Genomic DNA, 282,170 nt, shown 5'->3' with positions numbered 1-282,170 from the left:
CTGCAGACTCAAGAGACTGGCCTGCTTGTCCCGCTCTTGACTGATAGTGATGTCCAGAGAGAGCTTTGGGAGTGGGGGAGGGTAAAGACAGAACTATGAAGCCTGGAACTGCTGAGAACAGGAAGTTCAATCTCCATAGCAACTTTTAAGAATGAGGTGTGAAGGGGCACGTGGGTGGCTCAGTCAGTTAAGCGTCCAACTTTGGCTCAGGTCATGATCTCACAGTTCGAGCCCTGTGTGGGGCTCTGTGCTGAGCCTGGAACCTGCTTCAGATTCTGTGTCTCCGTCTCTCTCTGCCCCTCCCCTGCTCATGCTCTTTGTCTCTCAAAAATAAATAAAACAGGGGCGCCTGGGTGGCGCAGTCGGTTAAGCGTCCGACTTCAGCCAGGTCACGATCTCACAGTCCGTGAGTTCGAGCCCCGCGTCAGGCTCTGGGCTGACGGCTCGGAGCCTGGAGCCTGTTTCTGATTCTGTGTCTCCCTCTCTCTGCCCCTCCCCCGTTCATGCTCTGTCTCTCTCTGTCCCAAAAATAAATAAAAAACGTTGAAAAAAAAAAAATTTTTAAAAAAATAAATAAAACATTTAAAAATTAAAAAAAAAAAAAGAGCGAGGTGTGAATCACCCAAAACTGTGAATCACCCAAAAGCCAACACTGATAGTCTGCTAACATTTTCTGTTAAAGAGCCAGATAGCAAATATTTAGAGCACTGCAGGCCATACGGTCTCAAGTCCTATGCATGTGCTCAATCCTGCTGTAGCATGAGAGCAATGCATAAACAAATGAGCCTGGCTATGTTCCAGTGACATTTATGGGCACTGAAATTAGAATTTTCAGGGTGCCTGAGTGGCTCAGTCGGTTGAGCGTCCCACTCTCGGTTTCAGCTCAGGTCATGATCTCACGGTTGTGTGGGTTTGAACCCCAGGTCGGGCTCTGCACTGACAGCACTGCAGAGTCTGCTTGGGATTCTCTCTCCCTCTCTCTCTGCCCCTCCCCGACATGCACTGCCTCTGTCTCTCTCAAAATACATAAATAAACTTAAAAAAAATTTTAAGAGCTTTATCATTTTCACATGTTTTCACAAAATACTGTAATTCCTTGGATTTTGCTCAACCATGTCTACGTCTTTAAGACGCAGAAACCAGGGCGCCTGGGTGGCGCAGTCGGTTAAGCGTCCGACTTCAGCCAGGTCACGATCTCGCGGTCCGTGAGTTCGAGCCCCACGTCAGGCTCTGGGCTGATGGCTCAGAGCCTGGAGCCTGTTTCCGATTCTGTGTCTCCCTCTCTCTCTGCCCCTCCCCCGTTCATGCTCTGTCTCTCTCTGTCCCAAAAATAAATAAACGTTGAAAAAAAAATTGAAAAAAAAGTTTTTAATTTTTATTACTATATTTTTTACTTTTGTGTAAATTTTTTCAAATTCTACTTTACTTCCATCATTTTTTAGTCTACTTCAGTGTACTCACCTTTCCAAATTTTCAAACAATTTCCTTTTTTTTCTTTCTTTTCCTTTTTTCTTTTTTTCATTTCTTTTCTTTTCCTTGAATGCAGAAAGAGAAAAACTTCATTTTTACTTTCAATTTCTTTTCAAAATATTTTTATTTAATTTTTATTACTATATTTTTTGCTTTATGTAATTTTTTTCAAATTCTATCGTACTCCCATCATTTTATTTGTCTACTACAGTGTATTACTTTTTCAAATTTTCAAACAATTTTTTTCTTTTTTCTTTTTTTATCTTTTTTCTCTTTTTCATTTCTTTTCTTTCTTCTTACATACAGAAAACGAAAAAATTCATATTAATTTTTAATTTTTATTAAAAAATATTTCTATAATTTTTTTCTACTATATTCTGTACTTTTGTGTATATTTTTTCAAATTCCATTTTACCCACATCATTTTAGTCTACTTTAGTGTATTAATTTTTTCAAATTTTCAAATGATTTCCTTCACCCCCCCTTTTTTTTTCATTTCTCTAATCTGTCAAACCATTTTCAACACCCAGACCAAAACACACCTAGGATCTAGCAACATCTATTCAATTTTTGTCTGTGTATGTTTTTAATTTTTAATTTTTAATTTTAATATTTTTTTAATTTTAATTTTTTTATTTCAATTTTTCTACCTCATTAATTCCTTTTCTCCCTTCAAAATGACAAAACGAAGGAATTCACCCCAAAAGAAAGAGCACAAAGAAACAACAGCCAGGGATTTAACCAACACAGATACAAGCAAGATGTCTGAACAAGAATTTAGAATCACGATAATAAGAATACTAGCTGGAGTCAAAAATAGATTAGAATCCCTTTCTGCAGAGATAAAAGAAGTAAAAAATAGCCAGAAGGAAATGAAAAATGTTATAACTCAGCTGCAATCATGGATGGATGCAGCAGTGGCAAGGATGGACAAGGCAGAACAGAGAATCAGCAATATAGTGGACAAACTTATAGAGAATAACAAAGCAGAAAAAAAGAGGGAGATTAAGGCAAAAGAGCACGATTAAAGAATTAGAGAAATCAGTGATTCATTAAAAAGGAACATCAGAATCATAGGGGTCCCAGAGGAGGAAGAGAAGAGAAACAGGGGTAGAAAGGTTATGTGAGCAAATCATAGCGGAAAACTTTCCTAACCTCAGGAAAGACACAGACATCAAAATCCAGGAAACACAGAGGACTCCCACTAGATTCAACAAAAACCAACCATCAACAAGGCATATCATAGTCAAATTCACAAAATACTCAGGCAAGGAGAGAATCATGAAAGCAGCAAGGGAAAAAAAGTCCCTAACCTACAAGGGAAGACAGATCAGGTTTGCAGCAGACCTACCCACAGAAACTTGGCAGTCCAGAAAGGAGTGGCAGGATATATTCAGTGTGCTGAATCAGAAAAATACGCAGCCAAGGATTCTTTATTCAGCAAGGCTGTCATGCAAAATATAAAGAGTGATAAAAAGTTTCCCAGACAAACAAAAATTAAAGGAGTTTGTGACCACCAAGCCAGCCCTGCAAGAAATTTTGAAGGGGACTCTCTGAGGGGAGAAAACATGGAAAAAAAAAAAAATATATATATATATATCAAAAGCAACAAAAGATTAGAAAGGACCACAGAACACCACCAGAAACTCCAAATCTACAAGTATCATAATGGCAATAAATTCATATCTTTCAGTACTCACTCTAAACATCAATGGATTCAATTTGACAATAAACTTCATATATTGAAAAAAAATAAACATCAATGGACTCAATGCTCCAATCAAAAGACATAGGGTAGCAGAATGGATAAGAAAACAAGATCCATCTGTATGCTGATTACAAGAGACCAACTTTAGAACTAAAGACACCTACAGATTGAAAATAACGGGATGGAGAACCATCTATCATGTTAACGGTCAACAAAAGAAAGCCACAGTAGCCATACTTATATCAGACAATCTAGACTTTAAAATAAAGACTGTATCAAGAGATGCAGAAGGGCATTATATCATAATCAAGGGGTCTATCCACCAAGAAGACCTAACAATTATAAACATTTATGCGCCAAATGTGGCAGTTCCCAAATATATAAATCAATTTATCACAAACATAAAGAAACTCATCGTAGTTGCCATTTGCAACTACGTGCATGGAACTGGAGGGTGTTATGCTAAGTGAAATTAGTCAGTCAGAGAAAGACAAAAATCATGTGACTTTACTCATATGAGGACTTTAAGAGACAAAACAGATGAACATACGGGAAGGGAAACAAAAGTAATATAAAAACAGGGAGGGGACAAAACATAAGAGACTCATAAATATGGAGAACAAACTGAGGGTTGCTGAAGGGGTGGTGGGAGGGGGGATGGGCTAAATGGGTAAGGGGAATTAAGGAATCTACTCCTGAAATAATTGCTTCACTATATGCTAACTAATTTGGATGTAAATTTTAAAAAATAAAAAAGAAAGTTAAAAAAAAATAAGTTTCACTGATGCGCAAGACTGGCAAATATCCAAATTTTCAAAAAGTAAAAAAGGTGAACTGTGGAATTAACAGGCTGAAAAGTTTGAAATGAATCCCTGACAAAGTTGTCCTGATTATTTCAGATCATTTATGATCAGTTGGGTTAACCAAGAACAGATAGTGTATATAAACTCTATTTCAATTGCACTATGTTATTAGAGTCCTGTACTAAGGGTCTGCTGTAGAAGTAAAGTATCTTCACATCAGCAAAGGCTATGGCAAATGTACCCTGTGAATATATGTGAATTGGACGTTTAGGACTCTTAAGTAGATTACTATTGGTAAGAATGGACACTCAGCCTGGAGGTTAATAGGACTCTTAACTAGATTACTATCATTAGGAAGAATGGACACTCAGCCTGGAGGTTAGTAGGACTGTTAGCTAGATTACTATCATCAGGAAGAATGGACACTCAGCCTGGAGTTAAACAGGACTCTTTTTTTTTTTTTAACAGGACTCTTAACTAGATTACTATCATCAAGAAAAATGGACACTCTGCCTGGAGGTTAATAGGACTGTTAAGTAGATTACTATCATTAGGAAGAATGGACACTCAGCCTGGAGGTTAATAGGACTCTTAACTAGATTACTATCATCAAGAAGAATGGACACTCAGCCTGGAGGTCAATAGGACTCTTAACTAGATTACTATCATTAGGAAGAATGGACACTCAGCCTGGAGGTTAGTAGGACTGTTAGCTAGATTACTATCATCAGGAAGAATGGACACTCAGCCTGGAGGTTAAGTGACCACACAGAGCATCCTTCCTGCACCTCTTACTCAGTACCTTTGTACAGAAGGCCCTGAACTCAATCACAGAATTAGGGACTTCGTCTCTTTAGGAATAAGTCTAATCAAACTCAATTTCCTTTAGAGAAAGAGGATAAAATGTTACTAAATTGGAGGAATCAAGGAAATATTTTTGTATAATGATCTTTATTTAGCAATTATTATGAGCCAGGCATTTTCCTATACAATATATTGCATTTTCATCCTCACAATGAACTTGTGAGTGAAGTGTTTATTGTCACTACTTTATAGATGCAGTAATTGCAATGCTAAGGAGTTAAGTGGCTTGCCAAAAATATCAAGCTAGTGAGTAGCAAAGCCATTAATCAGGTCTTCTAAGATGGTACCATTTCTGCAATTTCACTTTTTAACCAGTATGTCAATTGTTTCTAACCTCCTTTGGCTTTGAATAAACAGAAGGTCTGACTGGGCGGGAGAGGCTGTGTTTACATTCAAAATAACCCAGGTTTGAGATCCAAGACTCTGGAGTCATGAATTTATTTTCTCTTCTTTATCCTCCTTTGTAGTTTTAAACATATTGTTGATGTCTTGGGCCTCAGTTTTTTTTCTTTTTTTTTATTTTTTTTAATGTTTTATTTTACTTTTGAGAGAGAGAGAGAGAGGGTACAAGCAGGGGAGGAGCAGACAGAGGGAGGCAGAGAATCCAAAGCAGGTTCCAGGCTCTGAGCTGTCAGCACAGACCCTGATGCGGGGCCCAAACTCACGAACGGCAAGATCATGACCTGAGCCAAAGTCAGACACTTAACTGACTGAGCCACCCAGGAGCCCCTGTCCTCAGTTTTCTGAAGTGTGAAATGAAGGCATTGTACCAGTGATCACTATGATATCATCCAGGCTTGCAAATCTATTATCCTAATCATGAAATTTGAGGCCAGACAATGTGTTAAATTATTTCAATACAGTATCTCAGTTAATCATCACAACTCCAAAAACTAGGCACTTACACTGGATCTATTTTGCAGATAAGGAAACTGAGGCATGAGGTATAATTGGTTGGGATGTCACACACACATACCAAGTGGATTAACCTGAATTCAATCCCATAATTAAATAAATTTGATTTCATTTTAATATGCTTTAAATGAAGCTAATTGTAACCATTCACAAAGATATGCAATCATTCACCCCACCAAAAGGAACCAAGACTCTTGGAGTAATGACTGATACCTTGGAGAAATGAAGCAGGAAATATACAAAATAAGCCTGAAGTATCTTGTCCTGCCAGAAAGTAAAAAAATTATCAAGGACTCTTAGAGTTAAATGAAAAGGACACAGGAAACAAAATAAAGGCACTCCCATCTGCCAAAGATGGAATGATCTGAACATCAAAAATAAAGACTGCAAATGATTAAAACTCCTTCAGTATTTTTTTAAAAAATTGATGCATTTATGGCAGGGAGCCAAGATGGCAGAACAGCATGGAAGTTTCTTTTGCATCTCTCATCCCTGAAATGCAGCCAGATCAACACTAAACTATCCTGCACATAGAAAACTGATGTGGAGATTAACACAATAATCTGCATAACCTGAACCACAGAATTTAGCAGGTACACAGTGTGGAGAGGTGAACTAGGGGAGAGAAAAGCCGCAGAGGGTAGGGAGCTGTTTTTGCTTGTGAAGAGAGGACACAGACTGGGGGAGAATACAGGAAAAGCACCCCCCGCAAAGTAGCTGGAGAGAAAATGGAAAAGTGGAAACAGCTGCAGGGAATGAACTAAAAAGGGAGAAAGGAGAAAGGAGAGGGTTTAAATTCCATTAAGACTCTATAAACGGGAGAAGCGCAGAGTCTGAAATTCTGACGCTCGATACCTGGTGGTGCTCTGGTGGGAAGGGTGGATCCCCAGGAACAGAGTGCGATCGGAGAGGTCCTCAGGCCACAGGGGGAGAGGTGGTTCCACTGCTGGAAGGACACCTGGTAGAGGCTGTGTGGCCTCCCCATAGCCAAAGGCCCCAGTGGACCCCAGAGAACAACCATGTTCACTGGTGCTGGAACAAAGATGTTAAGGGGGAAGGCTGGTGCCAGATGTATGTTGTGATTGTCCACAATCCCTGAAACACTGCTGCTACACAATTGCATGATCTTTTTCTGGGGCGGGCTGACACCTGGCTTCAGTCTCTGGGCAACATCAGCACGATGGTCCTGCAAACGTTCCTGGGTATGGCCGGGCACCCAGCCATTGTTCAGTGAGACCCTCCCACAGAGGGTCAGAATGGGTCAAAGCTACAGTCCCTCAGAAGTGAGGGGTTGGGAACCAGCCCATCTGAGATAAAACTCAGGATGGAGGTGCCACCTGGCAACCTGATGGATTGGTCACTGACAGTGTAAAAGCAGAGTAGACAGAAGCCGGACACAAAGGAGGGGTGCGTGATTGCTGATCGGAGAGAACACAGTTCCGATACTAGAGACTGGGTAGCTGGGTGACGCCATTTTCATCCCTCCTGCACATCCGCATACGCACCTACAAGCGCCACAACAATCCACCACAGTAAGCTAAGCAGCGCCATCTAGTGGAGAATGGAGCTGTTACAGCAAACCCTGCCATACTGGGCCAACAGCCCTCTTGGGGAACACCACAAGTCTCTCCACCTGCTTACTTTACAGACTATAAATTGCTTCATAGTTTGACAACTAGGGAAAACAGGATGTAATCTCAATCATCTTTCAGTCTGTTCACTGGTCCATCTGTTCACTTTTGTTTCCTTTTTCTTTTCCTTTCTTATTCTTGATTATAGAAAAAGAACAAATTTATTTTTATTTTTATTTAATAAAAAATATTTTTCTTTCATTTTTTACCATATTTTTTCATCTTTTTCTAAGCTTTTAAAATTTTATTCTACTTTTATGATTTCATTTCATTCTAATTATAGTACTCATTTTTTCAAATTTTCAAATGTTTTCCTTTTTTCTTTTCCTTTCTTTCCCTTTTTTCTCTATTGTAACAAGCTTCTTTCAACAACCAGACCCAAACACACCTACAATCTAGCATCATTTATTTCATTTTTTTGTGTTGTTTTTAATTTTTTATTTTTATTTTTTTACTTTAGTAATTCCTTTTCTTCTTTCAAAATGATGAAACGAAGGAATCCACCACAAAAGAAAGAACAGAAAGAAGTGACAGCCAGGGACTCATCACAGACAGCAGCAAGATGTTCTGAATCAGAATTTAGAATCACGAACTAGCTAGAGTTGAAAATAGATTAGAATTCCTTTCTGCAGAGATAAAAGAAGTAAAAGCTAGTCAGGATGAAATTAAAAATACTATAACTGAGCTGCAATCTCGAATGGATGCCACAGTGGCAAGGATGGATGAGGCAGAGCAGCAAATCAGTGATATAGACCACTAACTTATGGAGAATAATGAAGCAGAAAAACAGAGGGAGACTAAGGTAAAAGAGCATGATATAAGAATTAGAGAAATCAGTGACTCATTAAAAAGGAACAACATCAGAATCATAGGGGTCCCAGATGATGAAGAGAGAGAAAAGGTATAGAAGGTTTATGTGGGCATACATAGCAAAAAACTTTCCTAACCTGAGGAAAGACACAGACATCAAAATCCAGGAGTCACGGAGAATTCCCATTAGATTTAACAAAAAAAAAACCCAACCATCAACAAGGCATATCACAGTAAAATTCACAAAATACTCAGGTAAGGAAAGAATCATGAAAGCAGCCAAGGGGAAAAGAGTCCTTAATTTATAAGGGAAGACAGATCAGGTTTGCAGCAGACCTATCCACAGAAACTTGGCTGGCCAGAAAGGAGTGGCAGGATATATTCAATGTGCTGAATCAGAAAAATATGCAGCCAAGAATTCTTTATCCAGCAAGCCTGTCATTCAAAATAGAAGGAGAGATAAAAAGTTTCAAATACAAACAAAAATTAAAGGAGTTTGTGACCACTAAACCAGCCCTACAAGAAATTTTAAGGGGGACTCTCTGAGAGGAGAAAATACACAAAGAAAAAAAAAGCAACAAAGCCTAGAAAGGACCAGAAAACATCACCAAAAACTCAAACTCTACAGGCAACATAATGGCAATAAATTCATATTTTTCAGTACTCACTCTAAATGTCAATGTACTAAGTGCTCCAATCAAAAGACATATGGTAACAGAATGGGTAAGAAAACAAGATCCACCTATATTCTGTTTACAAGAGACTTATTTTAGACCTAAAGACACCTTCAGATTGAAAGTAATAGGATGGAGAACCATCTATCATGCTAATGGTCACCAAAAGAAAGTTGGCATAGTCATACTTATGTCAGACAGCCTAGATTTTAAAATAAAGACTGTAACAAGAGATGAAGAAGGGCATTATATCATAATTAAGAGGTCTATCCACCAAGATCTAACAATTGTAAACATTTATGCTCCAAAAGTGGGAGTACCCAAATATATAAATCAATTAATAACAAACATAAAGAAACTCATCGATAATAATACCATAATCATAGGGGACTTCAACACCCCACTTACAACAATGGACAGATCGTCTGAACAGAATACCAACCAGGAAACAATGGCTTTGAATGACACTCTGAACCAGATGGACTTCACAGATATATTCAGAACATTTCATCCTAAAGCAGCAGAGTACACATTCTTCTCCAGTGCACATGGAACATTCTCCACAATAGATCACATACTGGGACATAAATCAGCCCTCAACAAGTACAAAAAGATCAAGATCATACCATGCATATTTTCAGACCACAACGTTATGAAAATCAAAATCAACCACAAGAAAAAAATTGGAAAGGTAACAAATACTTGGAGACTAAAGACCATCCTACTAAAGAATGAATGGGCTATCCACGAAGTTAAAGAGGAAATTTATGGGGCGCCTGGCTGGCTCAGTTGGTTAAGTGTCCGACTTCAGCTCAGGTCACGATCTCACGGTCCGTGAGTTTGAGCCCCGCGTCGGGCTCTGGGCTGATGGCTCAGAGCCTGGAGCCTGCTTCCAATTCTGTGTCTCCCACTCTCTCTGCCCCTTCCCCGTTCATGCTCTGTCTCTCTGTGTCTCAAAAATAAATAAACATTAAAAAAAAATTTAAAAGGTCATGGAATCCAATGAAAATGATAACACCACAACACAAAACTTCCTGGACACAGGAAAGGTGCTCATAAGAGGAAAGTATATAGCAATCCAGGCCTTCCTAAAGAAGGAATAAAGACCTCAGATACACAACCTAACCTTATGCCTTAAAGAGCTGGAAAAAAAAAACAGCAAACAAACTCCAAAACCATCAGAAGACAAGAAATAATAAAGATTAGAGAAGAAATCAATGCTACTGAAACCAAAAAACAAAACAAAACAAAACAAAACAACACAAAACAAAACAGTAGAACAGATCAATGAAACCAGAAGCTGGTTTTTTTAAAGAATTAACAAAATTGATAAACCCCTAGCCAGTTTGATCAAAAAGAAAAGGGAAAGGACCCAAATAAAATCAAGAATGAAAGAAGAGAGATCACAATCAACACAGCAGAAATACAAACAATAATAAGAGAATATTATGAGCAATTATACGCCAATAAAATGGGCAATCTGGAAGAAATGGACAAGTTCCTAGAAACATACAAACTACCAAAACTGAAACAAGAAGAAATAGGAAATGTGAACAGACCCATAACCAGTAAAGAAATTAAATTAGTAACCAAAAATCTTCCAACAAACAAGAGTCTAGGGTTGGATGGCTTTCCAGGGGAATTCTACCAAACATTTAAATAGTTATCACCTATTTTTCTGAAGCTATTCCAAAAAATAGAAATGGAAGGAAAACTTCCAAACTAATTCTACAAAGCCAGCATTATCTTGATTCCAAAACTATACAAAGACCCCACTAAAAAGGAGAACTACAGACCAATTTCCGTGATGAATATGGATGCAAAAATCCTAAACAAGATACTAGCCAACCAGATCCAACAATACATTAAAAGAATTATTCACCACGACCAAGTGGGATTTATATCTGGGATGCAGGGCTGGTTCAATACCCACAAAACAATTAATGTGATATATGACATCAATAAAAGAAAGGACAAGAACCACATGATCCTCTCAACAGATGCAGAGAAAGCATTGGACAAAATATAGCATCCTTTCTTGATAAAAAAAATACCCTCAAGAAAGTAGAGATAGAAGAATCATACCTCAAGATCATAAAAGCCATATATGAAAGACCCAACACTAATATCATCCTCAGTGGGGAAAAACTGAGAGCTTCCCCCTAAGATCAGGAACATGACAGGCCTGTCCACTCTCACCACTGTTATTCAACACAGTATTGGAAGTCTTAGCCTAAGCAATCAGAAAACACAAAGGAATAAAAGACATCCAAATTGGCCAGCAGGAAGTCAAACTTTCACTCTTTGCAGATGACATGATACTCTATGTGGAAAACCCAAAAGATTCCACGAAAAGCTGCTAGAAGTAATCCATGAATTCAGCAAAGTCGCAGGATACAAAATCAATGCACAGAAATCAGTTGCATTCCTATACACCAATAATGAAGCAACAGAAATGACAATCAAGGAATTGATCCCATTTACAATTGCACCAAAAATCATAAAATACCTAGGAATAAACCTAACCAAAGGGGTGAAAAGCTATACACTGAAAACTATAGAAAGCTTATGAAAGAAATTGAAGACACAAAAAAATGGAAAAACATTCCACGCTCATGGATTTGAAGAACAAATGTTAAACTGTCAATACTACCCAAAGCAATCTACATATTCAATGAAATCCCTATCAAAATAACACCAGCATTGTTCACAGAACTAAACCAAACAATCCTAAAATTTGTATGGAACCACAAAAGACCCTGAATAGCCAAAGCAATCTTGAAAAAGAAAACCAAAGCAGGAGGCATCACAATCCCAGACTTCAAGCTATACTACAAAGCTGTAATCATCAAGACATCATGGCACTGGCACAAAAACAGACACTCAGATCAACGGAACAGAATAGAGAACCCAGAAATGGACCCACAAATGTATGGCCAACTAATCTCTGACAAAGCAGGAAAGAATACCCAGTGGAATAAAGACAGTTTCTTCTACAGATGGTGCTGGGAAAACTGGACAGCCACGTGCAGAAAAATGAACCTGGACCACTTTCTTAAACCATACACAAAAATAAACTCAAAATGGATCAAAGTCCTATACATAAGACAGAAAGCTATCAAAATCTAGAGAAGAAAGCAGGCAAAAACATCTTTGAGCTCGATCGCAGCAACTTCTTACTCAACACGTCTCTGGAGGCAAGGGTAACAAAAGCAAAAATGAACTATTGGGACCTCATCAAAATAAAAAGCTTCTCCACATCGAAGGAAACCATCAGCAAAACTAAAAGGCAACCAATGGAATGGGTGAAGATATTTGCATATGACATATCAGATAAAGGGTTAGTATTCAAAATCTGTAAAGAACATCTCAAACTCAACACCCATAAAATAAGTAATCCAGTGAAGAAATGGGTAAAAGACATGAATAGACACTTCGCCAAAGAAGACATCCAGATGGTTAACAGACACATGAAAAAATGCTCAACATCACTCATCATCAGGCAAATACAAATCAAAACCACAATGAGAATGACTAATATTAACAACTCAGGCAACAACACATATTGGCAAGGATGTGGAGAAAGAGGATCTCTTTTGCACTGCTGGTGAGAACACAAACTGGTGCAGCCACTCTGGAAAACAGTATGAAGTTTCCTCAAAAAACTAAAAATAGAACTACCTTAGGTAGTTCTATTGCAATTGCACTCCTAGGTATTTCTCCAAGGGATACAGGTGTGCTGATTCGAAGGGGCACATGCACCGCAATGTTTATAGCAGCACTATCGACAATAGCCAAAGTATGGAAGGAGCCCAAATGTCCATCAACTAATGACGGATAAAGAAGATGTGGTATATATGTACAACGGAGTATTATTAAGCAATCAAAAAGAATGAAATCCTGCCATTGGCAACTGCGTGGATGGAACTAGAGTGTATCATGCCAAGCGAAATTAGAGAAAGACAAATATCATATGAATTCACTCATATGAGGACTTTAAGACACAGAACAGATGAACACAAGGGAAGGGAAGCAAAAATAATATAAAAACAGGGAGGGGGACAAAACATAAGAGACTCTTAAATACAGAGAACAAACTGAGGGTTGCTGGAGGGGTTGTGGGAGGGGGGATGGGCTAAATGGGTAAGGGGCATTAAGGAAGACACTTGTTGGGATGAGCACTGGGTGTTATACATAGGGGATGAATCACTGAAATCTACTCCTGAATCCATTATTGCACTATATGCTAACTAACCTGGATGTAAATAATTAACTAATTAATTATGAAGAAAAAAAGGAGAAAAAAACCCGATGCATTTGTAGTGATATTCAAAAAGAGAGAACCAAAAAAAAGTAGTTATCAATTGCTGCATAACAAAGTACCCCCAAAATTCAGAATCAAACATCAAATGTTTATTACCTCACACAGTTTCTGCAGATCAGGAATCTGAGAGCAGCTCAGCTGTTGGCTTTGAGTCTGTGACCCGGGCTGTCGTCATCTGATGGCTAGACTGGGGGCTGGAGGATGCACTTCTAAACTCATTCAAATGGCTGTTGGCGGGGGTTTCATTTCCTCACCACGTGGGCCACTCCTCACAATGTGACAGCTGGCCTCCCTCAGAGTGAGTGATCTGAGAGAGAGGGAGAGAGAGATCAAGCTGGAAGCCACAGTCTCTTTTATAACTTAACAAAACATTAGAAGCAACATAACATCACTTCTGCCATATTCAACTGGTAACACAAACCAGTTCTGGTACAATAGGCACGGGAGCTACACAGGAAAAGAATCCTGGAAGGGTTCACTGATAGCCATTTCAAAGGATGGCCAACACATGGTCATGGCACCTAGGGCAAACAACTATTTACTCTGAATACTAGCAGTTAAATTAAAAAGAAAGTATTTATTTTTATTCATGTATGGTTATTTCAGAATAATCAAATCACCCTGAATTGATAGGCTGAGAGAAAATCCTTCTTTTTAAAGAAATTTCTGTTCATAAATGTGACAAGACCTCTGGACTTAGAAAAATCACAATTCTGCAACCCCTGATGAAATGGTTCATTTAGGCAAAGATCGGTAGGTGAAACCACCAAACGAAAAATTGATAGGGAACTACACATGGACAGACACAACAATCAAGAGCTGTACTCAGTGAACAATCTTAGCATCACAGAGTGTGGAACAAGTCAGACATTATACACTTCCCAATATAAAGCAAAAAGAAGTTCATAGCCCCACCTAAAAATAATTCTTACCCATAAAAGTAAACCAAACTTGAACCAAACTTTTAGAGCTAACAGGAAATACAAGGCTAGAGTAATAAATGAAGATACAAATAGACAAAACCAGCAGCATGTGAAACATTTAGGACAAATACCCAATTTGTTCAGGGGGCATGGAATAGAAAATGGAAGAAGGTACTATTCTAGATCTAAATTAAAAGAAAATTAAAAGAACCAAAAAAAAAAAAAAAAAAGCATGTAGACTTTGGATCTTGATTAAAAAATAAGCATGCTTTACGTATTTGGACAAGTTTAGCATGGACTCAGTATTTAGTGGAAACCAGGAACTTGTTAGGTGGGATAATGGCATTGTAGTTGTCAGAAAATGTCCATATTTTTTAAGAAATGCATTCTGAAAGAGAGGGAAACAAACCATAAGAGACTCTTAGCCACAGAAAACAAAGAGTTGACGGAGGGAGGTGGGGGATGGGCTAGATGGAGATGGGCATTAAGAAGGGCACTTGTGATGAGCACTGGGTGTGTATGTAAGTAAGTGATGAATCACTGAATTCTACTCCTGAAACCAATACTACACTGTATATTAACTAACTAGAATTTTAAAATTTGGGGGAGAAATGTATTCTGAAAAGCACAAAATTGAAAAAGCATCTTTGGGTTTTGCTTTAAAATATTTTTGCATGGAAAACGGCAGGGAAACAGACCAAACCAGAATCCGAATCTTATTTATTGTTAAGTCTGAGTGATGAGCCCATTCGGGTTCATTAGTCTTCTCCCAACCTTCTCCCAACTTCCAACTAGGGTTAAATTTTCACAAGGAACTTTTTAAGTTTTGAAAAAGGGCATTCCATTATTTATCTCGTGATTTGGGTTCCTAATTAAGTGACTTTTTCACCTATTTCTGTCTCCAAATTCCCGCGAAATCATCGCTGTGCGGACACGCCGGCCACCGCCCAGGTCGCGGCCTCTGAACGCGCGTGGCTCGAGGACGCATGCGCGAGGGGCCCCGCGCGACTCGGAGCCGACTTCCCACCAGCGAGTGGCGCTTCCTAGAAAGTCGCCGGAAGTGGTTCCGGAGGACCAGAAAGCGGAGTTAGCGCAGGTGCCCGGGTCTCTGGGCGCCTGGAGACACCTGGGCGGGGAGACTGGTGCCTCCACCCCGCGCGGGGCGGGGACGCAGCGGCGGGCTTTCGAGCCGCCCCAGGGGCGGCCCCAGGGTTGTGGCCGGGTCAGCGAGTCTCTCCCACACACACCTGCCCCGCCCCGCCCCGCCCCGCCCCTGGCTCCTGTGGCCCCAGCCGCCCGGCGCTCGTCTTTGTCGCCCGCGCCCCTGCCTGTATTCACTCTCTGAGCCGCGGGCGCGGGTGTAGACGGGGATTCTGCGAGCACGGTGGGCAGAGCTCAGGTGTTAGCGGGGCACGTGGTGTGCGCATCCTAGCCCCGCGCGTCGCGGCGGGATGAAGAGCTGCTGAGCAGGCGAAGACGCAGCGAGTGCGGCGTCGGGATCCGGGGAGCACAGGGCCCCGGGGTGTGTCTTCTCGGGATACCTTGGGAAGCTGGGGGGCGGGGGGGAGAGGGGGGCGGAGCGCCAGTGCAAAGGCCCTGCGGTGGGAGAGGGTGGACCTGGGAGGGGAGTCGTGGGACCGTGTAGATTACACCGCTTTGTGCGCCGCTGCGTATGAGTAAGGCGGACACTGGACACCAGGGGTTTTAGGCGGAGCGGAACTCAGCCGCCCAGGTTGTAGACAGGCCTCTCTGACTGCGGTACTGAGAAGAGACAGGCGGGAGACCCCGAGAGGCGATGCGGACCAGGCGGGAAGGGAGGAGGCTGGATTCCCGGGCACGCGACATCCCCAGCTGGCCTTCCCGTCCTGAACCCTCAGTGGCTCCCCCTCTTTGCGGTGTTCGGCTTCCTCCCTGTCCCTTGCCCTCGAATACGCAGGGAAACAAGGTACCGATGACAGCGAGGTCAGTGCTGCTGATAGGCCCCGAGTCCAGGGCAGGTTTTGACGCATGAAGCCCAATAGCAGCTGCCCTGGGGGTCCGCGGGGGCCTCTGGCGGGCACCACCAACACGTGTGTCCCAGAAGGCCGCTGGCGTCCCCCAGGCCACGTCAAACCGTGACGTCCGGGCAAGGCCAGAACTGACGGCGGGAGCCTCGCCCAGCCAGCGAGCGACCTGGCCAGCGGTGGAAGACCACAGAAAGCCGGGGAAGGATGCTGGGGGTGAGAAAAGGAGGGTCTGCAGCATGAGGGGGGGGGGGGGGGGGGGAGTAAGGTTTTCTGCTGTGAAGTATTGCGTTTCCTGGATGGCCTGGCGACCACCTAAGCTTTCCAGTAACAGACAGTAATGGGATGCCCTTTCTGTCTCTCCTCAGGGACGAGTCCCTGAATTCCTCGCCCCTCTTGATATTTCTGGGAGTTGACGTCCAGGACAAACCTTCATAGCTGGCCAGAGCTTTTTCCCCTCCCTCCTAACCTCCCGGAGTGTTTCTGTGCCTTGTGACAGGTGATGCTGTCAGACGGGAGTTCCGGACCACACCAGCGGGCCCCTGATGCCGAGCTCCTGCAGGAAGGAGGTGAGGCGCACAGGAGGCTGTGCCAGGGGCCCTGGCAGCTGAAACGGAGCAGGGGCATGGTGGGTAGGGTGCTTCCTGGGGCCTGGAAATCTCCTTATTGAGCATTTATTGGAAGCCTTCTATTTTTTTCTATACTAGGCTTGGATCAGTATTGAGAGAAACTAAATTATTCAGTTTCTGCCCTCATCTTAAATCAAATTTGGAAAAAATAATAAAAGACTCTACAAAGCCGGAGATGCCTGGGTGGCTCAGTCGGTTAAATGTCCAACTCTTGATTTCAGCTCAGGTCATGCGTGATCTCATGGTTTGTGGGATCAAGCCCCACATCGGGCTCTGAGCTGACAGTACTATGGAGCCTGCTTGGGATTGACTCTTTCTCCCTCTCTCTCTGCCCCTCCCCTTCTGTCTCTGTCTCTCTCAAAATAAATAAACTTTAAAAAAAAGTTTTTTAAGGTACTTCAGAGCAGTTTATCAAGGAAATGGAATGCATTCAATCACTTGTTTTATGTACAACTTGACACATGATAAATAGCATATATGTGTGCATAAAACTTAAATAATTTAGTAACTCCTACCCCACCCACCAGTTTTACCAACGTTTAAATTTTGAGTGTATGTAATTTTACTTCTGTAACCTTTTTGGAACCCTGAGATTTTAAAGGTATAGAATGAGTACCTGGAAACAACTGGCCAAGAAGGAGCAAAGGTCTTGTGGTGAAGCTTTGGGAAAATGAGAGGCTGGGTTTAGAAATGCTCTTTGATGGGACATGTGCAGAGGAAGGTGGACAAGACTGTATAGACGTGGCTGCTGGAAGTAAAACCCAGGGCCTGGCGTTTAGCAATTCTGGAGTCCTACAGGCAGACCCTGAATGGCACCGACCTTTGGACAGGGGACGAGGCACCAGGCACCTCAAAAGTAGGCTTTTAGTATTTATTGTCTACAACGAAAAAAAAAGTATGTTATTGGCACTTCCAAATGAGAAATCCTGACATTTCTACTGTATAAGGAATCATAAATGAATCAGCCTCATCCCAGATACTATCTGTGCCCAGCTTTAACAAATAGTTTTGTTACGGACTGAACGTGTCCCCTCAAAATGCACATGTCCCTGAACCCCTGTGTGATGATATTGAGAGGTGGGTGGGGTCTTGGGAAGAAATGAGGTTTAGATAAAGTCATAAGGATGGCAATGAAGAGAGTAGTGTCCTTATATGAGGAGGGGCCCAGAACTCTGTCTCTCCCATGTGAGAGGAGAGGGACGGAAGCCAGGAGGGGCCGACACCTGGATCTGAACGTCCAGCCTCCAGAACTGAGAGAAGTGAGCCAGCCAGCCTGGGGTATTTTGTTAGGGCAGCCTGAGCTGACCAAGGTAGTTTCATGTCGTGAGCACACAGCCTGTGTCCCAGATTCATTTTTAACTTGAGGGCAGAAACTGACCTTTCAAAATCTAAAGCTAAAAAAATAAAGCCTAAGAATCACTGTGGTGACCAGGGACTGGGGAGGGAGAGACACAGGCAGGTTGTGTGATGCATAGAGAGTTTAAGTTTTGCAGGATGAAAAAGTTGTGGAGATGACTCACATTGTGTGTTTTCAACACTGCTGAACCATACACTTAAGAATGCTTAAGATGGTAAATTTTGTCACATATTCTGTGCCACAGTTCAAAAACTTTGGGGGCACCTGGCTGGCCCAGTTGGTGCAGCACATGACTTGGACTCAGGGTCGTGAGTTCAAGCCTCCCATGGGGCACGGAATCTACTTTAAAAAAAAAAATAGCATGATGAACACTTTTTTAAAAGAAGAACCACTATGACGTAATGACTATCCCAATCTGTGAAGAAGATATAGTCAAAATCCAACGGGGACGTTTCTGGAGGGGACTTTGGGCCAAATAGGGCTGTGCTTTGTCAAAACTCAGCCAATGGTACACTTACGACTTGTGTATGTATGTGTATATAAATGTGTATGTAAAGTTACTCAAAAACAAGAATGTAAACACATACTGAACCCCAGTTAATGATACATGGGAGAAAGTGTTTTGGGGTAAAGTTGCTCATGTCTTCGTTACTTTGAAACTCAGCAAAGACGAGTGGATTAGTAGAGACAGGGCTAGTTAGGCAGACAGAGGTTTATTGCAAACATTAATTGTGGAACATGAGTGGGGAGTATGTGGATGTTTACCAAACAGTTCTTTCAGCTTTTCTGTATATTTGAAAACATCCACAATAAAATGTGGATTGAGGGGCACCTGGGTGGCTCAGTCGGTTAAGTGTCTGACTCCAGCTCAGGTCATGATCTCACAGGTCATGGGTTTGAGCCCCAAGTCGGACTCTGTGCTGACAGCTCAGAGCCTAGAGCCTGCTTCAGATCCTCTCTGCCCCTCCCCCATTCACGTCCAATCTCTCTCTCTGTCTCTCAAAAATAAACATTAAAAAAAAGAAGAAAATAAATAAAATGTGGATTGAACAAAAAACCGAGCTGGGAGGTTACATTTTTGATGTCATGAGGATACTTGCAGAGCAGACCTCCCTCTGCTGTGAGCCCAATGGGTGTGGGACCATGTGCAACCAACAGTCAGAGAATGCGTGGGCTTGTAGGTGAGACATGGAACAAGAGAGCAGGACCCATGAGGACTGAGACACAGCCCAGGTCTAAACCAAAGAACAATGTTCTTGGGAAATTTCTCTGGGAAGAAACCAGTTTGCTCCTAAATTGAAGTTTTGGTAAAACTGGAATGAAATTTTGGGGACCTAAGTCCACAGGGTGATCCTAGAGTCTTATCAGTTGGTGACCAATCTCCCTGGTATCTTCTGAAAGAGACTGCTCAGACTCGGATCGGGGATGTGTTGAAGAACTTTCTAGAAAGGTTAGTCACTGCAAACACAAGCTAAGGAAAGGTGGAGCTGGTCCCTGAGGAGTGAATTAGGGCTCCCTAGCCAGCTATGTGGGCCGGCCAGGTGGAGGGCCGAAGTGCCCTACGGGCTGCCCCAGACACCCGGACACCACATGCTGCATACGCTGCGTGCACTGCAGCACGGTGAGGGGACGGTGGCTCCGTGCCAGGAGCTAACGGGAGACTCAGAGTCGGGACACGTGCTGCTTCTCTAGTAAGAACAAGGGAAAATGGCCCGAGGTAGGCCAGCTAGTAAGTTACCTAAAGGAACAAGCTGTGGGCCAATCCCCATCCATCCCCATCCCTAGTCCTTCTGGAGGAAGTGACCTCAACACTCAGATCCTGGAAGAAGGTCATCGAACCAGCCAGGAGTCAGTGACGTGGGCTTGGGGACAGGCGAGGTTACTCTAGGATGAAGAGCGACCACAGAAAACCACGTTGTAGGTGAGGGAGAGCAGGCATTTACCGTCAGCATGGCTGTGTGCCACGGCCTGCTGCCCAAGCTGGAAACAGGCTGGAGAAATGAGGGGAAGGTGTGGTCTAGACTTGCACGTTAGGGAAGAGGAGGAAAGCACAGGGTCTCGTCAATACCGTGCCAAGTTGACTCATTTCTCTTCCCTCAGCCCTGCGGGCTCCTCAGCATCCTGCCTTTGCCAACGACGGAAGCCACGGAGACCGGCCAGGAGCAAATACCACACCGGTGAGTGGGGCCCAGGCGAGCTGAGGCCCCTCCATCCTTCCTGGAAATACAGCACCACGTCCTGAATACGGCCTCGTTTTCACTCGCTCCCTGACCCACCCCCCCCCCAATCCAGGCATTCCGCTCACAAGGAACACTTTGTTGGATGCCACACCATTCGTGGACTGTTCCCGGTCGTGATTTTCGCTGTGCACAGCCTATGCCCCCTTCCACCGCAACCCCAAATATATGTGGAACAGTAACCACCTTTCATTTCTAGAAACCTCCTGAGAATCCCTTCTTCTGCGTCTGTTTCCTGGGGACTGGGGTTTCCTCCGGGTCAGCGGGAGCATATCCTTGCAGGACGCGGTGACGTTTGAGGATGTGGCCGTGTGCTTCAGTAGCGGAGAGTGGCAGTGTCTGACCCGCACCCAGAGGCACCTGTACACTGACGTGATGCTGGAGAACTATGGCAACATGCTGTCGGCTGGTGAGGACACCCCGTGCTTGGCTTAGTCCTTTTTCCTGTCCTTACTCTTTACTTGCTGTCTGTTGACGTCTCCGGGCCTCCCAGTGAAAGTCAGAGCCCTCATTCTTGCCTCGCAGCCACAACGGGGAAAATACAACCAAGTGACTGCTTCCTGGGGTCTCCTCCTCTGCCCTTCTAAGCGTGACCTTTCTGAGGTCATCCCTACATGCTTGCTTACACCTTGGCAGACCCCCCCAAGTACACCCTTTTCTCCCCCCTGCTCACACTCTCCTCTGCAGTGTGAGCAGAAGGGTCAAGGCCGGGTGTTGGGACAGAGGTGATCTGCTATGCACACTGACTTCCCTTCTCCACGAGCAGGCCTTGCCTGCCCTAAGCCACCCCTCATCTCCCATCTGGAGCAAGGGGCCGTGCCCTGCGCTGAGGACCTGCAGGACTGGGGGTTCCTGACCTGCTCCTTCCCAGGTGAGTGACGGGGAAGCTCCAGTCACCAGCCGTGTGCCGTGTGACAGCTGGTTCTAGTATGTTCTTAGTGCTGCGTCATCCATCCTCACCCTCCTGGAGGAAGTCCACTTAGAAAACCCTAATGGAGAGAAAACAAACAGTAGCAAATCAAACAATTATCCTGTCATTAATTGCTTCTATGCACCCTAACAGGCCCCTTTGCAATGTGGTCCTCTGAAAGGCTCCAAGAATTCGTCTCCCTTCTGTGGATCAGTTACTCCAGTGCCCAGAAAGCCTCCAGCTGTCCTTCAGGACCTTCCCCGTGTTGGGCTTCTGACCCTTCCTTTCCCTGTCCCCCTCACGCTTCAGCTCTGAGCCCTGAGGTGGATGCACACAGTGCTCACCTGGGTGGTCTGGCCACAGACACATGCAACACCTCCCTTAGGTGTCGGGGCTAGGATTTCAGCCCAGGTGCTCCCACTCCAGAGCTTCAGACTTCACCCCCGTCTGTCTGGTTCACTGTGGAGCGCCCCGAAGGGAGCTAGGATTTCAGGCTAGATGCTCCCTCTCCAGAGCTGCAGGCTTTACCCCCGTCTGTCTGGTTTACTGTGGAGCACCCCCGAACTACTTTATGCGCAGCAGTGGCGTGATAAGACCTTATTTTTTGAAAGAAGATTTTGGAAGCAGAGTAGAACACGGTGGGGCTGCAGTGAGCAACCCGGAATGACCTGATGACCCGGCACTAGAAGTAGAGGGCACAGGTCAGGGTGGGGGTCATGGGAAGACTGACAGCAGGAAGAGTTAACCCCTGCTGGCTTCTGTAAACACACACCTACTATCGTAGTACTCATACTACTCGTACCACTTGGGCATGTCAGCCCCCTGCGGGTCTGCCTGCCTCTGTCCCTCCACCCCTCCCTCCCTGGCCCACTTTCCTTCCCAGTGGCTCAGTCCATGTGCCCACGCCTTCCCTCCCCTGAGCGGCTGGGGCTCTGGATATAAGTGCGAGCCCAGAGGCTAGGGAGGAGTCCAGGGAGCGCGGGCCCGGAGTCCAGGGAGCACGGGCCCGGAGTCCAGGGAGCGGGGGTCCGGCTTGGGTCAGCGCCGGCCCAGACCCCCCCCTCCCCCGCCCTACCCCGGCAGCAGTCATACCGCAGACAGGCTCCACGGGGGTAACTTGTACAATGTCCGGGAGGGACAGGGTTGAAGGCTGCGTCTCCTGCCTGAGGTGGGCAGGCGTTTGGATTTGCCACTCGCTTCTCTGGTGAGTCTGGGGAGCGAGCAGGTGTGCAATGATCTTCATCAGGTTTATTCAGTGTGAACAGCGCGGTACTTGGGAACTTGCCACTACCGAACCCGCCCCAGCCTTTGCCGGTCAGATCACCCGGTCCTGACCCGGCTCCACTCGCCCCGGTGTTTGCTTCCTCTTTTCAGTGTCGGCGGACCACACGCGGCCTGAGAACGGGGACCGCCGCGGGCCGGAGGCGAAGCGTGTCCTGGAGCGCGGAGGGGTCTGGGTCCCGGAGCCTGGGTCCCCGAGGAGGTCGCCAGGAGCGGACGGGGGGACTGGCCGGCCCGCAGCGCGCAGCGCCCGCCCCGCCCAGGGGCCCCGGCCGTGCGCCCAGTGCGGGAAGAGCTTCCGCGGCCGCTCGGACCTCGTCCTGCACCAGCGCGTGCACTCCGGAGAGAGGCCGCACGCGTGCGCCCAGTGCGGGAAGGCCTTCAGGACCCGCGGACAGCTGGCGGCGCACCTGCTCACGCACACCGGCCAGAAGCCTTTCGGCTGCGCGCAGTGCGGGAAGGCCTTCGGCAGCAGGGCGGCCGCGTGCCGGCACAGGAGGGAGCACGGCGGGGACAGGCCGCACGCGTGCGCGCAGTGCGGGAAGGCCTTCGGCAGCAGGGGCCGCCTGCGCCGGCACGGGCTGGTCCACAGCGCGGAGCGGCCGCACCGGTGCGGCGTGTGCGGGAAGGCCTTCGGCCTCAAGCACTGCCTGACCGCGCACGGCCGGACCCACACCGGGGAGAGGCCGTTCGGCTGCGCGCAGTGCGGCCGCGCCTTCCGCGGGAGCTCCGACCTGGCCAAGCACGCGCGCGTGCACTCAGCTGAGCGCCCGTATACATGCGGCCAGTGCGGCCGGGCCTTCCGCCGCCGCTCGGACCTCCGCAAGCACGCGGGGGTGCACGCGCGCGCGGGGCCGGCCGGGTCCCGGGGGGCCCCCGCCCCGGAGAAGCCCTTCCGGTGCGGCGAGTGCGGCAGGGCCTTCCGGCACGAGTGCCGGCGCCGCGCCCACGAGCGGGGACACCGCGGGGACAGGCCGTACCCGTGCGGGCTGTGCGGAAAGGCCTTCCAGGACCGGCACTGCCTCACCGTGCACCAGCGGGTCCACACCGGGGAGAAGCCGTTCGCCTGCCCCCAGTGCGGAAAGGCCTTCAGCGGCAAGTCCAACCTGACCGCCCACCAGCGGGTCCACACCGGGGAGAAGCCGTTCGCCTGCGACGTGTGCGGGAAGGCCTTCCCCCAGAGCTCCGTGCTCACCCAGCACAGGCGGATCCACACGGGCGAGAGGCCCTACCCCTGCAGCCAGTGCGGCCTAGCTTTCCGCCAGCGCGCGGCCCTGCTCGGGCACCAGCGCGTCCACACCGGCGAGAGGCCCTACGAGTGCGAGCAGTGTGGGAAAGCGTTCCGGGTGAGCGCCAATCTGACCGGACACAAGAAAAGAATCCACCCGGCGCGCGGAACCCACGAGCTGGACGGCACTTTGGGGGCAGCCCTCGCCCCAGGATCGGCCTCGCACACCCTGTCGGTCGTCGGGGACTGACCACCAGCACCCGGGGTTCCGCACGCTGGGGCCTCCCGGTTCTCGGGCCCCTCCCTGACTGGGATCCCCAGAGCCCGTCCTGACCCGGCTGCTCAGGGACTCACTTCCAGGGCGTTGCCCAGTAGCCCAAGGCTTTGCCGCGCGTCAACTCACTTAACCACAGAACTGCCCTGTGGGATGAGGAAGCGAAGGCATGAAAAGAGGACACTCGCTCAGGATCACTTCACCGGGCGGTTCTGCACCAACGCCCCCCCCCCTCCACGCTCAGACTCGCCCGCACCACGTCTTAGATGCGAAGCCACAACTCAGCTCAGCACCCACCGTGTTCTACCTGATGAAACACCGACCATTTTTTGGCAAGGTTTTTCTGTGTTGTTTTAACTTAAGGGCTGAATGGTACTTCCCATGTGGGGTCAGGATGGGAAAGGAAGGCAGATTTAGAAATCAGACGTAAGCAGGATGCACTGCTCAAGTAACAGTTTACATGGGAAAGAGCACAAAGCCCATCTCACTTTCCTATAAATACATCAAGATGTCAACGTGTTCATTTCCTAAAGATTTGCTATATTTATTTGTGATGGATGAAATGCTCTTTCAAGTGTCTTAGAAATTTGTGGCTATTTTTTCACATTTTTCAGTATCTCTTTGTACTTTTACCCTTCAAATGTCACAAGTACTGTCTACAAACAGAATTAAGACCCACGGTGAATAAGGCTGTCAGAGACTGAAAATCCTAGAAGATGCTCATGTCAACATAATTAGCATAATGACCATAACTGAGAATTAAATGTAGTTCTAAGTTCCTCAGCTCCTGGGGCGGGCGGGGGGAGGGGACAAGATGAGCAATGGGCTATCCAACATTTCTCAAAGGTGTTTTACACGTTAAAGTTTTTCAAGTGTATTTTTGAGAGAGACAGCGTGAGTGGGGGAGGGGCAGGGAGCGAGGGAGACCTAATCCCAAGCAGGCTCTGCACTGTCAGCACAGAGCCCAATGTGGGGCTTGAGCCCATGAAACCGTGAGATCATGACCTGAGCCGAAACCAAGAGTCTGACACCTAGGTGACTGAGCCACCCAGGCGCCCCTAAGTTTTTTAAAAGAATGACTTTAGGGGCGCCTAGGTGGCGCAGTCGGTTAAGCGTCCGACTTCAGCCAGGTCACGATCTCGCGGTCCGTGAGTTCGAGCCCCGCGTCGGGCTCTGGGCTGATGGCTCGGAGCCTGGAGCCTGTTTCCGATTCTGTGTCTCCCTCTCTCTCTGCCCCTCCCCCGTTCATGCTCTGTCTCTCTCTGTCCCCAAAATAAATAAAAGTTGAAAAAAAAATTTTTTTTAAAAAAAGAATGACTTTAGGAAAGGCTGGCTAGGGGTGGCTTTTTTAATTAAAGACTTCTCGCTTTATGATATGCTAATTAATATCTTTTCTAAACCTTGAAAGAACAATAAAAAAATTTCTTTCCAAAACCGACCGCAGTCCTGTTTGAAGCATCTTAGTGGGCTCCTGTATCACAGAAAACGTTTTGGGAAATGGTTACAGGTTATCTAATACTGAAGGACAAAGTGTCCAAGAGATGCAATTTTCTAGTAACAATATGGTTTATCTTTAAAAAGGATGGATTGAAACATTGTTCCTTAGGCTCAGTTTCTACAAAAAAAAATTCTTTTTATTTATGTGGCCATTTCTTACATAGTTTATTAGTGAAAGCCAAGATGAAAACATTAAAGACATAACTCAATGGCATTGTCTCTATGGAGGAGAAAATTCTGGATACGTGGCTTCTGGGTGAGAAAACATGACCTAAGGACAGAATTCACGGTATGTCTGGAGCACTGGCAGTGGTTTTCCAATAATTTTTTGAGTCTGAGGACCGTTTGTTTGATGGTCAACAAATACCAGCAGCACTCTCCCCCACATGTGCACACATGTTGTACTTTAATGCTCGATGGCAAAATATCATGCTTTCCTGGAAAATCTGAGGTTTTTTCACAGCAGGTACCTGCTCTTGGAAAATGCATATACATGTTCATAACATTTGTTTCTGCACCCACACGCTACGGTGTATATTGGGATTTGGGGCTCAAGGTCCTCAGCCCAACTTGAGAACCTGACAGGGCAATCCTTCATCTCCCTTCCCCAATGAGTTTTAACAGAATCTGGCAACAGGACAAATCCCGTTTAAGTTCTGGACCGTCCTCGAGCGTGGACGTTTTGTGTTGTTGACTGGAGAGCTACGTTTCAGACACCAGTTAACCACAGGGCATGGCCAGCCTGACAATCTGTTGTGAGAATTCAGAGGACTCTGTATTGATGAGCCCAAATAGAAGCCTTCTAGACCCACCCTCACCCATCCATCTTCAACATGACTATGTTTTCCTAGAATTCCGCTACGATCCTGACACCTGCTGGAAAGACTCTCAGTCCTGCAGTGAGAAGCTCCCATTACTGGCTTAAACTCCAGGAATCTCCTGGTGTTTCCTGAGCATTAAAATGAATATAGTGAAGAAACACTGAAGAAAGTTCAGATATTTTACCTTTGGGAAAAGTCTGTACATTTAAAAGAGGTCTGCCATAAGGTAGTAGGCTTGGCCTGAATGATGTGGAAGGAATTCAAAGGTGAGCAGCATAGGTGAATAACAAAACATGTTAGTGTTAAAACCCTAAGATTCTTGTAACTAATTCTGAGGAGTTACCAAAACTAGAGTTATTGATTTAGTTATAATTTACTTAAAAACTCACCAGGTAATAGTTTTTTAACCTAATTACATTCTAAATGCAAAATCTGAGAAAAATTTCACACTAAACATTGATATGACGAGATTGTTTCACTTGACCTTCACAAAGGAAGTAGAGAATGACCACTTCACTCATTTTTCAAAAGGAGTAAGATACAGGTTTCAGATTTAAAATCACCCATGTACAGAAATGTCTTTCTGTAGCTTTTCTTTTTTTTTTTAGAGAGAGTGAGAATCTTAAGCAGGTTCCACATTGACATGGGGCTCAATCCCACAACCCTGGGATCATGACCTAAGTGAAAATCAAGAGTCAGATGTTCAGTCAACTGAGCCTACTCCCAGGCACCCCCTCTTTCTGTAGCTTCTACGTGTGGGTGCAGTTCGATGCCCTGGGATCATTACAGAGCAATATTAACCCACTTCTCACAAGATACTCTTTGAAAATTTTCAAGACAAATCAAACACTTCTTTTTCCACCAGACAAAATACCTGAAATTTCTTTAGTGTTTTCTCACGAAGTTTATTTTTAAATCTTCAAGAAACCTCAAAAGATTCCTGGAGTTCAAGCCAGGAAGCAGGGTTTCTCACTGTGGGACTGAGAGTCAGCAAAGGATCTTTCAAGCAGGTGGCAGGACCCTAGCAGAATTCTAGGAAGACACAGTCACGCTGAAGAGGGGTTTGGGAGGGTTAGGGTCTGGAAGTCTTACCCTCCCCTTCTGTTCCATTGGTCGACTGCCTATCCTTACACCAATGCCAAACTGGTTAATTACCACAGCTTTATAATATCTTTTCATCTGGTAGACGAAGTCCTATTTCTTTTTCTTCAAGACTGATTTGACTGTTCTTGGCCAAGACTATACTTGTTCATGCATTGGAAGACTCGGTGTTATTAAAATGTCAGTTCCCAAAATTGACCAACACATTCACTGCAACCTAAATAAAAATCCCAAGAGTGCATTTTTGTGGAAAATGGCAAACTGATTCTATAATTTATATTGCAATGTAATTCTTAGCCAAGAATTTGCCTTATGAAAGGCAAATTTTTATCCTTTTACAAGTAAATTTTGGATAATATTTGTATACCCTCAGGTCAAGAAAAGATTTCTCAAACAAGACACCAAAAAGGTTACTTTTAAAGAAAAATTTTCTGATAAATTCGACTAGATTAAAATGAATTTCTTTCATCAAATTCACCATAAAGAAAAGGAAAGTACAATTTTCTCATGAATTGAAAAAACATTTTGAACTCACATACTTGGGCAAATAATTGTCATCCAAAATATTTTAGGGTTAGTCACATGAACTGCCATATTTACAGGTTGAATAGTGGCAGTTTAATATGGTTTGACCTTATATAAAAACTCCTTTAAATCAATAAGCAAAAGACAACCTCAAAACAGGCAGAAGGCACGAAGAAGTATTTCACAGGAAACATGATGACCACACACAAAGGGTGTACAGTCTCGTAACCAGGGACTCTGAGCACAGTGACGGCTGTGAGACTCCGCTAGGTTGAGAAAGATAAAACGGACCTGACCAAGTTTTGGCAAGGATGCGGAGTTGTGGTACTCACTGGCCGTGCTGAAAACTGATGCAGGCACACTGGGAAACAAGCAGGCTCTCCTGTAAAGCTGAACCATGCCCTACAACTCTGTGGTTCCATTCCTAGGAATGGTCCTAGGTCCTGCACGTACGCACCGAGAGCCACGTGCAAGGATCTTCACAGCACATCTGCTCGTAGTAGCAAAACCCCGGGAGCAACCCAGTGTTCACCAACAGTAAGTAGGAAAACAAACGTTGCAAGATTTAAATGATGAGTATGTCACAGAGGTGAACGTGCCCACGAACATGGGTAGAGAGCGGACGTTCTTGTCGAACAGGAAAGGCAAGTCCCATAAGACAACATGCAGTTTGGTACCATTTTCACAAGGTTCAAAAACATAGAAAACAAAATAATACTCTGATTAGTGATCTATTCATAAGTGTAGATTATTTGTTTAAGTAAAGGAATGATACGGAGTCAGTGACAAAAGGAATCAGTGATAGGGTAAGAGAGAGGTTCATAGTTGTTCATAGTTGGTGTGAACATCTTAGTAATGTTCTAGCCCGGGCCGGTCCGACAGAGACAATGTGCCAGATCTGTGCTCGCATTCCTAAAACTTACAGTTGAGAAATAAATTCACAAAGCCAAGTTGTCCCGAACATACTTAAAAGTTTTCCAATAACAGAATGCAGAATTGTCTTTTTTTTTTTTTTTTTTTTTTTTTTGGGACAGAGAGAGACAGAGCATGAACGGGTGAGGGGCAGAGAGAGAGGGAGACACAGAATCGGAAACAGGCTCCAGGCTCCGAGCCATCAGCCCAGAGCCTGACGCGGGGCTCGAACTCACAGACCGCGAGATCGTGACCTGGCTGAAGTCGGACGCTTAACCGACTGCGCCACCCAGGCGCCCCCAGAATTGTCTTTTTAATATAACTTTTAAATAGTTAGAATTAAAAATTCAGTTCCTCAGTCACACTAGCCACATTTGAAGTGCTCCGTAGCCATAGGTGGCCAGTTGATACTGTGTTGGATGGTACAATTCTAGATTTTGAGTGACAAGTTCAAAAGTGCTCATTTTAATATTGCACTTCAAAATTTTTATACTTGGATATCTTTTCTAATGTATAAAATGTAATAAAAAGAAAGCAAAAAAACCTAGAGGAGCAGTCTAGGGATCCCAGTTAGAAGTTCCAAAAGAACAATAAAAACAGACAGGAAATTATCAACATAATCACGTAAGAAAATTAGCTCCTAGAGAGAAAGCCCTGCCTAGCACACAATTCAATGAACGGCAAAACATCTACACCAAACACACCAATGAGAAATCACAAAATCCTGTGCATAAAAGAAAGACTTCCAGAGTTTTCAGGCAGGAAAAAAAAAAAGTCAAGTACAAAGGAGAAGAAAATAGATTAGCTTGGGAATAAACAAGAATAGCACTTGAAGATGACAGACAATAGAGCAATGGCTTCAAAATCCTAATGGAACATGTTTTTAACTTCAGTTTCTATACTCAAAGGATTAACCCACTAGGAGGTAAAATAGGTATCTTAAAGACAGGAAAGGTCTCAAAAACTTTACCTCACATGCTTATTTTATCATACACTCCACCCAAACAAATCAATAAAATAAATCAATCAATCAAATAAATAAATATCCAAAAAGCAAACTTGCAAAAGGAAGCAGCCAAGGCAAACCACTGACCCCGGCAGCAGCCGATCCAGATCGGCGAGGCAGAGAAGACTGAGAGAAAGATCTCCAGGGAAAAATAATAACTGATGCATTGGCTACTTGGGAAAGAGTATTTAGGAGTGTCACTGTTATTTTGAAGAATTAGGGGGAAATATCCAATGGTGGCAGGAAACGAATCACGTGAAAACATAAGGTAACTAACAAATCCAGCATGATCAAATTGCACGAGATGGCAAATATCAGGTATCTCATCAATGGCATCATCATTTCATACCTGTTTCAGTAGGAGAAAGTGCACAGTACAGAGAGGAAGGAAGACAGAAATCGGCTGTGGGATAGGTGCACAAATTCCAAAGCAGGAAGAAAAGACCAGTGTTTAAGAGGACAAGGATGGAAACAGCAATAGGAGGATGATGACTGTTTGGCTGACCCCTGATGTACTCCTCACATCTGGGTCCTTTTGCAGAACTGTAATCCCTGGATGCGAACTGCAGCTTGTACTTATGTGCTACAATCTAAACACTAACATGTAAAAGTGAAAGCACTAATTTCTCTTTTCTCTGCCGGTTGACAACATGCATCTATCAAGTCTGATAAAGACACGGATTAGCCTGTCAGAGCATCAAGGGTGCTGGCGGAGCACAAGAGATGTAAGAGATGTAAGCTGGGCAAAACTCTACCTCCACTCTCTCAGGACCCTGACCTGGCCCGACAGAGGGCAGGAACAAGACAAAAACACACAAACTGACCTCGTGTAAGTTTTTTACACAACACATGAACCCTCCTAAGGAAACGAATATCAAACCAGTGGCAAAACTGAAATGCCTTTACATTAGGTTGAACGGAGAAGCAATTGTGGAAAGGAAACTAAAATAGGTGAGGCTAAAGGAAAAATTATTTTAAGGAGGTCTGTGCAGAATTCTCTCAACTTCAGCCTCCTGCCCTCCATGATAAGAATGCTACTTTTGTGTTGGGATATAAGGTGGACATCTTCCACATACGGGTTTTATCTCCTTTCCAGAAGAAAAAAGAGAGGGTCAGAACACCCTTCTTGCAGCTGTATTTGTAAGTGCCTTTAGCTCAAAATAATTCTTATGGCAAAGAATTATTCTACCACCCTACAGAGGCAAAGGACATTTTATTTCTCACCGTAACAGCAAGAGCCAGGCTCTCAGCCTCTACAGATTCCTCAAGCACCAGCTCCCACAGGGGTGACTCAGATGGGCTGAGATGGATGCCTGCACACACAGTGGGTAGCCACTCTGAGCACAGGGAGCTCAGTATGAACGTCTATCCTTTGCACCAGATGGAGACACTATGTCTATCTTCCCAGGCCGTTCTTTATATGAGTATCCTTGAAAGACAGTCCAGGAGAAAGGGCAGTTACTGCTCTGGGGGATAATAAGAAATATATAGTTGGTCTTTGTCCCCATTTCCTGACATAGCTCCTAAGTCCCTTGGAATTTCCTGGGTGCCAGGAGCCTCTTTTGTTCTAACATGGCCGTGTTGGTAGGTTTCAGAATGGGACTAGTCGCTAGAAAGACCAAGCCATAGTTAGAAGCCTAGAACTTTCAGCCCCAACCCCCATCCCCAAGCTTTCCGGGAGGGGAGAGGGGCTAGGGATTATAATCCATCATCCCTACATGATGAAACCTTCATAAAAACTCCTAAATGACAGAATTAGGAGCGCTTCCCAGCTGATGAAGGCCTGGAGGTGCTGGGAAGTGCCCCACCTGGTGAGGGCAGGGCAGCTCCGGATCCCCCCACCCCGTGCCCACCTTGCCCTGTGCATCTCTTCCACTTGGCTGTTTCTGACTTATAGTTGTTTATAATAAACCAGTAAATGAAAGTCAGATGTGGGCCTGAGTTCTGAGCCATTTGAGCAAATTATCAAACCTGAGGAGGGAGTCTCGGGAACCCCTGATTTGTAGCTGGTCAGTCAGCTAGAAGGGAGGTCTGGGACCTGCAAATGGCATCTAAAGCAGGGTACAGTCTTGTGGGCCTTATGGGTGTCTGCAGAAAACCGGAGAATTGGTTGCTGGGGAGTGAAATCGGTACAGATACAATGCACGCAGAAACGGAGAGTCTGGTGAACAGTGTGGTGTGTGTCCTTCCATCCAGCCTGAGCCCCTGCTATTCTCTAACTTCTCTGTTGTCCTAAATCCAGAACTTCAAAGTCCACATGCGAACTCTCTTTTTAGGTAGACATGTTACCATATTTTCGTAACAACTTATGTAATGCTTGTGAACCCCACTGGACTCTAAGCTTCATGGTGGAGGCGGAGGTTCTCTGAGCTCTTCTCCATATCCCCTCCCTAATACTAACCCTGTAGCTGATAGGAGGCAGAGGGAGGCCAGGGAAGGCATCCAGGAGAAAACAGCTTCCACACTAAGGACTAGAAGATGAATATGAGGCCTGTGTGCAAAAGATCTGCTCAGAGCAGGGAGCCCCCAAGCGGCGGCGACGTGCGGCGCAGCTGAGCAGAAGCAGAAAAGCACGCAGAGGGGAGGGGATCGCCTCTAGAAGTAGCACTCGGCGCTGGATGGCACCCGCCGCAGGGGGGCACTCGGCGATGGGGGCACCCGGCACTGGGGGTACCTGACGCTGGGGGGCACCTGCGGCTGCGGGGTACTCGCCACTAGGGAGCACCCGACGCTGGACGGTACCCGACGCTGGGACGCACCGGACGCTAGGGGGCACCTGGCGCTGGGGGGCACCTGGCGCTGGGGAGCACCTGGGGCTGGGAGGCACCCGGCGCTGGGACACACCTGTCGCTGGATCGCACCTGGCGCTGGCGGGTGTGTCCGCAGTCATGGGACCAGTACCCCCTCCGCGGGGGGTCTCTTGTCGGATCTGCACAGGGTTCCAGACACGAGACAGGCCGCTGCCGGGGCCTCAGGAAGATCCGGGGCCATTCTGGACACATCTTATTCCTTCACAGGCGTCGGAGGATGTGCCTCGAGGTACAAAGGGATGCCGGAGTCTGTCGTACGGTCCTTCGTTCGTACTGAGGACCGCGAGAACAAAAGCACCTCCTGGCCGGGCCGCGGCTGTATCCGGAGTAAACACGAGTCAAAGGAGGAGAAAAAGGGACCTGACTCAGGATGTGGGAACGGTCCACACTGCGCGTGAAGAAAGAAAAAGAAGCCCTGGCAGCGGTGGGATTCGAACCCACGCCCCCGAAGAGACTGGAGCCTTAATCCAGCGCCTTAGACCGCTCGGCCACGCTACCACTTCCGGCGCAAGTGCTCCCTCCCGGCCCCCTAGAGGCGTGAACACAGCCGCTGGAGACTTCCGCCTCGCTAGGCCTCCGCCCTCTCACCGGCAGCCCGCCTCCCTCACTGCGGGCGGGGACCAGGCAGTCCCTGAGGAGCCGGGCGGCGGTGGCGTAGCAGTCTCTGTGTCGTCACAGAGCAGATCGGCTGCTAAACTGCGCCGCGTCTGCTCTGCGCAGGCGCGGGGCTGCCACGACCCGCACCTTTGACGAAGGCAGTTTGGTCCATACGTGAGAATACGCTGAGGGCATTTTATGTCAGAAATAAGGTCGCAGTAAAGTTAGCAGCTGCAGTTTCTGTTTGATCTGCCTTTCATCTTCAAAACTTTCACGGAGTGTGTTTGCGGACATTCCAAGGAAGCCTAGCCTTTGGTACCATTTCCCACACTCGTTCCTGGAACTCACCGCACGTTCCCGCGGCTCCCGTCACTGCCGGAAGCCGCAGACGCGCGTGCTCTCGCGGGGATGCTTGTGCTCTCGCGTAACGCGCGTGGTCTCGCGGGACATGCGCTGGAGGGGATGCGCGTACTCGCGCGGTCCTGGAGGCACAGCTGTGGTGTCCCCGCGCGCAGGCGCTGGCGGAGAGGGTGGCGCCAGTCCCCTGGTGGCTGCCGGACCCTGGTTGTGGCCACATCCCCCCATCCTCCGAGGTCAGCATCCACGGCTCTCCTCTGTTCACACGGCCTCAGCCTCCTACAGAGGTCACCAGCTGCGCCTTACAGGGTCAAGCTGGAGCACCTCCCAAATAAGCGTGGCGGGCACGCTTCACCTCCCCCACAGGAGCCCCAGGGCACCCCTGGAAACACTAGTTATTTTACCGGGGTTTGGCTGGACCGTCATCCTTGAGAGAGACCTGCGTAGACTCGGGTACGACCAGGCAGGTGTAAGGCGCTGAGGTTGACTTGCGCAGCAATAACGCCCCTTGGAAATGTTGGCCTGATAACCTGCTGACAGAGTCCCAGCAGCCTTCCCAGGTGCGACAGCGCCCACACCTACTGTCCTTGACAACGTGTATCCACCTGGACAGGAATAGAATATTCCAGATGGCGGAATATTCACACTGCGGATGACAGGACCCTCTCCGGCCAGACCCAGGAGCCCCATACTCCCAGCCAGGCACGGGTTGTCTTGTTTTAAGTTGTGGTTAAAAACACATCACGCACAACTGAGCATTTTAACCGTTTATAAGGGTAGAGCTCAGTGGCGTTATGTACGTTCACATCCCGCTCCTTGCGTTCTCTGTCTCCTTTCCATTTTGTAAACAACCGGGGGATCACAACTCAGAGTCACAATTTGCCCAGAGAGCCCCACCCGGTGCGGGGGTGCCATCCCATCGATGGGGCTGGGTCATGTTTGTCCCTCTTCCTTCCTCCTTTGAATGGAGAGAAGGCGGCGCATGAAACAGCCAGTGACTGTGGAAAGAGGCTGAGGATTTCCCTGGGGAAGCAAGGTGGGAGAGGGAAGGCAGGTGGGTGATTGATCAATGAAGTGTTAGTGTGGCTTCAACAAACAAATGTATGTCACAAAGTGATTCACTAGTATGTCCTCATCCTTAGTTGCAATACTGTAGTAATTACCTGCAAAACTTCTTCAGGAAAATGACTAAGAAAAAAGATTATCAAGAAAGCAGAAGCAACATAGTCACCCTCCGAGCTAAAGCCTCACTTTCCCTAGTCCCACGATATATCCCAAGCTGCGAGCCCCCTTCCTCACCTGTGGTGTCTGCTGCCCTCACCTGGGCTCCCTGCCCAGTGCTCCCTGAATCCCTCACCACGACAGCAGTGTCCTCTCCACCATCAGGACTGTGTACTCCCATGCGTTCTGGATCTCCTGACGCGATGGCCAGAGCTTGGTACAGACCCACCACTTTGTGACCATATTTAATGCTTAGAGACACAGAGCAAGAATCCCATCCTGCTACATGTTCATTGATTCAGTGCTTCACCAACTTCACCTTGATCCATCCAAAAACTGATTTCTCTCTCTAGTGTTTGCATTCCTGCATGATGAACTCAGCGGGGAAAACAGAAGGATGAAGTAAGCTGAGAGAGACTATATCAACAAGTGGACAACGACAGGCTACCCAGTCATTCAGCAAGTATTGACTGCTAGCTACAGAGGATAGTTTGCAGGGAGAGGGACAAAACATAAGAGACTCTTAAATACAGAGAACAAACTGAGGGTTGCTGGAGGGGTTGTGGGTGAGGGGTGGGCTAAATGAGTAAAGGGCATTAAGGAGGTCACTTGTTGGGAGGAGCATTGGGTGTTGTATGTAGGGGATGAATCACTGCATTCTACTCCTGAAATCATCATTGCACTATATGCTAACTAACTTGGATGTAAAATTTAAAAAAAAAAAAAAATATATATATATATATATATATATATATATATATATAATTAGAAATAAAAAAAGTATAGTTTGTCAGCTTCCAGTATATACGAGGCTATTCTGTGTCTTTCTGCCTAATGTTTCACAGGAAATCAGCCCTCTAGGCCTGAAGGTAATTGCTTCCTGAGCAATCTTTTCACGTTGTCATATTTTGTCTTCTCTATATGTAGCAACAATCTTTGCTTCATTTCTTTTTATATTTATTTTTAGGGAGCAGTCTGGGTGGGAGCCCTGAATGTGCTTAATGTCTTTTTTTTTTTTTAACTTTTCCACATAAAGCTAATTAGATTAGGGACAAGGGACTCTTCTTTGAAAGCTATATGGTTTTTCTCCTGTTATAAGCTGTTACTTTTTCTCCATGGAGAAAAAAATTTCCCTAATCTGTATCTTAGCACAGTAGGTTCCGTTTGCTCTCCAGACTGCTACCTGTGGGTTTTGGTTTTGTATATATAATCAGTGCCAAACATAGTGCCCAGGTCTATGGTAGACAAACTTATTGGACAACTTAATCTTACATATGTGTCAAACTTTATTAACTGAGGGAGGTATTGGCAGGATGACAAAGGACTGCCCCAGCTCACAGAGGTTTGGGGATTTCATGACTTTATATAGAGGGGAAGGGGCGGGAATGTGAAACTAATCAGAAAAAGAGAACTGCTTCATTTAACATGATCATTAAAACATCGTGTCCCCACCTGTTGGTACAGTGAGATCAGGGGCACCACGACCTCGTGTGGCAGCAGAGAGGTCACGGTGCATGGAACTCGAGAAATGAGGAGGAAACAAGCACTACAACGTGGCTGCGATCTAGACGAGCCGAGTAAGAAGACTGGTGCCGCAGCGGGACAGACGGGACTTCACCGTCGGCTTCCCCAGGTGTGCGTTCAGGGACGCGGCGACCCCTTGTGCGTCCGTCCCGGCAGTTCCTCGGGCAGCTGTTGCCACCGACGTCCCGGGGAACAGGGCGTCCAGGGGGACAGGGCGTCCCGGGGGGCAGAGCGTACGGGGGAGCGGGGGCGTCCGGGGTGCACAGGGCGTCCAGGCGTCAGAGCCACGGCGGGGGACAGAGCGTACCGGGGGAGGGGGGCGTCCAGGGTGGCACAGGGCGTCCGGGGGGAGGGGCGGGGGAGGGCAGGGCGTCCCAGAGTCAGAGCCGCGGCGGAGCAGGCCGTCCAGGGGTCAGAGCCGCGGCGGGGGACAGAGCGTCCAGGGGGGAAGGGCCACGGCGGGGGACAGAGCGTACCGGGGGGAAGGGCCACGGCGGGGGACAGAGCGTACCGGGGGCGGGGGGGGGGGGGGGCGTCCAGGGGGCCACAGGGCGTCCAGAGGGACAGGGCGTCCAGGGGTCAGAGCCACGGCGGGGCTGGGTGTCCGGGGCTGGGGCAGGGAGGGGCAGGACGGGCTGCCAGGAAGGCTTGTCCGGGGCGACCCTGCTTGCATCAGCCGCCGCAGTCCTGGGCGCTCGAGGGGGTGGCGGGACACCCCCGCCTGGTGACTTCCAGGCCCCTCCCGGCCTCCTGCCCGTGGTCCAGGTGCTCAGCTCGTTCAAAGAGCCCCGCAGGTGACCGCTTCCCTCCGAACTTCCCGGCTCCGGAGCCCTCCCGTGGGGTCGGGGCCGCGGGACTCTGGGAACCGCGCGGCGCTGGCAGTGCAGCCGGGTGAGCGTTCTCTCATCGTTTTGTTTACACCACGGAGTTACGTTGTCATTTTGCACGTGCAACACCAACACTTGTGGAGGGTTGCAAAGATGCCTCACGTGAAAATGAAAAGTTAGTTCTTGTAGAATTCAATGCCAAGTGTACTCGCTCCTGCCGGCCGGCGCAGGCAGAAAAAGTCGCTTTCCCTGACCGGGAATCGAACCCGGGCCGCGGCGGTGAGAGCGCCGAATCCTAACCACTAGACCACCAGGGACGGTGCTAGGAGAGGCGCCGAACAACCCTACAGGCTGGATGCACCTGCCTCCGGCCTGTGAGCCGCCGCGCGACCTCGACCTCGGGGTCTATACCTGCGCGGGGGCGCGCGGGGAGGGAGGGGATGACTATGTGAACCCCACCCGCAGGGGGAACGGGGCGCGTGTGGACCCCACCCTCGGGAGGACGAGGGGCGTGTGGACTCTATCCTCAGGGGGGACGAGGGGCGTGTGGACCCCACCCGGGGTTCATGGCGGAGCTAAACCAGTCCTTAGGGCGGTCTTCATGGTAGCTACCTGGACTGTCTTCCGTGCCCCTCCTCGCAGATCGCGGAGGGATCCGACACGAAACCGTTCCTTTATCTTTGCTTTCCTCAACACGCTTCAGCACGCTGAATACGTAGAGAAAGACTCCAGTAATAAAGTCATCCGTCTTAGAAGAGGACCGAGTGGGCGGAGCCGAAATAGCTCAGTTGGGAGAGCGTTAGACTGAAGATCTAAAGGTCCCTGGTTCGATCCCGGGTTTCGGCAAAGAGACCTCTTTTTTTTTTTTTTTTCTGGAGCCTGTAATAGTTAGAATGTTGATTTTGACCCCAACAAGTGTGGCAATATCCGTTGAACCGAAAAATAAAAAAGAAAAAGGGCGACTTTTTCTGAAAACGTGCAGACCAGGAGGATGGTGCGATAAGGACGCCCTAGGAGAGGCCGGAAGAGAACGTGTAACGGGAGGAGCCAAAAGTGCTCAAGGAAAACCACTTCCCTCCCCTCTTCCCTGCGGCATCTGCTTCTCTGGCTGCAGCTCGGCTCCGCACAAACCCGCCCTCTCTTCCCGCCCGCGGACTCAATCCCAGCACCCGGAGCCCGAGGCTGGAGGCCCGAGGCGCTCCTTTCCGCGTCATGACCCCCTCCCCCACCCCCAGCCCCATTCTCTGCCAAAGGCAGGGACTGCAGGTGTACAGGGGAAAGGGACGTTTAATAGGAGGAATAGCAATTCCATCTTATTCTCCATTTCACGTCCCTTCAACAAATATTTATTGAGTGAGTGCGCTCCACGCAGCTCTGCAGAGCAAGAGAGGCAGGAAAGGAGAGCACAGGAAAGGTTCCCGGGACAGGGAACTGGCTGAGAATGTACTCCGCGAGGCGGGGCGGGGCGGGGAGCGCGGCAGAGGGAGCCCAGACGCTGCCTTAGCCTCCCTAGCCCTCCTGCTGACCTGCCCGCTCTGAGCTGGGCCCAGTCTTTGCCTTGCTTCTCAGAGAACAAGGTTTCCCTCATTTCCAAGGCTGATTAACACTCGTCTGAGCTTATGACCGCTCGGCCCATGCCATGCTGCCCTGGGTCTTGACCTCTCCCTTACCTGCCTCTTTTCACGGTAGGAATGCCTGAATCTCCATCTTCACACACCAAACACACACTTGCCCTCCGGCCTTGCCCTGCGGATTCTTCCCGGACTCCCCTTCACCCACCACCACACCCGTTGGAAGAACAGCATTTGTCTCCACTTCTTTGCCGCATCAGTCCCGCAGTAGCTGGGGTCTGCCCTCAGAGAACATTACCCTGCACTTGCCAGCCTTCAAATGCCTTGGTTCTTTTTTGGCCCTAAATTAATGGTGTGCAGGCTGCACACTGCTGGTGTCCCTCCCTGCCTCCAGCGCCTTCCCTTGGTCCTGGGACTTCCACTCCTGCCATCCTTCTCCCGGCTCTGTCTGCTCCGCTTCTGACTCTCCTCTTCCCCTCCTGTAAGGACCCCTAGAAATGGTTACTTTCCAGGTCCTGACCTCCATCATCTTTGAATTAAATTTTTAATTGTTAGACAACTGTAGATTCACATGCAGTTGTAAATAAGGCACAGAGATCCCAACCAGGCACCGTTTACCTGGTTGCCCCCAGTGGTGACATCTTGCAAAACTTGAGTGCAATGTCACTAGCAGGTTGCTGATATGATAAAGTCAAGATACAGAACATTTCCATCAGCACTGGGATGTCGACCTTTTACAGCCACATCCACTTTCCTCCTGCCCCCCACCCCCACATATGTGGCAATCACTAATCTGCTTTCCATATCCATAACTGTAATTTCAAGAATGGGACATAAATGGACTCACAGAGCATGGAACCTCTTGAGATTGTCTTTTTGCACTCACTATGATAATTCTCTGGAGATTCATCCAAGTTGTTGAATGCATCAATGGTTTATTCCTTTTTCTTACTGAGTAGTATTCTCTAGTGTGAATTTACCACACTTTGTGTGAACTTCCTCCCACTGAAAGACATCTGGGTCATTTCCAGTTTGTTGCTATTATGAATAAAGCTATTATACACCTTTGTGTACAGGTTTTTGTGTAAATGTCAGCCTGCATTCCTCTGGAGTAAATACTCAGGACTGCAACTTGGTACTTGCATGTTTGGTTTCTAAAGAAACTGCCAAACTGCTTTTCAGAGTGGCTGTGCCATCACCTGCCCACCAGCCGTGTACACAGCCTCATCAGTCTTTGGTGTGGTCAGTTTTACTCTAGCCATTCTGACAGGTACAGAATGATGCCTCACTGTGGTGGTAATTTGTCTTTCCCTAGCAGCTAATGATGTGGAAACTTTTTTCATCTGCTTATTTGCATTTATGTATCTTCTTTGGTGAAATATCTCTTTAGGTCTTTTGTCCAATCCAGTAAGAACATTTGTGCGCAGGTTTTTGTGTGAGAAGCCCCTGAAAACAACTTGAAGTTCGGACTTGTTACCAACTGCCTTATTATATACTTGTCACAGCGTGTGAAAGGGCGGGCGGGCCTACGCCTGCCAACTCCATTTTGTTCTGTGTCCTTCACCTTGACCACACCCCCTCCCCTTGAGTAACCCCCCCTCACCTGCCTAACAGGACTCGGACCCTTCCCCAGCCAATCGGCTGAGGCCACAGCCATTACCTCACCAACTGCCCCCAGGCCCCAATAAAACCTTTGTCCTTTTGAAACTCGCTCTCTCTCCCCAGTATCTCACTGCTGTGTCGGTGCAGGTAGGGGATTGAGCTCGAGCTAGCTCGAATAAAGGCTCTTTTGCTTTTGCATCGGACTCGGCTCCCTGGTGGTATTTGGGGATCACGAATTCTGGGCATAACACGTGCAATTCTTATGCAGCTGTATTTACAAAATGTGATACAGCCTTACTGCTTTGGGAAAGGCCCAGGGCACGATGGAGAAATCCCCACGATAATAGGCTGGTCAGAAGAGTTTCCTCCAGTCCCAACTGACTGCACCACCCTCCCCTGCATCAAAACCTAAACATCAAGCATAGGATAGTGTTTAAAAAATAATTGGGGCGCCTGGGTGGCGCAGTCGGTTAAGCGTCCGACTTCAGCCAGGTCACGATCTCGCGGTCTGTGAGTTCGAGCCCCGCGTCAGGCTCTGGGCTGATGGCTCGGAGCCTGGAGCCTGTTTCCGATTCTGTGTCTCCCTCTCTCTCTGCCCCTCCCCCGTTCATGCTCTGTCTCTCTCTGTCCCAAAAATAAATAAAAAAAAAAAAAAAACGTTGAAAAAAAAAAAAATAATAATAATAAGACAACAGGCCCCAAATGGAGTGGCTTATGCTAAGCACCATGTCACCAAAACAAGACTTAATTAGTTTTGGCTCTTCCAGAGATGGAATCTTAAACCAATCAATCAGGAATTTCCCGATCAGTGTAAGTGAGGTAGTCTGCCTGATAGACACCGCCCCCCCCAGCAAAAGAAGTTGGTAGCCAAAAAAAAAAAAAAAAAAAAAGGATTGTTCCGAGCAAGTGAACTTCCCATTGGGTAAGGGGCAGGAGAGTCTTAGGAGGATTACATCAACTTACTTTGTGGGGGGGGCGGGGCGGGGGGTGTTGAGAAGGCCCAAGTGACAAATTACCTCTTTGGTGCTGATCAGAAAATTCCCAACCGACCTGTTGAGACTTTCACTTCCAGAGGAGGCTGGAACTGCAGTCAAGTTAGGTGTTACGCCCAGGTTTGGTGACTTGGCCTATATAACACCATTTGGGGCCTGTGCTTTCTTTTGAACAATAAATATATATTTGGTCTTTATTGTGTTCCTGGCACTGAGCTCCCACACCTCTTGGAACTTCCTAAATTAGGAGAACTACAAAGGTGTGCTTTGTTATGTTAATGAGGTGACTTTTGGATCCCCAGGGGACAGAGACTGGTTGCCAGGGAAACCAATCAGGAAATGCACCAGTTACTAGTTTAGCTCGAGAGAATCAGAGGAACACGGGCCAGGCCGATGGAGGGAAGGTAAAGATGAGGCGGTAAAAGGAAGGATGACAGACCCACCTTGTGTAATAGCCAGTCTCCAAAGACTGACCTGAATGTGGCACATCTGTCACTGACCACCCTGTGGGCTGGTCCCAGTGAACCTGGGCTGACCTCCTAGAATGTCATTGAAGTGGCCCTGTGACATTTCTGTAAGAAAGGGCAGTTAGTTAGTCTCTAAGAGGAAGCCTGGAGGCCAGCCCGGAGGAGGCTGTGCACAGCTGTGGGGAAGGTCAGAGTCCTGGCCAGGCAGCACTCCCCGAGGACCCCCATCACACTAGACGGGCGAGGTGGCTACAAAGTGGGTCACAGTTCACGCTACTCCTTCATTATAGGACATTAACGTACCAAAATCTCCTCCCTAAGGGAGCCAGGACAGGAACCCTTAACCAAATAAGGAGGAAAAGAAGCATGTAGCCCTGCTTCCAAGAAAGCCCTGTCCCAAGTAAGAACATTCCAGCCCCTCCTTAACCGCTGTCAGTAAAAAATACAAACCCAACCCCCGGGGCGCACAGCTCGCTCTAGCATGTTCCCGCTCTCTGTCTCTCTCTCTCTCTCTATCTCTCACCCTCTCACATCTCTAGAGTGTACTTTTTGAGGAGGGAGCAAAAGGCAAGCTGACAAGCTGCAAACAGCCCCCCCACCACTACCAACCAGGTGGGACATGTGTGATGTTCCTCGGGCTCTCCTGGATGCCCAAGAACAAAAAACGGGGGAAAACAAAGGGTTAACTAGAGATCGAAGTCCTGCAGGACGGGAGTCTCCATCAGTTTACAAATGCCTTAGTAACTAACAAGAAAAGGCAATCTTATCCATTGTCTAATCTCCAGAAACCTATAGACTCTGTTTCCTGGAGCCCCAACATCACCCTCTCCTCCACAGTGATGTGGGAACAAAGGCAGAAGGAAATGGCAGGTAGAACTAAGTTTCCTTATAACCTGCAGCCCATTGACAAATACTTGAGAGTAAAACATTTCTCCAGGAACCCCCTACTGTCTCAATGCTAATGCTTTGTTAGAGGGAAAACCACCACACCATGACAATAGCTAGGCCTCCAGTGTCCTGTGAATCTTCTCTAGCACATGAAAATCTCACGTGAAACTTCCCCTGTACTTTACCTGCCTCAACACCATAGTATATAACCAGTCTCTCTTCGTGGTCCTGGGCAACTCTTTCTGCCCACGGGTCCTGTCCCCATGCTTCAATAAAGTCATCTTTTTGCACCAAAGACGTCGTCTTCAGGAATTTTTTCTTGGCCGTCAGCTCCAGACCCCACCATCACCGCAAAAACCTCATCACTCTTCACTTTAATAAACTTACCTGCTTGCGTCTCTCGTCCACTGCGTTGTGTCTACTCTTGAATTCTCTCTCCTGAGGAGACCCAGAGCCTCAGCGATGTCTTGGACAGGCCAAGTGGAGGCCTCAGGGCCCAGGGTCTCCCCAGTTCCCCAACAACAACTCCAGGCCTGAGGCCTGAGCCATAAGAACCCTTGCAGCTTCTCACTTGGTGTCCTGGAAAGCTCCCTCTCAGAACCCGGTAACCAGACTGTGGGAAAGCAGCCACGTGGCAAGGCCAAGGCGAGGCCCCCCAGGGAGCAGCTTCAGCTGAGTCCTAGTGTTATGGAGCCAGGCTGGAACGCTGGCGGAAAAACCAAACAGCACTTGGAGATCTTGGTGGTTCGGAAATTTATTTAACACCGGCGGGCTCAAAGGAGACCATTTCTCCAAAGACCTGAGCCCCGAATGCAAGTGGGAAGGGTAATTTATAGTTGTCAGCCTCCATATCTGTGGAGGTTTTCTCAGGCACAGCAAACAGGGCAAGAAGAACCCGGAAGAGGGGTCTCCAAGCCAGAGTCCAGAGCTTGTTTTAGTCCCGTTGGCCATCTTTGGCGAAGTACTTTATTCATCTCTCCAACACTAGTAGATCAGAAGCATCAACTGCCCCTGCCAGTCAGGTGAGTGAGCCCTCGGGGATATCCCAGCCCAATCATGCCTGCTGGGGAGGACTGGAGTTCCTGCTCACATCACATGAAACAATTGCCCAGTCAAGCCCACAGAATCAAAAAAGAGAATAAAATGGGGTTTGTTTTGTTTTGTTTTTGTTTTTAGAAATCATAGCACATTGCCGCAAACTTAATTGGCTTCAAGCAGCACAGATCTTGGACTCCTGTCGCCCCAGAGTCTGGTGTGGTCCCACCATGCTGAAATCAAGGGTTTGGCCAGTGCATTTCTTTCTGAGAGGCTTTAGACACTGATGTCTTTGTTTTTTGCTGGCTGTAGGCTAATGGCCATTCGCGACTTCTAAAGGCTCCTAAGAGCCATCAGTGGGGTCCTTCTCAAATCACACCCATGACCTACTCTCCGCTTCCCCTGCCACTTTTAAGGACTCTTGTGATCAAGGTCCTTGACCTTCATCGCGTCCCCCAAGTCCCTTCTACCATGTGAAATTCACAGGTTCCAGGGATACGTGGATACCTTTGTTGGGGGGTGGGGGGAGGCATTATTCTTCCTTCCACAAGCCTCTATGCTTTGTAACTCTTGTTTACACTTTTATAGATCATCAGAACACATTGTGAGCTGTGTCTTGACAACGCTCCAGACTTTAAACTTGACCTCAAAGACCATGCGGAGACCTCGAAGTGTCCTTCTGGCCAGAGAGGTCGGTGTAACTGGTATTTTTGCAGGCTGGTCCTGCCAGTACTGTGGGAGCTGGGCCTCAGCTGACACACAGGTGCCTTTATGCAAATTATGTGACCCACACGGATGGATGAATTACAATAAAGTACCAAACAGGGGAAATGCCAACTCTTTTCAAGGACTCAGGGCTGGGGTCTCTGGGCTCAACCCATCGTCAGCCCCTATTCACCTTCTCCACAATGGCTTGCAGGACACGTCAAGCGACAGGCCCTGAGTAGAGCACAGAAGAGGGAGAATCCATGGGACCAGGTCACTGGAGGAACCTGGCAAGTAAAACAGAGCCGGGGGTTGAAAAGGACAGGAACATGATGATGCCATTCACCTGCCATCACAGCAGCTGGTCTCCTCCAAGGCGATGCTTTTCTTATGAAGATGTGAGATTGGAAAATCAGGGTCTAAACAGAACAACAGGCCCAGTCCACACAGGTGGAGAAATGCCATTGTTCACTGCCACATGGGAGTCCCCAAGGTCAGAAGACAAGTTTGGAAGTGAATGAAAGGAAGCCAACAGAGCTGATGAGGACGTGTTGCTGGGAATCATCTCCTTAACATACTTGAGAACTGGCTCAGAACTGAGGGGTCTCAGCAGGTGGGGAGGACAGAGCAGGAGATTGAGGAGAAAAAGGAGGGGAGAAAAGGATTAGAAGACAATGACAGGAAGATATTTCAGGATAAAATCTAGGCTAGACTAATTGTCAAAGAGGGAGAGAAATATTAACAATTCCCTTAATCTGAGAACTGTAGTTTCTTCCCCCTTAAGAATCACGGTTTCAGGGGCGCCTGGGTGGCGCAGTCGGTTAAGCGTCCGACTTCAGCCAGGTCACGATCTCGCGGTCCGTGAGTTCGAGCCCCGCGTCAGGCTCTGGGCTGATGGCTCGGAGCCTGGAGCCTGTTTCCGATTCTGTGTCTCCCTCTCTCTCTGCCCCTCCCCCGTTCATGCTCTGTCTCTCTCTGTCCCAAAAATAAAAATAAACGTTGAAAAAAAAAAAATTTAAAAAAAAAAGAAAAAGAATCACGGTTTCAGTAAATTTGCCTGCATGATTCTGTCAGGAGCCAACTTCTATACTTCCACCTTCTCCAGGTACATATGAAACTTGTGAGAAAAAATCCTACCCATGCTGTCTTCTCTTTCCCTGCAGACAGAGGATACGCCACAGCTTCCAAAACCTCGTTGAGCAAATGGGGCCCAGGTGTGCAAGCGGGATGCTGGTTCCCTCAGCCCTTCCTGCCATCCAACCCTCCTCTCTCTAGGCTTTTCACTGCTGAAGGTATTCTCTCCCTCCTCCCCTAGTGTTTCTCAAATTTTTTCTAGTAGGACCCGTAATCAGAAACACTATTCACATCACAACCCTTACTTATTTGTAATGCATGCTGACATTTTGCAACCTATTCTTTCATCTAAATTGAAATTCTAGTTGCGATCCACTGAAGTGATTCATGGCCCACAAACAGGCATGTGATGCAGGCGTCACAACCTGCAATTTGAAAAACTCACCACCTTTGACCTTACACTTAAACTTCAAGTACCAACCCAAGGTGTAAATTTCAATTATATCTTATACTGACCACTTCTTGCCTTTCTGGCTCATTTTCTCTTGCCTACTGGCAAATTATTTAACGTGTCTCGTTCCTCCTCACCTCTACACCTCCCTCCATATGCAGCCCAGGTTTCATGGGTAATCATTAGAATTACTAGCAAGGATAGCCTTCATTTCCTTTCCCCACTCCCAGCCCCTGGACAAATCAAAAATGCACCACCACTTTCTCCAGACTCTATCTGTGGGTCAAGAACACCCCTGACTGTACTCCTCTTTTTAACCCATTCTAAACCAGACTTCTCCCCCCACTCCACAGAAACCCTGTCATGTCTCCACAGACTCTATGCTGAGAAATCCAGTGGTCAGTTCTCAATCTTCAGTTTGCCCACTTCTCAGGAGCATTTGGCCCAGTTGATATTTCCTCTTCACAGAAACACATTCTTCACTTTGCTTCCAGAATACCACACCCTCCCAGTTTTCCTTCTACTTAAATGCAGTTCCTTACTTCCTCATCTTCCCAACCTCTAAAATTTGGAGTTCCCCAGGGCTCTGATGTGAGTCCACATATGTTCTGTATGTACACCCGCTGCCTGCCTGAGCTCACCTGATGACGTGACGGTAAGAACCCTCTGCCCTGATGCTTCCCATACTTAGACCTCCAACCCCATTTCCCACCGAGTGTAGTCAGTGATGTGACTGATGTCTCCTCCACTGAATGTCTAAAAGGCATGTGCTCACAGATGCCTTGATCTGCTCTCCAGCCTACAGAGCTGCTCCTTCTGCATTTGTCCTCATCTTGATAAAAACACAGCAGTAATTTGCTTTTCTTTTATTTGTTTGTTTATTTATCTTGAAAGACAGCAAGTTGGGGGAGGGCAGAGAGAGAGAATCCCAAGCGGGGTCCATTTGCACTGTCAGCGCAGAGCCCGAAAACACAGCAGTAATCTGAACTTGTGAAATAAAACTTGATTTTAAATAAGTTATACTTTTAGTAAATAAATAAAAAAAGTCCCGTTTCACCTGTTTGGCTGCCCTTTCCTGTGAACATTTTCTTTCTTTCCAAAGCAGTGTTATTTCCCCTCAACACGAGTCTGTGTCTGCATGTGTGTGTATAAACTTTTGTCACAATCTACATCATACCATCAAACAATGTTGGAGAAAGAGCATATAAATTTCTGTTTTATTTTGGTCCTTTTCGCTACTCTCACCCGCAAAGTGTTTCCAAATTAGAGGATATTCTCACACTTTGAAAGTGAAGGTTTTACAGGAAGCCAGCGGTTCGACATTTTTTCCTATGGCAGATGGCACACAATAGCCATCTGGGAGGCACATGCCTCGGTCCATTTCTATGAAGTCGGAAATCTCATTCAGTTCTTCTGCACATTTTGAAGAAACTACACAGTGACCATAAGGCTCCCAAAACCACAACAGCCTCAATATCACGAGGAAACAAACACAATTATTTTTTAGCAGTGCTGTGTACAAGGTGTGCAGAACACTTACCAGATAATATCTTTTCATTTGCTTTGGTAAAAAGTTTGTAAGCTAAATAGAATTTGTCAAAATTTACATTTGTGCTTTTTGCCAAATATACAGATAGGCGGGCAAGGTCTAGTTTGTATTTGAACAAGATACCAACAACCATTTGTTTTATGTATCTGGTAATTTCGTTAAATCTACATACTGACCGAGAAGAAGGTTTTCAATGCCATGATGCAAATAAAAGGCATAGGGGCTGGGGGAAATCTCCTGTCTTGCTGCTGTATTTTGACGCATGACTTAAAGTGATAGCACATTGCAGACAGCAAGGTCCTCTGTGGAATCAGCTCCAGGCTACAAGGGGCCAGCACGTGGTACTAACGTGTCCTCTCTAGTTCATGCACCTGCTGCAACCTCTGACCAGGAAAGAGAGCAACCAATAAGATCATGCCTGTTTTTTCCTAGTATTAGACCCCATGCCATTTTCAACTGTTAGTGTCATTTGGGAGGTGAAAGATCTTTGGTTAGAACGTCATCGGACTTGTGGACTCAGTGTCCCTGTGCAGGTCCACACCTCCTCCTCCCCCGTGGGGGGTTCCAGATCCTCTTCTCTAGTGAGGTTCTCCCTGTTTTGATTACCTGACTCATCCAGTTGTACCTGCTTTTTCATTTTAGAGCTTTTCAGCGATGTCTGGGTCGCACTGGGGCTCATACGGCAATCATTCTCGTTTTCATTACCAGATCTCTTAGAAAATGTGGTCACACTATTCACAGTCTTAAAAATCACACTAGCGTGAGAATGAACAAGTCACTGGGTGAAAGGCACAGCCCTGGGGCACTAGCCTGGCCTGGGGACCGATGGTGGCTGCACCTGTGCTGAGCACAGCAGAGGGTACAGACTTGCCTGGTCGCTGTGTTGCACGCCTGAAACGAGCACCTGTGTGTGTCAACTATGCTTCAATTGAAAGTACTTAAACTGCAGAATTTGATTCAAAGCACGCGAGTTAAGCTACAGGCAGAACACAGCTGCTCCAAAAATGCTCACTTGGCATATTGAAGTCATTCAGAGGGCGTGTCTCTAGAATCCCAAACTACAGCTTGCAGACGGGCAGGGGGACAAGGACTCAGGAGCAGGAGTCGGAGGGACGACAGGTGCGGGGGTGGGACAGGGACTCAGGTGCGGGAGTCAGACGGACGATGGGATGGGGGGGAGGGGGACAGGGACTCAGGTGCGGGAGTCGGACAGACGACAGGGGCGGGGGGGGGGACTGGGACTTAGGTGCGGGAGTCGGACGGACTACGGGGGGGGGGGACAGGCACTCAGGTGCGGGAGTCAGACGGACGATGGGATGCGGGGGGGGGGGACAGGCACTCAGGTGCGGGAGTCGGACGGACGACAGGGGCGGGGGGGGGACAGGCACTCAGGTGCGGGAGTCGGACGGACGACAGGTGCGGGGGTGGGACAGGGACTCAGGTGCGGGAGTCGGACGGACGACAGGTGCGGGGGTGGGACAGGGACTCAGGTGCGGGAGTCGGACGGACGACAGGTGCGGGGGTGGGACAGGGACTCAGGTGCGGGAGTCGGACAGACGACAGGGGCGGGGGGGGGGACTGGGACTTAGGTGCGGGAGTCGGACGGACTACGGGGGGGGGACAGGCACTCAGGTGCGGGAGTCAGACGGACGATGGGATGGGGGGGAGGGGGACAGGGACTCAGGTGCGGGAGTCGGACAGACGACAGGGGCGGGGGGGGACTGGGACTTAGGTGCGGGAGTCGGACGGACTACGGGGGGGGACAGGCACTCAGGTGCGGGAGTCAGACGGACGATGGGATGCGGGGGGGGGACAGGCACTCAGGTGCGAGAGTCGGACGGACGACAGGGGCGGGGGGGGGACTGGGACTTAGGTGCGGGAGTCGGACGGACTACGGGGGGGGACAGGCACTCAGGTGCGGGAGTCAGACGGACGATGGGATGCGGGGGGGGACAGGGACTCAGGTGCGGGAGTCGGACGGACGACAGGTGCGGGGGTGGGACAGGGACTCAGGTGCGGGAGTCGGACGGACGACAGGTGCGGGGGTGGGACAGGGACTCAGGTGCGGGAGTCGGACGGACGACAGGTGCGGGGGTGGGACAGGGACTCAGGTGCGGGAGTCGGACGGACTACGTGGGGGGGACAGGCACTCAGGAGCGGGAGTCGGACGGACGACAGGTGCGGGGGTGGGACAGGGACTCAGGTGCGGGAGTCGGACGGACGACAGGGGCGAGGGAGGGGACTGGCACTCAGGAGCGGGAGTCGGACAGACGATGGGATGCGGGGGGGGGGGGTGGGACAGGGACTCAGGTGCGGGAGTCGGACGGACGACAGGTGCGGGGGTGGGACAGGGACTCAGGTGCGGGAGTCGGACGGACGACAGGTGCGGGGGTGGGACAGGGACTCAGGTGCGGGAGTCGGACGGACGACAGGTGCGGGGGTGGGACAGGGACTCAGGTGCGGGAGTCGGACGGACGACAGGGGCGAGGGAGGGGACTGGCACTCAGGAGCGGGAGTCGGACAGACGATGGGATGCGGGGGGGGGGGGGTGGGACAGGGACTCAGGTGCGGGAGTCGGACGGACGACAGGTGCGGGGGTGGGACAGGGACTCAGGTGCGGGAGTCGGACGGACGACAGGTGCGGGGGTGGGACAGGGACTCAGGTGCGGGAGTCGGACGGACGACAGGTGCGGGGGTGGGACAGGGACTCAGGTGCGGGAGTCGGACGGACGACAGGGGCGAGGGAGGGGACTGGCACTCAGGAGCGGGAGTCGGACAGACGACGGGGGGGGGGGGGACAGGGACTCAGGAGCGGGAGTCGGACGGACGATGGGATGCGGGGGGGGGGTGGGACAGGGACTCAGGTGCGGGAGTCGGAGGCGCCGCAGCCACCCCTCCCCGGACGCCTCAGCGTCTGGACCGCGCGGCGGGGGGTGGGGGGAGGCCGAGAACGGGCGGGACCTGGGGCTCCTCCTGACACTGGGGGCCGCAGTCGTGTGTGTGCAAGGTGGTCCCGCGCGCGGGCGGGGTCCCCGAGGGAGTTCGGGACAAGCCGGGGCGGGGGGCGCGCGTCCGGGTCCTGGGCCTCGGCCTCCGTGGGCCCGAGGGTTTGGCAGCTCCGGCCGGAGGGCGTTTTCTGCCCGGGGCGGGGGCGGCGCGAAGCTGGGCCACGTGCAATCTGGGTAAAACCGTGCGCCGAGGGCGTCTTGCCACCTGCCTCCTTAGCGCAGTAGGCAGCGCGTCAGTCTCATAATCTGAAGGTCCTGAGTTCGAACCTCAGAGGGGGCAGCTCACTTTTGCGCCCTGGCGGGTGGACCCGGGGTCCCGGGGCCAGAGAGAGGGAAGGGGTCTCAGTTTTCTGGCTCCCGGTCCGTCTACACCCGCCGCGACTTATCCTCACCTCTTCCCAAGAGCCGGATCTTGTGTCCGAGTCCCTCTGATCTCCGTTCTTCCTTGGGGCAGTGGCCTTTACCGGTGCCACTCAGTGTGTTGCAAACAAGATGGGACGAGGAAACGAAAACCTGACGTTCAGTTTTCCCGGCGAGGCCTGTGGCCTCCTCTCACATACACCGCAGGTCCTGGCCGCGGCCTCCGTGTAACCCGGCCCTGACTGCTTTCCCACCTACACGCACCGCGCTGGCCCGTGCTCCACAGACATGCGCGTCCGGCGTTGCCGGGACCAGCCCGCGCGGGGAAGACGCGAGGAAGGGTTCTTCCCCAGGACCTTCAGAGGGAGCGCAGCTCTGTCAATACCTTGATTTTGGACTCTAGCCTCCAAAACGTAATTAATCACTTGATTTCTGCGAATAGAAAATGAAGCTCTAATTGTGTTAAGCCACACAGTTGGTGGTGATTCGAGCCGGCAGCCCTAGAAAATTAACACACCAGGCCTTCTCGGCCTCTGACCTCCCAATACACCAGAGCACCTGTGTTCTTTTCTTCACAGCACTTACTGCTGACCTGCCTCGTCCTTTTATTCAACACGCTTACTATCACCCACCCATGCCCTTACCCTGTACACTCCACGAGGGTCCTCCCGATGTGTTTTGTCCACTCCCGTAGCTCCGGTGCGTATACCTCACTACCTGACCATGAGCCCTCCTCAAATAAATCCATGAGTTAATTAGCATTTGAACTCTTTCTGTCTTCCTTCCGTATTCCCTATCAGTCTCTTACTCCAGGCAATCAACATCTCAAGTTTGGATCTTTGCAATACTGCCCACAGGGGACACACCTACTGAAATCCAACACCTCTCTGGCTTAGCGCTGGGAAAAGACAGGGCAAGACTTGGATTGTTCCCGCAAAACGTCTGGGCCTCCGAGACTTTGCATGTTGGGAGAGCTCTCTCAACAGGCCGCCGGGATGCAGACTCAACACGGCACATCTCAGTGTCTTCAGGCCCCTCAGCCTCTGGTTCCAGAAGCCTGTATCCCCACAGCCTAACGGATGCACTTAAAGATTTGGGAGACACCAGAGGGCTGGATGGGTTGGATCTTTAGGCAGTTCCTTAGAGAACGATCCTTCCTGGTGCCATCGCTGTTCAGAATCTGTTCCTCTCCTTTGCAGACACAGAAACCATGTTACTTCACCCCAGAGTTTTTCAGGCCTGGAGGACAGACGCACTGTAACCAAATGTCAGAGACATTCCAAGCCAGGGTGTGAACGTATTTCAGCCACATTCGTAGTCGATTAGCATATTCTCATCTATGTAAAGCAGACTGCAGTGGAAATCAAGTACATTGGAACATTGCTCCAAGCATCAGCGATACAAATCAAATATCAATGACTACGATATCAGGCAATGATGGTCTTGGCCCATGTGGTTGGCCCCAGGGCAGACATGGAAACCCTGAGTTCTGATCATAGCATGCTATTTTCTTAAGCAAGTTTACAATATTACGACACCTTTACAGAATAGTGTACAATACAAGGCTACATGAGAGTTCTGTTTAATTTGTATCCTTGTTACCCTTACTGAACTTGAACTGAATATCCAAAAACCTTCCTCAGCCCTTCACTTACAAACCAACTCTTAAAGACACCTGTGCCTCACTCAGGAATCCTACAAACAGCCAACCACATCCTTTACAAAGTGGGTGTAGTAACTACTCCAGCTTTTTTTTTTTTTTTCACTTAAATGAGACTAATAGGCAAAGATTATGATCCTGGTGCTATGTTCACGTTCGTTCCATTCACAAAGATCTCAACCAGCTGTCTACATTAGTACAAATCCCAGGTATTCCCACTATCTTTACTTTCTATGGGAGTAATTTATCCATTTTGTTAGCTGAAAGATTTGACCCTTGGGGGTGTTGCAACCTACCTAATCTGTCCCTGTTTCTGCACAAAACAACACCTTCACAAAGGTAGGGCCTGACACCAGCAGACACGCCCGAACAGGGACTTGAACCCTGGACCCTCAGATTAAAAGTCTGATGCTCTACCGACTGAGCTACTCGGGCCCCTGCTGCAAGGTGTTTCCTCCATGTCCTAGTGTGAAATAAGTGTTTTGTCCAGAGTGCAAATGTCTTCCTTTTTGTTCATTCATTTATTTATTATTTCTAGCCCTTCCCTTTAAATTCTGTCCATGTTCCTTTTCCTTATTCCCAACCCTATCTTCACTCCTTTGAACATGGCTCCAGGCTATTTGTGGCCCCAGGTCACTGGAGAAAAGTAACTTACCAATCATCCACCAAAGACTGTCCTGTGGCTCATTTCTAGGTATGTGTTTATTCATGCCACCACTTAAAGCAGATTTGCCGTGGTCTTCACAACTTCACTATGATAACATAAAGTGGAAAATGTTAATGGACTTGAATTAGAATAAAGGAATAGAAGCAGAATATTAAGAAAAAAAGTATGCTCACTGTACATAGAGCCCCCCACCCTACCCACATCTCCAGTTCAGCCGACGGTAAAGGGACGGCACCTTTTCAAGGGGTAAGAGGACACTTCTCCCGGGGAAGTGTTGTCTAAACAGAGAATCGGAGGGTTGGTATAAGACGCTGGACAAAAATGTGGCTCCCGCATCCCAGGAAGAGGGAAGAGCACAGCACCTTCAAAGAACTGAAAGCAGACCTGAGGTGCTGGCAGGCAGGGCGGGTAGATGGTGGGGGAAGAAGGCAGGGACACACCCGAGAGGACGGGTCCTGAGGTTATGGCAGGAGTGTAGACTGGAGACCTCACCCCTGCAGCAATGCCTAGGTACTGGGCATTTCAAGCAGGGAGAAACAACCTGATCAGAGATGATCCTGGAAAGCGTATGCTGGCTTCACATAAAGAATGGGCCAGAAGGGGGCCAGAGGTGATGGGGACCCACAGAGGCCGTGCAGATTTGGCCTGGTGGCTCTGAGGCAGTAGCAGAACGGTGCAGAGCACGTCCTAGGCCCAGGACTCCAACATGTTGTTCACCTGACTGCATTGAGGTCTCCTGGCAAAGGGGTGGGACCTGTGGGAAGGGCAGAGGCCCAGCCCCAACATCACAGCACAGAGAGCACAAGGATGGGCTTGAAAGCTGAGAGGGAATGGATTCACAGGGAAGGAAGGACACAGCTTTGCCTGGCACATAGTAGGCCCTCAGTAAACACCTGTTGAATATTTCCTACACAATAGGCTGAGAGGCTAAGGGTAAGATACTAAATTTCAATCGTGTTCATTTTGGTGTGAGTTGGGTGCTTATCTTGACTCTCGAAATATCACTTCAGTGTGTTCGCTTCTTGTCTCTCTGTGGGTGACTTAGAGTCCAGTAAACGTAAAAGAGCAGGAGAAGGGGACAATGTGGTGAGACTGGGGGCGGAGTGGGTACGGATTCCCTGTCTTGTGGGATGTCCCTGGTGACCTAAGCAATTCCAGAAGAATGGTGAGAGAGGACCAATCGGTAATTAATAACAAAGGATTGCACCCCACGGTACACCCCCCCCCCCAACGGCCCTCCCTCCACGCCTCCTCTCTGGGCCCCAGAGCCAGTAGGTTTCTTGACCCTGGTGTTTTTGTAACAAAAACAATTGCCAAGCCTATCTGAAAGGCATTTAAATAATGTCCTGGCTGTGTCTGAAATTGGTATAAAAAACAACCGTTAGAATTTTGGAGCATTTGGTTCTCGGTGGAAAGTCACTATTTGTAACTGAGCGTCACGTGGCCCCGTTACACAGCAGTGAATTGTCCGTCAGTCTTACCAGGCGATTCCCGCGGTTGAAAAAGCACACTTGTGGGAGAAAGAGATGGAGAAGGAAGGCAGACTCGTCCCCCACCCCATCCCCCGCATTGTCGTGGGGTCGGGGAAAAAAGACGTGCCCCCTCTGAGGTTCGAACTCAGGACCTTCAGATTATGAGACTGACGCGCTGCCTACTGCGCTAAGGAGGCGCCTGCTCTCGCGTCTTGCGCACACTCCTACAAACACACCGCAGGACCCAGCTCCTGGGCGGGTCGGGGTCGCGGCTGCGCAGGACAGGGAGGGGCGGGGGTCACGCTGCGGCCGCCCCGGGGCACCTCGTCCGGGCGCGATCGGGGCTTGCGCTCCTTCCTTGGCTGCTGCTGCTGCTGCTGCTGCTGCTGCTACTCCGCAGCGGTTCCGGGGCCGGACCCGGACGGCGGGACTTGCTCGCTCCTGAGGCCGGGGGGCTCACTCTCTGCCGGCGCCTGGCTCCCGCGCGGGTGAAGATCGGACAACGCCAGGAAGGCGAGTGCGCGGGTCGAGCGCGCGACCTGGGGCGGACGGAGGGGGCGAGGGGCACGCGGGAGGGCGGGACCTGCGCGACCTTGAGGTCGGGGAAGCGCGGGCAGCCCGAGCCCTCAGGGCGGTAGCGTGGCCGAGCGGTCTAAGGCGCTGGATTAAGGCTCCAGTCTCTTCGGGGGCGTGGGTTCGAATCCCACCGCTGCCAGGATGCTTTTACTGCTCTGTCCACGTACCTGCCCGCTCCTTCACTCCCCGCTCTCGCCAGAGTCCCCCAACAGGGCATCGGCCCCCAGTCCATGATGACAGTGAGCGAGCCGCACGTCGGCTGTGCGGGCTGATGACCCCCCGATCTCGAGTACCCAACGTGTGGCACACCTCCACTTTACTGCTTTATTTTAGAAATACTCGGGCACCTTCTTCGTGCGTTGCGTCCTCGCGGGGGCTCCCTCCGCTCCTGCGCGGTCCACTTGCTTCTGCCCTCAAGGTCTCGGCTTGGAAGGCGCTTTCCCCAGGAAGCCTTCCTTGATCTGTCCCTCCAGAATTCCAGCCAGTCAATGAAGGCACGTGAGGAACGGGAGTGAGGTTCCCTGCGCCGGTGCCTAGGAGGGGGACAAGCATTAGACACTTAATGGCCCCTGGATGACACAACTTCCGCAGAGAATGAGCTGAGTGACATCCTAGATCTGCTATCAGGACAAAGAATGTAATCGAACATTCGACCGCACAAGGTACAGGGAAGGACGCGATTCCAACCTTTCAGGGGCTCACAGTGTCAGAGGAGAGACAAGGTGGGGAGGGACTTGTTAGAGTGAGTGCTTATGTGTCTCATGAATCGAATAAGCGGATTCATGAATTTATGAATGAACTTTTAAAACCCCAATGTGGTAAACACAGTAAAGGAGCAACGCAGCGCGCTGGGGAGGATGCAGCAGGCCCGGGCGTGGCCAGCCTTTCCGCGGCCGGCTTCCCTCATTTGCGCCTGGCGTCTGGTGGCCCACTCCCGTGGGCACGCCCGGGGCTCTTGGTGGCACACTGTGGGCACTTGGTGGCCCACTCCTGTGCGCACGCCCCAGGCACGCTCCGCTGTCGCTCAGTCGGTCTCTTGGTATTTACCAGAACTTTTGGGAACTTTTGTGTAGTTGTCTGCTTTTCCTCATGTGTCATAAGCTTCGTCAGATACACAACCACATTTCTCTTGCTTCCCCATGTCATGAAAACTAGGTACATGTTTGTGTTAAATTCCAATGAATAAATATATGAAAGAATAACTTGCTAATTTGTGAGGAGAGCAGGGTTTACAGAGCTGAGGACCCAGCTCTGGTAGGGCCATGTGTCCCGAAGGCCCGTTTCTACAGGACACCCCCGGTGAACTGGGTTGAGAGCGGCTGATTACACCACACTGACCTGATCCTTGGGGGTTCGCTCTGCTACCAGGTAACTGCAAGCCACTTGTTTAGGTCACCAGGGACCAGCTTGTTTCTGGACTGTGGGGCCCAATCATCTCTCCCCTTCCCCAGGTAGCTCCCCCTCTGTGTCTTCATTTGTTTGCATCTGCCCTGCAGTATTTGTTAGCCATGCACGGGCAATCCAAGGAAAGGGTGCAGCCTTGTAATTCCACACTCAAAAATAAACCAACCCCTTGCCTTCTTTTCCAGGTCTTACCCACTGTCCTTTCCTAGGGAATAAATGTGCTAAGGTTGAAAAACCAGTCATTCCTACCCCTCCCCTTGCCTATCCTCAGAATATTCTGGCATCCTTTTAAAACCAGTGGACACTTTCTTTTTCTTTAAGAAATAAGGATGTAGCTCATCCAAAAAATAAAAACAAATAAATAAATACAGGATGCCCCCTGAGCTGGGAAAAAAAGACGGGAATTATTGGATCTAAGTTAGCTTAGACCATCTTTTAAAGACAGGGGACTCATGAAGAGGGAGAGTTATATGTGTGGACACTTACAAGAACTTTACAGTCACCTGGCCAAAAGTCCTTGGGTTTCACTGCTTCTCTCTACGCCGTATTTAATAAGCAGCTATTTTGTGACAGGCGCCTTGCTTGGCTGGAGATCGAGCAACAGGATGAATTACAGAAAATGACTCAGCGATTCCTTAGCAACTCAGCCTTGGGAGACTACCAGAGGCACATTGAGAACATGACCAATACTTAATATTTAGGTTGAGTAAAGAGTAATTTGTACCTGAATATTTCATGCTGTATATATGATCTCTTTGTTATGTGTTGTTCTTACAGTTACTAGGTAAATAATCATGGTATCTTAACAAAGTTCAGATTTTGAAAAATAAGTGAGTATGTCTAGCACGATCATGTCCTTCCTGTATTGGTCACCAACACCTGAGGACGCCTATGTAGGGGTCCACATGAACACTGGAGTGTCCACTGGGAGCCGTGACCTGGCCGGCACAAAAAACAAGCAAAACCAAACCAAATATGCATCAGTCATCCCCTTTAGGCTTGTCAGATTTAGCCTATGGAGGAATGGGAAAGGAAACCCTCCCGAAAGTCTAACCCTGGGCTATCCCTCTGAGCAGTCATGCTCGCATCCTTTCGTCTACACCTTCAAGCAACAAGAATTGATGAGACTTCTATGCCCTACCAGACTTGGGGCATCAAAGAGGAACGAGACCGGGTCCGACACTTAAGACATTTTGCAGTGGGAGGACACATGTTCAAATTCTGAGCCCATGATTACAGCTGAGCAGGGAGGTGCCAAGAAAGTCTAAGGTTGCTCCAAAGGCCTTGGCAGGTATTTTGAATAAATAACTGAGGCTATAGAAAGGAGATGTTATATTTTTCTTTTCTCCCTTTTGAACTGTGAGATGAAAATCCAATTTATTTTTGCATGGATCAGAAATGAAGGCAAACTCAAAACCACCAGAAGTAAGAATATCCTTAGGACTCCATGCTTCCCCTGACATCGAGGGTAAGAAACCTGGGGGTTCGGCCCAGTGGAAGGTCAGTGCAAGCCCCCTCCCACCACCTGCCCCCCATCTGCCTCTCTTGTATTTGGCTTTTCCATCGCCTTCAGGCTGGAAAGTGTAGGAATTTTTCCATCCGCCAGAAAATGCCTTCATAAATTTAAGAAAGAAAGAAAGAAAGAAAGAAAGAAAGAAAGAAAGAAAGAAAGAAAGAAAGAAATTAGGAGGAAGAGGCAGAGCTTTTGTTTAAAGTGGTGCTTGATTCCTCAAAAAACTACCCTAGACCCAGCAATAGCACCACTAGGTATTTATCCTAAGGATACAGGAGTGCTGATTTGAAGGGGCACATACAGACACCCCAATGTTTATAGCAGCACCATCAACAATAGCCAAAGTATGGAAAGAGTCCAAATGTCCATCAACTGATGAATGAATAAAGAAGACGTGGTTTATATATACAATGAAATACTAGTTGGCAATGAGAAAGAATGAAATCCTGCCATTTGCAGCAACGTGGATGGAACTGGAGGGCATTATGCTTAGTGAAATAAGTCAGGCAGAGAAAGACAGATATCATATGTTTTCATTCATATGTGAAATTTAAGAAACAAAACAGAAGAACATGGGGGAAGGGAAGGAAAAATAAGATAAAAACAGAGAGGGAGACCAACCATAAGAGACTCCTAAAAACAGAGAACAAACTAGGGTTACTGGAGAGGACGTGGGGGGAGGGGCTAGATGGGTGATGGGCATTAAGGAGGACACCTGTTGGGATGAGCACTAGGTGTGTATGTAAGGGATGAATTCCTGGGTTCTACTCATAAACTCTACGCTGGGTGCTAAGTAACTAGGATTTAAATCAAAACAAACAAAACTGGTGAAACGGTGTCTCGTTTTCAATCGTTAGGACAAGGCCACAGGAGGAAGGTCTCAGATGGATGGTGCACAAGGCCTTTTTCACGTGGGGTTCCATGGTGTAATGGTTAGCACTCTGGACTCTGAATCCAGCGATCCGAGTTCAAATCTCGGTGGAACCTTCCTATTTCCGGTCCTTTTACATGACTTCACTCCCAGGCCTGGACTTTTGCGTTGCTGCGTGGCCAGCCCAGGCACTCAGGGAAGGCCGTGCCCACCGAACAAAAAGCACGCCGAGGGCAGCGAGGTCGCGGGGACAGTAACCAGCACTGGGGAGTGGGTAAGGGGGTGGGCGGGAATGGGGGAAGTGGATGGGGGGGAGGGGAGAAGAGGAGAGGGGATTGTAAGCGGACAGACTTCACGGGCCGCAGAAGGAAAGCACAGCTCAAACCGAGGACAAAAACGGGAAAAAAAAAAAGCATGTGTCAGAAGTGGGATTCGAACCCACGCCTCCACACGGAGACCAGAACCCTCGAACCGAGGAAGCGAAGCTTGAGTCTGGCGCCTTAGACCACTCGGCCATCCTGACACCCGGGGGTGCGCTCTGCGCGCGAACAGACTCTTTCGTCGTCTCCAGCGCGCGCCCCGTGCGCGCCCCCGGGGTTCAGTGCCCTGTGGGGTGGGTCCCTGGAGGCGAGGAGCTGCGCCCCTTCCTCGGCGGGTCGGAAGCTCCGAGCTCCGGTGCTTTGCTCCCCGCCGAGGCTGCGATTGGGGTCCCTCCCCGCGCTCTGCCCTCCCTGCCCCGCGGGTACCCCAGGGCGCAGGACGCTGGCACCCGGAACGACCCCAACTGGCCCTGGAGAAGCCGTTCGTCTACCAGCAGCGCAGAACGGGCGGAGCTCAGCGCGGGCGGGCGAGCGGGTGTAGACCCGGGGAGAACGGCGGCGGTCGGGGTAGACTGGAGCGGGGAGGGGCGGGGCGGGGCGGGGAAGGTCCAGAACTGCCGGTGGCTTCGCGCGCGGACGCGGGAACCCGGCGCGGCAAGGAGGAGACGCGCCGCTGGGCTCTGGCGCCCCCTGCCCGCAGATCCCAGAGCCCGGGGACAATCCTGTTCTCCCAGAGCCCCGGGGACTTCCCTGTCCTCTCGGGGCCCCGGGGATGGTCCAGTTCTCCCAGAACCCGGGGGACGGTCCTGTCCTCCCATAGTCCCGGGGACAGTCCTGTGCTCCCAGAACCCCGGGGACTTCCCTGTCCTCTCGGAGCCCTGGGGACGGTCCTGTCCTCCCAGAGCCCCGGGGACTGTCCTGTCCTCTCGGGGCCCCGGGGATGGTCCAGTTCTCCCAGAACCCGGGGGACGGTCCTGTCCTCCCATAGTCCCGGGGACAGTCCTGTCCTCCCAGAACCCCGGGGACTTCCCTGTCCTCTCGGGGCCCCGGGAATGGTCCAGTTCTCCCAGAACCCCGGGGACGGTCCTGTCCTCCCATAGCCCCGGGGACAGTCCTGTCCTCTCGGAGCCCTGGGGACGGTCCTGTCCTCCCAGAGCCCCGGGGACTTCCCTGTCCTCTCGGGGCCCCGGGGATGGTCCAGTTCTCCCAGAACCCGGGGGACGGTCCTGTCCTCCCATAGTCCCGGGGACAGTCCTGTCCTCCCAGAACCCCGGGGACTTCCCTGTCCTCTCGGAGCCCTGGGGACGGTCCTGTCCTCCCAGAACCCCGGGGACTGTCCTGTCCTCCCATAGCCCCGGGGACAGTCCTGTCCTCCCAGAACCCGGGGACTTCCCTGTCCTCTCGGGGCCCCGGGGATGGTCCAGTTCTCCCAGAACCCGGGGGACGGTCCTGTCCTCCCATAGTCCCGGGGACAATCCTGTTCTCCCAGAGCCCCGGGGACTTCCCTGTCCTCTCGGGGCCCCGGGGATGGTCCTGTCCTCCCAGAACCCCGGGGACAGTCCTGTCCTCTCGGAGCCCTGGGGACGGTCCTGTCCTCCCAGAGCCCCGGGGACTTCCCTGTCCTCTCGGGGCCCCGGGGATGGTCCTGTCCTCCCAGAACCCGGGGGACAGTCCTGTCCTCCCATAGCCCCGGGGACAGTCCTGTCCTCCCAGAACCCTGGGGACTGTCCTGTCCTCCCAGAGCCCTGGGGGATGGTCCTCCCGGAGCCCCGAGGACTGTTCTCCTGAAGCCTGGGGACTTTCCTGTCTTCCCACAGTCCCCGGGGATGGTCCTCCCAGAGCCGCGAGGACAGTCCTCTCGGGGCCGCGGGGACGATCCTCCCAAAGCCTGGGGACTGTCCTTCCAGAGCCCCGGGGACTGTCCTCTGCGTCCGCCTGGGGCCGGGGCTGGGCTGGGCTGTGCTGGAATCACGGAACAGACCCAGACCCTTGACCCTCGGAGGCCCCGCACCCACACGGCCAGGTCCCCACATCAACCCTCTCCACCCCAGGGATTCCGCAGCTGGGCTCGTAGTCCTCACTTCAAACAGGAACCATCAGATGTCTGTGAAAATATTTCTGGAATAAAGACAAAACCAACAGGCAGGAGGTGGGACGAGAAGTAAGGCGAAAGAAACACCTTCGGGAAACTGGATTTTAAAACCGCAACTAAGTCCCGAGTGACGTAGGAAACAACATTCATGAAACACAGCGAGAAGGGGAGGCGGGAAAAAATTTAGTGCAGTGATTTCAAAGCAAGGTTGTGGAAAGCCCTGGAAGAGTGTGGTGCACGTGGAAAGCAGGAGAGGCTCCAGAGGGAAGTAAAAGTGTGTCTGCCAGCAGGTGTCAAAACCCTGGGTTGCTGAGGGAGGAAAGGAAAAGATGAAGGGAAGCAGATAAAAAGGAAACACAAGGTTCTTTTCCAGAACGGAAGACTGAAATCTGAGATAGAAAGGGACGCCCGAATGGCCTGGGTCCGGCGAGAGGAGAGCCCACAGCACAGAGCAGCATCACTAAGTACAGCAGCGTCCTCCTGTCCCACCACCGCCGGGCCTGGGCGGTGGCTGGACGTCACCCCCTGACGCCTTCACTATCACTGCTCTCACCGGCAGCCACAAAGGGGCTGAGGGGCTGGAAACCATACACTGAGGCAGGAGACTTTTAAATTTGGGGGGGAAAGTCTGAGGACACTTCTTGGCTTGTAACCCTTTGGTCTCTTGCCTGGCTCCCTAAAATCCCTCTCTTTTCAAAACTGTTAAGTTGTCTCTACTGTATTATCTGCCTACAAAATAACAGATGCTTGCAGGCAAAATGAAACACACATCGCAGAAAAATGGAAGTTAGAAAGCAGACATCGGTCAGCATCTATGCCTCCTTCCAGTCCTGCTGACACGTCACACCCTTATTAATTGGGGTTAAATTTCCCTACGGATTTCTTTAGTGTGTGCACGTGTGCGCTATTGTCTTATAAAAAGTTAATTCATTCCACACAATGTACCACAACTTCTTTCTAACATAGCAACTACCAGGGATGTCTTTCCACGTCGGTACACACATGCTTTTTAACGACACAATAACATCGAGCATGCACCGTAATTTTTAAACTAATACATTTTTGATGATTTTTTTCTGTGCTGCTTTCTTTTTAACTATTTTGGTTCTCCCTTTGTCACTAGACAAAAAAAAAAAAAACACAAACAAACAAGCTAGATTTGAGTAGTAAAATAAACCTGAAAATAGCAAGATAAATGCTGTCTTAGAATGGAAGTGTTCAGACTCTGAGGAATGCACAAACTGTTATCTCCGAATGAAATATCTCAGGCTTCTTTTACTGTTAGAAGAGATTCCAGAGCCTGTTTGTAAATGGACCAGTATCTCTCAAAATCAAAGTGTAAATTTCTGGAACAAAACTCACTCCTTTATTCAGGCAAAACCATCACTGAAGTTTGAAGTTTAGAATAGAAGACCCATTTCTCTGTGCTGAAAGGGTGCTTGACATCCTTGAGAATTCATTCGTGTCCTTAATACAACTTTTTTTAATTTGCTTTGGATAAGGAAGGTGTGCACGTGGTACAAAACTCAAAAGCTACGGAGGACTTTTCACCCCAACGCAGAAATGCCCCCAGATTCCTGGGAGTCTGATCACTTCTCTGCAGGGATTTTTGTGGGCCTGGCCAGCCCCCCACCGTGCTGTTTGCACCCCTCCTGGCCCCTCTACATCAGCATGAGGGCAAAGGACAGAAGGCGAAGAGGGCCGTTCCTCGTGTGTCACTTTTACACGCTGCCCTGAAGTGCTCACCCAAGACGAGTGGTGGCAGTGCAGTACCGGACTTGAGACACTTGGAATATTTCTGTTTTCCTCATCTTGTGTTCACGGTCGTTGTGCAGTAAGGAATCTGGCCTCACCTAAGGAGAGGTCTGGCCCTCATCTTCTCCTGGAAGTAAGCTGTAAACATATGAGGTTCCCCTAGGGACAGCAGCCCCTGTGGTCCCTGTGGGCCCCTCCCAGCACCTGCGACAGACAGACAGACAGACAGCGTGTGCCGCCCAGACTCAGCCCATGGCCCACACACTCCTTGGGTTCTCTGCACAGGCACTCCTGGCTTCGGAATGCGGGAAGGTGTTGGAAAATGAAGACACAAGGACAAGACAGGCCCAGGGAGGGTTTGGCCGCAGCCATGTTTCACGTGCTATTTGGAGTGACTTCAGAGAGATGGGTGAAAGGCAAGAGGTTTCATAAAACTCTGAAATCGGGTCACAGACCTTGCTAACTCAGGGCTGGTGACAGAAACTGTCAACAGCCATTTTCACCTTCCTCCTTCTTTGCCTGGGAACCCAGATGTTTATGTTGCGTCAGCAAATGTGCCCAGGAAACACTGCACGTCCCAGCCTCCTTTTGCAAGTGCCCAAGACATTTCAGTGAAAGTTGCTGTGGAGAAGAGCATTGGGAGTAGGATCCTCGAAGACCCTGTGATGATTTGTCTCAGTTTATCTGGGATGATGTGATGCGGTGTTGGGGTCTGGGAGCAAATAGTCAAGAAAGAATCGTGAGCCATTTTCGGTACAAAAAGGTGGTTTCAAGAAAGCACGAGGACAGGACCCGTGGGCGGTTGGGGGGTTGTGAGGAGTGACAGGTTACATACCCTCAGGTTGGGAGGGGGTCAGGGACAGCGTAAGTCTGTAAGGAATTTGGGAGCAAGGTTCCCAGGGCCTTGAGGGGCTAGCTGCTGTTAGGTCACTGACTACAGTGGAGCGAAACCTGGGTCCTGAGACCCTCCCGCTGTGTATCAGCGGCCATAAGCCTGGAGGATGATTGCAGGCATGTACCTTGGGGGGGGGGGGTGGAGGTAAAGGAGGTTCGCAGAGGGATTTTATACGGCAAAGTGGATGTTGGCTGATGTCCAGCTAAGGTTGCCTTTTGCCTCCAGCAAAGTAGGAACCTGGGGGCCGCTGAGCTTCCAGAGGAATGTGGCTGTTCCAAGTACTTGCCGATGGGCTGCAATTGTGAGGAAGTTTAATTTTTCTGCACGTCTTTTGCCTTTGTTCTCCACATCCTGGGACACTTCCTATTTGAATAATGCTTTGTGCAGGTTTTTGTGTGAATGTAAGTTTTCATTTCTCTGAGATAAATTCGCAATAACAGACACATTTGAGACTCAAACTGTAGCAGCCATTTGGTTCCCTCATAGGGGAGGCGCCCCCTGACTGCTCCGTATAAACTAACACCCCCATCACTGCTCCCTCCGTATCCTGACTCCTTTTTCATGGCATCTTCCACACGCTGCATTTATTTCTTGGTTTGCTTTTTGTCCATCTTTCTTGCTAGAAGGCAACTCTGAGCACAGAACTTTATTTTGTTCCCTGCAGTATCCTGGAGTCTGGAAGACAGTCAGGCACATCCTGGCCACTCAACAAATATTTGTTGAATGAATGAATGAATGAATGAGTGAATGAATGAATGAATCCCAGACATCTTTCCATATTCGTGTACTAAGATGTAATTCATTCCTTTGGGTACCTACATAGTATTCCATGGCGGGTGTGCATTCAGTGTTTTCCGTCAACCCATCCCCTCACGAAGCCTATTTATGTCGGTTCCAACGTTTTACAAACCCAAACAATGTTCGAATTACAGTCCTTATACAATCCATCATCTCTGTGCAGAGGGGGCAGAAGTGGACTGGATAGTTCAAAGAGTATGTGTATTAAGATTTTTTTAGCCATTGCCAAATTGTTCTCAACAATGTTCTCCCAGCTTACACCCCGCGTGGTCCTAGAATGCCTCATTCTCACCAATAACCAGTATTGCAGTTTTCTGATCTTTACTAATCTCATAGATACAAAGCATCACATTTTATCTCATTAACTTTGAGTGAGCTGAACTTTTCACATGTTTATTAACCAGTTGTTCTTCTTCCCACACTGTCTTCTCAGCGTTTTCTTTTTGTCTCTTCTTACTTATATTTGTGAAAGTATTTTCTCTCTCAAGGAAATTCATCCTTTGTGTTATTTGCTAAAAGTACTTTTTCCTAATTTTCCTTCATTATTTGACTATTTGCTTGAGAGGAAGGGGAGGGGCAGAAAGGGAGGCAGAATCCCAAGCAGGCTCTGCGCTGTCAGCACAGAGCGCGACCTTGGGACTCAAACCCACAGACTGGAAGGTCATGACCTGAGTTGAGATCAAGAGTCAGACACTTAACTGACCGAGCCACCCGGGGGCCCTGATTGCTCAGCTGTTTAAAGGTACTTTCCTGGGGGCGCCTGGGTGGCTCAGTCGGTTAAGCGTCCGACTTGGCTCAGGTCACGATCTCACGATCTCGCGGTCCGTGAGTTCGAGCCCCTCGTCGGGCTCTGGGCTGATGGCTCAGAGCCTGGAGCCTGCTTCCGACTCTGTGTCTCCCTCTCTCTCTGCCCCTCCCCCGTTCATGCTGTGTCTCTCTCTGTCTCAAAAATAAATAAACGTTAAAAAAATAAATAAATAAAGGTACTTTCCTGTACAGAAGTCAGTCGATTTTTACTTTTATGTAACCAAATGTATCCATTTGATGGATGGCTTCTGGGTTTGTGGCCCTACTTAGAAAGACCTTCCTCTAGACAACATTTTTTTAATCTTTTTTTAAAAAAGAGCTTTTATTGATTTGTTTTTTAAAATTTAAATCTTTCACTGATCTCAAATATACTTTGGTGTAAGAAGATGAGATTTTTCCCCCAAACAGGATCATTTGTTGAAGGTAGGACACCAGTCTGAACTTTCCCTTTTATCCAAACTGAACTCTTATTCTGATTTGGGTCCACAGGCCAGCTTCTATTCTGTTCCATTGATCTGGCCATCTATTCCTTAATTATCCTAGCCTTGTGTTTCTCCTGACTGGTCTTTATTTTTATTTTCCAGACTAACTTTGGTGTCACATGCTGAAGGCAGACAAGAGGAGCGGAGGAAGCAGACATACCTTAGGCATCACCAGGCCCTACTCAGTTTGGAGCCCAGAGAAAGAGCAATCCAAGAAGGGAAGGGGTCAACCCTGTCAAATGCCTCAAAACCTGTAAGGTAAAGACTGAGGTGTCCTGTGGGTTTAGCTAATATTAGGAGCTCATATTTAGCAGCTAGATTGAGTAAAGAGAGGAGGTAGGAATTTATTTTAAAATAAAATAGCTTAGGGGCACCCAGGTGGTTCAGTCTAATAAGCATCTGACTCTTGATTTCGTGCTTAGCTCAGGATCTCACAGTTCGTGAGTTTGAGCCCCCACATCTGGCTCTGGGCTGACTGGTCCTCCCCTGCTGTCTCCTGCTTGCGAGCATGCTCTCTCTCTCTCTCTCTCTCTCTCTGTCCCTCTTTCCCTCAAAATAGAGAAAAAAAGAAAAATAAAATTGTTTATTAATAAGAACTGTGTATTATTAGTTAGGGTTGGTTTTAGTTGCATATGCAGACAATCCAAGTAAGTGGCTTAAATAAGACAGTGGCTTTAGCGGACCATGAAGCCTGCTGCTGACACTCTGCAGTGTGCAAGGACCCAGGCTTAGTCGCCTTTCCACTGCACCCTCCTAGTCGGCTTCTGGTGTTCCAGATTGCTTCCTGGTCCAGGACAGCCGCTCAAGCTCCTATCATCTCATGCACATTCCAGGCTGGAAGAAGGAAGGACAAAGGTTAGTCCTAGGGTCACAGTGCAGTTCGTTAGGCTCTAAGGGGAAGCCTGGAGGCCAGCACGGAGGAGGCCATGCCCAGCTGTGGGGAGGGTCAGAAGCCTGTCTGCCGCACTCCCCGAGAAGCCCCAGGTGGCACACCAGGACAGGACGCTCCTGGTCAAATAAGGAAGGGAGCCCCCAAACCCTGCTTCCAAGAATCCCCACCCCAAGCAAGGTTTTCTCCACAGCCTTGTTAACAACTGTCAATAAAAGGCAGAAACCCAACCCCAGGGCGTGCAGCTAACAGGCTTGCACCCTGTGTCCTCTGGCTCTCTCCCTACAGGCAGCTCTCTCCATCCATCCCTGTCTCCGGCTCTCCCAACTCTGTCTTCAATAAACTTTCCTGCTGTGTGGCTCGTCCGCTGTGTTGCCTCTGCCCTTGAATTCTTTCTCCTGGTGAGACCAAGAACCTTTGGTGACATCTTTGGGCGGGGCTGGGTTGAGGCCCCAGGGCCTGGAGTCTTCCCGGTTCACCTGATAACAACATATCCATAACCAGTTGGACAAGGTAACACTGCCTTCAGGAGGTACTTTCGCACTGGCAGCAAAGGGCCCAGGAAGTGTCTTTTATTGAGCATATTGCTATCTGGAATAAAACTGGAAGGTATGAGTGGAGACTGGCTGTAAAATATTATTCTGTTCAGACAGAAAGGCATTTATTAAAATAAATATGTGTACCAGAGCCCCAAACTGGAGACCAGGAGGTCAGTTTCTTCTGCAGAGATATTTTTACAATCTTTAGTTTTCAACATTTAAAAGTCATTAGTTTCGTATAAAACTCTAGATTCCTGCCTTCTCTTGAGCTAAAACTTTGGCAGTATGCTGGGCCCGCATTTTCAATGGCAATCTTTGGTGAGAGAGGAGAGTATCTCCTCTCTTGGAAGGGACATCTGTCCTACAGTTAGTCACTGTCCCCATTTTGCCTATTGGTTCCTGGTCTGGGCTGCCTAGTAAATTCCCCTCTTGCCTCTGGGCGCCTGGGTGGCTCAGTCCATTAGGCCTCTGACTCTTGATTTCAGCTCAGGTCATGGTCTTGTGGTTTATGGGATGGAGCCCCACGTCCGGCTCTGTGCTGAGCATGGGGCCTGCTTAAGATTGTCTCTCTCTGCCCCCCCCCCAACTCACACTCTCTGTCCTTTCTTTCTCTCTCCAAATAAAATAATTTTTTTAAAAGTCTCCCTCTTGCCTCTAATAGGCATGTGTGTTTGAACACTGGTCACTTTACAACGGAATAAATAACAAATTATTTTCAGTCTGATTAGAGCAAGTCGAAATAGAGAGCATAGACAGTCTGGAGAGGACTCTCCTCTTTGAAGTACCTTAGCGTCTGGTATCAGTTTCCTATTTATGAAGTATGTTGGGCTGTGTGAGGGCTAAAGTCACTTCCTACTTTAAAAGTATGCTTGGGGCGCCTGGGTGGCCCAGTCGGTTAAGCGTCCGACTTCAGCCAGGTCACGATCTCGCGGTCCGTGAGTTTGAGCCCCGCGTCGGGCTCTGGGCTGATGGCTCAGAGCCTGGAGCCTGTTTCCCATTCTGTGTCTCCCTCTCTCTCTGCCCCTCCCCCGTTCATGCTCTGTCTCTCTCTCTGTCCCAAAAATAAATAAACGTTGAAAAAAAAAATTTAAAAAGTATGCTTAGGGGGTAAAATGGGGAAACATTGGGCAGGGGGATGAAAAAAGAAAGAAAGAAAAAAGTATGCCCTGCTTTAGAACTTTGATAGAGAGGTGAGGGTTCCATGCAAGGGAGCTGAAGTCTCCGCCTAGAAAACAGCCAAGTGCTCAGAATCTGAGGTTCTTCGTGAACGTGGGAGACTCACGGGGGAAGAGAGCCGTCAGTGTGCTGTTTGCTTAGGTTACACTCTGAGGAGGGGTGGGATCGGTGAGCAGGCCTGCAGAGGGCTGTGGCGGGCACCGCCTAAGCCCTAAGAAGCTGGGTTGGGGTTGTGGCTTCCTGAGAGGACAGTGAAGGTGTTAGTCTGCGGTGGAGGCCAGAGCGCTCCCTGGAACCTGGTGCTCAACGGTGTGGACAATGTCTGGGAGGCAAAAAAAAAAAAAAGGGTAGCTTTGAAGATTTGAGTGAGAACTGACAGAATGAAAGGGGCATTTGGGGGCTTTACTAAGGAGGAGTCCCATCCTGGCAGTGTCAGTAGGGAAATTACTGGAAATGCTCAGTCACCTGGCTACTAACTCACCTTAAAACGCCTGCAATCTGACAGTGTTGAAATAACTTCGGTCAAGGTGTAAAAACGGAAATTAAAATAAAGAGAGGCCTGTAGAGAGAGAAAGCAAGGCGAGACTGTCCGGATTGAATGAAACCAAGAGGATGAGGACAGTAGTGAGGAAACAGCAAAGGAGACCAGGAAATCCCAAGGTGGGCGCACTTGTCCAGTGGTGACCAGGAAGGGGCAGGCTTGCGGGTTTCTAGCCGATTCTGTGCCCGTTGAGCACTTTCGGTGTAATGGATAAACACCCTTATGGCTAAAACACTAAACGGGGTGCGCTCCCTCCTTGTTGGGCTGTCGTGATCATTCCCATTTCTCCGGAGAGGATGCTGAGGCTCTGGCGGTAAACCCGCTTGGGAACAGTGGGAAGGAGCCGAGGGGCATGGGTCTGATTCTGTGTTACAGAAATGTTGCCAGCACACAGGTAAGACTTCTTTTCTGGAAACAAAATTGCGAGGGTTCCGGCTGCTCGCATGCTCCAGTCTCCTGGAAACGCCACAACTGTCCTCGCCAACTCCACCCCCACCCCCGCCCCCCGCCCCCCACAACTAGGCTGAGGCCGGGGGCCGGGCAGGGACCCTGAGCAAAGCCCGGGTGAAGGTGGGGGGATCCAGGCTCAGGGAGGGGAGGTCCAGGCCCGGGGAGGTGGAGGGGCGGTCCAGGGCTGGGGAGGTGGTGGTGGTGGGGTCCAAACGTGGGGAGGTGGGTGGAGGTCCAGGCTCGGGGAGATGCAGGGGTGGGTGTCCAGGCCCGGGGAGGTGGAGGCGGGGTCCAGGCCTGGGGGGAGGGGGGACTAGGCCCCGGGAGGTGGAGGGGGGGGGTCCAGGCCCGGGTAGGTGTGTCCAGGCTCAGGGAAGTGGGGGGAGCTCCAGGCCCGGGAAGGTGGAGGGAGTTCCAGGCCCGGGGAGGTGGATGGGGAGGGAGGTCCAGGCCCGGAGAGGTGTGTGGGGGCGATCCAGGCCCGGGGCCGCGGGAGGCGAGGCGCGCACGGACCCGGGGCGGTGAAGGCGCGCGGGATCCCGGCCCAAACCCCGCCCCCGGGCCGCCCCTTCCGCTCGCGCCGGGATCCGCTCGGACGCGGCCACGTCGTCCTGCGCGCCCCGAGCGCCGGCCGCGCGAGTCCGGCCCGCGGCGCCCCTCGGCGGCCCCCCTCCCCCGCCCCTCGCGCAGCCGCGGGACCCCCGCCCCCCCCCTTCCGGCCCCCCGGCCCCACGCCCGCTCGGCCCCGGGGGCGCGCCGCGGCGCAGGGAGGGCGCGGCGCAGGCGGGGGAGGCCCAGCGCGCGCGCGCCCCGGGGTCCCGGCCCGGGAGGCGCCGCCCGGAAGCGGGAGTGGGGCCGCGCCATGGCCTCCGGGAGCGTGGCCGAGTGCCTGCAGCAGGAGACCAGCTGCCCCGTGTGCCTGCAGTACTTCGCCGAGCCCATGATGCTCGACTGCGGCCACAACATCTGCTGCGCGTGCCTCACCCGCTGCTGGGGCGCGGCGGAGACCGACGTGTCGTGCCCGCAGTGCCGGGAGACCTTCCCGCAGCGCCACATGCGGCCCAACCGGCACCTGGCCAACGTGACCCAGCTGGTGAAGCAGCTGCGCACCGAGCGGCCGTCGGGGCCGGGCGGCGAGATGGGCGCGTGCGAGAAGCACCGCGAGCCGCTCAAGCTGTACTGCGAGGAGGACCAGATGCCCATCTGCGTGGTGTGCGACCGCTCCCGCGAGCACCGCGGCCACAGCGTGCTGCCGCTCGAGGAGGCGGTGGAGGGCTTCAAGGTGAGGGCCGCGCGGCGCGCGGACAAAGGCGGGCGGGGGGCGGGGGCGGGGGGCTTCCTCCTCCCCGCCTAGAAAATGGCTGAGCCGGACGCGGGCGCCGCAGCCGTCATTTCCTCCGCGGAGCCCCGGCGCCCGCGTGCGGGGGAAGCCGGGGGTCTCCCCGTCCCCCCCCCCCCACCCCCGGGCCCTTCCCCGCGGAGACCCGCCCCCCCTCCCTGGACCGCGCGCTCCGCACACGGATCGCTCGCGCGGAGCACACGCGCACGGTGACCGGCAGGTGCTCGCGTCCCGCAGGTGCGCGTGCCTCCGTCTGCGCGCGCTTCCCCGGCCCTGGCCTGGGCTCCGGCCTGTTCTGGAAGCTCACGGAAGGCAGCGGGGTGCTTTCTTGCTGGAGGCAGTTAGGAGCCCCGAGGCTCCGGAGTTAGCAGCTACTATGAAGGTTGAACGAAACAGCACGAGTGGGTGGCCCTTGTGAAGCGTCGAGCCAGCACGCTGGCACAGCCAAACAGCCACATGGAAACAGAGTGTTGAGTGTGACAGTTGTCAGGCTATGTGTGGGGAACGCATGTGCTGTTGTCCGTGTGTTTGAGGGCTGCGGGAAAGGCACACGAGCAATGGCCTGTGTGTGTAGGTGAAAGTGACTGCATTCATGCATAATTAGTCACGTAGCCTTTACGGTGTTTTCAGGTACATTATTTTAGACTGGCGATAACCTTCGAGGAGGCTGCGAAGGTAGTGGTCAGGGCATTTTCTCAGTGTGCGCCTCTGAAGAGCCCCCGCTTACCCCTAAGCCTCCACTCACCTTTTCGGTGGAGGATGCCTTCCTGGGATAGGCAGGCCCCCCGCAGGTTTAAGACACACACACTGACTGCCAAAGAGAGGAGTGACCCCCTGTGCCCTGGGATTGGCGGTACGGTCCCAGGACAGGCTCTAACCAGGGAATGTGGTCCCGCGTGGGTAATAGGCACAATGGCCATGCTGAGGTCTGCCTAATTTCCAACTGTGCAACTTTTTGCTTTTGCCAGGAGCAAATCCAGAACCAGCTGGACCATCTGAAAAGAGTGAAAGACTTAAAGAAGAGGCGTCGGGCACAGGGGGAGCAGGCCCGAGCTGAACTCTTGGTAAGGGAACTTGGAATTCACTGCTAATATCGCCACTGCTGCTCACTCTGTCTCGTGTGAGGCTGTGACTTCCCTTAACGTATCCAGTCAAGCCATCCAGAACTTCTAGATGCAGATGAAACAACCCCATATGGCAGTTGGGGACTCACCTGGAGAACCGAGGGGTTCCCACATTTGGGAAGAGCTGAGGTTGGGACCCCTGGAGATCTGACCTATCAAAAGTGTAACCTGTTAGTTTTGTGTACATGGGGTTGATCCTTGACGACACTGAACACGTGAAATTCTTGGCCATGGTTAGCTTCCTTTGGTGCCATTCTGCTGACGGCTTATGAAGTGGCCTCAGCAAGTGACTGATGTCCTAATTTGTGATCGAGATGTGTGTGTGTGTGTGTATTTTTTAACAGCCAAAACAAAATAAACTAGAAGTACAGACTTTTTTTTTTTTTTTTTTTAATATTTACTTATTTTTGAGACAGAGCACAAGCAGGGGAGGGTCACAGGGAGAGCGAGACACAGAATCAGAAGCAGGCTCCAGGCCCCAAGCTGTCAGAGCCCATTGTGGGCTCGGGGCTCGAACCCACAAACGGTGAGATCATGACCTGAGCTGAAGTTGCTCAGATGGAGCAAACCAGGTGCCCCCATAGACTTTTATGATATATACTTATATATCCACCATATAGGTGCTTGAGTAATTTTTTAAAATAGTAAATAAAATATTAGAAATTCCCTTGGGGTGCCTGGGTGGCTCCGTCAGTGAAGCGTCCGACTTTGGCTCAGGTCGTGATCTCGCGGTGTGTCGGTTTGAGCCCTGTGTCGGGCTCCGTGCCGACAGCTTGGAGCCTGGAGCCTGCTTCAGATTCTGTGTCTCCCTCTCTCTTTGCCCGTCCCTGCTCACGCTGTGTCTCTCTTTCAAAAATACATAAAACAATTAAAAAAATTTTTTTTAAAGAAATTCCCTAGAGGTGCTTACATCTGAAAGGCAAGTCTTAGACTAGTAGAGTCTGGCACCATCTTGTGAAATTTTGTCAGTCCTGGACAGGGAACTTCTCAGGATGCCTTCAGACACCACCGTTTCCTCTGCCCACACCATCCTCTGAGACCTCAGCTCCCCTTGCTTGAAAATAGTTCTGATGGATGGAGAGTGTCTTAGTGAGCCTGAGTGGACTCAAGTCACCATGCACACAGCCATTGTGTCCCCTGGGGGACGGTTGTCAGAGGGGAGGAAGACCCATCTCTGAGAACCAGGACTCTTGCACATGCTTCTTGGCCCTGACACTAGCCAGTTGGGTAGATGGAGAGAGTGATACGCCCTCCCTGGACCGGTCTGCTCCTCTGTGAAGTGGGTAGTCTGGCCTCGTGGTTTTTAGCAAGGCTGGTACTGCTCTCTCCTTCCCTCCAGTGCTGTGTGGTTTGGTTGTCACTTGAGGAACTGAGTGACTGGGGAGGGGAGGGCAGAGATCCTGAATGTCCTGCAACGGGACAACAGGGTCATGCCAGGCAAACTTGTCCCCCCACCAGAGTGCCAGTAACAACCCTTTTGAGAAGCACTGAGTCAGTTACCCTTTAAGGTCTCTTTCAGCTTTAATTTTCCATTTCTAAGATTACATTGTATCCTTTATATCTTTAAAAAACTCAGTGTAGCTAAGGAGAGGTGTGACCTTGTGGGAAGGATTTAAAACAAGCGTGTGAGCATCACTGTCCCACAGTGAGTGCTTAGGAATGGCGGTTAGTCGGATGCTTCAGAAGGGATATCCTCAGGAGTCTGGCTTAGAAAGCTTCTGTAAAGGGCCAGATAGTAAGTATTTTTGGCTCTGTGGGCCGCATCATCTCTGTCACAACTGCTCAACTCTTGTAACTTGACGACAGCTAAGTACAATATGTGAACGATGGGTGTGGTTGTGTCCCAATAAAACTCTATTCCACAGGAGTAAACAAAGGGAGTTGAGCACAGAGCTTTAAGGGAGGCCTGTCATTGGGAGGTGGGGTAGAGAAGGGAGGGCGGACTGGCTTTGGCAAACAGGTCTGCACCAGGAGGGAACACACCCAGAGCCAGGGAGGGGGTAGTTGATGAACACCCCTGAAGGACAGAAAGAAGGTACGGGTGACATGGGAAGGGCCTCAGTGACGTGGCCAGGGTCATGATGCAAGGAATAAGTGTTCCAGTCCGTCCCCCGTATCTGACCCATCACTTCCTGGCAGTCTTTCATGCCTCCCAGCCCCCTGCCAGGCAGGTATGTTCTCCTCTCTTACCTTCTGTGGCTTCTCTGTCACTGCGTGTGCTCCGCGAGAACACTGGGATGGGATGATGGGGGGGGGGGGGGGCGCTGACAGTCCAGGACAAACACAAAGGGCACTAGAAGAGAGCCTTCCCTCTCCTCAGTGCCCCTGCCTGTCCCCTGCGCAGAGCCTGACCCAGATGGAGAGGGAGAAGATTGTCTGGGAGTTTGAGCAGCTCTATCACTCCTTGAAGGAGCATGAGTACCGCCTCCTGGCCCGTCTGGAGGAGCTGGACCTGGCCATCTACAACAGCATCAATGGTGCCATCACCCAGTTCTCCTGCAACATCTCCCACTTGAGTGGCCTGATTGCCCAGCTGGAGGAGAAGCAGCAGCAGCCCACCAGGGAGCTACTGCAGGTAAGCGTCAGCGCACCTGTCCACACGGCCCGCAGGGAGCTCAGTGGGTAAGAAGTGCTGTGATCACAGGCAAGGTTCTCGGCTTCTCTGGGCCTCAGTGACCCGATCTCCTGGTGTAAGGAGGGGTTGGGCCCACATGCCATGTAAAGACCACGCCGTGCAGTATCTCGTCATTTTAACTAACATGCACACACGTGTGAGCACAGCCAGCAAACGGTCAGCACTGGAGCCGGGGTCATTGGCCCAAGCCGCCCTGGGAGTCAAGCCTGGCCTAGGGCCTGTGATACGGCTGGGTGGCCCCCCAACCCAGCCAGACCAGGACAGAGCTGGTGTTCACTCCGTGCGTGTGGATAGTCTGCTCTGGGTCAGGCACTGGTCCAGGCACGGGGTGGATGGTGCAGGGGCTCTCCTGAAATTCATCTCGTGTGGAGGTCGGACAACAAAGGAGTGAACAGCGATAGAAGAGATGTTGATAAATGCCGTTAAAAGGGAGATGATGGCCAAGGTCAGGGGTCAGCAAAGTGCTCCCCTCCTGTTTTTCTGTGGCCTGCGGGCCCAGCATGGTCTTTACACTTGTAAGTGATTGGAAACCATCAGAATTTTATTTTGTGGAACGTGAAATTATATAAAATTCTGACTCCGTCGTGTGCGTGCTGTTGGCACGAAGCCACACAGTGCATCGTTGCTTTTCCACTGCCAGAGCAGAGGGTGCACCTGTGAGACCCACACGGCTCGCAAAAGCAGAACGTGCTGTGTGGCCTTTGAGAGCTAGTGTCTGACTCCTGCTTTAGGATAAGAAGGCCTAGCCTTGAACCTTAATGAGCACCGGTATTTCATTGCCAGGGAGCAAAGGAGGACTTTGCAGAGGGAACACGTGGCCAGCGTGTGCGGCAGAACGTGACCAGGAGGAGGGAGGGGGACGGCAGGGTCCCACGCAGTCGAGGGCTGACATCCACTTGGTTTAAAGCCGTGGGCACCACAGATGCTCTTCTGTAGGAACACTGGACAGTGTGGGGCAGGACCCACGTTGGGGACAGGGGTCACTGGCAGGGTGAGGGACACCACAGGGGCGGGTGAGTATGTCGAGGAGTAAGACCATGACGAGAGGCAGGAAAGTACTCGGAGGTGGGGTGGGGTCGTGGGGCTTTGCGGGGAGGGGATGCTTAAAGAAACGAGGTAAACAAGCAGAGTCTGCTGTAAGGATGCGGGTCGGGAACATCACTGAGGCTGTAAATCACTGCTGTCTGCCTGAGAGGGAGGGCAGAAGGGAAGGAGGACCGACGTGTGCGTAGGAGTTAGTTCAGGAAGATCTTTGGGGGGACAGGAGGGTGAGGGGAGGATGCAGGCAGGGTGAGGCTGGGCAGGTGACCCTGGTGTCTTTTGTTCTCTTGACTTTGGAAAGCAGGATCCTCTATTGTTACCGAGCAGGAGTTTGGGAAAATGTGGGCTTTGGAGAATGGGGGGAAGGTTTTAAATAATTGTTTCAGAGTCTGGGAAGACCAGGTGCTTTGTGAGACGTGGGAGGGTGACTCGGTCAGGGAACGTCAGTTTGTACTGGGGCCAGTCTGCCCTGTCGTGTGACTTTCTTTGAGACCAGACTGCTGGGGTACAGGCCCAGGGGAAGCTGGAATTTGCGTGTATCCAGGATTAGGGCTTTATTAGGTGGAGTGGAGAGGTTTTTTTCGTTTTATTGGGAGAGAATTTACATAAGTTCATCATTTCAACCATTTCTTTTTTTTTAGTTTTTTTTTATTTTTAATGTGTATTTATTTTTGAGAGAGCGACAGAGTTTGAGTGGAGGACAGGCAGAGAGAGAGAAACACACAATCTGAAGCAGGGTCCAGGCTCTGAGCTGTCAGCACAGAGCCCGACACAGGGCTCGAACCCACGGACCGTGAGATCATGACCTGAGCTTAACAGAGTCACCTGGGTGGCTCAGTTGGTCAAGGCTCTGACTCTTGGTTTCAGCTCAGATCATGATCTCAGGGTCATAGGATCAAGCCCTGCATCAGGCTGAGTGTGGAGCCTGCTTGGGATTCCCCCTCCCTCTCTCTCTCTCTCTCTCTCTTTTTCTCTCTCCTCCTCCTCCTCCTCCTCCTCCTCCACTGCTTGCACTCTCTCTCTCAAAAAAAAGTGTACATTCAGCAGTATTTAGTAAACTCACAGTATTGTTCGATCATCACAACTCTGTAGCTCGGGAAGGCTTTCATGATCTCAGAAGGAAACCTTGTATCCATCCGTTGAACAGTCAGTCACTCGGTTCTACCCACTGGCCACCGCTAGTCGGCTACATGTCTCACGGGTTTGCCTGTTAGAGTCTGGCACCTGCAGGCCTTTTGTCTGACTCCTTTCACTCGCAAACCTTATTCTCGGTTCAGCTGTGTCAGTGCTGCATTTGCTTTCGCGGCTGGGTGACGTTCCACTGTGTGGATGCGCAGCGTGTTATGTTTCCTCGTGTGGTATTCCGTTCGTGAGTTGGCGGACGTGTGGCGATTGTGAGTGGCGCTCTGAACGGCAGCGCCTGACTCGCTTCCCGCCTGGTTGCATCATGTGATCAGGGGCCACGTTCTGGTCTGAGTGGATGTGCTGCCAAAGCGAGCGCTCGGCCTTTTATTTATTTTTTTTTTTTAATTTTTTTTTTTCAACGTTTATTTATTTTTGGGACAGAGAGAGACAGAGCATGAACGGGGGAGGGGCAGAGAGAGAGGGAGGCAGAGAGAGAGGGAGACACAGAATCGGAAACAGGCTCCAGGCTCCGAGCCATCAGCCCAGAGCCCCACGCGGGGCTCGAACTCACGGACTGCGAGATCGCGAGATCCCGCAAGATCGCGAGATCTTGACCTGGCTGAAGTCGGACGCTTAACCGACTGCGCCACCCAGGCGCCCCGCGCTCGGGCTTTTAAAAATTATCATTACTTCTTGGGGCGCCTGGGTGGCGCAGTCGGTTAAGCGTCCGACTTCAGCCAGGTCACGATCTCGCGGTCCGGGAGTTCGAGCCCCGCGTCGGGCTCTGGGCTGATGGCTCAGAGCCTGGAGCCTGTTTCCGATTCTGTGTCTCCCTCTCTCTCTGCCCCTCCCCCGTTCATGCTCTATCTCTCTCTGTCCCCAAAATAAATAATAAAAACGTTGAAAAAAAAAAATTATCATTACTTCTTAAGGCCGATGATACTTGCGAGGACAATTTTGAAAGGATGGATCTGTTGAAGAAAAGGGCCGTGGACATGGAGGAGGGAGAGGGTCTTGATCACGACCAGAGTGGCTACGGTGGACAGCATGGGAAAAGTGGGCTGAATCTTACTTCACAGGGAACTGTTAGAAGCATTCCCCGTGAGGTCAGGGACAGGACAAGATGCCCGCTGTTGCCTGCCTCTACTTAACATTGTATTGGAGGCTTTTGTTTGTTTTCTCACAATTTTTAAAATGTTTTGTTTATTTATTTTATTAACTTTTTTTATGTTTATTTTTGAGAGAGAGAGAGAGACAGAGTGTGAGTAGAGGAGGGCCAGAGAGGGAGACACAGAATCCGAAGCAGGCTCCGGGCTCCAAGCTCCAAGCCGTCAGCACAGAGCCCGACGCGGGGCTCGAACTCACAAACCGCGAGGTCATGACCTGAGCTGAAGTTGGACGCCCCACCGACTGAGCCACCCAGGCGCCCCTAAAATGTTTTATTTTAATGTTCATTTATTTTTGATAGAGACAGCACAAGCGGGGGAGGGGCAGAGAGAGAGAAGGAGACACAGAATCCGACAGTCTCCAGGCTCTCAGCTGTCAGCACAGAGCCTGATGCAGGCCTCGAACTCCCAAACTGTGAGAACATGACCTGAACGGAAACCAAGAATCGGATGCTTAACCGAGGGAGACAGCCAGGTGCTCCCAGAGTAGCAAAATTTTCCTAATTCGATACGCTGTTAGCAAAGATGTGGGAGAGAGAACTCCTATGCTGGTGGGAAGACCAAGTGTTTGGCAGTATTTAACAAAGTATGTGTGCAATTAGACCTGTACCAAGGGTCCTTGCAGGAATTTACCTAGGTATGAAAATAGGTACAAAAATGCAGACACACAAAGTTACACAATGTGACATTGTAATAGCAAAGTACTGGGAAAAACCCACCTTCCAGACTGAGACTGGTTGAATCAATTCTGCATGTGTACACGCGATGGGATAGTAGGCAGCTGTACGGAAGAGGAAGGAAGATGCCCGTGAGACCCATGCACTGATGCGGTGTGTCCAGGAATGTGTTCAGTGAAAAAGCGCAAAATGCAGCATATGCTACTTTCTGTGGAAGAAAAAAAGAGATAATTGAAAGTCATGTATCTGCTTCTTTTTGCAGAGGAAACCATAGAAGGATAAACCAGGTGGGGGAAATGGATGGAAAGGGATAGGGTAAAAAGTGACAGAGACTCTGGCCAAGTCTCAGTTTTTAGCACCAAAATAAATAAGAACAGTGATGGTTTATAGCCTATTAAAGTAAGAATATATGAGTCCATACTAATAATAAATAGGAGGAAACTACTCTTTCCAGGAGAATGTCGATTAAGTGATATGGGAGGAATTTGGGGCGCCTGGGTGGCTCAGTTGGTTGAGTGTCCGACTTCATCTCAGGTCATGATGTCAGGTTTGTGAGTTTGGGCCCCACGTCCCGCTCGCTGCTGTCAGCACAGAGCCCACTTCAGATCCTCTGTTTCTCTCTCTCTCTGCCCCTCCCCACTTGCACTTTCTCTCTCAAAATAAGTCAATAAACTTAAAAAAAAAAAAAAAAAAAAAAGATGATTAGGGGGTGCCTGGGTGGCTCAGTCGGTTAAGTATCTGACTTCGGCTCAGGTCACGATCTCACAGTCTGTGAGTTCGAGCCCCGCGTCGGGCTCTGTGCTGGCAGCGCAGAGCCTGGAGCCTGCTTCGGATTCTGTGTCTCCCTCTCTCTCTGCCCCTCCCCGGCTCATTCTCTCTCTCTCTCTCTCTCTCTCTCTCTCTCTCTCTCTCTCAAAAATAAATAATAAAGATTAAAAAAAAAAAAGAAGATGATTGGTTAAAGAAGAATATGGACTGTGGGTTAGATAATTGTTGCGTCCGTGTTCATTTTCTTGGGCTTGATTACTGCGATTGTGTAAGAAAACATGCTTGTCCTTAGGAAGTACACACAGAAGTATGAAGGGGTAAAGGATATAATGTAAAGAGTGATCTCAAATGGTTCTGAACATAAATGTGTTCATAGTGATTTGGTGACAAGTGTACACGAGCTATGTGCTAGCAGTTTTTCTGTGTATTTGAAATTATGTCACGATAAAAAGTCGAAGCAAGTTGGACAAGTGAACAGTTGGGGTGCATGGGTGGGGTACTTGACTTGGGAAATTTGATCAAGATGTCCTTGGCCGGTGGGGCAGGAGCCGGACACAGGAAATGCTGGGACAGCAAATCGTGTGCCTCCTGGTTTCCTTGCCCCGATTTTTAGCCTCTTGACTGGGTTGTGTCCACGTCTCCCTGGCTTCTCACAGGAGGGCCAGCCCACGGTTGGGTTTTCAACAGACATCCCTGAAAGAAAAGCGAAGTTACAACTTCTCACAGTTACCCTTCTCCTTTCTCTCGTAGGACATCGGGGACACGTTGAGCAGGTACAGTGTTCTCTCCCCCCAGTGTCCAATCAAGTGCAGGATGGCGTGTCCCTCACACTCCTAAGTCCCGAAAGGAGCCCAGAGCCTCGGAAGGATATCTTCCCCAAGTGACATGTCCTGCCCGTCTCTGGACTGAGTCACTGTGTGCAGAGAGCCACATGGACCATGGATCTTCTCAGTAAAACTCAGGAATTACTGACAAATTGTGAGGGTGAAGGATGGAATTGTGCTTGTGTTTTGTGAGGACACGTCTGGGGACCTAGTGAAGGCTCCCAGGGGCCCAGTCACTTCTTACGGGTTGCAGAGTCCTGTCCCCGCCACCCCTCCTGGTTCCATAATGGGGAGAAGAGAATGGCTCAGGGTTACATAATTACTGCCCCGTTCCGGGGATCCCGGCCTTGTCCTCATTACTCCTGGGCTGTGTCCGCGATGGGGAGTGAGGGAGAGCTCCCTGGATGCCGGGCCAGGAACAGCAGGGGCACCCCCATGTGGGCAGGTGTTTGCAGGGCAGACAGTGAGGGCCAGTGGGCTGGGCCTCGGGGACACGCTGTTTGGTGCAGGGGCAGAGACTGACTTTGAAGGAGCCGGACGCTGAAGTTGCTTGACATGCTGAACGGTGAAAACCTCTGGGGGGCTGCAGCTGGGCCGTGAGGGAGCACTCCCCAGGGGCCCTGAGGGAGCACTTCGGAGCCGCATGAGGGAGCACTCAGGAGCTGTGAGGGAGCACTCGAGGGGCCCTGAGGGAGCACCCCAAGAGCTGGGGCAGGGCCTCGTGCGTCCGTGGAGTGACTTGGCTGGGAGGCCATGTGGATAGAATTATGTTGGTAAAATTGCGGGTTTTGAGGAGACGGATTAGAACGCGTCCAGTCCCAGTCACGTGGCCCCGGTGATTACGGCCCTTACTTGTTGCTTGTGCTGTTTGGTGCCACAGTCCATCCTGGCCCAACCTAGGGAGAGCAGGTCCTTCAGAGCCCAGCACCTCGTGACGTTCGTGTTTGGGTTTGGCCATGGGAAGTAGGGAACCCAATATCTCATTGGCTTAGGGCTTAAACATGATACAACGTCTGTCGCCGTGTAAGAGACGTGCAGGTAGGTGGCCCGGGGCTCGTCTGCTGGTTTCCTTGCCTTCGCTCTTCTGCGGTGCCCGAGTTGTGGTCCTGGATCTTACAGTCTAAGGTGGTTGCTGGAGCGCTAGCCAGCCACACTCCTCTTAAAGCAGGCTTCTCAATGGGCACAAGACCCTTCTTCCGTCTCATCGGTCAGAACTCAGCCACAAGGTCACATCTAGACCGGGCAGCCAGGAACCCAGGAAAGCTCGGAAGATGGGAGAAGGGGTATCCGGGAGGCAGTTGGCAATCGGTTTTCACCATAGACCCACCCCCCCCAACCCCCACAAGCAGGGAGCAGAGTGGGCACCTCTCTGAAGATGTTCTCCCCGTGTTTGGGAACCTGAGGGCACTGGGTCATTGTCCACCGTGAAGCTCAGGTCTTGGATGGAATCTGGTGCTTTCTGGCAAGTCAGCCCTATGTTCAGTTCAGGTGGACCTTCCTGAGGACAGGCCATTTGAAAATCCCTGAGCTACGTGCTGTGGGGGGTTTGGAATGAGCAAGATGTTTCTTCTGCTCTTGTCGAGAGGATCACAGTCTAGGAGGGGAGCAGGGAAAGAGTTGTGATGGCTGCTTTTAAAGACCGTTTGCCAATGTAACCCAGGCTTTGTCTGGGATCCTGAAGTTGTGGGGTTGGGGGACGTATTTACTCATTGTTTTGTTTTGTTTTTTTTAACTTAGAGCTGAAAGAATACGGATCCCTGAACCTTGGATCACACCTCCAGATCTGCAAGAGAAAATCCACATCTTTGCACAAAAATGTCTGTTCTTGACAGAGAGTCTGAAGCAGTTCACAGGTAATGCAAGCAGAGAGATCCACTGGGGGAAATGGATTCATGCTCTGAACATCTGCACATAGCCTGAGGGGAAGATCGATATTCCAGGCAGCTGTGGGATGCAAACTGAATGTCTCCTTTTCTCCCCTTAGAAAAAATGCAGTCGGATATGGAGAAAATCCAAGGTAAATACGTACATTTACTGGGCTTTTGATGTTGAAGTTTCCTGGGAAGATGAACATCTACTTAAAAAAAAATTTTGTTTTAATGTTTATTTTTGAGAGAATGAGAGAGCACGAGCAGGGGTGGGCAGAGAGAGAGGGAGACACAGAATCCGAAGCAGGCTCCAGTTTCTGACCTGTCAGCACAGAGCCCCACACGGGGCTTGAACTCACAGACCAGAGATCATGACCTGAGCCCAAGTCGGATGCTTAACCGACTGAGCCACCCAGGTGTCCCATTTAATAATTTTTTTTTTTTTAATTTGAGAAAAAGAATGAACAGAAACTATGCCAGTTGTACTTGATGTGAGCCGGTATTTAACATTATAACTTCTGCCCGTGGGCACTGGTGCTGACCAGGTCGGGGGGTCACGCCGCACCTGCAGGGCAATGGCGGGAACAGGGTTTCAGGAGTCAGACCACCCAGGGCCCAGCTCTGGCGCTTAGGAAGGATTCCACACTGTAGTTTCCTTGTCTGTAACGTGAGGAAAGTAGTTCTCACCTCACAAGGCTGTAGAACTAAGTTAGTTACCATTTCTAAAGCCTTTAGAATGGGGCCTGACACATGATAAATCCTATATTTTTGTTTATTAGATAAAGTGTTTTAGGTATTTAAGAGAAGCCCCTTTAAATGTAAAATTTTCTGGTCACGAGCCACATTCAGTTAGGAGTTGAGTTTATCCTAAATGCTAAAGTTCCTAGGTGGTCTTGTGGGATCCGAAACCCTTATATGGAAGTGAACCCTTTTCTTGTTTATTACAGCTTACAGATCCCCATAATCTCTGGTGGTTTCCTGTATGACGTATGCTAAGACCTTGTTTGCATTTTATCTTTTCAGATACACACTCTTTTGGCATCTTAGCAACACTTAGGTAGGGGACACCCAATGTCTTCCACAAGCAGACAGATAGGGAGAAACTCTACCAGAGACTGGATGATCCCAGAAGTGGTCAGTTCAGTGGTCAGTGCAGACGTGACCTTCCTTGCTGTGGCTCTCCTGCCACTTAAAAGGCTCGTGAGAGCTCATTTGTGAGCATGCTTTGTCCACTGGGAAGTGCCTTTCAAGTGAGTGGTCCTGTTTTCCCAGCACGGTAGCGGCTGTCACGCAGCCCCTAGAGCAGAGGCGGCTTGTGGAAGCCAAGAATTCTGTACTGTGTGAACATGGAACGAGTTTCCCCCTGCAGAGCCAGCTGGCCCACTTTGGGGTGGGGTCCTTGATCTTGGCTCAGTTTGGCCCCATTTGCTACCAGCCTCAGGCACATGGTTATCCTTCCCACCCACAGTTCCCAGCCCCCTTCCCCTCGGATTCTTGCTTGAACGATGGAGTCACGTGCCCTGTAGAGAACTCTGTGCACGATGGCAGCAGGGATTCTGGGCTGTGTAATGAGGCCGCGGCTTCATGGTGACGGTGACCAGAGCCCCTTCTGTTAGGCATTTCTTGGAAATACTCACATGACGTCCATAACTTCTTCTCTCTTGTTCTTTCAGAATTGAGAGAGGCTCAGTTATACTCAGGTAGGTGATGGAGACAAAACTGTATGGAAACAGGAGTAAAAACCCTAAAGCCCAAACTACTGTCGTGAATGATTTGAGAAACTGCCTAAATTTGGGCTCTTCGGGTTATGTGTGTAAAAGTGATAAACACAACCAGATAAAAACCATTGTCTCTATGTGTTTGCAACGTGTTTGCTTCCTAAAATGCCCCAAAGCTGAAGCCAGTGGAGGAAGTGGAGGCCAGGAGCTTGAGGAGAAGCCTCTCCCCCTTCCCACCGTGCCCTGTGGCTCTGCGGCCCAGCCTCAGGACCGCCGTGGGCTTCCACTTAGTGAGCTCGGCTTTTGTTCTCAGCTGGGGGTCCAGGAATGTCGGGTCCTCCCATCTCTGGGCGGGAACTGAACGAAGCCCCCTCCCCATGACCGTCACTGTCACCCAAGGGTCAGGGGACTGGGTCCCAAGGACCCAGAGGCACTACATTATGGGTGTGTGCTGTCTGCAGTCATGTGCACCCCCCCTCAGGAAGACAGGTGCTCTGAGCACAGCAGGTCTACATTCGTTGGTGTTGGCGACTGTGATCCGTATTCCACTGTTTCAGCAGGTGCTAAGCGCATGCCTCGCGTGTGTCCTGCCCTGTCTGACACCGTGCAGGGTGCCGTAGAGGGAACAAAGGAGCAGGAGACACTGTTCTGCCCTGGAGTTTAGTGTCTGCTGGGAGGTTCAAGGCACACCCACGGCATGGCAGACAGATGACTGTGCACAGATTGTTGAACCACGAACCCAGTGTGGGCCCAGGTCACCTCCCCGGTTGCCCATCATGAAGCTTTCATGGGAGTCCTTCAGCCTGCCTGGGCTGTGGTTTGGAGTTTTCCTCCCGAGCAGGATTTGACAGGCGTGTGAGAGCCCCTGGCAGTTCAAAGCGGGAAGTCCCCACACGTTGGCAAGGTGCACCCAGGGATGTGGCGTGGGCGAGAAATCATGTCGGGCCTAAGGGAGGGAGAGGGTGATGGCACGGCTCGCTAACAACAACTTTTTGATGAAGATGTGGGTCTTGCACCGGACGTTAAAAAGAGATGACTGGGGTTTTTTGCACGGTTGAGTAAGGATACAAAAGAGTGATTTGAAAGGCGGGCAAATTGGTAACAGGATTGCAGTCCCTTATTCACATACCTCGGATCCCAAAAGCTGTGTGGGAGATTCAGCCGATAATGGGTAATGTGGCTTAAGATGTAGAAGAAAGGGAATGGAGGTAAAACCTCGGCACTTTCGACATACCTGGGCTTGGAAAGGTGATGAGCCAATGCAGAGTCATTTTGGGGATGTTGAGTCCAGGATGAATTTGAGGTGAAGGCAGCCTACAGGGGGCGCTCGTCTTCTCCCCTTGGGGAGGTGGGGGAGAGGCCAGGAGCCCTCCAGGCGCTCTGCGGGCCCTTGGCTCACCTGCCCCTCGCCTCCCCTCTGTCTATGCAGTGGATGTGACTCTGGACCCGGACACGGCCTACCCCAGCCTCATCCTCTCCGATAACCTCCGGCAAGTGCGATACAGCTACCTGCAACAGGACCTACCTGACAACCCCGAGCGCTTCAATCTGTTCCCCTGTGTCTTGGGCTCTCCGTGCTTCATCGCTGGGAGGCACTACTGGGAGGTGGAGGTGGGAGACAAAGCCAAGTGGACCATCGGTGTCTGTGAAGACTCGGTGTGCAGAAAAGGTGGCGTGACCTCGGCCCCCCAGAATGGATTCTGGGCCGTGTCCTTGTGGTACGGGAAAGAGTACTGGGCTCTCACCTCCCCAATGACTGCCCTCCCCCTACGGACCCCTCTCCAGCGGGTGGGGGTTTTCTTGGACTATGACGCTGGCGAGGTGTCCTTCTACAACGTGACTGAGCGGTGTCACACTTTCACTTTCTCTCATGCTACCTTCTGCGGGCCCGTGCGGCCCTACTTCAGCCTGAGCTACTCGGGGGGGAAGAGTGCGGCCCCACTCATCATCTGCCCCATGAGCGGGATCGATGGGTTTTCCGGCCATGTTGGCGACCATACTCATTCCATGGAGACTTCCCCTTGAGGAGGTGAACTCAGGCCACCGGGGCTGGCGGCCGTGATCCCACCCCGGGCGGCAGGCGGCTTGCTGCCTCGCCGCTTCTGTTGTCTCAGCCGGACGCCCTTAGGCTCCCCAGGTCCTGCAGCGGGACGCGGGGTGTCCGCGTTCTCCACCCTCTCCCCCTTCCCGTGCAAATTGTGAGATGTAATGACACGTGCCAGAGTGCCCAGAAACAAAAACCGGATGTCCACCTCCGTTCAGCCCGTCCTGGAGGGGAGAGAGTGTGGACGGCCCTTGGAGAGCCGCTGGGGACACTTCACCGGGGCTCCGCCCGGCACCCTCTGTTTTGGCCCCACAAAGTGGTCACGGATATTTGCTGTTTTCTGGGCTGAGGCTCCTTTTTAAGAACCTGGAGAGGAACCACAGGGCCCTGCCAGCATGGCTCCCTCGATCCCGGGTTCTCCTTGGGGAGTCGTACCTCTACCCCATTCCCATTCTGCCGTAGTTTTATTAACTCCATTAAAGAGGCCTCTGTGTGTTTTGATTAGTTACAGTTATTTTACAGTAACGGTGGGAAGTGGCGCCACCTCTGTTATGAGATAATGTTCTAATCAGTGTGCTCTTTGCCTCTGTCTGTTCCGAGGGCTTTGTCTGCTCCCTCCATTCTGACCGGTGCACATCATCCAGGATAACTTCCTGCCAACGCTATCCACTGTCCCCAGATCCCCCTCACACTCCCATTTGTGGACTGACGGTCAGTCATATCCCATCCCTGGAGTGATTCTGAGGCACTATTCCAGGGATTCATTGACTTTTTGCCTCCTTTTCTCCATTTCCTGTGGGGAATGGCCTTTCTAGTATGTGTACCATTGAGGGGCAGCTCTGTCCCCATAGCCGTCGGGTCACGAGGCTAAACGGATCACTTCAGCAGGCCCCCACGATGGCTCTTCGTCCTCCTTTCCTTTGGGTATATGGCCCCTCTGTTTGAAAATAAAGTGACCATGGATGTTGTTTACATTGTTGTTGCTTTCCGGGTCTTGGTAGGATTGGGTTCAGATGTTGGGGCGGGGTTGAAGGGGTTGGCTCGCGGTGAGTTCCCTATGGGTCCGAATCCTGGTCTGGCCAGTGTTTTACTTCCACCTGGATGATAAAACAAGTTTGGGTGCCACGTCCCTGCTTCCTAACGGTGCCGAGAGAGCAGTGTCAGCTGTTCACTCTCTTGTAAGTTCACCAGGAAAGGGTTCTCAAATCCTTCTCTTTTAAGTTTATTTATTTTGAAAGAGAATGTAAGCAGGGGAGGGGCAGAGAGGAGAGACAATCTCAAGCGGGCTCTGCACTGCGGGGCTTGAGTTCACGAACCATGAGATCATGACCCAAGCCAATACCAAGAGTCGGACGCTTAACTGACTGAGCCACCAGGTGTCCTTCCCAAGTCCTTTTTATAGCTGGCGGTGGGATAATGCAGCAATGCTTGGCATAGATCAGAGGGCCCAGAACTTGCTTCCCGGCCCAGAACCACCAACCTAAGCCCTTGGGGGTACAAAGGTCACCACGTACTGAGGAGGAAAGATCTGACTGAGAGAATAGCTTTGTTCCAGGGATTTGGGTCATTTCTGCTTCTGGACACGGCCTCGAGAAGACAAGACCTTATGGTCTGTACTCAGTCCTGTTCCCAGCGTTGTTTGGGAAATCATATAACCAGGGCCTACAGAGAGGGGCTTCGATGAGGGTGTAGGGTATGTATGTGGAGCACCACGAACTAGACAGACCAATGCACAGATAGTTCTTGAATGTTCCTAACAACCCTACAAAGTGGGTACTATTGCCCTTACTGTACAGATGCAGAAACCGAGGCACGGGATGAATGGCTTACCCCAGACACAGCTGGGAAGCCGTGGAACCGGGACTCACACTAAGATGGAATGCTCGACCGCACACACCTGATCGCAGCCCTCCGCACATGTGGATTCTGCTTTCCCGCGTGGGAAACGGAGCGTTGAACAGAGGCCTTAATGGCGCTGGTCCGTCGACCCGGGGCACCTGCCTTCAGCAGGAAGGGTCTGCAGCTGGGAAGCCGGGTGGGGTCCCCATCAAAATTGCATTCCAGTGTCACTTAATTTAGTCCACTGGGGCAGGGAGGAGGAATACAGGCCCGCAAAGAGGGCACCTTGTGGGTATCCAAGAAAGAGTGTATCTGGGGTGGACTGTGGTCCTCACAGCCAGTGCTGGGGCCGTGTGAGGGGCTCGCAGTGGGTCTCATTGGTCCCCAGTAGACCCAGAGCTCCAGGAGCAGCGTCGCGATGCGTTTTTGTCAGCAGCAGCCAGGGCAGTGCTAAGTCTGTCAGATCCAACAAAGCTACTTCCCGTGTGAGTGTAGATGTGCCCCAAGAGTCAACGATCCTAACCATGCTGGGTGAGGAGTGTCTGAAGACCAGATACCTTACGATTGATTCCCATCTTGTAATGTGAACAAAAGGACCATGGGAGGATACCACAGAGGTGGAGGCTTAGGTTGATATGTGTTATTGGTTACCTTCCGTTCCTTGTGGTGGGTTCGTACGTATTTAAAAATTACTTAAATTTTTACTTAAACAACAACAACAACAATCCTGCCATTTTGGATAAGGTTGAATGAATCTGCAGATGAGTCTAAATGTACTCATCTGCAGAAAGGTGAGCAAAGCTTCAATTCAGTGAATCAGGATTTGGGGCCCAGTAGCATCCTTTTGGCTCCTATCTGGTTCTTTCCTCAGAACATCCCAAGTTAACTACACATTAGGGTTCCAACAGGCCAGTCTTTAGAGCTTTTGCTGCTCCAGGGTGTTACTGTGTCTGCCTTCAGCTGCTGCTTTTTTCTTTTTTTAAAAAAAAATATTTACTGTATGTTTATTTGAGCGAGAATGAGGGAGAGAGCATGCGAGCAGGAGAGGGGGCAGAGGGAGAGAGTCAAGCAGGCTCCGCACTCCGCACAGAGCCCAACATGGGGCTTGATCCCACGACCCTGGGATCATGACCCCATCAGAAATCAAGTGTCAGTCGCTCTACCAGCCGAGCCCCCCAGGTGCTCCTCTAAGGTTCTGTGATCCTGGCCTGGCAGGCCGAGAAGAGCATCTTCCCCAAGAGCAGATGGGCCTGCAAGAGCCCAGTTTGGAGAATAAAAGGAAAGTGTGCCTGGCCCCTGCCCTCCAGGATGTGCAGTTGAGAAGATGAGAAATACTTGGGGTGATTACTGCCTAACACTTAAAGGAGCCATGAAATTGAAAGCAAATCTCTGTCCTCACAGTAAATGAGCCACTTGTCAGGGCAGTTATCTGTGGTCCAAACCCAAGACGCGACGGAAATCACACATCTCTTCCCAGCAAAGAAAAAAACTGAAAAGGTTCTTTCTTCGTGTACTAATGGTGGGTGCATTGCCTCTTCACAAACGAAGGACAAAGATTCTTTGATTCAAACGGCACAATCACCCAGTGTTGGGTACCCCGGCTGAACTGGACTCCCCAGGAAGATACAAGAGAACGTGGCTTCTGGAATAAAGTCAGTTAAGAGGAGAAAAAATAACACGAGAAAGAAGTAGAAAGCAACAAAAGCTGATTTGTGGGCGAGGGGACCGGGCGCTGCAGACCTCCCTGTGCAGCCCTGGGGTCCCAGGTGGCTGAAATCCTAGGGCTCCACTTCCTAGTGGCCCCTTTTCTGGAGGCGGACAGGCTGGTATTCACTGAGGGCTGCAATACAATTCTACCTGACCATGCAATCAGATCACTAAACCTGTGCGCCTCCTTCAGCCCAGGAGTCCCCCCTCCACGCGGCCTCGGTGAGGAACAGCAAGGAAGCCAAGCCGGTGTAGGTTACTGGGGACCTTTGCTAGGGTGTTCATGGAGTAGCTGGATTTCAAACAGCAAACTATAATGGTATTGGCCCAGTTACATTTCCTTGTTCTCCACTGAAGAGAAAAGCGGCTTATCTGCTGGCTTAATTTTACATTGGAAGTCTGAAGTGTAGCCAAGGCATGTGAAGGTAACTGTTTGAGGTATACTCCTCTCTCCCTGATTCTTCATTCAGAACACACAGGATTTGTCTGGATAATAGTGGGGGAACAACTGCCAAACCCACTTTGGGGTTTGGGATGCACAACAAGAATGTGATAGAAAAAGAAGATAATTTATTTTAGGGTAGAGATTTCACATTTTTCAACCTACACATTAAAAAAAAAAAAAAAAACAACAACAGGGGCGCCTGGGTGGCGCAGTCGGTTAAGCGTCCGACTTCAGCCAGGTCACGATCTCGCGGTCCGTGAGTTCGAGCCCCGCGTCGGGCTCTGGGCTGATGGCTCAGAGCCTGGAGCCTGTTTCCGATTCTGTGTCTCCCTCTCTCTCTGCCCCTCCCCCGTTCATGCTCTGTCTCTCTCTGTCCCCAAAATAAATAAATGTTGAAAAAAAAAAAATTAAAAAAAAAAAAAAACAAAAACAAAACTGGAGCAAAATATGCCAAAGTATTAACAGATGCTTTTAATGAGGTTATAGGTGATTCTCATCCCCACCCCCCATATTGAACTCTTCACTACGGAAACCTTTAAGCACACACAAAAAGTGAGGAAAATACACACTGAACTCCCCATGGTACCTCGTAGCTTCAACAACTATCAATTTACGGCCAATCCCATTTCCAATATAGCCTCTTCTGCATTCCTACCCCCATCCCTGTTACTTTAAAGTAATTCTCGGACATGATAATCCGAGAATCAGATGTGTTTACCAGCGTCACATAAAACACTCATTTTGAGGATGGGAATTAAATTCCGTTTTTCAAATTGGTGTAGACCACCACCATCAGCTTTTCTTTTTAGTTCCCTCCACCCTTTAAAATTTTCAGGTCTTTCAAAGTCCCTCTTGTGGAAGATGTTTTCATTAAAATTTAGGGGGCCACCTGGGTGGCTCAGTCAGTTAAGCATCCCACTTCGGCTCAGGTCATGATCTCCTGGTTTGTGAGTTTGAGCCCCACATCAGGCTCTGTGCTGACAGCTCGGAGCCTGGAGCCTGCTTCAGATTCTGCGTCTCTCCATCTCTTGGCCCCTCAGCTGCTCATGCTCTGTGTCTCTCTGTCTCTCAATAATAAATAAACGTTAAAAAAGATTTTAAAAATAAAAAAATAAATATTTAGGATGGGGGAGTCCTACTGCATGATAATTATTAGTAAATAGTGAAAATAGTTACATGTTTAATTATACCTCACCTTATTCCAGAAAGGACTTCAAGCCATTTAAAAACCAAAATCAAGGTAGCAGCAGTTTAACATGCCATAAAAGGAAGAGAGATAAGGATGGGACAAAAGTGACCAGAAATAAAAGTAAATGTATAGCATGATTAAAAAGGACCTTAAATATGGACCAGAGTTCGATTTTTAAAGATTGATAAGGGAACCCTGTTAATTGTATGACTCATAGTTTCTATGAAAATTGGCTGAATGTTTAAGGGACTTAATGAGATTAAAAGGTAAAATATAGTGAAAGATAGGAATTTCTGCCTGGGTTCTTGATAAATAGAAACTGTCACAAGGGTTTATGTTTCTTATAGTGAGTTTTGCAAATCAATACGGAGAGATGAACACTTCAGTTTGTTAAGCAGTGTGAGAACCCTTCAAACACGAACCTTGAACCTCACTCAGAGTTGCAGAATGATGTCCTGTCACCTTTCACCCGTTAAAATGTTTTGCTGTTTAATCAACCCTTTGTTGGCCAGGTTTGCGGTATCCAGATGGCTTCAAATTTTCTGGTGGCGGCTGGACAGCATGTATCAAAAACTTTTAAGACTGGATAAACTTTAATCTAGGGACTCCACTTCTAGAAATGTAAGGAAATAATTATGGATATTTGAAAATATTTATCTACACAGGAATGTTCCTTGGAGCGTTTGCTGACGAGAGTGAAAAATTAGAAATAACCCAACGTTGGACAGCACCGGTTTGACGTGGGGTATCTGCAGTACCTTGCAATTAGGAAACCAGTAACAATCCCAGCTTTTTAAGAGGTTACAACGGCCACGCCTAGCACGTCTAGAATCACTTGTGGGATGACTTCCTTCCCACGGAACTACAGCTTCTTAAAGTACAGCAAACCTCACACCTTGCAGAGAGGGAAATTAGGAAACCATGTGCTTCTCACTCCCATTTTCTCTTTCACTGTCAAAAACAGGTGTGAAACCAAGAGAGTCTGGGAATCTAAAACAGGGCCTATTAAACCTCAAATTAGTTCTTTTTCGTGAAGAAAAGAGTAACCTGTGCCTCCCAGAAAGAAAAACGTTTGTGGGTTAATACAGAAAATAACCCATCGGGACAAAATGTACTGAACACTCTCAAATCTGTCCCTACTCCCTGAGCTTAGCCCGAAGCGGAGCTGCAGAAACAAGGGTCAGATCCATTTATTGGGCCCCGACTTTGCACTCGGGCACCGTCCTGGACCCTCATGGGGCCTGCCAGGGTTTCTCCGCACAGTTTACCACACCCCCAGGGTCTCTCAGTCCAGCTGCTGGAAAGGGTTTTCGAGCTTGTGGTCCAGGCCCGGAGCTCACATTACTCCGAGCAAAGCGGAGAAAGCGGGAAAGCCTGCGTGCGGAGGCGTGGCGCTGTTGTCCCCCACCTGGCAGCAGACGCGTGGGGCTCAGATCCCAGCATCCGGGAGCAGCCCGAGGGCGGGGAGGGGCTCCTGCACCCACACTGTCACCCACACCTGCACCGGCTCCCGAACCAACACTCTCATCTGCACCCGTACAGGCACCCACACCTGCACCCGCACCCTCATCTGCACCCGTACAGGCACCCGCACCTGCACCCGCACAGGCATCCGCACAGGCATCCGCACCAACACTCTCACCTGCACAGACACCCGCACTGTTACTTACACCTGCACCCACACAGGCACCCGCACCTGCACCCTCACCCGCACAGGTACTTACACCTACACCCGCACAGGCACCCGCACCTGCACAGGTGGGCGCAGGCACTTTCGGAGCCCAACAAACTCCCCGGCGCGTGCGAGCACTATTGGGGAGGAAGAGGCCGCGCCACGGAACTGAGGTGTTTTGTACGTTGGTTGTTGTTCCTCCCTCTCCTGAAAAGAAAACCAGCAGCGCGCCCGGAGGCTGGGACCGGGCCGGGGGCTCGGGACGCCCGCGCTCCGGCCGGCTGGCCGGCGCCCCAGCCGCGTTTACAAGAACAGCTCCTCTCCTCCCGCCCGCTTCCTCTCCCGGCCACAGGTGGCTCTCGGCTCTTCCAGCTGCGGCGGGCACCTCTGACGTCAGCGCTGCCTCCGGCACAAGCGTGTGCGTCACAGAAGCGCCCGGCCTGGACATCTACTTCAGTAGAAAATCTCTCCCCTTCCGCAGGGTGTCAGGATGGCCGAGTGGTCTAAGGCGCCAGACTCAAGCTCCGCTTCCCCGCGCTGGGGGTTCTGGTCTCCGAATGGAGGCGTGGGTTCGAATCCCACTTCTGACACATCCTTTTTCTCCTCCTGTAATTTTCTACGCAACGGCATGGACTTGAGAATTATGCATGGAGCTCTCAGAGACCTATAGTATTAAAAATTGACTTAAAATTTTCTCACAGAGGCCGTTAAAACACCGAAAATAGCGAAGGCGAAAGTATCGCGATACTTCCTGAAAGCCGAGTGATTTGGGAGCGGAGATCGCCAGACGTTGGAGCCGCTGAGGCATCGCGATAGATTGGGAAACCGCGAGATTTGGTCCGTGTAGTTGCCGGCGCTGCGGCGCAGGGAGGAGGGCCGTGATGGTGGGTGTGTGTCCTCTTACCCGGTCCACGCCCGGCGCTGCCCGGCGCGCGAGGCCCGCGGACTGCCGCCCGTGCAGCCGTACACGGGTGCTTCGTGCTGCCCTGCGCTTTCCAGTCGTGGAGCTAGTCTCACGGGTGGACGACGCGTGCGCCCGCGGTCAGGGCTGTGTGCCCTAGGTGCCCTGGGCGCCGCGGCAGCCACACCGCCGTCCCCACCGCTCTCCTGCATCCCCACTCTGTCCGTACTTGCACGCGTGCCTGCACCTGTGTTCCCGCGGAAACGCGGTCACCGCGCACACTCCCGCGTCCCACTTCACGGACTGCGTGTGAAGTCCGCCCGCTCACGATCGCGGTGCTGCGGGTCTCTGCGTGACACGACCCGTCCTGCTGCCTCTACCGTCCATCCAACAAGTGTTTAACGAATGCCTACTGTGTGCCAGGGGATGCAGCCCTGGTTGGGCCAGTGAAAATACAACATAGGATGGGACAGGGTGAGATAGGATGGGTGGGGCTAGGATAGGATAGCATAGGGTAGGGTTGGTAGGGTAGGGTGGGGTGGAGTAGGGTAGGGTAGGGTTAGGTAGAGTTCGATAGGATAGGGTAGAGAAGGGTGGGGTAGGACAGGAGAAGATAATTTAGAAATAGTAAAATTAATTTCTGCCCTTGTGCTTATATTACAGTTAAATGACTTTTGGTTTTGCCTCAGGAACACATTCCAGCCTTGCCATATCACTCAGGATAAGAAGTAAGTCCTGAATGTTGAGGTTAAATGTTTAATGCCAGGTCTAGAGGATTCATGTCTGAATGGCCATGTGTGTTCCTGTCCTTGTGACCACTCATGACTGGACTCATCACATTATTGATTTTATGCTCACCAGTCAAAATGGGAGAGGCGGTGCAGGTGTAAAGAAAGCTGTTTTTGTGCAACAATAGGATTCCCAGGACATGTTCATCATGGACAGGATCCAGTGTTCCCATTTGGAGGGCCATGTTCTGAATGCAGATAGCGGGAACCACAGGGTTCAAGTACTACAAGACAGGCTCACTCCCTGCAGTATGAAATTAACTGTGGTCAAGAGAAATAGGTAATGAAATATAAAAGCTTAAGGGGGGGGCGGGAAATGAAACTAATTCTGGCAAGGTGTCTCCTGATTAAATACGTACACATACAGCACATCATGTATCTTACGCATGTATAACCACTGCCCTCATAAAATTATTTTTTGCAGGAGGAGACAAATGGATTTCTAAAGACTTTGGAAGAATTTGTAATTTCTGATAGAAAACTGGGTGACTTAGAAAAGGACGGGAAGATAATGTGAGGGGGAGGAGATAGTAGCTGGAAATCTCTAGAAGGAAAAAAAATGATGCTGTTCTCATAAATGACTTTTTATATGCCTAGTATATTGGATCTTAAGTTTGATTTTAGTATGATTACGTGCACCTTCACAGAGCTGCTGGGTGAGTGTGTCTACTGGGTTCCAGGTGTAGACATGAGAAGAAGGAGGAGAGAAAGCCCTTCTTCTAGTTTCAGATCTAAACCATGCTTTTTAGTCTACATTTGCCAGCCACAAGTTGGTATTTTGTTTCTGCCTTTGGTGTATACCCGGTTTCCAAATTGTTAAAAGATTGTGTTCTTAAAAGAAGGTAAAATTGTAACTCTCATACAAATAAAAATGAGTATGTGTCAGTGTAACAACCAGTAAGAAAATTTGAAGTACTACATAGTTATAAGCAATCTGGAATGCTGAAGTAAATTTATGAATAGATTTACTTTTTTTTACCTGTCAATTTCTAGGGCAATGATCTCCTGCATTCCACTGGACACGATTCATTTGCATTTCTGTGAATGAAAATCATTTGCACTGTTAGCAGTTTGCTACAACTGGAAGAGTTGTAAGGTAGCTGCAAATATATGACAATCTCTGTTATGGACTGAATGTTTGTGCCCCTCCAAAATCCATATGTTGAAACCCTACCTCCTAACGTCATGGCATTAGGAGGTGGGATCTGTGGAGGTAATTAGGATTAAGATGTCATAAGGGTAGAAGCCTCCAGAATGGGATTAGGGTCCTGGTAAAGAATCCTGAGAAACCTGCTTCCTCACTGTGGTCTTCAGCCATGCGTGGACACAATGGGAAGACTGCCTTCCGAACACAGGAACGGGCCCTCACCAGAACCCAGCCTCTCGGACCACCCTGATGTGGGACTTTACACCTTCGGGAACCAGAAGATACAAACTTTGGTTAGACAGACCACCTGGTTTGTGACATTTTGCTACAGGAGCCTTGCTAAGACAGGTGTTCTACTCAAGTATCTTGAAAACTTTGTCTCATCCATTTCAAACTCCTTTCAAAATAGAACACATCCTTCCTTAGCTCGCTAGTACACTCACGTGGAATTGGGTTTTACAGCTGCATTTATTAAAGTGGAAATAGGCATTTATTCACCACATCTCAGCAAGCACCTCCAATCTGCAATAATTCTGTAGACAGCCAATGTAATTATTTTTAAGATTTTATGTTTAAGGAATCTCTATATCCATTTTGGGGCTTGAATTTTACAACCCCAAGATCAAGAATCCCATGTTCTACCAACCGAGCCAGCCAGGCACCCCAATGTCCTTCTTTTTTGTATGCAATAATAGATGTTTACTGAGCAATTCTACAAAATTTACATTATGTTACATGCAAGTGCTTTATATATGTTTTTCAGGTAGCTTTGTTTCCATTTGCACAAGGTAGCCGTGTTGTCAGGTGCCCTAGGGAGACCCCAAGCCCAGAGGCCTCTGCCCAGCTGGTCCCAGGGATGTTGCCGGAGGATCCGAGTCTTGTAGCAGCAAACAATTTTTTAAAAAATTTTTTTTTTTCAACGTTTATTTATTTTTGGGACAGAGAGAGACAGAGCATGAACGGGGGAGGGGCAGAGAGAGAAGGAGACACAGAATCGGAAACAGGCTCCAGGCTCTGAGCCAGCAGCCCAGAGCCTGACGCGGGGCACGAACCCACGGACCGCGAGATCGTGACCTGGCTGAAGTCGGACGCTTAACCGACTGCGCCACCCAGGCGCCCCGCAGCAAACAATTTAAGGACAGACCAGACACAATGGTTGAACGATGCAAGTAGGAATGTTTATTAAACTGAGCACACCCTCAAGATGTCAGAGCGGGTGAGCTCAAGGAAAGCCGTATGCCTCAGGTTGGGGTTTTGATCTCTTACTGACAGTTGTTGGCTGGGGGGTGGAGTATTTATTACTGGGGGAGGGGGGTTGGGGGCAGCTTTCCCCACCTGTTTTCCCTTAGTCGGTCAGGGTTTGCAGCCCCCTTTGTCTTGGGTGCGTCTGGTTTGATCTGGCTTCTTGTGGATTTGTTGTGGGGTGCTGCCAGACCAGTCTTGGACTTCCCCACAGCCGGGCACCACCACCCCTTGGCTGGCCTCCAGGCACCCTGGTAGAGCCTAACCTACTGCCTGCTCTAACCGTGAAAACAAGAAAGAAAAGAACAGGAGAGGAAATGCCTAGGACTTTCATCTAATTTGATTATTCAAGGTTTGAAGTCTTTTTTAATTACTTAGCTAATTTTTGAGAGAGAGAAAGCATGAATCAGGGAGGGGCAGAGGGAGAGAGAGAATCCCAAGCAGGCCCCGCACCGTCAGAGCAGAGCCCAACTCAGGGCTCGAACCCACAAACCATGAAATCATGACTAGGCCTAAGTAGGAAGCTCAACTGACAGCCACCCAGGCGCTTGAAGTATCAGCTCCACACTAGATGAACTTGAGCTAACAATTTCCTCCCTGAAACTTCTGTTTCTCGATTCCTTCCCTCCTGTCCCCTTCCTTTTTCTGTCAGACCCCTGTTAACTCTGGAATCCTGGATGTCCTCTTGCACACTTCACCTCCTCAGAACTATCTTCCCCAACAAGAAAAATAAAGAGCAGATTAAATAAAGGAAAGGAGATTCAAAATTCCTTGCAAAGGAATGGGTATGGAGGAGGATGTGGTTTCTTATCCAGAATCCGTCTTATATGCCTGGGTCTACTCTACTCCCCGTGATGTTCCAGTTTCTGATTCTTGCACGGAATGAGACTTATTCTCAGAAAAGCTTTCACAAAACTTAAAGAATCTCCCACTTGCCATACCCCTCCGTTTGCAAAGTAAAATGGCATTTAATCTACGAGGTAGGACACAGGGAATGCCTGTTAAATGTCTTTTCTTCAGAAACCTCCAAAGAGCCCCCTCCTCCCAATGTTAATGTGACTCCTTGAGAAAACGTAAGATAAACTCCTTGAGACAAGGAACCCAGGATGCAGTTGTACTACAGTGTGATGAGTGATGGAGGAGCTCGAAGAGAAAGCTTTCTTGAAGTGCTAAGTGAAGACCTCAGTATAAGGCAGGGAAAGCCTGAAAATGATCTCAGGGAGTCCGATTTTAGCAGAGGGAACAACATGTACAAAGGCCCAGAGGGACCCCAAAGTACTTCAAAATGGTATTTGTGAAGTGTTTGCTGCAAGGATGTGGTGGGGAAAAAAGTTGGGGAGATCAGCAGGGACCAAATCATAAAAGAAATCTCTACACCCACTGTGGGGCTCAAACTCACAACCCCGAGATCAAGAGTCCCACTCTCTACTGACCAAGCCAGCCAGGTGCCCCCAGAAGGCTTAATTTTGTAGTCTGGACTTTGCAATACTGAGGAGCTCAGTCTCCATGCTGGGGCTGAGTGGGGTCATCTATGTCTATAGTCTGTTATCAGTTGAAAGAATCTGAGAGTGGAATTAGAAATAAAATAAATATGCAGTTCCTGAGCTGGAGAAACGTGTTAGAGAGCAGAGTTTGATCTGGACAGCTCAAGGAAGATGTCCTTACATGTTATGAAGGGAATGGGTATAAGATGGGTATTCCTTCCTTTCAGATCAAGAGATTATCATCAGGAAAGGGATCAGAATAAAGCATGAGTTTGAAGGGCAGCAAAATATACTTTTTTTGGCATAAGGATTTCTTTGAGAAATAGACACAGGAGAAGCCCAGAAAAGAGTACAAGTTAACCTTTTGTAAGGATGTCTTGCTCTCTGTGAGGAAGAGAAGGTCGACCCCGAGTCACAAGAAACAAGAAGGCACTAACAAACCTTACTCCTGTTCATACCTTTCCTGGTTAGCTCCCACACCTGGTCTCCCTTGCACGCTCTTTGTTCTGTCTTTAGCTGCCTGAATTCTCAGCCACCTCTGAGAGTCACTCATTTTTCCCTAGGTCTCTCCCACGTGTACATGAGATATACACATTAATAAACTTGTGTTTCCCCCTCCTTAATCTGTCTTTTGTTACCGGGACGCCAGCCAAGAAGTTAGAAGGGTCGAGGGAAAATTGTGTTTTCCTCCCTTACAAGCGTCAAAATTCTACACGAGCGTTTTCTGGGCGTGTCATCCATTGATTCATGTACTGGACGCTAGGGGAAGCAATGAACATTTGTTCAGGTTTCAGAGCCCACGCGAGCCTGGAGAGGGTGTGGAATACGAGATAGACCATCAAGGTGTCAGACTGCAGAACCCGCCCATCGTGGGGCTGGGACAGCACGGCGTCTGGGCACAACTGGAGATTTCTGGCAACAAGCTAAGATTCTCCCAGCTTCCTGCCTTATTTCCAGCATCAGGGTGCATGCCTCTTCCCAGCACAAAGAAGGGGGTCTGCAGGCGCTCTGGGTCGTGTTGGTGGGAGAAGCAAACAACCCTGGAAGGACGGGCGCACGGTTGACAGCTGCGAGGCCTGGGGGCGCTCTGGGTGCAGCAAACGCAGACCACGGCACCACCGAGAGCGGGAGGCCGCCCGCGTCCTAGAGAGGCCTCCGGACCTCTAGGTTTTCCCTTGCCGGCTGCTCTAGGACCCACCTCGGCCAGACCCGGGGGCCGCTGATATTTACTTCCGGCTCCGCGGCGCGAGGCCCGGCTTCCGGTGGGAGGGGCTCTGCCGGCTGGAGGGGAGGGGAGCCTGCGGGGAGGGGGCGGCCGGAGCGGTGCAGAGGCCGGATTGGGGCCTCGCCGGCGCGCCCTTCCGCTCCGAAAGTCGCGTCCAGGCGGGCCACCGCCCCCTCCTCCAGGCAGGCCGCCCCCCCTACCCTCCAGGAAGACCTTTCCCCCCACTTCTCCAGGCCATCTCCCCCACCCCTCCCGTTGGCCCCTCCGCCCTGCTCCAGGCCGTCTTTCCCCCTCCTCCAGGCAGGCCACCCCCTCCTCTTCCAGGCGAGCTGCTCTCCCCCTGCTCTAGGCAGGCCATCCTCTCCTCCTCCAGGCAGGCTGCCCCCCTACCTTCCAGGCAGGCCACACCCCGTCCTCCAGGCGGGCCGCTGCCCAGCTGCTCCAGGCAGGCCACCCCCTCCTCCTCCAGGCGGGCCGCCGTCTGCCCCCCCCCCCCGCTCCAGGCAGGCCACCCCCTCCAGTGGGGCTCCCGAGTGTATCGGTTGTGTCGCACGGAAGACGCGTGAACCCGAGACCTTCCTGTTTCCCCCGTGTCGAGGCCCGGAGTTACTTGGAATTACTGATCATCTGTCTTCTGAGCTCCCAGCCAGTGGGGCTGTGACGTCACGGACGTGGGGGGAGGGGGAGGGCCTGGGCCCGGGTCCCCTCGACCCTCCCCACACGGTCCCCGTCGGGGAAGAGAACTGCCCGCCTCCAGCACACCCTGCAGGAACGCGGACGCGGGTGTGGCCACAGGCTGGCCGACCCCGGACCAAAGCCGTCTGCACCCGGAGGGGCCCCAGCGCCGACCTCCCCCCTCTCCCCTCATTGTAACAGTAAATGTCACACCCGGGGTGGAGATCACAGCCAGGGCCCCCGCCTCCGCGCGCGCGCTCGCTCTTCACCCCTCTCCCGCCCACCTGTCCTGGGGTGAGCCCACCGTCCGTCCCGCCGCCTCCGGGATGCGGGGCAGCAGCCCCAACTCAGCCGAGCCCGACGCTCCTGGTGGGCCGCGCGGGTCAGCTCCTGCTGCGGGGCGAGCCTAGGGCCCTGCTGGGCAGCAGGAGCGCGTCAGAACCTGAGGGTGTACCTGTGCTGTTGTTGCGTAGACGGGGAGCTCAGCCCCTACACGGAGGTAGGCGTGCAGAGGGTCAGTCCCAAAGCGCAGGTGAGCAAATCCCTGGGGGGTCACAGAGGGAGGGCAGCTAGTTCGCCGGGGGCAGGAACAGCAAGAATCTCAGTGTGGGGAGTTCCAGCGTGTGGTCCCTCGTCTCTGACAAGCTTTCTTTGCTTAGGACAGCTCCTCTGGAAATGTTTTTGGTAGCATGCAAGTAATTTTAGCATTTGTTTTCTAACTATTTCCGCGGTGTTTCCTGAGTTAGCATGTATCTGGCTGGCATCGAGCTCGTCCCGTTCGGAGCGTTTCCTGCTTCCTCGCAGCTGGAAAGAACCTCGAGGGAAATCTCTCAAGGAGAGTGTAACGGGCCCTGTGTGGGGGTGTCTCAGTGCAGCAGAACATGAAATGAAGCCAAGCGCGGCTGGCGCTTTGACCCCAAGTTCCAGAGGAGCCCGTGGGGCTTGTGACCCTGAAGGTGAAGGATGAACATGTGTGGAAACAGAATCCAGCATCGGAAGGAAGGAACCTCACTCAGGCAGTTTTGCTACCAAGAGGCGCCTGGGCCCCGGGAGGCGCTGCGCGGGCTCCGCGAGCTGAGCCGCCAGTGGCTGAGCCCAGAAACACACACACACGAAGGAGCAGATCCTGGGGCTGCCGGTGCTGGAGCAGTTCCTGACCGTCCTGCCCGCGGAGCTCCAGGCCTGGGTGCGGGGACAGCACCCGGAGAGCGGAGAGGAGGCGGTGACCGTACTGTAAGGTCTGGAGCGGGAGCTGGACTGCATGAGGCCGGCCAACAGGTGGGGGAAGATGTGAGCTATCCCGCGGTGGGGGGGGGGGGGGGTATGTCTCTGCTCTGGGGGAGGCATCTACCCAGCAGTTGCAGGGTGAACAGGTTTCAGTTTTCTCTAGACAAATGCAGGGCTGCTAGCTTCAGGTTTTGTTCTTGTCCTGCCAGTGTCTTCTGGGATTTTTCTCTAACCTCCCAAGATTCTTCACTCTAACCAAAGCCCTCCGAAGACAGGCGCAGAGTGCAGCGTCGCTTGGGCAAATACCTAGCTGCCAAAAGGAATACAGAAAGTGACCTTTTCAGCCTAGAAGTGAACCTTTCCGTTGCAAGTTCAGCTTTCTGAATAGAGGGTTCTGGTGCCCAGTAATGCCTAGAATGTGTGCAGGGACAGAGGCTCAGATCTGGTGCAGTTAGGAGGGACAGAGTGTGGAGCCAGAAAATCAGTCACCCAAACCCTCACTAGGACTTCTACGCAGAGAAACCAGGCATGGATGGCGGCTTGCGTTTCTTGCCGTTGTTGGGTTTTTTTTTTTTCTTTTGAAGTTTATTTTGAAAGTGAGAGAGAGAGAGAGAGAGAGAGAGAGAGAATCCTAAGCAGGCTCCAAGCCCCACGCTGTCCGCACAGAGCCCATGTGGGGCTCGAACCCATGAACTATGAGATCATGACCTGAGCTGAAGTCAGATACTTAAGCCACTGAGCCACCCAGGTGCCCCTATTTTTATTTTATTTTTTTAAGGTTTATTTATTTATTTTGAGAAAGAGAGAGAGGGAGAGCGAGCATGTGCCAGTGGGGGAAGGGCAGAGAGAGAGGGAGAGAGGATCCCAAGCAGTCTCCTCCCACTGTCAGTGCTGAGCCTGGTGTGGGCCTCGAGCCCACGAACTATGAGATCATGACCTGAGCTGAAGTCAAGAGTGGGATGCTTAATGGACTGAGCCACCCAGACGCCCCATGTAATTTTTTTTTAATCTAAGTTTTGTAGTTTTCTTCATATAGATGTTGCACATAGTGTATTAGATTTATTTTTTTTTTATTTTTTTTTTTAATTTTTTTTTTTCAACGTTTATTTTTGGGACAGAGAGAGACAGAGCATGAACGGGGGAGGGGCAGAGAGAGAGGGAGACACAGAGGGAAACAGGCTCCAGGCTCTGAGCCATCAGCCCAGAGCCTGACGCGGGGCTCGAACTCCCGGACCGCGAGATCGTGACCTGGCTGAAGTCGGACGCCCAACCGACTGCGCCACCCAGGCGCCCCCATAGTGTATTAGATTTATACTGAAGTATTTCATTATTTTGGCGTCAATGTAAATGGTATTGTGTTTTTTATCTCAAATTCCAGTGGTTCGTTGCTGATATACAGGAAAGCAAGTGACCTTCGTTTATGGACCTCGATCTGTCGACCTTGCTATCTGTAGTCACCTTTTAGTTCCTGGAGTAGATTTCTTTTTCTTGACTTTCTGAGACTTTGTGTATAGATTAGCATGTCCTCTGTGAACAAAGACAGTTTTATTCCTTTCTTCCCAACCTCTATACCTTTAATGTCCTTTTCTTGTCTTGTTGCATTAGTTAGGACGGCATTGAATGGGAGTGTAACAGGGGACGTCCTTGCCTTCTTCCCGATCTTAGTGGGAAAGCTCCTAGCTTCTCACCATTATGTAGATGGAAGCTCTAGGGTGTTTAAAAATATTAGTTATCATCCTGAGAAAGTTCCCTTCTCTTCCTAGTTTGCTGAGAGTGGTTATCATGGGAGAGTGTTGGGTTTCTTCAAATGCTTTTTCTGTTCATCTTCTCTAGCCTGTTGGTGTGATCAATTATACTGATTCATCTTCAAATGTTAGACCAGCCTTGTATGCCTGGAAGGAAGCCTATTTGGTGATGGTGTACAATTCTTTTTATACGCTAATGGGTTTGGTTTGCTGGTATTTTGTTGAGAATTTTTGCATTTGTGTTCACGAAAGACATTGTAGTTTTCCTTTCTCTAACGTCTTCATCCGATTGTGGTAGTAGGGCTATGCTAGCCTCTTGGAATGAATTAGGAAGTATCCCCTCTGCTTCTGTCTTCTGGAGGAGGGTATGGGGAATTGGTACCATTTATTCCTAAAACTTTTGCTAGAATTCACCAGTGAAACTGTCTGGGCCTAGTGCTTTCTTTTTGGAAGGTTATTAATTATTGATTCACTTTCTTAATAGTTATAGGCCTGTTCGGGTGATCTTTCTCCTCGTGTGAGGTTAGGTGGATTGTGTCCTGGGATTGGATCAGGCTTCTGGTGCCTCCCATCCTGGGAGTTCATTCCCTGTGATCTGCTTCCTGTGTTTTGGCCACGGGATCCCTCTGCAGCCCATACACCTAACTGCTTTCAGGTTCCACTGTGCAAGTCCAGTCCTTTGAGACGCGACCCAGGAGCTCCTCCACACGAGGCGGCGGCGGGGGGCTGGGATGGGGGTACCTGCGCAGCAAGCTGAGGGCGGTGAGAGTGTCCTCGGCTGCAAGCATGTGCCAGCTGCAGGGTTCCAACTGGTTCTGTTCCTCATCTTTGTTCAGTAGAGCTGCGGCATACAATGCAGAGTTTAATGGGTTAAGTCGTGTATTAACAATTCCCAACTGAGCGTCCGACTCTTGATTTCGGCTCAGGTCACGATCCCAGGGTCATGGAATCGAGCCCCTCGTCAGGCTCTGTGCTGAGTGTGGAGCCTGCTTAAGATTCTCCCATTCCCTCTGCCCCCTCCCCCCACCTGAGCTCTCTCAAAAGCCAAAAACATTACAAATAATCCCAGTGTGGGGGTGCCTGGCTCCCTCAGGTGGTAGAACACATGACTCTTGATCTCGAGGTCATGAGTTCACGTGCCATGTCGGTGTAGAATCTACTTTAAAAAATGCACTCGATTGTTCTTACGATAATCATGTAGTAAATAAAAATACATTTTAAAAAATCTCAGTGTAAACATCAACAAGTCAGTCTCTTGTCCAGGCAAATTATTTGCATTATCACGAATCCTGCTTTGATGTCCTTGCTGACTACGTGGTCACGTACTCCCTCTCTTTCATTCTGCTGTTTGTTGACATTGCTACTTTCTTTACCCTTTTCCAACCTGACAACCAAGCACAAGCTTCAGGGGAAGACAGTTGAAAGCAAAGTTGCTAAATTTTCTCACAATTCAAGAGAATAGCTCTCTTTTAATCTAAACCAGCTCCTTTTTCCAAATTCTCTGTTTCTGTCAGTGATGTTCTTGGTCCTCCAGGCTCCCAACCCAGAGGCTTTCCTTAACTCAGTTCAGTCCAACAGATGTCTGTTCAACTTTGTTGAATGTTTGAGACCCTGTGCTTCAGGAGAGGGTGATCATGACTGCGCCCCTGCCCTCCTAGCCCTGATTTGCAGTTAGACTGGCATGGGATGCCAGCTATGAATTTTCGTCACAGATCAGCAAAATGGTTGAGTGGCAAAAATAAGTCAACAAATAGTGGGTTAAGAATCTAAGATCTTCAGTGGCTTCAAGTTTGGAGCTATTGCAAAGACTACCACTAGGAATATCCGTTTGGTGTGCGTGTATATGCGCCTCTGGCTGTGCACCTGATGGTGGGAGGGCTGGTCCGTGATTATAGTAGTACTTGTTGAATAATCTTCCAAAATGGTTCTATTACCAGCAGATGGTTCTACTTTCTCTACAGCCTTATCACTACTCGGTTTTGTCAGTCTTTTTACCTGTAGCCACTCCCATGGGTATCTAGTATTATCTCTTTATAGTTATCATACATGTTTTCTTGATGACTAATGAGGATGAGCACATTTTCATGTATCTACTGGCCCTTTGGATGTCTCTTCTTGTAGCATGTGTATCTGGCTCTTTTGCCCATTTTTTCTGTTAGATTATTTGTCCACGGCTCTTTTAAGTGTCATATACATCATTTAATTCTTTAGTTTGTCTCTAAAAACTGTAAGGGCTGATAAGTTTTTATTAGTCTGTCTTATTATTTTTTCCAAGAGTAAGATTTCCAGTTTCTAAACCTGTTTTGACAGTAGCCAGGTCAAAGGAGAGAGTTTTATGTTCTGGGTCTTCTGGGCTCTCAGGAAAGTCCCAAGAAATGCCTGTACAAGAGCTGTGTTCAGCACAGTGACCTCAGGGCTTGGTGGGGGGGGGGAAGAGGCATGAGGGTACTTGCTCCTGTAGAGAAGAGAGAGTGTTGCCATCTTCGTAGGGGTCACTGCTATCTGAAGACTCTGGCATGTGAACTAGAGGCAGGGAACATTGGTTGTTAGTGTAGAAAAGTAGATAAAAAGCCCTTAGAGCCAGGGACGTCTTCAAGGAAGATAGATTTTTGAAGAAAATGCACTGTAGCTAACCAAGGCTTTGGGAGAGTGGCAAGTGTAATAACAGCACAAAATCACTATCCTACTCTTTAATCACCCTTCCTGTTCTCAAAGATCACTCTAGCTTTGTCTCTGAACATGATTCCTGTACATGTTGCTGTCAGAGATGAGATGCCCCAGGGACCCAGGCTTCCTCAACAGCTGTCTCATCTTCCCCATGTTACAGAAACGAGTCTACTTTTGACCCTACTCATTTTGTGATTTGTGTATGTCCAAGAGTTTGAACCTAGGAAAGACCGAAAGCAAGGATTTCCAGCCATAAGGTGCAGGAAGGGGTAGTTCCATCTCCAAAGGAAAAGTTGAGAAAAGAGGCTGATTTAGGAAAATATGATCACTGGGTTTTGAACAGGGAGAAGGAAACGGAACGTCCTAGTGAAACTGAGCTTTTGACCTCCGCCAAAGTACAAAACTTGAGCTTAAGCAACATTAGGGCTATTTGTGAATATATAGGCAAGAAAGATTAAGCTGTAAGATTTGCAAGCCAGTCAAGTCAACGTAAAGAGAAGGGTAGTGGGGTACGGGCTGCCAGAACACAGTGAGAGACAAGAGACATAAAAGGGAAACCAGCCCTCTGGTTAGAAGCAGGACAGTCACTTCCTGGGAGCTTGTAAATCTCATCTGGTCCTTGTAGCCAGTGGGTCAGTAAGTTCTACCTGACTCCCTTCAAATGTTTACACTCATCTCTGCCTCCTTCGATCTCGAATCACCACCTCCTTGGAGCCCTCCTACATTGTTCATGTGGCCTTGGAACCAGTCTCCCTGTCTCCAGCCCTACCCCCATCCACCTGTTGTGCGGGGGTCCATCTTCCACACCATCACCACAGCGACGGTCGTAAAACCCAGAGCCAATGTCATGTACCGCCTCAGCATCTGCCGACGGCTCAAGACTCTTCATGTCCAGCCTCCTCTTTCAGCCTCGTTGCCTTTCCCTTTCCTACTCAGTCTGTACATCTGTTGTCCCAAAGGACCATTTCCAGAATGCCCTGGTAACTCTGTGCATACGTTCCATCTGGAAGGTTCTTACGTCCCATGTCTAACCATCCGTACTCATGTTTTAAGACAGCCCAATCAGACTGTGCTTCACGGAGCTTTGCGGTCGATTGTCTCAGAGTTAGATCCCTCAAGGGCTCTAACCCTCCCCTTCGTCAGAGCACCCGCCATATTGCATTGTACCTGCATACTTACCTGTGTGTCTCGTCCCTCCCAGAGCATCTTCTTGTTTGCTCAGGTACACAGCAAGGAACAGTGCAGGCTTGGCGCAAGCCACTATTCAGGTGTAATACAAATAATTGTGGCATCCTAAAATCCAAGAGAGTTTCTAGAAATATCGAGTAACATTTCTTAATCTTTTCTAATGTTTTGCTTACACCACCAGGCGGGTCGTGCGAGGGTTCAGCTAACTGCTGGGTGGTGTTGGACAAACACACACCAGGGCACCAGAGAGTGAATCCCTCCTTAAATTGTGTACCCTAAGTGCCTCACTTGCCTCACCCCTGCTCTGATCCTGATATGAGTTGAATTTCTGAAGGATGAATGAGAGTTGAGAAAGCAGAGAAAACAAATATGGAAAGGCACAGTCGAGGGGGTTGCGATGCTTTCCTGAAACTGGAAGTCTCTGAATGTGACTAGAAAGAGGGGGGAGAGTCAGAGATGAAGCACCAGAGAGGCTGAGTAGGGGCTGAGCTGGGGGCGCCCGGCTGCTCAGTCGGGAGAGCATGCGACTCTTGATCTGCAGGTGTGAGTTCAGGCCCCACGATGGGCCCAGAGCTTCCTGAAAGAAGAATTGCATTGTAAGGGCCAAGCTAGAGTCTTGTCAGATGATTAAAAGCTAGAGTCTTGTCAGCCAGCAAAGCAGGCTGGAGATAGGATGGCAATTGATATTCTGTGTCTGACTTGGTAGTGACAGGTAGGGCTTGTGGCAAACACAAAAAGACATGCTCCATTCACGATCAACGTCACCCCCCCCCAAAAAAAAAGACAAACAGAGAAAGAAAAAGCACCCACTGGTGTGTGGGCCAGAGCTTCCCTGAAGCCTTCCACAATTATGTTCCTGGTGTTCGCCCTCCGTGCCTCTGAAGGCCGGTCACGGGGGACCCTGTTCCTGGTGTTCGCCCTCGGTGCCTCTGAAGGCCGGTCACGGGGGACCCTGTTCCTGGTGTTCGCCCTCGGTGCCTCTGAAGGCCGGTCACGGGGGACCCTGTTCCTGGTGTTCGCCCTCGGTGCCTCTGAAGGCCGGTCACGGGGGACCCTGTTCCTGGTGTTCGCCCTCGGTGCCTCTGAAGGCCGGTCACGGGGGACCCTGTTCCTGGTGTTCGCCCTCGGTGCTTCTGAAGGCCGGTCACAGGGGACCCTTGAGGTTTTATACGAAGTCCTCAATTGCGTCCTTTCCTCTCCCTGACATGTTCTCATGTCTAAGAAGGTTTGCACAATCATGGAAGCTTTACCACTCTCCTCGTGTTCACAGCGGCCTCTCTGCGGCGTGGATTTGCTCATGTGAAACACACAGGAGCCTGCATGTGCCTCGTGAGCCGGTGTCTGGAGAGCGCCGTTCTGTCCTCACAGTCGTCACAGTACCGGCCCCCGGGGGGGGGGGGCATCATGACCCTGCCCACACGGGGCGATTTGTTACCACAGTAACAGATTTATTAAGCGCAAAGTGCTTGTTAATGTAACTATTCTGTTCTATATAAAACTATGATACGGTGTTGAATTTCTCAAGGTTACCTCTCTCCAGGAGATACAGTCAATGTGCTCAACTTCTTTGTGAAATGGCCTTTTTTCACTTTACTGCGCTTCTTTTATTTATTTCTTTTTTAATGTTTATTTTTGAGAGAGTGGGAGTGGGGGAGGGGCAGAGGGACAGGGAGAAACAGAATCCCATGCAGGCTGCGTGCTGTCAGCACAGAGCCTGCCACGGGGCTCAAACCCACACACCGTGAGAAATGACCTGGGCTGAAGTCGGACGGACGCTCCAGTGACCGAGCCACACAGGCTCCCGGGCTGCTGCTTTTAAGGGGAGCTAAGAGGGGCGCCTGGGTGGCTCAGTCGGTTGGGCGCCAACTTTGGCTCAGGTCATGATCTCTCGGCCCATGAGTTCGAGCCCCGCGTCGGGCTCTGTGCTGACAGCTCAGAGCCTGGAGCCTGTTTCAGATTCTGTGTCTCCCTCTCTCTCTGACCTTCCCCCGTTCATGCTCTGTCTCTCTCTCTCTCTCTGTCTCAAAAAATGAATGAACGTTAAAAAAAAATTTTAAAGAAGCTAAGAAATATGAATCTCGCTTCCAAAAGGGAATCAACTTTTAATTAAAAGGAAACTGCAGAGCAAGTCACATGAAACAAAACACTTTGTTTCTTCAAGCAGTAAATCGGCCGCCTCTGTGCTAACATTCAGAGCATTGCCACCTTCTCGTCTGTTTATTTGGGGCATGTTTTGGTTGTCACAGTGACTGGGCTGTGCCACTTAGGTTTTGTGGGGGGGGGGGGTCCAGAAACTCTTCACGTTACGGTATCTTATCTGCCACATATTGTGTATTGTACCGGCAGTTGTACAGAGGAAGAATTTTTCCACCCACAAGGCTACCTCTGGTCCCTTTGGAAAACACTGAAGTAAAGAACGGGGCGTATTTCCAACGCAGGGAGACAAAGGTTTGTTCCTTAAACGAAGGTCAAGTTACAAGCAAGCTTAACTGTGCTCTCTTCTTTACCAAAAGTGACGCAGTGCTTTTAATGCCACATAGTGGGACGAATCCATTAGAGACGGACACGACACACACCACGAGGCTGACGTGGCTCCGATGCCGTGGCGGCCGTGGAAGTAAACCCGAGTGTAAGCCCGTCGGTGCCTCCTCACTTTGCTGCCGCTCTGGTCCGCGGCCCTCCTCAGCTGCTGGGGGCCTTCCTGGCCGCTTCCGGCCCCGTGCCGCCTGAGTCAATCCAGTTGTGCTTCAATAAAGTCTTAAAATGTTTAATATGCCTCCGTTTGTCTGTTGTCCGGCGCGAGGAGAAGATCACATGTGTCCTGCACCTGAAATGCAGACCCGTTGTGTCTGCAGAGAGATCACGGCTTGTAGTAAGTGCGGAAAGTCACAGCCTCGGTGCTGGTTGTTGTCCATCGTGGGAGCGTTGTCAGTCAGCCGTCACTGACGCTGGTTTTCTCTTCGATGAAACTGAAGCTGAAATGAATTTCCTGAGGCAGCTTTTCACTTGTCTTCCAGGCAAAGCCGCCTCCTTGTTTCACCCCCGCGTTTTCCGACGGCACAACTCCTGGTGTTAGACTTCGGCTGCACGCGCCCCCCGCAGCGGTGAAACTAAAGATGGTCTGCATACCCTCCAAACTCATACACCACACGCAGCTTTGCTTAGAGCCCATCGTCCTGTCACCCCTGTGAGCCTTTCCTGGGGTCCCCTGCGGCCAGGCCCCGTGCTCCGCTGGCCTGGGGACACAGAAGCATGTGGAACGGACAAATGGGGGAGGGTGAGTCTCTTCGCTCTGCCTGCTGGCGTGTGGGGACCTGGGCAAGTCCTCCGGGAGACCGCTGCAGAAATAGCCCTCCTGCACTCCCCACCTGTTGTGCGTGTCTGTGCACGAGGGTGCAAGATGCCGCTGTCTGTCTCTCACACACACCCTGACCCCCAAGCCCCTTCTGCACCCTCCGGTGTCCCCCATAGCACCCTGTGGATGTTACCGTCATAAGTTCCCTGGGCTCTGTTCCTCTGTAGGTTAACGTCTTTGAAGAAGGAATCATGTCTTTCATTCATCTGCAAATTCTCAGCGCTGAGCGTATGACCCAGAAAATGCTACCGATACAAGTTCACGTTTCCTGCCCTGCGTCTAACTGGTCCTGAGGTTTACTCTCTCCTGGTGCTTGGATCTGTCTCCTCCCCGCACCGCCCCCGCCCCTGGCAGGGGGGGTCACAAGATCCCTGTTTAGCTCCAATTTCAATGTCGATTCCTCTCAGCTCCCGTACCTCATTGTCCCCAGCTCGTTGGCACACTGAGCTGTCGTCCCCTTAGACACCTGTTCTAAATCTTTGGAAATTTATTCTAACCTGCTTGTTTGAAATACGACCCTTCCAGCTTAACTATAATTTCATTCCGTACAAACTTATTACAAATAAAACTTCCCCTCCCACAGCAAAGCTCAGTCTAGTTCACTCAGGGTAGACTCAGTGTTGTCTAAGTAGCAAAATGCAGTTACGTGTAATATTTTATTTACAATACTCTGTGTGGACATTGGAAAGACAAATATTGGACAGTACTTGAAGTCATCTTATATGATGAAAATCTCCAAAAGGGCAGAAGGCTGGGCCCTTAGTTTTTACCCCAAGGGACCTTTGTTTTGAATGCTTTTTGTTCTGTGTAATCTGAGCCTACTTTGCAACCAGTTATTTTGAATAGGATTTGATATGTTTTAGTTAAATATAAAGCTGTTGGTCGGAAGTACACCTTTTTTTATTATAATCATTAACATCTAAAGTATCAAAGCAAAAGAAAAAGCATTTTAAATATCAGAACTGAAAAGCACGTGACCAAGAATAAAAACCCTTAAACTAAGTATATCTAATTTTGTGGAAACTTGTCGCATGGTCTGCTTTTTTCTCCTTTCCTTACAGATGCATGAAAACATCATCACATGCATTTTTGGTGTTTACATTGAAAAACCAGTGTCCTCTGCTGATAGAGCCTTTCAGCTTTCTTCTGTCTCGCCCCTTCCTCATTCTCTTTATGTATGTATGTATCTACCTACCTACTTAGCAGCCTCTGGCACCCAACATGGCACTTAAACCCACAATCCCAAGATCAAGAGTCACACACTTTCCCACTGAGCCAGCCAGGGGCCCCTCTTTATCCTTTAGAAGAATAGACCTCTTGGCAGAATGAAAATTCAGAAAAACTATGAATTGGGGTGGACAGGGCTTTAGAACAACCCATGGATTTTGAAAGAAATAGTAGTCATTCTCTCTGGAGGCCATCAGTGTTCCCAGCATTCAACCCCAGATCAGTTCTCTATATTTCCTTGGGTCTTTACACAGAGCAACTTGCCTGTAAATTAATCCAGTGGACTTGGGCAAAGCCACGTGGTTGTTGAGTGAGCGTGAACAAAGTAGGCGAGCTCAGGCAGTGGAAGACTCCTGGGAAAACGACAGTACAAGTGTCCAAACTTGATCTCTCTCTGGGTCATTAAGCCAGATTTCTTTCTTTCTCTTTCTCTTTTTCTTGCTTTCTTTCTTTGTTTCTTTGTTCCTTCCTTCCTTCCTTCCTTCCTTCCTTCCTTCCTTCCTTCTTTCCCTCCTTCCCTTCCTCCCTTCTTCCCTTCCTCCCTTCCTTCTAGTTTATTTATTTTGAGGGTGAGAGTGCAAACCAGGGACAGGCAGAGAGCGAGGGAGAGAGACAGAATCCCAAGCAGGCTCCACACCATCAGTACAGAGCCTGACATGGGGCTTGAACTCATGAGCTGAGAGATCACGACCTGAGCCAAAATCAAGAATTGGGATGCTGAAACGACTGAGCCACCCAGGTGCCCCTAGGCCAGGCTTCTTTAGTAGAGAATTCAGCTAAGTCCTTTGTGCTGGGATCATTCAATTTTTTAAATAAATTTGATGTGGAATTTATTGAAATGGGACAGCACTCCTATTTTAACTCCATTTCACCCAGTTTTATTATGGACATCCCCCTTTCATGGAACATGAGATGAGAAAGAGATTGGTTCACCACTTCAAACAGCATGCTCTTCCTCAATATGATAAAGAGCATCTATAAAAAACCCACTGTGAACATCATCCTCAATGTTGAAAGACTGAAAAAGCGTTCTCCCTAAGATCAGGGATGAGACAAGGATGCCTTCCTCAACACTATGCTATCCAACATTGTACTGAATGTTCTAGCCAGAGCAATTAGACAAGAAAAATCAATCTAAGGTGTCCAAACTGGAAAGGAAAAAATAATACTGCCTCTATTCACAGGTGACATGATCACAAAGAATCAACAGGAGGTAATAAGTGAACTCAGAAAAGTTGAAGAGTACACGATCAACACACAAAAATCAGTTCTGTTTCTGTACACTAGCATTGAACAGGATTCCATAAAGAAAACTAAGAAAGCAATCCCATTTATAATAGCATTAAAGAATAAAATACCTGGGAATGAATTCAACCAAGGAGGTGAAAAATATGCACATTGAATTCTATAAAACATTCCTGAAATTAGGATCCAAAGAGGATGTCCTGTGTTCCTAAATAGGAAGACAATATTGTTAAGATGTTAATACTACCCAAAGTGATCTACAGATCAATATAATCTCTATCAAAATTCCAACAGCTTTTTTTTTACAGAAAAGAAAAAGCTATTCCTCAAATTCATATTAAATTTCAACGTGAATTGCTGAAGCAATCTTGAAAAAGAAGAACAAAGGTGGAGGACTCACACGTCCTGATTTCAAGGCTCAGCAAAGGCTAGGGCAACCAATACATGCCAGTATGTGGTACTGGCATAAGGACAGACATACAGACCAATGGAACGGGATTGAGAATCCAGACTAAAAACCAAATAATCCAAGTAAAAAATGGGCAGAAGACATGAACAGACACTTCTCCAGAGACATCCAGATGGCTAACAGACACATGAAAAGATGCTCAACACCACTCATCATCAGGGAAATACAAATCAAAGCCACAATGAAACACCACCTTATACCTATCAGAATGGCTGACATTAACAACTCAGGCAACAACAGATGTTGGCGAGGATGTGGAGAAACAGGATCTCTTTTGCATTGTTGGTGGGAATGAAAGCTGGTGCAGCCACTCTGGAAAACAGCATGGAGGTTCCTCAAAAAGTTAGAAATAGAACTACCCTAGGATCCAGTAATCACACTACTGGGTATCTACCAAAAAAATACAAAACCCCTAAATCAAAGGGATATTTGCACCCCTATATTTGTTGCAGCATTATTATAGCCAAAGTATGGAAGCAGCCCAAGTGTCTGCCGATAGATGAATGGATAGAGGATATGTCATATGTATGTACAATGGAATATTACTCAGCCATCAAAAACAATGAAATCTTGCCATTTGCAAGGACCTGGATGGAGCTACAGTGTGTTACACTAAGTGAAAAATAGCATATGATTTTACTCATATGTGGAATTTAAGAAATAAAACAAATGAACAAAGGCAAAAAAGAGGGAGAGAGAGAGAGAAACCAAGAAACAGACTCTTAATATAGAGAACAAACTGATGGTTACCAGAGGGGACGTGGGTGATGGCGATCAAGAGTACACTTATGATGAGCACTGAGGATATATAGAATTGTTGAATCGCTAAGCTGTACCTGAAACTAATGTAACACTACATGTTAACTCTGCTACAATTAAAATAAAAGTGTTAATTAAAAAAGAACTGAGAGTCCAGGGGCACCTAGGTGGCTCAGTCGGTTGAGCGTCCGACTTCGGCTCAGGTCATCATCTCACGGTTTGCGCCTCCCCTGCTCTGCCCCTCCCCACTTGTGCTTCACCCCCCACCCTGCCTCTCTCTCAAAAATAAACATTAAAAAAAAAAAAAAAAAGAACTGAGAGTCCAGGATCCAACCTCTAGGTTTATGGCCAAATGATTTTTTTAGGATGAATATTTACATATGTATATATTTTAATGTTTATTTATTTTTGAGAGAGAGAATGCGAGTGGGGAGGAGCAGAGAGAGAGGGAGACACAAAATCCAAAGCAGGCCCTGGGCTCTGAGCTCTCAGCACATAGCCCAACGCAGGGCTCAAACTCATGAACCGTGAGCCGAAGTCCCACACTTAACCTACTGAGCCACCCGGGCACCCAGTATTTTTTCAATTGTGAATTTAAAGCCCATAAAATTTACCATCTTAACCGTTACTGTTGTTCAGTAAAGTATACCCATATTGTTGTGGAACAGATCACCGGAACTCTTTATCTTGATAATTGAAACTCTACAACCATTAAACAACTCCTCTTTCCCCCACAGAATGGTAACTGCCATTCTATTTTCTGTTTCTATGAATTTGCCTATCTTATTTATTTTTTGACGTTTATTTATTTATTTTGAGAGAGACAGAGAGAGCATAGGAGGGGCAGACAAATAAAGAGGCAGAGAGAGAGAATCCCAAGCAGGCTCTATGCTGTCATCGCTGAGCCCAACCTGGGGCTCAAACTCACCAATCTCATGACCTGAGCCAAAATCAAGAGTCAGACGCTCAATGGACTGAGCCACCCAGGTGTCCCCTGAATTTGACTATTTTAAATACTTTCTGTAAGTGGAATGATACCACATTTGTCTTTTTTGGTGACTAGCTTATTTCGCTTAACAAAGCATCCTCAAGGTTGATGTATGTCTGGCCTGTGACAGGATTCCCTTCCTAAGACTAGGTGATACTCCACTGTAAGTATCGCATTTTGTTTATTCATTTATCCTTCCAAGGACACTTGGGTTTCTTTCACCTCCTGGCTGTTGCGAATAGTGCAAACATCTCTTTGACACCCTGCGTTCACTCCTCCTGGATATACACCCAGGACTGGAATTGCTGGGTCATATTTTTAATGCTTCTGTTTTTAAGTGTTTTGAGGAAACTCCGGGCTGTTCAGACCCATTTGCGGCATTTGTTCACCTGTTGAAACTGAAGCCATCTCGGCTACACTAGCAGGAGTTGATCTGGAGGACAGTTGGGTCTGGGATAAAAGCCTTTGGTGGCTTCTCTCTGAGATCATTGTTTGGGAGATGGTGGAGTTATGTGCCTGGCAGCTAATGACAATCTGGAGAACCCCGATTTCAAACCACGTTTGGAGCCACGTTCATAGGGAACCCTAGTCAGAGATCTTGTTCCCAGAAGGGCAACTCAACCTTACCCCTTTTCATTGATACTTTAGTGAACCCCTCCTCCTCCCCCAACAAAAATGTCCAGTAATGTCAGCTTGGGGAAGACCAGGTCCCTCCAGGAACATCCCGCCTGAGGAAGCCCCGTCCTACTCTTGATCTCAGCCTGACGCTCATCCCTTCCCAGGGCTTGCAAGTAGTTGTGGTCACTGTGTTTCTGTTCACCTGATGCCACGTGTCGGGTCTACTGGAAAGAAAGCTCCGAGGACGCACCTGCTACCTCCGCCCGGTTCTTTCTGAGGCACCTGTCACCCAGCAAACATCTGCAACTGTCACCCCAGAGGACACTGTCCTGTCACCCCGCGGACACCCGCCGCCGGTTAAATGAGGAGGAAAAGTCTGCCCGCCGGGCTTGAAGCATCACCAGAGGACACTGTCCTGTCACCCCGCGGACACCCGCCGCCGGTTAAATGAGGAGGAAAAGTCTGCCCGCCGGGCTTGAAGCATCACCCGCGGAGGAAAACAGCGACCACGAAGGGACTCGAACCCTCAATCTTCTGATCCGGAATCAGACGCCTTATCCATTAGGCCACGCGGCCAGCTGACAGGTCGCCCCCGCCACGTTCGACACAAAGAGTAAGTGGCGCGGTGGGGAGGGGTCCTTGGCGGACGCGAGCTCTGAGGATGCTGCGGGGGGGTGGGGGGGGGTGAGGGTACGACCGCAGGGCGCACACCTGACCGCGGGGACCGCGGGGACGCGGGCGGCTTGATGGCGCAGACGGGTGCGGCCGTCACCTGCCGGGACCCGCCCGGGGCGCGGCCTGGGGGCCCCCAGGAAGGCCGGCCGCTGGGTTTCCGCGCGCTCCGGAGAAAGGAGCGGGCCTCGGGGACTGGCGCGTGTGGCTGGTCCCGGACGCGCGATGTCCCCGCTCCGTCTGCGGCCTCATCCACGGTCAGGGCTCGGGAGGAAGCTCGCGGTCACCGGGAGGGAAGGGGGGGAGGGTCTCCCGCCGGCGTCTCCCGGGTCTCCGGTTTCTCCGCCGCGTCTCCCCTGCAGGTGGGCGCGGTGCCCCTGGTCGCCCAGGCCTTCAGTCACCATCTTCGGCGCGCCCACTGTGGGGGCCGGACCTGGGGACGCGACCCGCGGCAGGTGCGCGGCGGGGCGGAGGTGGGGGGGGGATGGCCCGAGGGGGCTCGGGCCCCTCGCTGTCCCTAGCACACGGCGCTGTAGAAACGCAGACACCACACCCCGTTCATTTCAGGCAGGGGGTGAGGGGACGAAAACGTGACCCCCTTCGGGCCTCAGTCTGGACACGGAACGGACCAGTAGGTGGACAGGAGGGACACACATGTCTTTAGTGTCAGTTTGGGGTCACCTGGGAGCCTTCACAGGGAGAGGAAGAAACCGCGAAACCTGAGTGTTTCTATGCCGGGTTGGACGAAAAGGGGGCGAGGTGGGGTGGGAGTAGGACAGGCAGAAGGCAGGAGGTCGGAGTGGCAAGTTGGGGAAACTCAGCCAGGCCCGCTTGTTCGGCTCCTTCCTGAGTCCCTCTGTCTCCTCAGGCGAGGGCGCTCCTCTCAGCACAGAGAAGGCGCCTCTCACTTGATGGGGTCTTTACCTGTTTGGAGGGTGGGGGTCAGAGTGACCTTCCTGCTTCTGCCATTTTCTCAAACTCCTTCAGCTGAAGATACCCAACATGCCAGGATGCCTCATTTTGGGGTAAGGCCCTGAACCCCATGGTGTGAAAGAGTTATAGTTCCTGTTCACCAAGCATTGTCACTCTAAAATATGTATTTCCGCAAGGGGTGGGGGCCCTCAGTCAGTTACTCTGGGAGCAGGGCCACAAGAAAATAATTTCCGCGACTCTCAAGATCTAACCACAGAACTCCAAACCGGTCCAGTGCTCTGCCAACTGAACTGCTTCAGTTACTAAGAACATCGTATGGACGCTTTGCGCAAGTAAGGTGATCTTTGTGTCGATGGGCTTCCGAGTGGGCTAGTCACGATCAGGGAAAGCTGGCCGAGCCCTGGGGAAGGCCGCATAGACCGAGAAGAATGAATGCATCCTTTGTTTTCATACGCCGAAGTAATAGTTGGGCCCATTTGCCACAAACCTCCCTGAAAAAAATCTTCACACGTTCTCTCTAAATCTACTGGACCCTAATTTCTGTCTCTCTTCCTTTCCCCTCCTTTGCCTCATTAACAAATTTCCTGTCCCCCATCCATAATTAGAAATCAACGTATTTGCAGGGCCTTGGTGTTTACACTCTACAGAGGGGGAAAAGGAGGAACGAAAAGGGGAAAAAAAGGGAAAACATTCCTACATAATAGTATTTACATCTATAGTATCTTTCTTTCTGTCTGATCCCAATTTGATAAGTCACATGGCTGCACAAATTTCCGGCTTTTTTTTGGCCATGACGTACCCATTAGTCCTTAGGTAGGCAGGGGAATGCTGCTTTCCACCAAAACAGAAACCTGGTTTCAAGTCAGAGCTTTAGTCTGAAGGGGTGATGGCGGGGGGCAGGTTGGGGACAGACTATAGCCCTGCCAGTTCTGTTATGGCCCAAATGGCAGAGACGAAGCCATCTGACACAATATTCTATGACCAAGGACGTGCTAGAATTCATGATTCTAGTAAAAATGTTTGGGTCAAAGAGTGAGAATACAGGCGGAAGGAATCTTACCACCCCTGGCAAACAAATTTACAAATTTGAAGGTGGACTGCAGATCCCAGCTGGAAATAAGTTTTGCAAGACAATTAGGTAGCACTCTTTGGAAACAGGTGGTCGCCGTCCAGAGGAGATAACATTACATTTCGGAAGTCTAAACTCTTCAGGGGATTCGTCTGGATTTTTATCTAGACATCATGACATACATCATCCCTTCCCCAATTTTGTATTTTTTATTTCCTTCTTCCTTCCATTATTCTTGTACTTGGTTAGACTAGACCGACCACAGTTTTCCTTAAATATGATGTTGGCTTTGGATGCATATGGATGATCTTGTTTCCATTAAGAAAACATTTGCTGTTTAGTTTCAGGATACAGTAGGAGCATAGAAGCAATCTTCTCCAACCTGCCTGGGATAGCTTTAGATTTCTGATTTTTTTTTTTTTTTCCTTTTTAGTCACCGTGCTGCACATCACATGCCAGGACTTACTGATCTTATAACTGGAAGTTTATATCTTTCTCTCCCTTCACCCATTTGGCTCCCGTTCTGGCAACTACTGATCTGTTCTCTGCATGTATGAGGTTTTTCATTTGTTTTGTTTTGTTTTAGATTCTACATGTAAATTAGGTCATACGGTATTTGTGTCGCTGTGTCTGACTTACTCTACTTAGCATAATGCCCTCGAGGTCCATCCATGTTGTCACAATGGCAGGATTTTATTCTCTCTTTATGGCTGAGCAATACTGCATTCTGTGTGTGTGTGTGTGTGTGTGTGTGTGTATCACATTTTCTTTATCCATTCATCCACTGATGGACACATAGGTTTTTTTCCATATCTTGTATTATTGTAAATATTGCTGCAGTAAACATAGGGGGCGCAGATATCTTTTCTATTAGTGTTTGTGCTTTCTTGGACACATACCCAGAAGTGCAATTGCTGGATCACAGGGTAGTTCTATTTTTAATATTTTGAGGAACCTCCATACTGCTTTCCAGAGTAGCTGCACTAATGTGGGTTTTGAATTTTTCCAAATTCCTTTTGTTACCTATTGAGATCATGTCATTTTTTTCTCCTTCAAGCTATTAATTCATCTTAGTAATTGTTTTTTTTTCCCCCTGATGATAAATCATTCTTGTGTTCCTGGAAAAATAATTTGTTTGGGTCAACATGGTGTTTGTGTTAACATGCCTGTATTTTATTCATAATTTTTGCAACAATACACATGAATGAGATTGGTCTTTGATTTCCTTTTCATTCAGCTTTGGAAAGTTTTGGAGTAAGGGTTACCCTAGCTACCGTAAATGAATTGAAAACCTTACTTTTTTTTCTTACATTTTTTTTAGTACACTGCAAAAAAGCTTAAACGGTATTAGAAGTGTGCATAACATTGTTCCAAAGCCTGCCCTCGTTTTAGGTGACCACACTGCTTTTCCTTCACCAGCTCCTCAAGGATTTCTGAAAACTGTTAGTATGTCCTGAATATGTTTGGGGTTTTGTGCAGGATATGGAGCTGTCTGAGGCTCCTGCCAGAATGAGCTGGGGATATTTAGGATCAGCTCAGTTTCCCTGAAAACACGCAATTTCAAACTTATTTTCTTTCTGGGTTACAGAATTTGTCCAATAAGAAATTGTTTCATGTTGGACTACCTCAGCTTTGAGAAAGTCCATCTCTAGCAGGAAAAGAAAGTCACAACTGAGGTCAGGATGCTGACATTCAAATTGGCCTCGGGACCTTATCTTGCTAAGCAGTGCTGGGCACCAGGAAGGGGTGTGGTCCTAATACTGTCTTCTCTAACACAGTCTAACAATTAGTGTATCTCGGCCACAAATAACTCTTAACAGCAGGCTAGGTTAGAAGGCAAAGGTGTTGTGAGCAGGACTGGAGCTTGTAGAGGGAAGCCCCAGCCGGGTCCGAGCCCAACACCTTAGCCATGTGGTCATCACAGCATCCGATGTCTCAATTCCTTATGTATCTATATCAATCATAACATTTTGCTTCAACATCACGATGTTTTAGGTAAACAGGTGTGATTTTTAAAATTCATTGGCAGGGGCAGATCCATGTGTTATGAGACCTAAAGCTCATATATAATATCAGGGATCACCTTTAAGAAAAAAAAAATTTGTACTCAAAATGATGAATACAAAGTCAACGGTGAAAGTAAATATTTATTTAGAATAAGAGCATAAACAGAAACAGATTACAAACTTTAAAAAACTGATGGATTCCACAATCACAGAGTTAGCTTACTGATATACCTCTATAATATGTTTCTCCTACATTGCTTCGCTGCATTATTTTTATTACCTTTCATATAACAACAATTGTGTCATATTATTTTCTATAGGTGGAAGTAGATAACTCAGCCTTTCCTCTAACATGGTTGGATTATTTTGTAAGACATAATTTGGAAAAGGATGTTTTCAGCCTCACAACTGATTGTTAGCAAGGCCAAGCATACTTATTTGTTGAATTGTTGTTCACATTGGGAAGTCCCTGAAGCTTTTTCACAATGAACTGCCCTTCCCACTCTCCCACGAAGCATGGGAAGAGAGGGAAGTCCTTGGTGAGTTAGGGCTGAGGTACCAGAAGCTCCCAGGAGCCTGTCAGCCAAGACCTCCAACTCTTGCTGCTTCGAGATCATGGCTCATCCTGGCTTTTCTGGTGTTTGAAAAATGGTTAAAGAAGACGAGTTAGGTGATACAAACAAACTTCAGTGCTTCATGAAGTGGACAGTCTCCTTTCAGAGAACTGCAAAATGGGGTTAAAGGTGGAGGAAGCTTTTATAACATAAAGAATAAAGAACAAGGAAGAGAAAACAAAACATTTCTGATTGGCTGGGGCCGCATGGACCTTGTCTGGAGAGAGAAGGCCCAGTTGACTGGGCGCTGGGGAGTGGCAGACTGGATACTCTGCGGTTCTGGTCAAGCAGATCATTCACAGGGACACGGAAGTTACCTATGTTTTGCAGACGTTTACAGATGTGCCTCGCCCCCAGCCCCCCACCAGCAGGAGTGGCTCCAACATGGGCCTGGAAAGCTATTTCAACAAGTGTTTATGTAAGAAGGAAATAATAGAGAAGTTACTTGGAAGAATTCCAGGATGACCTGAATCCTCTCAGTACCTTCAATATTTGCTGATAGTTGTAGAGATGCAGAAAAAGAGTCCAAATAAATAAAATCAGGAATAAAAATACCTGTGGGGGGATGGGCTAAATGGGCAAGGGGCATTAAGAAGGACACTTGTTGGGATGAGCACTGGGTATTACATGTAGGGGATGAATCACTGGGTTCTACTCCTGAAATCAGAATTGCACTACATGCTAACTAACTTGGATGTAAATTAAAAAAAATAAATAAATAAATGTTTAAAAAGAACTAAAAATACCTAATTATCTGGACAGGGATTGGTAAGAATTCCCTTCTCTCTTCCCTTAACATGGAGCTGGAGTAATGGAGGCACAGGTATGGGTAATCATTTCAGCCTAGTTTCCTCCTTCCAGCCTTTGCAAGGACCTTTCCATGAGCAACGTCTACGTGGGGTTGGCTGAGGAAATTTCTCTTACAGTAAAACAAAAAGACACAGAAATGGAAAGCGAATAAATTCAGAGATGATTCCAGGTAGTTCAACAGCCAACTAATAGGAATTCTAAACAAGAGAAGAAAGGGAATGAGAAAAAAGAAGAAAAGAAGAAGGAAGAACAAAAGGGAGAAAATTATCAAAGAAATATTTTTTTCTTTGGACAGAATTCTTTTTCTTTTGATGTGGACAAAGACGCCCACATCAGTCAAGCTATGTGTGTGTGTTTCTAAGTGCACGCTATCTTCTCAAGCCCACCAAGACTCTAATTCCTGTCCATTCACTCTCCTTGTCAAAAGGTCCCATCCTTCCCATCCCTCGCCTCTGCTGGTTTAGGCCTTGAACACTGCTCCGCCCAACAACCGCCGGACAACCTCCTTCTGTAGAGCAGGCCAGAGCAGGGTTGAACGGCAACCGTGGCTCTCCCTCGTCCCCCAGTTCTGCTGTTCGGATTTGTTGTTAGCCGGCAGGTGCGAGTACCCCGGGCCAGCCATAAGTGTAGAGTCTCCAGCGCCAAGCCCGATTTCGTAGCTTTACGCCTGGAGGAGAAAGATAATTTGCATGTCCACGGATAGAACCTGAATCTCGGCTCCTGCAATAAAATATGCTTAGATGCTTACATTCAGAAACTTCGTGTTTTGTTTTGTTTTGTTTTGTTTCCTGAGAACCCTGTAAAGCATACGCACTTATCTACACTTGTCTCTCCTCATCCTCTGCCCCAGGTCCCCAGCTCAACACGCTGAAGACACGCGAGCTCCCGGGGTCGGTATTCCCCGCTGCCCCAGCGGCCCGGGCCGAGGCAGGTGCACCCCCACCCCAGGACCCACGTCGCGGCAGCGCAGACACACGGTTGGCTTCCCTGCCTCGCTCGGGAAAGACGCCCACGTGTGGTGACCGAGCAAGCAAGTGCAGGGGAGGGGGGGAGGAGCCGTTCTCCGGAAGCGCAGACTTAGGGGACTTGGAGGAGAAGCAAATTCACCAAACATAGGGACAGGCACGCTCGGCGAACACGTTCGCCCGGCTGTGCAGAGACGTCTTTCTTACCAAGAGTGGCAGCGCTCTTCGCGGTAGGGGCCCCCGTCCAAACCCTTCGTGCAGCTCGTGACCGGGAAGGTCAAGAGCCCCCCCGAGTCGGCAGCGCCTCGAGTGTCCCCAGCGGGAAATAATCCACCCGCCGGGCGGCGCACCAGGACCCACAGGGCGGGAGCGTGCACACCGCCGGTCCAAGGGCCGATTCAGGGAGCCGGGTTTGCAGACCGAGCCCCCTGGACGCGCCGGCCCCGCGCTCCTCGCAGTCGGTGCGGCTCGGGCCCGACAGGGCGCTGAGCTCCGCCCGCTCTGCCCGCGTCCCCGGCGCATCTCCGGGCCCCTCGGGTCGTGGGGGTCCTGGTCCCCTCATTGCTCCTCCCCCTCGGCCCTCGGCCGCCTCTCCGGACACACGGCTCCTCCCAGACCTCCGCCTGGGCGCGCAGTGAGGTCCCGCACGGGACCGCGGTGCGGCCCGGGTTCTCCTCCCAGCGCGTCCTCGGGGCGGTCTGGTACTGGGCCCGTGCACCCGCCTCGGCGCCGCGAAGGGTTGCGAGCCGCCACCGAAACCCGCAGCGAACATTCATAGGCGCATTTCCGGGCCTCTCTGTGTGCGAGGGGGTGTAGCTCAGTGGTAGAGCGCGTGCTTAGCATGCACGAGGCCCCGGGTTCAATCCCCGGCACCTCCACTTTTGAAGACGCAGGTTTTGCCCCAACAGCTCTCCGGCCGCCTCACCATTTATTAAAACGTGTCTGCGCCTCTCTCTCGTCTCTTTGTTTTCTTGCAGTCCTCCGAACTCCCGTGAAAAACAACGAGAACCACCCGACCCCACTCTGCTTGCGGTGCGCGCGCATCTCTGCTCCGGGACTGGGCGTGGCCGAGTCCGCAGCCACCTGCTGGCGGGTTCTCCACCCGAGAACCACCGCAGCAGCGACGACCCGGCGCACCTGCAGCGGCTTCGCCTCGCGGTACCGTCGGAGAGCAAGACGCACGGAGGCGCAGCGCACTGGACCCTGTCCTTCGATGCCCTCCTTCGCGGAGCTGCTGGGGCGGGGCGGACGAAATTGTGCATTCCCAGCACCCTCCTCCAGTCGCAGCCCTCCTTCCTCCTTCCGCCCTCTCCTCCCATCCCCTCTCTCTGCTGTTACACCTTTAAAGTCGTTCCTGACTTTGAAGAAACTTCTCAAGTATCACGTAAACTTATCATCTAGACAGAAATTCTTTATTGTGTTAAATAAACTCTATCCTTCTTATCTGACTGACTTGAAGAAGCACCTGCTTGGCTAATACTCATAGATGAGTTAAGAGGGGAATCAGAAAATAAAGAGACAGCCCCATCCCCTTTCTTAGCACCCCCGGTTCCATCCCACATTTTGAAGGGCTTTGTACATTCAACGTGTGAACACCTCAGCACACACTTCCAAGCTACAAACACTCCACTTGGCAAAGAGCCAGTCCAGGGCCACCTCCTAGGCCTAGAAGCATGCATGCTAAGGGCATGGTCTGCCCTCAGAAGGATGGCCTCCGAAAGCGGGGGGTGGGTGGGTGACGTCTGTTCAGGCCCTGGAAGAGGGGAGGGTCTGGGCTGTTTTGATAGAGAATTCTGGGAGCCCCCATACATAGAGTGTGGACCCAATATCCACAGGAAGAGACATGGCCAGGAAGGGCCCCAGGACATAATCATCTCTTGCCCATGGTTAAACATGAAACCGAGTGGATGCCCCAGAGTTTAAGGGGATATTTGTGTTTAATCAGACTTTTCCAATGTAGGTCTAAGGTTAACGTTACAAGCTATCTTTTCCAAATTAACCAGTTTCCTGACTCATGTATGTGTGTGTCCTGTAGCATCTCTTTTGAAAATACGACTTGTACCTGAACCACAGAACCGTGTGCTTAACATTAGATTGTGATAATACCTGCAAGATTAGAAGGTTATGTAGGGGACGCAAAAGATTTCCTCAACCCTCTCAGGGTCCCTGGCTGGGTCTGAACATTAGAAAGACAAAGGCAGATTAACAGGAGAAAAACATACAAATTTACTTAACATAAGTTTTACATGACACCGTGACACGAGAGCCTTCCTAAGGAAAGGATGACCCAAGGAAACAGATGTGAGTATGTTTGGGTTGGGTTGGGTGCACAGTGGTCACCCGTGGAGGGATGTGATAGGTTAAGGAGGCTGAGGTAATCTGGCAAATTGGGGGAAACTTAGCAAGGTTGTTTTTCAGGGGCGTCCCTTTGTCTTTGGAAATAAGGATGCTTCTTTCAGTCACAGGGCGGGCATCTGTCACAGGTCACCTTTTATGACCTGTTTCAGGGAAGAAGGGCAATAGAGGGAGGCCAGAGTGACCTTTTGCTGTTTTCTCAGATCCCTTCAGCTTAAAATATGTAGTATGCCGAAGTGCCATATGTTGGAGTAGCATGTCCTGAACTCCATCGGTAATAGGATAGAATTTGTCAGGGAAGAAATAATCTAAACTTTATAGAGTTCTCCAGCGATGTTATACAGTAAAAGTTTGTGAGGATTTTGTGGCATAGGTTGTATTACCTTAGGACTGTTAAATCAATTAAACAGAGAGGCCAGTAGACGAGGGGGCTCTAATGCCTGCTTAAGCAGATTAAAACTAAGCCTGTATATGCTCGAACGTTCAGAAATAGAAACAATAAGGACAATAAATCACAAACAGCCAACGAGGCTTTAAGCTCTAGCCAGTCGAATGACTTCCTTTCTTGTCTTCTGCTCTGTGTTTATACCTGCTGTCAGAGGGGCATGTCTAACCACCACAAGCTTGCCCCTAGCAGATCCGAGTTGATTTTTGCTCAAATAAACTAAAAAATTTTCATATGCCTCAGTTTATCTTTTAATAGGTAGAATTTTAGGGTAAAGAAAGCTCTTCTGAAAATGTTGATTTAAAAAAAAACCATGAATTTCATTTGTACTGCTTTCTTAGGCTGGAGAATGAGGACAATGAAATGTACGTTTTAATGGGAGAAACTTAAGATTCATCAGAGCTTTAGCATTGTTGTTGTTTGGGGAAGGAGCTTATGATAAATAGACATAGAAAAGATTCGGCCACCCAAGGAGCTTCTTGGGTGTACTTTTCTAAAAATAAAGTGAAGAGCTTGGAGGAATCTGTCCTTGACCTTGTGAGCACTTTCAGGTAATGTGCACATCCACGTTCTGGAGAATGGCGTGGGCACCACCAAATGGCCATCTTGGGAACATCAGAGTCCTTTGCTGTGCATGAGAGTTCTCAGATGGCAATAGCTTTCTTTAATGGTAGATTGTGGTTTTTGATTATGTCCTTCTGGATTCTCAAAATCACATCAAGAAACCGTTTTTACAATGTGGATAGTAGTTTTCTTTTTTTTTTAACGTTTATTTATTTTTGAGACAGAGAGAGACAGAGCATGAACGGGGGAGGGTCAGAGAGAGAGGGAGACACAGAATCGGACGCAGGCTCCAGGCTCTGAGCTGTCAGCCCAGAGCCCGACGCGGGGCTCGAACTCATGGACCGTGAGATCATGACCTGAGCCGAAGTTGGAAGCTTACCGACTGAGCCACCCAGGGGCCCCTGGATAGTAGTTTTCTAGGGCATTTCCTCTAGCTTCAAAAGTCTAACTCCCCAATATGCTTCAACAATCATAATTGAGCTTTTTTTCAGATGTGCATTTTCCTCTAATAAATCATTAACATTCTCCAATTTTTAATTAAGTTTCCCAAGACAGTTAAAAATGTCTGTGTTTCTATAGTGGCGAGCATAGCATAATGTACAGAGTTGTCGAATTATTTGTTGTGCACCTGAAACTAACATAACAGTGTGTGCAAACCATACATCAACTTAAAAAAACATATGTTTCCATATCATAGCATTTCAAAATCACAGTCTGAAGTCACATGTACTGTCAGGATAGATGTGAACTCTTAAACCTTTAGCAGGTTAGAACACTAGTCCAGCCATCTGGGTGGATGTTGGGCAAAGGGGTAGGTAGCTTCTTTTACCCAGGTTGAAAAAGTTACAGCACATCCAACACAAAGTACACCTTGAATCTTTAAGGATATGAATCACAGTTGTGCAGGGGGGCTATCAGCACACGGCAGTCAGGACATATCCCCCTTTCTCTGCCTGACAAAGAGATCAATGAGGCTCCTTAGTAGACTCCTATTAGATAATTCTGGTCACCTCAGTCTCCTTCACCAGCTTGTAAATACACTCATGCCTGACCTCACTAGACCTTTCGCCTCTGAAAAGCTTTGGCCGTCAGCACCGTCGACAGCCCCCTTGGCATGGGTCCTAATAGGATTCTATGTCAGAACTTCCACTTTTGTATATTCTTGCTCATACGATCCACGTTTTCGTAGCTTACAGACACTGGTGAATCAGAGGAAGGTTTTTCTCTCAGTGCGTCCCTCCCCCTCTCCTCTGAACTGCGTGTAGGTCTAAGCTTTCCCCTGGGACAGCCACCAAGTACACTGTCCTCGCCATGGAGCCCCGGGGCTGCAGCCAGAGGACAACTGAGGAGACCAGCAAATGCACCAGCGGGAGAGCAACAATTAGCTTTCCCCTAACGTGGGACTCAAGCTCACCACCCCGAGACCAAGAGTCTTCTGCCCCACCAACTGAACCCTGTGCAGCAAGGCGGTTCCTCGTCTCCTTTGAACCATGCCTCAGGCCACAAGCCTAGAGGACCAGCTGGGATTTAAATCAGAATCTGCTCGTAGTGGTTTACAGGAAAATTGAAAGGCAACAGAACTCTCGTCATCTGTGATTTTTTTTTTTTGACTTTTTGGTTAAAACAGCTGCATAGAACCAAGTAAACTATATAGAATCAACGATTTGCTCTTTCTCAAACTATTTCACCCTCTACTCTCGTTCCTGATTTTCAGTAAATGCCCAGAGAAACAGGCCCCGGATTTCTGTCCTCCGTATTATCAAAGTCTTACTTGTTCCATATCACGACTTCATTTCTCATAACTCCAGAGTCCCCTACAGCCAAGAGAGTCAAAGTAAAGCAGAATGGGAGGGGCGCTTTAGAATACAGGAGGATTGTGACACCAAACAATGGGACAAGAAATATTATGCTGAGAAGTGTCTGTCAATTCTTATTTTACTGAGTGCTTTTAGTAGATTTGTATTAGTTTTTTTCTTAAAGCTTATTTACTTTTGAGAGAGAGAGAGCGAGAGCCAGAGCATGGGTTGGGGAGGGGCTGATAGGGAGACAGAGACACAGAAGCCAAAGCAGGCTCCAGGCTCGAGCTGTCAGTACAGAGCCTGACACGGGACTTGAACCCACGTGCTGTGAGATCATGACCTGAGCCAAAGTCAGACACTTAACCAACTGAGCCACCCAGGCACCCTGTTTGTATTAGTTTATTAGAGCTGCTGTAACAAATTACCAGAAACTTGGTAGCTTAAAACAACAGGAATTGATTCTCTCACAGTTATCTAGGCTGGAGGTACAAAATCAGGTGTCAGCTGGGTTGTGCTTCCTCTGAGTCTCCTTCTTTGCCTCATCTTCCTTTCCGGCAGCTCCCGTACCCCTCCACTTCCGACCTCTGCCTGCATCGTGGCACGGCCTCCTTTTCTCTGTGTGTGTCTGTCTCTGACATGTTTTCCTCTTCCAGAAGGACATGAGTCAGCGGATTTAGGGCTCCTCATATTTCAATACGATCTCCTCCTTGCTAAATGCATCTACAAAGACGCTATTTCTAAATAAGGTCACATTTTCGGGTTCCAAATGGACACGAACTTTTGGAGGACACCATTCAATCCAGTAAAATATTAAACATACGTTGTCTTTTGTCAAATGCTTTTTCTGAACCTATAGAGATACTCATGTATGTTTTTCCCTCCTTTTCTCTATCAACATGATGGTCTGTATTAATGTTGTTAAAGAGAAGCCAAAGCTGATTAGTAGCTATAACAGCAGGAAAAACAGACTTTATTCAGGAATATCGTAATAGGGGGGAAGAGGCCTCAGTACAGAACTATCAATTCCAAATACAGTGTTTGGCAAGTGGGAATTTCTAGCCAAGAGTGGGGTGGGGGTTCATCAGTGGTTAGGAAGTTCCCAAGAGGAAACATCAGGGGTAAGGAGGGATTGTGGCTGAATGGTCCTAACAGGATTCTTGCCGGAAGTGGGCCACGGTGACCCTACGTCACCTGGGGGATGGCGGAGGATAAGGGGCCCAATCAGACATGGAAGGTGATCGGATACGGAGGATGGGGGACAGCTAGCTAACCCAACTAAGGACTCTCACAGAAACTGGACAACACAGAGATGAAAATCAAAGACCCAAAGCCAAAGCCTAGTTGAAAAGGAGAGCAGGGGGCCCTGCACAGACTTGTGTGGAGAAGGGAATCTTTGCCGGTATCTTTCTTAATAATGAGTGCTCTGTGCATTTCTGGAATAGCCCCCAGTTGGACATCCTGCATTATGTGAAATAGGCTTCTAGTTTTAATTTTTGGTGCAAACTGAAAAAAGTGGTTAATAGTATACTCACTTTATGCACCGAATAGGAAGCTTTTCTTCTTTTTCTATGCTTTGAATAATCTAAGTAGCATCATGACTTTCTGATATTTTTAACAGTTTGGTAGAATTTGCTTGTGAATGTGTTTTTGCCTGATGCCCTTTTGGGGGGCGTGCCTGTTCAACTGCTTTCTCTGTTTTTCTAGAGTAATAGCCTGCTTGCCTCCCGTCTGTACAAGGATTGACTTGGATATGATATTTACAAAATCCACTTCATCTAAGCTTTTAAATCATTTGCTGAACTGTGCTACGATGCTTCTCACGATTTAAAAGCCCTCTTGTTACCATGGGGACTTGGCTGCGGTCCTGATTTTCTCTTTTCTTAATTAGGTTAGCTGGAAGCTTGACTCTTCTGTTGCCTTTTCAAATATCTAGGTTCTTTATTAGTTCCACTTTTTAAAACTCGTTATTTTCTGCATTCGTCTTTATCAGCGCTCCCTTCTTTTAGTTTATTCCGAGTCTTCTGGTTTATCACGCTGTTCGTCTTCTAACGTCTTGAGCCGAGACTTGGGTGGCTTTTTCACTGTTGCCAGCGTCCTTCTAGCCTCTAATTGGAGAGTCCGGACAACCACACTGTCTCTACCCAAAGAGCCACGTCCGCACCGTCAGCCTCGCAGGTGCACTCCTGGGGCTGGAGGGAGGGGCGCGGCGCCTGCCGCCCGGGCGGGGGGTGGTGGTGAGGCGGGGGAGGGCGGCAGGTGCACCGCCCGCGCGGTCTCCCGGGAGGACCGGCCCCGGGGCGGCGTCTGCGCGCCCCCCGCCTTTTGCACCTGTCCTCCTCGGTCGCCTCCCTGAGCACGACTTCCGGCAGCCGGGAGAGCGGGAAAACGAGAGCGCGGAGGCCCGAGAGAACGCGTTCGCCGCGGCCTCGCGGGGCGGATCCGGGGCTCCCACGGGCTCCGGCCCGCAGCGCGCTTCGCTCGTCTCCCCGCGGAGCGAGCCTCCGTCCCGGCTGCGAGGTTGCGGAGCCGCCGCATCAGGCGCCGCGGACCCGGCCCAGGGAGCCTCCGGGAACCCGTCGCCGGCGCCTGCGCTGCCCTTGAATAGCCTCCCGGGAGAACGCCTTCCCTGCGGGGGTGTAGCTCAGTGGTAGAGCGCGTGCTTAGCATGCACGAGGCCCCGGGTTCAATCCCCGGCACCTCCACTTTTGCTCCGGGTCCCGCCTCACCGATACGGTGGGCGCGGGGCCCCGCCCCCATTTTGCAGCTGTATTAACCGCGCGGGAAAGGAGAGGCGAAGACGGAGAAGCCGACTGGGGGAAGGGCGCGGGCTCTCACACGGTCTTCCTAGCTCTCCTGCTTCCGGCCGCAGTGGCCGCGCCCACAGCCCTCGGCGCGGGTGCAGCGCCGCCCGCAGGCGTCCGCGCAGGGTCCCCGCGCCCCAACACGGGTGCCAGCCGAGCTCCGTCTGCACCCCTAGCGACCAGGCCCGAGGCAGGTGCGCCCCCATCAGTGCGGTCCTCTCACCAACCGTGGTGGCCCCTGCGAGCTGATGAGAAACGCACAGACCCGCTCAACCACGACCTGGATCCCCAACCCGATTCCTTTGGGAAGCGCCGGGTTGGGTGATTTGGGAAGCTTTGGGAAGCGCCGGGTTGGGTGCTGGGACGTGGCTCAGGAGGGTATACATTTTAAGTGCATGCCTGTATTCTAATCTTTTCCCAATTTCCTATTCCAATGTAGGAGATACAATTGCAAAAATGTACTTCTATTGTCGAACCATTTGTGCGGCCTGATAATGGACCTTGTTCTCTCCCATGGTAATATAATATTAATATTTTCTGAATCAACATACATAATTGAATTCGAGGTGAAGTTTCTTTTTCCTTTTAATAAACATTTGCAAGTTTTGCAATCAACACTGTGCTAACTTCCAATATGTACTGGGAACTTTGTGTCTGTCTTTGTGCTCTGCAACATTTAAAATAGCATAGTATCTTGTAATCATTTCCACACTCAGAGCTGCCTCGTCCTCATCAAATCTTTAAGAGCTTTGGTATTAATACCAAAATTAATAATTTGGCTAATACCAAAGTCCCCTTTCGTGATAGATTTTGAAGATCCCTAACCCTTAGCTACCACAATGGAAGTGTGGGCTGATGGACTGCTCAGGTATTGGGAATCCTGGTTCCCCGAACAAACATAATGTCAAAAGTTTCCCTGTGAAGTGACGAGGAGATTTTTTCTTTTTCTTTTTCATTACTTTATTTTTTGCGATTAGGGAATTTTCAAAGGAGAAATAACTTCCAAGGACAATTCTTTCTCAAGTTAAGATGTCTTGGCTTTGGGATTTACATCTCCATAAAAGATTCCGAAGTAGTGCTCAGGAGCCAGACTTTCTTGAAGCGAACGATCGTTCTCTTTCTGTTCTGCTGTCATGTTTTCCCTCCTCTTGTTTTCAAGGTACAATTTTACAGTGTCTTTCTGCCACTTGTACCCACCATGTCAGGAGACTATGGGAATTAAAGAAGTCACAAAAAGAAACAAGACAAAACATGAGAAAGAATATCTTGAATTATCACGACTGCCTTTCTGTATTATATTAGGGCTCAGCCCAAATGTGGGGGCGGGGGGAAGGGGGAGAAAAAAGGAAAAGGGAAAATAATGCAACCATAGACTTCTCCATGGAAACCCACCTCTGTGATTTAAAGGAGAAGAGAATATCTTCTCGAGTGCACATGGAACATTCTCCAAGATAGATCATATACTGGGTCACAAAACAGCCCTTCATAAGTTTACAAGAATTGAAATTATACCATGCATACTTTCAGACCACAATGCTATGAAGCTTGAAATCAACCACAGGAAAAAGTCTGGAAAACCTCCAAAAGCGTGGAGGTTAAAGAACACCCTACTAACGAATGAGTGGGTCAACCAGGCAATTAGAGAAGAAATCAAAAAATATATGGAAACAAACGAAAATGAAAATACAACAATCCAAACGCTTTGGGATGCAGCGAAGGCAGTCCTGAGAGGAAAATACATTGCAATCCAGGCCTATCTCAAGAAACAAGAAAAATCCCAAATACAAAATCTAACAGCACACCTAAAGGAAATAGAAGCAGAACAGCAAAGGCAGCCTAAACCCAGCAGAAGAAGAGAAATAATAAAGATCAGAGCAGAAATAAACAATATAGAATCTAAAAAAACTGTAGAGCAGATCAACGAAACCAAGAGTTGGTTTTTTGAAAAAATAAACAAAATTGACAAACCTCTAGCCAGGCTTCTCAAAAAGAAAAGGGAGATGACCCAAATAGATAAAATCATGAATGAAAATGGAATTATGACAACCAATCCCTCAGAGATACAAACAATTATCAGGGAATACTATGAAAAATTATATGCCAACAAATTGGACAACCTGGAAGAAATGGACAAATTCCTGAACACCCACACTCTTCCAAAACTCAATCAGGAGGAAATAGAAAGCTTGAACAGACCCATAACCAGCGAAGAAATTGAATCGGTTATCAAAAATCTCCCAACAAATGAGAGTCCAGGACCAGATGGCTTCCCAGGGGAGTTCTACCAGACGTTTAAAGCAGAGATAATACCTATCCTTCTCAAGCTATTCCAAGAAATAGAAAGGGAAGGAAAACTTCCAGACTCATTCTATGAAGCCAGTATTACTTTGATTCCTAAACCAGACAGAGACCCAGTAAAGGAGAAGAGAATATAGTGAAAAGGTCAAGAGCTTAGTATGAGAACGCTTTAGAAAATATTGGATGGAAAAAATTTTAAATTATAAAAATAAATAAAATAAAAAGAAAACATTATAAAAATAAAACAATAAAAACAAATAACGTGCTGCCTGAGCTGTCTGAGGTACTTCTTTGAGAGCAAGTTGTGTCTAACTTTGACTCAGAATAAGACTGACTCATTTTAAAGTACACTGTAGATGAATTTTGGAAGTTCAACCATGTTTTATTTGGGTGTTCTCTCTCAACAAACTTATCTTTTGTTTAGCTTTCTCAGGGAGAAATTACAGATTCAGAAACTCTTAGAGGAAAGGCGATGTGGCCATGTGTGGGACCATCTGTGAATGTTCAGGAGGCAGCAGTTGGGTAGGACCATGGGCTGCACAGGAATGTGGGAGCAGACATGATCCCTTAGGCCATGTAGACACTCTAACTGAAAAGGCAGTGCTTTATTTTTTTCACAGGCACATTTAATTGGAGAAAAAGGATGAGTTAATCATTTACTACCTAGTGTAGAAAGTTTCTTCACATTCAGTCAAGGTAGGAGACTTATTAGAGCAGTATAACTAATCTTCCCTGTCCATGTTAACAAGGTGAGACATTGTAAACACACACGATCCTCAGTGTGGATTGGAATTCTGGAGCACAAAAGCTCCCCACATAAAAATCCCACTCCTGCTGGCCTGCCACCTTTTTAAAAATGGCACCCAACCAGTTACAATGTTTCCACCTGTCCTAGATGCACTGGAAATAGGCTTCATGTGTCTTCAGGGTCTGAGTTCTACTTTATGAGATAAATGGTTATTTCACTAGAAGAATCATGTTTGAAACTCATCCTACTACCTCCCCCGGAATAGATATTTTCAATCATGCGGTGGATGGAGAGTCTGAATGTTGTCAAAGAACATTCATTAACAATTATGCTGTTCAGTGTACCTTGGGGCAAACAGAAAAAAGAACCCCGGCCTCTTTGTGAATCACTTGTAGTACTCCTGCCGATATGTAGGTTTCTCCAGGAGCGATTTAAGGGATAATTACTGGATGATCCTGGCAGTTTTCACAATTGTGTTTCCACACCATCGAACAGCCTAGATAATATTCCAGCCATCCTCTTACACTCACACACACACACATACACATGCACATACAACCAACCACGTACCAGAGCTTGCAGAGTTCGGTGGGGGGCACTTCTCAAGCACTCGAGTCCAGTGAAACCTGCCACTTGTGTTTCCTTCTGTCTATTCTAGCAGCCCCATGAACCAGCCAAGAGAGAAATTCTGCCAAACCAATAATGTCCTTTCAATTTCAAGAGGCTCAGTGACACACTTACTTAAAAAGATGTAAAACGAAGAAGAGAGAATACCAACTAGGAGCCTGGTGCCAGGAAATGAGTCTTTCTGGGTCTCCCATGGAAGTTTCAAGGCCGCAGGGCTAACCAGTGTGAATTGTAGGGTTCAGGGTCAGTCTGGGAAGAAGTCTCCCCCTCAGAATCCCGCCCCCAGAACCATCAGTAAACGAGGTCCTGAGTCCACATCTCCCAGGACACTCAGCTCTCGTTCTGCTATTATACTTGTTCTGCTCACGCCCACCCACCCCCACAGTCAGGTCTGGGCACTGGGCGGGCGGGGTTCGCCGTGCTGCACCCCCAGGCCGACCTTAGAGACGGATCCCTTACCTTCCACGTGCCCCGAACCACACCCACCCCTTCCTCTCCACGCCCCACCCCCCATTCTCCGGAAGATCAAGGCCCACAAATCTCTGGGTTGAAAGACGGGTCCCTTCGCGCGTCTCCGTCTGGGTCTCGCTCTGTAAACCCAGTAGGTCCCTATCGCTGTGCGGCCACCGAAAGCGTTATTACCCTGGACGCCCCCTCCGGCCTGCTCAGTTGCCCTCAGGCTGTGATAAATCCGACTCTGAAACTCCAAAAGGCCTGTGGTATGGATTCCCACCCGGGGTTCCCCAAGAAAAGCATGCCCTGCCCTGCCCTTCCCCGTGGAGCGGACAGCAAACAGCAAGACGTGTTCAAACCAGGGAAGAGCCGGCCAGTTTTCTGACAAGCGCTTCCAATATTCTGTGCCCCCTTTCGAGCTCTGTGTGCTGAAAGGCTAGTCCCTCCGCCCCCCCCCGTCCCCCCACACCTGCGGCTCCTCCACCCCATGCAGACAGGTGCGGGGGACCCGCGGCGGCCGGGGGGTGTAGCTCAGTGGGAGAGCGCGTGTTTCGCATGCACGAGGCCCCGGGTTCGACCCCCGGCACCTCCAGCCGCCGCCCCCCCCCCCATCCTTAGGAGGTGCAGGTTGCACTATCCTACCTTCTGCTTCTTTACTCCCTGGCAGAATGCCCACCAGAAAACCAACACGTGACCCAAGACGTTGATTTTTACTCTGTTTAGACCCCACGAGAAGAGGCGCGCAGTCGGTTCCCTCCGGCAGGTGTAACGCGTCACTGCGCACGCACGGGCTGAACGCACAGGTGTGCGGCCCGGGGCGCATCCGGCTGTGGCAGCGGCCCCGCTGCTCGCCCTGCGGCCGCATCTCCCCACCCCTGCCCCCAGGTCCCGCTGGCCTCCCCCCTCCGCCTCCCTCCTGTAAGGACCCCTGTGATCGGCGGGGCCTACCGCACAATCCAGGGCACGTTCCGCGTTTCAAGACGCTTCTGTCCTCACACCCGCAAAGACTTTGCTTCCCTCCGCGGGGACGACGCCTGGGCTCGCCGGGAGCCGCTGTTCCGCCTACGACCCCTCCGCTCGACACAAGAAGCCTGCCCCCATAGTAAGTAACAAAGTTGTCAGTTCGCCCCTACTCCCACCACTGTTGAGAGCAGGGCAAACGGAAAAAGGAGAAGCAAACCAGAGGCCTGAGGCAAAGGAGTTCCTTTGTTTGTGTGAAGTTTTTAGGAGGAACCGCAAGTCTTCTCTCCGACTCCTCCACTTCTGTTCTGTCTCCATCACCCGAAGTTTGACGCGGGTGCTAAGTGGGTGCCCGCTGCCGTCACAGGACAGCACAAAGAGGCCAGAGTCCTGCCAAACATTAAAAAGAAAAAAACCAAAAACTCTGCTTTAAATGACTCAGTAGCCTGCATGGGCCCGACCGCTGGCTCAAACCGTCCGATTTCCCTCCCTCCAATCAGTCCCTTCTTTTAAAATCCCTGCTTACGGACAGCTGGGTGGCCTCGTTGGTTAAATGCTCGACCTTTGACTTGGGCTCAGGTCATGATCTCACGGTTCATGGGTTCAGGCCCCGCATCAGACAGCACGGAGCCTGCTTGGGGTTTTCTCCCTCTCTCTGCCCCTCCCCCACTCGCTCTGTTTCTCTCAAAATCAGTAAAATAGAAAATAATAAAGTAAAATCTCTACATAAAAGTATACCCAGAAATGTCAGTCAACACCCACCGTGCTACTATGAAGAGGTGGCAGAAAAAACCTTTTTGTTTGTGTCAAAATCATTAGTCACAACAAGAACACATAGTTGGCAGGTGTCTAAGGCATTCTCGCTGCTGCGAAAGGGCAGCCGTTTCTTCTACTGCTTCTTGTCCAGACTTCTACTCTGCGTTTTCCAGGCACTGCTCAAAGTTTCTAGTCCACCGATGGCCCCACCAAAGGGCTGTTATGGTTTCAGTCCCAAACTACCCGCTCCCATCACTGCCGCTGAATAATAGAGGGAGGAGTGTTGGGTCTCACAGCCTCACACTCTCTTCCCAGCCAGGCAGGCCCTGCTCGCTTCCCAGCTCTGGAGAAAGAAATTCATCCCTTTCAGATGTCCTTAGATGAGTAAGTCACAAGCAAGGAGAGTGAAAGCGAAACAGAGCAAAACACCTGCTAAATTCTAACATTCTAAGTTGGCAAATTCACAGCTTTGTCTCTGCTTAGCAGTCTTTTCAATACGATGGGAACCGCCTGAGAAGCACGTACTGTCCAAATGTTGGGATCATTTCAGAGCACCGTGTTGCCTCTCCCTCAACAACCAATAAATCCCTATCTATCTATCTATCTATCTATCTATCTATCTATCTATCTTTCTACCTACCTATAATGTATCTATCTATCTATCTATCTATCATCTATCTATCCTATTGAGAGACAAAGGGAGAAAGAGACTATTCTTTTCTAAACTATTTCAAAACCATTTTTGGATACTGTGTCTTTTTATCCACAATCCTTTTATTGTAAACCTCCGTCATAATCTTTTTATTATACACTTCAGCATGTATTTCTTAAGAGCAAGGACATTTCCTTACCACAGCACAAATTTTGAAGTCAGGAAATTTAACACTGGTTAAATAGTATTGTCTAATATGCAGTCTTATTAGCTTTAATTTTGCTAATAAATTCCTTTATAGAAATTTCTGTCCCAAAATTGGGTCCATTACAGCATCATGTATGAATTTACCCTTTAGTCTTTTTTAAATCTGGAATGGTTTCTCACACTTCTTGTTTTTCATGAGATCAACATGTTCCCCAGTTAATGTTGTGATTAGACTAGATTTGGGTTGTGAATATTTGGGGGGAATGTCACAGGAATGATGTCTCTCTGCATCACACCAGGCTTATTAGTCATGTTTGCTTTGATCACTTTGTTAAGGTTGTGTTTACCAGGTTTCTTCCCCTTAAGATGATCATTCCCCCCCTTATAATTAATAAACCTGTAAGGAAATACTGAGACTATATAAATATTCTGATCATCATCAAAATTTTACCTATGCTTTTAACTGACTTATGAATTTTGCCTGACTCTATTATTGTTCTGATGGTGGCAAAGTGGTAATTTTCTAACCTTGTTATTACTTCTATTATTAGTTCACACCCTACTGTAAGGAAAACTTTCCCTTCTTCCACATTGATTTAAGTATCCAAGAATTATAATCACTTGTCATTATTCATGCTGGAAGTGTCTCTGATTTGACCAGATCCTTTTGAACTGCCCCCTTCATTTTTAAGCACCTACATTATAGCACAGAAAGATATCTCAGGTTCATCTTGTACTTTCCCTGGTCCAGTCCTAGAGTCAGTGATTTCTAAAAGTATATGGTTCCTTTGAGTGGGGAATGGTATTTAAAAAACAAGATAGTGGGCTAGCATTGCTTTTTGTTACAGAAGTATCATGTCTTCTAGGCCCTGTTAGCAGACAGATCTGAGGGGAAATGACAGATTTATATACAGTTTCATACTGATGGCTCTAATTCCTGTCCAGAGTCAACAGGACTATGCCTTCCTTTCTTCCTTCTCTAACGAGAGAGCCTTGATTTCCAACACCAAATATGTATTCACTTTTCCAATCACACAAATTCACATACACAAATAAAAATAAATAAAATTCACACAAAAATATCACAATTGCTATACTCTTACACACTACAAAAAATAATAATGATAACCCTGCTACATAAAGGTTAAGATTCGCTTTTTCTGTCTTTACAATTAAAACAAAATACTGTGTAAAACATTTACTTGGATCTGTTCTTCCTCTATGTGGTTATGCTATGTTCAATTTGTTTCTGTTTGTATTCAGCTTTAGAGTCTTTGAACACACACTTGAGAGAGTTTAATTTTTTTTTTTTTTTTTTTTACTATATAAGGCATTGATGTATCCAAGAGTCAAAGGACGCCGAAAGTAATACTGGGAAACCCCGCAAGAGAACGTCGTGTCCCAGGATGCACCCAGGTGGTGGACCGGAAGAGCCTGCGCGGGCAGTGGGATCCCAGGGGGAGTGGACTCTGGGAAGGACTGCTCATGAGCTGACCGTGAACAAGGAACTGAAACGCCTTTTTTCCGGGGCAGCCGAGCCTCAGAGGGGATGTGGTGTGTGGAGTATAGAAAGGACGGAACTAAACATAAAGGCTTGGATGATTAACCCTGAGACTCAGGCAACTGTGGTTATAGTAGGGTCATGAAAGGGCTTCAGGGCCTAAGTAAAAGTGAGGGGGTGTAGCTCAGTGGTAGAGCGCGTGCTTAGCATGCACGAGGTCCTGGGTTCAATCCCCAGCACCTCCAGTTTTGTTCCACCCGTACTTCTAACCTCTACCGCTGCTCCAAATATCTCCGTGAAACTCAACTTGCTGCCGCCGCTCATTTTTAACCCCTTTGGGAAGCAGGGAGGTGGCCGAGCTCATTCACTGAGGTTATTTGTTGTTGATTCTGATCACCAGCACCTGGGCCCCATCAATGCGCTACAGGAGCCAGAGGGTAGTGTTGTCAGGTGAGCCTGGGAGACCCCAGGCCCTGCGCCCTGACCCAGCCATGGAAAAGATGTCGCATTCAAGGGGAGACACCACAGTAGATGAGGGGTACGAGCAGGAATGTTTATTGAGGTGAGTACAGTCTTGAGATGTGAGAGCGTGTGAGCCCAAGGGGTCGGGGTTTCTGTTACTACCAGTTGTTAACAAGGGGGTGGAGAACCCACTAGTTGGGGCGGGGATTCTTAGAAGTAGGGTTTGGGGGCTCCCTTCCTTATTTGACCAGGGCCTTTCTGTCCTGGCTCTGCCACCTGTGATGGGGCTTCTCTGGAGTGAGGCCGGACAGGCCTCTGACCCTCCCCACGGCTAGCCATGGCCTCCTCCAGGCTGGCCTCCAGGCTTCTTAGGGCCTAAATAACCTCGTCTAACAACAGCAGTCCTTCCAACTGCACGGCGTCTGGTTGTGGGACCTGGAAGCACTCGGCATGGGGTCTGTGAGGCCCAAGGGAAGAGCCATGTGGGTCTGGATCAGAGTTAAGCACTCACGCTGTCCTGTGGGATTACAGTCCTACCTCCTCCCCAACCCGGATGACTTATACAAGCCAAGTCTACACGGCCTGGAAACTTGCACGCAAACCTTCCTAGGTTCACGGCCAGCGGTTGATGGCTGATGTGCAGGTGGCCACCGCTTCTGTCAGAGACTCTCACACTCTGGGGCTTAGTGACAGAAAAGCCGTTAAACTGCAAAGGATGATAAGTGTGGACACGACAGTGGTCCCCTGTGCTGAAATCGGGGCGCCCCGGGGCGTTTCCGTCTGAAAAGGCAGACACCGAGGTCCTGGGGCCAGGACCAGTCAGGGGACGCTCAGTTCTTTGTTCCCCCAGAAGTTAGGAGCTCTTCTCCCCACCGCAACACCATACATCTTTTTCGGCCTCAATCTCCTGAGTCTCCAGGGCCACCCTCTGTCTCTGGAACTTTCCAGAGTTCCGGATTCTGATGTCAAGGCGCCTCAACAGAAGCCCACAGGAGGACACGCCATCCCGTCTTAGAAAATCAGTTACCGGGGGCGCCTGGGTGGCTCAGTCGGTTGAGCGTCCAACTTCGGCTCAGGTCATGATCTCGCGGTCCGTGAGTTCGAGCCCCGCGTCGGGCTCTGTGCTGACAGCTCGGAGCCTGGAGCCTGTTTCAGATTCTGTGTCTCCCTCTCTCTTTGACCCTCCCCCGTTCATGCTCTGTCCCTCCCTCTCTCAAAAATAAAAAAATTAAAAAAAAAAAAAAAGAAAATCAGTCACCGAAGGGAAAAGCAGTCGAGGTTCCAAGCATCCAGAGAGCAGAAAAGCATCCTCCTTCTCCCTCTAGAGAAGCCAAGAGACCAGGGATCTTCCAGAAAACTCCCTCACCTTTTCCTACCTGTCTACGCGGGGTGGTCACCCACCTTCAGCTGACTCACCCGCACTGCCCGCGTGCTGGCCCGAGGACGGGGTGGCGGCCGCGAGCATCAGCCCTGTTGGGGCCCCGGGCTCCCCAAGGCCGAGCCCCGCTCTTGGGACGCCTGCTGAGGCAAGGGCCGGGTGCGAGAAGGAAAGGAGCGCGTCGCAAATGCCAGAAGCCTTTCTTCAGGAGAAAGCCGGGTTCCAATACGCTTCTGAGAGTTGGAAATCAGCGGGCCAACAAACGAGAACATTCTTACCTTCTGCACGTCAGGCAAAACCTTACAAAGCACCACGCTTGCAGCGTCTTGGCCGTGCCGATCCCAGGCGCGCGGCGGGACCTGCCCCCACCGCGTCCACGGACTCTCGGACTCCCCGCAGCTCCCGAACCGCGACCACACGTCGGCCTCGCGCGGCCTCAGAGCGCGCAACCTGTGCGGCCAGAGGCCCAAGGAGAGGTGAGGCTCCGAAGCCACCAAGGTCCGAGGCAAAATGGGCCCCATCCCCTCTGGGACAAGCCCGCGTCCCTTGAGAGAGAAGGCGCGCCTCTGCGGCCTCACACCGGCAGGAAGCTGCGGAGAGATGCGGGCGTCCACTAGCCGCTGCACCTGCCCGCAGACGCTGTTCCTTCCCAGGATGCTTTTCCTTGCGCTCCTCCCCTTCGGCCCTGCCCAGCGCCCGGCCCCTCCCTGCCTCAACCCTCCGCGTCCCTACCCGCCCGCTTCAGTCTCTGTGCCGACTCCCGTCCACATCCCTTTGTACTTTTCTTCCTTCCCTGTGCTCCCAGTTCAGGCCGAGCCCGGGCCTGGTTGGGGCGACGTGCGGGGCTGCGGGTAAACCCTGAGTAGGTAATGTTTTCTGTGCTGGGAAGAAGCAATCGGTAAAAGGACCAAAATAGTTGGGGAGATTATCATCCCAAACCTTACATCCAAATTTTACGCTCCTACCAACTCTTGGCTAAAGGCAAAAAAAAAAAAAAAAAGCCTGGACGTGGAGACTGGCGTTTGAGGACCCATGCAGACACGTAGGGTTTTATTGAAATTCACTCCTTCACTGTATTTCCTGGTTCCAGAGAAAACTGTTCCCGAAATTCTGAAAACCACGGAGATTGTTGACAGGAGTGCGGGTCCTGGCTCTGTGAGTTGTTGCGGGAGCTTCTAGTGCTCACAGAGGGCAGCAGCCCGGAGCCCGCAGGTTGAAAAGCACTGGGGAGACAGGAGGTAATGGAGGCAAGGAGGTTCGCAAGGACATCTTTCCTTCTTTCTTCTTCTCTTGTTACATAAATCGAGGCTTAATTATAAAGTAAGATGCATAAACCTTAATGAACGAGCTTGATGGGCTGCGACTATGCAGACGTCCCGGTAACCAGCACCCCCCGGTAACCAGCACCCCCGGTAACCAGCACCCCGATAACCAGCACTCTGGTAACCAGCACCCCCGGTAACCAACACCCCAGTAACCAGCACCCCCCGGTAACCAGCACCCCCGGTAACCAGCACCGCGGTAACCAGCACCACAGTAACCAGCACCCCGGCAAAGACCCAAGACTCTTAGGCTCCCAGAGCTTCCCCCTCTTACCACGATCCGCTCTGCTTTCTGACCTCCACCACCAGAGATGTGTTTTTCTCCTGTTCTGAAACAGAAATAGAATCATATGATATGTACTCATTTGAGTATTTCGCTCCAGTTTTAAAACAATTAGATTCATCCATAGTGATGGTCGTGGAAGTTTTCGTTGCCCCCTAGGCGTTGCTTCGGATGGAAACTGTACATCACGAGATAACACCACAAGGCATTGATTCCCTTCACTGCTGGAGCACATTTGGAGGGCGCCGGGTGTTGGCTGAACGTCTAACGTGGGCACAAGCACTCCTGTCCATGTTCATGTCGTTCTAGTGTAGGTGAAAAATTGTCCCTTTTCCCCTTCTGGATTCTTTGCTGGTCCAGTAATTAACGAAAGACTTCTAAGATAATCAGGAATGCTTCTAAATTCTCCATTTGTACTCTTAATTCAAGTTCTTCTCTCAGTTTCTCAAATAACTGGGTTTATGCTAATGTTCTGTGATTTAAAACAGGTGTGGGACATGTGAGTCGTGCACTGACAGAAAATGACAGAAAAATGTAGTTTTAGCGTTCATGAGCAAACGCAACAGCACTTAACAACATAAATTAATGTAAGACAAATTACAGGGGAAAAACAAATTTAATTCTTTATATGTGAGAGCCCCATAGAAACATGAAACTCGAAGGAGTGACAAGACAAAGGGGTTTGGGCTTGGGGTAGTAAACGGTGGACAAGTAACGAGGTTCATTTATCTGACTTTCTCTGCCCTAAATCCCCTGTCTCTGGTGCTGAGATGCTTTGTGCCCTCTTGGTACAGGGGACACTCATCTGCTTTCAGGGACCAAGGAGAATCAGAGTGTCCTCACACCAGCTGTTTCTCAAGTCCCTTTAGTTCAAAGTAATCAAGAGGCCAACGTGACAGATTTCGGGGTGGCAGTTCTGCACCCCTCCACAAGGGAAATACTCATGCATTTCTCTTGGGCACAACAGGCACAGGTGTGGTCTCGGGGCCACAGGTCATATGCATATTTAGTTCCAGCCAATATTTCTGGGGGCGCCTGGCTGGCTCAGTTTGATCTCAGGGTTGTGACCTTGGGCCCCACTTTGGCTGTAGAGATTAGAAATAAAATCTTCAAAAGATTTTTTTCAGTTTCCCAGCGCAGGTGTGCGGGTGGCTGGAAAGCCTGGTCAGGGGTGCCTGAGACTTGCAGCTGCTTCGCACCCTCAGCAGAACCTCAGAGGGTAGTTCACTGGTTTTAAATTTGAATCTCCCTGCTAGCAAAAGACGTTGAGCACCTTTTAAATCGCCTACTGGCTATATGGGGATCCTCTTTGGTGACGTGCGTCTTAGTTTGCTCTTTCTTTTCGAGATTTGAGTCTTTTTCTTAGCGTTTTGGAGAAGTGCTTCACATGTGCCAGGTAAGTATTGAAATGCCTTCTGAGACTGTGGCTCATCTCTTCCTAACGCGGAGAGGGCTTGACAAACTTTCGAGGAAGGGGAAAGAAGAAACGAAGGGGAGAGAGGTTGAGGACACAGGAGAGAGTTCCATCCGGAGATCTCTGTGGTTTTTCCGTGCAGGAAAAGTGCCCTGGGCCTTTGGCGGGGCGGGGGCCTTGGGAGGGACTGATGGGGAGAGTGGTCCTCGAGCAGAAGCGCCGTTATCTGGCCTGCCTTCCTCTTACACTTCTAGCACGGGGTCCCGTCCAGAGGTTTAGGGCACGGCGGCGTGTGACACGGTGGATTTTCTGTCCTTGAAGACTCCTCAGAAACGCGGCTCATGTTTCCGGAGGGTGAGGGCATTTCTGCGGTGAGAGGTGTGGCTCAGGGGGGCTTCGCCCTTTCCTAGTGAGCGGGTTCGTACCCGCGCTCTCGCGTCTACCCGTCTGTCTGCGGCACTCCAGTACTCCTCTCCTTTGAACAACTCGTCTTGCAGGCTGTGGCGCAAGGGAGGGCCTCATCGGCCTCGACCTGCGCCCTGGGTCCGCGCCCGGGGTCTCTCCCTGGGTCTCCGCCCGGGGTCTCCGCCCGGGATCTCTCCCTGGGGTCTTTCCCTGGGTCTCCGCCCAAGGTGTCTGCCCAAGGTCTCCCCTTGGGTCCCTGCCCAACGTCTCTACCTGAGTCCCCGCCTGGGGTCTCCCCTCGGCCGCCCGCAGTGTCCGCGCCGGGAAGCCAGGGAGGAAACACCGGCTCGTCCGGATTTCCTGAACCCCGAGCAAGAAGCCAGTCACCACCCCCACGTGCCCACTAGCCCAGTTCCTGCTGCTCGCCCCTGAGGAGCAAGACAGAGAAAGGACCGGAGAAGACTCGGTAATTCCGTGTTGAATTCCCTGCATCCCCGAGCGGCGTTCGCGTCGTGGGGAACCCCAGGCGACCACGCAGGGAGCACCTGCTGACCCGTTTCTACCCGCCCCTCCTCCTCCAGCTCACCCGCTGCCTCCGAAGGCCTTCTCCTCGCGCAGGGTTTCTGGGAGCCCTTCCCCCCCCCCAACTCTCGGGGAAGCGGATGCCTGCGAGCAAAGTGGGAGCGGACACGTTGGGTGGGTGGGGGGGGGGTACCCTGGCCCCGCGATGCAGACTTTACCAATTGGAGAATGACTAAAGAAAGAACCTCCCAGCAGCCGAAATAGCTCAGCTGGGAGAGCGTTAGACTGAAGATCTAAAGGTCCCTGGTTCGACCCCGGGTTTCGGCAGCTTGGCTTTTGCCCCGGCACGTGGGGGGAGGGCGGGGGCGCATTTTTGTCACACTCTCTTGGTTCCTATTCACTGAGGTCTTGGATGAAACGTTAACCGACATAGCGAATATTTCATTTAAAGTTTTACAACCTAAGAAATTCCAATATGTTACATGCCATTACCCTTACAACTCATTTCTGTCTTGATGGGTGTGTGTGTGATGTTTTTAACCCACACAACAATTGCAGGGGGGAATCTGCAGAGAAAGAACCCCTGCAATGTTGTAGTAGAATGTGTGTGGTGTGTGCTCGTGTATGTGCAAGGACAACTCTGCAACCAGAAAACTAGAGTATCCATTATTATGTGGATATATGTGTGCATAAAGAACTTATACAACGCAACACCGAAAAACCAAATAATCCAATTAAAAAATGGGCAGAAGACATGGAGACACTTCTCCAAGGAAGACATCCAGATGGCCAACCGACACATGAAAAAATGCTCAACATCACTCATCATCAGGGAAATACAAATCAAAACCACAATGAGATACCCCCTTACCCCTATGAGAATGGCTAACATTAACAACTCAGGCAACAACAGATGCGGCGAGGATGTGGAGAAAGAGGAACCCTCTCGCACTGCTGGTGGGAAAGCAAACTGGTGCAGCCACTCCGGAAAACAGTATGGAGACTCCTCAAAAAATCAAAAATAAAACTACCCTACGACCCAGGAATTGCACGGCAAAGTCAGTTGGGGGAGACAAATACCATATGATTTCACTCAAGTGTGGAATATAAGAAAACAAAACAAATGAACAAAGTGGGGGGGGGGAGACAAACCAAGAAACAGACTCTTAACTACAGAGAAGAACTTGACGGTCACCAGAGGGGAGGTGGGTGGGGGGCCGGGTAGAATAGGTGAAGGGGATTAAGAGCACAGCTGTCCTGATGAGCAGTGAGTAATGCACAGAATTGCCATATCCCTATATTGTACCCCCGAAACTGATTTAACACTGCATTATCAACCATACTGGAAATAAAAGAAAATAAAGGAAATAAAAGTTCCATGAGCCAAGTGAGAGAACTAGTCTGCCAGACAAATCTTATTCCTCCAATTTCAGAAAGGACTCAGTCATTTTAGGAATATTGGCAAAAGGTCATACATGGGGAAACCAGAATGCGAAACACTTAACCACTAGAAATCCGGTACCAGGAAATTGGTTTTCTCAGCATCTTCTCATGTAGTTCAAAGAACACAGTCTTAACCAGGATAAGTCCCAGGGTTCAAGAAATGTCCAGCAGTGAACGCTAATGAGCACACTCTTTGGTCTTTATCTGGCTTCTCATTCTTGGGTCTCCCAGTGACTCACAAACCCAAGGCTTGAAGCCCAGGTGATCCTGAGTTGGCCGTGTAGCATCCTCACAAGTGCGCTGCATGTATCTCGAATTTAATGTGAGCAAAGCTAGCTCATGTTCCTCATGTTCCCATCCTCCCCCCTCCCTCCATCTCCAAAAGAATTTTTATAACCTGTTTTCTGCACTTCTTCTGTTTGATAATGGCATGATGTTTCCTATAAATAAATAGATGATTTTTCCCTTGACCCTTAAATCTTGTGTCTCTTTACCTTTGGTCTCACTCTCACAATCCAACATTTCTCTCCATCCCCAAAGCTGTTTCCTTCATGCCTAATGAATGCCTTTTGAAAAAGAGATTTTGGACAATTGGCAGGGCCTCCTAAGTTTGAAGAGAAACGACCCTTTAAGTGAAATGCTGAATGCATCACTCTAGGGTTTCCTTTTAGGGTCGTGATGCCTTTTCCCTATTAAATCTGATACTTAATATTCCAATGGAGCAAAAAGAAATATTATGAACCATTTTAGGCTGGAGAATGCTGACTTTCCAAAGCCTTGTGTCTCAGGGTAAGATACATCTGAAGGAAAGCGAAAGAGCTGAAAACTGGGGCTTGGTTACTTCCTTGGCAGGAATGGGAGAAGGAAACTGTAAACACGTGTTGAAGCCACAGGAGACACTTCTTGGCTATCACCGGACACGTTTCCAGTGTCTTCCTTTCCATCTCAAGTTCTACACTCTGAAGAATCAGTGCCCCTCTTTGGTTCCTGAAGGCCTCCTGCTCAAAGCAGCCGCGGGAGCCTCGTTAACACTGAACCACCACAACAGGCAGGAATCAAGGGCCTCAGAAAACAAAACTTATTTCCAGATAACCGTTAGCAACGAGCCCTCGCGGAGGGGGGTGTAGCTCAGTGGTAGAGCGCATGCTTTGCATGTATGAGGCCCCGGGTTCGATCCCCGGCACCTCCAAGCTATAGCTTTTTTTTTTTTTTTTTAATTCTTCAAGAAATACTGATCTAGCACTCCTAACTTTTTGTTCCATTCCTGCACATATGGAGGGAAAAACCTAATGGGTTGTCTTGAATTCTCCCTCATCTCTTGCTGTGAGCCCCCACACCACCCAGGGGGACGGGACCCTAACAACATCCCTTGAACCCGAACAAAAGCGCGCACACGAGGTAGCGGTTCACCGTGGTTCCCACCGTGTACTATTATTAAAGAGAGGGAAATACAACAACGGAGAAGAAACAGCATCGCCCTACCTACATTTTCTTTGGTTCTTTCTGTTTTCTGGGCCAAACGCAGAATGAGAGCAGCATTACTCCTCTGGCTGCTTTACAGACCCCCAGCACTTGCGGACCCCAAGCCCTCCGGGGTGAGCAAGCCGAAGGATGCTGGACGACTGGGGGGGGGGGGTGGAGATGGCCAGGGACCTCAATAGGGGCCTTCCAAACATGAAAGAAATAAACGTGGATCAACGCATTCTCAATCGATATTCCATAATATCTGCTTCCCTACACTTCTTCACTCACCCCGTTTTCACCATTGTTTTAAATCTCAAAACAAAACATTGCCTGGAGGCCTCCGTTAACATCAAAAGAAGGCCCTCATGTGAGGAAGTAGGAAAGGCTTTTCTGTCACAATGGGAAACAGATGCAAAGGTGACAAGAACACAGGTGTGTCGGCCGCTTCTGCGGGTGAAGGGCGGCCACTTCCTCTGCACTTTCGCCTCTGCTCTGTGTGGCCAGGGAACACCTAGGAGTTCCTGACCCACTGGTGGCACCTGCATTAGTCGCTAGGGTCACCGTAACAGAATACCACAGACTCGAGCAACAGAAATTTCTTTCCTCACAGTTCTGGGGGCCAAGATCAAGGTGCCGCAGGGCTGGTTTCTGGTGAGCCCTTTTCAGGAGGCAGCAGACAGCGGCCCTCTCCGTTTGCTGTCCCATCGCGTGGCTTTTCCTTCGTGTGCACACGCCTTGTGTCTCTTCCTCTTCCTATGAGAGGCACCCTTATCTCACTGAACCTTTATTACCTCCCTAAAGACTCATCTTGAGATACAGTTGCACTGTGCGGTGAGGACATCGTATGGATTTGGAGATGGGGAGGGGGGACACACAATTCAGTCCCTAACGGCACCTTTTCGAGAATTCCGATGCAGGATGGTTTCAAAACTGCTGCTCTCTGTGGATTTATTTCCTGCTGGATCATTTGTCTTTGGGAGGGAATTAAATTTGTTTCCAGTCTGTAGGTCTAACTTTCCGCCAGGCTGGGATGTCCTTGTTTCCAGATTCCCTTCCCCAGTGACAAAGTCTACAGCGGGCACTCCCGAGGGGGGCTGCCTGGAGTCTGCCTGGCTGCTGATTGGTGGCACTCCCTGGGCCAATTACTTGTTCCAGGATGCCGTTTGCGAGGGGGGTAATGTGGTCATTCCATGCATTCTCTTTAGTCTGAGGGCTTTCTCTAGCATTTAAGCACATGGAGCGTGGGGTGTTAGTGAGAAAGGACCTGGAGGGGGCATGTGGAATTAGGGTGCTGTTGAGCAGACTTCCAGATTCCAGGTCCAATCCCCCGGACAATAATTTAGGTGACTTTGTGGGTCCCATCACACAGCCCCTGAGTTTTCTGTGGGTGAGCTCCAGCGGGCGCGGGGAGACCTGATCTACCAAAATGCCAGGGGTTCTATCAAACTATTTGGGGGTCTCGGAAAGCTAGGCTTGGAGGACTTCTAGTCCTATGGCAAACGCCGAAGTGTCCTCTCCGTCCCAACTCGTTTGGCCAGTTCTCTCGTCTGGGATCAAGTTGCTAAAAACTATACTATGAGTGAATTGTGATTAAAATATCTCCTTCCAGTATGGCTGCTTCTGCAGCGGGCCACACTTGTTGGCTCGCAGGCCACTCCTCCCTCCATGGAAGAAATCCTGCGCCTCCTCCTCCCCCTGCTGCCCTCACGTCTGCCCCTTGTCCACTGAGCCTAAGTCTCTGCTTGTCCCCCTTAACTCTTACAAGGGCTTCTATTACGAGGGGGCCGTGACAGGTCCCTCTCCCTGTGCCCCCAAGAATCGGACACGGGCAACGCCGGGGCCCCTGCAGAAGCGGGGGTGAGATTCTGAGACAGACACCTGGATTCCGGAGGCTTGCTTACATGACAGATGTCACCGCTCACGTACAGTCCCGAGCCGTCGGCCCTTGGACCCAGCCGACACCCTGCACCTGTTCACACAAGGTGCCCGCCGTCCCGGCGCCAGTTACTGCCTTAGGGTCCGTGCCACGGCTTCTACCTCAACACTCAACGTCCAGGAAACACTCGTTCCTCCCGCTGCCCGACGTGCGGACGCCGGCAGACCCCGCTCCCACCTGCGGCTCCTCTCGGGCCGTCACCGCGCAGGGATCAGAGCCGGCCGACCCGCCGGCCCGGCCGGGCGCACCGACCCCACCGACCCCGCCGGGCGCACCGACGGCGCCGACCCCACCGACTCCGCTGACCCCGCCGACCTCACCGACCCCGCGGACCCCGCTGGGCGCACCCACCGCACCGACTGCGCGGACCCGCCGACCCCGCCGACCCCGCCGACTCCGCCGCGCGCCTCCTCTCCGGTGCGACGCCGCGACCGTCCGGGGAAAACGCGCGCTCAGCTCCCTTCGGGACCGGGAACCGATCTTCGCAACCCCCCCCCCCAGCCTGTCGTGCCCACTCACGCGACCCTCCGCTCGCCGTTGTCACCCCCGCCCGCCCGCTTCCGGTGCCCCCCGGGGCCCCGTCGCCTACTTCCCGCGCCAAGCTCCCATTCCCCGCCCCCCCAGCCCGGCCTCAGTCCGCGGCGACGCCTCCAGGCCTCGGCCTGGCAAACCCTCTGGTTTTCAGAATCAGCTGCGGCTTTTAAACAGTGTGGGTCCCCGACCCCCCGACCCCACAGGACCCGGGATCCCCACAGACCCAGTGACTGTCGCACCGCATTATGGGCGAGGCTGGAAGGGCGCGCGCCCTTGGCTCGGGTTCCCGAAGCAGGTGCGGCCGCCCGGGACGCCCCCCGCCCCCCTCCGGCGCCCTCCCTCCGTCTCGCCCTCCGCGCGTCGCGGAGTCGCGCCCCCTACACGAACCCGAACCCGGGCGGGACCCGCGACGGCGCGAACCCGGGACCCGACCCGCGACGGCGGCCGGACGGCCGGTGACCCCCCTGCGGTCCGCGGGCAGCGCCGGGAGCGGTGACTCCCTTCTTCCCACTTCCCGCGGGGCCCCTCGTGCGGAGCGCTCCCGCGGGTCGCGACCTCCGTGGTCGGTGGGTCGGTGCTTTGCAGACACAGACACGGCTTTCTGTGCCAGGAGCGACCGCCACCGAACCCGGATTTCTCCACTTCAGTCGTTTTGCCACACTTGTTTTTTCTCTTCCCCCCAAATGGAAACACACAAATTACTATTTTTTTCTGATTTCAGAATAACTTGCATATTGTCAGGTCTTATTTCTAATAGTTAAAATTCTGAAATGTTAGCATTAATAGCGTACTACGACGTAACACCCAGCTGTACTTGAATTCCACCAATCATTAAAAAAAGGTCCTTCTGAGCGACTTTCCCCGCCAGGTTCAGGATCATGCGCGGCAGGTGGCTTTCTTGTTCTCTGTGTCCTTCAATCTGGGATGGCTCCTCGACCCTTCCTTCCTTTCCTGACGCTGGCGGTTTTGAGAAACTCAAGCCAGTCGTCGAGTAGACCCTTCAGTGTGGGCTTATCTGGTGTTTCTTCATGATTGGGTTCGGGTCACACACTTTGGCAAAAATACAAACGATTTCGTTCTCAGTGTATCACATAAGTGTTTTTCATTTATTAGTGGGGTTAACTAAATGTAATGTTTCCCTTCATTCAGTTAGTTTGTAAAATGGGCAGAAATATTTGAGGTCAAACAAGTACTTCATTCCTCACCAAAATTTTATCCATCACTTAAAAAAAATATTTACTTATTTTTGAGAGAGAGAGAAAGAAAGAGACAGAGTACGAGCGGGAGAGAGGCAGAGAGAGAGGGAGAGACACAGAATCCGAAGCAGCTCCAGGCTCTGAGCTGTCAGCACAGAGCCCAACACAGGGCTTGAACCAAGAGCTGTGAGATCATGACCTGAGCCGAAGTCAGACGCTGAACCCACTGAGCCACCCAGGTGCCCCCTTTTACCCACAGTTTCAAAATAGATGGATAAATTGTCTATGGTAATCAATCATTACCATGATGGTGGCACAATGGTGACACGTTAGATCTATTGTTTAAATCTATTCTTTCATGTTTATTTCTTTTTAAATTGATATATAATTGACCTATAAAACTATATTCGTTTCAGGTGCACAACATAATGATCTGATATTGGTATGCACTGCAAAATGATCATCGCAGGAAGTCTAGTTATTATATCCATCGCCACACATAGTTACAGCTTTTTGTCTCGTGATGAGGACTTTTAGGATCTACTGTTAGTAAGTTTCATATGCGCAATACAGTCTTGTTACCTGTAGGCTTCCTGAATTACATGTAACAGGGCATGAGTGTGCTCTTTGCCTTGAACACAATGTTTAGATCTTTAAAAGATTCTCGGGGCGCCTGGGTGGCGCAGCCGGTTAAGCGTCCGACTTCAGCCAGGTCACGATCTCGCGGTCCGTGGGTTCAAGCCCCGCATCGGGCTCTGGGCTGATGGCTCAGAGCCTGGAGCCTGTTTCCCATTCTGTGTCTCCCTCTCTCTCTGCCCCTCCCCCGTTCATGCTCTGTCTCGCTCTGTCCCAAAAATAAATAAACGTTGAAAAAAAATGAGAAAAAAGAAAAATGGATTCTGTTGGCCAATAGTATTTTTGCGTTCTTCTTTATGCTTGATCATTTCCTGTTCAGTTGTATCAATTATTCTGAGAGAGGTTTTGAAGTTTTCAACTATAATTGTGGATTTGTCTATTTTTCTTTTCTTTAAAAAAATTTTTTAATGTTTATTTATTTTTGATACAGAGAGAGACAGGGCATGAACAGGGGAGGGTCAGAGAGAGAGGGAGACGCAGAATCTGAAGCAGGCTCCAGGCTCTGAGCTGTCAGCACAGATCCCGATGCGGGGCTCGAACTCACAGTCCATTAGATCATGACCTGAGTGGAAGTCAGAAGCTCAACAGACTGAGCCACGCAGGCGCCCCTCTATTTTTATTTTGAATTCTAGCAGTTCTTAGTTTTTTCTTCGCATATTTCACAGCTCTGTGGTTTGGTGCGTGCGTATCAGGGATGACTCTGCCATCTTGGAAATGTACAATTTTTACCGTTATATCATGTCCTTTTTTGTCTCTGTTAATGATCTTTGTCCTGAGGCTTACTTTACTGATGACATAGTTACTCCGGCTGTCCCTCATGACATATCTGTTTTCCCCTCGTAATTTCAGCCTGCCTCTGTATTTATATTTGTCGTGAGCTTCCTGCAGACAGCAGGGTCATGTTTTCTAATCCACCCTCTTAATATCTGTATTTTGATTGGTGTACCTAGACTATTTATATCTAATGCAGTTATTGATACATTAGGGCTTAAGTCTGGCATTTTATTTTTTTGCTTCTGCTTGGTTCTGTGATTTTCGCTTTTTGTTCCTTTTTTTGTGCTTTTTTATGGACTACTTGTACATCTTTCAGATTCCATGTTCATTTATGTATAGCATTTTGGACTGTCTCTCTTCACATAGATTCTCAGCAGCTGCTCCAAGACGTACATCATGTGGATTTGCCTTCCCACAGACACCTCGTGTCACCATTTTGCCTGAACTGTAGTAACCTTACCTCCCTTCTTGTCACTCTACCCTTCCTCATTTGTAATGTACTTGTCTTAGCAATTTCTTTTACATACATTAGAACCATGTCAGACAATGTTATACCTTTTCCTTCAAACTGTCAAACACTAACTTAGAAAGCTCCAGATGATGAAAATTTATTATATTTGCCATGTCTCTTGCTTACAATGTATTTTCTTCCTTCCTGATGCCCAACATTGCTTTCTTTATCATTTTCTGTCTGTTTGGAGAACTTACTGGAGCCACTGTTTTAGGGTAGTTCTGCTGCGAGCAATTATCTTAGTTTTCCTTGACCTGGAGTATCTTGTTTCCCCTTCATTCCTGAAGGATATTTTCTCTGGATATAGTATTTTGGTTTGACAGTCCTTTTCTTTCAGCGCTTGAAAAAGTGCCATCTTGGGATGCCTGTGGCTTGGAGGTTGAGTGTGTCCTACTCTTTTTTTCAGCTCAGGTCATGATCCCAGGGTTGTGGGATCAAGCCCCACATCAAGATCTGCACTGAGCGGGGAGCCTGCTGGAGATTCTCTCTCTCCTCTCTCTCTGACCCTCCCCTGCTTGCACACTCCGTTGCATGCTCTGTCTCTAAAATTAAAAAAAAAAAAATGCCACTCTTTCTGGCCTCTATGGTTTCTGATGAAATTGCCACTGTCATTCAAATTATTTTTGTTTCAATTTTTTTTCTTTTTTTAGGGTTCAGACGTGTTGGTTGCTCCTCTTTCCAGTCACCTGATGACTCTTCTCTAAAAACCCCATAAAAGTGTGAGTCTCCAGGCCAGCAATCTCCATAGAGGTGGCGTCTACAAATCAAAGAGTAGACAAAGTTCCAGTCAATGTGCAAGCGGAACCCTTCTCTCCTACACCCTTTGGGTGCTCAGGGCAAAACAAGAGTGACTACGCCTGAACAGGGACTTGAACCCTGGACCCTCAGATTAAAAGTCTGACGCTCTGCCAGCTGAGCTATCCAGGCTCACACGCTGCTTCCTCTCCGTGCGTTATCTAATATTGGTTTGCACATTGGGGCACTTCCTATCGTTTCGTGTCCTGGTTCTCAAATAACATCCTTTGAATTCTCCTCACTGGGAAAAAGTGCCCTTAGAGACACGTTACAATCTCCAGGACCTTTTCCTCTTTTTCTCTCCTCTCTGTCCCCCACCCCCCAGTTGTTCAGAACCAAAGATGCACGTCTCCTCCAGGAAGCCGGCAGGTTTCAGAGCGGAGGCTCTGGGTTCTAGCCAAGCACCGGCACCTGAATGTTTCCCATTTGCACACACGCTGCTCACACGGCCCCTGTTTGCACCCTTACACGTCGGAGGGGCCGACCGTGAAGGAGGAAGAGCTTGAAGGCGCACGACAATGTTCCACAAGGGACCCCTCCCTCTGCTGTTGGGTGGGACCGCCGCCCCCGCGCAGGGCGAGCAGTCCCAGGGCTGAGAGAGCGGGGACAGCCGCGGAGCGCTGTCGGGGGTCGGCCTGAAGGCAGCGCCTCATCCCTGGGGTGGTCGCGGCCCAAAGATTTCAGAAATAGTAGTGCTGACAGAGCGACCTCGTCCTGCCTCGTTCCTCCCCCAAACACCCACAGACAAGGGCGGTGATCAGTCCCGACACGCGCTCAACCGCCGAGTGTCTGCGACGGTGCACCTCAGTGGGGGCGGGGAGGGGGGGGTGTCTCAGCAAGCAGGGGGCCTCGGCGGCATCCTCCGCACCTGGGGCCTTCCTTCAGGACCAAAGTCCTCCTTCCTGTCGTTCCTGTGATTTTCCCCTTCCTCCTCCTCCCCCTCCCTCCCTCCCCCTCCTCCTCCTCCACTTTTCCCTGTCTCCTCCTCCCTCCTGTCCTCCCCCTCCTCTTCCCCCTCCCTCCCCCTCCTTCTCCTTCTCCCTCCCTCCCCCTCCTCCTCCTCCCTCCCCCTCCTCCTCCCTCCCTCTCCTCCTCCTCCCTCCCCCTCCTCCTCCCTCCCTCCCCCTCCTCCTCCTACCCTTTTCCTCCTCTCCTCCTACCCTTTTCCTCCTCTCCTCCTCCCTCCTGTCCTCCCCCTCCTCTCCTTCCTCTTTCCTCCCCTCCTCCCTCTCCTCCTCCTACCCCTCTGTCCTCCTCCCTCCTCTCCTTCTCCCCCTCCCTCCTCCTCACTCCTCCCCCTCTTCTTCCTCCTCCTCCTCCTCCTCTCCTCCCTCCAAATTCACCATCTCTTCCTGCTTCAGTCTTCTCTCACTGTCTGCTGCTCGTATTGAAAGTAAAGGTGTATCCAAGGGCCTTGGGACCCCTGAACTGTGGTGAAGCCAGCACTGGGAGTATTGGATTGAGACGAGGACAGAGATACAGCTTACTCAGGATCCCTCCAGCAGGAGGCAGTAACAGGCCAGCTCCACGTAAACCAGCACTTGTACCTTTGGTTCCAGTCTCAGCCTTATTAAAGAGCAAGGCGGAAAGAGAAAAGGCATCAGAAAAAGAGAAAGAGAAAAGAGACAGGTTCAGAAAAGGTAGCCACAGGCGACTTCCTCTCCCTGTTTCCCCAGCTGTGTCTGCACCAGCGAGCAAGCAGGTGGCAGGTAGCATAGAAAACCTGACATTTCTTTATCCCTTCCTTCATTGTCGGCCCGCTGCGCACACAGCACGTGGGGCCAGTGCCCAGATCTCCAGGGCTACAGACGTTCTTCCTGCGGGAGTGAGCAAACGTATGGTTCATGGTTCGAATCACAACTCACAGGACATGCTGCGCTTTCCAAATTCAGAACTTAAGAATAGGCCCCAAATTAAGTGGCTGACATGACCAAATTGGGAGACTCTTGCTCTAAAGGTGTGAATTCATATTTGACCCAGGGTTTGGCAGGCCCTCTGATTTAGTAAAACTAAAAACAAAGAGGAAGGAAGAACCCTTTTCCAAAACTACAGAAGCCTCTTCTGACTAGGGACACCCTCTGCCACCCACGTCCTCGAGCAAAATATCCAGACAGATACAGCAAGAATAGGACTTCCACACTCTCCAGTCCTCCTTGGATTCCTCACAAAATGGTTCATGGAAAATATTTAAGATTTTTAGAGAAATGCTGTCTGGAGCACATCGGATAAAACTCTCAGAGAAAGAAACACTGAATGGCTTTGGGGGGAAATTGTATCATCCCTAGAAAGAAAAGCTGATGTTTTTCAAAAGCTACCTACGGGCTGTTTAGTGTCATTTTTAAAACATCTGTGGCAGTCTTCGTGTCCTGACGTCGCCGCCTTCTCCGCAAGAAAGAAATGTGGACGGTTTTGCCCAGCCCTCCAGCCTTACTCTGCTGCTTATGCGGATCGTGAATTTGTTCTTCCCCCAAACTGAACAGCAACAAAAAATTCCAGTTTTTAAAAATTTGGTGGCGTTTTGAGGTCTCTGTCTGCTATTCCTTGAGCACAAAATCCACAAGGGAGAATTAGAGGAACAGCAGCCGAGACCCTTCCCAGCCTGTGAAGGAGCTTGAGTTCAGGAACTTTGGTGCCGGGCCTCCTTCCCGCAGGTGAAGTGGTTCCGTTCCTTCTGCCGGTGCCCTGAGCCTCCCCAAACAGGGATCCAAGGGACCGTCATGCAGTCTTCTCACTGAACCCATCTCCAGAAAGAAAGGAGTTCAACTGAGTCAGATGCATAGGAAACATCTGGAAGCATCTCCTTGGTCCAACCAGACCCACTGGGGCCAGGCCTTAACGCTTAGCCTCCTCTGGTCTCAGAAATGGCGACTCATCCTGGCAAGTTCGGTAAGACAGAACATCCCATCCCGAGCATGGCCTAAAGTGGTTCTTCAGCGTGACCTAACCCTGCCTGCCCAGGGGATCCAGCAACTGACCGGCAGGTGCAGAGGCCAGAGGACTAGTGGAGGAAAGACGGTGCTGGGCACAGGAAAAGAAAGAGCAGTGTGGTCTGTCTGGACTCTTCCAGAAACCCAGAGGATAAGGGATGGGGAGGATCTGTCATTTCTTTACTTTGGGGGGGGGGAATGGCTGTGGGGGGTTCTTATTCGTCCTACCCCGACAACTGGGCCGCGCACATTTCACACGAGGTGGCCCCCGGGGGTTCGGGGGGTCGATGCGCGGGGGTGCCGGGAACGGGGCAGCCCTTAGGCTGTTAGGGTCCAGGAGGCCGATGCCCGTGCACACGGTTTGCGCCCTACCCCCTCCCCACCTTGGAGCACTTCGGGAGTCAGCCCAAGGCACCTGAGCCAGCCTCCGACGAAGATCGGGGACCAGCACCCCGCCCCACTGGGGGCGACCCCTGCCCTTGAGGGTGCAGGGTCAGGTTGTTAACGCCGCCGGCACGAATGAGTTGTGGTAAAGTGTCTCCAGCGCGCGAAAGCAGGACGCGGCGGCCGCCTTTCCCCGGAGGAAGCCCGAAGGGCGGGGCCGACCAAACCTGGGCGCTCCCCCACCCTGGGGTCAGCGACCCTGGGGCTCTTATTTCTCCCCCCGCAAATCCCCCCTCCCCACGCGTGGTCTTTGCCAGCGACTGAGGCAGAGACCTTGGAGGAATCACGTCACTCTGTCCCCCTCCGTGCACCTGTTCTAAGTAATGGTTGTTAGGGATCCTGGATGGGGTTTTGTTCCTTTTTTGGGGGGGAGGGGGGTTTGAAGGCCGATAATTAAATCCTCCTCCAGCTACAAAATTAAATCTTAGAAGGGAGACATCTCAGCTTGTGGGTTTGGAAACCCTCCCCCCACGGGCCGGCCGCGTGGCCTAATGGATAAGGCGTCTGATTCCGGATCAGAAGATTGAGGGTTCGAGTCCCTTCGTGGTCGCTGCTTTCTTGCTGGACAAGAAACTGTAACTCTTTCATTTGACTCGCAATGGGACGGACCCCTGAGAAGTTAAAGTTAGTCTTTATGAGCTTTTTGTAAAGTCTTCGGAAACCTAAAGTTTCTTCGGAAACCTAAAGTTAGTCTTTATAAGCTTTTTGTAAAGTCTTCAGAAACATAAAGAAGTCTTTTGGAAACTGGCAAGCCTGTGTGCCAGTGAGTCACCAACAGCCTGCATTTTGCTAGCGGCCTCTAATCAGTAAAGATAGCAGTAAAGCGCTAGTGAATGAATAGTCACCAACATTGTCTCGCCCTGGATCTCCCGGCTTAAAGCCCCTCACTAGAACTGGCTGATAAAGGCCCAGAAAAGGGGGCGAGGGGTGGAAAAGCCAACTGTTAATGCTTCTCTGGAAAGCCGGGTTTCAAAGGGCTTCTATGCAAGAGTAAGAAATACTAGGGGTCGGGGATACCGAGGCCAGAAGAGGCCCTTGAAATCTGAACACTCATAGTGAGTGTCTGTCTGTTACTTCTCAGACTGAACTATCCGGGCTCAGGGATCCAACTTTCCCTGAGAATTTAGTCAAAGCCAGTAAGTCAATTATTCTCTAATCTTTCCATTATTTGTCTTTATTACAAGCGCAGTGTTGGTATTTTCCATCATGTGATTTGCGGGAAAAGGTGTGAAGGACCGGACTTGATGTTGACCAAAACCAGCGTCATCTTACCAAAACTTGGTTCTGAACAAGGGATCAAGTCAGCCCCAGGCTGTCCCTTCTGATCTAATCTCAGAGGGATCAATATTTCAACTGCTTCTTCAACCGTTCACATAATTTGTAACTTTCACTTTTGGAAGACTTCCTATCCCTTAAGCATTGCCGTTTTCCACCACCCACTCACGCACTTACCACTCACCCAGAAAGATTTGGGATCCAGGTTTTGGTGGTGCCGAATGGAAGGGTGGGGGAGGGAGCCAGAAGAAAAGAGAGAGGTGGGGGAGCTCCGTTGGAACATCTCTGCTTCTCTGTTTAGTGTCTGTTTCGTGACTCAAAATTAGACTCAACAACTATGTCTGTTAGGCGCTTTATTTTTCCTCTCCTTTCATCTTTCCCTCTCTGTTCCATTCTTCAATGTTACTGAAAAATAGAACTCAAGGTGAACTTGTAAGTGTTGGGTAGGTGTTTGCTTCTTGATGGAAATACGGTGAGTTCTCCCCGCCCTTTTTTTCTGTCTTATCTTGTCTTCCTTTTAGCAAAACAGCCGTCCTGTGTGGTAGCAAAGACTACAGAGTAGGACCTAGGACCAGGCGGCTGCAAAGACAAGGAGGAACATTGGATCATTGCTTTTCTTGTGAGGTGAGCAGGGGAGTCATGAGAACACGAGTGAAAAAGTACAAGAAAGGTTTGGTTACATGGCAGAGAACGCATATGGAGATACTGGGGTCGTATGTCGGTACTGAAGCTCAGAGAAATCAGCCTGTGCCAGACATCCTTCGTAAAGTACCAGTGTCATTTTGGGGCAGTTTTGAAAAACCTAACAATTGGCAAGAGAAAGTTCACTAATTTTGAAATCGTTAAGCTAGAGCCTCTCTGGCATTTCTGATTCAAGAAACTTCCCACTCCAATATGAGATTTGTACACAGTAGCTCAAATATATTTACATTAAAACACCTAGGGGGGGCTGGCTCGCCCAGTGGGTGGGGAATGCAACTCACGATCTTGGGGTTGTGAGTTCAAGCCCTGCATTGGGCATGGAGCCTACGAGAAAAAGTGTATTTAAATTAAAAAGCATTTACCCATTATATGTAATAATTAATTATATACAATTATTTATATAATTAACTTAGCTGGGTTTTTGTTCTCTTTTGAACTAAGGAATTTGTAACAGAAAGCATCACAATTATTTTTCTGCTAACTAACGATGTGGGACACAGCAAATACAGCTCATTACTTTTGGGATTTTTCTCTACAAAGTGTTGGAAAAATATTTGGTGTAGTCCAGCAGTTGCTTCGAAGATGCCAAAGACAATATTTTTTTAAAGTTCTCTCTTTTTAAACATATTTATTTTTGAGAGACAGAGAGAGCAAGAACAGGAGAGGGGCAGAGAGAGAGGGAGACACAGAATCCGAAGCAGGCTCTAGGCTCCCAGCTGTCAGCACAGAGCCCGACGCAGGGCTTGAACTCGTGAACAGTGAGATCATGACCTGAGCCACCCTTAAAAGTTCTCCTTTAACATCAACAATGATAAGTCACGCTGGTCATATATGCCGTTAATATGTGATGAAAAATATATATAGATAGATCTATAAATATATAAATATTTATACCTTGTGGTCTTCCTCCCCAGAACTCAGCGCCCCAGCCTAATCATGACCAAAAGAGCAGACAATTCCAGCAGAGAGCATCTTACCGAATACCTCACCAGAGTTCCTCTAAAGTATCAAAGTCATTGTGATGGCCAATCTTGTGTGTCCACTTGACCCGGCTAAGGGATGCCGGGAGAAGTGCTAAAACATTATTTCTGGGTGTGTCTGAGAGTGTTTCCGGGAGAGGTTAGCATCTGATTCAGTAGACTGAGTGAACAGACCTGCCCCCACCAATGAGGGCCCAAGAGGAACAAAAGGGCAAAGGAGAGGAGACTGTCTCTCGCCTGAGCTGGGAAATCTGCATTTCAATCTGCATGTTGAAAATCTACATTTTCAGACATCCTGAGCTCCTGGTTGGAAGGCTTTCCAACTGGGACTGATGACGCCACTGGGTTTTCTGATTCTCCAGCATGTAGATGCCAGATTATAGGACTTCTCGGCCTCCACAACTACATGAGCCAATTCCCACACGAAATCTCTTCTTACATATGTCTTGTTACAATAAAATAAAATGAGAATACCCTCAAAAATCCCCCAAGCAAACAAAACCCTGCAAACCACATAAGTGAACCCAAATCTAGCTTATTTCATGAATACAAGTAAAACTTAATGGAGGTTATTTGCTGTAAATGTCTCTAATAATCGTAAAAGAAGCTTGTCATCTTCCTAAAATGGTGTAAGATCATCACTTTTAACCATCTCCTGCTGTCTTGAATCCCCCGATGTAATAACCGGTCATTTTAAAGGTTAAACAACGTCCTCCTTTTCACTCTATAAGCCATCTTGTGATGCCATGCCCCTGAGCTTCTTATCAGTGTTGGAACTGAAGACTGAGTTCGGGAACTGTTTCTGGTGCACAGTAAGCCCTTACTAAATACGATTTCACTGCTTGGCTTTGATTTTTACTGTTTCTGGATTTTTGACAATCTCTATGTATCCTACTGGCTTTGTTTCTCTGGAGAGCCCTGATTAATACAGTCATCAAAACCAAGAAAAATCTAAGAAACTGTCACAGAAAAAACAACAACAACAACAACAACAACCCTGAAGACACATACAAGTAAATGTAATGTGTATTGTGGATCGGACAAAGGCTATTAGGCTAAAAACTAAGGAAATCTGAATAGACTACGGAATTCATTTAATAAAATATATCAATTGGTTTATTAATTTAGCAAATATATCATCTTAATGTTAGAGAATCATAAGCGACACTGGATGCTGGGATAGAAGAAATCTCTAACATTCTCAAGGGTTTTTTCTTGAAAATCTATTACTGTTCTAAAATTAAACGCCATTTACAAAATAAAAATGACTTCTGTCGGGACATCCAAGAGAAGAGAGTGTTTAAAAGGGTTTAGAGCAAAGATTCCTCCGCAGGGTGAATGCTCGCGCGTAACCGAGCTCTGTCCCCCTCAGCGCCCACACTGACACGAGGGTGACTTGGGGCGCGGGTGCCCCTGATTTCTGTGCAGGTGTCCTTCCATCCAGCGCGGGGTAAAACAAAACGGCAATTGTGTGGGTGGAAAAGTGCCAGGGCGCCCCGCCCCAGAGGAGGCTGGGCTCAGCCCTCGGCCTACAAGAGTTTCGGGAGGTCGAGAGGTCGTGGGAAGCGAAAGAATGCGCACGAGGCTAGCAGTGGATCAGCTCAGGGCCTGTGCGCACCTGGCAACGCTCGGGAGCGCGGCGGTGTCTAGTCTTCGTTCCAACCGCACCGCGTACTCACTGCTGAACCCCGCCCCCACCCGCGTTCGTCCTTGTGTTTGAAACCCAAACGCGCTGAAAACCCGTCGCTGCCAGTGAGATGCGCGAGCAGAAAACCGGGTTACAACGCGTTTCTAGACTCGGCGCTGCTTCCACGTGGGGTGCGTACATCGTGGCGCCCCCCCCAAATCCCAGGACCCCGGTTCCAGCGGATCCTCGACCCGGGCTGCGCCCTGGAAATGCGCGGCCTCCGTGCCCTGCGACACAGGCCGCGGGACACTCTCAGGGTCCCAAGACCTTCGGCAAAACCAGCGAAGGGACTTCCCTTCTCCGAACCTCCCTCCTCGGGGCCTGGAGACCGCGCGGCGGGACCGGGCCTCGGTCATTTTCTACCTGCACAAGTTCCCGGTCTCCCCCCACCCCCAGGCCTATCCCCCAACCACCCCTCCTCAGTCTTCCCCCTTCTCCTCCCCCTCCTCCCCCTCATCTTCTTCCTCCTCCCCCCTCCTCCCACTCCTCCCCCATCTTCCTCCTTCCCCTCCTCCTCCCCACCTCTTCCTCCCGCTCCCCTCCCCCTCCTCTCCCCTCCTCCCCTTCCCCCTCTCCTTCCTCCTCCCTCCTCCCCCTTCTCCTCTTCGCGGTCTCTTCTCTCCTCCCTCATCTCCCCTGCGCTCGCCCTGCTCCAGCCCTCCGCGGGTCCGCTCCTCAGCTCGGTCCAGGTCGAAGCCCTGGGCCTCTCCAGGGCAGTAACAACGTGACCTCTGCGGGCACCTGTCCGCTCCTCCCCGTCCCCTCTCCGGCCAGAAGGTTTAGGATTTTCTCCAAAACTCGCATCTGCGTTAACATTTGCACCGAATTTTGCGTAAAGGTGGGAAGTGACGACTCCGCGCCTCGGGGACTGAGGACAGTGGGGGACGCGCGGGCTTCGGGAGGGGTCACAGAGGGCGCGTTTGTGTCGCAGTTTGCTCCCAGCGTCCCCAGGCTCCCCTCGGTGCGCAGAAAGCTTGTGCAGCGGACGCGGTCGGGGCAGGGCCGTGTCCTCTCGTGTGTTGTCCTCAAAACCAGAGCCACCGCGGCGCCCGAACAGAGGCGCTGTCGCGTCTCCAAAGCCGGTGCTGAACGTGGCCAACACACACCCTTGTCGCGTGTGGCGGGTCGCGTGCTGTGAATGAATTCCCTCTTGTCCCAAGTCCACACCGGAGCCGATCGTCTCCAGGGTGCCCACCTTGTGTCCCCGCGCTACCTTTTGTCTGTCTGGTGGCTTCGTGGGCAGAGAAGGACGTTTTCTGAGAAGGGGGATCTGAAGGTTCAGCAGGCCGCCTTGGGAGGAAGGTGGGGGCCTTCGGTTCCGGACGCGTTTCTCCCCGGGCGCAGCAGCGAGGCAGGATTCAGTCCGAAGATTTCGGAGGTGGAAGGACCTGCCAACCGATCCAGACGGTGCAGTGGCCATTCCCGAAACCCCCGTCCCCGAGGGGGTGTAGCTCAGCGGGAGAGCGCGTGCTTAGCATGCACGAGGCCCCGGGTTCGATCCCCGGCACCTCCAAGCGTTCGGAGCCGGGTAGCTCGGCCCCGTACTTTTCGGTCTCCACAAAGTGCGCACTTTAGTTGTCCCTTGATCTCCCGACCAGACTGCTTCGCACAGTACAGAATCCACCCGAAGGGAGAGCACGGGACCGCTTTCGTTATTACTAAGATTTATTCGTAATTATTACTAAGAAGTGGGAAGAAGAAAGCCAAGGAGGCCTTTGGAGAAACTATCTCAGACACCCCCCCCCCCGTTTCCCTCAGCTGTGCTTGCCTCAGTGGACACACTGCTGGCCCAGGAGACACCTGTCCTGCCGGTCGTCCGGTCCCCACTCGCCCCTGCACCCCCGCCCACCCCCCAGAATCTTGATTGGGCAACAAAAGGTCGGCCGGTCAGCAGCCCCGGGCGCTGGGACCCCAGCTCGTTCCTGTGGCGGGTGTTTAGGCTTGCGTCCAGGGGAGGGCGCCTCGGGTGCCTCGGAGGCCCCCTGAACCCGCAGCGGGAACGTTACCCCCAGAGGTAGCGAGCCGCCCCCAGAGCCCTGACAGCCGGGGCAAAGGGGGCTACGCGTTCCCGTGGGGCACCCGGGGTTGAGCCCACTTTTCGCAGGAGGACGGAGACCTGCGGGTGGGAACAGAGACGAGGCGCCCCCCGCACCCCCCCCTCCCGCACCGCAGCCTGCGCTCTGGTGGAGATGCGGGTGCAGAGACCCACCCCGCGGCCCCTCTGCCCCTTTCTTCCTCTCCGAGTCCTGCGCCGCCGCCCCCTCCTCCTTTCCGCGCTGGCCCCGGTGCCGCCTCCTCGGGCAGCTCCGCTCCCTTCAGCTCCCGCGGCCGCGTTTTCCCGGCTGGCGGTTCTGGAACCTTCGCGGTGGACAAAGAGGTCTGGGGAGGCGCTTCGATCCTATGGACGCCTCCCTACACCCGCCGCCCGTGGGGGGGGGGCTCAGCGCGCGCCGGAGCCGTCCGGGGACAAAGGCATGCGCGCCTTCGCCAAGTCCCCCGCACGGTCCCCAGGGGGTCGGCAGCCGCTGAGTCCTGCTCCAACATCTTGTCTCCGATCCACAGGTCACCTGGGGCGACGGGGTTATTCACCGCCTTCCTCCTCAAGGTCGTCTCCCTCTGGGCGCGCGCTCCGGCCACTTCCCAGCGACGACGGAGCCTCGCCGGGCGATTCCGCGCAGAGGAGCGCAGGGGTGAACCGGAGAGCGACACGCAGTTAATGGAGAGAGTCAGGAAGGTACAGTTTCCGCACGGGGACAAGAGAGCCCGATGGAAAGTGACAGGAGAACCGACCATCCGGGATCCCTTCCAACAACAGCAGGGAAGCCGCTGTGGTGATCGAGGTTGGAATATTTGTCCACAACCCCCGGGGGGGGGGGACGGTTGTGACTGTGAACCTGCCGAGAAGAGGTCCTTGCTCTGCGTCCAGAGCGCCTCCCAGGTGCCTCGCTGTGGGTCTCCGGAAGGTGAGGCCCAGGCCCAGGTTCTGACCCGATGTGACAGCATACACATACTGGTTTTTATGTGGGATCTGTACCCTCTTTCCATCTGGGTCTAAGTTCCCTGAGGCAACGATTCGGGTTCTGCCCTTTTGTGCCCTTCTTGTAGCATTTCCTGCCCGGGTGACAGCGAGAAGCTTTGGCGGTGCAAAGGCCCTGGGGTACTGATGCGGGAAATGTGTGATACAGCCAGACTGCCCCGAGGAGGAGCTGCACGTTTGGGGTTCCAACCTGAGTTGAGGTGGGCCATGCATGTCCGGGTCTGCGGCTTCTAGGTTCTGGGGTCAGCTACTCCCTCCCCCTGGAAAAAGTGTATCCCGAATAGGGATGCCCTCGTGAATTACATGGCCCGAGGGGGACTTACTGTCTGTCTTGACTTTTATTTAGCAGCTGCCCGAGAGCTTCCCTGAGGCCGTTCCAGGGCTCCACACCACTCACAGCGAGGCCAAGGCCATAAAGAGCAGGAGCAGGATCGTGCCCGGAGAACCGGCGCGAGGCAAAATGGAGGAAGGTGGTCCCAGCGGTTTCCCCTGCTGGTTCCTGCGCTCAGTCGGGAGTCAGGAGGAAGAATCACAAGGGACGCTCGCTCGCTCAGCCTTTGCTCAGGTAATTCCACCAGCAGCGTGTCGCCAACACGCCTGGATGGCCACAGCCCAGCGATGGCCCTGGCAGGAAGTTCTGTGGCCTCGCTGGTACAGGGTCCGTCCGTCTGCGGCGCGAGCCCAGGAGGAAACCCAGCTGGGGGTGGGGGGGACGGGTCCCTGCTCCCTCTCGCGATCCTGGAGGAGCGATGAGGAACGTGCTTTTAGTTTTTCCAAAGGAGGGGATTTAGGCACCGTCTTTCAGATTTCTCGACGCCCCGGCTGAAAACACAAAAGGAGCAGGCGAAGGCTGGTGCGCTCACCCACGGGGCTCGCGCGGGAAACGGGCGCCTCGCAGAGATGCTCCCGGTCGCGCCGTCCGCGCCGTCTCTGTAACAAGTGTTGGTCTGTGTGAACACAGGACCTTGGTACACCCGCCCCATCCCACCAAGACCCCGGCGGCCCCGTCTCCGCGGGACTGTGGGTGCGGTGCTCCAAGAGGTGTTAATCCACCTAAAGATTTAAGAACGAAATGTCCGGGTCCCCGAGACTTAGCTCCAGGAGGCGTTTTGGTTGAGGGGGTGGTGGGGTTAGTTGGGGTCTTCGAGGGTGTGTTCTGGGTACACTTGCGAGAGTCGCGCCGATTCGGAATAAGATAGAAAATAACCGAGCCGCCAACCCCAGGACCTGTCCCTTACCGGCTCGCCCCGGCTCCCAAATTACGGCTTAAACTCCCGCAGGTCTGGGAGGCGCCCACTGCCCGCCCCGCGGGAGCCTGGCGGGGTTCGCGCCGCCGCGGCCCTGGCGTCCCCGGAAGCGGGGGCGCGGTGGGGGGCACCCCGGCCCCCGCGCCTTGGACCGCATGGTGCTCCTCAAACCTAGGAAGCGTCACAGATGCATTCTTCCCCTTTCCTGCCCTGCTCTGCAGGGGTTCTGCCGGGTGAGCCCCGCGGTAGACGTCCCCGTGGGGCGTCAGGCGGCCGTGCCTTCTTCTCCCGCGTTTCTTCGAGGACGCCCGCGTCCCGGGCGGCACCAAATCCCACGCAGCGGGAACGACGTAATAGTGGAGGCAAAAGCACGGGTGGAGGAGCCGGGGGTCGAACCCGGGGCCTCGTACATGCGAAGCACGCGCTCTACCACTGAGCTACACCCCCAGCCGCAGGGGGCGGCATCACCGGTAAAGTGAAAACCGCATCCGCGGCTCACGTTGTATTTCCGTCGGAGAAAGTAGACGCGCCCAGCTCGGCGAGTTCAGGCTGCACCTGCTGTAACGAGGTCTGCAGCTCAGGGGGGTCTCAGCCTCTCAATGGGGTTCGGAGTTCCGGCCTCTGGAGGAGTTGTTTCCTGTTTCCTCTGCATTATGTCCAGCTTCTGTACGGAACGGGCGCCGCCTAACGACCGCCAGCGTGTCCCTCCTCTTGTCACCGCCTGAGGGCTCAGCTGGCTTCTGAGAAGCAGGGCGCTGAGGGGGCGAGAGCACGAGACAGCCCAGACGTGTACAATCCAGCGACTTCTACTCTGTCCTCATCTAGGCACGCAACTTCCGAGGTTCCTCGGAGGATCCAGACGAGTTGAACAAGAATTTAAGGATGAAAGGCAAGGGAGAAATCCGGAACGAGGAACGAGGTCCAATCACAGGGCTCGGGCTCTTCCTAGAGCAAATACTTACACCTAGGGAGCCCTGCAGCTTGAATTGTGCAGATAGTGACGCCTTCTGCACAAAATAGTAACTATAGGAGGAGGGGAGACAGTTCTGTTCTTTTTGTCCTTGTTGTGACTGGTTTGTTGATTTGCTTTTGCTTTGGGCGCGTATGTGCAGCGGTAAGGGGGAAACGAATAGTTTGAGTTTGGATAGGCATATTTCAAGTATCTACAGAATAGCCCCTTGAGGGTGTCTCTTAAACACATTACAAGCGGAGTCTGGAATTCTCTAGACATCTCTGACCCTGAATTTCGGACATTCCTGTGTCTGGGAGGAGAGTGCCGGTTAGGAGTGGGTAGAGTAAGGACTTAAAGTTGTCCATTAAGACCAGAAGATAAAGGGGGCACCTGGGCACCTGGGTGGCTCAGTGGGTTGAGCATCGACTCTTGATTTCGGCTCAAGCCATGATCAGGGTCGCGGAATCAAGTCCCAAGTTGAGTTCTGCACTGATAGCACAGGGCCTGCTTGGAATCCTCTCTCTCTCTCTCTCTCTCTCTCTCTCTCTGTCTCTCTCTCTCCCTCTGCCCCCTCTCTAAATAAATAAACTTAAAACGTTTTTAAAAGACTAGTAAAGAACTTATTGGTATTTGTGGAAAAAAATGAGATTGCTCCTAGACTGATCTCATCTGTAAAACATTTATATTCTCATCATGGCCTTACATTTTCCTGAGAACACCAGTAAAAGTCCCACTCCTGCTATCAGCTTCCGGATAAGGTGGTGATGTCTTCTTTGCCTATCGTTGCCAGTCTGGGACGATTTTAGTTATACAATGCTGTGTATCAAACTCCTCAAAATCGAGTGACTTTAAACAGACATCTATCACATTTGCTCACAATTGCCTGGGTCAGAAATTTTTGCTGGGCCTCCCTCTGGCCCAGAGGAATACCAGCTGGGGCATTCTCTGCTCTTCACGGAGCTGGTAGCAAGGCTGGCCTCACAGGTGCCAGGGGGCACCACCCTGTGCGGTTTCCTGTTCCCTTCTCTCTTCACGGTTCTAGCTTGGGCTCCCTCATAGCACGGTGATCCTTCGTGGACGCCTTGCAGGGCGGCTTCCCGGAGTGGCCACTTTGAGAGAAGCAATCACAGAACGTGTAGGTCACTTAGGCCATCGGTTCCACCAGTCCCCAAAGGACACTCTTTGAGTAGAAATACTGTCCACAGGGCCGGTTTATTGACAGGGAGGGTCTCCTGCCTCCACAGGACACCTAGGGCTCCTCCACCTTCTTTGGACGCAGTGGGATGGGAAGATGGAAAGGACACAAGGGCGTGGTTGACTTCTTAGAAGACGAGAGCTCTCCATTCCCTGGATTTATCGGAAAGCGAAGCATTCTCTGCTGCAGAGGAAGAACATTACTTTGTCTCCAAAATTAATGCAGGTTGAGTTGGGATTTTCCTTACTCTGTCATTTTTCAGGCTCTTACTGAAGAAACAAACAAAAGCCCTTGTTGGGATTCATGTGTTCTATTCCTGGTATGTGATGAAGTTTCACCAATAGTGGTTTGTCCAAGGCTTTGGTTTGCCGGCCAAAGTACTTTTCCAGAGACAGTTGGAATCCTGCTCGCGTCACCCTAATTTTTCCCATGCCTCGGTCTTTAGGATTAGCTGTTCAGGCTAACGAAATTGGGTTCCTCTCTCTCTCCCTCTCCCTCTCCTCTTCCTCACCCCCCACTCTCTCCCCTTCTCTCCTCCTCTCTTCCCTTCTCTCTCCCCCTCTCTTCCTCTTTCTTACCTCCTTTTGTAAAATGATACTCTGTGTGACAAAGCTGGTTATGTTGGCTGCATTCGGGGTTGTTGAATAAGTCTCTTTATTCCCCCTTTCTTCCTTCTGATGTTGCGCCAATCATGTTTACTTTTCATGTGAGCAGAAAAAAAAAAGTAACAAAAGGCAGAAAAACAGATTTGGTTGGTGACTGGGGATAGGAAAAAGGGAGGTGCCCCTGGAGGTGCTGGGCATCGAACCCAGGACCTCATACATGCAAAGCATGCGCTCTACCACTGAGCTACACCCCCAGGTGAGAGCTGCTTGTTTTGTGATATATTAGGAAATACAGCCATTTTCTGTATTCTTGGGCAAGGTTGTGTGTGTGTGTGTGTGTGTGTGTGTGTGTGTGTGTGTATGCGCACGCACACCAGAAAATGCATTCTGTTAACTCCACTAATTGTATTTCTAAATCGGAATTTGTTTTTTGGCTATACTCAAGAATAGTAAATTCTAAATCCAAATTGATACTATTCCTGCTCCTAAGTTCTTCCCTGTCAGGGTCAGTCTTCTCTAAGATCTTACCGTCCTAATGCCTGTATTTTGTTTTGTTTTTGAGAATCACTGCCACAGAAAGTCTCCAGTTGGAAGTTTCACTTGACTTCATTCTCTTTTTCTCCACGTTTTTTTCCTCCTCCATAGATCATTGTACCTAATCTTCACTGACCATCTTGTCTGCACCCACCCACCTCTTCAAGGGTCTGTACTCATTCTCCTCTCTTACCCTCTACATGGAACCTTACCTTTCTCACCAGCCATTTTCAAGACCGGGATTTCATGCTCTGGAAAATCAAGGAAGCACTTTGACACCCTACGTGCAAAATGAAAATCATTATCACTTATTTCCAATCCTGCTGCTTCCCTCCATTCTGTATCTTGAGAAATGGTCTTAACCCCACGGCTCTCTGGCAAGTCTAGAAAAGAGAAGGAAAGAGGGAGGGAGGGAGGGAGGAGGGAGGAGGAGAGAGGAAGGCTGGGAAGGGGAGAGAGAGAGGAAGAAAACGTTTATGGGTTCACCTTCTGTCATACTCCTGCCTGCCTCTCCAACCCCAAGAAACCGGTCATCTAATTCCTGTCACTATACATTAGTTTGCTTCTAAAGGTTTACACAAATTGAATCCTATATTTACTTTTTTGATTTTCTTTCACTCATCATAATTATTTTGAGATTCATCCATGTTGTACATATCAATAGTTTATTCCACTTTATGCCGAGGAATATTCCATGGTATGAATAGACCACAATTTGTTTATCAGTTCACCCACGGAAAGGCATTTGGGTTCTCTCCCGTTATTGGCTCTTACAAGCATATGAATACTTGTGTCCCAGAATTTGTATGGACATAATAGTTTTATTTTTTTCTTTTGGATACATGCTTGGGATGTGAGTGGCTGCATCACGGGGAAGGTATATCTTTGACTTTTTAAGAAACTGACAGAGTGTCTCAAAGTAGTGCTGTTTTCCTTTGCCACTAACAGGATATGAGAGTTTCATTTCCTCCGCATTCTTGCAAACATTCAGTATGCCTGGCATTTTTAAATTTTAGCAAGTCATAAGTGCAAGGGTATATCATTATGGTTTTAATTCATGTTTTGCTTAATGACCGATGTGGAACACCTTTTGTTTATTTGCAATCCTTATTGCTTCTTTGGAGAAGCATCTGCTTAAATATTTTGTCTGTTTTAAAATCGTGTTTTCTTTTTGTTGGCTGTTTAGAGCGCTTTACACATTCTAGATACAAATCCTTTATAAGATATAAAGGTGCAAACGTGGTTTGCAAAGGTTGTCTCCCAGTCTGTGACTGGCCTTGCTGTTCTCTTAAGCAGTTTTGCACAGAGCAGGATTTAAGGTTTTTTGATGAGGTTAAATTTATCAAACTTTCATGCTTTTGCTGCTGTATCTACAAAATATTTGTCTGACCCAGGGTCACAAAGACTTTCTCCTCTGTAAGGGACCTCACGAAATGTTTTCTTTGGTTTCCTTAATTTTCTGAGATGTGTCTGGATTAGCCAAATTGCAGAAGAGCAGAAAGGCTTTCGGAGGAAACCCTACGCCTCTTTTCTGTCTTCCTCCTGCACCCACCTCCCCACCTGCCAGGAATTGGATGCAATATTAATACAGGCGGAAGACAAGAGATCCCCCAGATTTCTGGATGGGTACATGTATTGGACGATTAGACTGCAACACTTGAAAAATCTGAAATCTCCTAAATTGGAAGTAGAAGACAATCTAAGTATTGCAAAACCAATTATCAGGAAACCTTCCTCTAGGCAGCCGAAATAGCTCAGCTGGGAGAGCGTTAGACTGAAGATCTAAAGGTCCCTGGTTCGACCCCGGGTTTCGGCAGGTGCAGCCTTTTGTTGATCCTAACACAGACGACTCCGGTAACCCCGAGATCCACCCTGGCCATCTTGAAACTCCATAATAATGACACCTTAAAACTTATATTTTGTTAACTGATGTAGGAAAAAAAGTTGAACAACAAAATTCATGCTGATAATTCACAATGTTAATTCTACTTAATTAGGATGACATTAAGAAAGCAAGCGAAAAATACATTGACAGATGGAGAGAGAAGGAAGAAAGGAAAAAAGTTTATATTTTATTACCACTTTTAATGGTATTTTCCCTCTCCTTAAAAAAATGTATTTATTTATTTATCTATTTATTTTCTGAACGATGGGTACAGTCAAGAGGAAGAATCCATGTCGGGGAGAAAGCCACAAACCATTGCCCCTGGGATGACCACATATTATACTCCAGACTCTTATCTCAAACGCACGAAGGTGCGGCCTCTGCACAGCAGAAGAGATTCTGGATTTCTGTTAGAGCACAGCAGATATGAGCCCTGATTTGATGCCCGCCGAGGCTGGGGGCAATTCTGATGGCTGGGTACAGCAGGTGGAGAAGAGACGCTCAGGGCCAGGCTGGCAGCGAGGATGGGCTTCCTGTCCATTGTCTCCTTGCACTGGGCCCGACATTCAATCGACACTCACAGTACGCTTTCACACACGTCTTGGATTCAGTACACCCACCTCCACGGCCACCCCAGGGTCCCCAGGGGTTGAATTATAATACAGTTATAATTATGACATAGTTATATAATAGACTATAAATATAATTATAACATAGTTATATAGTAGACTATAAATATGTTATAATTATAGCACAGTTGAATTATAACCTCAAGGGCACTGGCCACCACCACATTAAGATTCATGCCCGCAGTCTGTATTCCCTCCCCTGACTTAGGCTAATCCGTGCACAGCTCTTTATACGAAATCAGGATTGGAATACACTGCATGGTGCTTGCATTCACGAAAAGGCACCCCAAGAAAACAGAGTAGCAGGCTAAGATCGTCGCACAGCTCTTTGCTTTCTTACACTCCTGCGTTGTGTGGCTGTTTCTGAAGTCTGTTCCATTTTGTTTCCAAAGTCTTGGGATTCTCCTTGTCCAAAGTCTGGGGCGGTGGGGAGACGGTCAGGAAGTGTGTGTGTGTGGGGGGGGGGGGGGTAGAAAAAAAAGCTGCAGAAATCGCAGTGTAAGGGAAAGGGCCAGCACCCCTCAGCGGAAGGGGCAAACCCACAGACACTCCAGGCCCCGCTGGGACTCGAACCCAGGATCTCCTGTTTACTAGACAGGCGCTTTGACCAGCTAAGCCACGGGGCCCGCTGCTGGCCAGCCTGGGTCTCTCACCAATAGGCTTTTGCCCAGCAGGTGTCCAGGGCGGGCCTCACCCCTTCCTGGGCTTGTGTCCCCTCGGCCTTTGACCCACTCAGAGCCACCCGGACCACCTGGACCCGCACACGGGCTCGTCGGTCTTCCTGCTGCCTTGTGCTGGTCAGCTCAGCGCTGAGGGTCAGCAGGGGACTGGGGCAGGGGCCTGCGGTCAGCTCAGCGCTGAGGGTCAGCAGGGGACTGGGGCAGGGGCCTGCGGTCAGCTCACCGCTGAGGGTCAGCAGGGGACTGGGGCAGGGGGCGGGAGGGGCTCCGCGCGGACGTCCTCCCGCAGCACGGGGACCCTGGAGGGGAGGCCGCGGGGGGGGGGGGCGCGGGTCCCAGTGCGCCCGTTTTATCAGGGGACCAGGCCCGCGACGCCGCATGGGGCCTCACGCCCTCTCCCTGTCCCTCTGCCTCTGCCCCGGGGGTGTCTCAGCCCCTAGGGGGAGTGGGCGCCCAGTCCCCAGGCCCCCCGCGTGCCTGCGCACCAGGCGTCCCGCGGGCCGCGGATCCCTGCTCTGCTCCTGGGATCCCGGCCGCGGCCACCTGACCTGCGCTCGGCGGGGCTGCAGGGACCCGGTGCGCGGAGAGGCCCCGGGATCAGGCACGCGGGGGAGGCGGGGACCTCCAGGCACCCAGGCACGGAGCCCGGCGGGGCGGGGGCGAGGCGGGAGGATGCCCGAAGCCTCCGCCCCAGGGCAGACCCTCCCCTCCGACTCGGCAGTCTGCGAGCAGGGGCTGTCACCAAGTGAGGAGCGCGGGGAGGTGGGCGCCGGCTTGTCCTCTCCGTCCTTCTCCTCGCCCTCCACGCCCCTCCTGTCCCCTCCTCACTGACCACGCCGCCGGGACAAAGATATTGGGCAACTGGACAGTCGCACTTAGGGAATCCAAAAACACCCAAAGACACCCAAAAACTTGAAAACAGTCCAAGTACTGGCGAAAAAAAGACGAGAAAACACTCCTAATAAGGAGCCGAAATAGCTCAGCTGGGAGAGCGTTAGACTGAAGATCTAAAGGTCCCTGGTTCGATCCCGGGTTTGGGCAGGCGCAGTTTTGGTTCCCGTGAATGAGCCACGTGGGTGTGTTCCAATAACACGTCACACGTGGACGTGGAGATCCGAATTTCTTACACGTGCCACGTGTCACCAAGCGCTGTTCTCCTTTTACTTTCCGCCTCTTACGACAGTAGCAGGTGCTCGCTGGGGTCGCACCTGCACGCGGTGCGCGTTGTCCACTGCGAGAGCCGGGCTGGGGCTCCCCTCCTCCTGTTCCCTCCTCACCGACCACCCTGCCAAGAGTCAGCACCGTGCACGGAGGAAGACCGCAGACTCCGAGTCTTTCTGGGTGGACAAAGATATTGGGCAACTGGACAGTCGCACTTAAGGAATCTAAAAACACCCCCCAAAAAACCAACAGTTCAACAGTCTAAGTATGGGGGGGGGCGGGGGGAAAGGCCTCTCTTAAGGAGCCGGGATAGCTCAGCTGGGAGAGTGTTAGGCTGAAGATCTGAAGGTCCCTGGTTCGATCCTGGGTTTCGGCAGGTGCTGTTTTGGTTCTCGTGAACAAGAGACTGTTCATGCAGACGACTGGGCTACTGAAAAGGGCCGATTGCACAGAAGCTGTGCTGTCACTCAGGAACAGGGTCGCTTTCGCAGTGCACTTTTGTTGTTCCCAGCTGTGCGAACCTTGGTCACAGGAAGGAACAGGGACGCGGGACCCTGACAAAGTTGTGGACGACGTGTCGCTGTCACTGTGATGTAAGGAGGGGAAGGGAGGGGAGCGGAGGCAGAGGGGGTAGGGGAGGGGAGCCGAGGGGAGCCGAGGGGAGCGGAGGGAGAAGGGAGGGAAGGGGAGGAGAGCGGCTGGGAGCAGAGAGGAGGGAGCGGAGGGAGCAGAGGCGAGCGGAGGGGAGGGGAACGGAGGGGATGAGAACCTAGCCGAGGGGAGCAGAGGGGAGCGAAGGGAGGGCTCCCCAGCCCGGCTCACGCAGTGGACAACGCGCACCGCGTGCAGGTGCGACCCCAGCGAGCACCTGCTACTGTCGTAAGAGGCGGAAAGTAAAAGGAGAACAGCGCTTGGTGACACGTGGCACGTGTAAGAAATTCGGATCTCCGCGTCCACGTGTGACGTGTTATTGGAACACACCCACGTGGCTCATTCACGGGAACCAAAACTGCGCCTGCCGAAACCCGGGATCGAACCAGGGACCTTTAGATCTTCAGTCTAACGCTCTCCCAGCTGAGCTATTTCGGCTCCTTATTAGGAGTGTTTTCTTGTCTTTTTTTTCGCCAGTACTTGGGCTGTTTTCAAGTTTTTGGGTGTCTTTGGGTGTTTTTGGATTCCTTCAGTGCGACTGTCCAGTTGCCCAATATCTTTGTCCCGGCGGGGTGGTCAGTGAGGAGGGGACAGGAGGGGGTGGGGATGAGGGAAACCCTGGAGGCCTCCCCCCTCCTCTGTGTCCTGTGAAGTGTCCCAGGCACCACTCAGAGAATAAACGAAACCGAAGGAAATACATCTTGTCTCTCATTTTTCTCTTCTTTCCGTTGTTTCATTATCTCCAAGAATGGTGAGAAATTTCTGTGATCAGGAACACTAACTTGGAACTCCAGTTAAACAAAATGTCACCCCCAAAGATAATTCCATTCTTTGTTGGTAGTAATAATAACTGTACTCAAATATTACTATACTTTAATGTCATTCTTAAAAGTCATTATATAAGTATCTATAGCCTTGATTTTGCCATGTGACCTGCAAATTCTACAATATCTACTTTTTGGCCATCTACACAAAGTTTGCCAACTCCTGGTCTAGAGGACTCTCTTCTCTGAGTCCTTGAGGAATGTGTTGGTGAGGAGAAAACAGCATCCTTCGTAAAAGTGTCTGCAGGGTCTACTCTCTGCAGGCCCGGAGGGACAGATGGACGCTACAATTGCAATGGCTCCCGGACCCAGTTGTGATGATGGGATACAGGAGTGGCTGTGTCTACTGCAGCAAGGCATCCTGGGTCTGGAAATAGCTATGGGGCAGACTCAGGGATCCAAATAGGCCTGCAGTAAAATAGACCTGATTCTACTGTTCACATGACCTATATAAGCCCCCCCCCAACCATAGACCACAGCGACATTTTAATGTGTTCCAATACCTAATGTCAGTTCAGAATCGTGTTCAGTCATCTCCAATCATTCTTACAATTGCCTCGGTGAGTGGACTTCCTTTGGGGAAGACTAGAAAAGTAATACTTACCGTGTACATTTTTAGCTGTGTGCCAAGTTCCCTGCTCAAGTGGGGCCAGCCTCCTCTCGGTTCGAGGAGATCTGGGTCGGGTTCCGGACGTGTGAGATGTTAAGTTAGGAAACGCCAGTCGGGAGCCATCAGAGTTCTCTCCACTTGCCGAAATAATATTTGCGAAGGATACTGCGGTCCTGGAAGAATTCCAAATACAAGAACCACCGGCAAGGACTTGAAAGATGCAGAGGGCGGTGATTCTTAGCACTTGGCCATCCCGCTGCCTGTCTGGCCTGTGCAGAGAGCAGAGTCATGGTGAGAAATGGCATAGTATCGTGAGCCGAATGAAGTGGTCACTTCCACGTCCCGTAGGATTTCCCTCCTGGAGCAAATGCCGCGGCCACTCGTACTTCGTGTGCACCTACTGCCGCAGAAAATATTTCACTCTTCGCGTCGATGGAAACTGACCACTGCTCCGCGCTGACTTCTGTCTCTCCAAAATTCTGTGTTGAAGCCCCAACCCACTGAGTCCCAACCTCAGACTGTGACTGTACTTAGAGATAATTAAGGTAAGATAGGTCATATGAGTGCGGGCTAATCCGGTATGACTCAGGTAAGGACCGTGTCCTTCCAAGAAGAGGAGACGAGGACGCAGACAGCACGCACACCGAGGAGAGATGTGAGGACGTGGTGAGAGGGCTGCTTCCAGGAGAGAGGCGTCAGAAGAAACCAAACCTGCTGACGCCCTGACGTTGGACATGTAGCCTCCAGAACCGTGAGGAAATGAATTTCTGTTGTTGAAGCCACTGAATCTCTGGTGTTTTGCTCCGGCAGCCCTGGCAGAGGAACACAGCCATCAGGCATGGTTCGCCTCCGACGGGCAGGGCCGGTGAGCTATTTCCAGTCTCGCCTAGGAGCACAGGGCGTGCCTAGCCTTTAACGATCGAGTCCTGGGACACCGCTCACCTCTCCATTGTGCAGGATACCGCGCTGGTCCGTTATATTGATAATAACACGCTTATTGGACCTGGTTTTGAGTCCTTGATTACAAGTAGCCGCCGGTGTAGACTCCTTGGTTAATACGTGCAGGCTGCAGTGTGAAAGCACAGCCCACAAGAATTCAGGAGCCTGTCATCTCTGTGACCTATCTGTCGACCATGTTGACATAACCTTTCAGGGGTGACCAACAAGCTGTTGCTTCTGGCTCGTCCCACTAGAAAAGAAGTAAAATGTCCAGTGAGCCTCCTTAAATTTCGGAGACAATACAGAGTCATTTGTACTTGAAAAGCTACCAGATTTGTTTTTTTTTTTAAACCAGTTGTTTTTAAATTGAGGTATAATTGGCATATGACATTCTATCAGTTTCAGATGTACAGCATAATGGGTATCTGTATGCTTTGTAAAATGACCAGCACCGTTGCTCGTGTTGTATACTGTTACAAAATGGTTTTTTTTTTCTTATGATGAGAAGATGTAACCTCTTAGCAACTTTCAAATATGCAGGAAGGTATTACCAACCATAGTCACCGTGCTGTGCCTTACATCCCTAGGACCTATTTATTTTATGAATGGGAATCACTCCTTTCACCCATTTCGCCCCCCACCCCTGCTTCTGGCAACTACCAGCCCCCTCTCTGTGTCTAGAAAAGTTACCTATTTTGTGTGAAGCCCGGAACAAAGGAAGTCTGCAGCAGCTCCAGGCTGTATGAAGGCCACAGTGACAGCTGACCTCTGTGACCCAGCAAAGCAGAGTGTCTGTGGAAGACGCAGATGGTATTTGGAGTTTATGCATTTTTCTACAAGTGAGTCACAGGACGCACCTTTGGGATTTAGAGGAAAGACTATGGCATCCTCTACAAATTGTTATCCTCTTTAATAAAATAGTTTGTAGCTTGCTACTGGGTCCAGGAGAGCTTGGATTCTCGAGCACAAGTCACCAAGTTACAGTGGGACTTCCAGTCATGACGGAGGTCTCTCTAGTCCACACAGCCATAACGCTGGGCATGGACAGCATCAGTTCATCACAAGTAGAAGCAGAGTATCTGAGCAGGGTCGACAACCACGGACCACAGGCAGAGAAAACAGCTATGTTCCCTTGGCTCTTACACTTGGGACATTTTCTCTACGTTTTCAGCCCACACCCTCAGCCTCATGGGGTGTTTCCCACAACTGAAGAAGGGAAAAGACCAGCCGGGCTTCCAGGTGGTTCTGCTGCACCACACGAAAGCCAGCAGGTTCCAGCGTACTTGATGGCCAGTGGGGAAGGCGGATCTTCCCAGGGAGCATTGCTTCACTCAGGCACCTGCTGGCTCTGCCTGCAAGGACAGAGGTGATATATAGTCCGCGGTAATTACTGAGAGCATCTCACAGTTTGGCTGGATGATTACAGAGAGGCTTGGAGGGACAATTATTGGGGACGTGGAGACAAAGAGGTCTGGGGAGGAGGCCGAGGGTTAGATTTCTCCAAAATACAAAGTCTAAGGGCATTTCTTCCCCAAGTGAATGCTCTCCAAAGAGCACTGTCCTCAGAGGGGAATCTGAATGGGCAGGTGGACAAGATGACCCATTCTGCTAAGCCTGTAAGCTTCTCCTGTCCTTGCCACCACTGTCCTTGTTCAAGGAGCTGGGAGGTCACTATGGGCTCAGCAAAATAGATCTGGTTCGAGCCTCTTCTGAGTGACCAAACTCACAACATCACAAACCCTGAGTCTTCACGTGTTATCATTCCACGGAGGAACCAGTTACCCACCTCGCGTCGGGTTCGTTACACCTGACCAAGTTCACACTACAGGGTCGGCGTATGTTGTCACCGGAATAGAAACTGACCCTGGGTGGAGATTTGCCTTTGCCTCTCACAATGCTCTGGCCAAACCACCATCCATGAATTTGCTGAGTGTCCTGTGATTGCACAGTATTCTTTCTGAGATAAGAAACCATTTCAGGAGCAGATGGAGTATGGCGGTGGGCTAATGTTCTGGAGTTCGCCATCTCTCTGAAGCAGCTGGCCTACTGGAATGGTGGACTGCCCTTCCAAGTACTTGGTTATGGTACGGGCTAGGTGACAACAGTTTTCTGGGAGCTGGGGTAATGACATCCAGGATATGCTAGGTGCTCTGACCCAGTACGTAGCACTGTCTCTCTCTCATCGGGATTCGTGGTTGCAGGAGTCAGGGAGAGGAGATGGGACTCAGTCCTTTTGCTCTTATGGCTAATGGCCAAGGGACCATTTTGCTTCCTGTCTATGCCATTGACGACCTTCATTCTGACTCCAGAGCCTTTACATGTTTTTCCAGTGCTCTCTATGTGATCGGAACTTCTGTATAACAGGCATGACCTTATTTAGAGAGTTAAAAACAGTGGGGGTGGGCGGTTAGTGAGGGATGCAGAGGAGAACCTGACGGCATGAAGTCCCTAAGTTCCCTATGTCAGAGCTCTGAAGAATTCACCTCAGGAACCGGTGAAGGAGAACGTGGTCTGTTAAGTTGTGTACAAAGAGCGGAGGGATGAGAATGTTTTTGGACAAAAACAGTACTTCTCCTACATCCAGTAAGGAGAAGAGACCTATTTTGGTTGCACCAGAACACTGTGGATTCACCAACCCCCTGACTCCCACCCCCACGTTTCTCACCTTTGGAAGCACCGAGTGATTAGTTCTCTTCTGTGGAGGACCCCACTTTACTTGTTTAGAAAGCGTCACGACCCGTTGCTTGCTCCTTCTGGTGACCGTACAGGATAGTTTCCAGCTGAAGACAGAAGGGTGGGGAGGGAGGGGGAAGGGACTGCCACCGGGAAGGTTTGTTTCTCCTTGGCCTGCAGCTAGTGCATTGACCCAGGCACAGTTGAAAAAATAATGCCCTTTAAGAGATAACTGACTGAGAATCTCATCTGTTACTTTTTCTTTCTCTTTCTGTTTTCTCTTTCATGCCTCTGCAAGATATTGCCAGTGGAATCGAGTCCTCAGGCTTGATGTGACTCTGCCGTCCCCAGTTCCAGATCCTTCTCTTTTGTTTCCTTCAATCAAATATTCCTTGGGGAGACAGACATCATCAGTAACGACGAGGCCCGTGGCGTTGAGATGGGTCAGGAGCAAAGGCAACCCATGCAGGGTATGAACCGAACTCTGATGTAAACAGGGCAAAGTGAGTAAATTAATTCAATGAGAGGAAAGTGAGGAAAGGCTGTCCGTGTGTGGTTTAAGAGACGGAAGGGGAAGGGCAGGAATGCACTCGACCGCTGAACTACACTGCCTCATAATCCGAGAAGTTCAGAGACATACCTGTCTCCGCTGACTTCCATTAGTTGTTACTGGTTCCTCGCGAAATGAGTGTAGACGTGGAAATAAGGACTTAAAAATGTTGGGGAATCTTTTGATGGCTTTGACCCCTACGTGCATACCTAGAGGACCTGGCTCACCTCACAGTGTGTGGGTCTAATGGGGGCTGTCCGCCCGCTCAGTGAATAGAACAAAGAGAGGGAAACAGACTAGCACAGGGGAGCAAAACTTCACCTCTACCCATCCGAGGTTCTCAACTGGGACTCTAACCAAAAGGTAGATGAACAAGAGAAAAAACAGTTTATTAACGTGTGAAGTATATATCGTGTGGGATTAACCTCAACAAACAGTTGCTGAAAACATCAGCTTAGAACTTCTTAGCATCTTCTACAAAGAGCAGGAAATTTTCAGAGAAACAACAGGACCAACGGGACTGAGGAAGACAGTTTTAGGCGATAAGGGCAGCAAGGCGGAAGGTAAAGACATGGCAGGAAACTAATGGGGAAAAGGTCTGTTTGCAGCTTCGTCTGGTGCCTCTCCAGGCTGGTACATGTCCGTCTCCTGTAAACAGAGACTTTAGATCCTGACTTCAGGCAGGAAGGGGAAGGGTGGAGAGAGATTTTCTTGTGTTTGCTGCTTCTTAACTGCCTTCTGGTCAAAGTAATTTTTATGTCAAAGTGGCATATTTTAGGTGATATATTTTGGTTTACTTCACTAGTCACGTGTAGTGGGACCATATTGTGGCACATGATATTTTAGGGTTAACCTGTCAACTAACCCAAAAGCATATGAAAACCTGAGAAATTATGTTTTTTTCGTATCTTGTTATATTTAAGTGTTTACGTCTATTTTAAAAAATTTATAGTTTAGGGGAGTCTGGGTGGCTCAGTTGGTTGAGCATCTGACTTTGGCTCAGGTCATGATCTCACAGTTCATGGTTTGAGCCCCACATTGAGCTCTGCACTGACAGTGCAGCACCTGCTTGGGATTCTCTGCCCCCTCCCTCGCTTGGGTTTTCTCTCCCCCCTCTCTCAAAAATAATAATTAAACATTTTTTAAAAACTTTAAAAATTTTATAGTTTAACATTAGTAGCTAATTGGAATTTTAAAATTATACATACATATGTTTAAAATTTTTTAATGTTTATTTATTTTTGAGGGAGAGAGAGACAGTGTGTGAATGGGGGAGGGGCAGAGAGAGAGGGAGACACAGAATTCGTAGCAGGCTCCAAATTATATATTTTTTAAAATTTAATTTATTGAAGACTAAATTAGGTTCGTTTGATGGTTTTCTTTTTCTTTTTTTTTTGTCAAAAAAGTGGTAGTATCTCAATATGATGAGGATAGAAATGATTGCAAAAAATGCAGACCAAAATTGGTCCTTCTGGTTTTAGGTGGAAATGTGATCTTTCATAGGTTAAGTTTGGTTTTGTGGTTTTCATTGATGGTGAGGTGCTAATGGGGTTATTTGCAGAAATGTGTTGGCTAATCAAGGAACAAAGCCATTAGAACTTAAGTTATGTTAACACCAAAACATAAAATAAATTCAAAATAAAAAGAACTTTATAAACTGGGTTGTATGATCGAATTCATATGGATTCACCAAAGTTACTATGTTATCAGGACCGTGGATTGAAAAATTGTGGAGAAAGGTCCAGTCGCCCCACAAGCAAAAGCAATTGCCCTAAATCGGGGGAGAAGGTGAGTGGCTTCTCTGATTCTCCTGTAAGTGCTCATGGCACCTGCCGTCCGTCTTCTCTTACAGCCTTTCCAGGAGGCCGTGCTCTGCCAGCTACGCGGAGTCTGAGCTCAGGACCAGTGCGAGGGGGATGTTTCCCCCACTATGCCCCCTTCTCTTGTTTTGGAATCCAAACAGGGCAGGGAGAGGAGCAAGTGCTTGCCATGAGTGGCTACCTTCGGTGTCCTTGAACATCTCGCTCTCGGTCTTTCAGGGAAGGAGCGGCCTAGGCTGGCCTCCCCCCGGTCTGTCACCCGACATGTCATCAGGGCCAGCCGCAGTCCCTGACCAGGGCCCAGCAGATTATGCAGCCAGCCGGGCCACCTTCCATCACTGGGCAATCCCGTGTTCTTTGTTGCAGAGCAGAAACCTTCCTCTGAAGGTACCGAAGCAGGTTGACTTTTTCAGATTTTCTAGGCCTTTAATTTTAAACTTTCCCTCAAATCCAGGAAAACCCTGTTGACTTGGCTCCTGATGTTCGAGGTGCAGGAAAGACCAGGTGGGTATGGTTTCACTGTCTTCGCAGATGCCCTTTCCGGTCAGAGGGTTTCCTGCTTTTGGAACTCTGACTTTCCCAACCTAGTGATGGCGGAGTGAAGACCTTGGAGAATGCAGCGCTGGTTGCCGAGGGTGGGTGGAGGATGAAAAGGCTGACTTTGAGTGAAGGAGCACGAATTTCTACCGTGTGTTCCAAAGTGGCTAGAAGGTCGCCAAGACAGCATCCTCCTCCTGGGAGGATGGAGACTTGCAGACAGAAACCTGGATTTTTTTTCACTCCAGGATCAAAAGATCCCTCCTCGAGATGTAGGAGCCTGGGGAATGGAGGTGCCAGGGATTGAACCCGGGGCCTCGTGCATGCTAAGCACGCGCTCTACCACTGAGCTACACCCCCGGTGTGGGCACACTTTTTTCAGAAGCATTTTCATCGCAGCCATCTACCCGCTGGGCGTCCTGAGGACACGAAGCTTTGAGCGCCGACATCCTTACACACGACTCCTTATTTCGGAACCACCTAGACGGCGTCTCTTGTGCAGCTGCGTGAGGATGAAGGTGATGGTGCTTCCCGAGACCCGCTCATGCTCCTCAGCCCGCCCTGACCTTGGGGCCCCTCAAAGCTTCATGAGAAGACGGCAATGGGGAGCCGGGTCATAGGTCTGCCAGCACAGAAGCACAGAAACAGTGCTGCCCTAGTGACAACGAGGAGGGCTAGTCTCCTCTCTTAATTTCTCTTGTTTGAAGATTTATTTATTTGAATTCAAGTAAGTTAACCTGCGGTGTAGTCTTGGCTTCAGGAATGGAACCCAAGAATTCATCACTCACACACAACACCCAGTGCTGGGCCCAACAAGCGCCCTCCTCAAAGCCCATCTCCATCTGGCCCATCCCCCACCCACCTCCCTCCCTCATCCCTTAGTTTGTTCTCTATCTTTAAGAGTCTTATGGTTTGTCTCCTTCTCTGTTTTTATCTTATTTTTCCTTCCCTTTCCCTATGTTCGTCTGTTGTATTTCTTCAATTCCACGGGTGAAATCATGTGATTTTTGTCTTTCTCTGACTTATTTATATGTATACATATCATCTTTATGCGTGTCTTTATCCATTCATCAGTCCATGGACATTTGGGCTCTTTCCATAATTTGGCTCTATCTTAATTTCTTAATACAGATCCCCACTAGCAGGAACCAAGGCTGTGGAGGAAGTTGCTGTCACCCCAGGGCTGGGGCAGGGGAATCACAAGAGGACCCTAGACCATGTCTCTGTGCCAGAATGTAAGAAAGTGCTCAAAAGATGACGGTAGGCTCAAAAGGACACGGGGCCTCTAGAGAAATGTTGGAAGCCCTGAGTATTAAAATGGAAAATGAACAATGAAGGAATGTAATCTAATGGATACAATAAGAAAACCTGAGTCTATACTGGTAAGAAAGAGAGAGAAGAGAAAGCTTTCTTTATAATGGTTTGTGCGTTACTACGTGTGGAACCACGGATCCTCATGTGTCTTCAGTGGAAGTGGCCCTGAGTTCAAGTGACGACCCACCTACACTCTGGGCTTGAACAACTTCACTATGAGTTCTGTAAGAAGGGGCTTATAAAGAGCAAATTCATTTGTTTCCTTCCTTCCAGTTCCCCTGGAGAGCATTTTCTTCTGAAAGAGGCTCTATGTACACAGGAGTGTGTTTTCTAGTCTACTTTCCTGTCTTCTGTCCTTCCGGCTCTCAGAACGAGATGCAGCGTCTAGACAGAGTGAGGACCCCACCTCCCTAGACACAGATGTTTGGCACAGCAATTTAGGGAAGAAGTGACAGACACACTCTGCTCCTCATTTCACACCAATATTGTGAAGTACTTACTCCACATTTTCTCCCAACCTGGACCTCACTTTCCTGAGTGGCCTCACCTTACTGGTTTGTCCTTTTTTTCTTTTCTTTTGTTCTGTTCTGTTTTGTTTTGTTTGTTTTTAGCGCTTGATCCTATACAGGTACTGTTTTTGTATATCCCCCGCACCACTTTTCTTCTGAGAGCTCTGCAGATAGGAAGGAAGGAAACTGAAGAACCAAGAGAATGTTCCATCCTGAAACTCTCCTTGGTGGTGGACAGGAACTTTCACTCAGGAAGTCGGCTGCCCGCAGTCCTCTGAGGGTCGGACAGTTATGAGGCTAATTGTGTTAAGGGCTTTGCAGGTTGGAATGCAATGTGTCCTCTCTCGAGTGCGTCTGAAACAGCAGGGTTGTATGCAGTGGGTCCTGAGTTGTCAGCTTAAATCTTGGTGCACCTGCAGATAATAGGGGCCACCAGTATGGTGGACACAACAGGACTCCACCAGGAGGGGGTGTAGCTCAGTGGTAGAGCGCGTGCTTAGCATGCACGAGGCCCTGGGTTCGATCCCCAGCACCTCCATGCTTCCTTCCTGCAGGTTCACTTTTGACCAAACTCCACACTGATCTGAATGCCAGGACAGGCATACCACTGACACAAGAATAGCCGTGTTGTCTTTACCTAGTGCAGGTATAATTACCGCAGTGTTGAAGCAGTCAGTTTGGAGGAATCAAGCCCTTAGGAATTGAAATGACTAAGTATTAAACTATCAACCATGAAAAGGAAAGATAGAAAAGAGTAAGAATCCTGGGACAAATTGCACCAAATTTCTTCTCTTTTTCTCACTATCCTCAAGTGAATACACAGAGAAGAAACTTTCCCTTTTTTCCTATTCCCTGCTCTTCCCTATCCTTCCACACTGTGCCCGGCATGAAAATGCCACCAGGGAAAGAAAGTTGAGATGTCAGGTTGGAACTCCTTCCGGAGTCAAACCCATGGAGTTCGTTCAAAAGCTTACCCTCGCAGATGGCCATGTGGAGGTGCTGGGGATTGAACCCAGGGCCTCGCGCATGCTAAGCGCGCGCTCTACCACTGAGCTACACCCCCTCCTGGTAGAGTGCTGTGGTGTCCACCATACTGGTGGCGCCTATTATCTGCAGTTGCGCCAAGATTTAAGCTGACAATTCAGGACCTACTGCATACAACCCTGCTGTTTCAGACGCACTAGAGAGGAGAGTTGCACTACTATACAATGGGGTTACATAGGGAATATGTGTAGAGTTCAAGGAGATTTCCCAGGGGTACCTGTCAATGACCTCATGCACTGTGATTAAAAAGTCAATGAAAACTGTAATAATCTGATATAGGGAGCACTGCTAATGTGACCAAACTTTTGGCAGTGTGGATGAGCCTCACTCGGCCAGCTGGAGTGCTTGTTGATGGGAAGGAAATATGGAATAGAGGTGGAGCGGATGGCTATGATGACCAATACTCGGCAGACACAAGGACTAGAAGGGCCAGAAGCACCCCTCTCTCCTGGCCTTCCTGGATTTGCAGCCTTATCAGTCCAAGTCTCTGTCTCTGGAGTTCCATGTTCAAATTTCCCTCTTCCTATGAGGACACCAGTCCTATTGGGTTAGCACCCACCTAATGGCCTCATCTGCACCTGACTACATCTGCAAAGACCCTATTTCCAACGTTTATTTATTTTTGGGACAGAGAGAGACAGAGCATGAACGGGGGAGGGGCAGAGAGAGAGGGAGACACAGAATCGGAAACAGGCTCCAGGCTCTGAGCCATCAGCCCAGAACCTGATGCGGGGCTCGAACTCACGGACCGTGAGATCGTGACCTGGCTGAAGTTGGACGCTTAACCAACTGCGCCACCCAGACGCCCCCAAAGACCCTATTTCCAAATGAAGTGACATTCTGACGTCCCAGGACGCCCATGAATTTGGAGGAAGAGGAACTTTCAACTGAGTACAACTACCCCATAACATAAGACTAGTCACTGTAGTTATCTTTATGACCCAGAATTTGAGTAACAGGATACCAGGGAGTATTTGTTAGGACACACAGAAACATCACCAAAAGATGGCTGACTGGGATTTTGTGTTTTCTTCGTGTGGAAGTTAAATATGGTTTAAAGAGGTGTGTGAGGGTGCCAGGTAAGCTGCGACATTAAGAAACAGGGCTTCCCTTCATCAAAACTCACCCAATATTAAAACAAAACAAAACAAAACAAAACCCAAACAAAGAAACCTTTTTTAGTTTGGAGAGAATGTGTCACTGAACCCCAAGTTCATCTGCCCCTGGTTTGAAAAGCTAATACTTAAGAGACAAGATTTGACTGGAAAGGAATATGACCTTTATTCAGGAGCCCAGCAACCTGGGGAGAAGGCGGACTCTTGTCCAAAAGCCACCTCCAAGGTTTCTGCCTGGCCCAGGGATGGGGTTTTTAAGGAGACTTAGTTAATCAGTTAAGGGATGCAGTGATCTGTGGCAATTCTTGATCGTGCACAGTTTTGATGGCGACAGCTACAGACATTATCTCAGGGCTCAAGGTTGTGCAAGAGGGTTTGCTTCCTTGGTGCCCAGGGTGGTGCAGGAGAGCCTGGTGATGGGTAGGAGGCTCCGTTCTTTTTAGGAAAGAATTCATGATCTTGATCAAGATACAAGGAAAGGTTTGAGTTCATCAATGACATGGGCTAAGGCTACTTGCTCAAAGTTAAAGACGATTTGGTTGGGTGGAGGAGCTGAGGCGGCTTCACGAGGAGCAGGAGTTAAAAAAGAGAGAAGAAAGAGGAAAAGGAGAAGCAAATGGAAGAGGAAGAAAAGGGAGAACTTCCAATCCAAATGGTGATTTTTTAGCACCGAGAGAAGGAATGGCAACACTAGATTTAGAAGAAGCCGATTGTGCTGCTTAAGTTCTAGTGGTGGAGGCTTCGACAGTACTTAAATTATCGCAGCACGTTTGAGGTCTGAAGCCATCATTCCTCAGCCCCTAAAGGAGAATTATAAACCCAGACCAGAGAAATTGGTGATTAGTGGAATTTTGAAAAAAATATATTATGCACTCATTGTGTCCCTCCAAGAAGAACAAAAAACAGCAGCTGTGCACCCATTACCTTCCACTCATTGTGTTAGAGTGGGCAGTTAATTAGGTTCTAAGAGGAAGCCTGGAGGCCAGCACGGAGGAGGCTGTGCCCAGTCGTGGGGAGGGTCAGAGGCCTGTCCAGCCGCACTCCCCAGAAGCCCCAGCACACCAGACGGGCCCCAGATGGCGGAGCCAGGACAGGAAGCCCCTGAGCAAGTATGGAGGAGAAGGCACACGATCCAGCTTCCAAGAAATCCCCACCCCCAGGTAATGAATATTCCTCCTGCTTGTTAACAACTGTCAATAACAGATAGAAATTCCAACCCCGGGGTGCTTGGGCTCTCACTAGCTCACCTATCTCCAGAGTGTACCTTTTGCTTTAATAAACTTTCCCATCTGTGTGGCTTGTTGACCGTGATGCATGTCTGTCCTTGAATTCATTCCCCTGACAAGGCTCAGAACCTTTGAGGACTCCTTCGGGTTGGGCTGGCTGGAGGCCCCAGGACCAGGGGGCTCCCCAGTACACGCCGCAACAATTCAATCAAAGTCTTGTATCTGCTACTTATATTGAAACAATTATTGGGTTAATCACTTGACTTAAAGTGTGAATGAAGTAGTCTCTGACCTCAAGGGGTTGGGAGTACAAAAGATTAGAAGGCAATTACATCAAAACCCACAAGAATTCTTGGTAACCTACTCTCCAGTCTTACCAGCTGTAGCGTGAAGCCATCTCATAACTACAAAGTTGAGAGAAAAGAGACCACTGGAAATAGGAGACATTTTTGTTTTGTATATGGTGGTGCTCAAGTTCTTCTTTCCCAGGAGGTATTTCCTGGGCTTTATTGATTGCAGGTGGAGAAGGCAGGCATGGTATAGAAAATAAAGCCCCAAGTCAACTGTAGACAGATGACACTTGAACGTGGATGTGGACAAGATGGTCAAGAGAGACTGGATTGGAACTTGTTTGTAGCACGAGAGAAAGAAACTGTGGAGAGGAAGAGAAAGTTCCATCTTGGGAGTTTCGTGGGTGTGGCTTGAAAATAATATAAAAAGAGGTTTTAGGCCAGTGAACGGGTGTCTGGGAGAGACTGGCCAGGCAGGTAAGGTTGTAAGAGCAGGATGGTATCATACAGTCTAGAATTTATTATCCTTTCTTTATGGATCTAGGTTGAGGTTATAGATATAGTGGGTCTAACACAACGGACTTAAAAAATAACATCTTTTTGTTAAAGTCTTATTAAATCCAGTTGATTTTTTATTTTTTTTAAGTAAGCTCTATACCCAAACACGGGGCTTGAACTCATGACCCCAAGATCAAGAGTCACATGCTCTACCAGCTGAGCCAGCCAGATGCCCCAACGGAATGGGCTTTTGGTTTAAAAAGTGAGGGTTTCGAAGAACCACAGAAAATAAGTGAAATATACATATATTTTGCAGGATGCTGCAAAAAACCTGCCACTGTCAAAGATGGTTCAATGGGAGGCTGTGTTTCTGGCATATGTGAAAGTTCTGGCTTCGGTTCCTGATGGATCTAGGGCGGCTCTGTCTTCCCCTGACTCTGGAAATAGGGAATTGTCTCCTTTCTCCCCCTGTCTTGTCACAAGATCCAGTGGGTTGTTCCTACACAGAGTGATAGGCACAACATAAGAAAGAAATGAGTGTAAAGCCACAAGTAGCCACCAGATTAATCAGCTTTTCCAACCAGAGCTACCATTTTGCAATATTGCTGAAGAGAAAGGAACATAGAACTTTCCTGAGAGGAAAAAGAACTTCTGAACTCCCTGCGGGTCCTTGCTGTTACTATTTTAATTTTTTTTTTACATTTTTATTTATTTTTGAGAGAGAGACAGGGCACGAGTGAGGGGGGGAAAGAGAGAGGGAGACACAGAATCTGAAGCAGGCTCCAGGCTCCAAGCTGTCAGCACGGAGCCTGACGTGGGGCTGGAACCGACTGAGCCACCCAGGTGCCCCCTTGCTGTTACTATTTTAATCTATACAAACTTCATTGCAGACTTGATCGCTGGGGTCAGACATCTCGACCCTGAGTTGGTCATCCATATTAGTGACTTAGGTGGGCATTACTGGCAGGAAGCATGACACTTCTTTTCACTGTAGAGCCTACTACATCTAAGTAACAATTTATAGAGGTTTCAGAAGGCTCTAATCTCTGAGTCGGGAACTCTGTAGATATCTCTTATCCTAAGGATCCTAAGGCCCTCCATGAAAAGGAGGGCCCTTGGAGACTAGGTGGTAAGAAGGGTTCAAAATTATCCATTGGTATCAGAAGATAAGGGTATTGATCCAATTTCAATTGTGAGCTCTTAATTTTCTAGTTGGAATTAAACATTTTATCCATTAAGCTACATTGTTAATTCATGCCCAAGTTTCTCGATGCTAACACAAAGCCTAAAGCCACATAACGGTTTCAAGAATTTTCTGTTTCTTGCTTCTAATGCAGAAACAAATTAACCTAAAAACAACAAAAACCTGGAAGAAATCCTGTTCATGCCTCTGTACTTACTAGCATAATACACAGTAAAACCTTGGATTGCGAGTAACTTGTTCTGTGAATGTTCTGCAAGGTAAGCAAACATTTCTAATACGTTTTAACTTGATAAACAAGCGATGTCCTGGAGTATGAGTCGTCTGTGACACCAAATATCACGTGATCACAACTGAGCCAATGGCGTGCGCTCTCTCTCTCTCTGGGATTGTGGGTGATCATCTCCCATGCTCGGATGCTGGGTCTCAGGCTGCTGTGTTTGGCAGAAATCAGTGATTTTTCAGCACGTTGGAAGGTGCCCGTAACTGGCACTAGTGTATTTTTTGTTACTTCCAAACACCTATGGACAGTCCTTTGCTTTTCCATCCAAGAGTGAGCTTAGGAATCCTTTGCTTCATTTTAGGTCAGGCTGCCTGCAGATGTAGACCCTTTCCTCTGCTGCCTTATTGCCAGTTACATTAAATACAGTCTGTGACGAGTATTTTAATTATTTAAATTTAAGTATTATATTATTAATACTGTGCTGTAGTCAACATCCTTGCAAGCATATACAATGGCCCCCGTGCAGGAAAAGGTTCCATTGAACCAAGAGATAGCAGTGATTCCGTTACTGATAGTGAAAGTCGTCCTATGCAATAATCCTCCTCTCTTGTCTCCCTCACACCAGCCACCAAGGTTTTCAAAGGTAAGTGCAGGTCAATTTGTTTTTCTTTATATTTTGTATTTTCTTTATCATTTTGTATTATATTACAGTATTGTCATTAAACACCGTAATCATTTTTATATGAATATCTTTGGGTTGTGGAACGAATCATCTGAGTTTCCATTATTTCTTATGGGGAAATTCGCTTTGATATACAAGTCCTTTGGATTACAAGCATGTTTCCAGGACGACCTATGCTCAGAAACCCAGGTTTTACTGTAATTCTGGTCAAGCCACCTATGGCTTTTGGTCAATTCTGAATTCTGGTCAATTCACCTTTTAAGTGAATCCCTCACTCCCTAAATCCAACATGGCTGCAAATCCTGTGTCAGTCTACACTCTTCCTTGTTCTCAAATCTGTCTTTCCATTTTCACGCCTACATCCACTCTTTTGTTCACCCATCTAAATCTTGTAAGAGTCTCTAAAGAGGATTAGTGGGTTGCCTACATTGGAACAATGGTGTTCTCATTCTACTGCAACTCTGGCTTTGCCCCCTCAAAGTCTTGACTTCAGAAGCCAGTTGAGAAGAGATGAGGCTGTATGGACAGAGATGCCCACACTATAAACACCATAGTGAGTTTCCTAAGAGAAAGCCAGGTTTCAATTAGCTTCTTCTAAGACTTAGAAATGTGTAGGGGAAAGGAAAGAGTAGCTTGAACAGGGCCTGAAATCCTGAAGTCTCGCACCAAAGACTAAACCTTCACCAACAGAGCCATACCACTCCCTAGGCAAAGAGATCATTGATGTCTAGTCAAGTGGATTTTTGCCTGGTACTTTTTCTTTATTCCAGGTTTTCATGTGGATTTTGCCCCCACTTATACCAGAGACGTTCAAGCCTGAATGCCGCAGTCAACACGCTCCCCACATAGGGACACATGGGGTTTCAGGAAAGCTGGCTTCATATGGTTCTTGCAGGAGCTACCTGTAACAGAGGCTCTTGCAAGGAGGTCCCCCCCACCAGCCCGCGCATGCTCACAGTGTTCTCCAGCAGCAGCAGCACGAGCAGCCTGGCACTGCCCAAGCCACGACAGCTCTGGACTCTACAAGTCGGGTCTTCCTGTGGGACAAACGTGGTCATCACCTTCTCTTTCCCGGAGAAAGGGGACATTGCCCATTGTTTTGTATTCAGAAGATGGGGAGAAGGATGTGGTGGGCCACCTGTAGATACGTCTCCTTTTGGATGATGGCACTTTTCCAGTAAGTTAACTGAATGCAATTTCTGGGTGCTTGACCTTCCAGGCTAATGGTTCCCAAACTGGCCGATTACCAGAATCACTGGGGAGACTTCAAAGTCACGGAAACTACTGATGGGTTTCCTTAACGGTGTCCAGCGCTTCATCCACAATCAGGGCTCTGTGTTCTATGTGATGAAGCTGAAGACTTCTCTAGGCCTCTGGAGGTTTTCCAAGGTCTTAGATTTTGCAAAGGTTTTGTAAAACCTAGTGTCCCAGCTCACATATTTGCCTCTCTGTGCTTTCTTTATTTAGGCAAGAATCTGTCCAAACAAGGCTCTGCGATAAATTGTAGCCTTTTCTTCCTTTCCTCTTCCTTCGTCTTTGTATGGGGGTCTCCTGAACTAGAGCTGAAGCATCCACTAACTGGGTCTACACCAGGGATTACTAGAGCAGTGATTGTGAAACACACTGTTCTCCACCTATGACCAAGTTTTGTGACCAGTTCAGTTCTCTTCTGTCTCATCTCCCCCACAGTAGCCCAGATTTTGAGATCTGTGTTTACATCACTCATCTCGCCATGCTTTGTCTCTCTCCAAGGTTCTTACTTTATTCCACTTGTATCTTTTCTCCAACCTGGATGTAATTTCCCTGAGGTGACACACTGCTAATCTTCTATCTGCCCCTCTGCACTATCTTACCGGTTATCAAAAACCAGAAAATTAAAATTAAATTAAAAACCACCAAATCGATAAAATCACATTTAGTATGAGTTTATTGTGCATACATAATAGCTCATGAACTGGGAGCTTTCAGATGTAAAGCTGATACAAAGCTCAAGGCATGACATCACAGGATGGCTTCTAACGTGAAAGTGGGGAAGCTCTTTAATTTTTTAAAATGCTTATTTATTCTTGAGAAAGAGAGACAGAGGGAGGGGCAGACACAGAATCCGAAACAGGCTCCAGGCTCCAAGCTGTCAGCACAGAGCCTGAGCAGGGCTCGAACTCACTAACGGTGAGATCATGACCTGAGCCGAAGTCTGACGCTTAACCGACTGAGCCGCCCAGGTGCCCCGATGAAGCTGTTTCATTTTTATAGGGATTGGATATTGCAGTGATTTCCAGATGGCAGGGATTGGTTAGAAGCGATTAGCTTACACCATTTTTAAGCAGATGACTTGGTTCTTTTCAGGCATTTACAAGGGACAACCCACATTACACTTGTGTTCATGAGATAGGCTGCATTCACTGTGGCTTATGTGGCTTATGTGGTCCTGTCTGCTCAGGCAATTTTCAAGTCTGGTCTCTATTTTGTATTTAATTTTAACAGGGTCTTCCTTGCTTAGAAGTCACAACAGAAGTTGAAAGAAAAGGGAACTGGAGACAGAGGTGAATATTCCACCTGGGACTCCCCCTGGTACTTGAGCTGACCTTGGAGTCGGCTGCACTCAGGGGATCTTAGCGGCGGGATCTTTGGTCTAGCATTCAGATACCCTTCTCACTGCAGAGGCGCAAAAAAGACTCAGGCTAAGATTTTGTGAACTAGCGAAGCTAAATACAGCAAACCTTGTTCTACCAACTGTGAGATCCTAGGATAACCCGGTAGGCAGGGCAACCATCCATTGTAGAGGGTTTGCTGGAGTGTGGGGTGTACCCAGGTGCCCAGCTCGGGCTCACCTGCAGGAGAGGCTGGGTGTGTTCCTGGATTCCTTCAACACAGCTTCCCTCTTTCCCCTTCAAGGTTGTGCACGTCCAAGCAGCATCAGCACAAGGAAGACCAGAAGGAGTGAGCAGGAAGAAAGACCACGCTCACTCGGGGGTCTCTGGAAAGGAGAGGAATAAGGGTGCCATCGCCCCCACGAAGAGGCTCATGCCCCTGCCCATGGCGCAGCTCACCAATGAACCGGAGAGAAAAACAAAGACCAAAGAAGAGGACGGCCCTCGCACAATGTTTGTTAAATTTCCTTCTGGGTTCTCAGTTGCACTTGTGTGAAGCTTGAGGCGCAGAAGACGTGCCCACTGATCGTCCCCTCCTTTTCCTTAGTCCAGATCAATCACCAATCGTGACAGGGTATGGACCCCCAACTTCTGAGAGAGGGAGCAAGGGAGGGATTTCTCGAGGAACGCAGTGCTTGCTGAACTGTTCTGAACACGGAAACTATCAGTGTCCATGAAGGTGGAGGTGTGGCCGAAATACCCGGGGAGAGCCCGGGAATGATGGTCTAAAAGTCCCAGATCTCCCATTTGGAAGGTCAGGTGTCTCCTTACGTGTCACCTGATTGCAAACATCCAGACGCGCTCGTGTCTCCGGTAAATCTTGCAGAGAATCAAGGGGGGGGGCGGGGCCCTTCAATTACACTTAACGTCCTCGGGTCTTTAAACGCAGATCCCCCCGAAGGACATCCGTCAGCACTCCACGGGGCTCAAGTCGGTAAGCAGGCCGCCGAGCGAACGGCCTCTTCCTCGGTCTTTCCCGGACAGACCACTCCCGCTTGCTCTTCGGGGTCCAGGATCCCCCCCCCACCCCCAAGCACCCAGGGCACCACTTGGAGGTCTCCCCGCGTTCTTTGATTTTATTCTTTCGAATATCTGCACCCACAGCAGGCTTTCCGCTGGGTCAGCGGGTGTCCCAGGGAAGGACTTTGCCGGCTTCGCTCGGTGCCCCAACTTTGCTCGGCTGCCCCCTGCCTGCCCTGCGCCCCGGTTCTTCCCTCCAGTGCGGGACGAAGTCACTTCAGTTAAAGTGGAGGCAGTTCTGAGTCTGTTGTTCGTACAACCCTTTGTGGACCTGACCCTCGGGGGGGGGGGACCCACAGAGACAGCGGAGCGGACGCGGACGTCTCCCAGCGCGCGGCGCCAGAACACGCAGGTGCACCTGCGGCCGCCGCGGCGCGGGGCGCGGGGCGCGTCCGTCTGAACGTCGGCGCTGCGGTCCGGGTGGGAGACGCGAGCTTTCCCGGCGGAGGCCACGCAGGCCCTGCCCTGAGGAGCGGGCCCGGAGCAGGTACCCGGGTGGGGGTGGGCGGCTCTCGGGTCAGCAGGGGCGCTATTCCGACCAAGCCGCTAAATGCTCTCCAGTTTGGCGAGTTTGGAAGCAGCGAAGTTTAGCCCAGTAGACTCTGCCGGCCGGTTCTTAGATGGTAAAAAAAGGAAAAATAAAAGTGCTATTTTATGAAGCAGGAGAGAGGGACGCAGGCCGGGGGGGTGTAGCTCAGCGGTAGAGCGCGTGCTTCGCATGTACGAGGCCCCGGGTTCAATCCCCGGCACCTCCAGCCCGAGTTTTCTCCGGGATCAGGGAATCTGCAGTTTTGTTTTTATTGTCACGCACCACCCCCGCCCCGCGCCCGCAGCAGGTGAAAGAAGGAACCCCGCCCACCATCCGACCTCCTCCAGGGTCTAATTACGGACGGCGTCCGGAAAGGGCAGGACGCACACAGGACAGGGAAGACGAAACCTGAACCCGCGTTCAGGTCCTGTTCTGTGACAGCAGGGGGTCTGACCCCACACCGCGACCCCAGGCCTCTGCGTGCCCCGCGCGCGCACCCCTGCGCGACCACCGCCCGTCACCGCATGGCTGGGGTGCGGGGGCCGGAGCCCAGATCTGCTGGGGGGCGACCCGGAAAACACCCCGCGACCCAACCGCTGCGCTGGGGGCCGCGGACTCGGGAGAAGCCCCACTTAGGAATGGGGGGCGGATTTCCTCAGGCCTCGTCCGGGGGGTGGGGTTCCCTCGGGTCTCGGCCCCGGGCGGGGGGTTCCTTGGGCCTCGCGCCGGAAACCCCCGAACTGCGCACGCGCGCAGCTGGCATAAAATCCTCGCGTGTCCGCGAGCAACCCTTCCACGCCGCCTCCACCCGCGCACGGGGTTCTCGCTCCTCAGGTGCGAGTCCCTGTCGGGGTGACCTGCTTGACCCGAACCGTGGTCCCTGCCCTCCCGCCCCAGACCAAGTCCCCGCGGCCCCGGCCCATCCGAGAGTTTCCACCTGTCGCTGTCCTGGAAGTCTCCTGCCTTCTGCCCCACTTGGCGGTCTTCTGGAAGGTCACCGCGCACTCGTGACGGATTCAGTAAGTTTGCATCCCCTCAACCGGCTTCTTCAACCGTTTCTAGCACTTGTTTCTAGAACGCTAAGGAAAGTCATAAAAGGGAACACACGTGTTAAGGTCCCAGCAAGGATCCGAGCGAGAGATGAAGCCCAGAGGGGCAGTGTGTGTGTGTGTGTGTGTGTGTGTGTGTGTGTGTGTGTGTGTGTGTGTGTGTGAGCTGTGTGTGTGTTGTGTCTGTGTGTGTGTGGTGTGTGTGGTGTGTGTGTGTGTGTGCAAGAGTGGTTGTGGGCACACGGAGGGAAGGGTGGGAATAGATAGATGTGTAAGTTCCCTGTGTTTCCTGAAACAAGGTGTGGGTAACAATTCCAAATTCCTTCATTTCTAAACATGATTCTACGTTGGGTGGATGTATCACAATGCGTTACATTTTCATTTTCTTTCGGGTGCTAGTCGGTGTATCACAGGGTAGGAATTCTGCAAAACCTGAGCCTCAAAACAAGCTTTGCTGTCCCCTGAGTACAAACAAAATCTCCCCTCTCCCAGGCTACGGGGCCGGGAGGGGTGAGGCTGGGCCGCTCACAGGCAAATGGAACAGACACGGGCTCAGGGGGCCCTGTTGTTACAGCAGCTGTCACCTGTGTGTCCGTCACTGTCACCGCCTAGAGCACAGGCGTCCCAGGCGCCCAGACCCTCCCAGCTCAGAAACACTCTTCGGACGCCGCGTCTGTGTCAGGGCGCGAGGGCTGCTCTCAGATTCCTTTTCAAGTGACCTGGCTGTTGTCTTCAATTTTCCTTCTGGTGATTCTTGGCAGGGACGAGAGCTGGCACTCGGTGTTTTCCCTTCCAGGAGCACCTATGTGCTTCCCGTGACTTTCGTAACCTCCGGGGTTAAGTAGGAAGGCTCTATAGGGCCTCAGGCTCGGCACCGGGGCAGAGCCGCGAGAGCGCCTGCCGCGCTGGGACCCCCGCCAGTGTCGTCTCCGAGGGAATCCACGTGCTGGGCGCGCTTTTGGGGAAATGGCTGACAGCTGGGCCCCCCCACACGGCCAGGCCACGGGACGCAGATGGCCCTCCAGGTCAGTCCCTGCGGGCTCAACCTCCGTGGTTCCGCGGGTTTCCACGCCGTCATAGCGGGGTCCCTGACGCCCCACTGCTCCCGGCTCCCAGAGGCCTGCTAGAAAATGCGCAAGAAAGGGTACGAAGGGAAAAACTCAGTTGTCTCTGGAAGTCTGGGTCCAGATGGGAAGAGAAGACCGAAAATCTTCATCCACTAACGGAAACGGGGCGGGGGGTGGGGGGGGACGACCACGTATCTGGCAGTCCTGGAACGCGACGGACTTGAACCGGGTAAGAAACACCACCTGCGGGCGATGGCCGCGTCCGCGGAGAGCTGGGGTCCCGAACCGGGTTTCCACCTGTAAGGGGAAGGCAGAATGGTGACGCTGAAGTGACGGAGCCCTGAGCGCTGCACCGGGGGGGGGGGGGGGTTAGGAATTTCTGGAAAACAGAAGAACGGCTGCTTGAAGCTGGTTTTGGAGCCTGGGGTTCCTGCTTCAAGGGTCTTTCTGCGGCGGTCGGCTGGCGCCGGGTCCCACTGATCCGTCGAGAAAGCGTTTCCGTTCCATCGGGGAGCCGGGCGTGGGACGCAGGGAGAGGGCCCGGGGCGCGGGGGAGCGCGGCGTGGGGGGCGGGGCGCGGAGAACCGGGAGCACGGCGCGGGGCTCGGGGAGCCAGGCGTGGGGCGCGGGGATCCGGGAGCGGGGTCCAGGGCGCGGGGTTGACGTGAGGGCCCGTGCGGGCGGCGCGGCCACAGCCGGACCCGCGGGCGCCCGGGGGACGCTCTCCGCCTTAGGCCACCGAGTGTCGTAGCCCCGCGGGGCTGCACAGAAAGATTCACTACTGAGAAGCTCCCCGGACTGAAAATGTAGCAGAGATCCGGGAAGCCCCGACTCCGAGACCTTGGGACCCCGGAACCCGGTAGCCGTGGACCGCGAAATTAGGAAGGCTTCCTGGGGGAGGAGGCGGAAGGAGAGAGGAGTGAGGCGTGGGTGATGCGAACGAGGGCGGAGGCGAGGTGAGGCTGCCACCCGGTGACCTGGGGACACCCGGGTCCGGGGGCCTCGACCCAGCCGGACCCGAAGATGCCCGGGAAGGTTCTGGGTCTCAGGAGAAGGAATCCAGCACAGAGGCGACACAAGCAGGAACGTTTACTGAAGCGGATAGTACAGTCTGCAGATGTGAGAGCAGGTGTGTGTGTGTGTGTGTGTGTGCGTGTGTGTGTGTGTGAGCGCGCGAGGACGAGCCGCCATCCCCGAGGGGTTGGGTTCCCCTCCCCCATGTTTCACCGCCGGTTGGGAACCGGGGGACAGAATGTTCAGGACTCGGGCCTGGTCTCCCACGTTTCCTCCTCTCTTGCTCGGAGCCTCCCGTGCTGGCGCCGCCACGCGGGGCCCGTCCGTGAGACGGGGCTTCTCGGGGAGCGCGGCCCGGACGCGCCTCTGACCCCCGCTCCCGCCCCCCCGCCCCCCCGCGGCTGGGCACGGCCTCCTCCGCGCCGGCTTCCAGGCTTCCTCTTCGAGCCTAAGGAACCGCCACCCGACAAGGCGCGGAGGGTTTGCGTGCGGATCTGTACACGGGAGGAGGATGTGGACAGGTGGGTGGGAGGCCCGGCCAGCTCCGCATCTTTCCTCTGCCCTCCAGGTACGAGGAAGGACCGGTGGGGCGGACACTTCTGTCCCACGAGAAAATCCACCCGTTCTTACCCAAACTGTGGGATTTGAGGTCGTCGGGGGCGGGGAGATCCTTTCCAAACCCACTCCCTCCTCAGAGGAGGCACCACTCTCCGCCTTGGTGCAGGGGCCCTCATCCGCCCCATTCGCAGCACCACTCCCCCGCCTGGATCCAATCTGCTTGACACGGGAGGGGAGAACTGTTCAAACACTTTTTGGATGTGAGAATTCAGGGGGAAAAGGTCAACCTCTCCGCCCGAACAGGGACTTGAACCCTGGACCCTCAGATTAAAAGTCTGATGCCCTACCAGCTGAGCTACTCGGGCTCCCGTACTGGGACTCCTCTGACCGCCTAGGAAAGGTCAGGGCAGTCGCCTGATGTTGACCGTTTTTTTTGTTGACAACGTGTCGAAAGCAGCCGCTTGCACGCGGAACTCAGGTGCCCCGTGTGGGATAAACGGGGTCCCCTTTATTAAGGCGAGGAGTGGCGCCCCGTCTGGGGCGGATGAGGTCCCCTTTACGAAGCTGTAGGCAAAGCACCTCTCCCGCTGGTTGGTACGTTGTGGTGTTTCCTCCAGAAGTGAAGAGGAACCCCTGAATTCCTTCTGATAAGATGCTTCATATTTCATATTCTTCTACAATCTTTTTTCTTTCTGATATCTAAAGGCTGATACATTTTTTCTGTGAATGATCTAAGATTGTCTTCTAACCAAATCATTCACTCATAAAATGGGTGTGTTAAGATTGAAAAGAGGTTTCTGACTTTCTGCCAGTACATATTCCCTCCATAACTTCCTGCAGGCAGAAACCCATATTTAAATTTTCCACAACCCTCGGAATCCCTTAATATTCCAGAAATTACTTTGCAATCCACTGGGGAGAGAAATTCTTGGGTTCACACACACACACACACACACACACACACACACACATTCAGAAGGTTGATAATATACTTTTTAAAAGCTATTCGAGTATGTATTTGCTTTAAAAACAAAATGTGTAACAGTAAAAAGATAAGATATATATTTGAAAAGAGATTCAGATATATGTACTTTCAACAAGGGAAGTTATCATAAAAAAGGTGAAATTCACATCTGAAAGGACACTTAGACATACATTTGAAAAGATAGCAACTCACAGTATATATCTTGGGGCAGTTGAAATAAAGGAAGTTTCCAAAGGAATTTTTAAAGGTTAAGGTAGACTTACCAGGTTCTGGGTTGGGGGTGGGGGGCGGTCAGGATAATGTTAAGCTAAGGTTCCCTTTTGCCCCCAGCAAAGTGCCATCATCGAGGCAGCTGAACTCCTAGAGGGAGGTCACTCTGCCAGTTTCAAGGACTTGCCAATGGCTGTAGGCAGTAAGGGAATTTAATTTTTCATTTGCCTTAGTTTCCCCCATCACCATGGCCAGCACTTAAACCCCTTTCCTTAGTTCTTGGGTGGCCAGGAGTGTCCCGGGAATATCACACGTGTCCCACCTGGGGTGGGGGGGCAGGGAACGGGTGCTGTAACCTGTACTTTGCCCTCAGCTTGCCCCACGCTCCCTCATCAAAGCCAGTGAGTTGTAATCTTCCATTATGGGTAAAGATGGTCCATTTAATAATTGAAGAGACAGAATTTGGGTAGTTACCTGGAGAAAAATTGATTCCATATTCCACAGCGTATAGCAGAATGAATTCCAAATAGTGTTTCCAGTTGTGATTCAAAAATCCAAAATTATTTAAAGAAAAATATTGACAAATTTTATTTCAAGAGAGCATCTGAAAGACTGGTCAGAGTATAGTAGTTTTTCTTCAGTATATTTACTCTTTTCCTACTTTCCAAATTTTATACAACAAATATGTACTATTAGAATAATCATGGAGTCAAACAAAACAAAACCTTCTGTAGGACAGAGTGAAAACCCACAAGCAAAGTCAAAGAGAAATCTCAGACTGGGAAAATAGAATTGCCCTTCATATCACAAAAAGGATAGTTTCCACACGTCACTAAGTGTAGGCTTGATTAGGGTGTAAGAGAAAACATGCGCAAAATCTCAGTGACTTCACAATAAAAGCTTATCTCTGGCACATTACATCCCCCCCCCCCATCCGTGGGTGGCTGATGGCTCTCCTCACCAGCATTCTCAACCTGGGATTGAGAATTAGGATGATAAAGCAGTGTAGGGGAGGAAAAACGTCTTTTTCTCCTACCCAGTTTAAATTCACTGCCTGGGGCCCTGCAAATTAAACTGACCTAAAACACGAACAAGGGGAACGTGAGCAGATGTGGGCTAAGGCACGCAGCCTGTGTTATGTGGCACTATTTCATGATGGAGCTAAAACGTGGGCTGATCCAGCATCTTAGCAGAGAGGAACACATCTGTAGAGAAGTGACAAAATAGAGGAAAAGGGTTTGGGACTTTCCTGCAGCAAACTGCGGGAAGGTCTGTTGGTACACATGCATTGCAGCACCAACCTTCTACTTCTCCACGGCCAGAAAACTTCCCCAGGAGGGGGAATTTGTGACAGCCCTCATTTCTCAGAAGTGTCTGCTTTTACTCAGATAAAGGAAGTTGTGGGAACGTCTTTTCAAATCTGCTGATTCTCATTTACCGCCAACTAAAAAATAATCGTTTTGCCAAAATGGCATATTCTGGGGTGGCAGACTTCAGCTTCTATCTAGAACAGTGTCCGTTGCTATTTCAGAGGGAAAGTGAGCTATGAAGAATTAGGCACCTGCTTTTAAAGTTCAAGAGAGAAGCCACATGCATCCATTTACTCATTTGGGTGGGGAAAAAAATGGTCACACCTAACTTCAAGGGAGCCGAGAAACATGTTCTGAACGCACACCCAGAAAAGGAGAAGAGACGTATTTGGGAAAATACCAATTACTACGCCCCCATACATATAAAAGGAGCCTATGTATCAATTAGAAAGATATCCAAGATTTAGCAGAAAATTTGGCGAAGAATATAAAAAGATGGTTCACAGAAGGGAGATAGAAATGGGTCTTAAATATATGAATTATGAAAAGATGCCCAAACTCATCGGAACAGAATTGGACACCAGAGCTAATCCGATTATGCACCAAATGGGTTGGTTATGAGTTGGTATTTAATAAAACTGAGTAATGGATATGCGGAAATTCATTATAACATCCTTTTTGTTCTTATCTATGTCAAAATGTTCTTCAGTAAAAAGGAAAGGAAAATTACACTAATTAATTCACACAAAAAGAAATAGAAAGTCTAAATAAATGCATATATATTACAGAAATTAAATCAACAAACAATGACCTTCCAAAACAGAAAGTACCAGAGCCAGATGGGTTCATTGGGGAATCATACCAAACATTTAAAGAAGAAGTTATGCCAATTCTCAACAATTTCTTCCAATAGATAGAAGCATCAGGAATACTTACTAATTCATTTTATGAGGCCAGCATCACCCTAACAGAAAAACCAGACAAAGGCATTCCTATAAAGGAAAGTTAAGACCAATATCTTTCATGAACATAAATGCAAAAATCCTTTAAAAAATAGCAAATCAGGGGCGCCTGGGTGACTCAGTCGGTTGAGCATCCGACTTTGGCTCGGGTCCTGATCTCACGGATCCGTAAGTTCCAGCCCCGCATCGGGCTCTGTGCTGACAGCTCGGAGCCTGGAGCCTGCTTCCGATTCTGTGTCTCCCTCTCTCTGCCCCTCCCCCACTCGTGCTCTGTCTCTCAGTGTGAAAAATAAATTAAATAAATAAATAAATAATAGCAAATCAAATCCAACAATGTGCAAAAAAGAATTAAACATGATGCCCACGTGGGGTTTACTGCAGGTACGCAAAGCTAGTTGGACGTTTGAAAATCAGATGACCTAATCCACCACATCAACAGGCTAAAGATAAATCACATGACCATATCAATAGATGCAGAAAAGCATTTGATAAAAATCCAACTTCGTTTATGATAAAAATTCTCAGCAAACTCAGAATAGAAGGGGAAATCTTCAGCTTGATAAAGAGTATGTATCTACAAAAATCCCGTAGCTAACGTTATGCTTAACCATGAGACACTCGAAGCTTCTGGCTAAAGTCAAGAGTAAGGCAAGGAGGTCCCCTCAGCACTCCCCAATATCCGTGAAGTACCAGCTCACAGAGTGACACTAAAAAGAGAAATCAAGGGTGTAGGGAAGGAAGGCCTGCATTGGTCCATCATTACTCCCCAAGCGTGTTAGGGCTCCCTTTCAGTGTTGCGCCTGGTAGGAGTTTTGACAAATGGATAATGGCACCATCACAGCATCACTCGGAGTGGTTTCTGGCTCCAAGAAACGAGTTTCCTCATCCCACACGCCCCCAGCACTAGGTGGTGCTGGTGTTCTGGGTTTGGGCCATTCCACCCAGTAGGCGTGTCCTGGCGTCTCATTACTGCTGTCACTTGCACCTCCCTGATGACATATGTGGGACATCCTTCCCGGTGCTTACCTGGACTCCGCATGTCTCCTTTGGTGAGTGTTAATGTATTGGGCCTGTTTGGTTTGCTTTGGTTTTAATCAGAGGTTTGTTTTCTCACTGTTGAGTTTTAAGAGTTTTTGCACCCTTGGGATACCGGTCCGCTATCAAATCCGTGCCTTGAAAGTATTTCTCCCAGTCTACGGCTTGTCTGGTGAAGTCCCACTCGTCAGTTTACTCTTTTTATGGGTCCTGCGCCTTCGCTGCTGTCACAGTTTCTTCTGAACAGTCGCTGTTCTCTCCTGTCTAACTTCCGAGGTGAGAGGAGACCCTGGAGGGTGGCTGCCGCGGGGTCTGCGGTAGTTCAGGGGGTCTGGTGCGGGCTCCCTCCGCTCAGCCTTGCGGTGGGGGGGGGCTCAGGTGAGCTGGTGCGGGTCCCCCTCTTCCGCGCAGCCCTGCGGGGTCTCAGCTGGACGCGATCAAACAGAAGCTGGCACGTGGTCAAGAAAAGAGGGAAACAAGGAATCGCCGGCTGCTCAAATGGAAGACTCTTCACGAAGTCCAGGCTCGCCGTGTCCGCCGCGGTGACAGCCGGAGCCGAGCCGTGGCCTCCGGGGACGAAGATGTGGGCAGGATTTCCACGTTTTCATCTACCTGGACAGGTGTTTCTCTGAGCGGGATCAGGTCGGGGGCGGCACCTCCCCAGATTCATTCACCTTTCCAACATGTGGGTCGCATTTTCCATAAGTCCGTGGCTGGTGGAGGGTTCTCGCCAGGGTCCCCGAGGACCCCCGCGTGCGCCCTGCCCGGTGCTCGGTGAGGCCGGCGGGATGGGAAGCAGGCGTCCGCAGCTCTGCTCGCTGCAGCCTAGAGCTGGAAGCTGGCGCCGCGTGCGGGATGCAGGCCCTTGGCGACACCCAAGGAGGCTGCAGACGGGATTCCTCCTCGCCGACCGCCGCGCGCAGGCCCAGCGCCGAATAACCCGCGCTTTTAACAGGACAGGGAGGCTGCCCGGCCGGCGCCCTGCGCCAGGGGATGTAGCTCAGTGGTAGAGCGCATGCTTCGCATGTATGAGGCCCCGGGTTCGATCCCCGGCATCTCCACGGTAGCATTTTATCCCCATCCTTCCCCAGTTCAGCCTCTGCTCTAGAATCGCCAGAGAAAACAGTTTTGTTTTTTTTTTTTAGCCTGTTCTCATTTTTGCTGTTGCCATTCTCTTTAGGTCGAGCTATTTCCCGTCTGCCTATTTATTTTACTGCCATTTCATTAACTACCCACAGTAACTAACATTCCCTGCTTTCTGAAAACTCTCCTGGGGTGCAAAGCCAGAGGGGCCATCTTAAAAGTAAGTTCATCCTATGAAAGCGTCCACGAGGAGGGAATACAGGTGCGTATGACAGGGTGATTTAGCTCCATTCAACGAGGTCCCATCCATTCCATTTACCCCTGGAAAATAATCAGTAAACGCAAAATAGCTTTTAGTAATTATTTTAGGGGAGGGAGGGGGGAGGATTCCTGGTGTTGAGGTGGGAATTGGGTGTCAGTATTCAAGGGTCCACCCGAGGACCATTAGAATAATTTCTTCATATGCTGTCCTTACCATTTCATTTCTGTCTGGTTCTTTGGCTTTACTTAAAGATTCTGGGCAGGGGAGGTCTGGTCAGCGCAGGAGGTTCGGGAAGGCAGTAAGGTTAGAAATAGCCCACGGGTGGGAAGAAACCCATAAAAGATTGCCTGACGGCCCTGGGGGCCCAAGTGGCGCTGCCATCTGGCATCTCTCATCAAATGGATTTTTAGGCTTATGTGATTTCCGATTGCACTTACATTCATTCCTTGATTCAACTCAGTGCTTTGAACTATTGATAATAAATAGCAACAATCTACCGTTTCTGTTCACATTTAAAAATACGGTAAACTGATACCATGTATTCGCCTGCCCTTATTATAAGGAAATCCAATAGTTTACTTATTGAGGCTTTGTCGGGTGGCTTTTGTTTATTACTGTGTAACCGCACTATGAATCAGTGGATGGAACCGAAAGGAGAGGAAGAGACGATTTATAAGCCGGATTTGCAGCTCTCTCATAAGCACCATACCGGAGGTTTGTAGGAGACACACTGGGACACAGCAGAGGGCCGGATCGATTCTTCTTGAGGAGGTGGGTCAGGCAAAGCTTCACAAAAGCAGAGACTGGTGATGGGTATTAGAGAACCAGTGCGAGGTTCACAGCGGGAAATGAGGATCATAGAGTTACTGTGGTCGTAACAAACATCGTGTGCACGGCATGAAGCCGTGGCAGAAAACGTTGGAAGACTTGGGTCGTTACGTGAGGCTGGATCGCAGGATTCAGTAGGGAAATGTGGGAGATGTAGGGCTGTGTGGTTCAGCGAGATTTTGGACTCTGTCGGTCAGTGTTCTTGGTTGCAAAAAGCAAACACTGCGTGTGGTTCACTTAAGTGGAGAATGACCACGTCCCCACGTATGGATGCCTTCCCAAAGGAGCCAGTAGGCAATGCAGAGACAACGAAGCCTTATAAACAAGACGTGGCCACAATCGGATTTTCATTGTACAAAGTTAATTCTGTAATGTGAAAATGGATTGGGAATGGAGGTGAGAGAAGATGAAAACAACTCAGTCATTATTGCAAAAGTCCTGAGAGCCTGGGGACCTGCACTGAGGAGTGAGCTTCAGGACATCAAAACCTGTGCTGAGACCATTCCTTAGGAACCCAGGAGTGAGAAAGCCAGAGGCTGGTGTGCTCCCAATGACCTGGACAGTGGGCACAGCTGGCTGTCTCAAAGATTGAGGTCCAGCAGGGGATCCATCTCTGGGACGGAGCTAAATCCTAAGAGCCTTGTCTGTTTGCATCTTTTAATATCTTAATTGATCATGCCTTCTTACCCATTGTTGTCACTTTCAATGGAATCTTTTCGACTGTGGGGAACAGTTAATTGGCTTAGAAACCATCTGACCGCTTAACCCACTGTCTCTCATTCTTGCTATCCCAGTTCACCACTCAAGACAAGAACCCCCCAATTCTCTACCCCATCTGGTACCTTCCAGGATAGACATACCCTCTGTCCTTCCAGTTTAATGACTTAAACGTGCAGTCTGTCTCCCCTGAATACTTCGACTCCACTCTTTGTAACTCAAGTCTCCATGCTTAACAACCCGTCTAGCCAAACCTTCTTGCTTTAACTTAAACTGGCTCACCCTAATGACATTGCTGCTTCAAGCAGATCCAGCACATCCTTCAACTTCAGAATCAGGAGGGGTTGGGACCTTCCTGAGGCCACATTTCCAATTTCTGAACCATTACATTTCTATCTGCATTAAAACAACAACAACACTCTGGCCCTTGGGAGCTATGGTCTATCCATTATCTCACTTTTCTCATCAAGAAGATTCTTCCTAGTTGAATGGATACTGAGACTGGAACCTCACTTCTTCCACTGGGTCTTGGTGATATCAGCGCCCAGGTAGACAGGTCACCAGATCAACAGCTTCTGGCTCCTTCCATCTCTGTTTTCCCAATCACCTCTGCTTCTACTGTCTTTAGCAGCTCACTTCCGTGGCCATCCTCTGCACCTGAGCAGGAATCGAGATTATGCTAAAATATTAAGTCCAGGGGCACACCTGGGTGGTGCAGTCAGCTAAGCACCTGACTCTTGATTTGGGGTCAGGTCATGATCTCAGGGTCCTGAGATCGAGTCTTATGTCGGGCTCTGCATTGAGCATGGAACCCACTTGGGATTCTCTCTCTCTCTCTCTCTCTCTCTCTCTCTCTCTCTCTCTCTCCCCCCGTCTCAAAATAAGTAAATAAACATTAAAAAAAAGACCAATAGGATTGTCCCAGCCAGTGTAAAAAATATATACTAAGTCCATATGGAATATAGTGATTTTTTAAGAACATGACCTCTGGAGGGGCGCCTGGGTGGCGCAGTCGGTTAAGCGTCCGACTTCAGCCAGGTCACGATCTCGCGGTCCGTGAGTTCCAGCCCCGCGTCGGGCTCTGGGCTGATGGCTCAGAGCCTGGAGCCTGTTTCCGATTCTGTGTCTCCCTCTCTCTCTGCCCCTCCCCCGTTCATGCTCTGTCTCTCTCTGTCCCAAAAATAAAATAAAAACGTTGAAAAAAAAATTAAAAAAAAAAAAAAAGAACATGACCTCTGGAAACATAATGCTAAGGTTTAGATCCCAGCTGCCCTGCTACTGTGGGATCTGAGGCAGACCATTTAACTGATTTAAGCCTCAGTTCCATCATCTGTAAAATGGGGTGAATAATGATGCCAACTCACAGGGCTGAGTAAATATTAAATAAGATAATATATATAATGTACTTAGCGTGATAACTGACTCATGGGAAAGAAACTCAGTGAATATTAAATCTCTAGTATAAGGATTAAGTGAGTTAAATCTTGTAAAAGTCCTTGTGATGATGCCCTGGAGTAATGTGTGTGCTCAAGAGTGTTAACTGCTATTATTAACAGTACTGAGATCTGCGTTAGTCCCTGAGAGCTGCCGTGAGAGTAGTGTCTTCAAACAACACACGTTTACTATTTTATATTTCTAAGGATCAGAAGTCTGAAGTGGGTCCCATGGGGCTAATACCAGGCTGTCATCAGGGCTGTGTTCCTTCTGGAGGCTTCAAGGAAGGGTCAGTTCTCCGGGCTTTTCCACCTCTTAGAGGTGCCGGTGTTCCTTGGCTTGTGGCTTCTCCCTCTCTCTTCAAAGAATCTTCCAATCGGTCTCTGAGTCTGATCCTCCTGACTCCCTCTTTCCCTTACAAGGACACTTCTGGTTACACTGGGTACATATGGGTCATCCAGAATAATCTCTCCATTTCAAGATGCTTCTTCAAGCAGTCCATCTTCAAAGTCCCATTTACTGTGTCAAGTAGTATTCACAGGTTTAGGAAGTAGGACACTTCGTATGGGACACACTTCGTATGTCGTATGGGACCATTACGCCAGGCACTGCACTAGCTTACAACCCAATTCTAATCTACTTCCTGGCAATTTCATCCCGTTACTTCCACAACTTCTGTTTTTCTACTGAATTGAAGCTCCCAGTTCCCTAGCTTTTCTTTCTCCCTGTGAATCTTCACTTCCTACAATTTCCTCTTTCCCTATGGCTATAGAAGGAATGTTTGTGACTGCCCAAGATTCACAGATTGAAACCTGGTCCTCCGTGTGATGGTGTTTGGTGGTGGAGCCCTTGAGAGGTGCTTAGGTCTTGAGGGTGGAGTCTTCATGACAGGATTAGTGACCTTGTAGAGGAGGCCTCAGAGCTGTCCCGTCCCTTTCACCCTGTGAGGGCACAGCAGATCCCGAATCTGCCTGCACCTTGATCTTGGACTTCCCAGCCTCTAGGACTGTGAGAAATGCATTTCTGTTGCTCATACACCAGCCGATCTGCAGTATTCTGTTACAGCAGCCTGCACGCTCTAAGCCACACTCCCAGCCTAGAGTCTTTGACCCTCCCCTTCAAGCACATTTTGACAATGACCGCAGACTCCTTGGTTTCCTATGAGCACCCTCCCTCAGAAGTCTAACTGTAGATGACTCCAAACACACCTTCTTATTGTTTGCACAAAGATGGCTGCGTACAGCTGGAGAACATGCCATCAGGAAAGTTAGTGCCCCTCTGAGAATTGAGTGGGTCGTCAGTGCATGGTCCCCAAGGCCGGACCCAGAGTCTCCCCTGTGTCCCCACCCAGCATGAGGCCTGGGGAGCTCGGCTGCTGTTGCGTCCCCCCACCCCCGCCCCCACTCAGAAGAAAAACAAAGAAGCCAGACCCTCTTCTGCAGGGGTCCGAGAGGCAGTCCATACCTCCGTCTCCTCCTGTGTAGGGACTCAAGCTGGCGTCATCTACAGAGAGGAGAGAAGGAGCAAAGATCAATGGCATCATTATGAATTTTGTCCCTTTGGGTCCGAATAGGACGTTGGGGACTTCAGTCCAAATTTCTATCTTTGAGGCAGAGAGAGAGGTGACTTCTGTTACCTTTGCCAATGCCACTCTTCCTCTGTAGTTCCCTAGTAAGATTTACAGTAGTTGCTTCAGTTCCTTGAAACATCTAACCCTACTTTCTGTCCCTTCTGCTAATTTTGCCTCCTACTTTAAACATAAAAATTCAATCAACTGAAGGTTCACATAACTTCCTTCACTACCTTAAAAAAACGTGCGTATCCATCCTTTTTAAATTGCTGTCTGTTAAAATGAAAGAAATATCCCTTGTCTCAGTGCTACTCAAGCTTGACTATCCACACAAAATCACCTGTGAATTTTGTTAAAATGAAAATTCCAAGGGCACCTGGGCAGCTGTTGGTTAAGTGTCCGACTTCAGCGCAAGTCATGATCTCATGGTTCATGGTTAGTGAGTTTGAGCCCTGCGTTGGGTTCTGTACTGATGGCTCGGAGCCTGGAGCCTGCTTCAGATTCTGTGTCTCCCTCTGTCTCTATTCTTCCCCCCACTCCGGCTCTCTCTCTCTCTCTAAAATAAATAAAGATTTAAAAAAAGAAAGAAAATTCCATGGGTCTGGGGCGAGATCTGAGATTCTACATTTATAACCAGCTCCCAGTGATGTCAGTGCTGATGAGGAAGCATAAGGCAGCCTGAGGGCCAAGCAAAAGCTAAGAATGCCCTACCCCCTACCCCAGGTGGGATAATGTGTGATATTCTTCAGGGTCTCCTGGTTGCCCTAGGACAAAGGAAAGGACAGAACACTATGGTTGAACTGACAGAGACAACAGGACCTGAGTCTCCATCAGTTCACAAATATCTTCGTAAATTACAAGAAAAGGGTGATCTCTTGGTAGCTTCATCTCCAGGAACTTCCTACTGTCCTAACATTGATGCTTTGCTAGAGGGAAAAACAACCTTTGCTTGACAACAGCTCAGCCTCCAGTAATCTGTGAGTCTTCTATTAGCATATGGAAATCCCTTTAAGAAACCTCCTCTTGACTTTTTCTCCCCCAACTCCACAGCATATAAAGAGTCACCCCTCAGCTCTTTCTGCCCATGGGTCCTATCCCTGTGTTTTAATAAAATCACCTCTTTGCACCAAAGATATCTTCAAGAATTCTTTCTTGGCTGTCGGCTCCAGAACCCACCATTACCCCCAAACCCTATCAAATGTCACTGGTCTCCATACTGCACTTTTAGTGGCAAGAACTGAACCCCCCCAGGTCTAGTCCTCCAACTGTTCAAGCCATCGTGTCCTGCGTTTGCAGGGACCCTGTTCTGTCAATCGCTCTTTCTTTTTTCTTACATCTCTCCCTCTCCACTGGCTTCTTCTCATTATTATCTAAAATGGCTCGGGGTGCCTGGGTGGCTTGGTCGGTTAAGCGTCCGACTTGGGCTCAGGTCATTATCTCACGGTCCGTGAGTTCGAGCCCCGTGTCGGGCTCTGTGCTGACAGCTCAGAGCCTGGAGCCTGTTTCAGATTCTGTGTCTCCCTCTCTCTGACCCTCCCCTGTTCATGCTCTGTCTCTCTCTCTGTCTCAAAAATAAATAAACATTAAAAAAAATTTAAAAAAATAAAATAGAATGGCTCAAGTTTCTCCCCTAGCTGCATGTTCTCTTATGGTCCCCACTCTTCCTCTTCTCTGGACGCCAGCTCTATTTCTTGAATTGCCAGTCTTTGCACCCTGTCTCTATCCCTCATCTCACTCCCCCTTCTCAGCCCTCAAATATGGCCTTGACCCCTAGAACTCCAGTGAATTGGTTACCAGAGTCACGAATGAGGCCTTTGTCTCTAAATCTAATGGACATATTTTGGCGAAGGTTGGACCTAGATGATCTTTCTTCCTACACTACACATCCTTCCTAAGCATTCTTGTGTACTAGATGGCTCTAACGCCCTCAGTAAGCTGACACTTCTCAAAATATATCTTTAGTCTAGCACATCTCCACTTAGCTGCCCCATGGGTGCCGTGCCCTGTTTTGCCCACACGTATCTAATCAATCACCCAGGACTCCCAGTGCTACTCTCTATTACCTCTCAAAACCATATGCTACCTCCCTGCTCATTCACTCTAGTATGCATCTCCAGCCATTCTTCAAACTCCTAAACACCCACAGATCAACTTCCCTTCCCTCCTTGCACTGGGCTTTGTTAGCAAGGTCCTTAATCGAGGTTAAAACTAACCATGCCAATGCCTGGGAAGCCAAAATTTTCCAAAGAAAAACACCTAACCATGCTCATGGGAGTCATTTTAAGTTCACAGAAACAAATATTAAATGGGTAGACACTACTGCCTGGTGATCCCAATATTGTCCCCTAGTCATTTGCTTTCCCTGTCTTAATAATTGCTATTTTTCCTTGTGGCACAACAAGAAATATCTTCCGTTTTTGTCCCAGGTTCCTAGCATAGAGCTTCTAAAACGCTTGCACTCTCCCAAATGATAGGAATGTCTTTTGTTACCCATAAGGAGCCCCTTTTAAGCACACCTGAATTTATGCTAATGTGGTAGGTTAGAAAGGGACCCCTCCATGGCCTTGGATTCGCTGGTCCCAGAGCAACTGAGTGGTTACAGTGTTGCAATGTTCAGCCTCAACCACTGGCCTCTGGGAAGACAAGGTCTGAAGACTAACCACTATAAAAACTATTGAACAACAAGATTTGATGACTGTCCGTCTTGGTGAAGCATCCACATGCTGGGGGGGGGGATGCACCCACTTCCATGGGGACGGATGCTCCCATGCTCAGGACCCTTCCAGACCTTGCCCTGTGTGTCTTTTCATCTGGCTGTTTACCTGCATCTTTTATTATATCTTTTATAAGGACTTGGTCAAGTAGATAACCTGACATCAAGTACTAACCTGGTAAGTAGAGTTCTGTGAGCTACTTCAGCAAGTTAATTGAATCTGAGGAGGCAATTGTGTGAACCTCCAGTTTATATCCAGTCAGTCAGAAACACAGGTAACACCCTGGACTTGTGATTGGCATCTGAATTGGGGCCATCTTTTTTTTTTAATGTTTATTTATTTATTTTGAGAGGGGGAGTGTGTGTGTGCAAGTGGGGGAGGGGTGGGAAGAGAGACAGCGAGAATCCCAAACTGTCAGCACAGAGCCTGATGAGGGGCTCAATCCCACAAACCTGTGAGATCATGACCTGAGCCGAAACCAAGAGTCGGACGCTCAACCAACTGAGCCACCCAGGGGCCGTCTGGTGGGACTGAGCCCTTAACCTATGGAATCTGATAGTGTCTCCAGGTACATAGGGTCAGATCTGAATTAAATTTGTAGGACACCCAGTCAGTGTCCGCTGATAATTGGAGAATTGCTTGGTGTTGTTGGGGGTGGGGAGGGGAACACATCAGACTCACTGTTACCTGACACTGGGTTTATCTCAGGGGAGGGGGGGCATCAGCCAAAAGACACAACCAAGCCAGAGTAGGAAAAGGAAGGGTTTTATTTGCAAGAAATAAAGGAGAACACCAGGGATATTTCTCAAAGCAGTGTCTCCTCAAAAATAAAACTGGGAAGTTTTAGCCTAAGAGTGCATCCATATTCATGAAGGGGCTTTCACAATGGGGACTTCCGCATGGAACTGGGGCAGAAGTCATGTTAAGGTGACAGACCAACTTCTTTATTTCCCCCATTTTCCAGCCCCTGACAACCACTTTTCTGCCCTGTTTTTTATGAGTTTGACTTTCACCCACCCTGATTCCACATAGAAGTGACACCTTGCCATATTTATCTTCTCTGTCTGGCTTATTTCATGTAACATAATGCCCTGAAGGTCCACCAATGTTGTCACAAATGGTAGAATTTTCTTTCTCGTGGCTGGATAATACTGCACTGAATATATATGCCACATCTTCTTTACCCATTCATTTGTTGGTGGACACTTAGATTGTTTCCATGTATTACTATTGCAATTAATGATGCAGTGAACATGGGTGAATAGATATCTCTTCGATATCTATCTTAATTTCTTTTGAATACTAAAAGGTGATTCTAATAGCCAAATTCCAGTGTGTGTGTGCAGGGAATTTCCCCACACCCATAAGCAATGCTCTGTGTGTCAGCTGAGTGTCCTAGCGTTCAGCTGTATTCTGACGCTATCTACCTGGAGATAGAATTGGATCCCATAGGTTAAGGGCTCCGTCCGACAGAACTGCCTCTCCTCTCCCCTCCTCTGCTTCAGACACCAGTCACAAGTCCAGGACACCACCTGTACTTCTCACTGACTGACTATAAATCAGAGGTTTCCATGACCCTCCCTCCTTGGGTTTGATTAATTTCCCAGAACAGATCACACTGCTCAGAGAAACAGTTTACTTACTGGATTAAAAGGGTATAACTCAGAACAGCCAGATGGAAGAACTGCTTAGGGAAAGGGCATGGAGTTTCTCTGCCCTCCAAGTGTGCCACTCACCCCCAGTCTCTACGTGATCACCAACCCAGAAGCTTTGTTCCAAATCCTGTTCTTTAGGGTTTCGGTGCAGAGAAATCTCCGTGCTTAGGCACGACTACGCAGGCATGATCGATAAAATCGTTGCCCATTGGTAGTTGATTTGACCTTCAGCCCATCTCCCCTTCCTGAAAGTTAGAGAGGTGGGGCTAGAAGTTCCAACCTTCGTTGCCGCAGGGCTGGTTCTCCTGGCACCCAGCCCCCAATGGCAGAAGCCGTCACTATTAACATAACAAAACACATCTTTGCCGCTCGAACGACCTAGGAAATTCTGTGGGTTTTAGGAGCTGTGTGCCAGCAACAGGATGAAAACCAAATACAAATTTTCTCTTATTATAAAGCACAATATCACAGACATACACACGCGGAAGTAGAGTTGCTGGATCATATAGTAGCTCTGTTTCTAATTTTTGAGGAGCTCTATATTTTTAGTGGTGGCTGCTCAAATTCCCACCAACAGTGTAGACGGGTCCACTTTTCTCCACATCCTTGCCTACAGCCCTTTTTGCCAATAGCCATTGGAACAGGTGTGAGGTGATATCTTATTGTATTTATTTGCATTTCTCTGATGATGAGTGCCGTTGAACACTTTTTCATGTACCTGTTGGCCATTTGTAGGTCTTCTTTGGAAAAGTGTCTATTCAGTTCCTCTGCTCATTTTTAAATTGGATTGTTCGATTTTGCTATTGAGTTGTATGAGTTCTTTATATATTTTGGATAGTAAACCCTTATCGGATAACTAACCAGATATATGATTTGCAAATATTTTTGCTTATTTTATAGGTTATCTTTTCATTTGTTAATGATTTTCTCTGTTGTGCAGAAGCTTTTTAGTTTGATGTCGTCCTGCTTCTGTATTTTTGTTTTTATGTCTCTGCTTTTGCTGTCAAATCCAAAAAATCATTGTTGAGACCAGTGTCAAGGAGCTTACCCTGTGTGTTTTCTTCTAGGAGTTTTATGGTTTAGGTCTTATACTTAAGTGTGTAACCCACTTTGAGTTAATTTTTGTGTATACAGTACGATGGGGGTCCAGGTTCATTTTGCATGTGTCTGTCCAGTTTTCCCAGCACCATTGACTGAAGAGACTATCCTTTCCCTATTGTATATTCTTGGGTCCTTTGTCATAATTCATTGGCCATATACGCAAGGGCTTATTTCTGAGCTATTTTGTTCCATTGATCTATGTGTCTGTTTTCACGACAGTATCATACTGTTGGTTCCTACAGCCTTGTGGTACGGTTTAAAGCCAGGAAGTGTGAAACTTCCAGCTCTGTTCTTTCTGGGATTGTTTGGCTCTTCCATTTCTTTTGTGATTCCATACAAATTTTAGGATTTTTTTTCTTTTACTATAAAAAATGTCATTGGGATTTTGATAGGGATTACATTGAACCTGTAAATTGCTTTGGGTAGTATGGGTACATTTTAACAACATTAATTCTTCTAATCCATGTACATGGATATATATCTTTCCATTTTCTTAATGTCTTCTTCAATTACTTTCATCAATGTCTTATAGTTTTTAGTATATAGATCTTTTCTTCCTTGGTTATGTTTATTCCTAGGTATTTTATTCTTTTCAATACAGCTATAAGTAGGATTGTTTTGTTTCTTTTTTCATGTAAAAAAATTTTTTTAAGTTTTTATTTAAATTCCAGTTAGTTAATATACAGTGTAATATTAGTTTCAGGAGTACAATTTAGTGATTCAACACTTCCATACATCACCCGGTGCTCATCACAAGTGCCCTCCTTAATCCCCATCACCTAGTTCAACCTTCCCCCCACCTTCCCTCTGCTGACCACCAGTGTGTTCTCTGTAGTTAAGAGTCTGTTTCTTGGTTTGCCTCTCTCTCTTTTTTCCCTTTGCTCATTTGTTTCTTACATTCCATATGAGTGAAATCATATGGCATTTGTCTTTCTTTGACTTATTTCACTTAGCATAATACTCTCTAGCTCCATCTATGTTGTTGTAAATGACAAGATTTCATCCTTTTTTATGGCTGAGTAATATTCTATTGTTTATATATACCACATCTTCTTTAAAATGGGATTGTTGGGGCACCTGTGTGGCTCAGTTGGTTGAGCGTCCAACTTCGGCTCAGGTCATGGTCTCATGGTTTGTGAGTTCGAGCCCCGTGGGGCTCTCTTGAGCCCGCGTGGGGTGGGGCTCTGTGCTGACACCTCAGAGCCTGGAGCCTGCTTCGGATTCTGTCTCCTTCTCTCTCTGCCCCTCCCCACTTGTGCTCTGTCTCTCAAAAATAAATAAATGTAAAAAAAATTTTTTTAATGGGATTGTTAATTTCTCTCAGATCGTTTGTTATTAGAAACATGACTGATTCTTGTACATTGATTTTATATGCTGCAAGTTTACTGACTTATTTATTAGTTTTCCTAGATTTTGGTGGTGTCTTTAGGGTTTTCTATACATAGTGTCATGTCACCTGCAAATAGTGAGTGTTTTACTTCTTCTTTTCCAATTTGTATGCCTTTTATTTCTCTTTTATTTTTTTATGTTTATTTATTTATTTAGAGAGAGAGCATGAGCGAGCACAGGTGGGGGAGGGGCAGAGAAAATCCCAGCAGGCTCTGCGCTGTCAGCCTGGAGCCTGGCGTGGGGCTCGGTCTCACGACTGTGAGATCATGACCCGGGCAGAAATCAAGAGTCATTCAGCCCACCGAGTCACCCAGGGCCCCTGATGCCTTTTATTTCCTCTTCTTGCCTGACTGCAGGAGCTAGGACTTCCAGTACCGTGTTGGATAAAAGTCCAGAGTGTGTTTACTCCCTGTACTTACCATCTGTCTTTCCAAACTCGGGGGCAGTAGTTGCTGATTTTTCAGCCTGTTTTGCTTTTTACTGGTTAGTAGGATGGAGTGGTAACTTCCAAAGTCCTTACCTATGGAATCAGACACTGGAAGTCTGGAAGTCTGTTGGCTGGGGTTTTTATTTATGTTTTTGCCTCTGTGTTTGTTAGTGAAATTGTCCTGTAATTTTTCTTTCTTAAGTTTTCTCCATTGAGTTTTGGTGGCAATATTATACTTCTCTCCTAGAATAACTTATAAAGCTTTTCTGTTTGCTGGAATATTTTGTATAACAGAGGTTATCATTTCCTTTCAGATTTCATATCCCGTGCCAATAAAATAATATCAGACTAGAAAATATATTTTATGGAAATGTTGCTCAAACTCTCGATTCAGCTTTTTAAATGGCTGTATGTTGAATCAGATTTTCTGTAACTTCTTGGGTTGGCTTTGATAACTGGTACATTTTATACATTTTCCATTTCTCTGTTGGAATTGAGGGGACTGAACGCAAATTTCATGATTTCTCTCATTTGAAATCTCCTAAGTGGCCACTGAAATATTCTGTTGGTTTATTTATGCAAGCATCCATCTGTCTATCCATTCACTCATTCACTCTTTAAAAAAAAAATGACTCAGATATTACTTGGGCCAGGTACTGTAGGATTAGGGATAGCAGTGTCTTAGCCAACCTTCAGGAAGGCGCGCAATGATGCCTACCTCCAGGTTACACAGTAGATAACTAATAGTCACCGCAGGCCTTAAACACATTTTCTCTTTAGTAAATGATAATTGCTCACAAAAAAATAATTTTTATCCTTTCCTTTAAGATAGCAGACTATTATCAGGAACCACACTCCCGGAAAATCGAGTTGCAAGGCTAAACGAAGACGCGTGATTGCCCTCTCGTGTTTCTCTTTTTATCCTGAGAAAACTGGTCTTTTTGCGGACTGGCTAGTGTGTGTGTCCACCAGAGGGTCCGGTACCTTCCTTGAAAACCATCACTGGCCCCGGGGAAGGGAAGGGCCATTGAACTCGAGACGACTCAGTTTTGCGCAGACTGTGTGGGCCCACCACCCTCAGTGCGGGAACACACGCTAGGCACCCCCCAGCGGGGAGGAAGGGTGTGGGGTGTGGGGCGCGGGCCGGGGGCTCCCCCAGCCGGGAGGAAGGGCGCGGGGCGCGGGCCAGGGGTCTAGCAGCGCGCTGCCGGCCCCTCCGAGCCGCTCACACGTCCGCGCCTCTGAGCGCGGCAGCCTCAGCTCTGCGCTCCTTTCTCCCCGCGTCACCTCCGTCCTTCCAGATTTGCTCTTGGGTCACCGGGTGCGCGCACTCGGGCGCCAAGCCTCGGCTCGCAACCCTTGGTGAGAAAGGGGCCCCGATGGCCGAGAACCACGTCTGTGTAGCAAATAAAGCCCCACGGAAGCCCTCCACGGTATCGCCTCTCTCACCTCCTTCCAGGCCCTTTGTTTCAAAGACGCAGAACTCCCAGTCTCCGAATTTGGGTTGCATTCTTTGGATAAAATGGGGGCCATGAGCCGAGGGCAGCACTCTATATCTCCGCCCTTTGGCTCCCCAAGTCGAGGGGAGAGGAAGCAGATCGTTCTTGTGACAGAGTTCCCTCCACCGGCCCCGGTTTTCTAAGGAAAGGTGGGGGGGCTGTTTCTGCATCCCGGGAATGGGGTACAGGGCGATTGCTGGAGCCCGGGGACGGGGTGCGGGGAGATTTCTGGATCCTGGGATGGGGTGCAAGGCTGTTTCTGCATCCGGGGAATGGGATGCAGGGCGGTTTCTGGAGCCCAGGGACAGGGTGCAGAGCGATTTCTGGATCCCGGAATGGGGTGCAGGGCGATCTGGAGCCCAGGACGGGGTGCAGGGAGGTTCCTGGAGCCCGGGGACGACGTGCAGGACGGTTTCTGGATCCCGGGATGGGGTGCAGGGCGGTTTTGGAGCCCGGGGATGGGGTGCAGGGAGGTTTCTGAAGCCTGGGACAGGATGCAGAGCGCTTTCTGAAGCCCAGGAATGGGGTGCAGGGCGGTTCCTGGACCCTGGGGACGGGGTGCAGGGAGGTTTCTGAAGCCTGAGAATGGGGTGCAGGGCTGTTTCTGAAGCCCGGGAATGGGGTGCAGTGAGGTTTCTGAAGCCCGGACGGGGTGCAGAGCAGTTTCTGAAGCCCGGGAATGAGGTGCAGGGCTGTTTCTGGAGCCCAGGGGCGGGGTGCAGAAGCGGGGGGAGAATTGGGGGCAGTTTGGAGGGTCCCGTTGGCAAAGCGGTTTCTCCTTCCCTGAAGCACCTGTCCTTTGGCCCACGTGCCTCCAGAGGGAAGAGCGAGGCACCGACGGGGGGAAGCTGTGGGAGCGTGTTTCTTACAGGTTCCCCATACGCGTGTCCCCGCGGTTACTGCGGGGACGGCTTGCAGGTCAGGGTTCCTGGGCAGTGGGTTCCCGTAGACAGAGATGGAAACCCGAGTTCCCCGAACCACAGACGCATGTAGAGTGTGAAGGGGGTAAATTTGTATCGTTCTGTGAAGACAGTTTGGAAAAGCCGGCTCCTTCGCGGTGGGGATGTAGCTCAGTGGTAGAGCGCATGCTTAGCATGCATGAGGTCCCGGGTTCGATCCCCAGCATCTCCAGCCTTTTGTCCCCTCGCAGGGGACACGGCTTCCTTCTTGCTTCCGGCCCGGGTCCATCCCCGCAGAAGCCGATTAACCTTACCCCCCTCCCATCCCCCGCGGCAGCGGTGTGCGGGGCTGCCCACGGAACCCCTCCACCGTCTCCACTGCGTGCCTGGCCGCGCTTGCCCACAAAGCGAATCAGGAGCGGCTCCCCCCTCCCTCCCCCGCCCATGCAGGAAGAAAGCCTTGGTGACTTGGTGACGTTTGTCCGTGCAAAGTCTGCACCAGAAGGTTTGCGGATGAATCCGTATCTTCGCTGAGTTTCCAGGCCGTGGCCGCCAGAGGCTCCCCGGGGTGGGGGTGGGGTGCGGACGCGCGACGGGGAGGGGTGTCCCTCCCCGGGGTGGGGGTTTGCGGACGCGCGACAGGGAGAGGGGTTCCCTCCCCGGGGTGGGGGTGCGGACGCGCGTGGGAGGCCCTCCCCCCTCCTCCCCAGCCCGACCTCTCGCCCCCGGGTGCGACCCCGGGAGGGCTGGGTCCGAGTGTGCTCTGCGCGGACCGGGTGTGCAGGTTGCAGACTCAACCCGGAGAATCTATGCCCGTAGACGCGGCGCCTGCGGGTGAGGACCGTCCACCGCCGGGTCTGCCGGGTCTCCGAACGCGGCGTCCTGTCCCTCGTGCCTCAGCCTCCACCTCTCCACCTGGGGCCCTCTGTCACCTCTGCCAGCAGGGGGTTTAGGGGACGGTTTTCTGTCGCTTCGCTCCCCCCACCCCCAGGCAGGCCTCCCTAGAGTCCCAGGGACCGCAGACGCGACCCTGAACGTCCCAGATTCCTAGCAGGTGCAGGAGCCCGGCCTAAACTGTGACCGTGGCCAGCATCCTTTATGTCAGACCTTAATATCCCCATCTGTCACCACGGCTGGCCCCCTGACTCCAATGGTGTCTACTGAAATTCTCTCCAAATGCCCTCAAAGGTGGGATGAGGGTAAGGCAGGTCGTCTGCAGGTTTTTTCCTTTCTCAGTTAGGCTAAACTAATCTAGAGACGCCACTGGCCACTCAGATTGTCGCAGATATCTGAGCAGTCCCCAGGCTGGCCACGTCAGGGGCAGCTGGAGGCCACCAATCGGATGGAACTTAAGTTCTCCACGTTCAGTTCCATTCAGTAGAGAGAAGAGGGCTCTCTCCCCCTCTCCCCCACCCTCCTTCCCTCTCTCTCCCCCTCCCTTTGTCTCCCTCTTCCACACATCTCTGTCACTCTCTCCCTCTCCCCTCCTCTCTCTCTCCTCTCTCCCTCTCTTTCTTCCCTTTTTTTCTCCTTCTTTCCCTCTTCCCCCCTCCACCTCTCTCTCTGTCTCTCCCCTCTCCCCCTCTCTCCCCCTGAGGTCCCTAGTTTGCAAAGCTGGTCATTGGGAAGAAAGGAGATCATCTAATCATTGAGGGCCATCTGGGACAGAAGACATATGCCCTAAAATCTCCTTCCCCAGATTTAAATTTGGAGGTATCTCTCCGTGATCTAAGAGACTCTGATATAGACTTACAAGTTTCCTGAAATAAAATTACTCCTGGAATGCGGGGGTTGATATTGGTAACTTGGGGCTATGTCTTCATAAAGGAGGGCTTGTTTTTTTTTTTTTTTTCAACGTTTATTTTTATTTTTGGGACAGAGAGAGGCAGAGCATGAACGGGGGAGGGGCAGAGAGAGAGGGAGACACAGAATCGGACGCAGGCTCCAGGCTCTGAGCAGTCAGCACAGAGCCCGACGCGGGGCTCGAACTCACGGAGCGCGAGATCGTGACCTGGCTGAAGTCGGACGCTTCACCGACTGCGCCACCCAGGCGCCCCATGGAGGGCTTGTTTTAATGTGTCATGTGAGTCTGGCTCCCTGATAGGAAGATAATAATGTCTTTAACAATATTTCAAGAGATGACTATTTTAATCACATAAAGCCAGATCTCATTTTTTTGTAGTTTTTTTTCCCCAAAGAATATTAAGAGGAGCAAAGATAGAAAGCAATGCAGCTATTTTCTAAGAACACAGAAAGGAGCAGAGCTGACATCTGGGGAAAATGCGATTTGCATTGAAAAGGCTAAGGACTCCTTTTATTTAGGAACAATGAAATTTCTCTGAGCCCACACTGAGTTTGACTCCATTTAGCAGTTTCTACAGTCTTGTGGCTAGAGAAAATTAGAGGCGAACCTAGGTCGTTTCATGAAAAAGAAATACACCTTATCCTTTTCATTTCAAGGAGAATGAGACATAGCCGACCTGCATGGGAGTACTGGGCGATCCTCACACAGTTTAATCTTAAATTGTGACCATGGGCCTCTTGGTAATTGAAAATAAGGTATGTCCAGGTATGTAGATAGCACAGAAGGCTAATCTCTTTTCTTTCCTGCCTGTATTGGGTCTTCAGGTATGAAGAGAGGACACACCAGATGAGGAGACAAGCCAACTGCACTTCTCATGCAGACATTTACATAGAACCAGACTGCATTCTGGGCACCAGGATGTCAGCAGAATGCAGCAAATCTGGGAGAGCTTAAACACTCAGCCTGGGGTCAGGTTTAACAGCTAGGAGTTCCTTGAGCCCGAAGGTCTTGCTGGTCTCCTGGGAGCTGTACAGGTGTTTTCTCTTAGCAATTGAACATCTTCTTACTTGGTGAGCTAGTCCCTGTTCTCCAGAGAAATATACCAGTGCTGTGTGTGTGTGTGTGTGTGTGTGTGTAGAGACAGAGAGACAGAGACAGAGACAGAGAGAGGGAGACACTTATTTTAAGGAACTGGCTCACTCAGCTGTGGGAGCCGGCAAGTCCAAAGTCTGCAGGGCAGGCTGAAAAGTCTGGCAAGAGCTGATGGGGAAGTCTTGAGTGCAGAGGCAATCCAGAAGCTGAATGTGTCCTCCTTGGGGGAACTACTCTTAAGGCCATCAGGTGTTTGGATGAAGCCTACCCACCTTATGGAGGGTAATCTGCTTTACTCAAGGTCTACTAATATAAATGTTAATCGCGTCTAAAAAAAACATGTTCACAGCCACAACGAGACTGGGTTCTGACCGGACAGCCGGGCACCACAGCCTAGCCGAGTTGACACATAAAATTAAACTGTCACACTTTGTTCTTAGGTCCTGGCATTCTCTTGTGTAAAATTTTATCTAACAAAAGTCTGCCAATTCTCCAGGGAAGCAATGATCCCTACCTTTGTGAAGAAATAGGAATCACTTTGAGGAAGAACGGCGTGTGTTCTAGGAAAGCCACAGTATGGTGGCCCACCGATACATTGTTTTGTATCTAAATGGAGCCACTTAGGGACAAAGACCATTTCTCTACCCTTTGCTACTTTCCTCGGGCATTGGATTCATAGACTTGGAAGTCTAGAAATGGCAGCAACACTTGATTATGGAAGAGGCTCTACTACGTGTAAAGCAACCAGGCTCATGCTCGGAGTTTGCAGGTGCGCTGGCCTCCAGCTCTACTTCCATATTCTTCTTCTAATGTGATCATGTGCAAGTTTATGCAAAACATTCTGTTATTAAAATTAATTATGAGATATTTAAGATATTAATACAGAGAATGTCACAATAGACCGCATAAACTCATTATCCAAATCTTTCTTTTTCTAGGAAAATGATGGACCCCTACCTTTTCGTTTCCCTTCCTCTCTCCATGTGGACCCTTGCAGTCTACACCTTACACTAGAAGCCTGTTGTACTGACCCCCTAACAGCCCACTCTGCCCTCTGCACTGCCTGCACCTCTCCTGTCTTCTTCAAAGTGCCTTTTCCTGCACCCCCACGTATCCTGGTGCGGATTGCCCGCCACCTCCGTCCCAGATCTCACTCACCCATGCTGCCCACATTCCCCGCTCTTTCGCCTCCCCCCTCAACCCCCCTTGGAGGCTCTGGCCTCTGTGTGCTCCTCACTCAGTCTTTGCTTTTGCTCCCCTTGTAATGGCCCCTTACCTGGTTACCCCCATTTGATCCTTCTCCCCCAAGCCTCCATGGTACCCCTGTTCTTAACTTTTCCTTCCCAGGCTGAAGCTGTCCCCTTCCCAACACATCAGGGGTTCCAATTCTGAGCGCCCCATATTTCTTTCCATGTCTCCCCACCTCTGGTTGTTTTCTGGAACTTTGGACCTGATCACTGATCAGACATATATTTCTGTTTGTGCTTGCCTGACTGCCTTCCTTTCTTTCTCTCTCCCTCCCTCCCTCCCTCCTTCTTTCCTCCCCTCCCTACCTTCCTCCCACCCTTTCCCTCCTTCCTCCTCCTTCCTTCCTTCTTTCCTTTCATTTTCCTTCCTTTCTCCTTTCCTCTATCCCTCCCTCCTCCCTCCCTTCCCTTCCTCCCTCCCTCCCTTCATTCCCTCTCTCATTCCTCCCTCTTCCTCCCTCCCTCTTCCCTTCCTTCCCTCCCTCTTTCCTTCCTTCTTTCCTTCCTTCCTTCCTTCCTTCCCCGCCTACTTCCCTCCTTCCCTTCCTTCCTCCCTTCCTTCCTTTATTCCTTCCCTCCCTTCCTCTTCCTTGCTTCTTTCCTTCCTTTCTCCTTCCTTTTTTACTTTCCTTTTCTTTTTGCTTTTGAACTTGAATTTTTGTCCAGCTTTTTAGTTAGGACATAGGAACCTCTTGCACTTTCCTCCCATTCCCCCTTATTCAGTAGTTCCCTTTTAAAATAAATTTATTTCAGTTAAGTTTGGGGCAAAACACAGGAAAAAACTTAGTTCTTCCTCAGAGGAGGATGCCTAGGACAGCCATAACCAAATAACACAAACTATGTGGCTGAAACAATAGAAGTCTATTACCTGGCAGTTCTAGAGGCTACACATCCAAGATCAAGGTGCAGGCGGGGTCGTTTCTCCTGCTCTATGCTCCCCCCACCCCCAGCGTTTAGTGGTTTGCTGGAATCTTCTTTGTCTTGTGGATGCATCACCCAGATGCTGGTGTTCATGTTCACACGTGTGCATGTCCGCCTCCAAATCTCCCCTTGTACAAGGACAGGGGTATATATGGATCCATAGTACATATATAATATATCAGAGAGCCCCACCCTACTCCAGGGTGACTTTATCTTCACTAGTTATATCCCATTCTGCAGGCCTGGGGGTTAGAATGTCAACATATGGATGTTTAGGGGGACGTAGTTCCACTGATAACACCTGTTAGCTAGTGGTACATCAACTCACCCTCTTCTCAACAGAGAAAGCACTCAGAGGGTCATGAGAAATCACTGCAATCACGAAAAATCTCCAGGCTCCAGTATCCGTGCTCCCTTATGTAGCTATTTTGCGTCTAACGTTAGTCAAGCGATTTTACATCAAATTGGCCCATAGTCTCATGGTGTTTGCTCTTTCAGTTCACTCACAGTCCTTTCCCTGTGCAAGTCTACTTCTGGGAGACCCTCGCTGGAATAGGTTCCCCGGCTTCTGCCTCTTTTTGCTTTCATGATAATTTTATTTAAAGTGCCTTCCAGACCTTCCCACCACTGGACCTTGGTCAGGTTTATTTCATTGCACCTCAGCACAGATTCCTATTTTGGTTAAATGCCTGGGATTAACTTGAAAGTATTACAGATGTCTTTAAGTGCTACCTGTATCATTTATACACACACATATTTTTTTTTCTAGAAGAAAAATCTAAAAAAGAGCAATGACCAAGAAAATGTACTGAGCCATGTACATAGGGAGTACTATGTACTTAACTATGTTGCCGGCCCTGTTAGGCGTTCATCTGTTATCTTGTATTTCTTTTATTGTAACACTTACAATGTTCAGTAACATTTCTCCTTTCGTTTCCTACCATCTGTGGCCATCTTGTACCTAGTTGTATCCACAGAAGTCATTTCAGCACCTGACACATGCTAGGTTCTCAGTAGTACAACTCTTGTCGGCCATACTTCACTGAAAATGTTGACATTCCAATTGAACTTTTTTAAAATTATTTTTTTATTTTTTTATTTTAAAGGGGGGCACAAACAGGGAAGGGGCAGAGGGAGAGAGAGAGAGAAAGAGAGAGGATCCTAAGCAGGTTCCACGCTCAGCACGGAGCTCATGTGGGGGGGAGGGGGCGGAGGGGGCTCAAACCCACGACCCTGGATCATGACCTGAGCCTAAATCAAGACTCTGATGCTCAACGACTGAGGCACCCAGCTGCCCCCCAATTGCACTTTTGTGACTGAAATTTATTCAGTCCTTATCATAAGCAATGCAGCTAATTAGAATTCAGAAATGCCCGGGTCCCTGGCCCAATTATGACTTGGGGTGCTGGTTTCCACACTCAGTAAACCCACAGTACCTGGAATATACAGTAAACACCGTCCTAGCCACAGAAGTTTGCTAACAGACTAAGTTTAAAAGTGATCATCTGGTTCGCAGACATGTGTTTACACTCTCTACCAAAACACTGTGAGTGGAATAGAAAATGGCAAGGCCAGAACATTTGATTCAAGAAAGGAATTTAAAACGACTTTGCGATTCGAGGGCCTCCTCATGCAGAATTCCTTCTAGCCTTGCTTGGATGGATACAGAATTCAGGAGTCCTCGGTCTTGCATTTTAACCGGGCAGCGGGAGCCGGGCGGGCGCGCAGCGTCACCTTCTAAACCGGCGACGTCACTCCCCTCCCTGGTAGCACTTTCTTCTAATTAAAGGCAGAAAACCTGGGTGCAGTCCTTGACGGTTTAAGAATGAATGCTTGGTTGTGTGATGTTTATTTACACAGTCAGCTGATGCTTGCTTAGCCGCCACGGGCCGAGAGTCCACGAGGAAAGTACAGAAGGGCAGCCTCTGGAAACACCAAAGCGAAGAGGAATTTCCTCCGCCGCCGCCGCAAGCTTCGCTTCCCCCTGTGCACCTGCCGCGGCCGGCGGGGCGCTGGTGGGCTCGGGCCCGCGAGGGCGGGGCTGCGGGGCTGCGGCACCGGGCGGGGCGGGACGGGGCGGCGACCCCGGAGCAGCCGCCTTGCTCCGTCTGCTACTTGCTCGGGCACAGCCGCCCGGAACCTTTAGGCGCCCGGCTGGTTTCGGTTCGGCTCGGTTGTCCGAGCGCAGCGCGCGGTCCTCTGCGCGCCGGGATGGAAGCCGCACCCACCTGCTTCGCGGGAGGAGCGGGCCCCTCACCCGGCCTCTCACCGGAAGGTTCCCGAAGACCGCTATCGGTGTGACGTCACGCGGACGAGCCCCTTCCCGCGCACAACACCCCGCTCGGCTCCCGCCTTTCCCGCCGCGAGGCCGGTCCAGGCTTTTTCCCCGGCACGGGGAGGGTGCGCGCATGCGTGCTGTCGTGCCGGTTCCAGTCCGAGCTCCCGGGTGTCCCGCGCGAGCCCCCGCCCATGCGAGCGCGACCTCCTCCGCTAGGGCGAGCGCGGGAACCCGGCGGAAGTGGCTTTCCCCCTAATGCACCGCGATTTGATCACCAAAGTCCCTCCGCCCGCCGCGCAGCTGGCTCTGTGGCTTAGTTGGCTAAAGCGCCTGTCTCGTAAACAGGAGATCCTGGGTTCGACTCCCAGCGGGGCCTGCAAAGCTTTTTTGTTTTGGCCATTTACTCCAATTTTTTATTCTGAAATCATCTCTAATCTCAATCTCAAATCTACTGTCTGGAGCTCTAACCTGGTTTACAGTCCTGCGTGCGGGAGCCTTTCCAATAGTTCCTGATTTCTCGGGAAGAGATTAATGACTTGTTGCTGAATAGTGCGCTTGTTGGGGGAAGGAGGGTCCAACTCTGACATGTTGCGGATGTCTGTCCTCCTCCCCCCACGATGCCCTTTTTAGCAAAAATCTTTGATTATGTACTGAACTCGTTTGTCGTTCTCTTTCATCTTTAACCTGTGGGCTTTCTTTTTCTGACATGGCCATTTTCGAAGAGTACAGAGCAATTATGTTGTAACATACTGCATAATTTGGGTTAGTCTGCGGCCTCTTCACAATTAATTTAGGCTCTGTATTTTGGGCAGGAATACAACTGATGTTGTGTCTTTTTCAGTGCATCACATCAGTGGACATAGAATGTCAACTGTCCCATATTGTCCCGTTCTTGCTGATGTTAATGCTGGTCACTTGCTTATGATGATGTCTTCCAGATTTCTCCGTAACTACTTTCCTTTTTTTTTTTTTTTTTTTTTTTTGCAATTAAGAAGTATCTTTTGAGGACATGCTTTGAGACTATGTAAAGGTACTGTTCTCATTCAACTTTTACCTATTTAATTTATCACTCGATGATTCTTGCCTAAATCAATGATTAATGTAATGATTTCCAAATGGTGATTTTCTAAACCCGTCATTCTTTCTATATTTATAATTTGACTTCTTAGTGTAAGAAGAAGACGATTTCTTTCTTCTTCATTGACTTATTTATTTGTACGGATTCACAGGTTGTTATTGTATCCAATAGGTTATAGCCCATTACTATCAGTATTTATTTTGGTATTTCTTAACCTGAAGCACAATTCAGAGTTGAGTTTAGTAAACAGGAAGCACTCTAAATGTCTTAAGCAGGAAGGATTTAAAAACAGGAAACTGGATTAGTATAAAGTCAGCAGAAGTGATTGAGAGACAGACTTCAGACTGGACCTTCAAGTAAGAGTCCAAGAAATATCCACAAGACTGTGTTTGTGCTTTCCCCTGATTACAAGGATACACATATCTATAGAACTGCTTTACAAGGGAAGCTAGCGATAACATTGCTGAGCTCGTGGACGTGCCACCATGTCTGCGAACCATGAGGTTAAGCTTAGGAGACCGCCTTGTCTAGAACCCTTCCCAAACTCAGGAGCTGTGACTGCACATTGGAACGTGGACGATGGCATTGGCTCTGTCACCGCTCTCTCTCCTGTTCTACAGAGGCTGGGCTTGTAACATTGCTACAGAGAAAGCATGTGTCCACAGTCTGGCTTGCCAGCAGAAAATGGCCAAAATGAGCAGGATAATATCCTGTTTTGTAAACCTCAGAGCAGTGTGCCTAATAGTTGTTTTAATATCATTTGTATCAAGATCCCTAGGTGCGAGGGGGGATGGGACATATCCTTTGTAGCTTTCCAAGCCCTCCAGTAAAGACTGTCAACCAGAAGAAAGTAGGAATGCATGCTGAATGCCAATACATATCCAACAAATGTACACTCTCCTTTTATCCCTGGGGTGTGAAGACAGTAACAATAGCACTGCCTCCTGGGCGCATTTAGAATTGTGTCAGCTTTCTAGGGCTGCCGTCACAAAGCCCCACAGACACGATGGCTTAAATAACAGGAATTTTTTTTCTCACAGTTCTTGAGGAAAGTAGTCTGCAATCGGGTGTTGGTTGGGTCGTTCTCCAAAGCCTTTCCCCTTGGCTTGTGGATGGCAACCACAAGTGTCTTTATATTAAATATGACCAGGCAAGTGAATCAATATTTTTATTTATGTAGGGTTTTTTTTGGTGTCTTAAATAGGCTTTCCCTATAGAAAGTTCAAGAACATTAATTTTTACTTTATTTAAAGACCAGTTTCTGTTTCTTAGCCTCGCCATATCAATTTTTTCGCTTCTGTATTAGAAAATGTTAAATAAATTACAATTGCTGAATCTTCACACATAAAAGATGAACTTAATCCTTGCTCAGGCAATGGGGGAAATGCAAACAGAAGTACAGACTTTAGCCAAACGAAGCAAGAGGCATCGTCATTATAGGATTTGGTAGGGAGGGGGGGCGAGTTTAAGTTTTAAATATAATAATATAATATAGTATAATATAATCGAAACAGTGTTTTATAGAATCAAAGCAAAGCAGGACTGTATATAAAGTGGCAGCATCAGGCAGGCCTGAGAATTGGACTCGCATCCTGTTTTCTTAAAACTACAGAGTTAGAGGGGCATCTGGGTGGCTCGGTCTGCTGAGCGACCGACTCTTGAGTTCAGCTCAGGCCATGATCCCAGGGTTGTGGGATGAGGCCCCATGCTGAGTGTGGAGCCTGCTTAGGACTCTCTCTCTCCTTCTGCTTCTCTGCCCCCACTGGCATGTGCTTGCTCTCTCTCTCTAAAAAAAGTAATAAAGAAAACTATGCAGTTATAATAAATTTTAGAAGATGTTCCTGAAAATCCTTACTGAAACTCTGGAAAGTGGTTGGAAATAGAGTCTAAGTTTCTATGTCAAAGTCATAGCAAAATTTTTGTCAAAGCCAAAGTCATTTAAGCCACATCAGTTAGATAATAAGGCTACTCTATTGTTACTGACATGATTTCCAAGAACAAATTTTCTTAGCCTATGTTTTTAGAGGACACTGTTGGCCTATGTCCCTGATGATAATTGGTAATAGCAGTTTTTTCTGGTTTACGAAAAGAACCAAGGAGAAGCTAATAAAACCCTTTGCTCTCTGCATGGATTTCTAACCAAGTCTCTCTTTCCTCTTGTACCTGAAGACTGTTCTTGGCTTACAATTTCTCCTTGTTACATTCTCAGCTTCCAGCAACCAACTCATTAGAAATTAGTCATGTGTTTACCCCATTTATACCCGTGGTGGACTTCCTAGTCAGTGGCTGGCTTTAGATGTGATCTCCTCTAAAACAGAAAGAATGAGACGTAAAGGATTTCTTTGGTTATGAACGGTAGAGGCCCTTATGACAAAGTTCAAAAAGTTGCTGACAACGCAAAGTTGCAGAAGTGGAAATAACCAGTCCATCGTCTCAGCTTAGTCTCTCCTTACCCTCGCCTCTGCTCCTTGTTCAAGTGGAACAGAACATCAGTCTGTGCCCTTGGCAGAGCAAGTCGAGTATTTTCTTCAGCAGCTTATTTAGCTTCCCAGCCAGAGTGAAACCTGACTTAGTTGCCTCCAGTTTAAATTGCTCAAAAGTGTCAACAGGGCTAAAAGCCACAGACGTCTGGTTCAAGATGTAGCATTTTAAAAAGGCGTGCCACAAGCGGCAAGAGACTGGAGATGCTGGGGATCGAACCCAGGACCTCATACATGCAAAGCATGCGCTCTACCACTGAGCTACATCCCCAGAACTGCAGAGTTTATGGGGCGCAAAAATACCTTTCTTTATGAATATACATTAAGTTTTCTGTAAAATGTATTTCGCTATACTTTGTTGTGCAAGAATTATATGAATTTTACAGGTCTTGAATGTCAGAAAGAAAATGTTTGTAAGTCAATATCACTAAAGGCTTTAGATTCACCTTAATCTGCCCAGGCCCAGCTCAAAACAAGCAGGTGGAAATTTGGGTTTTATCCTAACAATGACCAAGAATATGTCATTCAGATCATGAGGCTTTTGGAAAGGCTGACATGAGAAAAACTAGACCCACAGATGGCTACAGCAACCCCCTGGGAAATGTCGTGATGGATGGACAAAGTCCTGGGTACAGGACGGAGACAGAGTCATCTTGCAGGGTCCACTCAATCTCAGGTTCTAGGCTTGGAATTGTCCACAGTGTGTGTAAATCTTGGCCCAAGAAGGAAGAGCCCACTCCGTAGACTGGGTGAGTAAACCTGTATCCTGTGGAATAAAAAGTATAAGAAAGACGCTGAAGATTCAAACATAAATCCAGGTTTTCATACTTTAGAAAGGGTTTTAGGGTGAGGCAACGGCTCTCAAAGCATGGTCTTTGTATCTGCGGCATCATCATCACCTGAGATCTTGCTAAAAGTGCAAATTCTCAGGCCCCATCTCGGTGAGTCCAGAACTTGAGGCATGGGGGCCCAGCAACCCTTGTCCTGACAAGACCCGGAGGTGATGCTGATACACCCAAAAACTCAGGAACAGAGTTTTTGTACAGAGTTTTTGAACAGTCTGCTGTGCAGAATGCTACCTTACTACATCATTTTCCAACAACACTGCAGGACTAAGGTGCGTCCAACATTTAAAGATTAAACAATTTAACATAAGGCCTGAGTTTTTATAAATATTTGTGTGTAAGGGAAATCTAAGTTTTGAATTTATGTTTTTAATACACTGTGAAAATAGTGTGACTATTTACAAATGTTAATTTTTAAAGCTTAGTGAATTGTGCACTGACGTACAAACCATATCAGACCCTTCTCTCGATGTTGGAAAGCCCTTGAACATCAGATCATCTGTCCACTGGCCATTCGAAGAGAAGAGGAAGATAAAGACGAGCGAAGGCAGATTAAGAACGGCAAGAGGCCGAAAGAAAGCGCGTCTACAGGTGTAGACGTCCCGTGCGTGGGCAGACCAGGGATGAACCGAGGACCTCAGGCCTGCATCGAAGGTCACGTGGGAGGGAGCGAGGGCAGGAGGGCAGACCGCCCTGTCCAGGACTGGACTCGAGCATCCAATCGCGGTGCCGGCCGGCACCCAGGGCAATTATGACCAAAATGATAAAAACTCCTGTTCCGGGGCAACAGTTGCACCCCACGATCCCACCACCGACGGGATTCAGGGGCGTAGAGGTTAGCACCTCCCCCGCCGGTCCGCGCAGTCCGCGGGCCGAGCCTCCAAAACCCCCGAGGCCGAATCGCTAAGAATCTGGCCACGTTGACCGTCCGGGGACCACGCAGGAGTCGTGGCACACGAGTCTCGTTCCCTCCTCACTAGACCGGCCGCCGGCCCCCTCGCTACGGCCCCTGGCCCTGCCCCAGGCTGGGGGAGAGCGGCCCGCGGCCCCGCCCGCCACCTGCGCACCTGCGCCCGGCGGCTCGCGCGCACCGCCCTCCCGTACCAGGCAGCAGGTGTCTCAGGCTCCTTCTCCCGCGCCGAACCTTCATTCTGGCTAAAATGCCACCGGCGCAAATCTGCAAATGAGTCAGGGGGCGGGGCGGGGGCTTTCCCGAGGTCCCGGAGGAGGGGGCTGGTGGTGGTGGTGTGCACGGGGTGGTGGTGTGCACGGGGTGGTGGTGTGCATGGGGTGGTGGTGTGCACGGGGTGGTGGTGTGCACGGGGTGGTGGTGTGCACAAGGTGGTGGCGTGCACGGGGTGGTGGTGTGAACGCGGTGGTGGTGTATGGGGTGGTGGTGTGCATGGGGTGGTGGTGTGCACGGGTGGTGGTGTGCACGGAGTGGTGGTGTGCACGGAGTGTGCATGGGGTGGTGGTGTGCACGGAGTGGTGGTGTGCACGGAGTGTGCATGGGGTGGTGGTGTCCACGCGACGGTGGTGCTGTGCACAGGTTGGTCTGCACAGGAACCACTCCCCCGGCAGGGTCTGCAGGTGGGTGGCGGGCAGGTGAGGTCCGGGACCAAGAGAAGCTTGGGGACAGCTGGGGGCTGGCGCGAACTGCAGTCGGCAGAGCGAAGGGACACCACGCGCTTCCGCAGGGAAGTCGGGTCCTTTGCGCACTTCGGTCGGGAAGTGGTTGGCACGGCTCTCCTGGAGGCTTGCGGTGAGACGTCGAGGCTCGCCGAGGGCCTCGGGTCCTGCGGGGGTAGAACCGTTGGCTTCATTGCTTGTTTTTAGACACTTCTGTTTATGTTTGTGTCTCCCTTCCCGGTTCCAATTTACCTTTCCTTCTCTGGCTGTCCTTTCCTCCCCAACTCGGCCGAGCCCGGGTGCGTTTTCGGGACGCGCAGGGCACCATCGCCGCTGTGGGCATTTTCTGAGAGAGTTCCAGGGTCGGGGTCACCGGGAGCAGCCGGACTGGTCACAGAGCCCGGCTCGCTCCAAACACCGAGGAGCCGCCCGCACGCGGCAGTAAAGCCGGTGAAGGCCAAGGAATCTGCCAGAAGGAAAGGCCTGAGGGAAGGCGAGGAAGCGTGAGGCAGACCGGGGCACGGGCTGAAAAGGTGACCTGGCTACGAACGCTGGGAGCGACCCCGGGGAGTCCCCGCCGAGCCCCGCGTAAGGCAGAGGCCGGGGGGTGGGCCGCGCGGCGAGAACCTGAAGGCCGAAATCGCAGCCCTGGGAGCGGGCGGCAAGGGCCGTGCTGCGCTGGCTGACGAGCAGGACGCATGCAGGCGTCTGGGCGGGGAACCCCCGGGGGGTCGGCCCCCGCGAGCCCAGAGCACCCCCACCCAGCGGCCGCCCGGGTCTCGTTTCTCCCGCGCATCTTTGCAGAGGGTGCGCTAGGTGAAACCCACGAGTGCGTTTCAGAGCCGCACCTGCCCAGACCCTGGGCGGACCGCTGCGGGGGCTCACCTGGGGCGTCCACGCGCCACCTGCGCGCAGAACTTCGGCCGAAATCGAGAAGCGTCGCCGCCCACCGCTGCGAGCGCAAACGGGCCTTTGTTCAGGGGTCCGGTGTCTCCTCAAGGGTGCGCGGTACGCTTGCCCGTCCGGTGTGGGCCGGAGCGCCCGCCCCGCTGCCCTGAACGAGCTATGCGCGTACTTCGCAATCCGCCTCTCCCCCGCGCACTTCACCGCACGGTTCTCTGCGCTGCGACACGAACCCTGGACAGAGGTCACCTCTCCGGCATCCCTCGCCACCCTTTACTGAGGGGCTGCCGCGTGCCAGGCTCGGTGCCGTCGGCTGGAGGTAGGGTGATGGGGAAGGACACTCAGGGCTCTGCCCTTCTGACATCGCCCTAGGGGGAAGCAGGCAAACGTAACCAAATAACACGGATCTGCAAATATAAAACGCGCATTAAAGGGGAGCGCGGGGCACTCTGATGTGTTAGGTAATAAGCGCTTGTTAGAGCCACCTGATGGTGATTCTGTGAATGAGGGAGGACCTGGGTCAGCAACGAAGGAGAAAGGAGCGGTCTTCGTGGTGGGGATGTAGCTCAGTGGTAGAGCGCATGCTTTGCATGTATGAGGCCCCGGGTTCGATCCCCGGCATCTCCACTCTACAGACGCTCCAATTTGCTTCTTATTTAGCTCTTGGCAGGCCCCTCTTCAAATATTAAAGTGACTGAGAGAAAGGAGTTTTCTTCCATCCGGAATTCTTACTGGACTAAGAATTAAATTGGCTTGACACAGGTTACCAGGGTGAAAAGAGGCTTAATAGTGAGACTGAGAAGCACTTTAGACAGAAGATGAATTCGTGAGGAAATGACAGGCCGGAGCAAACAGACGTTTTGGGGACTTTGATTAGTAAGGGATTTTAAACGGAATTTGGGCTGAGGTAGATTTACTGAAAAAGTAACGAGCTTATACAGCTGTCTCAATTTTACAACCCGCGTCTCTGGTGATAAGGATGTCTTTTACTTAGTACAGGAAACTCCCTTTCGTATGGAAAGTTTATTTCCTGCTTCCAGGGCACAGAGGAGGGTGTGATGTCCTTGAACCTGCTGTTTCCCAAGTAGCTGCAATTAAAAGTAATTAATATGCCGTTGGGGCGCCTAGGTGTCCGTTGGGGACTCTGGATTTCAGCGCAGGTCATGATCTCTGAGTTAGTGGAGCCTCCCCTGGGGCTCTGCGTTGATGGGGTAGAGCCTGCTTGGGATTCTCTTTCTGCCTCTCTCTATGCCCCTCCCCCACATGCATGTGCGTGCGCGCTCTCTCTCAAAATAAATAAATAAAACGTTTAAAAAAATAATTGCTATGCCACTGAGGTCCATTTGGGGACATCCATTTTGGAGATAAAGCCCCATATTGGGCTCTGCACAGGCATCGCAGAGCCTGCTTGGGATTCTCTCCCTCCCTCTCTCTCTCTCTCTGCCCTTTCCCCACTTGTGCTGTGTCTGTCTCCCTCAAAATACATACATAAAACTTAAAAAAACCCATCTTCTGGCGTTCCCAATACTTACTGTAATGTGTTACTTGCTCCACCTGCTTGGAGAAAGCAGTCATCTTTTAACGCCAGTATTTCATTGGTGGGGTTGGGCGTGTTCTGTTTTACAGCATTAGGAGGCACGTGATGTGTAACCGTCTCACTTCTAGCCTCATGGAATTAATCGTTGGTTTCAGGCGATGTCCACCTGCTCCATCCGTTCTAGGTTTCCCCGTCCAATTTCTCCTCATGGTTGTAGCCACCATCGATGATCGCAACCTGGATGCATTACAGCAATATCAGTAGTAAAATGTTGACTGTGGTTTGAATTCTTCCTCCTGCATTTATTAGCTGTGATTCCTCGGTGGAGAAAATCTTTCCCTTACCAACTATATGTATCTCCTAAAAACATTCCATATTATCCATAAATGCTTGATTCTCTCCCTTCATTTGTCAGCGTTCAAGAGAATGAGCTGTTGTCCAAAAACCTCCAAAGAACTAGTGTGTGTGTGTGTGTGTGCGCGCGCGCGTGTGTGTTGATTTTACAACCAGTTTCTCTAAATTCTCTATTTGTAGAGAAAGGTGATTTCCAGATGTATAATACTACCAAGACCTAGAAAGATAACTTTGTCTCTATTCAATACCGAGTCCTCTATTCTTCCCGTGTCTGAAGGCCTTGATTTATACCTTCATCACAGCGTTAAATAGTAGTGAAGTTAACGGACATCCGTGCCTAATCATAAACAACTTTAAATCTGTTCGACCACAAAATACCTTAAAGAGACTAAAATAGTGATACAGATCGTAAAAATCTCTGAACAACACATATTACCCAGAATTATTTTCCAGGATGAAAAATAATCCCTAGAAATGAATCAGTTTAACAGTGATGGCAGTTTCCCCCCCGTCTTATACTATGTATTCAACTATTATTTCACACTAGCTCTGGCCTGGGCAAATCAGTTGTCATTTTGGAATCGGTTAAGCGATGCAGATGTTACTTGTGGGATGCTTGTCTGGGGGCAGTGGAAGTGGTCCTTTAGTCAAATTTATGTCTACAATGAGCCTGACAGGTCATTTACTTTGATTGAAGTTTTCTGGAACAAGAGCTGTTTACATCTGCTGCACGGGGTCCAGGGCGCGTGTGGGACAGAAATCGGGGGTCCAGGGCGCGTGTGGGACAGGAATCGGGAGTTCAGGGCGCGTGTGGGACAGGAATCGGGGGTCCAGGGCGCGTGTGGGACAGAAAGTAGGACAGGAATCGGGGGTCTAGGGCACGTGTGGGACAGGAATCGGGACTCCAGGGTGCGTGTGGGACAGAAAGTGGGGGTTCAGAGCGCGTGTGGGACAGGAATCGGGGGTCCAGGGCGCGTGTGGGGCAGCAATCGGGGGTCCTGACCGCAGGGCGCGCGGGTGGAAAACGGAAGAGGGTACCGGGTCTAGCGGGGGAAACGCCAGGCAGGTGTTCTGACCACGAGCACGACCCCTCAAAACTGCTGGAGGTGCCGGGGATTGAACCCGGGACCTCGTACATGCTAAGCACGCGCTCTACCACTGAGCTACACCCCCGACTGTGAGCGCGCCACTTTGGATTCCTGTCGTGATTTATAATCATTACTTCCTGGTCTCCTAAAGATTTGGTAACCTGCAGGGAGCGCGCGGTGCGAGCTGCCTCGTCTGCGAAACAGGCTGAGAAGCGGTTTCAAAACACAAAACAAAACAAACAAAAAAAACCCTCAAAAGCACAAAATGAGATTCCAAACGAAGAAGGAAGCTGAAAAGACACGGTCTTCTCTCGCTCTTCCCAGGTTCATTTCCAGTGCTCTGCGCTCCTTCCCCCAACCCCGCCCCCAGAGGCCGCAGCAGGTGCGGCGCAGCGGGGGGCGGGGGCGCGGGGGTGGGGGGGACAGCCCGGGGAGGGGGAGGGAGGCGCGCGCGCAGCGGGGGCGTGTGGGCGGGGGAGCCCAGGGGGCGCGTAGCGCCTCCCGCCTCCGGGGGTCCGAGACCCTCAAATCCTCCCCATTTCCGGGAGGCAGAAGCCTCCGCTGAAGGCTGGGCGGTGGTGGCAGGGACCGTCCCCGCGGGGTCACCCTGTCCTGGATGGACCCCGAGGACAAGCTGGGAACCTGGGTGGCAGGTACCCCTGCCCTGGGGCCAGCGGAGAGCGGCAGGGGTGCTGCTGGGGGGGAAGGGTTGAGCTGGCCCAGCAGCCCTGACTTCCTCCTCCCCACTACCCCCCCTCCACGAGCAGCCCCCCCAGCTGTGAAGAATTCGGGGTTCCTCGGATGGTTTGGGGGACCGCTCCTCACGCTGTAGAGTTGGCCGGGTCCGGCTCCACCCCCGGTCGCTGATTTCCCTGGTGTCTTTCTCTGCCTCTGAAACAATTTCAAACTTATTAAAAAAGTTGAAAAAAATAAAAATAGTACAAAATTGCCCCTATTCCCTTGACCCGGCTTTGGCTATTGCTAATATTTTACTCCATTTGCTTTGTGGTTTGACCGCTCTTTCTCTCATTAGGGAGTATCTCATGTTCAGTTACCCTTAAACCCTTGACCTCATGACCTCAGGACTGTGGTGAACGGGAGAATTTAACCCTAACAGACAGCTGTATTTAATCTACGGTTTGCATTTGACCCAACTGACCCGATCGCCCCTCCTACAGCATCTAGTCTGGGGATGGTATTGCATTTAGTTGGCCTTTTTAGTTTTCTTTAATCTGGAACATTTTCACAGATTTGGGGGGGGAGGGGCTTTTATGACATTAACATGCCATTTGAAGCATGTCCTTTTTTTATTGTTTGTTTGCTTTTTTTTTTTTTTTTAATAGAATGTCTTTCGCTTTGGGTCTGTTTTCTTATGACCACATTCAGGGCATGCATTTCCCACCAGAGTACTACATAGCTGATGTGGGGATACTTATCGTGGATAATGTGGGGGTAATTACCTGGAGACTGTGCCTTCCATGGATCACCTGGTTTGTGGGGCAGCAACCTAAGACCCCAAACATCCTGCTCTTCATCAAAATGTTGAGAGATGATGCCAAAGTGTCGGTCCAGAATACAGCAAAAGTAGTTAAGAAATGGAACAAAGTCAGCCGTGACAGACGAACCTCACCACAGGTCATTTGCACCTCCTCCCGTCAGGGGGTGGAGTCTAATTTATTCCTCTGAACCTTGAATCTGAGCTGCTCTGACCAGTGGAGTACAATGAGGTAATGTGCCACTCTCAAGCCTGGTCTCAAGAAACCTTGTAGCGTCAGCCTTCACTTTCCTGGAACACTGCTATCATTGTGTAAGAAAGCTGGGCCACCATCTAGAAAGAGCACAGTAAGGAAACCTGATAAACCAGAAACAGTCCCTGCCTACTGTCGGATATGGTTGGGGCTGTCCTGGAGCCCTCAGTCTCCAGCTGACCTGCGAATTGGCTGCGGAGAGACTAGTCCCGCTGACCCCACAAACAGAAGAGATGATACAGCCCATGTGAGCTCTGCCCATATTACCAACCCCTAGAATTCTGAGAAAATGAGTGGGTGTTGCTTTAAGCCCCTGAGTTTTGGGGTAGTTTATTACACGGCCACAGAAAATGGATAAAAGAACATAGTAGAGATGTAGGAACAAATAAGAAATTCTGAGTATATATAATTATAGCCCAGGAATAGAAGAAGAGAAAAACGTAGGTGAGGTCATATTCGAAGACATAAGAGATTAGAATTGCCCAGAACTGGAGAGAAACTTTTTATTTTTATTTTTTTTTTCAACGTTTATTTATTTTTGGGACAGAGAGAGACAGAGCATGAACGGGGGAGGGGCAGAGAGAGAGGGAGACACAGAATGGGAAACAGGCTCCAGGCTCTGAGCCATCAGCCCAGAGCCTGACGCGGGGCTCGAACTCACGGACCGCGAGATCGTGACCCGGCCGAAGTCGGACGCTCAACCGACTGCGCCACCCAGGCACCCCGAGAGAAAGTTTTTATAGTAGATTCAGAAAGCTCAGCGTATCACAAGCAAGGAAAAGTAAATAACCATAACTTCACACCTCACACTGAAAGTGTGTTACCAAAGAGAAGGTCTGAAATCAGCCAGAGAAAATGGACGGATCTACTGCAAAGGAGGAACAGTTACAATGTTAACAATGTTAACATTAATGTTACAATGTTACAATGTTAATTTCCATAACAAACCAGGGAAAAAGGAAATCTATTTTAGAAGGATTGAAATAAAATAATTGTCAATCTAGACTTGTGTGCTCATCAAACTAACCTTCAAGAATGGGCGCTTTTTTAAAAAAAAGTTTTTAAAGTTTATTTATTTATTTGGAGAGAGACAGAGACAGCATGAGTGTGGAAGGGGCAGAGAGGGGGGGGAGAGAGAATCCCAAGCAGGCTCTGTGCTGCCAGCATAGAACCTGACACGGGGCTTGAACTCACCAAACCATGAGATCATGACACGAGCTGACGCCCCGAAACCGAGTTGGATGCTTAACTGCCACCCAGACGCCCCAAGAATGGAAGCTTTTTAACACCATTTACAAATAAAAACAGGGAGTTTAAAACCAGACTGTTACAGCTGACTTTGTTCCGTGTCCTTAACTATTTTTGCTGTATTCTGGACCAACATTTTGGAGTCATCTCTCAATGTAGTAATTCTTTCTTAGGCTGTAGCTAACATGCTCTTTAGCCTGACCTATCAGGAATTTTTAGCTTCAACTATTGTATCTTATTTCTTGAGTTCTAAATGTTTATATCATTCTACGCACTCTTCTGGCGTACTGTCTCCTTAATTTGTTGATGTATATCCCACATCGCTGTTCTTTATCTTGTAGCTTAAAATTTCAACATGTGCTGCCGTTTAGGTCTAAATATGTCACGTTTTTGTGGTCATCCTTACTGTTGGGAGGGCTGTGTGATCTTACTATGGATGAGTCCTGCAGGCCTAACTTGGGGAAGTTTTCTCTCACAGAGACATGTTATCAAAACATTGGAACTTACGTGAAGTTAGAGAGAACGATGTAACGAATGTCCATATGCATCTCAACCTGGTTCAACAATGATTAACATACACCATTCTTATTTTATCATCCTTTTTTTCTGAAGCATATTAAGCTACTTTCAAGCATCATGCGTTTGATCTTTAAATATTTCTGTATATAGTCATTTAAAAAACAATAGATAATAGAGAATAGGTAATAGGTAATAGATAATAGATAATAGATAGTCATTTAAAAAACAAAATTCCGGGGCGCCTGGGTGGCGCAGTCGGTTAAGCGTCCGACTTCAGCCAGGTCACGATCTCGCGATCCGTGAGTTCGAGCCCCGTGTCGGGCTCTGGGCTGATGGCTCAGAGCCTGGAGCCTGTTTCCGATTCTGTGTCTCCCTCTCTCTCTGCCCCTCCCCCGTTCATGCTCTGTCTCTCTCTGTCCCAAAAATAAATAAAAAACGTTGAAAAAAATTTAAAAAAAAATAAAAAACAAAATTCCAACAAAATTCACATCTAAACAATTTAACTAAGATTCTTCATACTATCTAATACCCAGCCCATGGTGAATTTTCTCTGTTTTGTGAACATGCCTTTTTTGTTGTTGTTGATCTGTTTTATTTGTAATCTGAAGAAGGTCCACACATTGCTTTTGGTTGAGAAAATCTCTTAAAATTCTCAAGATTAACGGGGTCTCTTTTATTTATTTTTTTATGCTGTTCACTTGTTTATGCAACTGGGTTATCTGTCCCATAGAATTTCTTATGTTCTAAGTGTGGTTGATTTCACCGTTGCGGTAGCACCTAATGTGTTTTTCTTATTCTCCATATCTCTTGTAAACTGGTAGTTAGACAGTGAAGTTTTGTTAGACTCATATTCAGTTGTTTTAGGCTAGAATACATTATGGGTTTTATGGTGGATTTCCTATAGTATCACATGAGGTGGCATATAACCTAGGTTTTCCCACTTCTAATTACGCTAAGGCTGTTTGGTGGGTTCAGATCCACACCTTTGTTTTCCACCTAATGGCTTATTCAACCACTGATTATTACTGCCTAGATTCATTATGCATTAAGGGTTATAAAATGGTGATTTTTAAAAAGCATTTCTTTTGCATTTATTATCTGTATATATTCTACAAAGAGTCACCTTTCTTAATCACTTATTGGTTATCTTTACAAAGGCAAGGTAAATGGTAGTTAATTATTATTTTTTTTTTAATTTTTTTTTCAACATTTATTTATTTTTGGGACAGAGAGAGACAGAGCATGAACGGGGGAGGGGCAGAGAGAGAGGGAGACACAGAATCGGAAACAGGCTCCAGGCTCTGAGCCATCAGCCCAGAGCCCGACGCGGGGCTCGAACTCACGGACCGCGAGATCGTGACCTGGCTGAAGTCGGACGCTTAACCGACTGCGCCCCCCAGGCGCCCCTGTAGTTAATTATTAAAACAACCTCAAAATGATATACTTCAGAGAAAAAGAAAAATACTAGAATGATAGTCTGAGACGCAACAATAAATAGAGAACAAACAAAATGTGAACATGTAGGAAAATTTGCACAATAATTATCTGAATAAAATAATAGTAGTATCTAATTTGTAACCATAAAAAATGGCGAGCAGGGGCATAACCAGAGACGGAGGAGGAGGGGACTCCAAATATCCGCGTCTCCACTAAAGCGACGATTAGGTGGCAAAAAACCAGAAACAACTTTTGCAGAACTCTGGAATCTAATAAAAATAGCAACCAGAGAATGCTGCCTGGAGACAGAAGCTGCTTATGTTAGGCTACAAAACAAGTTTCAGCAAATTTAAAGTGATTCCAATCATACAAAGTGTATTTTCCAACCACTATCGAAGGAAACCAGAAATCAAATAACAAAGCAAAAACTGGAAAATACGCCGATATGTGGAGTTAAAAACATACTTGTAAACAGCTACTGAGTCAAAGAGGTGGTCATCAGGGAGATGGACAAAATACTTGGCTGGAAGACAATAAAGACAAAACGCCAAGTTTTATGGTTTTACGGGACACATCTATAGCTGTAAATGCCTGCATTAGGAGAGAAGAAAGATCTCAAATAAGTAACATAACTTTCTACCCTAAGGAGCCAGAGACAGAAAACCAACTTAACTCAGTGGAAATGGAGGGAAGGAAATGATAAAGATTCGAGCAGAGATAAATGAAATGGAGAGCACAAAAACGATAGAATCAACGAAACCAAAAATTGCTTGTTGGAAAGATAACAGAATTGGCAAATCTTTAGCTAGTGACTAAAAAAGAAAGACAAAAGACTCAAAAAATGACTCAAGCCGAAAGTAAGGTGAGGATTTTAATGCTGATCTTACAGAAATAAAAGGATTATAAGAGGGTACTATGAGCAATTATGCACCAACAAATCAGAAAACCTAAACAAAATGGACAATTCTGAGACACACACAATCCCCCAAGACTGGATCATGAAGAAATAGAAAATCTGAGTCGATCCAGAAATTAGAACTCTGGACAATGCTAGTGAGAATGTAAAATGGTGTGGCAGCTGTGGAAAATGGTGATTCCTCAGTAAGTTAATAAACAACAAGTGACCGTAGGACCTAGCAATCCCATTCCTGGGTGATACCCAAAAGGTTGAAAACAAGTGTTCAAACAAAAACTTGTCCACAAATCTACATGGCAGCACTATTCACAATAGCAAAAAAAAGTGAAAATAACGCAAGTGTCCATAGACTGATAAATGAGTGAACGAAGGTGGTATATCCATAGGGTGGAGTATTATTCAGTCATCAAAAAGGAAGACTACAGCATGGACGGACCTTGAAAACATTATGCTGAGTGAAAGTAGCCAGACACAGAGGGCCACATTCTGTGGGATTCCATTTATAGGAGATATCCAGAATAAGTGAATCCATAGAAAAAACAAAAGGCAGATTAGTGATTTCCAGATGCTGGGGGTGAGTGCAGGTTTGAGGAATGACTACTTAATGGGTACAAGGTTCCCTTTGGGGTGATTGGGGTGATGAAAATGTTCGGATAGTGGTAATGGCTGCACAACGTTGTGAAGGGACTAAATGCCATTGGATTGTACACTTTGATGAAAACAGTGAATTTTATGTTAGGTGAGCTTTACCACAATTTTTTAAAAAGTGGAAGAAGGGGGACTAAAGTGTTTTGAAAGACTTTATGTTTTTTAAAAAGATCAAGAGGGGTGCCTTGACTTCAGTTCAGGTCACGATCTCACAGTTCCTGGGTTCAGGCCCCGCATCGGGCTCTGTGCTCATAGTACGGAGCCTGCTTGGGAGTCTGTCTTCTCTCTCTGTCCCTTCCCTGCTTGCCTTCTATCTCCCTCTCAAATAATTTTTTTTAAAAAGATCAAGATCTTTTTCTTTATATTTTGTTAAGATAATTATATATGTTACTTCAAATATTCACTAAAACAATGGAAATGGAATGAATACATTCCAAACAAATGGAGAAAAAAAGTTGTAAAAATTTAATAAGCCACAAAATAAATAAAAGAAAGCGAAAAAACTCATACAATATCTGTTGAAGCAAAATAATGACAGGAGAAAAAGGTTTTAAAAGTGCAAATAAATCAGTAGTCATTTTAAGCAGAAATTACCTCCAGCCGCTAGTTAAGTGACAGTTAAATTGTATATAACAAGACTTAACTTATACTATTTATGGGAGTTTTGACTAAAGCTGACCAACTTCTTTCACTCAGTAATATGCATTTAAAGTTGCTCCTTGTGTTTTCACGGCTTAATGGCTCATTTTGGGGGACACTGAATAGTATTCCATTGTCTGGATGAACCAGTTCACTTATCCATTCGCCTACTGAGGGATGGTTGCTTCCAAGTTTGGCAATTACAAATAAAGCTGCTGAAACATCCACGTGAAAGATTTTGTGGGAGCTCAAGTTTGTCACTCATATGGGTAAATACCAAGGAGTGCAACTGCTTCCTCATAGGATAAACCTGTGTTGAGTGTTATACGAAATTAACAAGCTGTCTCCCAGAGCGGCTGCACCATTTTGTGTCCCCACCAGCAACGAATCAGAGTTCCTGTTGCTCCACATGCACACCAGCATCTGGCGTTGTCAATGTTCTGGACTTTGGCCATTCTAATAGCTCTGTAGTGGCACCTCATTGTTTAAATGTGCAATTCCCTAATGACATAGGATGTTGAGCATCTCTTTTTTTTTTTAATTTTTTTTCAATGTTTTTATTTATTTTTGGGACAGAGAGAGACAGAGCATGAACGGGGGAGGGGCAGAGAGAGAGGGAGACACAGAATCGGAAACAGGCTCCAGGCTCTGAGCCATCAGCCCAGAGCCCGACGCGGGGCTCGAACTCACGGACCGCGAGATCGCGAGATCCCGCAAGATCGCGAGATCTTGACCTGGCTGAAGTCGGACGCTTAACCGACTGCGCCACCCAGGCGCCCCCAGAGCATCTCTTTTTTTAAGTTTATTTATTTATCTTGAAAGAAAGAGAGTGCGAGCATGCACAGGGGAGGGGCAGAGAGGGAGAAAGAGAATCCCTAGCGGGCTCTGGACAAACCCTGAGATCATGACCTGACTGAGATCAAGAGTTGGTCGTTCAACCTACTGAGCCACCAACGTGCCCTGATGCTGAGCATCTTTTAATGCTTTCCTTGCCATCTGTACATCGTTGGTCAAGTGTCCAGATCTTTTCCCTATTTTTGTAAACAGGTTGTTTGTTTTCTTGTTTGTGAGTTTTAAGAGTTCTTCGTATATTTTGTGTACCAGTCCTTTATCAGATACGTGTTTTTCAAATATTTTTTGTGGCTTGTCTGTGGCTTGTCTTCTCATTTTCCTGATACTGCCTTTAGCAGAGCATATGTTTTTAAATTTTAATAAAGTACCACTTATTGGTTATTTCGTCCAACAATCATGCTTTTGGCGTTGCATCCAAGAACCCATTGCCAGAGTTGACGCCACCTAGATTTTCTCCCGTGTTATCTGCTAGAAGTTTTATCGTGATAAAGTAGCTTCCTTGTGGACCGACTTGTTAGGAGAACAAAGAGCTCCTTCTTGCAAAGGAAGCTCTTCTACCTTGCATTTTGGTGCTTGGCGGTGCTTTTATTAAAAATCCAGATTTTTGGGGCGCCTGGGTGGCGCAGTCGGTTAAGCGTCCGACTTCAGCCAGGTCACGATCTCGCGGTCCGTGAGTTCGAGCCCCGCGTCGGGCTCTGGGCTGATGGCTTGGAGCCTGGAGCCTGTTTCCGATTCTGTGTCTCCCTCTCTCTCTGCCCCTCCCCCGTTCATGCTCTGTCTCTCTCTGTCCCAAAAATAAATAAACGTTGAAAAAAATAATTTAAAAAAAAATCCAGATTTTTAAATTCATTCATTCATTCATTCACTCACTCATGCATTCATTCAAGAATAGCTATTGTGTACTACATTTCAGAATGGCTACTTTTCCCCTCTCCTAGCCACAGGCAAGTGGGTATTTTTTCTTGGTCTTCAAAGTGAGAGCCTGGTGGAGCTCCTGGAGGTAAAACTCAGGAAAGCAGAGGGCTCTCCCAAGACAGAGCCTCCTTGCAGTGTTCAACCCTCAAGCTACTCTACACCGAGCCTCCAGCAATTCATTAATTATGGTTTAATTTTCCTGCCCTGGTATTGCTTTCTGCTGCCACCTCCTGGCTTCTACTCTGGAAAATTGTGATCATTTACCTGTCTCTCCAGCTTGGGGGCAGCAGTTAGTTCTGTGACCTCAGTTCTCTGATGGGTCTAAGAAGGGTTGTTTCAGCTCTTTCCTTGTCGTGAGGATGGGAGTGACGCCTTCCAAGCTCTCTACATGTTGATCGGAAACCAAAAGTCCTATCTCCATCTATATTTACATAATTAATACATGTTTGAGACTAAAGTAAAAAGTAAAACCTTACAGAAATGATATGGAAAGTGCTGGAGCCCCCTAGCTGCAGCCCTGGATATAACAACTTTTGACAGTCGGTATATATTCTTGCAGGCATTTTTCATGTCAATGCCCATCATGGTTTTTCCAAAGTTGCAAAGGGCCTGTGGCATTTTTTTTTTTAGTTTTCTACCATATTTAAAATAAAATACAAAAGGAATATTCTAAAAGTTGGGATATAGTTGAAATAATTATATTTAAACATGAACTCTGTTAACATCAAATAAATATACAATAATTGTATGTATAATGTACTTTGGAGATATCAAGAAAAGTCTATATTTGAGTCTTCATAAAACTGAGGCTGAGGCTAAGTGGCCTCACTGATATTATCTAAAACTCTATTAATTTATCTTCATATTTACTTAAAATAATAATGATAACAAAAGTACACATACTATAGTTGGAGTTACCTCCCTCCTACCCCTACTTGATAGTTGGGTTTTAGGAAGGGAAAAGGGATGTAAGTTTTTAAATTTTAATAGGTCTTATAAAATTATCCTTTAATGTGTTTGTGCCAAGTTACAATTTCACAGCAGTATTTCAAAACATGCTTTCCGAAACTCTGGCCCAGATTTGTTATTATGAATTTTGTAAATACTTGTCAGTCTAATGGAGGGGAGAATATATTACTATTTTAATTAGCATATCTTTAAATATATGTGAAGGGAAGCTTCTTTTATTATGTTTGTCATCTGAATTGTTTCTACTTCTGTGGATTGCCTGCACATACTATTGGTTCATGTTTTCTCTGCTGGTTGTCTTTTCTGAGGGATAATAATGATAATGCAAAGCATTTACATAGTGATTGCAGTGTCAGGTATTACATTTTTTTAAATGTTTATTTATTTTTTGGGGGGGGGAGAGAGAGCATGAGCAGGGAAGGGGCAGAGAGAGAGGGAGACACAGAATTGGAAGCAGGCTCCAGGCTCTGAGCTGTCAGCACACAGCCTAACATGGGCTCGAACTCACCAATGGTGAGATCATGACTTGAGCTGAAGTCAGCCACTTGACCACCGACTGAGCCACCCAGGCGCCCCCAGTGTCAGGCAATTTAAAGCACTTTACATATTCATTCTACACGCTGATGTGCTGGGTGTAAAATGATGAATAACGAAATATGATCCCTGCCCTCTGGGGAGTATGGCGGGAGAACTGTCTAAAAGAAAAATCTTTGTTAATCTAACAGGTAAATTTTCTCTTGAAAAGTTGTCTTGAGAAGTAGTTTTGAAGTCACTGGTATAAAATCAGGTTTCCTTGGAAGTGTGAACAGGACAATGAGAAGGGATGCTTCGAACAACAAAACGGGAGTCCTGACTCAAGGCTGAAGGAAAATCGTAACAGCCGACCTCATTCGAAAAAGTGATACGATTGTTTGACTCACTAAATGAACAAGTCCTCAGTCCTCTAACCCGTGGATTCCCATGATGGGCGGTGCATGCAAAGGTGAGTTTATAAACTCGGTAAGGGACCCTGGGAGGGAGACCACAGCTCAGAACACAAGTAGAGGTTTCATAGGAAGGAAAATGCAACGGCATCTTGGCAAGTAAGAATCTTCTCTCTTCCATTTCTCTCCAAAATCCTGCAAGAAATATAGAAAAAACAAACGTAGTCTAGTGAGTGAAAGGAGTTTCTGAATGCTGGTTTACCTGAAGCGGCCAAGGTGGGCTTCCTCCGGGGGAGAAGGGTGGTGATGGAGTTGGCTAGGTGGCCTGCACCGAGTGTCACGGAGAGCGGGATGGAGCCCGGGCCTCCCCACCTGCGGCTCCCCGGGGAAGGGGGGGAAGGGCCTCCCCACCTGCGGCTCCCCGGGCCCCGACTTCCCCCCCTGCGACTCTCCTGGGCTCAGACCTCCCCACCTGCGGCTCCCAGGGCCCGGGCCTCCCCACCCGAGGCTCCCCGGGGCCCCGACCTCCCCACCTGCGGCTCCCGGGGTGGAGGGGGGAAGGCCTCCCCATCTGCGGCTACCCTGGGCTCCGACCTCCCCACCTGCGACTCTCCTGGGCTCCGACCTCCCCACCTGCCGCTCCCGGGGCGCGGGCCTCCCCACCTGCGGCTCCCCTGGGCTCCGATCTCCCCACCTGGGGCTTCCCGGGGAGGTGGGGGGGAAGGGCCTCCCCACCTGAGGCTCCCCGGGGCCCCGACCTCCACACCTGCGGCTCCCGGGGTGGAGGGGGGAGGGCCTCCCCACCTGCGGCTACCCTGGGCTCCGACCTCCTCACCTGTGACTCTCCTGGGCTCCGACCTCCCCACCTGCGGCTCCCGGGGCGCGGGCCTCCCCACCTGGGGCTCCCGGGGCCCGAAGAGCGGTGGCGGCCGCGCCAGGTCAGCCCTGCCTAGGTTCCGCTCTGCTCTGACGCCCACGCCGTCTCCGCCGGGCGCCCGCGTGTAGCCTTGTTTCCAGCCCAGTTCTCCCCGGTCTCTGTTCGCGCCAAGGCCCAGAGAAGCGAACCGGAGGGATCTGACGCATTTCAGGGGCGAGTACCAGAGATCCCGGCCTTTCCCGGAGTCCGGGCGCTCCCGGGGCGCTGGCCAAGTGCGGGCAGCAGGTGTCCGCGCGTCACACGGCGGCGCGCTGGCTGTGCCTGCTCATGTAGCACCTGCTGCGGTGAGAGGGACCCGAAAACGCCTGTCCGGGGTCCGGCGGGGAGGGTGGAGGCGGCGTGGGGGGAGAGCAAACGCGCGGAGGCGTCACCGCGGCACCCACCGCGGGGCGAAGAGTCCGGCCGCGCGGTGCGGGCACCGGACGAGGTGGCCGAGTGGTTAAGGCGATGGACTGCTAATCCATTGTGCTCTGCACGCGTGGGTTCGAATCCCACCCTCGTCGGGAGGTTTTCTTTGAGCCCCAGCCGGGGTGCACGCAGGCGGGCTCTGTGAGAGCGTCCGGGGTCTCCCGGGTAACGCTTGGTCCGCAGCACCTGTCAGAGTGGGGTCACTGGATCCAGCATCTGAGATGCGGACCTTCTGGAGAGAAGAAAGATGTTTATACTCACCGCGGAGTCTCTAGGTCTTTTGAAGAACGGTCCACGGAGGGATATAGAAAAACACTTGCCTGACTTAAATGGTAAAGTCACCCACAAAGATATGCAAATGATTGTTTATATTGTACTTTGCATGAAATTTTCGGCTATATATGTATTTCAATTATACTGCAATTTTCAACATGTTTAAAGTGTCGCCTCAAAAAAAAAAAATCTCTGGGGCCCCTGGGTGGCTCAGTCGATTAAGCGACCAACTCTTGATTTCAGGTCAGGTCATGCTTACCTGATCATGGGAGTGAGTGTGGAGCCTGCTTAAGATTCTTTCTTTTCCTCTCTCCCTGCCTGTCCCCTGCTTGTGCCCTCTCTCTCTCTCTCTCTCAAATTAAAATAATTTTAAAAACAAAGTGTCCCATTGCCCCCAACGTGTCATTTCGGCTGTGTGCACCTGTAAATACTGCAGCATACATTTTAAGAAATGAGTTTGCTTTGCTGGTCCTAGGTTACGTGCATTGGAAATATTTATACATATTGCCAAATTGCCCACCAAAGGAATTTTATTACTCTACACTCCAAACCTATAATCTTGCTCCCCTCCCCCTCCCCAACAGAGTATCTTGTCAGCTTGGGTTCTCTGTTCATTTAGTAGGTGAAAGGGGTATTGCAATACAATTTAATTTCCATTTCCCTTATTATGACAAAACACTTCTTACATTTATAAAAGCAGAATTATTTTTGTTTCAATTCATTTGAATTTTTGTTTTTATTTTTTTAAGCTGAGAGCAATATTTGACGTATGATCTCTGGACTGCTTCAGCTGCAGAATTCTGGGCCTCAATCTATTAAATTATGATCTCAGGGAGTGTGTGCTTTGGAGTCTGTGATTTAATAAAGCATCAGATGTTTCTTCTGTTGACCCGGAAACCTTGTATCTGCCTTAGGTATCTACATGGTATATCTAATCACCCAGAATTCTCTTTATTTCTGTAAATGTTCAGCCTGGGAAAGCTGTTCTGGTCTTTTATTTCCCAGCCACATCTCTCCTATCTTGTACAGATTTTAAAATCTGTTTTCATATCATCAGAAAATTGGCTACTGTTAGTTGATTCATTCTACCCTGGACAGACCTCTACACAGTCGATTGCAGCTGGTTTTCTCTGGATAAGAAATATTCCCAGGATGTGTCTGTAAGTTCTTTGAGGGAACTATCAAAGAAAAATTGCACCAGATGGGGTTAAACAGGCAAGGAAGACTTTATTTAGACTATTGAAGTAGAACAGGGAGACTGACCTCCCCTTGGAACACAATGAGGGCAGCTGGGGATTCGTGGCCAATGGGCAGGGAGAGGGAGTCGCTGGATGGAAAATTGCTAAAACAAGACAAAACAGAATAAAAGCAAGCAAACAAAAAAGACCTGATTGAATATTTAGTGGAGCAAAAGGAACCTGATTGGATATCAAGGGTAGGGGGTTTCCCACCTTAATTGGTTTAGCAGAATTCATGCCCAAACTGGACTCAATAGGGTTCTTTATTAAGACTGGGCTTGACAGGCCAAGGATGGAACCTAGTTCAGAAGAAGTCTCAGAAGAACCTGACCAGTTTGGCCAAGGAGGGAGCCCTTGTCAATACCCATAGGGATTCCCTCCGCTTCCTGAAGGCATAGGAGACCCATGAGGTACCATGCACAAGCCATGAGGTACCAGCACAAGTATCCACACACTCTCCCAGCCTCCGTCATGTGCCTGGCTGGCTCTGCTCCCGTGGCAGCTGCTCCGTGGCCTTCTCTCCAGTCCTGGGTCAGCTGGGGGCAGGCACCCCTCCCCCCAGGCCTTGCGTTACCTTAATTTAGAGGCTTGGAATAAATCTGAATTATTGGATCTGAACTAGGACAGGTGGGACCTTGATGCTGGATATGATCATAATGATTACATCGTTAAATTCCTCTTCAATAGTTAAGAAGTGGTTCTTCCTTCTGTTCCTCCACTCCATCTGTTCCATAAAGTTCCAGGAGGGCAGTTGGAAGTCCAGGGTCTATTTGCAGTACGGACTTTGTGTCGGTTAGGATGTCAGTGCCGCGTGGCCGAGAAAACCGCAGGCTGCAGGTGGACCTGGCTGGGAGAAGGACTGCGGATATAGACTTCCCACACGGGCAGGGCTGTCGGGCCATCTCAGGAGAGAGTCAACACTGTGGGGGAGACCTCTTCACACTAGCACCCACAAGGTGGAAAGAAGACACCACCCGACAGAAAAGGTTGATTCCCTCTGCCATCAGCCTGGTCACAGACCGGGTAAGCGGAGGTGCCTCTTATGACATAGAAGAGAGTCGTCTTTACAAAACACACATACCTGTCGCTTCCCAATGTAGCTCTTGTCCTACCGAAGGAAATCTTTCCTTCCTGAGACCCTGTTTCTCTCATCATCCTAAAGGTAAAATGAGGGGCGCCTCAGTGGCTCAGCCGGTTAAGAGTGGGACTCTTGATTTTGGCTCAGGTCATGTTCTCACCATTGTGACACCCAGGCTCAGCCTGGAGCCCGCTTGAGACTCTTTCTCCCTCTCTCTCTGTCCCTCCCCAGCTTGTGTGTGCGTAAAATAAAAAAATAAAAATAAACCAAGGTAAATTGAGTGTAAGGACTTCCTAGTTTTGATCTTTACCTCCAGTTTGTTCCTGTCTACACAGTGACAGTAGTGTTCCGGAGGCACACACTTGTCCCTGAGCCTCAGCTCCCTGTGGTTCAGTTGCACCGATGCTGGTGTGAGGACAGCCCACCCTGGGCCGCCTGTGATGGACTGGAAGCTTTTCCTGCAACCTCCACGCTGCCCTCCAAGCATTGGGGGCAGGTGGCAGGAATGAGGAGGAGGCAGAGAAGGTGAGAAGTAACCTAGGCAGGGGTGGTGCGTGGAGTCTCCTGGGGGGGGGGGTGGACTGAGCGCTCTGGGGACACGTGTGTCCTTGGAGATGTTGAAGGTGCTGGGCACCCCAGGAGGGTCTCCAGGTCTTCAGGTGAACTTTAGAAAGTGGAACTTACTTCCCAGGGTCTTATGTTTGTTTGGTGACAGTAGGGAAACTGAATACCACTGAGCGTGCAGACGCAATCCCACCAACTACAAAATATAAAAGGTTCTTCTCGAGAGGAGCCATTGAGCGAAACTCGATCTCAGATTGCAGATTCAACATCCAGAAAGCTACCTGTTATACCAGGGACCAACCAAAAGGGCGAACACAGCCATCTGTAGTCTCGGCTAAATATCCCCTGGGCAATAACTGCGAGCTCCGACCCAGAAGTAGGTCAGACTTCCAAGAGGCCAGGCTGAGCACGAAATCTGATGCTGTGGTGTCGTTGAAGAGGCGAGGAGCAAAATGTATCTCAAGGCAGTCGGAGCACTTTCCTGCGTGCCTCCGTTGGTATCCAGATTTTGTGAGGTCTGAAGCTTACACCTTTTAGGGGGTCCTGCTTAAGAAAAGGAATAGACATTATCTGTACAGAATTAGACGCAGCCACTCTAAGGCCTAGATGATGTAACAGGATAAGTTGCGGTAGAAGGAGGCAACAGTCTTCACTAGTTTCCATTATAATATCTTTCTGCAACTTTTACAAAAAAACATACGTCATACAGGACTATCCCTTCCAGGCCTTGGATAGGGTGCATGCAAATGGGGGGGGGTCATGATAAATACTCTTCCGAAGGGATGTTTCACAATATCTTTCAAAATAATCTTTCAACAATTTTTCTTTAAGCACAAAAGAATTAAAAATAAAATATGTTCAAGAATGTTCAGTGTAATATTTTGCAATATCAAAATGTGAAAATGTGCCCATCTGCTTAATGGAAATAATATCCAGCTACTAAAAAAGACTGGGACAGATGGAGGTGCCCACATGTTGGCTTGGCAGTTTTGGGAGAGGATCTAATTTAAAACAAACAAATCCCAGGGGCACCTGGGTGGCTCAGTCGGTTACGTGTCCAACCTCAGTTCAGGTCATGATCTCACAGTTGGTGGGCTCGAGCCCCACATCAGGCTCTGTGCTGACAGCTCAGAGCCTGGAACCTACATCATCAGATTCTGTGTCTCGCTCTGCCCGTACCCCAACTCATGCTCTGTTTCTCTCTGTCTCAAAAATAAATAAACATTAAAAAAAAAATAAAACAAATCCCAGAAATTTCTGACTTGTGATATATAGCATGATCTAATTCTGGTTAAGTCTTAGTGTGTGTTTATATATTCATTTTAAAATAGGTTTGAGGAATATATACTAAATTCTTGGCATGAATATTTCTGAGACATGGAACGAGAGACGAAGGAGCTTTTCATTTTTTGCATGTTCACTTTTGTTATATATATATATATATATATATATACACACACACACACACACACACACACACACATAGTTTGTTTACAGGTGTATGCCACTTTAGATGTTAAAAGTGAAAATGTACCAAAAAATTAAAGCCCCTACGTAGAGGACTTAAAAGTCATGTTTACTTCATATTAGCTGCCTACTGTGCTCAGCACGACCGTGATCAAAGTATACAGAAAGTGAAAGGGACAGAAGACAGAATTTTTGACTGCAAAGGATTAACGGTTGGTTAGGGGAAAGCCACAAAAGATAAACGCAACACGTTAATAGTGGCTAGGAAACTGGGGGTGGGGGTGAGGTGGGGCTCCATCTCGATCCTTTGAAGGTCTGATGACGAGGGCACACAAGCGAACATTTTACATACAATTTCATTGGGTTTAGGGACTCGTTCAAGACCATTTACAGAACCCAAGGGTAAGCATTTTTAATTTAGAGCTTTCCAAAAGAAATGTTGATTCTTCAAAACCTCTTGCATCAGCAATGCCAAAACGTGAGTCATCACTAGGGGCCAAAGTAGAAGGAAACAGAATGGGGAGAGGACGCCATTCGGCAGTTCAACAAACGCTCTTGGGGTGGGATCTACCGTTCTCTGAGCGCTCTCAGCATAGCCGAGGGGCCATCGGGGTGGGGAGAAGGAAGAGGAATCTGGGCGGGGGCCTGAGACGCTTCTAGTGCTCTCAGGCCTCCTGCTCGGCGCTTTCCGCGGGGGCCTGGGGAAGCGGGCACCTGCCGGCACCGTCCTGTGGAGCGCGCGCTGTCGGCTGCGGACCTGCGGGGCGCGCACCTGCGGGCACCAGCCTTCGGGGCGTGCACACGCCAGCACCGGACCTGTGGCGCGCGCACCTGCCGGCCGCGGGCCTGGAGGGCGCGCACGTGCCGGCACCAGACCTGCGGGACGCGCACCTGCCGTCACCGGCCTGCAGAGCGTGCGGCCCCGAGCAGCTCGCAGCGCGCAGGAAGAAGCTCTCGTGCCCTCCCGCCTCTTGCCGGCGCTCTGGAAGCGCGCCGGATCGCGCAGGTGCGCCTCTGGGGCGGGTTTCCCGGCGGCAGCGGTACGGCTCGCCAAGCCGGCGCCGCCGCGTCACCGGGAGAGGCGCACGCTGTGAGTTGCGGGTCTCCCACCCGTAAAATGGGGAGAGGACACCCGCTCTCGCGGTCCTTTTCCGAGCCTGACTGGCGGCTGCTAGAACAGGCCGGGCAAAGCTTGCAAAACCGCGGCCGCGGCGGCCGCCGTCCGTCCCGCTGGTCCGTTCAGAACCGCCGGTCGGAGCGCCAAGCAAGCCCCGGGCAGCCTCTGCACCGCGAAGCGCTCCCCCGCGGAAGATCGCGGAGCCGGGGCCCCCGCGCGCTCGCCTCCGGGGCGCAGCGGTCCGCCGCCACGACCACCGAGAGCTCGCACCGCCCGCAGTCCTAGAGCGGACCGGAAGTGCGCGCCGGGCCGGCGGGGAGGCGCGTTTCGCGGTGGGAGCGCGGGGCAGCCCCGCCGGCCGGGACGGCGGCCCTCGGAGGCGCGGACTGCGGCCGCGGGGAGGCGGCGTGTGCGCGGCGACAGCCGGCTCCGTTGGCCGCGCGCCGCCCGCAGCCCCGGCCCGTCCCTGCCCCCGGCCGGCTCGGCTCCTGCGCGCGGGGCCACGGCGGCCTCGGCTTTGCGCCTCGCAGGTAGCGGGCGGCGCGGCGAGCGGCCCTGCGACCCCTTAGCGGCTGAGAGCCCGCCGCTTCCGGGGCGGGCCGGGACCGCTTCCCTGCGGACGGAGGCGCTCGGGTGGCCGCCCCGTGGGGCCACCCCGTGGGGCCACGGAAGCCAGTCCCCTCTCTCCGCGTCTGTCTTCTGTGTTTGACGGGGTTGCTCCGTGCAGAACTTCCCTGACTGAGGAGCGGGCGGGACGCCCCGCACCTGCCCAGACCGCAGGTGGAGTCCAGCATGGCCGCGGCCTGCGCGCGCGTCCCAGCCTCGGCTAGCCCAGCGTCAGAGGCGCACGGGGACATCATCCAAGTGAAGGTTAAGGAAGAAGACCATGTGTGGGATCAGGAATCCTGCCTGCAGGAGACTCTGTGTCACACCAGGGAACTCTGTCGCCAGCGCTTCAGACACTTCTGCTACCAGGAGACGCCTGGACCCCGCGAGGCGCTGCGCCGGCTCCGCGAGCTGTGCCGCCAGTGGCTGAGCCCAGAAACACACACCAAGGAGCAGATCCTGGAGCTGCTGGTGCTGGAGCAGTTCCTGACCATCCTGCCCGAGGAGCTCCAGGCCTGGGTGCGGGGACAGCACCCGGAGAGCGGGGACGAGGTGGTGACCGTGCTGGAGGATCTGGAGCGGGAGCTGGACGAGCCTAGACAGCAGGTGAGACCTTGGAGGTGCCGTCGTCTGTGCAGAAGTTGAGGGCGTGGGTCCAAGCTGGAGTACGTGCCATCAACTCCACACTGGTGGCGGCACATTCCGGTTTGGAGCATTATTATTTGATCACCGGTGTAGATGAATAGATTCAGGCTTATGGGATAACAGTTTGCACGTAAGTGACAGCTAATCCACAGAAGTAGATGATGTAACCACATGGGAAACCTTGATCTATTGCTTATCAGTAGAAAATACACTTTATTTAGTGGCTGTGAGATTAAACTCTTCTGATGCCCACTCCTTTCATCATATATGAAAACAAATCAGTATCAAGATATAAGGAACACCTTCTGGGAAAGACAAATAGGGAAGTAGCCACACTTAGTAGAAATATCAGGAAAAAGGGAATGATGAGATTTGGGTTCCATAATAGGCCCTGTCACTAATTAGCTGTGTAACCTTTGGCGTATCAAACCTTCTCTGGGCTTTAATGTCTTCGTTTGTACAACAAAGAGATTAATTCCATCATTTTCTAGATGGTTTTCAGTACTTGGAGTTGTTGGTATGTGAAACGTATTGAGTCCAGTATCTGGTCTTTCACCCTTACGCTAGAGGTTATTTTTAAGGGAGCATACATGCCTTCTAGGACAGTAATTTTAGAACATTACGGACATTACCAGTCACGTTTCTGTAATGATACTATCCATCATAGTATCTGAGTATCTGAACTCCTTAAATATGAACATTTTATGTATACAGTCTGATCCATTAAGACATGTTTTTCTGCAATGCAGATCTTTCATGTGAGATTGATAAATAAGGAAATGAGTCCATGTAACATTGAAATCGTTCTGGCACGTACATGAATTTTACCAGCAAGTCGATGTTTTGGGCCGCCAAGTGAGGGCAGCTGAATGCAAGGTGTGTGATTATAGCGGATGCAGCAGACCGTGAAGACGGGCAGTACTGCACCAAACGCCCATTTGCCCATTCACCTCCACATCCTTCCTCTTGGCCAGTCTCTGTTTTGGAAATGCTTCCTTGCATGGTTCCCTCCCAACTTTGTGCATTTTTTGCTAAACTTTTTTGTATTCCAGAAAATGAGCAGGCAGAGGGATTTACAAGTGCCACAGAAGCATGCTGGTGATAAAATCTCTGCGAACATGAAAGGACAGCTTTAAGAAGTGAAGAAAAGCTCAAAATTACAAGACGCTCTTAAAAAAATGGGAGACTTGGGGCGCCTGGGTGGCGCAGTCGGTTAAGCGTCCGACTTCAGCCAGGTCACCATCTCGCGGTCCGTGAGTTCGAGCCCCGCGTCGGGCTCTGGGCTGATGGCTCAGAGCCTGGAGCCTGTTTCCGATTCTGTGTCTCCCTCTCTCTGCCCCTCCCCCGTTCATGCTCTGTCTCTCTCTGTCCCAAAAATAAATAAACGTTGAAAAAAAAATTAAAAAAAAAATGGGAGACTCTGTGACATTGTGCAACTGGTGTAAAGGAGTCCACGTTGCATACTGCTAGAGGCAGTAAAAGAACTGGGAAGTGAAAGAAAGTTCTCTAGCTGGAACATCTGCCAGTGCTACAAAGTTTGTTTGGACGGGGTGTAAGGAAATGGAAAACTGGAACATCGGTTAAGTGTGTGGATCGAATACCAAACAAGGAAGGAATCAGAGGCGTCCTTTCTCAAATAAAGGGAAGTCTTCGCAACATATGAAGACCTTCAGGAAAAAGCTACAAGTGTCTTCACTTAGCGGAAGCAGTGGTTGGTTTAGTGACTTCCAGAACGGCTGTGTCTTCCAGTGCTAAGCTCTCTGGTGAACTGTGAGTGCGGATAGAGGAAGCTGTACGGTTCTCCCGGGGTTAAGGAATCTGATTGATGGAGAAGGCTATGCCCTGGATCAGATTTTAATTTTGATGAAACCAGGCTGCACTGGAAGCCCATTCCCTCAAGGGTCTGTATCTCTAAGGAGGAAACACACAACACACACGAGGGCTTGAGGCCACGCAAGATCGTGTGATGTGATGCGGGGTGCAAATCCCAGTGGAGATGTAAAGCCGAGGACTGCTGTGAGTCCTCACGTTCTCTATGCATGAGCCTTGAAAGGAGTCGGAAAGACTAACCTGCTGTCTAGCCTAACAAGAGAGGCTGGATAGCAGGCAGATATTTATTGGTCTTTTAGGTGATGTTTTTTTCTACGTGACTTAAAAAGGTAACTGCAGGAGGAAAAGATTATCTTTCAAAAGTCTTAGCATACATCAATCCCTCCTCCAACAGTTGCTACCCTTTCATCAGATACTGAAGTTCTCTTTTCCCTCCTAGTACAACTTCTTGACTCCAGCCCCTTGATCGGGGTGTGATTGCAGCCTTTAAAGCTTATTACTTAAGGAGAATATTCAGGGTGTTTATTGCACCTACAGCGGGTGAAATGCACACACAGTTTTCGCATTCTGGAGTCAATTGCACATTAAACCTGCCACTGATATTGCTGTGGAGGCCTGGCATGATGGTTCAGGTAGGACGGAGGGGGAGCGGACGGCTCACTTCTGTCACCTGAGGTTCAGGTAGGATACAGGGGGAGTGGACAGAAGATGATGAATGACTGCCAGGCAGAGTGCCACAGGATTCTGCTTCATGCATAAGGTCCCATTTGGAACCATATAAGCAGCTCCTTTACAAAAGAAGGGAGATGTTTAAGCAGCAGAAACTGCATCCGTAAGTCAATGTCAAAGAAGTAAACACACGATTGGTGAGCCAGAACCAAATCGTGGTTTTCTAAAATCACTGCATTTCTTGGAAGATGTGCAAATGCTTCTCCTCCTGAACTTCTGAGGACAGAGTCTCTACTCCTCCGTCCCCTTTCCTGAGCCCACTTTGTGGCACAGTAGCATCACCTCACTGAGGTACAGTGCTATACGGAATGTAATCATCCTTTATAGTATCTTTCTGACTAGGCTTGTATATTACTAGGACCATGGTTTTATTAGTACTCTGGTGACAAAGTTGTGTATATCTTAAGTAGTCTATCCTGTAACTTTATTTTCTCCATAAATCCTGTCACTTTTGTGTTTAGTTTTGTAGAAAGCATGTATTTTCCTCTTCCCTCCAGCCAGCACACCTCCTCCTTTTGTTTCAAAGAAACAATATAGTTTTTTTGTTTTGTTTTGTTTTTTCCTGCAGATGTGCCTGTTTCTTTAGAATGTTCCTCTTCTACTTTGTTGAGAAATGTGGCCGTTGGTAGGACTTGGTGTTTGGTCAGTTCTGGGTAATGTTCGTATTTGATAGATTTTCATATGACTCAGGGTTATAGAGCTGTCCCTAGTCTTCTAGAATACTAAGTTTGCATAAATGTTTCTCATTTTTCTTGTTTCTGTGTGATTTCTGGAAGAAGGGGAAATGCCATTGTTGCAGACATGCTTAGCTGCCCTCTCGGAACACAGGCACCCCTGCTTTCAGAAAGTGTGGGTTCTAGCTCTCCGCTTTACACCACTTTGTTTTTACAAAAGACCCGCATCAGCACAGTAACCGCTTTTTTTCGTAAAAATGAAAATACTCTGTGGATCCTTCAGGTCAGTAAACACAGGAACTAGTGTAGTTCATTTGTCAGGGCAGCATGGCCTATATGAACTTACAGAAAGTGGGGATACTGTTCACTCTATGCCCTTTCTGCTTCAACAGTTTTCACAGGAACGCTCTACTTTTGTGTAGCAGGGGAAACCTATATCGCCCCCCCCCCACACACACACACTTGCTTCTTCCATAAAAAGCGTTGATTTTGTTCATGTTGGCCATGTACCTACCTACTTTTCCAGCTTTCCTCCTACTGGAGTTGGCTATGCAACGCAGGCCTGGCCCGGGAGAAGTAGGCACAGTTTCTGGCAGTTTCTGTGAAAGCTTCTACTTTCCTTGTAAGATGGGGCAGGTGCATTTATTCTGTTTTTGCCCACCGCCTGTCGTGAACATAGCTGGTGTCCAGGCCTGCACAATGGTGGGCACGAGCAAGAACCCCAGGGTGGTGAGGACAGCTGCCCTCCTCGACACCTCTTGTCATGTGACAAAAAGAACACCCCCTCCCCCCATTTTTTAAAGCCAGTATAAGTGTCTAATTGGGAAATATATGCATTTCTAATGACTGTGGCTGCATTATACCACGATTTTACAACCAGAACTTTCATATTAGAAAATTTTAAAAATCAAATCCAGGAATCATAGAGTGAAAGACAAATGACGGTCATAACGGGTTTGAGGTTAATTTCATTTCTGTAATTCGTTACTGCCGCCCGGAGTCACCCTTTAAAGTCCGGTGGTGGACGTCCTTCCGGGCCTGGCGAGTCCCTCCGCTGCATAGACAGAAGGGTGTGCGCAGGCACGGTGGGGGAGGAGCGGCCGCAGCCGCAGGTCTTCGGGTTCGTGTTTTAGTTGCTGTAAGAGTCTTTGCAGAACTGATAGGATTATTGAACTATAAGCAGCAGGTTCCCCTGTCCCCCGGCTGGCATATCGTCTTCACTCCACGACTCTGTTTCTCCCAGTTATGTAAAGATTCGGGCAAATTGAAACGTAGCCTATTTATTATACAAACCAATCTACATAGGATGTCTTTTTCTTTTAATCCAGATTTTTCTTTTTCTCTTTTCTTATTTTAGAGAGAGCGAGCACAAGTGAGGGAGAGGGACAGAGAGAGGGAGAGAATCTTAAGCAGGCTCCACACCCACCGAGGAGCCCCATGTGGGACTGATCCCATGATCCTGGGATCCTGACCTGAGCTGATATCAAGAGTCAGCTCAACCCACTCAGCCAGCAAGTGCCCCCACATATGATGTCTTATTCTTAAGATCAGAGAAGGGAAGGGGCACCTGGGTGGCTCAGTTGAATAGCCAACTCTTGATCTTGGCTCAGGTCATGACCTCACGGTACGTGGGTTCAATCCCAGCGTTGGGTACTGTGCTAACAGCTCAGAGCCTGGAGCCTGCTTCAGGTTCTGTGTCTCCCTCTCTCTGCCTCTACCCTGCTTGTGCTCTCTTTCTCTCCCAAAAAATAAACATTAAATTAAATTAAACTTAATTTAATTTAATTAATTAATTAATGAGATTTTTTTTTAAAAACGTGAACTTCATTCATACTGTGAGCATGAAAGAATCACTGGAAAAACTTGAAAAGAAGGAAATAGTCTTACTAGATACTAACCTACCGTAAAGCATCTTTAGATGACATCATGGTACTGATACATGAGTAGATGGATCAATAAAGCAATAGAAAGTACAAAAGTAGACCCAAGCACATATGAAAATTGTACAATACATTTGCCATCTCAAATCACCGTAAAGAAAAATGGACTTTTAAATAAATGTTGGGATAGGGGCGCCTGGGTGGCTCAGTCGGTTAAGCATCTGACTTTTGGCTCAGGTCATGATCTCATAGTTCGTGAGTTCAAGCCCTGCATCAGGCTCTGTGCTGACAGCTCAGAGCCTGGAGCCTGCTTCAGATTCTGTGTCTCCCCACCCCCCCTTCTCTCTCTGCCCCTCCCCCACTGATGCTCAGTCTCCCTATCTCAAAAATAAATAAACGTTAAAAAAATTAAATAAATGCTGGGATAAAGGGACATAGCCATTTTGAAAAGGCACATTAAATCTATGCCTCATACCATATATCAGAAACAATAACCTTTAAATGTGTCAGAGATCAATACATAAAATTTTAAATACCCAACTACTAGGATAAAGTGTGAATGACGTATTTTGTTATCTGGGTGTACAGAATTACTCCAAACCCAGAAATAATATCAAGAAATTTTTCTTTATGAAATAATTTAAAAATGCAGGACAGAAAACCCACACAGAAATAAAAATGATAAATTTTAGTGAAAATATTTGTAAGATTTATCATAGATAAAAGCTAATCTTTTTGGCAAATGCAATAAAAATGATCAAGAGACATGAGCAGTTTTCATAAACAGATAAATGAATGACTTTTAACTGTACAAAAAGGTGCTCCACTTCAATCATAAAATTACAAGTCAAAACTACATTGAAGTACTTTTGTCACCTGTCAGATGGCAAAATTTCAAAAGCTTGGCAACACAGTGTGGTGGCCTGACGGAAGATAGGTCCTGTCATATGTCGCTGGTACACATACAAGATGGCACCTTTCCTTTGGGGGTGGGGCAGATTTGGGCACCATCTAATGCCTATTTGTGCATCTAACGCCTACTTGTGCATCTAATGCCTATTTGTACCCTTTGACCCACCCAGCAATACCCTTTCTGGGAATTTGCTTTGCATATACGCATCTGCGAAGAAGAGACGACATAGACGTAGGTTTTCATTGCAGCTGTTTGTAAAAGCGAAATGTTGTAAGCGACCTAGATGCTGACCCATGTACAGTGACTGAATAAACTGTGGCGCATGAATGTAACGTGGGACCATGTACATAAAAATGAAGAGGGTATCTATGAACTGGTATGAGATGACCTCTGGAGAATATTCTCCTAGCAAGTGAAAAAAGGAAGGTGTGAACTACTATGTATAGTATAGAAAAGTATAGACACATTTGCATTAGGTTTGTATATATTATGTATATATGTATATAAGTGCAAATATTGGTGTATATGTATGTATATATGTGTTTTACATATTTTTGCAAAAATAAACTGAGGGTAAACCATCGCCAACAAAAATGGTTTCTTATGGGAGTGAAGGGGGAGTAGAATATAAGCAATATTTCTCTGAATACGTGTTTTGATTTTTGGGGGCATCTGGGTGGCTCAGTCGGTTAAGTGTTGAATGCTTGGTTTTGGCTCAGGTCATGATCTTGTGGTTTGTGGGGTTGAGCCCCACGTTGCTCTCTGAGCTGATGGCACGGAGCCTGCTTGGGATTCTCTGTCTCCTTCTCTCTCTGCCCCTCCCCTCTCCCAAAATTAATTAATTAATTAAAAAACTTTTTAAAACTATGTTTTCATCTTTTGTACCATTTAAATGCTTCAAATATATTTTTTTTCACTTGGATACTTTATTGGGACTTTTACTTTCCTGTCATAACGTCTGCATTTGGGAATGCTATGGCAATTTTGTATTGTTACAATTTTTCAAAGAAAAGATACATTGGCTTCTAGAGTAAAGATACATATAGCTTTTTTTTTTTTTTCTTTTCTAAATTGGCTTAGAAAAAAGTGTTTTTTTTTCATGACACTTAACAGAAAGGCAGAAACTTGGGAGTCCCAGTACCGGCTGTTCAGAAATATCTCCTAGAGAAAAAAATTCAAAAGCAATGCTTCAAATATTTAAAAAGCAATGTTAAAGGGCACCTGGGTGGCTCAGTCAGTTAAGCACCTGACTTCAGCTCGGGTCATGATCTCACAGTCCGTGATTTTTAGCTCTGCATTGGGCTGTGTACTTACAGCTCAGAGCCTGGAGCCTGTTTCGTATTCTGTGTCTCCCTTTCTCTCTACCCCTCCCTCGCTCGCTCTCTCTCAAAAATAAAAGATAAAACAAAAGCAATAAAAAAATAAAAATAAAAAGCAATGTTAAATTCAAAGTGATTAAACACAGAAACAGATGAACTCAACTGTATATCAAATTATTATTAATAACAGAGCAAAAAAACAATTCAAGTAACTTGAACACAGTACTCTGACTATATGCTCTTAGTGGAATACTTACTGTCTGTGTACATATAAAGCTGCAAAGATATTGATTTCACATAGTAGGTATGTCGTTGGAAATGTGCTACAACACAAAGCATTGTGAATTCTGAAACTGTTCTGTGCTTATTGTAGGTGAGGGCAAATGAGTAAATATATACATCATATTGAACTAAGTTTTTGTTTCACCGTGGGAGAAGGTATATATTAAAATGGAATATAGAAAGGTGAAATAGGGGCGCCTGGGTGGCTTGGTTGGTTAAGCATCCGACTTCAGCTCAGGTCATGATCTCACGGTCCGTGAGTTCGAGCCCCGCGTCGGGCTCTGCGCTGACAGCTCAGAGCCTGGAGCCTGCTTCAGATTCTGTGTCTCCCTCTCTCTCTGCCCTCCCCTGTTCATTCTCTGTCTCTCTCTGTCTCAAAAATAAATAAATGTTAGAAAGGTGAAATAAATCTTACTGTGTTGAAATTGGATTGAACTCATGATATTCTGTAAATATGTTTACCAGCTCTATCCATGAAAGTGCCTGGAGGGGACGAGGCATCATTAACAATGAGCCAACCTCTTACTCAGTCTTTGTTACTAATACTGTTGCTCCAAAATGAATCAAGACTTCTTGGGAAAACCGTTGAAACTAGTCCTGATACAGGGAAAAGACAGTGTGGTCATGTGTTTATTTTTCTGGAAAAATGGATGTGACCTAGCAGGGTCATGTTCAAACAATGCAGAAGCCTGATCAAAGGGGCCCCAGGGGCCAGATGGGAGACAGTTGGCGACCAGCATGAATAAGGAAGGAATAGATTACAAAATAAGTCTATAGTGATATTCAAAATGATAGAAAGCTCTTTATAGGAAATTGCTAGCTAATAAATGTAGAAGAAATTATAAAGGCAGGCAGTAGCCCCCAGTATAAAAATTGATTCAAGCAAAAATCATCAGTGAATGCTAAAAACATTGGGGAATAGGCTATTGATGTCCATGCACGCGCTTACCCCATTGCTGACTTAGTACTTACGGTGGGAAAATGAGTGGATAGATCTGGTGATCACGGCCTTAACTACTGATCAAATTTAGCATTATCGATGATGAAATAAGTTGATAGCATGTGCCCTGTGACATGACACCATAAGTACACATCACTTACGTAGTATTCTTCCAAAAATTACTCACCAGAATCTGTTTGTGAGGAAATAAGACAAATCTCTGACATTCTATAAGATAACTGGGTCTGACTTTTCAAAATTGAATGTCATAAAAAAGATTCCTGTCTTTTTTAGATGAGAGGAAGCAAAAGGTATAATGTATAAATATTGTTTCATGGACTTAAAAGCATAAAATATATTTTGGGGACAGTTAGAGAAATTTAGTTATAAACCATACATGAGATGGTTAGTGTAAGGAGCAGATGATGTTTTCTTTTTCCCCATGCATAACACTGGGCCAGTTTTCCACATTGACTCTAAAACGACTGTCAGATTCCTTTCTGGGTGCAATAGTCCCAATCAGATAATTTGCATAACCCCCACCCCAAATATTTATTTTTAATTGCTTACACTGAAACCCATTTACAACTTTCTTTTAATTGTCACAACTTAGGATTCCTTTAATGTTTGTGTTGTTATCCCCCAAAACCAAAACCACAGGGATGAGCACCGACTTCTGTCCAACGGAGAGAGTTTCTGTTGCACGGCTCTGCTTTATTAGTCCCAGCATTTTTTTGATATCTCTCCTTATTCCGTTTGGCATTCGTCTTAAGAATTCAGCAAGGAGGCGCCTGGCTGGCTCAGTCAGTTAAGCATCCGACTTCCACTCAGGTCATGATCTTGCAGTTCATGAGTTCAAGTTGAACACGGGCCGGAGCCTGGAGCCTGCTTTGGATTCTGTGTCTCCCTTGCTCTCTGCCCCTCCCCCACTCGTGCACGTGCTTTCTCTCTCTCAAAAATGAATAAACATTGAAAAGAAAATTCAATGAAGACTTTTTTTCTTCTCACATTCTATTTCTGTACAAGAATGTTCTGAGGTTTGGTTATGCTTTGTACAGTGATCACCTATATTCATTTCCAGATGTATCGATTTGTCCCCAGGTCCCACAGGACACAAACGGGCCTGAAACTCCTATGGAGGAAATGAGTCCCCTGGATGCGGCACAGGAGTGCCTGGGTACCCAGCTCCCATCTACGGAAGACAGAATGGAATGTGCATCTCCAGAGCCACGCCCACCGCAAGATAATGGTGAGGTCCAGAAGGAGGATGACGTTTGGGAGCGGGAAGGGTCTCCTTGCTGAAAAGCTATGAAATCTCATCCATTGCAGCCTTACTGAATTCGTCTGAGGGAAGTCAGCCAGTGTTGGGTGATGCTATTAAAGGAGTTAAGCAGCCAGGTAATAATGTAAGAAATCATTGAATACAAGATTTTTGATGGATATTTTGCAATGGAATTACGTCCCTGTGGATAAATCAGAGGATAAATCAGTAGGGCTGCTGAGCACTCGTCCGTGTGCCCATTGGTCTGATTTCTAAAGCCTCTGCCCCAGTTTTTGTCACACATGATGTTTAAGACTTGGATTGCTACTCAGAAATTCTGAAGAAAATGGAATTTCTGGTCTATGTCCTTAGCATTTCAAGGACTGTTAATAGGATAAGGTGTAGTGGAGGCAAGAGCACAGGCTGACTGTTCTGGAGCAACGTCTTTTCCAGAATCTCCAGTATAATCGACACGTTCTACGTCCTGTGAAGTCCTAACAACTCCCCAATTATCCTGCACCTACCAATACCCTCCTTGCTTCTGGAGCTCGTGTTCTGGTTCTCATTCACAGTGCCCTATATTCCTTTCTTCCCCCAAGTTCATCCTGCTTCACCCTCCTTTCCTACTCATGGCTCCACAGCACGACACAAGATGTATTTGCGTGGAAAGAAGTACCGTCCATATGGTGGTCTTTTCAGTCGCATTTTGAGACATTGAAACATAAGCCCCAAATGTCGCTGTAACAGTTAACTTGACTTAATAGGACAAAACATGGTATAGTCTGGGGCTTTTTAAAAAAAGATCTATTACTGGGGCACCTGACTGGCTCAGTCCGTAGAGCACAAAACTCTTTGATCTCGGGATTGTGAGTTCAAGCCCCACGTAGTGTGTAGAGATTACTTAAAAAATAAGGTTTTTTAAAAAATCTATTACTGTATTGCTGAGGCTTCTCTAGCCAAAACAAATCATCTTTTATAGTTAATAAATAAATAATAACACCAATTTGCTTCTTGTTTTACGTAAAACACTACTTTAAGGCTAATCCCAGATACTGCTCTGGAAAGTCACATCTCTTTACTAGATCAGAACTTTTTGTTCCTAGCTTGGGTTCTTCATTTACCTTCTATTTCTCCAAGGCTGGGCTCCCTAACCAAACCTGTGTTCCCCCAACTTGTGTGCCCATGCCTCTGTTTCTACCCCAAGCTCTAGTGACTGCTTGGGCAGTGTATATGTTTCAAATGATATTCCCAAATATTCTAACTGATTTTTCTCTCTATATTTTAGGGTCATTTTTGTGGCTTTCCATGATGTCTCAAAGGGTGGGTGATGATAACCCCAGTAGCTTAGACACTAATGAACCAGAAATGGAACCAGAAAACATGAGAGAGAAGTTCTTCAGGAACTTAGCAGTGTTGCTGGAAAACAAAAGTAATAATACCAAGATATTTTCCAAAGCAAAGTACTGTCAGTTAATACGGGAAGTGAAAGAGGCTAAAGCAAAGGCAAGAAAGGAGTCTGTTGACTACCGTCGCTTAGCGAGGTTTGATGTGATCCTTGTGCAAGGAAATGAGAAGCTGATTGAGGCTATAAATGGGGATACAGATAAAGTTCGGTATTACTTACACAGTGAGGAGTTATTTGACATTCTGCACAACACACATCTCAGCATTGGGCATGGAGGACGTACCCGCATGGAAAAGGAGCTGCAAGCAAAATACAAAAACATCACAAAAGAAGTTATAATGCTGTACCTGACCCTCTGCGGACCATGCCAACAGAAACATTCGAAGCTCAAAAAAGTTCTAACATCAAAACCAATTAAGGAAGTTAGTTCAAGATGCCAGGTGGATCTTATAGACATGCAATTGAATCCTGATGGGGAGTATAAGTTTATTATGCATTATCAAGACCTTCGTACAAAGTTGAGTTTTTTGCGGTCACTAAAATCTAAAAGGCCTAAGGAAGTGGCACATGCTCTTTTAGATATTTTTACAATTATTGGAGCTCCCAGTGTCCTACAATCTGACAGTGGGAGGGAATTTTCAAGCCAGATTGTCTATGAACTCAGTAATATTTGGCCAGAGTTGAAAATTGTCCATGGGAAGCCTCAGCCCTGTCAAAGCCAAAGTTCTGTGAACCAAACTAATGATGATATCCAAAATAGGATTATCTCCTGGATGCAAACTAACAATTCATCACACTGGGCTGAGTTTTTGTGGTTCATTCAGATGATCCAAAATCAGCCCTATCACAGAGGTATGCAACCAAATCCATTTGAAGGCACATTTAGCTCTGAAGCTAAACCAGGCCTCTGTCATCCTCAGTTAACCGACGAACTCATTGCCAGCCCAAATCCAGAAAGTGAATTTGAACCAGCTGACAAAGAATTAGAGAATCCACCAGGAGCACAGTATGAAGAAAATGTTGAGACTGGAACCGATAGTAGTGATATTGAAGAGAATCTTTCTATTACTCCTACGGTGGCCATGAAAAACCCTCCTGAAAGCAGATTAAAATTTTTATCCTGTGTAGTTTGTAAAAAAGAATGCTCAGGTACTGATAGTTGCATATCATGTGATGGAAGTGTCCATGCAGTCTGCGGGGTGCCCTCCCCACATGGGACTGCGGGCTACCATCACAGAATAACGTGCAGTCTTTGCTACGAGACCACCACAATGAAAAGGAAACATGATGAGATCCAAAGAAGTTTGACTGGTCAACCTTCCAAAATGCTAAAGCCTTCAGAGACACCATTTTCATCAGACAAAGTAGGGGATTGGGTAAGAGTTTGAGTATCTGTTGTAGATGAAAGCAGGGGAAGAGCTTCATTACTCTTCACTGTGCTCATGATGAGTGAGAATGTTTGGCAGGGTATATACTAAATAAAGCACAGGGTGGTCAACTTGGATTTGTTTTCTCCAGAGAAAAGCCCATTACTTCTAATTCCTATCTCCCCCCCCCCACACCACCCTTTTATCAGGTTGGAAGTTATAACCTTGAATGCTGCTTTATTTGTTGTGTGGGGTGATGACAGTCTCTCACTCTGTCCTGGTGTGAGGAATTCCTTGGGAGGATAAGGAAGCTAAGATCTAGGGGGTAAGTGGTGTGTGTGAGGGTGTGTTTCTACAGGAGGATGAACATGAGAAAAGTTGAACTTAATGTTACTTTGGGTGGGGAGCTGAGCCAAGAAAGGGCATCTTGGGTCAAGCGAAGTAATTAGGAAGGACAAGAGATGACAAGTTGGATTGCGAGATATGGGTTTGTGTTGAGAAAAAGTTCAGTTTTCAGATATAAATGGAGAACATGAGATAAGGCCAAAGAGCTTTATTTTAAAATTTTTTTTTTTCAACGTTTATTTATTTTTGGGACAGAGAGAGACAGAGCATGAACGGGGGAGGGGCAGAGAGAGAGGGAGACACAGAATCGGAAACAGGCTCCAGGCTCCGAGCCATCAGCCCAGAGCCCGACGCGGGGCTCGAACTCACGGACCGCGAGATCGTGACCTGAGCTGAAGTCGGACGCTTAACCGACTGCGCCACCCAGGCGCCCAAAGAGCTTTATTTTAAATCCGTAGGTTTTATAGAGTTAATGTGTGTTCAGCGTTGAGTTTTGAAATATGGGGGCTACACCTGATTTGGGCCAGTGGTACTGGAGTGTGATCTCCGGATCAGCGCTGGTCTGCAAACTTTATACCAGTCCACAGTAGGGCAAGTGTACTAATCAAGAGTATTTAGAAACTAGCCACAATTTGACATTGCCGTAGTGCCCAGCACGTGATTACTGCACTTGCGTTTCCGAGTAGAATGCTGGGAGGTATGGATGTTGACTCCTAGGGCAAGTCGTGTGCTGGCATTGTATAGCACTCAAGCACAGTTACAGTGCGTGATATTTTATGGCTAGTTTGTCTGCTGTAACTCAGAAAAAATGTAAGCATTTATTTATCTTTATAACTTCATTTTAAAACCATTTTTAAATTTGTAATCAAACCTAGTTTTTAATTTGTTTAACATTATTAGACAAAGGAGGAAAGTAACATTTGTGTTTATTTATTTTTAATCCTGATTTTCAGATGGCAAAACAAGCTTCACTGGACTTGTTTGTCAAGAAGAAACATAGCCTTTCTGAATCTAGGGGCAGGAGTAGAAGAAACGGTAAAGGTGGAAGTCAGCCTGAGGAAGTGAAAGGCAGAAGAGTTCACACAGGTTTCACCCGGAAATATGACCCCTCGTACATTGAGTTTGGGTTTATAGCTGTAATTGATGGTGAGGTGCTGAAACCACAGTGTATTATTTGTGGAGATATCCTGGCTAATGAAGCGATGAAACCATCAAAACTTAAGCGGCATTTATATTCAAAACATAAAGAAATGAGTTCACAACCAAAAGAATTCTTTGAGAGGAAGAGTAGTGAATTAAAGAGCCCACCAAAGCAGGTGCTCAGTGTTTCTCACATAAACATTAACGCCCTGCGGGCTTCCTACAAGGTGGCGCTGCCTGTGGCCAAGTCCAAGACGCCGTACACGATTGCGGAGACCCTGGTGAAAGACTGCATCAAGGAGGTCTGCCTGGAGATGCTGGGAGAGTCGGCTGCCAAGAAGGTGGCTCAGGTGCCCCTGTCCAATGACACCATCGCCCGGCGCATTCAGGAGCTGGCCAGTGACATGGAAGACCAGCTCATAGAGCAAATAAAAGAAGCAAAGTACTTCTCGCTGCAGCTGGACGAGTGCAGAGATATCGCTAACATGATTGTTCTCTTGGTGTACGTGCGGTTTGAACACGATGATGACATAAAGGAAGAATTCTTCTTTTCAGCCTCTTTGCCAACAAACACAACTAGCTCAGAACTGTGTGAAGCTGTGAAGAATTATGTCGTCAACAAGTGTGGTCTGGAATTTCAGTTTTGTGTAGGCCTGTGTTCTGATGGTGCGGCTTCGATGACAGGGAGACGGTCCGAGGTGGTGGCCCAGATTAAGGAACTTGCGCCGGAGTGTAAAATAACACATTGCTTCATTCATCGAGAGGGTCTGGCCATGAAAAAGATATCAGCTGAACTAAATAGTGTGCTTACTGACACAGTAAAAATTGTGAATTATGTAAAATCTAACGCATTAAATTCGAGATTGTTCTCTTTGTTGTGCGACAATATGGAAGCGGATCACAAGCAGCTGTTACTGCACGCGGAGATGCGGTGGTTATCACGGGGGAAAGTTCTATCAAGAATGTTCGAAATACGAAATGAACTCTTAGTGTTTCTGCAAAGCAAGAAGCCAGTTTGGTCCCAACTTTTCAAAGACGTGAATTGGACAGCCAGACTTGCTTATTTATCTGATATCTTCAGTATTTTTAATGATCTTAACGTTTCCATGCAAGGGAAGAATGCAACATGTTTTTCAATGGCTGATAAGATTGAAGGACAAAAACAAAAGTTAGAAGCTTGGAGAAACAGAGTTTCTGTGAATTGTTATGACATGTTCCATAATTTAACAACAATTATCCATGAAGTAGGTAATGACCTTGATATTGTCTATCTGCGAAAAGTTATCAATGAACATCTTACAAATTTGTTAGATTGTTTTGAATTGTATTTTCCATCGAAAGAAGATCCACGCATAGGGAACTCATGGATCCAAAATCCATTCCTCTCATCAAAAGATAACTTAAATTTAACTGTCACCCTGCAGGATAACTTGTTGAAGCTGGCTGCTGATGAAGGACTGAAAATGAATTTTGAAAATACAGCATCACTTCCTTCATTTTGGATAAAAGTTAAAAATGAGTATCCTGAGCTTGCTGAGGTTGCTTTAAAATCCCTTCTTCTGTTCCCCTCAACGTCCCTGTGCGAGACCGGGTTCTCGACTTTAAGTGTCATTAAGACAAAGCACAGAAACAGTTTGAATATACATTATCCCCTGAGAGTAGCATTGTCATCCATCCAGCCCAGGTTAGACAAATTAACAAGCAAGAAGCAAGCTCACTTATCACATTAAAAACTTTAAGGTATTCAGTCGAAGTGTGCATATACGCATTACGGAATACGAAAGTTATTAAAATAGCAATTCTCTATATAAATTGTACACTTTCAGTTACATGTACAGTTTTTATAATTCTTTTCTTGATATATTTCTTATATTTATTAAAATGTAATTTTAAATCTGTTGTTTCTAATATTAAAAAATTTTGGTCTTGTATTTTGTATGTCTTTGTTATTGTTGTATTTCATTAGGATATGAAGATTGTAGGATGACTTCAGGATGGCAGTGATTTCTCTGAAATGGCAGATTAGATCAGTGAGGGGAAGTGAATTTAAGGCTGGAATTGGAGTCTGAGTGTCCTGGGTGGTCAGGTGGGAAGCTAATGTTAAGTTTCCTTTGTTGGTGCATGTTTACGCACAGTGTTTACGTGGTGAGGACAGGGAAACACTTATCATGTAATGGTGTCATGGCTTTGGATTCATATTCATGAATTCTGACCTCATAGCAGTGGGGGATTGGGTCATAGTGATGAGTTTAGGTCAGGTACAGAGTTTTAGATTTTGCTTGAGCTGATTGCTGTTCAGGTTCTCTGGGACAGAGCCAGGTATGGCGAGCTCTTCAGGTAGATTTATAAGCTCTACTGTGCGGAGATGATTCAGAAAAATGGCACACATATCTGCTCTCCTGTCTGCACTCACTCGGAATTATAGAAAACAGACTGTTAGCACGTGGCAGTTTCTTTAGGGTAAAAACATGCCAAGATCCTTGAGGAAAATGAGTCTTTTCCTAGACAGAAAAGCAACGTAACAGTAAGTGCTTATTTTCAAAGAAATGTAACATTGAAAGTTGAAGACGGGAAAGATATGTAGTCATACGAAATGTCACTAATATTTTATTGATTAAAAAGTTTCATTGGAATGGATCCCAAAAATGTTAGAAAGCGGAGGAAACATTTTTCACATTCAATTCAGAACCTTCAGTAGGATTATATTTTATTGTGCGTGTTTGATAAAATCTTACAGCTTCTCAAAAAAAGTGGTATTGGTGGATAGATATACGCGACAATGGTTTAATTTCTTCCACCTACATTTTATGTGTCCTGTCTCCTATCTGACTATATTTTGGAACTAAGGGACTTACATTTAAAAAATTTTACCATTTGTTTTATTGATTGAATAAAGTATTGTGCTTCCAATTTTCAAAATTAAAAAGCAATATATGTGTGGTGATTTTATATTTATTTCTATAAATACCTCAAGTGTCTGGGAGAAAATAAACTGATGGACATAAAGAATACATTTTATTTTTTTAAAAAAAATTTTTTTTTCAACGTTTATTTATTTTTGGGACAGAGAAAGACAGAGCATGAACGGGGGAGGGGCAGAGAGAGAGGGAGACACAGAATCGGAAACATGCTCCAGGCTCTGAGCCATCAGCCCGACGCGGGGCTCGAACTCACGGACCGCGAGATCGTGACCTGGCTGAAGTCGGACGCTCAACCGACTGCGCCACCCAGGCGCCCCAAAGAATACATTTTAAAAGAGAACTAAGTCCTCTTTATCTGTAAGAAATATAAAGTAGTGGATATTTGAGAACAGAATTAGAATCATCTGGGCAGAATTTTTGGTGTGAATTTTGGCCTTCTTGGATATTTTCTTTACTGGCTGCCTGTTTCTCCTGCAAATGATACGCTACCAGGAGGCTGGATTGCTTTACCTGTACCTTTTTCACATTTTGGGAAATTGGACTTTCTTCTTTTTCCTCCTCCCTGTGTGTTTTATTATCTTACTGTACATTTTTTTTCAATTCAACAGCTTTATTGAGGTACAGTTTACATGAAACCTTAACATGAATTGGGTGACTAGTGACTGTAAGTCATGTGATCTTTTTCTTCCTATTTTCTGCTTGTTGTGCAGTGAGTTCACATGTCTGTAGACATGCCAGGAAGCACCCACTTTGATTTTGCCAGGAAGTCACTTGTAAGTGATCCTTCAGGACGAAGGGCCTTGCATTTCACTCCCAGATTGGGCGTCGGGTTAGGCCGAGGATGTGCTCATGGGCCCTGTGGCTGCCTGAGCAGGAGGGAGAGGTTGGAGAGCGGTGGTTATTCCTGCAGGTCAGCTCACGATCCCACACTTTGGAGTGACAAAGGGATGCAAGTTCCCTGTGGGTCGGCTGACACCAAGGAGTGGAAGTCTGAGCCCTCAGCTAGTGTCCCGCTCAGGACAGTGGTCCTGCAGCGGGAGAGCCCTCCAGCAAAGGCTGATGACATTTACAGCTGCTGGGGGTTGAAAGAGGTGAAGGAAGTTAAGCTGAAGGTCGATTCTCTTTCTGTACATATATTTGTGGGCAATATCTCCCATGATCCCATGAGAAAGCTAGAATTCCAGGGTCTAATCAGAGAGCAGGTTACCAGTTGACTGTGTGTGTGTGTGTGTGTGTGTGTGTGTACATACTTTGACATCTTTCCACGATCCTGGCCTCCTAGCAAGGTTTATTGCCATGAGTAGGACTGAGTTTGGGGGAAGCAGCAGGTCAGAAGAGGGATATGCAGTTGGAGGCTTTGCAGACTTTATTCCCCGATTCAGAGGACCTCCTCCCCATCAGCCCTGGTGGTGACAAGCCCGAAAAAGAAGGAAGTGAGGAGGAAACCCAGGGCAGGGCTTTGTGCAGGGGGGAGGAGGAGGGAGGGAGAAACTGACTGGTATTAGTGATGCAGTGCGGCCCTGGGCCTCCCTCCCGGGCTGGCCGGCTCCCAGGATTTTTCAGACACTGAGAAGGATTGAGTTGGGTTGGGAGGCGCCGGGCTCTGTGGTGTTGCTGTATCCCTCCTGCAGGGGGTCCGCTAGGACCCTGCAGACTGGATGAGGAAACCAGCCCAGTTTGCACCCTTCCTGGGCACTCCTAAGTAATAACTTCCAGAATGTCTTTTCTGGTTTCACACCAAGATAGAAAGATTATCGTGAAAGCTCCAAACACCATAGAATTAGGCATTATTATGATGAAATAAAACATGCATTTACTGGCTCAAAGAACATACTATGTGTTTTATATTCTGCTATACTTGTGTTACACTGAATACAACCAATTATTACTATTATTTATTATTGATACAATTATGGTTTTAATTAATTAAGCCTTGGGTTCATTAAAAAACGTAAAAAGGAAAGAGCATGAGGCCGTTATGGACTGTATGACTTTTAGGAGTGTGATTATGATGTGCTTTATCTTAGTAAACACAAGTTAATTTCTGACTGAAATCTCTTTTGCATCTTTAGGAGGGAAATTTTTTCCAAATTACCATTTCCCATCTGAAAGATCTGTCATAGTTAACTCGAGGAACCAAGAGTGAACTCTGGGCAGAGCACAAGGGCGTGTGGGGTGCTATCGGTCAGGAAGGAGGCCGGAGGTGAGGAGGCCGCAGAACAGAAGCCGGTTCTCGAGGATAAAGCCAGGTAAGGAGCATAGCCTTCATCCGGGAGACACTGGGAGGCACTGAAGGGATCATAAATAGAAGGTGACCCGAATTACAGTTCAGCAAGATTTCTGTGCCTACAATGTGGGAAGTAGAGTGCAGACTGAGAGGCAAGGAGGCCATGAGGCCTGTGTGATGGATCCTGGAGATAGTGGTGTGGATGGGGACATGTCACTAAGGAGGAAAGCAAGGGGACATATTGAAAGGCTTGGTGTTACAAAGGTGCCAGTTTACAGTCCTACTGAATATGCCAGTGCAGGTGTTATGCAATATAACCAGTATCTGTATACACAAGAGCTAAGCGTCAGACTGGCTAAGAACATTAAAACTCATTACAAAGCTATAGTGTGTGAGACATGGTAGTATGAAGACAGAGACAGACAAATAAGCCACTGCAGTGTAACAGGGATCCCAGAAGCAATCCCACCAACATATGGAAACCTGATACGACAGGACTGTTCCTGCTCAGTGGAGAAAAGAAAAAAATGACTATCCATTTGGGAGCATATGGAATTGGACCCCTGCATTCTAAATGCATTAGAGACTTAAATGTGAAACACAAAGCTGTAAAACTTTTTAAATAAGTTATTATTCAGTACATTTGAAGATGTCCACGCCCTGAAGTCTTACCACGTCCACCGTTGGTTATGTGTCGAGCCCTGGAGGAGCCGTGCATCTGAATGGTTATGACATCAGAGTGTATAAGAGCCCAAGTGGGAAACAACCCAAATGTCCATTCACAGAATACAATGTACTATGTTACTCAACAGCTAGATTACAGTAGTAAAATCACATCATCACTGAGAGAATTTGGGAGATGTGATGAAATATATATATATGCCAAAATCCATCAAAATTATGTAGTTAAAATGGTGCATTTTATTGTATGTATGGTATACCTCAATAAAGTTTACTTGAAAAGGCAAGTGACCTGGGGGCGCCTGGGTGGCTTAGTCAGTTGAGTGTCTGACTCTTGATCTCAGCTCAGGTCTTGATCTCAGGGTCTTGAGTTCAAGCACCACGTTGGGTTCTATGCTGAGCATGAAACCTACTCATGTGTGGAATTTAAGAAACAAAACAGATAAGCTTGGGGGAAGGGAAGGAAAAATAAGATACAAACAGGGAGGCAGACTGTTAACAGGGAGGCTCTTTTAAGTACAGAGAACAAACTGAGGGTTGCTGGGGGGTGGGGGGCGGGGCTAGATGGGTGATGGGCATTCAGGAGGGCACTTGTTGGGATGAGCGCTGAGTGTTGTATGTAAGTGATGAACCACTGAGTTCTACTTCTGAAGCCAAGACCACAGTGTGTGTTAACTAACTTGGATTTAAATTAAAACAAAACAAAACAAGTGACTTATAATTACACACATCAACATGGGTTAAATTTAGAACATAATATTGAAAGAGAAAACAAAGTTGCAGAAGAATACTGAAGTATTGTTCCATTTATGTAAAAAAAAAAGCTTAATGATGTTTTTTTAAAATATGAAAACCTCAACAGCACAAATGAGAGATATGAGGTGGTAAAAATGTAAAGAAAAGAGAACGCTACAAAATATGAAAATGGAGTTTCTGTCGGAGGTGCCCTGTGTCGGGTGGGGGAAGGAGGAGGGCAGGGGCTCAGGGAGGACCACTTTGGTCATGATTTGTTTCTCAACATGGGTGGTGAATAAAACAGTGTTCAACATACTGTTGTTTTTTTTTAAATACCTTGTATTGAGTTATAAATATTCTTTGATATCTTTTCAAAGTTTAAGGTACAAAATAGTTGCTAGAATGTAAATCTGACAAAAGTGATGCTGAAGACAGGATGAAAAGATTTTAAAAAGGAAAATTATGAAAGAACTGACATTATGAAGGAAAGACCGAGAATCTCCAACGTCTATTTATAAGAGAATAGAGAAGGGGCAGTGAGGGATCTTTGAAGAAATGAAGCACAAGAATATTCTAGAATTGAGAACGGCCTGAGCCCTCAAAATCAAGCTACAAAACAGCCCAAAGCCAGATAAATAAAACTAAATTTATACATAGATCCATCATAATGGGAAAAATATATTAAAAGCAACAAGGGACTTAAAAATAACAAATAAATAAAATTGACTTACGGTAGGTTTTTCGACAGCCATGACAGAAGCCAGAAAATGTTGAAAAACGTTTTCAAAGAGCTGAAAAAAAATAACTGTCAAGCTAAGATAGATGCAAGCCACTGGTCACTGTGGTGTTCAAGAATGAGAGAGGATTACCAAAAAAAAAAAAAAAAAAAAAAAAAGAATGAGAGAGGAGTACAAACATTTTCACAAATGTCAGGAGAGACACGATACCAACAAACTTTCAGTTAAAAAAAAAAAAAAGCTGTATAAGTAAGAAAGAATAAAATTGAACCATGAAGGAAAATCTAAGCTCAACAAGGAATGATAAGCAAAGAAAAGAATAAACATCTGGGAAATCCAGATAAACATTTACTGTAAGATAATATTAGCAAGAATGTGAACTTATTAGGGTTAAAACGCCAAGAAGGAACTTGAAATGCTAAATAACAGGTAAGTTGGGCAGAGCAGAGTGCTGAGAATTGTTTTTTAACATATATAAGGAACAGACCCAGTTTGCTTTAACTTCTGTCCAACAAATACAATTTCCTACAGACAAGATATTTCTTTTTTTTTTCTTTTTTTTTTTTTAATTTTTTTTTTCAACGTTTATTTATTTTTGGGACAGAGAGAGACAGAGCATGAACGGGGGAGGGGCAGAGAGAGAGGGAGACACAGAATTGGAAACAGGCTCCAGGCTCCGAGCCATCAGCCCAGAGCCTGACGCGGGGCTCGAACTCCCGGACCGCGAGATCGTGACCTGGCTGAAGTCGGACGCTTAACCGGCTGCGCCACCCAGGCGCCCCCAGACAAGATATTTCAATGAAAGTCCTAATGGCAATTACTATTAAAATCTTTGAATTTGATAGGAGAGCTTCTTGTTCATCTGAGCAAATAAACTAGCAAGAAATTCAAATTTATGATGGAGATATGCATGTATCTAACCTAGTCTGACCGTAACCCATCTGTAAGTTTTTTCTGTACTTGTGTAGTAACTGGCATGTTAATATACCCAATCTTTCTTCACCACAGGGAATAGCGACTTTATCTTATCAATAGTACTGAGTCAACCCTCACCCTTTCTGAGATTTCTGTGTCGTTACAAATAACTCCTACTGATCTCTCTGACTTTGCCCTCACTCCTGTTCAGTCCATTCTCAACAGCCAGAGAGATGTTCTGAAAGTGTAGATTAAATTATATCACTCTGCTCCTTATACAATCCACCCCTGTCTGCCCTGGTTTCCTATTCTCTCCTTATAAATTTTTCTGTTTCCCACTAGAATGTGGTAGCCATGAGTGGATTTTTTTAACGTTTATTTAGAGAGGGAGAGAGAGCAGGGAAGTGACAGAGAGAGAGGGAGACACAGAATCTGAAGCAGGCTGTCAGCCTAGCTCAGTTGAGCTATCAGCACAGAGCCCAACATGGGGCTCGAACTCACGAGGTCATGACCTGAGCCAGAGTCAGACACTCCACCCAACGAGCCAGCCAGTCACCCCGAGAGAATGGGATTTTTAATCTATTTTGTTTATTGCTATATCCCCATGACCTAGAAAAATACCTAGCACATGGTATTGTTCAATACATATTTGGTGAATAAATGAACACATAGATGTCAATGTAGGGACTCAGGATTGTATTAATACTTTGCATTGTAACAAATGCTAATATTCTACTTATGATAATTTGCCTTATATTTTTCATGCACAAATTGCCTTCATAAGTCAAGGGAAGATTGTATCATAAAAATGATGTTTCACAAGAGGAAATAACAATTACCTCTGAGATAGGAAGCTAATACTTTGGAACAAATGAAGACCTTTATTTTAGTACTTGCGCCAAAATATAAATCCCAGATATATTATTGTTTAAATGTACTTTTTAAATGTTAGGATAAATTTGATGGTAATTATGTAAATAGTGGGAGGGAAAGTCATCAAAGAATGACTCCCAGGAAAGTTACTATAAAGAAGGAAGCATTGGGTTTAGCCCATTGAAAATTTATAGTTCTATGTTGAAACAAGTATTAATAAATATAAAAAAATTAGTAATTGGGAAAACATTTTGAATACATAGTACATAGATACACTTGCTCTATTAGATGTTTGATGGTGATCTTTTGAATAAATAAGAAAAGCGTTGAACAGAGTAAAAGAAAAAAGAAATGGGTCAAGGACCCAGCGGCTTAAAGTAAGACATTTGCTCCTCACAGGCCTGTTGTTTGGTGCCGTTCTGCTGGGCTCAGCTGGGGTTGGCGGGGCTTTTGCTGTGTTATGTCTATGTCTCCACGTGTCTTCTCATTCCAGACCAGCAGCCACCACGTGTGCCCTTCTGCTGGTATGATGCAGATGGGCTGGAGAGCTTGGCCATGACTTTGAAAGCCCAGCTCAGAACCACACACCCTCTTCCACCCACATCCACTGGTCAAATCAAGTCCTATTGCTAAACCCAGTGTCAGTGGATTGGGAAAGTATACCTCCTTTTTAGGGAGGACACAGCAAGGGCAAAAAAACAAAAACATTAAAAAAAATCAGAATATTCAGCTAAAAGTCTTTTAGGGGCGCCTGGGTGGCGCAGTCGGTAAGCGGCCGACTTCAGCCAGGTCACGATCTCGCGGTCCGTGAGTTCGAGCCCCACGTCGGGCTCTGGGCGGATGGCTCGGAGCCTGGAGCCTGTTTCCGATTCTGTGTCTCCCTCTCTCTCTGCCCCTCCCCCGTTCATGCTCTGTCTCTCTCTGTCCCAAAAATAAATAAACGTTGAAAAAAAAAAATTAAAAAAAAAAAATAAAAGTCTTTTAAATCATAAACACATTTTTTTTTAATTTTTTTTTCAACGTTTTTTTATTTTTGGGACAGAGAGAGACAGAGCATGAACGGGGGAGGGGCAGAGAGAGAGGGAGACACAGAATCGGAAACAGGCTCCAGGCTCTGAGCCATCAGCCCAGAGCCCGACGTGGGGCTCGAACTCACGGACCGCGAGATCGTGACCTGGCTGAAGTCGGACGCTTAACCGACTGCGCCACCCAGGCGCCCCAACACATTTTTTTTTTAATGTAGCAAGATAAAGTGGCCTCGGGATTATTTCAGTAACCCAGAAATGTGGTCAGGGAGCCAGGTTTTCTGTGTTCTGTCCTTTCCTGTCTGTTGGTCTTTGTCCTGATGTTTGTTGTCAGAGGTCACAGCTGGCTTTCCCAACTCACTCGCAGAAAAACAGCTAAGTAGGAAAGAACCTTCTCTGGAAACTCTTTCACCAGTAAGAAAAAGTCTTTTCCACAACCTCCAGTGGTTTCCCCTTCAACTAAACAGCGTAATTGGGTCACGTAACTACCCTACCCATCTCTTTATTTAAGGGGAAAAGGATTGCCATGGCTGGCTTAGAAAAATCCGGATTCATCCCCTATACCAGGGCACTGCCACGCAACAGGAATTCTGTCACCCAGATGACGGAGAATGGCAGAGAGAGGCAACCCTCCACGTCCGCCAATACTGGTCAACATATCAAACACTTTCTGGATGCTGGCTGGACAGAGAAATTCTTAGGGCTTACAGCCTCTCAAGACAACAATTTAGAAATAAGCATGGAAACATTTAAAAACTTGGCAACATTTTACCAACAACTAGAATTTTTAGAAAATTATGTAACCTATGCCCCAAATCTAATTGTGAGATTAATATGCTAGGAGAGTTTATATTACTCTACACAAAAGGAAATCATCCAGGAGCCAACTTCACAGGAACTGTTTAATCAAGTAATGCTTCTTTGCTACATTTAGATTCTAAGCAGTCTTAATAATAAAAATTTATACGTATTTTCTTCCATGGGAAACTGGTCAAAATACTGTATTAACTGAAAAAAGATTATAAAACAGTTTATGTAGTACAATCCTAAATTGGACATTGTATTTCATGTGTATTAAGAAGTCTGAAGAGTTATTTCCTCAAAACTTTAACAGCAGATATCAAGACAGGGAATAGATTTTGCAAAATCATTCAGTCATGAATGCATCTAGAAATATACATTTGTAAGCTTAAAAGTACTCTAATTCAACTTTGGTTAAAATGAAATTTATTTTCAAAATTATAATCACAGTAGAATTTAATTTAAAAATCTTGAAAGAAGAAGGTGATGGTTTACTCAAGTGCTTTTGAAAATACAAAAAATCATTTTGTTATAAAGAAAGGGGAGAAGATTGGAAAATATTTCCATTCCAATTGCTACAAAAATATAGAGCATTTGCCAGGTGGAATTAAGGTCATATTAAGGTTTTATGTATATATAATTTAATACATATTAAGTACATTAATACATATTTACATAATTTATATGTATAAATATAACCATCTTCTCATCAACAAATTGAATTACTGGCTAATATATTTGCTGAGATGAGCAAGAAGCTCTCCTATTAAATTCAAGGATTTTAATAGTAATTGCCTAAATTTAGGACTTGTTAATAAAATATTTTGTCATAGGAAACTGTATTTATTAAAGGTGTATGTTTAAAAAATTGAGTTTGTTCTTTAAAGTTATAAATTATGTTTTTTCCAACAAATTTCCATGCCAATCCTGGTTAATTAACTCACTATAAACTTACTGATCTTGTTATACTTAATTTCACAGATAAGTAAAGCCAGAAATTCTCTATGGGTTAGGAAAAGTATACTGTCCAAACCTTTTATAGAAATACAGATCTCTCCTCTTTTCAAGGAGAAGGAAGTTTTCTTCATGTTGAAGGATAATCAACTGAAAACAACAGGTGTAGAAATGAAACCTTACATTATTTCACAAGGAACATACCTGTAATTATACATAGTAGCGGTTTCTTTAGAAAATTTAAAAATACCTGATTTTTACAAAGATACTTCCATAATATGTTCATACAAATTTTCCCTAATCCCCATGTGGCCTATCTTTGACCTCGGGACAGCTATTGATGTTATTTCAGTGATTTAGGATCAAGACACAGGGAAGGTCTGTGTAGGAGGAACAGACAAAAAAAGATAACCTTTTTTGACTTGATAAGTTTGAGGCATTTGTTGGGGAAATCAGAGTTCCAACAAAAGGCTAAACTACAAATCTGGAGTTGGATGAAAGGTTTTGACCAGCATGAAACTCAGTAAGATTATCTAAAGGAGAATGAATGGAATGGTAGGAGAAATTCCTAGGACCAACTTCTTGGAATGCTGTATGTAAGAGTCAGGTAGGAAAAGAGCACTCAACAAGACGTGGGGAAGGAATCCTAAGAAGTAAGGAGAGAACTGGGGATAAGATTTTAACGGGAGCCAAGGAATGAGAGAGAGGCATGCAAGTGATTGTCAACTCTACAAAATGCTTGGTAAAATGAAAGTTGCTAAGAAGAACTCTTGGTAAAACAGGAGTCTGAAGGGAGCCTTTACAGACAGTCACCTCTGCACCACGGCCAGCCTGCTGCTGGGAAGTCTTTGCCTTCCCCTGCCCTGCCCTCGTCCAGCTGTGTGCTTCGGCCAGTGCTGTCACCTGATAC

General features: G+C 48.8%; 2 protein-coding genes, 4 long non-coding RNA genes and 39 other non-coding genes across 45 annotated transcripts; 28 read left to right on the top strand and 17 right to left on the bottom strand.

Annotated features, from left to right (window-relative positions):
• The first annotated feature begins 15,845 nt into the window (after positions 1–15,845).
• Positions 15,846–20,289, top strand: LOC124529355 (uncharacterized). The gene is made up of 3 exons (XR_006966315.1): positions 15,846–16,341; positions 16,625–16,694; positions 20,212–20,289. It is a non-coding gene; the product is annotated as an uncharacterized LOC124529355 (long non-coding RNA).
• Positions 19,111–33,658, bottom strand: LOC124529354 (uncharacterized). Its single transcript, XR_006966314.1, has 3 exons — positions 32,748–33,658; positions 20,535–21,337; positions 19,111–20,328 (listed from the first exon to the last, which is right to left on the bottom strand). It is a non-coding gene; the product is annotated as an uncharacterized LOC124529354 (long non-coding RNA).
• Positions 33,130–33,211, bottom strand: TRNAL-AAG (transfer RNA leucine (anticodon AAG)). Its single transcript has one exon. It is a non-coding gene; the product is annotated as a tRNA-Leu (tRNA).
• A 3,826-nt stretch (positions 33,659–37,484) lies between the features above and the next one.
• On the bottom strand, positions 37,485–37,556 carry TRNAE-CUC (transfer RNA glutamic acid (anticodon CUC)). The gene has a single exon. It is a non-coding gene; the product is annotated as a tRNA-Glu (tRNA).
• A 456-nt stretch (positions 37,557–38,012) lies between these two features.
• On the top strand, positions 38,013–38,085 carry TRNAF-GAA (transfer RNA phenylalanine (anticodon GAA)). The gene has a single exon. It is a non-coding gene; the product is annotated as a tRNA-Phe (tRNA).
• A 12,703-nt stretch (positions 38,086–50,788) lies between these two features.
• On the top strand, positions 50,789–50,861 carry TRNAM-CAU (transfer RNA methionine (anticodon CAU)). The gene has a single exon. It is a non-coding gene; the product is annotated as a tRNA-Met (tRNA).
• Positions 50,862–52,963: 2,102 nt separating this feature from the next.
• Positions 52,964–53,036, bottom strand: TRNAK-UUU (transfer RNA lysine (anticodon UUU)). Its single transcript has one exon. It is a non-coding gene; the product is annotated as a tRNA-Lys (tRNA).
• A 1,828-nt stretch (positions 53,037–54,864) lies between these two features.
• On the bottom strand, positions 54,865–54,937 carry TRNAM-CAU (transfer RNA methionine (anticodon CAU)). The gene has a single exon. It is a non-coding gene; the product is annotated as a tRNA-Met (tRNA).
• Positions 54,938–55,373: 436 nt separating this feature from the next.
• Positions 55,374–55,455, top strand: TRNAL-AAG (transfer RNA leucine (anticodon AAG)). Its single transcript has one exon. It is a non-coding gene; the product is annotated as a tRNA-Leu (tRNA).
• A 3,693-nt stretch (positions 55,456–59,148) lies between these two features.
• TRNAQ-CUG (transfer RNA glutamine (anticodon CUG)) lies at positions 59,149–59,220 on the top strand. Its single transcript has one exon. It is a non-coding gene; the product is annotated as a tRNA-Gln (tRNA).
• A 301-nt stretch (positions 59,221–59,521) lies between these two features.
• Positions 59,522–59,627, bottom strand: TRNAL-CAA (transfer RNA leucine (anticodon CAA)). The gene is made up of 2 exons: positions 59,590–59,627; positions 59,522–59,567 (listed from the first exon to the last, which is right to left on the bottom strand). It is a non-coding gene; the product is annotated as a tRNA-Leu (tRNA).
• Positions 59,628–70,661: 11,034 nt separating this feature from the next.
• TRIM27 (tripartite motif containing 27) lies at positions 70,662–87,149 on the top strand. Its single transcript, XM_047103219.1, has 8 exons — positions 70,662–71,130; positions 72,156–72,251; positions 74,656–74,886; positions 80,474–80,496; positions 82,285–82,400; positions 82,532–82,564; positions 84,089–84,115; positions 85,563–87,149. The coding sequence occupies exons 1-8, from the start codon at positions 70,711–70,713 to the stop codon at positions 86,156–86,158; spliced, it is 1,542 nt and encodes a 513-aa protein (XP_046959175.1). The 5' UTR covers positions 70,662–70,710; the 3' UTR covers positions 86,159–87,149.
• Positions 87,150–93,513: 6,364 nt separating this feature from the next.
• Positions 93,514–93,619, top strand: TRNAL-CAA (transfer RNA leucine (anticodon CAA)). The gene is made up of 2 exons: positions 93,514–93,551; positions 93,574–93,619. It is a non-coding gene; the product is annotated as a tRNA-Leu (tRNA).
• A 345-nt stretch (positions 93,620–93,964) lies between these two features.
• LOC124529356 (uncharacterized) lies at positions 93,965–95,016 on the top strand. Its single transcript, XR_006966316.1, has 3 exons — positions 93,965–94,404; positions 94,594–94,658; positions 94,847–95,016. It is a non-coding gene; the product is annotated as an uncharacterized LOC124529356 (long non-coding RNA).
• A 4,843-nt stretch (positions 95,017–99,859) lies between these two features.
• On the top strand, positions 99,860–110,069 carry LOC124529353 (uncharacterized). Its single transcript, XR_006966313.1, has 3 exons — positions 99,860–101,023; positions 101,238–101,769; positions 109,665–110,069. It is a non-coding gene; the product is annotated as an uncharacterized LOC124529353 (long non-coding RNA).
• A 6,413-nt stretch (positions 110,070–116,482) lies between these two features.
• TRNAR-CCG (transfer RNA arginine (anticodon CCG)) lies at positions 116,483–116,555 on the bottom strand. The gene has a single exon. It is a non-coding gene; the product is annotated as a tRNA-Arg (tRNA).
• A 7,299-nt stretch (positions 116,556–123,854) lies between these two features.
• TRNAA-AGC (transfer RNA alanine (anticodon AGC)) lies at positions 123,855–123,926 on the top strand. Its single transcript has one exon. It is a non-coding gene; the product is annotated as a tRNA-Ala (tRNA).
• A 6,915-nt stretch (positions 123,927–130,841) lies between these two features.
• TRNAA-AGC (transfer RNA alanine (anticodon AGC)) lies at positions 130,842–130,913 on the top strand. The gene has a single exon. It is a non-coding gene; the product is annotated as a tRNA-Ala (tRNA).
• A 4,745-nt stretch (positions 130,914–135,658) lies between these two features.
• Positions 135,659–135,730, top strand: TRNAA-CGC (transfer RNA alanine (anticodon CGC)). The gene has a single exon. It is a non-coding gene; the product is annotated as a tRNA-Ala (tRNA).
• A 3,657-nt stretch (positions 135,731–139,387) lies between these two features.
• On the top strand, positions 139,388–139,459 carry TRNAA-AGC (transfer RNA alanine (anticodon AGC)). Its single transcript has one exon. It is a non-coding gene; the product is annotated as a tRNA-Ala (tRNA).
• A 5,795-nt stretch (positions 139,460–145,254) lies between these two features.
• TRNAF-GAA (transfer RNA phenylalanine (anticodon GAA)) lies at positions 145,255–145,327 on the top strand. The gene has a single exon. It is a non-coding gene; the product is annotated as a tRNA-Phe (tRNA).
• A 2,233-nt stretch (positions 145,328–147,560) lies between these two features.
• On the top strand, positions 147,561–147,632 carry TRNAA-UGC (transfer RNA alanine (anticodon UGC)). Its single transcript has one exon. It is a non-coding gene; the product is annotated as a tRNA-Ala (tRNA).
• Positions 147,633–154,348: 6,716 nt separating this feature from the next.
• On the bottom strand, positions 154,349–154,421 carry TRNAK-UUU (transfer RNA lysine (anticodon UUU)). The gene has a single exon. It is a non-coding gene; the product is annotated as a tRNA-Lys (tRNA).
• A 3,716-nt stretch (positions 154,422–158,137) lies between these two features.
• Positions 158,138–158,210, top strand: TRNAR-CCG (transfer RNA arginine (anticodon CCG)). The gene has a single exon. It is a non-coding gene; the product is annotated as a tRNA-Arg (tRNA).
• A 5,535-nt stretch (positions 158,211–163,745) lies between these two features.
• TRNAA-AGC (transfer RNA alanine (anticodon AGC)) lies at positions 163,746–163,817 on the top strand. Its single transcript has one exon. It is a non-coding gene; the product is annotated as a tRNA-Ala (tRNA).
• Positions 163,818–166,963: 3,146 nt separating this feature from the next.
• TRNAA-CGC (transfer RNA alanine (anticodon CGC)) lies at positions 166,964–167,035 on the bottom strand. The gene has a single exon. It is a non-coding gene; the product is annotated as a tRNA-Ala (tRNA).
• A 2,487-nt stretch (positions 167,036–169,522) lies between these two features.
• TRNAA-UGC (transfer RNA alanine (anticodon UGC)) lies at positions 169,523–169,594 on the bottom strand. Its single transcript has one exon. It is a non-coding gene; the product is annotated as a tRNA-Ala (tRNA).
• A 2,023-nt stretch (positions 169,595–171,617) lies between these two features.
• Positions 171,618–171,690, top strand: TRNAF-GAA (transfer RNA phenylalanine (anticodon GAA)). Its single transcript has one exon. It is a non-coding gene; the product is annotated as a tRNA-Phe (tRNA).
• A 1,250-nt stretch (positions 171,691–172,940) lies between these two features.
• On the bottom strand, positions 172,941–173,014 carry TRNAT-AGU (transfer RNA threonine (anticodon AGU)). The gene has a single exon. It is a non-coding gene; the product is annotated as a tRNA-Thr (tRNA).
• Positions 173,015–174,036: 1,022 nt separating this feature from the next.
• TRNAF-GAA (transfer RNA phenylalanine (anticodon GAA)) lies at positions 174,037–174,109 on the top strand. Its single transcript has one exon. It is a non-coding gene; the product is annotated as a tRNA-Phe (tRNA).
• A 423-nt stretch (positions 174,110–174,532) lies between these two features.
• On the top strand, positions 174,533–174,605 carry TRNAF-GAA (transfer RNA phenylalanine (anticodon GAA)). Its single transcript has one exon. It is a non-coding gene; the product is annotated as a tRNA-Phe (tRNA).
• A 640-nt stretch (positions 174,606–175,245) lies between these two features.
• TRNAF-GAA (transfer RNA phenylalanine (anticodon GAA)) lies at positions 175,246–175,318 on the bottom strand. Its single transcript has one exon. It is a non-coding gene; the product is annotated as a tRNA-Phe (tRNA).
• Positions 175,319–183,121: 7,803 nt separating this feature from the next.
• Positions 183,122–183,193, bottom strand: TRNAA-AGC (transfer RNA alanine (anticodon AGC)). The gene has a single exon. It is a non-coding gene; the product is annotated as a tRNA-Ala (tRNA).
• A 1,929-nt stretch (positions 183,194–185,122) lies between these two features.
• On the top strand, positions 185,123–185,194 carry TRNAA-AGC (transfer RNA alanine (anticodon AGC)). The gene has a single exon. It is a non-coding gene; the product is annotated as a tRNA-Ala (tRNA).
• A 453-nt stretch (positions 185,195–185,647) lies between these two features.
• On the bottom strand, positions 185,648–185,719 carry TRNAA-AGC (transfer RNA alanine (anticodon AGC)). The gene has a single exon. It is a non-coding gene; the product is annotated as a tRNA-Ala (tRNA).
• A 9,570-nt stretch (positions 185,720–195,289) lies between these two features.
• TRNAA-CGC (transfer RNA alanine (anticodon CGC)) lies at positions 195,290–195,361 on the top strand. The gene has a single exon. It is a non-coding gene; the product is annotated as a tRNA-Ala (tRNA).
• Positions 195,362–199,115: 3,754 nt separating this feature from the next.
• On the bottom strand, positions 199,116–199,188 carry TRNAK-UUU (transfer RNA lysine (anticodon UUU)). The gene has a single exon. It is a non-coding gene; the product is annotated as a tRNA-Lys (tRNA).
• Positions 199,189–204,314: 5,126 nt separating this feature from the next.
• Positions 204,315–204,386, top strand: TRNAA-CGC (transfer RNA alanine (anticodon CGC)). Its single transcript has one exon. It is a non-coding gene; the product is annotated as a tRNA-Ala (tRNA).
• Positions 204,387–219,063: 14,677 nt separating this feature from the next.
• Positions 219,064–219,135, top strand: TRNAA-AGC (transfer RNA alanine (anticodon AGC)). The gene has a single exon. It is a non-coding gene; the product is annotated as a tRNA-Ala (tRNA).
• A 7,412-nt stretch (positions 219,136–226,547) lies between these two features.
• TRNAT-CGU (transfer RNA threonine (anticodon CGU)) lies at positions 226,548–226,621 on the top strand. Its single transcript has one exon. It is a non-coding gene; the product is annotated as a tRNA-Thr (tRNA).
• A 3,381-nt stretch (positions 226,622–230,002) lies between these two features.
• TRNAA-UGC (transfer RNA alanine (anticodon UGC)) lies at positions 230,003–230,074 on the bottom strand. The gene has a single exon. It is a non-coding gene; the product is annotated as a tRNA-Ala (tRNA).
• Positions 230,075–233,735: 3,661 nt separating this feature from the next.
• TRNAA-UGC (transfer RNA alanine (anticodon UGC)) lies at positions 233,736–233,807 on the top strand. Its single transcript has one exon. It is a non-coding gene; the product is annotated as a tRNA-Ala (tRNA).
• Positions 233,808–236,172: 2,365 nt separating this feature from the next.
• On the bottom strand, positions 236,173–236,244 carry TRNAA-AGC (transfer RNA alanine (anticodon AGC)). Its single transcript has one exon. It is a non-coding gene; the product is annotated as a tRNA-Ala (tRNA).
• Positions 236,245–248,331: 12,087 nt separating this feature from the next.
• Positions 248,332–248,413, top strand: TRNAS-GCU (transfer RNA serine (anticodon GCU)). Its single transcript has one exon. It is a non-coding gene; the product is annotated as a tRNA-Ser (tRNA).
• Positions 248,414–254,847: 6,434 nt separating this feature from the next.
• Positions 254,848–271,121, top strand: SCAND3 (SCAN domain containing 3). The gene is made up of 4 exons (XM_047103078.1): positions 254,848–255,267; positions 264,975–265,122; positions 266,420–267,915; positions 269,205–271,121. Exons 1-4 carry the CDS (start codon positions 254,848–254,850, stop codon positions 271,119–271,121), a joined length of 3,981 nt encoding a protein of 1,326 aa, XP_046959034.1.
• Positions 271,122–282,170: the final 11,049 nt, after the last annotated feature.

The sequence above is a fragment of the Lynx rufus genome, unplaced genomic scaffold, assembly GCF_022079265.1.
Source record: "Lynx rufus isolate CCGP_SWC_20201006 ecotype Redwood Valley unplaced genomic scaffold, mLynRuf1.p SCAF_6, whole genome shotgun sequence".
NCBI lineage: Eukaryota > Metazoa > Chordata > Mammalia > Carnivora > Felidae > Lynx > Lynx rufus.
The sequence above is the reverse complement of the archived record's forward strand: the minus strand, read 5'-3'. Positions and strand labels throughout refer to the sequence as shown.

Coding starts and splice junctions, on each gene's coding strand:
- TRIM27 (XM_047103219.1), top strand. CDS start 70,711: ATGGCCTCCGGGAGCGTGGCCGAGTGCCTGCAGCAGGAGACCAGCTGC. Junction 71,131..72,155: donor AGGCGGTGGAGGGCTTCAAG/GTGAGGGCCGCG, acceptor TGCTTTTGCCAG/GAGCAAATCCAGAACCAGCT. Junction 84,116..85,562: donor AGAGGCTCAGTTATACTCAG/GTAGGTGATGGA, acceptor CTGTCTATGCAG/TGGATGTGACTCTGGACCCG.
- SCAND3 (XM_047103078.1), top strand. CDS start 254,848: ATGGCCGCGGCCTGCGCGCGCGTCCCAGCCTCGGCTAGCCCAGCGTCA. Junction 255,268..264,974: donor TGGACGAGCCTAGACAGCAG/GTGAGACCTTGG, acceptor ATTTGTCCCCAG/GTCCCACAGGACACAAACGG. Junction 265,123..266,419: donor ACGCCCACCGCAAGATAATG/GTGAGGTCCAGA, acceptor TCTATATTTTAG/GGTCATTTTTGTGGCTTTCC.